The 288358-nt window shown below is 39.0% G+C and overlaps 1 protein-coding gene across 1 annotated transcript; it reads left to right on the plus strand.

The window, feature by feature from the left end:
• The first annotated feature begins 1267 nt into the window (after positions 1 to 1267).
• Positions 1268 to 241766, plus strand: COL11A1 (collagen type XI alpha 1 chain). The gene is made up of 67 exons (XM_038414607.2): positions 1268 to 1679; positions 26395 to 26562; positions 40796 to 41009; positions 44247 to 44409; positions 66672 to 66800; positions 79933 to 80049; positions 80664 to 80774; positions 83343 to 83597; positions 90578 to 90640; positions 92428 to 92469; positions 92895 to 92957; positions 94332 to 94406; positions 98102 to 98185; positions 99159 to 99215; positions 103205 to 103258; positions 104968 to 105021; positions 105135 to 105188; positions 105794 to 105847; positions 111244 to 111297; positions 111425 to 111469; positions 112799 to 112852; positions 112949 to 112993; positions 113396 to 113449; positions 113930 to 113974; positions 119468 to 119521; positions 122230 to 122274; positions 123789 to 123842; positions 123926 to 123970; positions 127699 to 127752; positions 128386 to 128493; positions 136423 to 136476; positions 141383 to 141436; positions 143733 to 143777; positions 143936 to 143989; positions 144075 to 144119; positions 148023 to 148076; positions 150797 to 150850; positions 155030 to 155083; positions 157333 to 157440; positions 158796 to 158885; positions 159172 to 159225; positions 170406 to 170513; positions 173007 to 173114; positions 174292 to 174345; positions 181524 to 181577; positions 181954 to 182061; positions 187132 to 187185; positions 187771 to 187824; positions 187919 to 187972; positions 203919 to 203972; positions 204577 to 204684; positions 204896 to 204949; positions 205245 to 205298; positions 209644 to 209697; positions 221195 to 221248; positions 221813 to 221920; positions 222006 to 222059; positions 229663 to 229716; positions 230733 to 230840; positions 231491 to 231544; positions 231649 to 231684; positions 231808 to 231861; positions 232802 to 233051; positions 235579 to 235691; positions 236936 to 237004; positions 237692 to 237925; positions 240037 to 241766. The coding sequence occupies exons 1-67, from the start codon at positions 1565 to 1567 to the stop codon at positions 240181 to 240183; spliced, it is 5448 nt and encodes a 1815-aa protein (XP_038270535.1). The 5' UTR covers positions 1268 to 1564; the 3' UTR covers positions 240184 to 241766.
• The last annotated feature ends 46592 nt before the right edge of the window (positions 241767 to 288358 follow it).

A 288358-nucleotide genomic window follows, 5' to 3' on the forward strand; every position in this document is an offset into this window, starting at 1 on the left:
ACTTGTCATGCTTTTTCTCCCTAGTAAAACATCATTTTCTTGGAAGCCATTACTAAATTATGTGATTGTTAAAACAGTTTTTATCTTAAAAGATAAATTAGCTTGTTTTGAAGCATAAATATACCAGTAAAGACACACTTTACAAATCCCATATGTACATATGACTAGAGCCATGAATCAAGAATAGTCAGTTTAGATTAATCAAAGCGTTTAAAGTCAGTGAGATAGAATTCTTAAGTGGGCTGGCTAATGTGAGCAAAGTGACTATGCTCTAGTGACAATATGGGATAATGTGGAATACCCATAGACACACAGGATTCAGAGTAGCAGCCGTGTTAGTCTGTATTCGCAAAAAGAAAAGGAGGACTTGTGGCACCTTAGAGACTAACACATTTATTTCAGCATAAGCTTTCGTGAGCACATCCGATGAAGTGAGCTGTAGCTCACGAAAGCTTATGCTCAAATACATTTGTCAGTCTCTAAGGTGCCACAAGTCCTCCTTTTCTTTTCCCATATACACACAGACAGTGGAAGGGGAATTTGTCAGAGATGGACTTCTAAACTTTAGGCCAGCAGCTCCCCCGGTTTCAAGGCCTCCGCTCCGCATTCTGCTGGTGGGGTGATTCACCTTTCGGTAGTTGGTTCCCCCCTTCCTTTAATCTGGCCACAGCGGAGTTCTTTTAAAGACCCAAACCCTGTGTGGAAGCGTCCAGCTCGTGGGTAGCGGAGAAACGTGTCCCTGCACCAGCTCTAGTAGCAGGCAGCGCCTGTCAGGGGTTTGAGGGCAGGGACGCTCTAGGCATCGATCGTTCTCTGGGCTGGGTTACACCTTCAGCAGCGCAGCCCTGTGGGGACCAGGGAGGGCACGGTGATCCCCTGACCCCCTGCCCCGTTCTTCCCTTCCCCCCCCCCCGCCTCCCATTCTGCCCCCTGCCGCGTCCCACCCGCCCCTCCTCTGCCCCACACTTGGCTCGGGGAGCCGATCCCGGCAGGTCCGGGCTGAGCCCCTGCCGCACGACTCCCGGGACGGGGAGCGAGCAGGCTGGAGCCCGCTGCGGAGCGGCCGGGGCGCTGCTGAGCACGGAGGCTCCCCGCGGGCTGCTCCTGCCATTCCTTTCATTCCCCAAGTATTGATCTGCCCTGGCTGGGCGGCTCGGGGGGCTGGTCCCGCCTGCGGGGCCCAGGGAGGGCGGGCTGTGGGCTGCCGGAGGAGGCGTGCGATTGGCTTCCGACCTGCCGCGGGCTTGGCAGTTTGGGCTCCCGGGGGTGGCTGCCGAGTGCCTCTCGCCCAGCCCTCTGACGGGATGGAGCCTTTAGGGGGATGCCGCGCTCCTGGCGTTTTGGTTAAAGCCCCTCACCTCCCTGCAGTCTGAAGGCAGGGCACCGGGGGACGACGGGGCGGAGGGGGCCTGCACGGAGCAAAGAGAGGGACCAAAAGAAATCCCCTTCGGTGGTTCACGGATGGCTCTCTAAGAGGCAGCGTCTCTGGGAATACCGTGGAAGGGACGGAGCTGCTATAAATTGAAGGCGCCCGGAGTCCGGTTCGCACTTGTGGGCGCCCAGCATGGAGATGCAGAGATGCTCCACAAGATGGAAAACGAAAAGGTGGCTCCGGGACTCCACTGTAACCACACTCATCGCTTTTACTTTCCTTCTCCAGGCTGCAGAGGTCAGAGGAGGTAAGAAAGAGCCGGGAGCCGGCCGCTCCCAGCTGGGGAGGAAAATGCTGCCGCCAGGTTTTAGAGGAAGACCTGTCAAATTAGATCCCCGTCCTGGGGAGGCGAAAATAAGGGGGTGAGGGGTTAGCTCAGGGTATTAAGCCCAGCTGGGAGCCTCTTGCAGAACCAGATTTACAGGCGCTTTTCTAAAGTGCTGATGATTTAAAGACCCCCGCATCGACCTCTTTCTTGTAGCTGCGGAGAGGGAGGAGGGGGCGAAGCAAGGCGGTTTTGGACACAGCTCTGTGTTTCCTCCACCACGAAATCCATTTTTAAAACCAACAGATGTTACTGCGATTTTCAGCGCGATTGAACGCACCGAGTCAGGACCCCGATCAAGTTCACCCAAAAAGTCTTGGCTAAAGTGTAACAAAAGTCTCCGCGCTCTCCTCCGAGGAGCGGGGAGATGCGCGCGGGGGGGGGGGGGGGAGGAATCGCAAGATTTCAAATAGTTCTTAGTTCTTCTTTCTCTATTTTTCTTTGCAAAGGTTTGTAATCGGCAAAAGTTTTCCAAAACGCGGGGAAGGGAACATCTCTTTTAAATGGGCCCTCTGCTAGCCCGACAGCTCTCTTCCAAGTTCATGGCCCTGCGCGCCCTGCCAGGTGGGGTGTGCAGCTCCCACTTGGAGAGCCGCAGCTGACCGGGCGATCCGTTTGGGAGCTAAGGGATCTTACGTGGCACAGCAGGGAGGTCAGTGACAGGAGCTAGGCTCAGCACCTCAGCCTTGCACCGAGTAGCGGCTCCCCCTCCCCTCCACCCATTCCTTCCCCGCATCCCTGGGGAAGAATGATGGTCCGTTAGGTGTCTGTGGACATGGTTAGGAGGGTGCAATTCCTGGGAGCTTGCAGACGAGCGAGAAGCCGCAATCCTCGCCCTCGGGAGGGGGAGCTCAGAAGGTAGGGTGGGCCCGGAGCTTACACGTCTGAGGGTGGGTGGGAAGGGGAGGGGCGCGCAGAGCATAACCCCCAGTGCTCAACTCCAAGAGCTGCGCTCCCGCAGAGATGCCTGGTAGCGTTAGGAGGAACAACAGCCGGTCCAGAAGCGTCCTGTTTGGGGACCTCAGTTGGAAACCAGCGGAACAGTCCGATTTTATGACCTTAAAAGATCTGCTTGCATATATGTGGAACTACACATATAACCTGGCTGTGCATTCTCCAGTGACTTTGAACTCCTAGCTGAGTGGAAATGCCGCTTCTTCCCACTGCAATCTGCTGTAGGGGTTAGGCTCTTCTTGTGGCAACCTTGCTGTTAGGGGGCCTCACAGCCTTAGGGGGCTGATGCTCCCAGAACGCAGTCCTGGTTTTGTTTATATCATTATCTGTGACGAGATTTGCCCGTTTTTGAAGAGAACAGTGGTGTCGATTTCCACTTTCTGAGTCAACAGTAGTTATGGTGGGGAGCACAGAAAGGTGAATAATCAAAGTTTCCATTCAGCATTTTGTACCTGATCACCACTTGAAATGTGGCAGATCAATCAGTAATTCTGCCCTCTGCTGGTCTCATTTACAGTTTAGGGAAAAGAGGGCCAAATCCATCCTTGCTGCAGTTCCAATGACTCTAGTGGAGTTACACCAAGGATAAGTTACCCTCCCACTTTGCCCCCCCCCCCCCCATCTAGTTGCAGGGGTTTGGGTACTCATTACTATATTGAAACTAAAGTTATTGAATGAGGGATACTAAAGACAAAGACTGGGTAGATTGTTTTTTAAACCTAATATGCCAATTGAATATGAGCTGGAGATGGTTCTTTGCAGCCTTCACTTCATAACAGTATTTATGAAGACAAAAAAACTGAGTTCTGGGGTTGAATCTAGATTTTAAATGAAAATCTGAACCCAAGCAGCACCAATAAAAATTCAGCGCAAGCTCCTTGGTATTTACTGAAATAATTTTAATAACGGGAGTAAAGATTTGTTAGATTGATACATTTACTAAAATAATACCTGAGTGAAGAATTACTTTTAAAGTTCTTTCTCCAATCTAATGAAGCAAGGAAATATCAGAAATGTAAAATGACAGGGAGCATCTTAAGTTTTCCATAATTTGTGAGTTTTTCTGAAAACTGCCTGACAAGTAACACAGTAGTTTAAATGTTCAGAAACAGGGTATGCCATTTGCTTACAAACTGCTGGTAGCTGTGTGGTTAGGGCTCAATCCAACTGTTACTGAAGTCAGTAAGAGTCTTTTCATTGACTTTAGTGGCAGCTGGATCTGGATTAATTTCCCATATGAAGTATTATTAAGTTATTTCTGAATTGTCTTTTATGTGGTCCACTGTCATTTAAAAGTCTTCAAAGATAAAAGAAAATAACATTCACTAATATCTAAGACAAAAATCCTCTGTCCAGTGACTGACACTTGAAAGCAGGAAAGAAAATAAATAAAACTTTTGGACACATCATTGTAACTTATGTGATAAAGTGAATATATTGCAATGTTTCATCAGAATGCATTATAAATCATATCTTTGTAACTACATTAAGATTAGACCTCTGATTTTTACTGGGCTTTTCATAAACTGTCAGTTTATAAAGCAAATTACAAAATGTATTCATAGAAAGTGTTAAACTTTATAGTAATTACTTTTTAAAATAAGATACATTTCCTGCTATTTAGAAAGACCTCAACAAAATTCATAAGAGTCTTGACTTTTTCTTACATATTGCTTTACTTTTTTTTCCATAAAGAAAAATGATAGTTGTCTGTCCCAGGATGAATGAGGAAGGAGAATTCCTGTTTAGGCTCCTGAGGTTCTCCACCTTAAGACAGAGAAAGCCATAGAAATGAGAAGCAACTGAATGGGGAAAACAGTGAAATATATTTTGTCGCTTCAGTGCCCACTAACTTCTCAGCAACTCTGTTAGAAAATATTTTTGCTTTATAACCTGGTACGAGTAAACAAAATACAATTTTAAAAGACTTTCTTTGATTCCCCCCACCCCCAACCCTCTCACCTTTAAATACCAAATGTGTTGGCAATGCATTTGGAATGAATAAACTCATTTAGTCAAAATGGCATGGCTTCAGCACTATAAATTTTTGCAAGGTCCTGGAGTCAATGCACTATTGTAATGCTGATTTAAATTTCATGAGCAAGAAATGAAAGAAAATCAACTTTTTTTTAAAGCTTTTCTGGTAAATGGAAACCTTCCTATTTATCAGCAGGCAGGACAATATTAAGAATTCTGATTGAAAATGTGATTGGTCAGCTATATCAAGAAAATAAATACATGAACTTCTGTTTAAGTAAATCCATGGACGACAGAGTATTTGCTTGAATATATTGTAGATGCTTTATTTTAGTCATCCTATTAGAATGCTTCCTAAACTTCCTTGGAAACCAGCAGGAAATCTTGGTGCATAAGGAATGGAGAATTGGGCCCATTACAATGGAAAAGGACACTTTTTTCTAATATCCATACCCACCTAAAAGTATGTAATTCTGTTTTGAATGCTTATTGGGTCTTAATGGAAATGTAGCTCTTCAGCTTTCTCAAAATAAAACTGTTTAATGTCTAATTATTATTAACCCAACACAGAAGTGTGGATTTCAAAGAGTAACTTGTAAATGTCTGGTCAGATCAGCTTATTAGTGATGTAGCTCCCCTGTGCTGTTGACTGGCATGCTATGCATTAATGCTCAATTTGAAAATGAACAATTTTCATGTCTCCTTTAACTTAAAATGTAGTAAAATATTTGTAAAAGCCAGATTCATCTTATTAAAAATACCACAACCCTCCAAAGATTAAAGAGATAATACATTTCCAAGCTTGAAAAAAAATGAGTTACGTTGATCAACCCATAAGAAGAATTATTGAGAATAACTATTGGTGGGCCCAGCTGAAAAGTTTGTTTGAGTCCCAGGGATCAGCAGGTGAAATGGTCCTATCTTCCCAGAATGTGCTGTCTGACCCTGCATGAATATGTCTGTTTTTTCTTTTAGAAATATTGCAGAAATTCTAAATTAAAGGCTTTGTCTTAGACAGGCAACTGACAAAGAAATATGACTGGTATGTATTGTAGATTCTGCAGACTCTAGTGCTTTATATTTAATTTAAAAGGAGACTTGACAGACTCTTGAATGGACAATTCAGGCTGTGTCTTTTTACTAGCTCTGTAGTACAAAAACAAAACAAAAAACCCCTTCATATTTCCAAGCTTTATTTTTTGTCTTGTTTAAAATATATTATCAAGTCCAATATATATAAACACACAAACATAGCACACACAAATGATACATATTTAAAATACTATATCTATATTAATCCAGAGGCAATTGTTTGAATTGATATTCTACACTAAAAAGAAAAAGCTTCCTTAACACAAAACCTGTTCTTGACTGTATGATGTTTTCTGATAAGTTAAAAGGTTTTGTAAAAAAAACAAGCAAACAAACAAAACAAACCCTGGTAAATTTGGCATCTGCAGTATTTGTAGCAATAGGACCTTTAATTCCAACAAAAGGTAAAAGCATAACAAAAGAACCATGGCGTTATTGCTGAACTTCAGTTGCACCTAAAATGTTCTGGAGCAATTATGCCTCTTACAGATTATTATTATTATTTTTTTTTGTACAGTGAGGAACAGTAGGGTTTCCATGTGCCAACAAGATTAAGAAGTTGTTTTTCTTTTCTCACTAGAGCTCTTTGCTTCTTTTCATAAGAAATTCTCTTAACATTTGTTAATTTATTGTTGTCCTGACTATTTGTTGATAATGGGTGCAAATAAATTAAATGGACCTTGGGAGATACCTCTTGTGTTAAGCAAGTAGAGTCTCACAAAGCAGTAAAGACTTGCCCTTTGGATGGACATGGCAGCGATAGAAAAATTAGCTTTTACTGAAATTAGATGAACACAGATGCATCTTGCCAATAGTTATAATTAGAATACCAAGGTTTAAATACCACCTTTGCAAACTATAAATGTAATACATTAATTGTTGACCTCGTTATTTAAATACTAGCAGGAACTGGCAGTATTTGAGTTCTTTCATCACATTATCACATGTAAGGGGACATAAAAACCTTTGTAAATTTTAGGCCTGGGATTTCTGTATATGTCAAAGTGTTAATACATTCAGCATGTGAAATAGAATTTTCTTTGGCAGAGGTGGTATTATAAGTGCATATTGTTTGCTACCAGGTTAAAATGAAGGATGCATAATAAAAACAAATGCACAATAAAAAGTACAAATACTGATCTTGCTGTCATTGAAGTCGATCGCAACTGAATTAAGTTCATAGTGACTGTATAATATGGCCCAAATGCTGGTTATTTTGTTCAATTGAAGAGTATTATTAAACTCTGAGTCTTACCCACCATATGTCCATCTTTAAGGTGAGTAGGATTTGGCCCAACACAAATACTAAAAATTCTAGCAATCTAAATGGTTAATTATAATTTTGGAACAAGATTATTATTCAAGGTCCAAAACCTTTGATGTCAGTTGGATGCAAAACTGGGGGGCTGATTTGCTTGGCTTATAGTCATAAGGAGTAATGCCATTGACTTCAGTAGTTGTAGGATCAAGTTCTCAAGCTGTGGGACTTTTTAAAGCAGATCCTCTGCTGGTGCAAATGGTGTAGATACACTGAATTCAATGGAGCTATTCCAAATTTCACCAGCTGAAGTTCTGACCCTTAGATGCCTGTTCTTTTCTTCTAAAGATTTTCTCTCTCTATGTATATATATAGTTGAAAAATATACAAATATACCACCTTCAAGACTGTAGTCTATAATCAGGATATTTTTGAAAGCTAAAAAAGTTTTCGATGAAATACCTCCTTTGTGTATCTGCAAACATTTGGGTTCAGAAGTCCCAATCACTTATTTTTTATACTTAACTATTAGCCACATTTCCTACTAAAAGAGGGGACACAGTGTCTCTTGCTGTGAGGATCACCATTTTCAGGTTACCCTCTAACCTAAAAAAATGGTGATCAGCAGAGCCAGTGACATGGTAATGAGATTGTGGTAACGGAAAAATGATATTCCAGGAATTTAATTTGTGTTTTGATGGTCTCAGAATGTCACATCTGAAGGTACTGTCTCCATGAGCTGGTAGTTCTACTAAAGAATTTTTTAGCCCAGCAAGTAAAAGAGGCTTCATCATACTTAGACACTGTGAGAATAAATTCTTATTTCATCAACCAATACTCTGATGTAAACCAGTGGTAGCTCCAGTGGAATCAATATTGAGCTGGATCCTCATTACTGCAAATTGTCATAAGACTTCCGTGAAGTTAAAAGGATTTATACCAGCTGAACATCTGACCCGATATTGCTCTGGTATAAAAATAGTGTAAGCAATCTCAGAATCAGATTGAGGTAATGCATGCTCTGTTTTAACGAATGCTGCTTATCATATGAAATAATTAATATACTTAGTTTAAAAGAAAGTCTTACTGTAAATAATGAAGAAGCCACTGTTTAGGCAAAATATGTGAAGTATTAATGAAACCTCAACCTCAAAAATGTAGGTTACATTCCACGTCTAGACTGTTTTTGGTCAGTAATGAAAACCTAAAAGGGTACTCCTTAATTCCTGCAAAAATATTTCAGCTAAATGACTGATACCTTCGAGCTAACATCATTAAAGGTCTGAGCCTGCAGTTTATACACAGGCAATCCTTACATTGACCTCAATGTGAGACCTGATAGGATTTTTACTACATGTGTTTTACAGTTTTGGGCTCTGAGAAGAGATACAATTACTTATTGATTGTCATCTACAATACATCAAATAGCTTCACTGTGTGCTTTCATTTTCTTTGAATTATAATTTAACAATGTTGAGTGAATTAAGAGAGCTCTGCATTGGCCTAACTGCTCCTGACAAAGTCAGTGGTAGAATTCTCAGTGTCAGACTTCTTTGAAACAGCGTTAGGCCAAGCGGCAAACAGTCCTGTGGCACCTTATAGACTAACAGCTGTATTGGAGCATAAGCTTTCGTGGGTGAATACCCACTTCGTCGGATGCAGAGTTAGGCCAGTTCTGAGTGCTTTTGAAAGAGTCCACCTATTACTGAAGTAATTATTTAAAGCATTCCTGTATGCATCTGGATAATCTGTTCTTCTTATACAACCAAATATTGAAGTGATCTACAACAATGTCCTAGCGCTCCTGGAAATGCCATCAGCCTTTAGCATTTTTATCTAAATGCTCTTAAGGTAAAGTGCAATAAAACTATAGTGATTAAAAGAACTATATTTCTCACCTATAAGTAGCAGTCATGAGTCAAAATCTCAAACCTGGGTGCCTAAAGTTAATCTCTTAAATTCATATTTAGGCATCTAGATAAGGATAAACTGATTTTCAGAGTTGTTGCACACCCACTCCAACTAGATAGTTTAGATTTCATTTCTAAATCTTGAAAATTAACCTTTCGGTGCCTCATTTTCCCAGTCTGTGAAATAGGGCAAATCATAAATATTCACTTTAGTAAAGCACTTTGGGATGGGTAGATGAAACTTTCTAAGAATTAATAATAATTACTGTTTATGTTTGGTTTTCAATTTCTGAAATGTGCCCATCACAATCGTCCTTGGGTGCATGTATAATATTAAAAACTACTCCGATACAAACATAAAAAAAGATAAATAGGGTCATTGCATTATAAAACCAGCAACCACCCCCATATAGCAAATGCCTGTAATAGTACATGCATTTTGAACTGTACCCTAAACGCCAACAGACTCAGAGTCTGTTCAACCAAAGAGGGATGTGAATCCAAAAGTCAAGGACTTTCCATTGGAAATGCTCTAGCTCTAGCTAACCATATCAAAATTGAGAGCTGTTAGTAAATGCTCCCCCATTGATTAACTAGTTATTGGCTACTTAGGGTCTGTCCTGTTATTGCAGGTTCAATTTTAGCTATTAAACTAAACTGTTAGCTAAATGTTTACAGAATTAGAGAACAGGCTGATAATCTGTGAGAAGTAATGCAAAAAAAAAATAGTTATCAGGTTTCACAGTAAGAGAACTGCTTAAAATAGAGCTTGAAAAATAGAAGCTAAAATAAACCTGTATAAAAGCTTTCATGCAATCGGTATTGACGTTTTTCTCTCTCCCCCCCCCCCATTTCTCTCTTATTCTGGTCTGTCTTGAACTGTACAGACAGAGATTGTGGGCAGTGACAGTTCCAGTTACCTCGTTCTCCCCCACCAATGTGTCTCATTAATCACCATGGGAGCAAGGATAGTTTAGACTCCAGGCCTATTCAATCTTTGGCCTTTCTGAGGAGATGATCAAAACTGGTGTCAGATAGAACCTGTTGTAATAGTAGTTTTTATTATTTGGATATCTGCCAAGTAAGAGCTGGCCTAGGGCCATTAACTCACTTCATAGATAATAGGACACTGCCATTAGATTGTAATAAGCACCTAGAATCTTGTATGGGTGCTGAAAAACAGAGGCCAAGATTTTAGAAAACTAGAACCCTAAATTTAGGCTTCTATGTCTTTAAGTAATAGTGTGATTTTTAAAAGTACTGAGCACTCAGCACCTCAATTTAGAAATCTAAATATGTACCTAAGTGTCTAACTTTAGGCATCCATTTCTGAAAGTCTTGGCCATAAATAAGAAATACTTGAAGACTTTTCATCAACACTCACTGGGTGTGGATGTTTTTAGACTGTTAGAATCTCGCTGCTAAATGATAGCTAGCATTTTAATAGTTGACACAATCAAATAAAACAAGAGTAAACTTTAAAAAAACTAAATTTAGGAATGAAGAAAGATTATTAAATCCACACTCTGAGTTCCAGTTTGTAATGAAGTTTTGAGATATTTCCAACAGAATGGCTTATCGACATAACGTATCACATTTACTAAGGAACAATACAAAGTAAAAAAAAAATTTCAGAAGCTAATATTATTGGGCCAAATTAATCTCTTGTGTACTCCAGGGATGAATCTGGCCTACTGTGTTTAGTGGCTCCAACTCTTACACTCTATTTAGGATGGGGCATTTCTGATGAACTGATACTTAAAAATTGATTGTGAGGACATTACTGATGAATAACTGCAAAATCAGGAGGAAAATCAATATCTGTCCAATATAGTTCAAAATATATTGGACAACTCAGTGTACAGCTTCATGTCTCTCCTTTTTTTTTTGTATCTATGTAAAATAATTGAATCCTGGTAAAATTGTTTATTGTCATTTATTACTACATCCATTTAAAAGGTGAAAGCCTTATACATAATTTAGGTGATGAGGATCTAGCATTTTCCCCAAATTGGGAGTATATTGTCTGAATTCTCTCCTAGAACTGAAGAGAACAGAGCTAAGGATTTACCAGCCCAAAAACTAATTGCTAAGATGATTTCAACAACTATATTTTATTAGACACTTGAGCAAAGAGTTACATTTTTAAACTAAAAGAAAAGGACTACTGGTGGCACCTTAGAGACTAACAAATTTATTAGAGCATAAGCTTTCGTGAGCTACAGCTCACTTCATCGGATGCATCGGAAATGCATCCGATGAAGTGAGCTGTAGCTCACGAAAGCTTATGCTCTAATAAATTTGTTAGTCTCTAAGGTGCCACCAGTACTCCTTTTCTTTTTGCGAATACAGACTAACACGGCTGCTACTCTGAAACCATTTTTAAACTAAGTATAGTCAGGTTCAGGCTTGGTGAGATTTCTGATGGGAATTAATTCCTGATCCACTACAATAATCTTATTGTCAGGCATGCCTTCGTTCTATATGCAGCTGAGGTGATATGGCATAAGGAAAGAGGTAATCTTCAACATAACTCTATCCTAGAGCATTATAGTGCTCAGTCACTAGCATCTTTAATTGAATCTGAAAATGCAGAGACGGGGTAGATTACAATGTGCTGAAATTGATTTGCCCTACCTAAAAGGTGGATAACCAAATTCTGCACAAGCTGAAGCTTTTATGTGGTCTTTGGCTGTGGCAAGATCCATGTGTGAGGGCAAAAAAATCGACATTGAGGGACTTCACAAGTGAGAAGAACAATTGCCCATCACAGGGTTCTGGGATGTCTCTTAAAGGAATGATCAAAGCCACTGAAAAGGAATTTTGTTCCTGCCACAGGATCCTCAGACAAGAGAGCAATACTTCCTCAGTCAAGTGCATTGAGGGCTACTGATGGATGTTATAGAATTAGTGTGGATATTTGACCTCAGTCCATTGCCTTGAGGTCATTGTTGACCATGAAGATTATCTGTCCAAATCCAGGTCTGAATCACAATTGACTAAGATCCAGATTATTGGAGGATATCCATTGATGATGGAGTTGGCTTATAACCAGCTTCTCAATGACCATCCCCAGGAAGGTGGGGTGGGGTTACATACTGGCTGGTAACTGACAAGCCTGTTAAAGTCAAGAAAGGTGTTTTTGAGCAGGGATCAGACCACAGCACATTGAAGATTTACTCTCCTTAAAATCATAATTCCCAACAGTGAAGTGCCCAGATATTCTATATTGTCTTTCTCTAGATAGGAGTAGCAAGGCTCTGACGTTGGATCAATCTCTTGTTTTGCAGCAAAAGCAGAAAAAAAATACTGTCCAAGATATTATGTAGGTAGTTGATATGAACATTAAAAAACAGGGGTTGAGGTGATAAGTGGTTTATTTACCTAGGTGTAAAGGATGTGATACAGACACATTAACTGCTCAGAATGATTGGGCCAGAACCTCAGCTGGTATAAAACAGTGCAGCTCCATTAGCATTAGCCAGCTGAGGATCAATCCCATTTGTATGTATATGTACATGGTCCACTAAGGATGACACATTACACTTACTTTAGTTATTACTGATAGCTTGAGTCAAGCAAATCTTATTCAGTTGCTATTTTGACATGATTTTCTCTCTCTCAGTATTATAGTGGAACCCAAGAATGTGACTCTGTCAGTGTTTTTATTGTGTTTTGTAGTAAAAATACATTTTAGGTTGAAAGTCAACAGACCCTTGACCCAAATATTACTGTTTTAAACTTATTAAAATAGTTTTCCAATTGTTATGTAAGACACAGAAGATATTACTCAAAAATGTGTAATTGTTTAATGGGAAAAGCTACTCTTCATCAGACATGGAGGTTTTTTTACCTCTAGCTTACCACTTTGAATACAGTCCAGACTGGTAGGCAAGGATGGATAGGTTCTGTGAAACTTTTGGAAGTCTACTATCCTAAAAACACCACCGTATCTAGCACTAGTTGTACCATTTTTGCCTCTGGACAGAGGGACCAAATACTGAATAGGCATAGAGACCGAAAACCTCTTTCATACTTGGAAACTTGCATTGCTATTACCTGTGCTATAGTTGTTCAGTGACTAGAAAGAAGGTTCCAGTCTCCACCAATGTAAATCCGGAAACTTTCCTGGCTGCTAGTTACTAAAATAAAATTCGCCTTAAAGCATGGTTGTAGTCAGATACTATCACTTTCTTAACTCAAAGTATCTGCTTCCTTTGTAAATCCAAAGTAATATCTGCATATGTTAGAGAATAAAATACATTTGTGCTACTCTTTATGCCTTCAGAAAAGACACAACCATGGGAGGGTTAATTAGGTTTTCTTATAATTTTAGAAACTTAATGGTGGCTGCTGATGCATGAACTAGACAGTCCCACTTTCTGATCCGAGATTGAATTTGCAGAAATCACAGTTAGAGATAACATTATTGTAAACTGAAAAGATTTAATATAGCACCACTCAAAGGTAATAGCCATCTCCTCTTGCCTTTAACTTGAAAAAAATCCAGAAATTCCATAAAGCACACCAAACTTCAACAGTGTAAATTCTTATGACTTTGTTATAACCACTCCCCTTTTTGGTTGTTTTTTGTCTAACTCAGTGCTCTATGTTCACCTACAGGGAGCATTCCCACAAAGGGGATGGAGTTCCATTGGTTTAAACTAACTGAGTATGCCTCAGATTCTCCTGTCAGACAGGGTGTGGGTGTGTGAGTTTCCTCCTCCCTTTCCAGTCTATGAATGTGAAGCTCCAGATCCCTTGGAGGATCAGCTAGAGGCACAAGCCATCTGGGTGGAGAAACTGAGCTTCTGTATTGCTGCATGGCTTCCCCAGCACTCTGACACCCCTTTGACAGCATGATTCCTGTACTGCCCCTGCCCTGGAACCTCCTACATGTGGAGTTTCCTCAATGTGGAGGGGAAAGCCACACAAGTTAACACAGACTGTAAGCCACATTTTGGGACAGAAAGAGGTAAGGAAAAATAAGTTTCTCTCATATTTGTGAGTAAAGTGCTGTGTATAGTTATGGCACTATAAAATACTAAATATGAAGACCCATGGTCTGCTGCCATTACCAACAATGAGTAGTACATAACTCGTAGAATAGTCCCATTGAATTCAATGGTACTGCTTGCAGAGTAAGGTAGTATGCAACATAAGTAGAGATATCAGAATTTGGCTCCAAAGGAGGCCAGATTCTTAACCCCATACACATGTTGTGTAGAGGTCAATGAAGGGCAAGATATTGTTCACTGTGAGTAAGGGGATCAGAGTCTGCTCCAGAGATGGAATCCTAGTGTCATTTTTACAGTCACTTTTCAAAGTATAAATGCCTTTTATTTTTTAAATGAAATTATACTGGTTATTAATCCAGAAGAAGTAGTAGGGCACTGTGCATTTTTTAAAAATCATTGCATCTATGGGAAGTCTAGTGCTGGAATTGGTGACCCAAAAATGGAACCACCCCTTCCTATCTCTTTCCCCACAAAAGGGCTAGATTCACCTGCATACTCCAGATACTTTATGCTGCTCTGGCAATGTATAATTGCTGGAAACCAAGTTTAAATGGCCAGTTAATTTGAGTTTATGTCTTATTTGTCTCACTAGAGTAGTGCAGATGGTACTGGTGACTCTGGCCCAAAATATAAATAGAAACAATGTAATTTTTCCAGGAATTGAAAATTTATCATAGAAAACGATTTCCGTGATGGTTGAAAAAGTGACCGCATGATAAAATGGCCAAGTCACTGGCTGTGAGTTAACATCCACTAAATTCAAGGACCAATTGTATTGAATATAAAATAAAAGTTCTGTTCCATATATGTTTTATTACCTCCTTTAAATTTCTCTTTGCCCTAAATGTGCTGCAGTGTTAATGACGTTTTAATAAGATCACTCTGCTTTAAATTCAGAGGGTTGTGTGCTTGTCTGGCTATATTGAAAGAAGGACAGGAGACATTTGACATGGGTTTAATCAGGCTGCAACTTTATTATTAGATGTCTGGGACTACCAGGCAGATAAAAGCGTACAGTGCAGGTAACCCCATGTTTTCCGTAATTACCCAGCGGCTTTTACCAGCCCCTCCTCTTTTTTTTCATCCAAGTCCTTCCAGCAAATTTATTGCCAGGACCTTACCATACCCAGGGGGCTTCTGCCAGCTCCCCCTCTTTTCCATCCAGGTCCCTCCAGCAAATCCGTTGCTGGGACCTTACCATCCCCCCCCCCGCCCCGTAGAAGGGTTAAGGTGGGCTATAAGAATGAGCGGGGTTGACTTGCTGCTGTACCAATCATAGGAGTCCCCAACCACCCCCCGATCGTTCCTTTAATGAATACCTCTTTTTAAGTTCTTTTCCAAGCTATTTATCTGGTCACTGTATACCTTTCCAATGGAGTACCTGCTCTGGATATCCGCCACAAGGAGGCACCAGCAATTAGCTTGGCCGCCTTACCCCCCACAACCAAGTTGGGTTCCCAGACATCTTTTACTGTCCCTCCTTCTAAATTGGCCAAAACATATGGGCTCCAAGGCTTTATGGGGGAACCCCATACTCCTTGAATAATTTGGTGACCCAGAGTGACCAAATTGCTGAGCCTCTTAAGACCCCAAGGGATTTGGCCACCCTGTTAGAATCTGCCGAAACTTGTCCACCCAGGTGGCACTCCACGGCTCTCAGCCAAACCATGAGTGAATACGTGTCTGACAACACGGATTTGCATCAAGTCCCTTCTTGTTCTGGGCAATAATTGAACTCCTTTACACATTCCCAAATAGTGTTCTCTAATGTGTGCTACATCATGCCAGTGACTGCTGATGGGCCCTCTGCACACAGCAGTGGCATGAGCTGGTCCAATAATATGCTTCTCCTTCCATGTCAACACAGTCTTGTCCCATCCTGGACTCCAGTTGCCAAACCTTAAGGCCACTAGGACATCCACCTATTCACATAAGAAAACCAATCCTGTGCCCACCAATCCACACCACCTTGTCCATGGGTGGTCTGCCCACATCTGGAATGAAATGACAGCACATTAATGGTGACTGACCACCACCCAAGGTTGCTCTGTGTAAAAGATAGGCTCCAGGCCCACGGATGCATCTTTTAAACCCTTCCATTCCTAGGGGATGAGTCAGCAACCACGCTATCCCTTTTGCAGAAGTTTTCATCTTTCTCCCCCTCCAAGCCATAAAGCACTGTTCCCTTTTTTCGGTCATTCAGCCAAACATGCTCCTGCTTAAAGGTGCAGGGCAGTCACTCTTAATCAAGAGCATCTCCAGCAGTAATCCAGATGCCAGTTCAGCAGCCATCTTGAATACAAATGGTGAAATCTTCCTCAATATTTAAAGTCTCTTGGCCTGATTCTGATCTCACACCAGTTTTACACTTCCATTGTCTTCTAGTTGTTACTGGTTTACATTTGTGTAACCTCCCCCCCCCGCAAAAAAAAAATGTCAATGGAATTTTGCCAACAGAGAAATTGATCTTTTATTCCTACTCAGAACACGATTCTGCACATTCAGTTGCTCCTCAAAGCTATTAATATTTTTATATTTGTACCATTCTGGTTTATTTTACTCCATGTTTTTTGTTTAGTCCAGTGTGCAACAAGCCTAAAAAGCAGTGTAAGATTATAATTTGTGCCCTAAATGCTACATTCAGTATGAAAGACTGTGGACCAAATCCTGCTTTCAGTTATACAACTGTAAATCTAAATACCTTCACTAACTGAATGGAGTTATTTCTGACTTACTCTGGTAACTGAGAGCAGAATTTGCCCCTGTAAATTTAAATGTCTCAAATAGAGAGGTGTTTTTGCTCTAAAGACACTGTGTCATTAAGGTTGTCTTGTGCTTCGGTCTCTCTGTATTAGGATATTGGGCACCAATCTCCAGCTAACTAGTCAACACTTCCAAACAAACTGAAAAAAGCTGATGGATGGAAGGTAGAAGGAAACACATGAACCTCACTCACACATTGAGATTGTTTTTAAGGAAACTGTAAAATGATTTTTGACAATCAATACACTGACAAAAAATGTAAACAATATGGTCCTCCATGTCCTCTCAGCAAATCCAACAATATGAAACTCTTCTCTCATTGTTCCTACATAACATCCATGGAAGTTACACATCTGGAGAGAACAAGTCCCTTTGTGCCAAATCCTACCCCCGTCAATGGTACAGAGGTGCTGCAGAACTCTGCACTGTGATATATTGTGGGAAGCAGAATCTCTTTGGCTAGGTTCTCCATTGTCTGGTAACCACCACAATGGAAACTTGTTTTTCCATTGTTATCTGGGCCTCAGGGGGCCTCTTAGGATCTAAAGCTGTGTTCTAATAGGACATCCTTGGGTTCAGATCTTTCTGCATGTGATTGCTTAGTCCATATAGGGTCCGATTGAAGCCATTGGGACTTCTTGTAGCTGTAAGGCATATCTGAACAGATCCATTTGCAAGGTCAGGGACTTGTACAGGTTTGTGCTTATTTTCCAGTTTAACACAGCAACCATAGAACCAAATTTTCAGATGTGGTATTTGAATTTTTCCTGATCAGTTATAGTTTTTACAATGAGGGCCATGCACCCATTTCGTGCATCTGAACAGAGATCTGTCCATGCAATTTTAATAGTTTGGTATTTCCTTACATTCCCATCCCCAGACACCAAATCAGAAGCCGTGTACTACCTGGATGCAATAGTGTGATATGACATAATATTTATTGCATTTTTCTTTAGCTTTTTTCTTCTAGGAGAAGTAAACAGACGGGGTAAATTTCAAATATACTCCATTGCTTAGTGAAAACCTTGTCTCATTTCAATGCCAGATGGAGAAATTTTAGCAGAAGAGTACCACCCAGAGTCAGACTGAGTAAGAGTCCCTTTAAGGAAGCTTTTGTGAGAGGGTCTATCAGAGGCAGATATCTACTGATGCAATAGAATATCCTGCAAAATTAAGATCAGTCAAAACTGAACGTACAAACTTGGAGGGTCCTTAGTATCTCAGGCTTCCTCATATGGGCAAGTGTTGAATGATATCAACCAGGTCCAGATTAACCAATGTGCACTTGGGTCACTTATATAGGGCCCCACCTCAGGGAGGCTCCCAACCACCAGGAAAAAACCCAAATCAATAAACTGAGTGGCACTGCACCCCTGTGAACCAAGTAGTAACGCTACTCACTTGGATTTGGCCCTGCCATCCCTCTATCATGATGGAGGGGTGGCCAGGCCAAATCTAAGCAGGACTGTGGAACTGTGACCCTGTATGCCAGGTTAAAACTTCATTCATTCAAATTTGGCCAGGTCGCTCCTCCATCATGACAGAAGTGTCAGAGCCAAACCTAAGTGAGTGGTGCTGGAGTGTGGCTCTGGGCCCACAGATGTTTACAATAACCTCTGAACTATCAGAAGACTTGCCACACCACCCTCTCCCCCACCCAGAAAATCTGATGTCCGTTCCTGCCACACTCCCCACTGCCCTCCGCACCTGGGCAAGAGATATTTCCCTGCAGGTTGAGAGTGAAAGGTGGGGGCAGTACATTGAAGTTTTGTCCAGGGCGGCAATTGTCTTGTACATCACAAACTGTGACTAGACCTTACACCCCTCAGCAATTTCCATGGTGCACAGGGTCCCAAAATTCTTTATAAAGAGATTTCCTCTTGCAGATACCTAGGCCCATATGAATGAAGCACTGTGTTTTATATATTTCTTTGTAGGTTTACCAGGGAACTTCCTTTTCTCATTTTGGATCACCATTTCTTTTAAAGTTTAGTAATCAGGTGCTTTTGTATTTTCTGTTATGCCAGGCAAAGTGGTGGTCATCCCACAATATGTCATAAAACAGATAAGGTTAATTTGTTACTCATGGTCTACTCTTATTTAGCAAAACAGCTATATTGTTATTGGAGATGGCCAAATTATTTGTTTTCAGTAAGTTTCCCTATTTGAAAATTGTTGTGAACAAGCTTGCTATGTTTGCTGTCCAAATTATTTGACTAACGGTTTATGGAAATAAATTTTATCTTCTGGGCTGTTTGGAAAGTATTCCGTTTTGACTGAATCTGCTCTTTGCGATGTGTGAGCAATCACCTATATCTATCATGCATTCCTACAACTACAATATCCACCTGCTGAAGTGAAGAAACAGATTGACAGAGCCAGAAGAGTACCCAGAAGTCACCTACTACAGGACAGGCCCAACAGAGAAAATAACAGAATGCCACTAGCCATCACCTTCAGCCCCCAACTAAAACCTCTCCAATGCATCATCAAGGATCTACAACCTATCCTGAAGGACGACCCATCACTCTCACAGATCTTGGGAGACAGGCCAGACCTTGCTTACAGACAGCCCCCCAATCTGAAGCAAATACTCACCAGCAACCACACACCACACAACAGAACCACCAACCCAGGAACCTATCCTTGCAACAACGCCCGTTGCCAATCTGTCCACATATCTAGTCAGGGGACACCATCATAGGGCCTAATCACATCAGCCACACTATCAGAGGCTCGTTCACCTGCGCCTCTACCAATGTGATATATGCCATCATGTGCCAGCAATGCCCCTCTGCCATGTACATTGGTCAAACTGGACAGTCTCTACGTAAAAGAATGAATGGACACAAATCAGACGTCAAGAATTATAACATTCAAAAACCAGTTGGAGAACACTTCAATCTCTCTGGTCACTCGATTACAGACCTAAGAGTGGCTATCCTTCAACAAAAAAGCTTCAAAAACAGACTCCAACGAGAGACTGCTGAATTGGAATTAATTTGCAAACTGGATACAATTAATTTAGGCTTGAATAGAGACTGGGAATGGATGAGTCATTACACAAAGTAAAACTATTTCCCCATGTTATTTCTCCCCCCCCACCCCACCCCACCCCCCCCACCCCCCACTGTTCCTCAGATATTCTTGTTAACTGCTGGAAATAGCCTACCTTGCTTGTCACCATGAAAGGTTTTCCTCCTTTCCCCCCCTGCTGCTGGTGATGGCTTATCTTAAGTGATCACTCTCCTTACAGTGGCACCTTAGAGACTAACAAATTTATTAGAGCATAAGCTTTCGTGAGCTACAGCTCACTTCATCGGATGCATTTGGTGGAAAAAGCAGAGGAGAGATTTATATACACACACACACAGAGAACATGAAACAATGGGTTTATCATACACACTGTAAGGAGAGTGATCACTTAAGATGAGCCATCACCAGCAGCAGGGGGGGGAAGGAGGAAAACCTTTCATGGTGACAAGCAGGTAGGCTAATTCCAGCAGTTAACAAGAATATCAGAGGAACAGTGGGGGGTGGGGTGGGAGGGAGAAATACCATGGGGAAATAGTTTTACTTTGTGTAATGACTCATCCATTCCCAGTCTCTATTCAAGCCTAAGTTAATTGTATCCAGTTTGCAAATTAATTCCAATTCAGCAGTCTCTCGTTGGAGTCTGTTTTTGAAGCTTTTTTGTTGAAGTATAGCCACTCTTAGGTCTGTGATCGAGTGACCAGAGAGATTGAAGTGTTCTCCAACTGGTTTTTGAATGTTATAATTCTTGACGTCTGATTTGTGTCCATTCATTCTTTTACGTAGAGACTGTCCAGTTTGGCCAATGTACATGGCAGAGGGGCATTGCTGGCACATGATGGCATATATCACATTGGTAGATGCGCAGGTGAACGAGCCTCTGATGGTGTGGCTGATGTGATTAGGCCCTATGATGGTATCCCCTGAATAGATATGTGGACAGAGTTGGCAACGGGCTTTGTTGCAAGGATAGGTTCCTGGGTTAGTGGTTCTGTTGTGTGGTGTGTGGTTGCTGGTGAGTATTTGCTTCAGATTGGGGGGCTGTCTGTAAGCAAGGACTGGTCTGTCTCCCAAGATCTGAGAGAGCGATGGCTCGTCCTTCAGGATAGGTTGTAGATCCTTGATGATGCGTTGGAGGGGTTTTAGTTGGGGGCTGAAGGTGATGGCTAGTGGCGTTCTGTTGTTTTCTTTGTTGGGCCTGTCCTGTAGTAGGTGACTTCTGGGTACTCTTCTGGCTCTGTCAATCTGTTTCTTCACTTCAGCAGATGGGTACTGTAGTTGTAGGAATGCATGATAGAGATCTTGTAGGTGTTTGTCTCTGTCTGAGGGGTTGGAGCAAATGCGGTTATATCGTAGCGCTTGGCTGTAGACAATGGATCGAGTGGTATGATCTGGATGAAAGCTAGAGGCATGTAGGTAGGAATAGCGGTCAGTAGGTTTCCGATATAGGGTGGTGTTTATGTGACCATCTGCTACCCAAGATCCATAAACCTGGAAATCCTGGACGCCCCATCATCTCAGGCATTGGCACCCTGACAGCAGGATTGTCTGGCTATGTAGACTCCCTCCTCAGGCCCTTCGTTACCAGCACTCCCAGCTATCTTCGAGACACCACCGATTTCCTGAGGAAACTACAGTCCATTGGTGATCTTCCTAAAAACACCATCCTAGCCACTATGGATGTAGAAGCCCTCTACACCAACATTCCACACAAAGATGGACTACAAGCCGTCAGGAACAGTATCCCCGATACTGTCACGGCTAACCTGGTGGCAGAACTTTGTGACTTTGTCCTGACCCATAACTATTTCACATTTGGTGACAATGTATACCTTCAAATCAGCGGCACTGCGATGGGTACCCGCATGGCCCCACAGTATGCCAACATTTTTATGGCTGACTTAGAACAACGCTTCCTCAGCTCTCGTTCCCTAATGCCCCTACTCTACTTGCGCTACATTGATGACATCTTCATCATCTGGACCCATGGAAAAGAAGCTCTTGAGGCATTCCACCATGATTTCAACAATTTCCATCCCACCATCAACCTCAGCCTGGACCAGTCCACACAAGAGATCCACTTCCTGGACACTACGGTGCTAATAAGCGATGGTCACATAAACACCACCCTATATCGGAAACCTACTGACCGCTATTCCTACCTACATGCCTCTAGCTTTCATCCAGATCATACCACTCGATCCATTGTCTACAGCCAAGCGCTACGATATAACCGCATTTGCTCCAACCCCTCAGACAGAGACAAACACCTACAAGATCTCTATCATGCATTCCTACAACTACAGTACCCATCTGCTGAAGTGAAGAAACAGATTGACAGAGCCAGAAGAGTACCCAGAAGTCACCTACTACAGGACAGGCCCAACAAAGAAAACAACAGAACGCCACTAGCCATCACCTTCAGCCCCCAACTAAAACCCCTCCAACGCATCATCAAGGATCTACAACCTATCCTGAAGGACGAGCCATCGCTCTCTCAGATCTTGGGAGACAGACCAGTCCTTGCTTACAGACAGCCCCCCAATCTGAAGCAAATACTCACCAGCAACCACACACCACACAACAGAACCACTAACCCAGGAACCTATCCTTGCAACAAAGCCCGTTGCCAACTCTGTCCACATATCTATTCAGGGGATACCATCATAGGGCCTAATCACATCAGCCACACCATCAGAGGCTCGTTCACCTGCGCATCTACCAATGTGATATATGCCATCATGTGCCAGCAATGCCCCTCTGCCATGTACATTGGCCAAACTGGACAGTCTCTACGTAAAAGAATGAATGGACACAAATCAGACGTCAAGAATTATAACATTCAAAAACCAGTTGGAGAACACTTCAATCTCTCTGGTCACTCGATCACAGACCTAAGAGTGGCTATACTTCAACAAAAAAGCTTCAAAAACAGACTCCAACGAGAGACTGCTGAATTGGAATTAATTTTCAAACTGGATACAATTAACTTAGGCTTGAATAGAGACTGGGAATGGATGAGTCATTACACAAAGTAAAACTATTTCCCCATGGTATTTCTCCCTCCCACCCCACCCCCCACTGTTCCTCTGATATTCTTGTTAACTGCTGGAATTAGCCTACCTGCTTGTCACCATGAAAGGTTTTCCTCCTTCCCCCCCCTGCTGCTGGTGATGGCTCATCTTAAGTGATCACTCTCCTTACAGTGTGTATGATAAACCCATTGTTTCATGTTCTCTGTGTGTGTGTGTATATAAATCTCTCCTCTGCTTTTTCCACCAAATGCATCCGATGAAGTGAGCTGTAGCTCACGAAAGCTTATGCTCTAATAAATTTGTTAGTCTCTAAGGTGCCACACGTACTCCTTTTCTTTTTGCGAATACAGACTAACACGGCTGCTACTCTGAAACCTCTCCTTACAGTATGTATGATAAACCCATTGTTTCATGTTCTCTGTGTGTGTGTATATCAATCTCCCCTCTGTTTTTTCCACCAAATGCATCCGATGAAGTGAGCTGTAGCTCACGAAAGCTTATGCTCTAATAAATTTGTTAGTCTCTAAGGTGGCACAAGTACTCCTTTTCTTTTTGGAAATACAGACTAACACGGCTGCTACTCTGAAACCTGACATTATTTAAACAGCAGAAGAACAAACGATGAATGATCTTTTTTTTGTCTTGCTGACATTCCAATTCAGATATGCCAAAAACAGCCACTACCCAAACAGTAATGAGGAAGAAGTCTGTAAAAATGTCTGCAAACAGCAAAAGGGCACAAAACTAGTTAAACTAAGCAGCCATTTGGAATTTGAATGAATATTCATATTTACTGATTCTGCAGTATTTTTACCAGCTCTAATCATTATGTACCTTGCAAAAAACACCAATAAGTTATTGGAGAAACAGTTTGGCCAACCCTTTTACGGTTGTAGAAGTGCATTGGCATGTCTCCCACATGAGTAATGAGACAGTTCAGTGAACATATATCATATTCATTGAAATTAATAGGAATGCTTTTAAAAGGCATAAACCAAGGTTTACAAAGATAAAGCTCGCATTTTTAGATTTTGTGCAATGATTTTGATTATTTAATGTTCAAAGTTAGCTTTTCAGAATGTTTAAGTTTAGTTTTAGGAAAATGTAGAATAGATATCTTTTATTTGTAGCAGGTGTACATCTAGGGATTCTTTCAGGATGTATTAACTTTTGATAAATATTCAGTATTGTGTTTATTTTTTATAATAATGTTATCTTGGTGGGGGAGGAAAATATCAGAGGTAGAATTATTTAAAATAAGTGTAGCAGAAGCTCACTGGTATTTTTTTCTGAAAATGTATCACCAGATGGAAGGAGCCATATACTTTGTCATCTCATTACGGAAACCTTGGAACGTTTTTACTTTAGCAAGTCCAGAGTTGGACTTTATAGAGTTAGATTTAACCACACACTTGACTGCTTTTGATTATCTATCTTCATGCTGGCAGTGCAATGAGCTGAATAGAATGAATTATTTTAGTTGTAAATGCACTCACATGTGTTACTGATAGAATGATTTATGAAATGCTGAGCTGAAGCAAAATCAGTACTGAAGACAATACTGGCTACGGCTGAGCAAACAGTGAGGAAAAATATTCACAAACATTTCAGTGATTCTAACTAGAATTTCAGTTTTACTGTGTTTTCAACCTTTCTGTTTGCAGTTGGTGAACATTCATTAAAATAAATGAATATTCACAAGCATTGAATTTCAGGCCTACACTTGATATTTGTGGACTCATTAAATGAATAGTCAGTAGAGAATACATGCATTATTATTGCCTGTTCACAGTTCATGAACAGGAGAAAGAAATGATACATTCACCAAATACATTTGTGTTGAGAATTTGCTCAGCCTTAACAGTGGAAGTAATTTAATTTAGTTTTAATAGCTTGCCTTTACAGAAAGTGGTTAGAATTTTGCCTGCTTAGAGACTGCAGGATTGGGCCCAAAGGGAAAACAATCAGTTAAAATAATCTTTTTCTCTATAAAATGAAGAGTGCCAGCTTGACATCCCTATTTCTCCCCTGAAGCCATACAGCACATGCAATGTGATGTAAGCTGCCTCACCCAACTCCCACATTTGTGTTCTGGGGCCTCTTTCGAGGGGAAATTCTATCTCCATGCCATGCAATCCTTGGCATCCCTGCAACAGTAACCAAGGATGCCAAAGAGTTCAGATTGTGAGTGTTTTTGTTATTTGGACACTTGTTTACCAGGACCTGGAGTGAGAATTTAAAATTACTTCACACCAGCCAGCAGCCACAGGCTACGAGCAGTCTTGATTGGATAGTTTTAGATTATTTAGACCGGAAGACCTCTGGAGCAGGGCCAGGGCCTGGGATCCTCTTTTTCTCTGTGTTTGTACAGTGCCTAGCACAATGGGGCCCTGGTTCATGACTGGGGCTCCTAGGCACTACTGCCATATAAATAATAATAAAAAATAATGTGAACCATTGACCTAGAAACAACAGGCTCTGTCTATTTACTCCTTTTCTGAGCTACTCAATATGGCGTGTACACATTTTACAATATCATGGCTGTTTACATCACCATCCTGTTATGTCTAAAATAAAATCTGGATGTATTCATAGATCAATTAAGCATTAGTGCCTGAGCAACAGTTACCGTATATTAATACACTGATCTCATATGAATGAATACAAGGTGTCATGGAAAGCTGTTCCGAGCGAGAGATGACTCTTCATGCTTTTATGGGTGAATCTTGCCCATATGCTCAGGGTTTAGCTGATCGCCATATTTGGGCAGATTGGAAGAGACCCTGGAGGTTTTTCACCTTCCTCTGTAGCATGGGACACGGGTCACTTGAGGGAGGATTCTCTGCTCCTTGAAGTCTTTAAACCACGATTTGAGGACTTCAATAGCTCAGTCATAGGTGAGGTTTTTCGTAGGAGTGGGTGGGTGAGATTCTGTGGCCTGCATTGTGCAGGAGGTCAGACTAGATGATCAGAATGGTCCCTTCTGACCTTAGTATCTATGAATCTATGAATCTATAAACATCTTTGTTATGCTCATTATTGTAAGACTCAATAGTGAACATAATCCTGCTCCTTTAAGAGCCAAACCATTACAACAGGGCTCCCTACAGTGAAAATCCCAAATAAATATCTGAAGTGTGGTTCAGTCCAGTCAAATTCTAGAAAAAAAGAGAGATCCAACCAACTAACTTTCCCGAGCCCTCTTTCTAGAAATCATTCCTCCTTGTGGCCAGACTGCACCCCCAACTCCTCAGAGCACATCCCACTTCTAATGTGTTCAGCAGGGTAGAGGGCAAATTAATTAATCCCCCACAGTTGTAAATCTCAATTAGCAAGTGAGCTGTTTAAAAAAAATCTGATCTTAACTAACTTACACTGGGTATGATGAGCTCCTAGATATTTGATTAGAAAATGACCCTGTTAAAATAATATTCTAATGTAAGAGTAGCCTGCAAAAAAACAAAATATGATGTAGCCGCTCTGATGACTAGACATCTGCATATATAATTTAGCAATGAAATTCATTTCCTTTTTGAAATGTTGCAGTATGAATAATTCTGAATAATTCTTTTTGTTGTTGTTTTGCTACTTTTTCAGCTGAACCAGTTGATGTGCTAAAAGCATTAGAATTTCACAAGTCACCAGAAGGAATATCAAGAACAGCAGGATTTTGCACAAACAGAAGGGATTCAAAAGGATCAGATGTTGCCTACAGAGTTTCAAAACATGCACAACTCAGTGCCCCAACAAAGCAACTGTACCCAGGTGAGTCTATAAGAAAGTCAGCTTCCTGGCATGTTTTCTTATTGTCCCAGACATGCAGAAAGATAGACAATATACAATGGATGTGGTTTAATTTGGCCACTACTATATTATTTAACTCATCTTGGAACTAACCTACAGTAATTTGTACGTGCGGGTCACTGTTTCTTCCTTAATTGTTTCAAGTGTGGTTCAGGCTGCAATGATCCCCACCACTCTCCACAGCTGTTCCCATCACATTTCTGGGACTGTACCACTAAACCCAAATTATGCGGGTTAAGGAGCTAGGGAATGGGCAATGCCTTTCTGTGCTGTACCAGATGTTAGGAGACCCAATTCTGCTCCCCAGCTTCTTTAGGGATGCCTTCCCCTAAGTCACTTCTAAATCCAGTTTTTCAGGGAACTGGATCCCTATGGAATAAGTACCAGCACAGGATACCTGCTAAATTGTGCCTTGCATAATGACAGGTTTCAGAGTAGCAGCCGTGTTAGTCTGTATTCGCAAAAAGAAAAGGAGTACTTGTGGCACCTCTAAGGTGTCACAAGTACTCCTTTTCTTTTTGCTAAATTGTGACATCTCTCCTCTGACCTAATTTACCAGATCTCTGAGCTGCTGTGGGAAAGGCAAAAACTCACCCCACCCCATCCTGCCTAATGTGGTGGTGAGGGAGAATTCTTTCCCAGTCCAAAATAAGGCAACTAGCACCATGCCCACAGTAGATCATAAAAAATTAAATCCTACACTAATCCCAGGGCTAGGAGCTGATAATTAGGCATGAGAATGGGCTCAGGCAATTGTCTTGTACATCACAAACTGTGACTAGGTATGCATGGGTCAATGGCCTACCTGAGTGTCAGCTCAGGGTGATACCTTACACCCTTTTTGGCCACCTGCTCCCAGTTCCTGAGGGGGGAGACCCTTAAAGGGGCCACTACCTTCCTCCCCCCGCATCAATCTGAAGAAAGCTCTCCCCACCATGAGATTGCACTGTCTGTGCTGCCTGATGTGTTTTCTTATTGTCTGTGTTTTTCTGCTAGTTGCAGCACAGCACAGAGCCCATTCCCATTAACTAGGGTAGCATCATGAGATGTCCCTGCTTTCCTTTCAGTTACAAGTGCAGGAAGCAGCCAATCAAATGGGCAGACAGAGTGTTTTTAAAAAATTACATACCAAATATTTAGGGCCTGATTATTCTCACACCAGTTTTATGTTAGTGTGACTCCACTAACTTCAAATCTACTTTGGATTTACACTTGTGCAAGAGATCAGTGAATCAGGCTATCAAATACCATAAATAGAGAAATACTGCTTGATATTATATAAAACTGTAATAATTATTTTTTCATTGCCTTTATGAAGAACAGACTCAGTACTGCAATCCTCACTCACAAAACACCTATTGACTTAAATGAGAATTTTGCTTGAGTAAGGACTGCAAGACATACTGTTAACTAGTCACTAAACTTGTCTCAGTGTATAAATCACCTCAACATATGAACTCTCTCAGCTTCTGTATTAGGAAGTCACTGCTTAATCCGGAACATTTACAAAAGACAATTATTGGATCCAGTTATCTTAAGAAGCAATAGTGACACTTAGTAACAGGCATAGGAGAACAAGTTTGTATTGCAACCAGAAAAGAAGCACTGAAAAAATGTGTGAAAACATTTCATGGGAGATTTCTACCCTCAAATTTTCAGAATCAAGAGGTTTAGCTAGAGATTGAAATAAGCATCTGAACTTTTGAGTGTTTACCTGAATTGAATATTTTATCAATTAATAGACAAAATGATTAACATTTCACAAAGATTCTAGATTAAATTAACTGTATGGTTTAACATATTGGTGAATTCAGGCTACAATTACAGTTGTCATATTACAGCAACAGTGATTACAAAAATAGTGGTATGGTAACATATTTACATGTGTATAGAAAGGAAGGGAAATGGACCAAGCAGCAAAATTAAACAAATGTTGCTTCTTTGTTAAAGTGGCAAACCTCTGAGGTGGGATGATAACTGACATGTACTGGCTAGAAGGAAAATATATGACTGGCTGTGTTCCTAGACAAAAAGGGCTTCCACTGCTATGACTTCATACTTTGCATTGATGGTAATGGGAGCAACATGAGTATTGCTGACAGAGTAATTTTAGTAAAACTAAGTAATTTTACCTGGTTTTCTCATCATTCTATCAGAGGGAATTTTATGAATATTTGGTGATAGATCCATAAGGTGGACGGCATTGCCAAGTTTCTTACTTCTGTGCCAGGAACAGTCTATTTTAAAAGCAACGCTTCTGGGAGTTATGTTGCAGTGGTAGAAATGCAGATTGTGGTTGGTTGTTGCAAAATCATTCCCAGAAGTACCATCTGGTTGACATTATGTAAGGGTATCTTGGTATTTTGGGGACTACACATGGTTAGTTGTGGGTAACAGGTAATGTGACTCCATCCCATCTCTGATTTATCTGACACAAAATAAGCACATTTTGTAAAAAGTTTCTTTGGATTTTTTTTTGGGGAGGAGAACAAATTTTCATTCCATTATTTTGCTTTCACTCTTTTCACTTGATTGAAAGTGTTGCAGTTTATTAAACACACACACACACACACACATACACACACACACACACAAACTTTCAATCTTCATGCCATGAAATGCACATGCAAGCAGATTTTGAGTGGGTTTGCTTGTGAGCACACTCATTAAATATGGGCAAGGAAAATATTTTTGTTTTGCCCATTAAAGGAGTAATGACATGGTCAACATCTGGGATTTTTATAGATCCTCAAGCATTTATTATCCGGAAGCAATAATAACACATCAATATTTTCTCAGAGCAATAGACACATGTAGAAGAGAAACTGCTATCAGACCTTTCATGTGTATCTTGCATCTTCATTTAAAGAATTAGTTCATCTCTTTTTATTTCAAGGGGCGGAAATTTAGAAAAAAACATATTTAGGGCCAGATTCTTCCACATTTCCTCACATTAGAGTATATCTCCTTAGCTGGTATAAAAGGATAGAACTTCACTGAAGTCAATGGAGCTATCCAGCTGAGGATATAGTTCACTGAACATAATCAATGGGATTATGAGCATAATAAATTGCTACTCCATACAAGTAGGGGTGACAGTATCTTGACTAATCAGCCTAAAAAAAAAGTTGCAAAACTCTTCAGTTTTTTATTAAAGTACTACAGCTGCACCGTGGAGTTAAAGCTAACGTTTTAATCAGTCCCTTTCTATTGTTAGTATTATAGTGACAATATGATCCAAAAATGTCTTGTGCAGAAATGAAATGGGTAGGAACTACTAGTAGAGCAAGACTGTTAATCAGCCTTCAAATACAGTGGGCTGGTGACTGAAAACTCATGGAAGAACATTGGATCATTGGCCTTTAAGAGCCATTAGCACAGAATAGGCATTCTTTGCCAAAGCAAGGCCTCAGAGTCCAGACATTCCTTTGGGGGAAAAGTTCCTGTGTTAACTTGCACTTATTTTATGAATGACACGGTAGACTAACTATTAGATTTGGCAGCTACAGTAGTAACTGCTCATTTTGTTCTTAATGCCAGAGTAAATATGTTCATTATGTTGTTTGTTGGCACATAAATTTAAATTGCCTTTGGCAGACTCAATGTAGGTGCTTTTCTTCCTAACCTCTGCAGAATTTCTGGATTAGAACTAGGTGGAGCACTCAGTTTCACCCTGCTGTTCCACCTTTTGAACTCTCCTTTCTGGGGCATGCAAGGGGAAACTGTCAGTTAAAGAGAGAGGGGAAAAAACGGGCTTAAAATGCATAATCTATTTGGAAAAACACCATGCTACCCACTTTTTGAACAAAGAACCCAGAAGAAAAAATTTATAAGAGTCCAGTAGGCAGTACTTAATAAACTGAGCTCTCAAACAGCTTATGGACATAACACTCTGTTTGTAAAGCATTTGGAATGGATGGCTTGCCATTGACTTTAAAAGGGGTGAGGATTCCTCATCGTTGTTTATTTTGTCTTGGGATGTGGAGCAATGAAAGCTTTCTGTGAAAACGAATGTGCCTAGACCACCATCTAAACACTTACCATAGAAACAGCTACTATGATTTTCACTCCATTTACTATAATTTTCTTCCTGTTCATGGGTCTTGTGAGGAATGCCATGGCAGATCCAGAAAGCACTGATTATGTGTCAATGTGATACCCTTTCTAGTGTGTGGTATTTTCGAGATGGCATTCTAGGAATTATGTCAGTGTTTCATTCTGTCATGACTGGGTGGGGGGATATGCACAGAATTTGAAAGTACTTGTAGGGTGCCTCCCACTGCTGGGTGGGAGAACCCCTCCATAAGACCCACTGTTCCCAAGCCCCCCAACCCCAATGATCAGTCTCATAGAGTGTAGTCCATCTGCTATCTTTGTCCAGGGACGGAAAGTGAGCTCGCTCATTCTGGGATCTTTGGAAAACATCCAATAGGTCTGGAATTCCCTTACCATGACAAAAAAGGAAAAAATCCTTCTGTGGCTTTTTCAGGGAGCATGTGCAAATACTGTTGTGCATTATGTGGCATGTGAGCCCAGAGAATTTTATTAAATTTTCAGAAGCAGAGTGCCCAGTGGGTGTGTATATATTTATGTTTTAGTGCTTCATAATAGGGGAAAGACAAAAAAAAGATGTTAAACAGGACTAAGAAGTGAGCAAATCAATAGCTAACATTTTAGTGAAGCCAAAGTACATGTTGCAGTGCTTCCTTTATTCACTATCATAGCTGATCTCTAGGTTTGGGTATCTTTTAGCTACTGTGGTTCAAAGAGAGACAGACAGCTAAATATTGAAGTACACTGTGTGACCTTGGAGGATTCATTTAATGTCTCTGTGCCTCAGCTTACCCATTTGTAAAAATCAGTATAATAATATTTACCTGCCTCACAGGAGGGTATTGAGGCTTCATTACATAATGTTTGTAGACTGCTTTGAACTCACAAGTTGAAAAATATTATACAGTTACTATAAGTTATTATATTCTTGTACTGTCTTATTACCACATGTTATTTTTTGTACATTTTCAAAGAATGACAACAGAACAACAGATAACGATTTTTCCTAATCATTTTATTATTGCTCTTGTTAAAACTTATCCAGTCCATTCTTACTGTTTAAATAAAATTGCCAAAGAAATCTAAAAGTAATTAAGAAAGTTTGATAACTATTTCAGCTAAGCATGTAAGCATGATACTTTGTCGTAAATAAGAAAGGCTTGATTCATATTCTTAATTTGATTATGTTGCTACTGAGTTCCCCTCAGAAGCAATTTGCTTATCATTCACCATTTCAGTGCAATACTAAACACATGGGTATATAATATCATAGTATAGAATACACAAAACTCACTGTACTGAGGCAAACAATGCTACTCATTTTTGTGACCTTCCTCACAAAGCTTCCACAGTTTATTTTTTCCACAGTGTCTTATCTGATTGAAAAGCACATGCTCAGACTAGATGAATTAATGCCACCTGCCTTAAGTATTTTCAACATCTCTTTCAGATTAACAGTTCAGACAAGGCAGGTGTTCAGGTCCTTTCAAGTTATCTCTTTGGCCTCCCTTCATCCCAATCATTTGTTCTTTCTTTCTTTCCTTTTGCTGTCATTTATTCAACCTAATTTTAAAAGATATCGCTGTATAGTGTCATTTCATCTGTAAACTCACAACTTTACTTTAAAACACCTGATCCAAAACCTACTGAAATCAACATAAAGTTCCCTATTGACTTCAATGGATCAAGTCCATTAAGAATAAGATCCCAAATCAAGCCCCAAATCTTCACAGATTCCCATTATATTTTGAAAATCTTTTACTAACAAAGTTAAAATATGATGAATATAAAGAACACAAAGCACCATTATTGCAGACAGTAAAATAAATGTTAACACTAAGCATTCCCTGTAACAGTAAGATACTGGTGCAAATTCTTTTCCAAACAGTGAAAGTAATACCATATGATAAGAAAGCAATCATCAACTCTGTCTATACCACTGTACTTATTCTTTTGTAGTATTATTAGTTCTATTAATATTACTGCTATTTAAAAAAGGCAAACATCTAGACTTAATGCAAGTGATAAGTCTGAGAATCCAAGCAATCAGAAATTTCAGTTTCAAATGTCTCTCATGACATTAACTTGGCCAGATTGCACATTTTGTATGTTTTATTGTTTACATTGATAAACTACAATACTTTAAGGTTGATATTTAATAAGAAAAGCAAAACTAGTAAATATTAAATGTATGCAATGTAATTGAATTTTGAATTTGTGCCAGGGTTTTGTTGTTGGTTTTTTTGGGGAATGTGTGGGGAGGGGAAGAAGGCACATTTAATTTATCAAAGAGGCAGGGGCCCGGAATAAAAGAGGGACAGAAATCCAGAGCTATTTGGCTTCGAGAGATTAACCTAGCCACCCTTAACTATGTATACCTGAACCCTGCTGTCCTTACCTCTGCCATCCTTATTTGAAAGTCCACAAGCTGAATAAACCACTTGAAACACTTAAGGACTCAGACAGGCTTGAATGGTTTAAAACTACTTTTAACCCTTAAAGAAATTTAATCTTCTTAAGCTTCCTACATCTGTGGGTAGTTTAAGCAGTTTAAACAACTTTAAATCCTTAGAGCAGCTAATGCTGTTTAAGACCTCTAAAGATTTAGAGCTGCTTAAACTATCTGGCAGCTGCAGTTTAGATTGTTCAAAAGAATACGACTTCAGAGTGCTCCAAAATGATAAACCCATTCTGATTTTGAATAAATCTTAAAAAAATCAGATCCACCTTTACAAAATGCCAACTTAGAGTTCAGTGTTCAAACTTTTAAAACTTCTGAACCGATTTTCTTAAAAACTGTTTTTTTATTTTTTATTTTTTTTTAGTTAAAAAATCAAGGACTTGTTGAAATCTACAAAGAAAGCCAGTTTTGAAGTTTCTATCTAATGTCAAAATTCTTATCAGAACATATAACAAAAGGAATATTGTTCATGCTCAGAAATGGCTAAAACATTTTAATCAGATTTTAGGGTTTTTTTAAAAAAAGTAATTACCTATGGGCTGAAAACAAAAATTGCAGCTAAAAAGGAATTAGAGAAAGTTAAGAGCAAGTGAAAAGTGAAGGTTAGAGTAGAAGATGGAATACAACGCTAGATACAGCATGTGCTACAACTATTATTTCCAGTTATACAGAGCTTTATAACCTCCCTATGATGGAGGTAAACGTTCTTATATATATTCAGGGAATTATACACTGCAGTACAGAAAGGTTAAGGGCCATATTCTGCCCACAGTTATATCCCCTGAAGTTGAAGTGAATGGTTCAGTGAATATAGCCTAAAGTAATTTGCTCAAAGTTGAACAAAGCAGTGGTAGAGATAATAAAATAACTCAGGAATTCTGACTATCAATAACATCCTCTAACTACAGGAACAATACTTCCTTCTTTTAATTCTTGAAAGCACATTTCCTGAGTGAATTATAGAAATGTATAGGTCACGTGCTTAACCAAAGAGGATGGAATTCATACAATAAAGTGATCTTCTTATCTGAAAAACACCATTTTCAGGAAAATTAACCAGACTATTTTAATCATTTATATGAATTTTCAATCTGCAGTTTATACTTAATTAATAGAAGAAAAAATTGCATTACATGCAACAAATGTTCTCTCTGCAATCAAGAAATCCTTAAAGTAACCTGCAAATTAAAATCTAATATAAATTCATAGGGAAGCTATAAAGAAATCAAAAATGCCAATACTTGTTTCTAATATGCAGTCTTATAATATAATATGCAAGTCCCTTCATCTAACTCTTTAGATCTGAGTTATCACTTGCAGCGCTTTTTAATACAAAACACAGTGTTCATCCCATAGTCTCAGTAATTTTACACACAGGAGCAGCCTATTTTCTAAACTGTTTATGGTAGGTGTATTGCTTTGTACCTGTCTCTTTAAAATGTGATATACACCCGATTTACTGGCCTGCTCTCAATGCTTGTTGTGCCTCTGGCTGAAGTGAATTAAAGTGTATTCTGCTTTTTAATTCAATAAATAATTTAATTCAGATTTACCTTAAAACAAATCTACTAAATTTCTTACACAATTTAACGTTTTCCTGTATTTTAGCCTTAATGTTTGTGTTTTAATTTATTTCATTTTTTCAGATATCATTAAACCTCTCAAATAAATCTTAAAAGCTTTCCTGTCATATGTGAGATGACTGAGCCTATGTTAAGACTTTTAAAAAATATTCATGTTTATAAACTTTCAATTATAAACATAAGTGGGCTTTACCAGAACTGGAATGTTCCTGGAGCACCTGTTTTAATACTATAACATCAAACCTGGGAAAAAAAATCTGAGATCCTTAGATTCAACTAACTTACAAATGCCTACCTTTGAATTTATTGCCACACTTTTTAATTTAGGGTAGACATGGACCAAGGAGGCAGTGTTTGGATCTGGATTTGGAGTAGGTTTAGCCTAGGGTTCATATTCTAGGCACTGAAATAAGGCAGTTGATCATGCAAGACAAAGTTATGGGTGTGATGGGCAGGACTCAGCAGCTCTGGGATCCCTTTTGGTTTATGTCTTATATTCCTAAAGGTCATGCTTCAGGGCTTCAGCCAGTCATCTGTAGGGGGTCAGGAAAGGATTCTCTCCTGCCTCCAGTGTATGCTGTTTTTGTCTTCTTCCTCTGAAGCATCAGAAATGGTTGTGATGTCTGGAGATGTAACACTGGATGAGGTGGGTTCGTGCTCTCAGGTGGCATCACACAGTCTCTCTCTGTCTCACACAGACACACACACACACACGTTTAGCTGGCTAGTTTTTGGTCATATGATCAGTTAGACCCTAAGCACAATGTGTGAAGTCAGAAAGGAATTCCCCCCCCCCCCAGGTCAGATTGACAGTGACCATGGGGGTTTTGCTCTTTTTTCAGCAGCACAGAGTGCAGATCACTTGTTAGGATTATCTGGGTATATCTCATCTAATCATTTCTCTGCCATTGCAGGGGTCTGGGGTGTTAGTGTACTTCAGTCCCTCGCAGGTTCTGCCTGTGACACAATAGTTTTGTCTCCTGTAGACACTAGTACTTCGGTCTAGTTTGGGTTGTTGAATTTAGTGTTCAGGTACTGGGAGGTGTTGGTGGCCTATAATATACAGGAGGTCAGACTAGAGGACCTCCTGTATATTATATCGGACAGAGACTTCTCTTGGAGGAGTCTATTGATAGAGATTCTCTAGGTTTTATTCAGGAGGAAGGGATGAAAGACAACAAAGTATGGGCCAGATCAGACAAGAAACATTCATCCTGGCCTTAAACTTTATGACTCTAACATTTTGCAAATAAAGCACAGAAATTTCACAAGAACTGCTGATCTCATGACATTTCTGTCATCTGTGTCTAGATAGACTTAGGTGTAGAGCTGGGGAGGAGCCGGTGGTCGTGGTACATGTAGGTACCAATGACATAGGGAAGGGTAGGAGAGACGTCCTGGAGGCCAAATTTAGGCTGCTAGGAAAGACTGAAATCCAGGACCTCTATGGTGGCATTCTCAGAAATGCTACCAGTTCCACGCGCAGGGCCAGGTAGGCAGGCAGAGCTTCAGAGACTCAATGTGTGGATGAGATGATGGCGTAGAGAGGAGGGGGTTAGATTTTTTAGGAACTGGGGAAACTTTTGGGATAGGGGGAGCCTATACAGGAAGGATGGGCTCCACCTAAACCAAAAGTGGATCCAGAGTGCTGGCACTTAACATTAAAAAGGTTGCAGAGCAGTTTTTAAACAAAGAGATGGGGAAAAGCTGATTGCTGCAGAGGCGCATGTGGATCTGACAGAGACTTCTCTTAGAGGAGAGAGTCTATTGATAGAGATTCTCTAGGTTTTAGTCAGGAGGTGGGGATGAAAGAGGACAAAGTATGGGCCAGATTAGATGAGAAACATTCACATAAAGAATCTGACACATCAGAAAAGGGCAGAAAAATAAACAGTGACAAGTTTTTAAAGTGCTTATTCACAAATGCTAGAAGTCTAAATAATAAGATGGGTGAACTAGAGTTCCTCGTGTTAAAGGAGGATATTGATATAATAGGCATCACAGAAACCTGGTGGAGTGAGGACAATCAGTGGGACACAATCATTCCGGGGTACAAAATATATCGGAAGGACAGAACAGGTTGTGCCAGGCAGGGGGGAGTAGCACTATAAGTGAAAGAAAATGTAGAATCAAATGAAATAAAAATCTTAAATGAATCCACATGTTCTATAGAATCTCTATGGATAGTAATTCCATGCTCTAATAAGAATATAACAGTAGGGATCTATTATCAACCACCTGACTGGGACAGTGATAGTGATGATGAAATGCTAAGGGAGATGAGAGAGGCTAGCAAAATAAAAATCTCAGTAATAATGGGGGATTTCAATTATCCCCATATTGACGTGGTATATGTCACCTCAGGATAAAATGCAGAGACAAAATTTCTCGATACTTTAAATGACTGCTTTTTGGAACAGCTGGTACAGGAACCCACAAGGGGAGAGGCAACTCTCAATCTAGTCCTGAGTGGAGCACAGGATCTGGTCCAAGAGAGTTAACTATAACAGGGCCGCTTGGAAATAGTGACCATAATATAATAACATTTACCATTCTTGTGGTGGGAAGAACACATCAACAGCACAACACTGTGGCATTTAATTTCAGAAAGGGGAACTATGCAAAAATAAGGTTAGTTAAACAGAAATTAAAAGGTACAGTGACTAGAGTGAAATCCCTGCAAGCTGCATGGATACTTTTCAAAGACACTATAATAGAAGCTCAACTTAAATGTATACCCCAAATTAAAAAACACAGTTAAAGAACTTAAAAAGAGCTACCGTGGCTTAACAACCATGTAAAAGAAGCAGTGGGAGATAAAAAGGCATTTTTTAAAAAGTGGAAGTCAAATCCTAGTGAGGTAAATAGAAAGAAGCATAAACACTGCCAAATTAAATGTAAAAATGTAATAAGAAAAGCCAAAAAGGAATTTGAAGAACAGCTAGCCAAAAACTCAAAAGGTAATAACAAAATGTTTTTTAAGTACATCAGAAGCAGGAAGCCTGCTAAACAACCAGTAGGGCCCCTGGATGATCGAGATACAAAAGGAGAACTTAAAGACGATAAAGTCATCATGGAGAAACTAAATGAATTCTTTGCTTCAGTCTTCACAGCTGAGAATGTTAGGGAGGTTCCCAAACCTGAGTCGTGTTTTGTAGGTGACAAATCTGAGGAATTATCACAGATTGAAGTGACACTAGAGGAGGTTTTGGAATTAATTGAGAAACTTAACAGTAACAAGTCACCAGGACCAGATGGCATTCACCCAAGAGTTCTAAAAGAACTCAAATGTGAAATTGCGGAACTATTAACAATGGTTTGTAACCTGTCCTTTAAATCAGCTATTGTACCCAGTGACTGGAAGATAATTAATATAACACCAATATTTAAGAAGGGCTCTAGACGTGATCCTGGCAATTACAGACCGGTAAGTCTAATGTCTGTACTGGGCAAATTAGTTGAAACAATAGTAAAGAATAAAATCAGAAGACACATAGAAGAACATAAATTGTTGGGCAAAAGTCAGCATGGTTTCTGTAAAGGGAGATCATGTTTTACTAATCTATTAGAGTTCTTTGAGGGGGTCAACAAACATGTGGACAAGGGGGATCCAGTGGACATAGTGTACTTAGATTTCCAGAAAGCCTTTGACAAGGTCCCTTACCAAAGGCTCTTATGTAAATTAAGTTGTCATGGGATAGAAGGGAAGAGGTGGCAAAGTTTGCAGATGATACTAAACTTCTCAAGATAGTTAAGACCAAAGCAGACTGTGAAGAACTTCAAAAAGATCTCACAAAACTAAGTGACTGGGCAACAAAATGGCAAATGAAATTTAATGTGGATAAATGTAAAGTAATGCACATAGGAAAAAATAACCCCAAATATACCTACAATATGATAGTATTATAAACAAATTTAGCTACAACTAATCAGGAGAAAGATCTTGGAGTCATCGTGGATAGTTCTCTCAAGACGTCCATGCAGTGTGCAGCAGCAGTCAAAAAAGCAAACGGGATGTTAGGAATCATTTAAAAAGGGATAGAGAATAAGATGGAGAATATTTTATTGCCCTTATATAAATTCATGGTATGCCCACATCTTGAATACTGCATACAGATGTGGTTCCCTCATCTCAAAAAAGATATACTGGCATTAGGAAACGTTCAGAAAAGGACAACTAAAATGATTAGGGGTTTGGAATGGGTCCCATATGAGAAGAGATTAAAGAGGCTAGGACTTTTCACCTTGGAAAACAGCAGACTAAGGGGGGATATGATAGAGGTATATAAAACCATGAGTGGTGTGGAGAAAGTGAATAAGGAAAAGTTATTTACTTGTTCCCATAATATAAGAACTAGGGGCCACCAAATGAAATTAATGGATAGCAGGTTTAAAACAAAGAAAAGGAAGTTCTTCTTCACTCAGTGCACAGTCAACCTGTGGAACTCCTTGCCTGAGGAGGTTGTGAAGGCTAGGACTTTAACAGGGTTTAAAAGAGAACTGGATACATTCATGGAGGTTAAGTCCATTAATGACTATTAGCCAGGATGGATAAGGAATGGTGTCCCTAGCTTCTGTTTGTCAGAGGGTGGAGATGGATGGCAGGAGAGAGATCACTAGATCATTACCTGTTAGGTTCACTCCCTCTGGGGCACCTGGCATTGGCCACTGTTGGTAGACAGGATACTGGGCTGGATGGACCTTTGGTCTGACCCAGTATGGCCATTGTTATGTTCTTATGTTCTTAAGGCTCCGTATCCTGATTGCCTCAATGTGAGTAAGCCTATATGGTCAAACTCTGACTCCCTTGCACAAGTGAAAAGCAGTAGAACAATGCTCCATGGAGGCTTTCTACAACAATATCAAGGAGTGGTTGGGGGCAGTCTTGGGGATGTGCCGGGGTATGCTGACTAAGTTGACAAACTTTGGTGAACCACAGGTTAAAAAGCTCTGTAATGGGTTGCAGCAGCTATGACAGGCCACCATAGCATCTGAAGAATGGCTACATCATTGTTCTCTGAGCCTAGTTCTGGATTAGGGAGAATTCCACCCATCAAAGCCCACAGAGATGTTTTGCACAGAGCTCATTTGCTTTCTGTTTGGATGGTGGAAAAAAAATGGGGCAGGGTGTTTTTCAGTAAAAAAAGGAACTTCAGAGTGATCACAACACTCAGGGCACTTTTTTCATCACATGCACCCGTATTTTCCACTCCCTCATTTAAAAGCTGTATCCATCCACTCTTTATTCTTGAGGCTGTAGAAGTTAAAACAATGATTGACTTATGGTGTGTACTTCAAAGAGAAATTGTCAGGCAGCAAATGAAAATAAAATTTTTTTTTCTTTGCCCAAACCTCCTATTACATACAAATAGACATGTGTTTTGTTTTTAAATAAATTATTTCTGAGATAATTTAATAAGTAACATCTGCACTATGGTTAAATAAAAATGTTAGTACTAAATTTATCTCAGGACAGAGGCCCAGCATATGGCTTTATAGACCACATAAGCCTCAGTTAACCCTTGTGTTAATAACATAAGTGGTGTATGGAATCATGTGTGGTCCCTCTGCATATGACTCTTATTTAAGACACATATTGGAAACAATGGAAATACATAATCGAAATGGTGGAAACTATTAGAGTGGCCACTAGGAAATGCAAGGTGTCTGATAACATATTTCCAATAATACCAATAGTCTTTTTGTCTGTTGAAATTATAATGTGCAGTTATAAACTAGAGTCATTTCTGCTCCCTTTTTCAAGAAGATGAAGAATAGAAAAGGAATTAATACAGAACTGCCACCACTCTTGTATATATTGTGTCACACCTACATAAATGCACAATGATTTTATAGTTCAAGCTTTTAAGATGTCTTCAGGTAAAATTTTGGAAAGTAAACTGAGAATGGGAAGACAAGAAAGTATAAAGACAAAGGTTTGAAGAGAGAAATTTTCTTGTAATCAGAATTTTTATCACATTTATGTTGGAGGAAAAACAGAAAAGTAGAATCTCTCAATTAATAGTAAAGCATAAATATCCATAAAATGGTTCTGTCTTTTCCAGATTTGTGACTACATTTGTCATTTTCTTCTCAGGTGGAAACTTTCCTGAAGACTTTTCAGTATTAATTACAGTAAAACCTAAAAAGGGGATCCAGTCCTTCCTTTTCTCTGTCTACAATGAACAGGGTATTCAGCAACTAGGTGTGGAAGTTGGTAGATCCCCTGTCTTCCTGTTTGAAGATCAGTATGGAAAACCTGCCCCAGAAGATTATCCTCTTTTTAGGACAGTCAACATTGCTGATGGAAAGTAAGTGTAAAATAAATCAATTTTAATATAAAAATTTACAACACAGGAACTACTTTGTGGACTAATGTTCCTTCACATAGCATATTTGTAAAATTAAATGAGTCAGTTACAGAATTGTCCGCTGGCTGCACTACAGTACCACAGAATCTAAGGTCCCTTTGCAGGAGAACTTAGTTCGAGCTTCCTGCAGAATACAAGAATACAAACAAGTACAGCTATGTGCTCCTATTTGTCCTTTCCCATGATTCAAAAGCAAGGGAGCACTCATAGAAATACAAATTTAACAATATGAACAATATGAAGCTATGAAGACATCTTGTTCTTGGCCCATGAAGTCACCCACAGCTCAACAGGCAACCGGGGACAGTGCCAGTGGAAAGTTACCTTCACTTGCCTCCCTCCTACCCAAACATGCACCCGGCACCCCGTCTTACCCTGCTTTGCTGGGAGGAGGTTCCCCGAGTCAGAGTGAAGGCATGTTAGTAGGGCAATGTGGCATAGCTTACATTGCTGCTGAGCTGCTGTACCAGTTATTTGGGTAAATAAGACAATTCAGGCTTGGGAATGTCAGTTTGGCACCTTTCATGACCATTATTGTTATTTTGAAAGGCCCTCTGACACTAACTCTAATTATATTAAAGGAGCATTCATCCTTTTAAAAGCATTTTTATTTATTATGCTACAGTGCAGGAACGGCAGCTGCATTTTTCGGAGATATACAGATTGAAGTTTTTGTTAAACACAGGAAAGGAAAGAATGTTGCAGGCTGGAGGACAAATAAATTCACATATAATGACAAGACTAAGGGTTATAAGTTACTGAAGAATAACATGAAAGACCAAAGGAAAAGTTAAATTGTGTACTAGCTTCCATGTTACTGCACAATACCACTTCATAAGGCTCAAAAAAATGATATGTGTTCCCCTTGGCAGCAGGAAAACTGAAGCAGCAGGCCATTTTCACTTTGTTTCTCTATATAACAAACAAGGGGTAAAATCCTGCCCTCACTAGTGTTTTTCTGTTGACTTCAGGAGAGCCAGAATTTCTCCCAACGTGTTGAGGTTCTGATAAAAACAAAGAAATCAAATGAGCTTCACTCAGAGTTGGTTTAAAGGGCTAGCTTGCATGCTCCCAACAGAGAGTGGATACTACTTTTGAATTCACCAAGAGGTAGATGCAGAGTGATGTGAGGCAATCCTTCCCTTGGGACTAAGCGAGTGGCCTCTTCCTGCTTTTGGCCCCTGCAGGTCTTGGGGTGGTTGGCCGATATTATGCTTCAGGCTCAGCTGTCCCACATAGAACGTAGTGCAACAATGAGCTATGTTTTGTCCTAAAATTTAAATGTAATTAAAAAAGTCTAAACAATCAAGTGAGCCTGAGGACAGCGAAACCATTTGTTTTTAAAATTATAATGTTTAACTGAGTTCCAGAGTAAACACAGAATTCCACTTCTGGCTCTGTGGTACTGGTAACCAGTAAGATTCTATTGCTTCAGGGTGTTCCCTTTGATATATAAAAGCCCTTTAAAAATGATCCATGCCATCTCTCTGATTTGGACACCCTTCATGGCTGTAACTGCCAGCCAAGATTATATAATTCTGGTACTCATCTTGCATCTCATTAACAGCACATATTTTTTCTTACACTTCTTGCCTTTGCAAATCAGAGATGCTGTGCTTTGGTCACTCCATGTCATATGTAAAGATTCTCTGATACTCAGGTATTTAGCTTGTCATTGCAAATAGTTTCACTAAACTAATGCATGTCTTTTGTCATGATAACAAAGTGCTGTGCAGTATATGCTAGAGCTGGTCAAATACTGCAAAATTATTCATGAATGAATGTCTTTCAAATAGAAGTAATTCACTCTAGCAGTATTCACAACCCATTTTTATTCACTTTGTGAATATTTGTGCAAACAAAACAATTTTTGCAAGAATGTTAACAAAAATTGTAAATATGTCTATATAAGTATTTTCACAAGTATTAATGCTAGAAGTGTTTGTGCCTTCATCTTGAAAGTTCTTTCTACATTTGGGAGTCATCCAAACAGGGAGGCTGGACATGTGACTTAGGTGACCAATCAGAGAGTACAAAGAGTGAATTGTGACTAGCAAAGCATTAATAATAGTGAGTCATTCATAAGCAACCCATTGGCTCGTGCAAATATATTTCAATCTTTCCTCAAATAATTTTGAATAACAAACAAATTCACAAAAATAAAGTCTGTTCTCAGATCATTCATGAACAGAAAGGGAGTTAATTAATCTAATGAAGTATTGCAAACAGTTTATTTAGCACTAATCTGAACACACTGAAGTTCTTAGACAGGCAATAATACCGAGAAAGGCAACTTGGACTTGATCCAAACCCATTAAAGTCAATGGGAGTCTTTCCAGTGACATCAGTGGGCTTTGTGTCAGATTCCTTGTGCCTAAAGCAGCACTTCAGGAGACAATATTGTATGGGCTTGATACAGTGCACAAATCTGTAAGTATCACATAGAAGAAATTATCTCCCTCTCTCAAACTATCTCCTTGCAGCAATTTTACATATATAGAACTTTTTTTGGGGGGGAGGGGAATTCCCAAATTACTTAATTATATAATTTCAGGATGTTGTATTATGCTGTCTTGCATGGATTATGGATTGACTTTAACAAATAAAATACTAAATTCAATTTTATTAATTTCAAAATCTGATTGGCTTTTGCTTTTCTAGTAAGTACATCAGATATTCAGTCATTTGAACTACCTAACCTATTTATTATAGATGTCTGTTTTATGCATTACTATTGCAGTAAGGTTCTGATCCATCAACACACATAGTCATGTAAATCCATGGGAATCTTTTCCTTAACTTCAGTGAGAGCTGGATCAGGCTATAAGTGCTTGAAGTTAAGCACATACTTAAGTGTTTGCTGGACTGGGACTTAAATGCTGCTCCATTCAGTTCTGTGCAAGCATATTTTATTTAGTTTTTAGTCCTGTTCTATTTTTATTTTATATGCTAGTTATTTACAGCCCTTTTTAAAATAAACCACCAAAGGAAGTGTTAGTTCTTAAAATGAGAAGATAAAATATGAAAAAAAAATCCTGATGTGTAGATTTTTACGAACTGTAGTAGGTGCAATTTTTGATTGGCTTACAACTTGTAATAACTTTTTCTTGCTTTGGAACTCTGAATTTATGTCTATTTTTAAAAACAGTTTATGGAAGAGCTGTGTTCTTTTGCTAGGTGGTATCGAGTAGCTATCAGCGTGGAGAAGAAAAGTGTTACCATGATTGTTGACTGTAAAAAGAAAACTACAAAACCACTCGACAGGAGTGACCGAGCAATTGTTGATACCAAAGGCATCGTGGTCTTTGGAACCAGAATTCTGGATGAAGAAGTTTTTGAGGTAAAAGTCTAGCATTAAATAATTGCTGTTAAATGATTTGGTGGTGAGTAGAGTTCCTGATGAAAGTTAAAATAGAAGCTTTTATGGACTTCATAGGCAAATTTGGTACAATGAAGGATATTGAATCACTCCGACTCTCTCATTCTCTCTCCAAATTGATGTTCTGGGCTAACCATATGCAGCAAGGTGAATTCCAGCCATTTTTTGTGGGGGATGTGCAGGAGGTGTGGTGTAAGGAGATCAGGTCTCGAGGGTACTCTGTATATCTCGGTTGATTACATTGTTCATTTGATTCACTCTTTTTCCCAGTAACTGAAATATGCTTTAGCAAAAAGAGTGTATACCTGTTTCTATTGTTGACAGGTCAGGAAGTGGAAAAGGTGAAATGCATATGTTTAAGGAAATGTGTGACTCCTAATAATGAGGTCTCTCTAGGCAGTATCCCTATACAAAAAAGTTTAACAGGTTGACGTCATAAATCTCTTTTGGTTTCTTTTATAATTCTGTTCTCTGCCAATCAAAGCTGGACAATGAGAATAGAGTAAAGGAGCAGATAAATAGTTAACTCCTTTCACATACAGAGTTGATCACCATAGGACAGATAAAGCCAGGATTAGTCCCATGGGCTTTTAGGCAACATGTATGCCTGAGACTCTACAGCTGGGAGAGGCAATGTGGCAGGCAGGTATTGTGCTATGACTCTGCTTCCCTCAAAAGCCACAGAGTTCACACTCCACTTTCTTCTGAAGAGCAGTATTCTGGGACAGGGCTAATGGGTCTGATGGTTGAGCCAGGTTTTCTAGCATCTGCAAATGGATCTACCTGTAGTCACCATGCTACCTCCTCTCCTCAGATTATTTATTTGTCTGACAAGAATAATTTGCATGGGTGGCTACATCAGGCTTGTGAAAGCTCTTTTGGGTCCTGCTGTGGGCACTCCTTTGCAGGATTAATTTACTCATTTTTGGGTCAAAATCCCACAATTTGTCTCCATGTTATTAAGTTGCCATGATCATGTTTAGTAGCATGTACGCAAATAAAAGGAATTCAGCATAAGAAAATGGGACACATTGTAAAAGAAAGCAGACAACTTGATTGTAGCTTATTTTGTTGATGTTTTACAAGTAAGTTTAGATTTTAGTTTAAATAATACACTAGTCATAAGCTCATTCTTACATATTTTGTGAAAAAAATTGCCTTTTAATTCCCAGTACCATTGACATTCTGTTTGTGTGTGGTCTGCAAAACCTCCCAGTATTTCTCTCTTTGTCTTACCTGTTATTGACCAGGAAGAGTCTTTTCATGTTTCAGAAGAGTGTTGCTGAGTATCATGTTTAGCTGTTTTTAAAATAAATACCGGGGCTGCTAACACAGAAATGTGTGGAAATGTCTGGTTAAATCATCTGTGCTTGCTTACTGAAGCAAGCCAGGGGCCTAACATTTCCGGAGCTGTTTGATTATAATTCTACCACCTCTTATCTATGTATTTTTAAACATTTTTATATTTTAAACTTCCAGAAGTTTTTTGTGTCAAAGGAAGGTTAAGACATTCCCATGCAAACACTCAAAAAATCGTAGCCTCTCTTGAGGGGTGGGATGACCGTCATTGAAAATTTCCCTTGGCACTCTCAGTCACCAGGGTTGTTGGTTTATCAGTATGCCACCACTTAGCTATTTTATCCCAAAAATAATTAATCCCTGTTGTGTCAGTTTCTCCCGATATGCAAACACCTCCATTCCACTACCTCTCCTTTGTTACTCTATGTTGAACTCCCTACATCCCTTCATCCCTTGAAGTAAGACATTTTCAAAGAAAGAGAAACAGAATACAAACTTTGTGTGAATCTCTCAAACTGTCACCTCTTGGTTAGCAACTCTAAGACGGGGCTGTACAGTGACAAAGGTATTGCACAGCACAATAAAGTTAATGTTGTAAATGTTACTTTACATGAAATTAAGAACTAGATACAGAGACCAAAAATAAAGATATACATTCTGTCTGCACGTATATTCATGCAACTCCCCTGAATTCAATGCAGATATGTGGGTGTAACAGATCAGAATTTGAGCCAACCACTTAAACACATTTTTCTCTGCATTTTTTATTCCATGGAGTGTGCATGGTCAAAAATGTGATAAACATGGGGCTAGCAATGGTTATCTAGACTTTTCAACAACATTTCTTACTCTGAATTTGCAAAGCAGTCTTTCAGTTCCACTTCCTAATCAACTAAGAAGGAAGTTGGTTATGACTCATTAAAGAAATAGTGTAGCTGTCTGTAAATCCTTTTTTTGGAATGTAAATATTCAGCACTGAGAACAGCAACATTTTTACAGCTTGTAGCATAGTTGCAGAAATGCACTTTATTTTAGTGATTCAGTTTCCCAAGGGTGTATGACATGACATTGTAGCCCATTTTCCCTGGCTTCAACCAAGAGAATCGGTTACAGTACTTTCTTGTGAAATAGTGCCTCTCAGTATTTGGCTTACGATAAAGGTTCTCACTTTGTTTCCACCCTTAAAACCCCTTTTTTCGGGGGTGTCTTTTTGCTTCCTCTTTTATCATCCATCCTCCTTCCCCTATTTCTATAAGCAACAGCTTGCTCTAAGGCAACTGCAAAAGCCATTGTAAGGATTTGGTCAACAGAGTGTTGTACAACTTGAAGACTCTTATCCCCTGATGGCATTCAAGGGTCCTTACAGTAAGAATGTTGTCACTCCTGAGCATTGACGGGCAAGCAGTTTTGGAAAAAAAAAATAAAGATCCACATATTTCCAGAGATAAATTTGAAAGAAACCTTCTTCAAGGTGCTAAAATGCCCTGCTACATTTCATTTCATTTTCTGAGCTTTGCGCTTCAGATTCTGGCTGAGACTGAAACTGGACATGCCAGAAAATATAAGAAATACTCTTCTTCCAGTATTTCCATTAGGTCTAGAAAAAGACTCTTGAGACTATCCCATTAAAACTTGCTACAGGAAAGAACTCTGCTGCCATCAACTCTACTCCGGGCTGGCTGTACAGTGGATTTTTATTCTAGAAAAAACAGTCAGAGATGGGGGAACTCACTGTGCTAAGCGCTGCACACACACTCACACCCCCACACCAAACAGATGCTCCCTGACCCATACACTGACACAGAAATAAAACAAACCCAGGCTTATTTAGCTGTAGAATGTGAAGAGTTAGATGGTATTTAGTGTAGGCATTTAGGATTCTGTAGTACAAAGGAAGTAGCTTCTCCTTTTTAAACTGCTCTGTAATATGACAACAAGAATGACTTTATTAGTCTGTATATGTACACAAGATAATAGGTTTTCCTTTTCACATGAGAGGAAATACTTCACAGCATACAGTCATCCTTTGGGGTTCATAGAAGTCAACAGTGTATCTTCTTTTAAGGTTGTGTGTGTGTGTGATTTTATGATCAATAATGACATTTTTATTTATGCAAGCTAAAGACCTGATCCTATAAGCAGATGAGCAACTCAACTCCCACTAAAGTTGCTAGAAGTTAATGGCACGGACACAGGGTTTGCTGCTCACTGCTAACATGCCTCCTTGTGGTTTTTCCTGGAGATTAGCTCACCCCTGCTCTGACACACCCTTCTTTGGTTTCTCACCCCTAATCTTACATGAGCTCGCTCTCTCCCTGGAGAGAAGGTTACTCCTTTCTCATCATTTAAAAGTACTCCCTCTTTGTGGCAAGGCCCTCCTGCCAGGTCACTATAGTATTCCCCTTCCAGGATATCAAAATCCCATTGGACAGCTGTCTCAGGCTGTCTTCTGCTCCACTGCCCAGTCTTTGCACTTCCCCAGTGGCTGGTAGGGAAACCCAGCCCACCCACTACTCTGGATTCCAGTCCAGGGATCCTAAAACCAGCAGACAAGATCTGCACTTTTCCAAACCTTGCTGCTGTTTCCCAGCAGCTTCCTACTTTGTCTCTATCAGACTACTTCTCCAACCAGGGCATCTATTTCCCCCCCGAGTTTCCTCCTTTCCTGCTCTAAACCTATAGCATGACTACAGGCCTCCACACCACAACCCCTTTCTTACAATCTACTTCCTAGTTTTATAACAGCTTAGTCTTCCCCTTGCCCAGCTGGGCTTCATCATCAATTAATAGCTTATCAGCCCTGACTCCTCTCCAGGTGCAGCCTGTCACAGGGTTAATTGACCTTTTCTCTCTGCTCAGACCTTGTGTGGGTTAGGTACCCCATCACAGGCACTCAGCACCTTGCCGTAATAGGCCTTCAGATAAAGATAATCAAATTTTAGCCTTCAGTGACCTGAATTCTGCAGAGGTCAGGAAGGGTTGTCCCCCTTTCCCTCTAACCCTATACAAACAACATTGCTCAATTGGCCAATTGCACTATTAGAGTAATTCACTTCCTATTAGGCATCAAGCAGCAGGATTTACGATTTGATGGATCAATGATTTGACTCATTAGAGCACATCCTGTGTACTGATGTCCTCTGAAAGGGCATTTCTAAACCCCTATGGATTAGGCTCTTATACACACTTTCAAACCATTGCCAGAATTAGATATTGTAACATGACATAATGCTGGCACTTCAGTTTGGCTTTGATGTGTCTCTGGGGATTCCTCTTTCAGTCAGGTTGCTATGTGGTGAATTAATTTAGAACTCCAAGAAATGACTGTAGCTATTTTGTGAAACATTTTAGAAAACACACTTATATCACTGTAGATAAATACTCAGGACAATAAAGTGGTTGATTTTTTTTCTAGCTAGGTTATTTTACAACATATGGCTCAAAGAAATGTAAAGCAGTCATTTGATGGCATTTGGGAATCAGCTCTCTTGTTTGATTCCTTGGCCCTTTCCCATAGATCTTACCCCCCTTTCTGCTCCCAGTGCTCTCCTCTGTCTTCTATGCTGTTCCTGCTCTTCCCTTCTGATCTTGACTCCCTGTCTGTTTCCATCACAACATGCTGTTTGGAAATTTTAAACTCACAATCTATTTGAAATGTATAGTTTGCAGTTTCCTTTTGCTAGAGATGACAGGTTTTTTATTCTGCTCTGGGTAGACACATACACCTGAAAGTATCTCTTTCCAAAGTATAGGCACAATACTGCAACTCTTATTTATGTGACTAATCCTTATGTTTGCATGTATTTTACTTTTTTATTCCATGCCATTCTGGTCATCTGCTCTCTAGAGTAAAGATTGCTTTTGTGAGTCAGGGTTCCAAGTTTGGGCACTATCTTTTTGTATTTTAATTGTATTCCTAGCATACATGACCACTTGATGAAAATTTTATGACTTATGTTAAGCAGGATGTGACTCCAGATGATCATAATAGTTTCATCTGGCCTTAAAAATCTATAAATATACTAAACATAGTATTCTTGGATGACTTAACAGACCAGTGCAAATATTGTATAGATGGAGTTTTTTATGAATTAATTGAAAGCTGTGTCTTTGTTTTTACTTTAAAAGGGAGAAGTAAACAGCAATTGCAGGGCTTTACAGAGAAAATAATACTAGTTTTAAAAAATGTTCAATACATCGTAGGAAATTTGAAACATATTGTCTTAAGCATTTACCTCCACTTTTGTTTCATTAAGAGGATCTTTGCAATTTAGGAGTTCTTCCGCTGCTTGTTCTACACTTGAAGTCTTAAGCCAATATTTTATGACCTCACAGTTGATTACTATTGAGATTACTGTGATGTCACAAACAGAGGATACTGACTTGAAGTGGGGATTAAAGCAGCAGCTGTAGACAGATGCTTAAGAAACAAAGACCTTGTTGTCAGGAAAGTATCTTATTAAATAAAAGAAGCAAAGAAGAATACTTTCTAAATAAAATATTTTTCTAAGGTGCCTACTGTGACCCTCTTACTCAACTGGATAGACCCATAGACTTCAATGGGACATTGAATAAAAGGATTGCACAGTATAGCACAAAGTTTCTGATGTGCCATTTAAAACTAATCTTTTGTGGGTTTTCAAATATACAACATGATAAGCATTGCTTCGTAAACCAAAACTCCAGAAATAGTTACTACAAAAAAGGCAATTCCTACATGCAGCATGAGAGTATTGCAGGGGAAGAAGAAATGAAACAATTTACCCATTTATGGCTTTGATATAAAAATACTGAAATATGTCTGAAGTATGTCTGTAGTTTAAATAGTTCATAAATAGCAGGGATCTTTTAATATTTTGCCAGCTTTAAGGATTTGTCACTCTTCATTTAATATACTTGTTTTGAATGAGAGGTATTTTATAATAAGTCATTAACTAACACAGACTTTATGCAGAGATTTCCCTACAGAGATATTTTTTCTTCCAAAAATGTGTAGATTTCACATTGATAGAACACGCATCGAATCCTTATGTTATAGGAGAGAACAATGGGCCTAATACTGCAGCATATACAATTCTGGTTTAAAGCCAATGGGAATTTTGCTTGCACAGGTTCTGCAGGAGTGGGCCCCATGGATGTAATCCTTGATAATAAAGGGTAGTGAGTTTGATACTGGATTTTAACCTGATTTCAATTAAAACAAAAGTGGGCCTAATCCTGAAGGCATCTGAAGAAAAACTAAGTGTTTGTGAATTTATCCCAATGGTAGGACATTGATAACATGGGGCTAGATTGTGATTTACACTGAGTCCATGCAGGGGAATCAGAATCCCTCATATATCCCTGTGCAGGATACCTAAATGTTGGGTCCAGCTGCATAGGAGCAAATGAGGCTACTCGCCTGCTTATCTACTCAATGGAGCAGGTAGGTATGGAATGCAGAAGGCCTTGGCTCTATCCCCCACTGTCTGGCCAGAATAGCTGAGCCAGTGCAGTGGAGATGGGTTATTAATATAATGCTGGTACAGACCAGCAGTAAATTACTACTACCAGAAGAAAGCAGAGTGTGTTTCTGAGTCACACAGCCTTCTTGACTCCTGGGTTACTGCAGTTTATGTACTATCACGTGCTAAGGACTGTGCCAAAAGTCAGTTGTAGCACTTAGAAGCTTAAGTTTATTTTAACTAGGAGAATGTGAAGATACCAATTCTGACTGCACCCCCATTCTGATTCCTACAGATGTGTTTCCTAGAACAACATTTAGTCTCTATATGTTTTCTCAGTTACACTTTCTACGAGGTCACCCTTATCAAATAGCATTGTGTCAAAAGGATCAGCTTTCAAATGTTTACTTCAATCAGCTGAATAACTCATGTTTGAAAACAAATGGGACATAAAGCAAAATATGTGTAATAGATTCCGGGGAATAAGTGTCTAGAAACAACCTTCGTGCCACAGACACCCAGAAATGCTGCCAGCTTTCAGTTTATGAAAGAAAAAGTAAAGAAAAAAAATTCTTCCATTTCAAAGGCATCTAATAAAAAGAAGCATTCTTTTCAAAAGCTTAAAACTTGGCTTTTTGTTGTTGTTCTTCCTTTTTTTTACTGGAGGTATATTAGGGTTTTTTTATTTGTTTTGTTACATTTACAAATTCAAACAACCGTAGACAAAGAAAAAATGTTTTGCTTTGACTATACCTTCCCCCGCTCTGTTTAGAAAAAAAGAAAATCAGATTTCTGGTAATTGCTTAGAGTTCAAGTTTATTTTTGAGGAATCTGGAATTAGTTTGCATTTACTCTGGAAGCCAAGAACTGTGCATACAGTTTATCAGTGTATTGTTAACAGTTTGACAACAATAGTGTTGCATGTTACATCAACTCAGTAAGTTTTACAGATCTGATTTATTATCCTCTCATTTGATCTTGTGCATAATAGATAATTTCAGATTTTCTAAGAAGTGCAGTGAATGAAGTTCCAAAGCAATAAATAGCAATAGAAAATGTTTTCAGGTGTTTGTCATATCGTTGTACTAAGGAAACACAGCCCCCATCTCAGCTCTGCCCCATTTAGTAGAGAGGATCACTGCAATAGTACCCTGTGGTTTTTGTAAAGAAAGACACGCCCCTCATGGTTAATATAGCCTTGCTGTAAATATTTCAGTTTTGTGAGGCAGGAAGCATGGTAGTACAGTACTGTATATTCAAAATCAAAGGCACACTGTCTTAGTAAATGCAAATTAAGGATATTAACTGTATATTATTAATGTGCATACAATTATCTTTCTGAAGACTAGATGATCTCTGGACCCATTTGGACATAGGGTAGGAATAGAGACACACAAGATCCTTTCCTGCCCTTGCGTGCTCTATGATCATGTCTCCATGCTTAGGAAAGAACAGGCTGTGATGCCTCCATACACTACCTGTGGGACACACTGCCCCAAAGGGAGTGAGGAGGAAGTATGATCATGCACTTGCCCTCCCACCCCCACACTGGTTCCCACAGAGGGGCCAGACCTCTCTGGAGGTATCCTAAGCTGTCCCCTGAACATCAGAGAGTTCAGAGAAAAATTCTGCTGGAGGCATAGTCCCTCTCTTGAGTTTCCCCTGGGTGATACAGCTCCATTCCACACCCCACCCAAGTTTATACCTCAAAGGCATGATCTAGCCCTAGAGTTCTAGGAGAATAAAACAATTGGAGATGGACAAAAATAAACTGACACTCTGGTGTCTGTGGAATGTTGAAGACTCAGGAAAAAGGCAACAGGGGAGGAAAGCACACAGTGACTATATTACTCTTATAATCAAGAAAAATAAACCTGAAGGCCTGTGAGCTGGGATTACTTTATTTAACCATGGGGAATTCTTGCACAAGGTTGAGTTGATTGTCACATTTGGGGTTGGAGAAAAATTACCATGCACATTATATTGACAAAGACCTGGGGTTGGGGGCTGCCTTCCTGTAGAATGCTGAGTTGCATGTATCCATTTTAGGGTTGCCAGGTGTTCCGTTTTTGACTGGAACACCAGGTCGAAAAGGGACCCTGGCAGCTCCGGTTGGCACCGCTGACTGGGACATTAAAAGTCCGGTTGGCAACACAGTTGGGGCCCGGGGCTAAGGCAGGCTCCCTGCTTGCCCCAGCTCCGCGTGGCTCCTGGAAGTGGCCGCCAGGTCCTTGCAGCCTCTAGGCACATGGGCAGCCAGGAAGGCTCTGTGCGCTGCCTCCACACCAAGGGCCAGCTCCATAACTCTTATTGGCCGGGAACCATGACCAATGGGAGCTGTGGGGATGGCACCTGTGGGCGCGAGGGCAGTGTGTGGAGCCTCCGTGGCTGTCCATGTGCCTAGGGGCCGCAGTGATCTGGCGGCCACTTCCTGGGAGCCATAGTAAGTGCCGCCGGGACCTCTCACCTCTTCCCGCACCCCAAGCCCCTTCTCCAGCCCAGAGTCCTCTTCTGCACCCAAATTCCCTCCTGGAGCCACTCCCCACCCCTCTTCCCAACACCCTGCCCCAGCTCTGAGCCCCCTTCTGGACCCCAAACCCCTCATCCCCGGCCATACCCCAGAGCCTGCACCTCCAGCCAGAGCCCTCACCCCCTTTCCGCACTCCAACTCCCTGCCCTTACCTGGTGAAAGTGAGTGAGGGCGGGGGAGAGCGAGCGAAGCAGGGAGGCAGATGAAGCAAGTGAGGGTGAGGCCTTGAAGAAGGGGTGGGGCAGGGGCAGTGCCTCGGAGAAGGGGAGAGGTAAGGGGCTGGGCAGGGGGTGTTCGTTTTTGTGCAATTAGAAAGTTGGCAACCCTAATCCATTTATCTGTTGATCAGTGGGCGTATGGGAGACTACTCCTGCTCTGAGTGTTGTTTAGCATCTACTGAGCGGTTTCAGAGTAGCAGCCGTGTTAGCCTGTATTCACAAAAAGAAAAGGAGTACTTGTGGCACCTTAGAGACTAACAATTTTATTAGAGCATAGGCTTTCGTGAGCTACAGCTCACTTCATCGGATGCATTTGGTGGAAAAAACAGAGGGGAGATTGATATACACACAGAGAGAACATGAAACAATGGGTTTATCATACACACTGTAAGGAGAGTGATCACTTAAGATAAGCCATCACCAGCAGCAGGGGGGGGAAAGGAGGAAAACCTTTCATGGTGACAAGCAAGGTAGGCTATTTCCAGCAGTTAACAAGAATATCTGAGGAACAGTGGGGGGTGGGGTGGGGTGGGGGGGAGAAATAACATGGGGAAATAGTTTTACTTTGTGTAATGACTCATCCATTCCCAGTCTCTATTCAAACCTAAGTTAATTGTATCCAGTTTGCAAATTAATTCCAAATCAGCAGTCTCTTGTTGGAGTCTGTTTCTGAAGCTTTTTTGTTGAAGGATAGCCACTCTTAGGTCTGTAATCGAGTGACCAGAGAGATTGAAGTGTTCTCCAACTGGTTTTTGAATGTTACAATTCTTGACGTCTGATTTGTGTCCATTCATTCTTTTATGTAGAGACTGTCCAGTTTGACCAATGTACATGGCAGAGGGGCATTGCTGGCACATGATGGCATATATCACATTGGTAGATGCGCAGGTGAACGAGCCTCTGATAGTGTGGCTGATGTGATTAAGCCCTATGATGGTGTCCCCTGACTAGATTTGTGGACAGAGTTGGCAACGGGCTTTTTTGCAAGGATAGGTTCCTTAGTGGATAGTGGTTTTGTTGTGTGTGTGGTGTGTGGTTGCTGGTGAGTATTTGCTTCAGATTGGGGGGCTGTCTGTAGGCAAGGACTGGCCTGTCTCCCAAGATCTGTGAGAGTGATGGCTCGTCCTTCAGGATAGGTTGTAGATCCTTAATGATGCATTGGAGAGGTTTTAGTTGGGGGCTGAAGGTGATGGCTAGTGGCATTCTGTTATTTTCTTTGTTGGGCCTGTCCTGTAGTAGGTGACTTCTGGGTACTCTTCTGGCTCTGTCAATCTGTTTCTTCACTTTAGCAGGTGGGTATTGTAGTTGTAGGAATGCATGATAGAGATCTTATAGGTGTTTGTCTCTGTCTGAGAGGTTGGAGCAAATGCGGTTATTTCGTAGAGCTTGGCTGTAGACAATGGATCGTGTGGTATGATCTGGATGAAAGATAGAGGCAGGTAGGTAGGAATAGCGGTCAGTAGGTTTCCGATATAGGGTGGTGTTTATGTGACCATCGCTTATTAGCACCGTAGTGTCCAGGAAGTGGATCTCTTGTGTGGACTGGTCCAGGCTGAGGTTGATGGTGGGATGGAAATTGTTGAAATCCTGGTGGAATTCCTCAAGGGCTTCTTTTCCATGGGTCCAGATGATGAAGATGTCATCAATGTAGTGCAAGTAGAGTAGGGGCATTAGGAGACGAGCGCTGAGGAAGCGTTGTTCTAAGTCAGCCATAAAAATGTTGGCATACTGTGGCGCCATGCGGGTACCCATCGCAGTGTCGCTGATTTTAAGGTATACATTGTCCCCAAATGTGAAATAGTTATGGGTGAGGACAAAGTCACAAAGTTCAGCCACCAGGTTAGCCGTGACATTATCAGGGATACTGTTCCTGATGGCTTGTAATCCATCTTTGTGTGGAATGTTGGTGTAGAGGGCTTCTACATCCATAGTGGCTAGGATGGTGTTTTTAGGAGAGAGACTGCTGAATTGGAATTAATTTGCAAACTGGATACAATTAACTTAGGCTTGAATAGAGACTGGGAATGGATGAGTCATTACACAAAGTAAAACTATTTCTCCATGTTATTTCTCCCCCCCACCCCACCCCACCCCCCACTGTTCCTCAGATATTCTTGTTAACTGCTGGAAATAGCCTACCTTGCTTGTCACCATGAAAGGTTTTCCTCCTTTCCCCCCCCTGCTGCTGGTGATGGCTTATCTTAAGTGATCACTCTCCTTACAGTGTGTATGATAAACACATTGTTTCATGTTCTCTGTGTGTGTGTATATCAATCTCCCCTCTGTTTTTTCCACCAAATGCATCCGATGAAGTGAGCTGTAGCTCACGCAAGCTTATGCTCTAATAAAATTGTTAGTCTCTAAGGTGCCACAAGTACTCCTTTTCTTTTTGCATCTACTGAGCATATCCATTACTTCTCTATATCCTGGGTGAAAGAAGGAGCCTCATTTCATCAGCCCTTTGAGATCACTACTGCTCATTAGTTTCTCAGGCTGGGGCCTGGAGAGAGGGACTGCCATTAAATTACAAGTATATTATGCAGTTTTGCTTCTTATAATAGAATGTGTTTCAGGGCTGGATCTGATCAGAAGGAAGACCTCCAAAGAAACGAATGGTGCTACAACATGTGGCTGGTACAGGGGAACATGGTACTATTCTTTTGGCAGTCATAACTGTCTTAGTGCATCATGTTGTTTATGGGAAAATGTGTGAGGTGCAGATGTTTGGATGAGAAATAAAATTGGATTCCTGAAAACTCATTGACAAAAGAACAAATTCCATTTTGGGCTACAGTAATTCCCCCCAGCAGTTTCAATTACATATGATATCCTTGACTTCCTGCCTTGAGTAGTGCTGCTGTGCATATCTAAGAAATTGCTGCTTTTTATCCAGAGGTGGCTATGTTTCCTTCAGATGTATGTGAGTAGCAGATTATGTGTAGGATCTAAGGACAGCTATGTTCCATGTTGCAAAGATAAAAAAATTGTATTCTGAAATAACAAATCTTTTCTTAAAGCTCAAAATATGCTAGTGTGAATATCGGGTTTCAACATCAAGAAGATATTGATTTCTATGGAAACTTGGGCCTGTATAGAATATTGCTTTCATAATTTATTGCTTTCACAGTGCTTTAAGTTGGCAGGCTTTTAGTAAAACATCTTGCTGTAGCTATATTATGCAATGGACCTGGTGTATGGAATATTATATTAAAGGCCAGCAGAACTCTTCAGTCCCTCAGGCATTTGCAGGAAGATTAAATGAATTCTGCAGCAGGTTTTTCTAAATTCTATAGTAATAATATCCAGGCTGTCTAGACTGCTGTTATTTGGAGTCTACGGTTTTACTGTCAAACAGCTAATTAGAGTAGGTTGGCATGTATCCAAAGCTTTAGGGTTTCTAGTGATTTAGTTAAGATTCTACTGCTAGAAGAATAGTTTGAAAAGGCACCTTGGAATTGTTATACCTTTACCAGTATATGAAAAACGAAGAGTCTGGTGTTTCTCTCTAGGGTCCTCTTCATATTGTGTTTGGCACTAGTTTTGTTATGCTTCTGGTACTAACCAGTTAGTCATGCTAAGATTCAAATCCTATCCTTAGATACAAATAAGAAGCACCTATTGATTTTTTGGGGGGAGCACAGAATATGCATCAAAAGGCAGAATTTGGTTCTAACATTTAATCCATAGGTATCGGAAGCTCTTGATGGATTTCTAATATGTAAGATGGGCATCTAAGTCATTTCCAGATTTTTATGCATTAAAATATCTGGCCCCAGTTAAAATAATAATAATAAAAAAATCTTTCCCATGACAGAATGATCCAAGAATACTTCCCTTATTTCAGAATTCAAACCAACTGCCTAATCATGCTGTAATTTCATTTCCTGAATTCTGATCAGATCACTGTATCATATGAGAACCCCAATTCCATAATCACTTAGCCTATCCACACATTGCAGTTATTAGAATGGCTGTTTTGCTGAGTGTGTGAAATTCACTCATGTCGAGAGAGTCCAGCATAAGCCCTCAAAAAGGGCTTGAATGTGACTTCAGTTTTGCATAGACCAGCTGTTCTCAAACTGTGGTCCGTGACCCACCAGTGGTCTGCGAGCTCCATTCAGGTGGTCCACAGATAGTTCCCTCTAAGGTGCACGCTGGGTGGCCACACACGAGAGAATGAAGGGCCACCCACCTAATTAGTGAAGCCGCTCAGGAGTGGCTCCACTAATTATGTGCCTGCACCCTGGAGAAGACGCACATGTAAGTGGCCTTGGGGGGAATGGGGGTAGGTGGGAGGGGTAAGTGGGGTGAGAAGAGGGGGTGGGGGTAATTTGTAACGTGTAGGGCTGTGGTGGCCAGAGAAAGAGGTGACTTTCCCCAGCTCCAGGGCTGTGGCTGTCGGGGAGAGACCGCCCTCCTTCCCATCCCCAGCTCAGGGGCTGCTGCAGTGAGGGAGAGAGGGAGAGATCCCCCCCCCCTTCTCAGTCCCAGCTTGGGGGCTGCCGCAGTGCAGCATGGGAGAGAGGGAAAGACCACCCTCTTTCCCAGCCCCAGCTCAGGGGCTGCCATGGTGGGGGAGAATGGGCACATCCATTGCATTAGAAAGGTAAGACTACTGATATTAAAATATGAGTTGTGTGCTTTTATCTGCAGAACAAAAAACGTTAATTATTATTATGTTTTTTGATATAGCAGATTTATCCAAAGCGCTTTACAATAGTTAGCTAATGGTACAAACAACATTTGGAAAGATCATTAAGTGGTCCGCCAAGACCCTCAGCAATTTTCAAGTGGTCCACACAAAAAATGTTTGAGAACCACTGGCATAGACCATGTGCTGGCCTTCTGCACAGAGGCAAATTTCACCTTAAGTCATTATTAGTCTATCTTTAAAGGAAAGAATATCTTAGAGATCCAGACAGTAATGTTTGACTACTTTTAGACCTAGGGAACTAGACTGTTAATAGTTATGATTATGGATTGGAGAGACAATAGTGTCTCCCTTCTTGCCTTCATATGACGGTGTGATTGCACTCATGGCTTTGAAAGTGATAATACTTCTGTTTACTTTGCTGCCTTAGATAATACTGGTATGTGATGCTAGAGATGTTATCTTTTATCAAGGTAAGAGACACCGAGATCATAAGCAAAGGGAATATAGATGGTATACTTGACTGGGAACACTTGAATAATATACTGTATTTAGGGAGTTTTAGTGAGGTTATGTAGTTAAAAGTGAAGTAAAATGTGCCCATTGTGTCTATAAGAATGTGTCTTTACTGTAGTCATGGGGTGTGATTGAAGCTCAGGCAGACATACCCAAGCTAGGTTTAATCTCACTAGCTCAGGTACAGGAGCAGTGAAGCTGTGGCAGTACATGATTCAGTGTGGGCTGTAGAAACCCAACTAGAATCCTGGGTCTTTACTTACTGAGCTAGTCTTTGCTGAAGCATAAATTGCTGTGGCTTCATGGCTCTGCTACCTGAGCTAGCTAGATCAAAGTTCTCTTGCATATGTCTAATCAATCTGCAGTTACACCCTGTGGTTGTGGTTGAGACAGACCTAAAGACAAATGATATCTAAGACTATTTTTGTGAGTTCACCTTTATTGTAAGTAGGATCCACTAAATCTTTATTCCATATAATAATTAAAGAATTAGTCCCTTTAGACCACATGGCACTTACATCATCACAAAAGTCGCAAACCACAGCTATTGGTATTTCCCCTTGTCTTTGATTCTTATTATGGATTTCAACAAAGATTCTTAAAGAGTGATGTTGACATAACACTAAATATTAATGCTGTGAGGCTGACCACAGAAGTATATGCATCAGAATAAATGTAATATGCAAAATTGGAAAGAAAAGTTTACAGTTTACTTTTTTTTCTGTGAATTGTGTTTTCGAGTCCCATTTCATATAAACAGCTCATTATTTTGTTCAGAGCTGTGCAGGATTTTGATCTTCAATAGACTACAGAAGGTCTACTGAACATCACTACTTAGTTTAATATGCTCTACAATGTAAAACTGGGAGCACAGGCTTGTTATTCATTTGCCTTTTAAAAGTTCATAGAGAAAATTCCAAAGTTTTAGATTCACCTCATGTTCCTAATACTGAGCTGGACCAGCGCTCCCTTACAAAATTTCCTGGCAAAAGTCCCCATAGGCAGGAGTGGGCATGTCCTCCCACCCTAATGTGTCCACTGCATGGGATTGGAACTCCCAATTATGTTGCAGGAGGAGTCAGCTGCAGGAAGGGTTCTCTTTCTGCGCTGCTACTCTGGTCTTTGCTTTCCTCTAGTAGTACTGTCAGGCATGCTGTTGTCAGAGAGTAGCTTACTGACCAAAAGAGGATCATGTAAGGTGGCATGTATCATATCTTGCTGGAACATGGTTTCAGCAGGTTTCACTTTATGTGTAATATCCAATGTACACTTGAGATTTGTGGAGCTACTTGGATAAGGGGATATTTTTAATGCATTGCCAGATCCCGGGACTTTCATCTAGGGCTAACCAATTATGTGCTCAGGGCACAGAATTACATACCATTGTCCTGTCCCTCCGATCTTCTCACATCATTGCTGCTATCAATTGTTCCTTCCCTGTTAGACTCTTATGCAACTTCTCTATTGAGTGGTACAATGAAATTTCAACAGCTGAATATCAACATGGATAAACAACAGGAAGGACGCCCAATGTTTCTGAACTGATTAAGAAACCCAAAACTTTTCTGAAACAACATATTATAGAGAAATAGGTGAATAGCTATAACTGGGTCAATATTTTGGTCAATATTCAACTATTTTTGAGTTTGCAAAACCAGAATGAAATTGGCGCAATTAAAAAAATCAAAACTTTAGCTGATATTTCGTGCAAAATATTCTTAAATATATAAGTGTTGGGTTATCTTTAATTAGGACCGGGAGGAGACCCCCAAATGCCACATGGACTAAGCAAATGGCTGGCAAGAAGCTTCTCAATTACATCATCATCTTTATCAGTGACTGACTTTAATAATAAAGTTCACTTATTGATCACATTACAAACAATGTTACTAAGTGAATATCAATATCCCTATTGGTTTTAAGATTCTACTTGATAAGTTAATGGAAGAGATGGTATGATGGGATAATGGGATTTTGGTAAGTAATTGATCTTTAAATATTCAGGGTAAATAGGACTAATCCCCTGAGATGGATATTAGATGGATGGGATCTGAGTTACCCAGGAAAGAATTTTCTGTAGTATCTGGCTGGTGAATCTTGCCCATATGCTCAGGGTTTAGCTGATTGCCATATTTGGGGTCGGGAAGAAATTTTCCTCCAGGGCAGATTGGAGAGGCCTTGGAGGTTTTTCGCCTTCCTTTGTAGCATGGGGCAGGGTGACTTGAGGGAGGCTTCTCTGCTCCTTGAAGTCTTTAAACCATGATTTAAGGACTTCAATAGCTCAGACATAGGTGAGGTTTTTCATAGGAGTGGGTGGGTGAGATTCTGTGGCCTGCGCTGTGCAGGAGGTCGGACTAGATGATCAGAATGGTCACTTCTGACCTTAGTATCTATGAATCTATTTTGCATACAAGGAAATGGAGGTTAGAGAGGTTAAGTGATGTTACACAGGTTATAGAACAATTCATTATCAGAATCAGAATTGGAATCCTGGTCTGTTGACTTAGTACTATGTCTTATCTCCTAAATCACAATGCCATCCAGGCAAGTTAGTTATTCCACCTCACTGTATCTTAGGTTCCCCATCTGTAAATCTGTGACTGGGGGCTTGAGTCAAAGACCACTGAAGTTAACAGAAACACTTACTTCTGTTGGGCTTTGGATCAGATTCAGTGCTTTTAATTATAAACCAAATCCCCAAATACAAAGGAATTAAGATGTCCACAGCCATGTAAGCATCACTATTCCCACTGTACAGTTGAGGGTCAGTGGAGATGAATGAATCACTTACCATGACATAGTCATTTAGGCACTTGTTCTGATACTGATTTAGGCCCTAATTCAGCAAACTTCTTAAACTCATGCCTAACTTTAAGCATGTCAGTAATCCCATTCAGTACAAGGGAACTACTTATGTGCTTAAAGTAGGGCACATGCTTAAGTACCTTGCTGAATTGGAGTGTTACTATATGACCTAGGCTGTCATTTAGCCTCCATAGACTTCAGTTTTCTCACCTCGATAATGGAGGTAATTATATTTACCTGCTAAACAATGTTTGAAAATTTATATATAAGTGTATCATCATTGACTCAGAGTAAAGCAGTCCTTATACCGTCCTCCTACTCATCTCTAATATCAGATCCTGTAGGTAGAAGGAAGGGAAGCCTGATTCAGCAGAGGCACCAAACCTCTGGATTTGGAAAACTCCTTACACAGCATCCGTACATCCTTTCATGGATAGGATTGCCTGAATTAAAGCAATGAGCTGAAATTGTGAGGAAATTTATGCATAATTGTGACTTTAGTGCCACTCAAACTGTTAAATGGAATGAGAAGCTCAATAGCATATAGTAATCATATTGTCTGTCTCAGTAAACTCTGTCTGCATCCCTTCCTCTGGGTCTCCATTAGATTTTTTAGCTCACCTTAACTCCTTTTAGATACAACCACCATCAACACTATGCAGTCCAGTCTCTGCCTTCCCTGCTGAAGGAAGAAATTTGTACATTTCCTTCCACTTTTGCAATTCTTTTTTTCTTGTGCCCCTTCTCATATTTTTATACTATGAGACTCATCTTTTGTCTTGCACATTTTATTCAGGGGTAGCGTAACACAGGGATCATTTAGGTGCCTAAGTATAGATATAGAATCTGATTTCCAGAAGTGTCAATGACCCACAGCTCACTTTAACTTCATCTAGAATTATGGGTACTCAACACTTCTGAAAATGAGGCCATTTTCATTTTGGGACTTGGGTTTGAAAGTGTAGGAAAATTGAGTACTTATAGATTGTTCACATAGCTGAAATATGTTTTCATAAAGACAAATATTTACAATCAATGAATACATTTGTGAAAATCAAAGTCTTTTTGTGGATAATTCTTAAACAGAAAATGAGTGTGTATTTGTCAGATAAATGGCTATGAAAATATCGCCCAAGACTGATTACTATAATGATATTAAGGCATTTAGATTGTAGATGCCAGATGGAGTACCAGCTGAATGTACGTGTGGAGCCTGAGTTTGAAGGTTGGGATGGTATTGTTGACTAATCTGTGGTGCCGTCTGTTCAGTAATAACTAGAATAGTGGTGTTAGAACAGTGCTTCCACCATTCATGATAATATATAAATAAAGGGTGTCACCCTGACTCCAAGACAATTTCAGTACAATATACAAGTATTCTAAGAAGCCAAAAAGCCAATCAGAACACAAACAGCATTACCTCCTAGCACAAAGGGAATATGTTGATTGGGCCAAAGAGAGGGGAAAGGCGGAAAAAGGAAAAGGTAATTCTCCATAAAACAAACAAGAAAATCAATCAATTTATCGACACCTCCCACATTCCTGGCTGGCTGGACCACTGGGTCCTGAGACCTCAGAGTGGTGGCCCTAGTTGCCTGAGTAGAAACGGAATGCTCTCTAGCTGTTTTTAAAGCTCCCCTTTTATGTGGGCCTATCGCTGGCAGATGGGCAGTGCTGGAAAGTGCAATCAGTGGATCAGGAGTATCTTTAAACAATTTTCAGGAACCTAAACCAAAGGATAAAAACAAAAGGAGAGCTTTTTGTCCTGTATAAATGTATAGTCCTACACAACAATCCCATGCCAAAATTCTGTGGTGTGTAAGTCCAGTGCAAAGCAAAATCCAGCCTACTGACTGACTTACCCCAGTTGCTTTGCTTAAATAGACAGTGGCTTCTGAGGTATTCCTGTGCATACTCACAACAGCTGAGTCAGTATGGATGCTGATCTATATGGGCATCTCAAGAACACAAGCAGCTGGGTCGTCCACAGCAGGCTGTTTGAACTGGAGATTCTTCATAGTCTTTGCCTTTTTTTCACCCAAGGAAGAGAGTGCTGGCTGGGGTCCAGCAGGATAAGGGTCAGGGTCTTAAGAGAACTCAAACTATCTGGGTTTCTCCATCAAAACTGACTCCTTTGGTTGCTTGCTCCCTCTAGCTTGACCCTTCCCTTCACTCACTCAGTATTGATCTGGCTGGAGGAAAGGTGAGGAGCAGCAGGGTATAAGAACAACTGTTTACTCTTTCCAGGAACACTTAGTACTGGAGCTTCAGGCATTAGTCATACACTGACAGCCACTCACAGGAGTAAGTTGCACCCCATGGGGTTTACCTTAAGAATAATTATGATAAATATTTAGCACATATATAGTACTTTTCATGTGTAGATCTCAAAGTACTTTACAAAGATCAGGAAGTATTAATAGACCTATTCTACACACAGGGAAAGTGAGGCACAGGGAAATTAAGAGTCTTATCCTACATCATGTTACAGAGTCAATGACAGAGCTGGATGAGAGGTCACATGTCTGTTTGCTAGACTGTTGTATCTATCAATACACTTCTAACAATATTTATAGAATTTTTCTGACAACTGATCTGACAGCCTATGAAGTAAATGTAATACATGAGATAGTTACAGTTTCACTGAATAAAACTTTTTGGATTAACAAGTGTGTAGATTTGAGGTGCATATTCAGTTACTGCAAATTAACTAAATATATCAGCTCAGATAATATGATAAACAATTTGGCAAATACTGTACAAATATATTAAATGCTTTGGTAAATATTGTAGAAATGCAAAGGTTTTTTTTAGTTATGAGCAGAGCTGGAGGGATTTTGGGGGTTTGCTTTCTGTAACTTTGCCTTTTATATGGAAACAATACTGTATAAAGTGTTAATTTCTCCAAAATATGTATATGGAAAAATTTTCAACTACTGTTATTTTTTAAAAAATAGCTATTAAGAGGTTTATAGTCACTTTGAAAGCTTTGAGATAATTGTGAATTTTCACAGCTCTTTTGTAAATTTTGCATTTGCAATACTTTATTATTAACTTGCAAAAGCAAACTGATAGGTTTTTTCTTCATTTTTGTAAAAACAGAATAAAATGTTGTTGTTAAGGTACATGTTTAAAAATATCAAGTAATAGAAGCACCAATAAACCCGCTAAATTCCATTTCAGGAAAAAAATTGTACTAAGGATTTGACCTAGAACATATGCTAAACTTCAGCAAGATTATATTTGTGCCTGAATAATAAACCCATGAAAATAGGATTTTATAGTGGACATATTGGCAGATTTTCTTTAAATAGTTTAAATGGTGTCACTACATTAAGAAATAAACTAGGGAACCAGAAAGCTTGCCTTAAAAAATGATCAACATATGATTCTTGCTGGGGCTTTCAGCAGTGCTATTTTTGCTATCCAGAGTAGTGAGTCTTTTCTGGTATGATGTTGTTTTTACACATTATACACAGGGATAGATAAGAAAATAACATTCTGTATTAACTGGTAGAACAATTGTTTTGATACATTTCATATTGTATGTTCAGATATCACTTATTGTGGTTCCATTTGTCATTGAAACAGACTATGATTGGGTTTAATTTTAGCTTTCTTTTTCTTTTTCTTTTACTCTCCGTTTTGTAATACAGTTGTGATACAAACTCTTGGAATTACAACGCTGATTGCTTGCATGCTGAGCTTCATGCTGGCAGTAGGAAGTGCCCCAAATTAAATCCTAGGAATTTAGACTAAGTTGTTCCCACTAACCAAGTATGAAAACTTAAAGCATGAAAATGATAGCTCAGGAGTTGTAACTTCCCAGCCCCCTCACTTCCAAATAAATAAAATATTCAAGCAGAGATTTACAGCTCGTCCAGTTGATATAAATTGATGTAGCTCTTCAATCTGACCAATACTATTTGGTAAAGCTGTCATTCAGAATAGCAGAAGCAATACATACAAATAAATGTAATTAAGTCAAGAAAATTTAAGCATGAATAACTATTGTGCATCTGTTGTCTCTGGTAGATTACTGGACTATAAAGACTAATGCAGGAGGAGTGGCGGGGCCAACTGTAAATTACTTAAAGTGTAAAAAAATAAGATTAAAACATTAAAGAAGAGCTTTATTTGCTCGATGGTGTTACAAGCAGATCAATTCCTAATAAGTTGAGAATGTATTTCTTATTGATTTTACTGATATCACAGGAATTTTGTTCTGCCTTTGAAATGCATTAATAAGTCCCGTTAACAGTTATGGGAGCTAAATGTGTTTACTGACAGCAAATGAGACTTCCAGAACATGTCCTCAACTTTGGAGTTACAAAAAAAATGTGTTATGTTGACAATAAATTGTTTTTTTTGCTACAGTAAGTGGATTAAATGCAAATATATTTCATCTTATCGGTTATTCACAAATGGTTTCCCTTGATTATTTTACCATCAGTGGTGTGTGACTTTCACCTCTATTACATGTTTTTGCTCCCTGACTGGATAACCAAAACATTAATAAACAAGCAGAGGAAAAAATAATTTCAAAATGGCTTTTCAAAAAATTCCAGAATGCACTCCTAGCCTCATTGAGGTCAATGGCAAAAAAGTCTAAATTGAAATTAAGTCATCTATAGATTATTTAAATGTTATTTGATGCATATAATGAAGCATCTGATGTATGCTTTACACTTCCTGTTTTCTTCTGTGACCTGCAATGATATTTGTTTTTGTTAATTTAATCTATTTATGCTGATCTGCAGGGTGATATCCAGCAACTATTGATTGTACCTGATCCCAGAGCAGCGTATGATTATTGTGAGCATTATAGCCCAGACTGTGATTCCCCTGTGCCCAATGCTCCTCAAGCTCAAGAACCTCAAGTTGATGAGGTGAGTAATCACTCATGTATTACTAGATTTATTGAACATTAGCAGTTATGCTGGATACATATTAACTGGGGAACATTTAATTACAGCTAAAAAGCATTCATTGTCCTGGACATGCAGGAAAAGACAAAATGCAAGGGAGGGGGATACGGGGCGGGGGGTGTATGTGTGACTACTCAATACCTGTTTATCTTTGGCATTTCATGGCATGGCTTATCACTATGGCCATGTCTACAATTACAAACTTACAGTGACACAGCTGGATTATTAAAGCCGTAATAAGAGCTGTAAGAGCGCTCGTGTAGCCACATTATACTGGCAGGAGAGAGCTCGCCCATCGACATCATAAAACCAGCTCAGGGCTTCGGTAGCTATGTTGTGGGAGTGCGTCTCCCACCCACATAGCGCTGGGCACATGAACACTTATGCCGGCAAAACTTATGTCGCTTGGGGGGGTGTGTGTGGTATTTTCACACCCCCGAGCATCAAAAGTTTGGCTGACATAAGTGCTAGTGTAGACATGGCCTATGACATTTAGGCACTAGCATATTCAACAGAAGTTTCAACTAACTCTTTGTTACTATATGCAGCATCATGAAGTTCGTTTAAAAAAAGGTTTAGCAGTTTGACAAAGTAAATATGTTTACTCAGTTATAGTTATTTTCTTCTCCTTGTACCTTTATGAGCAGGTTTTCAGAGGTGCTGAATATCCTCAGCTGCCAATGAAGTCAATGGGAGTTGTGAATGTTAGTCAGCACTTGCGAAAAATCAGAGTAGATTAGAGTACATAAAACTTCCAGTGGCAGTGCCAATGAATGGAGGCATATGCATATGTGTACATTCAAAATTCCTGCTGAAACAAAACTTGAAATAAAATTTTCAACCAGCTGTACTAACTGGTGGATATTCACAAGGATAAAGCAGACTACATCATATTTTCTTGATGGGCAATAACTGTTAGTATTCCAGAAACAGAATGGTCCAGTCATTTTGGGCCATCCTCACTGGTGTAAACTGGAATAGCTTCACTGAACTCAAGGTTACTACATTGGTTTACACCAGCTGAGGGTCTGGGCCTGTGTATGTTACATACATTCTGATTATGTGTCCAGGATTTGTCTAGAACAGTGGTTCTCAAAGCCAGACCGCCGCTTGTTTAAGGAAAGCCCCTAGCAGGCCGGACCGGTTTGTTTACCTGCCATGTCCACAGGTTCAGCCGATCGTGGCTCCCACAGGCCGCGGTTTGCCGCTCCAGGCCAATGGGGGCTGCGGGAAGTGGCATGGGCCAAGGAAACTTACTGACTCTGTTTGTGACTGTTTTTAGCCAGTCATGACTCATTTTTCTCATTTATGGACCAATTTCAGTTAGTGTTATTATTAATTATTATTATTATTATTACTATTAAAGAAGAAGAAGAAGAAGAAAGCTTCCTGTTGATATTCTGTAGGTGGGGGAAAAGTGGTTTCTCTCCAGAGGATAGAAAGCAATAAATAGCATAAAACAGAGGATTGGTAATAAAAATTAAAAGAATGGGGTGTGGGGGGGGGGAGTGGAGATTTTTCCCCAGAACTTCATGAATTTCATCAGTGAATCTGCTTCACTTTCCTTGCCTGTTGAAAAATCTACATTAGTTCTGTGCATTGAGGGCTTTCTAGGACTAGGTCAGAAGAAAATTAAAAATGAAGGGCCAGGTCCTCTGCTGGTGTAAATCAGAATAGCTCCTTGGACTTCAGTGAAGCTACACCAGCTGAAACTCTGGTCCATTAGGTCTCTGGAGGCATTGTGTATCTTCCAGGCTAATGAGGTAGTGGTGTGATGTCCTTACAGCTGGGTGTGTGACTGAAAAGTATCAGTGTAATGAGCTGCTCTCTTGGGGCAGCCACTACAGTTACTTGCAGTCTCAGTCCTTAACATGTACATAAACATTTTAAATGTATTGCCCATGCAGGTCCCACCAGTGGCTTCTGTCAGACTCATCTAGCTGGATGCATTTTGAGACTAAATTAATTACAATATTCACATTAAAAACAAACACAACCCCCTTCCCTCCCAAGAGTCATCAGAGGTCATACACCATATTATAGTTTGGGGCCTCCAAATCCTCAGTGTGTTCGCAGATTGGAATTGTGCTTTGAATTTAACAAAAAAATAAAAAGCCAGATATGTGCAAAACAACATTATCACCTAATATCACTGCTCCCTCTCCAGGCCAAGAAATAAACCCATTCCTGAGAAGGAAGAATTGTAGGCGCTACTAGAAAGCAGGGAGCTCATTTAAAAGACTTTTCTCTTATTTAACCCCCCTTGAAGAGCTGGAGTTAGTTTTTTTTAAAGTTATTAGATGGGGCTTCTGTGGTAGATCAGATTTTCCCATAGATAAGTGCTCTGCGTCTCCACCATCTTAACCTCCAAAGCAGAATCTGCTCCTTACTAAGGCGAGTATGGCCCAGAAAGTTGCCTTTTCCGCCCCTGGTTCAGGCTACTAGAGGTGGAAATTAGGTCTCCAGTCCAGCCATGTGTCATGTGTGCATCCACAAGAACCCTACTGAAGTCACATGTATGATCAAGGCCTAAATCTAGAGTGTGAATACCTACTGGCTGTGGCTGCTGCTGCTGAATTATTAGATTATGAAACATAATTTATAAGGGATGTAACATCTGCTATGTGAAGCAGTGCCCAGGGTAGCATGCACATGCTTTCCATCATGAATGAATATAAAAGTATTGTTTTAATTGCCCACAGTCATAATATTATGTTTATACTATGCCATAGCTAAAAGTTGGAGGCTGGAGTAAGCAGCAGCAGCTGTTGGGAGATAGTATTCACTTGTGGATTATACAGATGTATAAAACCTTTTATTATAACTGTAATACCTACACGAATGCACATTTATTTATAGTTACATCTGTGATCATACACTGTAGATATATATTTAGTGTATCCTTTGATTGCCAAACATAATCCAGTACAAAGACTGGAGGAAGTGTCTGTATTCCATGAAAGAGAAGCTGAAATGGGGATAGAGTATATGACGTTTGTGCTGTTGCATCTAGAAAATTAAAGCTCATTCATGTTGATACCACACATTTCCTCACTAACACTCCTCTGAAACCTCCTGAGTTGTCCATAAACTGGAAGATTTAATCTGGGAATACAGATGAATTTGTAGATCACTGGAAGAAACATCTGAAGAGCAAATATCTGTTAAGAAGATGTAGGCCTTAAGTGACCCTGAGAATTTACTTGTGACCACTATGTGACCTCTACAACATAAAAACCATTTGCTTTTTTACAACTGGTGATTTGGAATATCAATTTTGAATTTGTCTCAGATGAACTAACCTGAGAGTTTCACTCTGCTCTAATCTGTAGATTTATTGGTTGCTGATTCTGAATAACTGTTTCAGTAAAGATTTTTTTAAATGCTGTTTTAAAGTAGAAGTAAAAAAGAGAGAGGGGAGCAGGATTAATGCTCAAAGCAGAAGAAAATTGGGGTTTAAAGATGTATTTTTTTATCAATTTCATGACCTTTTGGAATCTTCACATACAGTTCTTACATAATGTTTTGGTGCTAGAAAAGGGATAGTGAATTTCCCAATTTATTTTTTTCACAACTTCGAAAGCATTTCTTTTCTAGCAAGTGCCAGCTGAAGTCTTACTTTACAGGAGTCACCATTAAAACATCTTCATTTGCCAATGGTTACTGCACCGGTATCCACCGGTATCACCAGTTTTCTCTATGCTTAGTCCAGAAATTAACTGCAGTATCTAAAAACATTGGTAAATATGGTGTATTTTAAGTGTGTAATGGGTGTGACTATTTTTCTGTGCAGTTGAAATATCTTAAACTTTGCTGTTCGCAGAGACTGGCTGTCTTTCTGTATGCCATTTAGGGTAGACTGTTATGGAGGTAAAACATATATAATGGGATGAAACTTTGATTTTACTCTTTCTTGTTTTGTTCTAAACTATATGTCATACAAATTGAAATTTGCTGTTTCTGTATGTGGAAACATTATTGTAATTGCTGATTTACTAATAGCAATCTCTATACTCCCTATTAATCTGCTTTTTGCTATTGGTTGTTCTTTTCTGCTCATAAGGTGTACATTAATTTCTGCTGGTTTGTTGCAAACATCTTTTTGATGATTACCCTACATGCTTTTGGCCATTTTTGGTACCTTGGAAATGTAGGCGCATTAGCGATCTTTTACTTTTAGACTTGGTGAGTATTGAGTGATGGCCTGTTGTCATAAAACCAATAAAGCATACACCGAAGTTAATTTTCCTAACTATGCGGAAGCTGTTTTCCCTCTGTCAGAATTTTTTTTCCTGATTCTGCAAAATGAAGAGGGTCTGTAGCGGCATCTCTCAGATGGACCATAACCAAATGAAAACCTAAGTGAATGGGATAGATACATAGCTCCAGCTTTGGTTCTTAGAAGTTCTAAACAAAGGGGAGTAACTAGATCTCATTTGAAACAGAAAATCAGGTTGTTTCAGGCCCATCATTAATAAAACTATTGGGACTGTTGATATCCACCAGAAAGTATCCTTATCCTTCTGTCCTGAGATACAGTCGTGTTTCCTGCCCATATTTGATGGTGAAAGTTGGGCTTTTGAGAGTTCACAACATATTTGGTGACATTAAGTAAGGGCTCTTTTTTTGGGGGGGGGGAAATAAATGAAGCTGATACTGTGCTTGCTAGACAGCTGAGAAAATGGGCATACAATGTATTGGGGGTAGAGGTAGGCCATGAGACTCTCAGCTCACTATGTGGAACCTCCCTTCTGGCAGACGAAATAAGGGAGAAAAGCAAAGAAAGAGAGGAAAGTGTTTCTGTAGGATGTGAGGGTGATGTGGAAAAGAGAGGGGGGCTCTCTGTACTTCCCATCCCTCATGTTAGAAGCCTAACAAACATTACACTCCTTCTGAAGGGGTCTAGTGATTAATGCAGTGTCAGCAGAACATTTGGATTGTAAAGCATGGTGAGACATTAGGGGGCTACTGGCCAGGCTATTCAGAGATATTACAAGGGTGTTTGTGGACACACCTATGACAAATTAGCCATTTATACTAAAGACACATCCTCTGGTGTATGTGGTTTTTTAAAAGTTTTTAATTTCACCGAAACCTGTGGGATATGATTTCATGTTTTAGTCCTACATTGGGTTATAAGATTAAGTTACTTAAGCAGTAAATTCCAAATAATGTCAGTCTCCTTAGAGAGAATTTCCAATAAGATCTCATTTCTTTAGGATACCAAGCAAACTAGGACATGTGCTATATTAGTGCTGCAAATTTCACACATAACTGAATGACATTACTGTTTATTGAGAGAATCTCCTTCATACTGAGTCTACACTTCAGGTAGGAAGAGATTAAATATTAGGACCAGATTAGGTCAAGGGGGAATAAAGAAAAATCTCTGCCTGATATTTTCAAGGGGGCCTAAGGTAGTTAGGCACCCAAATCCCTTGGGAATTCAATGTGAGTTGGGCACCTAACTTCCTTATAAACTCCTTTGAAAATCTCGTCCTCTGCCCTCTGTTAAAATCTTTCCTAAACCCTAAATGAAAATGTATTAAATTCAATTCCAGCTAAATCACATTAGACTGGCCACAGCCACATTATGAAATTAGAGAAGAAAAAGACCTATCCAGTCATCTGTTCCATCCTCCTCAATGTTGGATTGGTCCCTGTAGTATATTTTCTAGTGAATTGTCCAGACTAGTCTTCAATGGTCTCAGCCATGAGAGTTTCACTTCTTCCCTTGGAAGATTATTCCACAGCCTCATAAATCTCAGTGTTTGACTTGTAGAAATGGCTCCCAAAAGGGAGCTCTACTTTGTTTCTTTTGGACCTGTCCCAAATTCACCGTGTTTTTTGAAAGAAATGAAATGTATGCTTTCAGTGATATGTGCATGGAAGCAAAGATGCAAATGGCACCTACACATGCTGTCTTGAAAACTTCAGGCACCCTTTTTTACCTTGTTATTTTAGTCTACCTTCTTTCAGCTCTTTTGATGATTAGAAGATCTGGTTTTCCATGGAATAGGGTGAGGCAAATTTTCATGTCTAGCATAGCATCTTCATCCATACTTGGAGAACTACAGTTAACTAAATTAGCAGGTGGTAGAGATAACAAACTTTCTAATTCTGAACAAAATATTGGAGTCTCTTTTTAAGGCAACGGACTTAACAAACATTGTAAGTATTTTGGTAGCCCCTGATGGCCATCTGCTTATTTATGGCACCTTCATCTCCTCCATGCACATTGCTTATGCAATGTGATGCAAAGATTGTCTTTTAGGTACATCACATTTAGAACTTTCCCATCTGTTTTAGGGAACTGCTGCCACCTGTGCTTGTAGCTGTTGGATTTTTAAAAATTCTCCCATTTTGGCTGGCATCCTTTCACTATTTTATTTCATTTTATGAAGTATTAATATTCCTTGAATTGTTCAGAGAGATCTTTGTTCCTCTTTAGCTAGGTAGATGGCTTCACTGACTCTCTACTGATATCTCACTGTATCGCAATATTTTGTTCTATGATATGGATTCTTAGCTCTCATTTTTTGTTTGGCTCCTGCCTTATTTGTGGTCATTTTATTAATTGTTCCCTGTCACCAGTTGTAGGGTTTTTTTTTCAGAAATGAAAGTTACAAAAATTTACAGTTGATAAGAAATTTTTTTTTAAACTTCCAAGTAATTTCTGGACTGACAGTAGAAGAATCAATTTTTAAAGTAAGTTCATCTCAGAATATTTAAGCCATTCCTACAGTCAGAATCTGTCTTGCCTACTGCTGCTGTTCTGGTGCCCCTTAAATTCATCTGATGAAGAAAACAGTGCATCTGTTTAACTGAAGCTGCATGACAATCTGGTTGTGTAATATAATCACCTTGCTTGCTCTGGTAAAGAAAGCATGAAGTCATAATGGAAAGATTTTGTCTCATCAAGGAACAGCAGGTTTTATTCTTCATTGGACTTCTATGAAAACACCCATATGCAATAGTCATTACAAGAATAGCTGTACTGTAACTATTGGTGGTCTTAAAATGCAAGAGAAAAGAACAAAAGAAAATTGCATTATGCTTGGAATGTCTGTTACTATTACCTGAAACCCTGTACTGAGCTCCAACTGTTGTCTCATTTGGTGGTCCTAGTTGCAGTTCAGACACCACTACTACCCTCTTTTCAGTATCCATGTGAAATCACTGGGGAAGATAATGATAATAATTAATATGGGACTGAATAAACTCCATGGTTGCCGGTGTGCTGAGAAACTCATCTCTATGTCTCTTTTTCATCGGACCCATATATAGTGTAGCCCTTGACAGGCCTTCCCGATGTGCACCAGAGTTGAAAGACATGTGACAAAGCTCAATGTGGACAACAAGGAAGTGAGTTGCTCAGCTGTGACAGGTGTTTTTTTGTACGTTGGGAAGTTTATAACCACTTTACAAATCGAGGGCATTTGCCTGACCATTGTAAAAGTGACCCACAATCATCAATATTCATTAATGCTTCTAGAAATTGACCAGAAATAACTTTCTTTCGGAATAGCTGGCAAAGAAAATTTTGGGCCTTCTTTTCATGTAGTCTTCATTTTTGTCATCCATAGCTTCATTCTCTCCAAGATTGACCTTTGCAATAGACTTTCTCTGGGATTATCTACAAAAGCCACTCAGAAGCTCCAGTTGGTCCAGAAGACAGCTGCCTGCCATCTAACTAAACTGTGCCAGCAAAAGCATATCACATCTCTGGCTCACTTTCCGTGGTGGCTGCCAATAACCTCCCAGATTAAATTCAGGGTACAGATCAAAATCTATATATCCTAAATAGCATAGGCCTAGATTACCTAAAGTCTACATCTGTATCTGTGATCTATCTATGTATGGGTAACTTCTGCTTTTCTAGAATGGTGGAACAATATGTACCAAGTGTGAAACTTGTAGGATGTGACAAAAGGGAATTCTCAGTTTTTGGACAAAACCTTTGAAAATTGCTCTCACCACAAACACATTTAAGTACAAAACTGACTACATTTAGAAAGAATTGGAGGGGACATCCCTTTTCCCAGGCTTTCACTGATGATGCAATATGAAATTCTGAGGACTTGGGCCTGGATTTTCGAAGGTAGCCACTAACTAAGTATACTTCGATTTCTGGTGTCCAAATTGAGACATATAGTGCCAGATCTTCCAGACATGCAGTATACCCACACCTCCAGTTGACGTTAGTTGGAAAAAAAAATAAGGCCCCGGTATTAGAAACTGAGCACTCAGAAACTGAGGCACCCAAAATTAGGACAGGTGACATGTGGGGGATGCTGGGCCCCCTCCCTGCAAAGCAGCTGCTGTAGTTGGCAAGCTGGGAGCTGTGGCCATGGGGAGAGGAAGCAGCAAACAGCTGGGAGCTTCAGGGAGAGCTGGTGCTTTTGCTGCTGTCCCTCCCCACAGGGCTAATACGTGGGAGCTGCAAGGAGGGACCACTGGGGGAAAAAGGGGGACATGCCTGTGGAGGCATGATTCAAGCTGTTGGGGGGGACCTTTAAATTGTGCCCCCCACACTCTCAGCAGGCACCCGTCATCTCTTGCTAAGTGAGTTGTAGTTTCCATTGGTGGGCAAAGGGCATTCTGTGGGGAAATCATATCTTTAAGGTGCATCTTTAATAGGAGGTGGTGCAGAGACACACTTTCCTGGGGGAGCACAGGGAGGGATTGTGCCTCAGGGAGCATCATTTTAAGATGGGGCACATCCCTTTAAGATGGTGCAGTTTGTGGCGGTTGGTGTAGCTGGCTCTGTATAGTGGGGAGAAGGCATGCTTCCCTCCACTGGTTGTGTAGTGTGCACCCCCAGAGTTGTACAGGGGAAGCAGTTGTGTGCAAGGCGAGAAGGGTAGAGTCATTGAATTCTCCCACTAGCCGTCCTGTATAAGGGCTAGCCACAATCTAATTTAATGTGTGCCACATGTTGACCACATCTCCTGACATGTGGCCCCCACTCCAGAATGCCCTTCTGAGGCTCCGTAATATCACAAAAAGCATACAGACAGACATCTCTGTGGGCTTGAGGGTAATCTGCACCAGGGAGGAAAACTTACACCCCACATTTCTCATCTACCTATGTACTGTCTGATTTGTGACCCTGCATAGCAATGGAAGACCAAATGTGCCTCTGTTGTTTTGAGAGTAGAGCATATTTAAGGAAGGTTTCATTTTCATTAGTAGAAAGGAATAAAACATAAACCTGAAAAAGTAAAATATTTTCCAGTTGATTGTGCATGATGCAACAAAGCCCTCCACATATCCATGCTTTTGTTGTGCATTTTCTAGTTCTCATTCATAAATGTCTGGCTTTTCAAACTGCGCCTCTGGCACAATTTACAATTTACTCACCACGCTCCTTTTTTTATACTAACATACTTGGCACTGATTGTTTTCCCCCAGTCAACATTTTTTTTGAGTTTGTGGCCTATGAAGAACGTTCTCTAACCCGTTCTTGTAATTTTATTAACCACATAGTTGGCACAGGCCTGCATAGCTTTACCTTCAGAAATGCAATCATATTGACATTTGTAAGTTAATTATAATACTAAGGAAAACACAATTATATTTGAATGGTTAAAAGTGCAAAATGAATACAGAAATGAGAGCTATTGCTTACTACCTTTCCATTTTACTGTGATGTTATTGTTTACTACTTCTCTATTTCATTGTGATGCTTATTTCAGAGAGTTAATATATTTCCTTTGGACAATTATTAAAATGAACGCACTCACAGTAGTATTTGTTTTTCTTTCAAATTTCCATTAATGAAATATTACTTTCCTTAAATGTCTTTGTTTACCTGTCCCTCTGGATTTTGGATGAATACCATTTAACATAATTCATCCCTGGTGTAACACTATTGGCTTCAATGGAAATTACATCAGGATGGATTTGATCCATTTTGTTTGGCTGCAGAAGCATTTAAATGTATATGATTCTCTCTGGTTGGCCTGTTGGGGTGACTTAGTTTCAGGTATTATATTCCCTTGAAAACAGAATCTTTTTCTTCCATATCAGTACAGTTGCCAAGGACCCACTGGCAGAAGATGAACAAACCATTTTTGTGTATTTATGTTCCATTGATATTTTAAAGGACTCTTTTGATGCAGTTTTTATTTCTTTTTATTTTATGTGGTTATTAATTGCCTCCTAGACACTTCAAAATACAATTTCCTTTCTGACTATCAGTTTTGTTCTTCATTAGGAGTACATTGTGTCTGTCTGTGTTTCCCAAGCTGCTGGAGCCCAAACAACTGCCTTTGATTACTTCCTTATTTGTACAAAAGTAGCACCATCATGGTTGACCTCTGGGATGTGCAGAATTCTGCAATCTCTTCTGCAAGTTAAAGTCTTTCCATTTCTTTTGCTGGGAATCGGATTGGGCCCTAACTCAAAGGCAACTGGGGAAGAATAAGCACACATACTTTACATGCACTAGTCTAAAATGTTGCCTGTTCTGTACTATATAAATAAAGTCAAATTCTGATTGCCTAACCTATGCAAAGGCTGGACTTTCTGAAATGGTATCTGACATCAGCAGGAGCATTCACTTGAGATAATCAAAGCATGGTTTACCTCAGATAATGTAAGTATCATTGACAAATTGGCAGATTAAAAAAACAAAGATGTTTCACAGAGAGTACATTCTACACCAGGTTATAACAATTTTAAGTCACATTCATGGCCTAACTAAATCAATGCTGTATGTTCAAAAGTGCTATTCATAACTATGAAATATAGTTTTGTGAGATTAAAAATATGCTCCAATTATACTTATCAATATATCATATAAATATATAACAGATGTTTGGTTTTTTCCTGTGTTGAAACAGCCATCTATTCCATTCAGTAACAAATTGCCTAATTATTAAGGAAAATCTATATTTTCTTTTTATAGATGCAAACTATCAATGCAATAATTTCATTTCATGAAAAAGCAAGAGACTCCAAAGTGGTGTTAATTTTTATTTCAAAATATATAGATATCAGTAACAAAATTGGTGATTGTAATAGAACATCACACATTTTGTTTAAGCCCCAGTGAATGGTTAGGATTGTGGCAGGGATGAAATGGAAAAAGTAAAGTCAAAGGGGATTGTAGGGGCTCAGGACCTTTTAGGATCGGTTCCATACTATTGGAGAAGAAGAAGAATCTGTTCTCTATATTTTCTTCTAATTAAAATGTCTTCAAGTGTAAGAAAGATAACTATACCAAGGTGTCTGGACAGCATAAGATGGTAAACCAGCATCTTGGGCCAAATAATGTAACTTTTTTTGGACACTATAGTTTTAGTCCTGCCAACAATTTCTCCTAAAGTCTCAATACATTCCTTAATGATAATGACATTTAACAGTCCTATAAATCTTTAAAGCCCTTTATAAATGTAATTAATTAAATTCAGCAATCCACTGAGATCGGTGAATATGCTCCTCATTTTACAGATGGGGACACTGTGATACAGGAAGAGTAAAAAAAAAGATTTTAAAGGCACAAAGGGCAGTGAGGTGCAAAATTCTCACTGGGAACCTTGGAAAGTTTTCCTCTAAATGACACTACTAAGGCCATGCAGTTATGCAGATCTTAGCTACATCTTCATCCCCTTTGCACTGCTCTCGTGTAGCAAAGAGTCCAGAAAGTGGCCCTGACTGGACAACTGTGGGTTCTCAAGCTCTGTCACCCAATCCTGACTCTCTAAAATAAGGATCATATTCAGAGGAGCGGAGGTGTGGCTGGAGCATGTTGTACTTTGGTAGCCCCTATTCAGTATAACAGTTCCTAAGGGGGTATTACAACCTCACAGGGTTTTAAGCAGCCTGGAGGCCGCTCTAATTTACTGCATGGGGCAAACCCATTCCAGGCACAAGGGAATGCAAAGGTAGTTTAATGAAGCCTACTTCTTTCCTCAGCTGTGCTGAGTGGCTCTCTATTACATCTGATGATCTGGCCCAGTGAGTTAGTGGCAGAGCCAGGAATTCCTGGCTTCTAGGTTCATGGTCACACCACTACAAGAGCTAATTCTAAACCTAATTGCTCTTTTAAAATCTTTGGGACAAATTCTGATATAAATTGTTGTAGCTTCATTTAAATCAGTGGAGCCACAACAATTTACACTAGTTAAGATTCCGTGTCTTTTAATTTAATTGTGACTGTAAGGCACCAGCTGACATCGAGAGCACCGGGGAGCTGCGCTGCCTCCAGGAGCTCCTCAGCATACAAGAGGAGCTTATGCATTGCTGCTCCCTTTAAAGGTGTGAAATGTATGTTACTTACCAGCTCACCTTCCACTCCACTGTCCTATTTGGCATGGCTAGTGCTGCGAGTGACACTATCCAGTTGCAGAATTTAGCCTCAGAGAAGTGCAGGGACTGCAGCTATGGCTGCCAGGTGTGCAGGGGGTCAAGGAGTTGTACTTGTACCTTCCCCCACATACTGCATATCCATGCAGGCGTCGGGTAATTTTCAGGGTAGAGCCCTCTCACCTAAGTAGGAAGTTAGCTGTTTTCCTATTCAGGCTACTTAAGGTGTGCCACTGTCATGTCCCGGGCAATTCTGGTTACCATTTCAGAAAGTCCAGCCTTTCTAGATGTTATTCTTCAGGACATGAGAATTCAGTAGTGGAAATGGAACACCATTTCTAGAAATCACAGTTTGTAGAAATATGATGCTTCTTTGCAGAGGGCATGTAGGGAGAGGAGTCCAGGTAGAGAGATGTGGAGAGAGAGTTTTCTATTAAGTTATTTGTGTGTAAAATGATATACAAAAATATGGTTCAAATGAGTGGGGAACTCCCCACAATCCAAATTATAGCTGACTATTCTGTGCAGCCCAATAAAGGAATTCATTTTCCTGCCACCAGTACTTGCTTTTTCATTACTTTTGAATTGTATTATAAAAAAGAAAATAAGAAATCTTGCTAATGAGTGCTTTTTCAATGAATAACTATGTTGAATTATTCATGCTGCCTTAATCCCCTTAAACTTTACTCCCAAGTAAAGGTTAAGATGCTTTCCAATATTGCTAATATAGTTTGCTGCCACTAATATAGAAATGCCTGATATTTTTCCATTTGTAATGTAGTACGCAACTGAAGATTTAATCGAATATGACTATGAGTATGGGGAAGCAGATTATAAAGAGACTGACACTGTAACAGAGGGGACCCCACTATTCAAGGAGACAATTGCACAAACAGAGGTAACAAAATCTGGTCCATTTGTTGTGCAGTGTCCTGCTGTCCTCTGTCATGTGGTTTGTCGTTTTGTGTCATCTGTTTGTCAAACTTATCGTATTCCTTTCACTCACTCCTTTCCTGTGTATCCATAACATTTGTTTTCACTTAGCAATGGAAGGCCTCATGACTTACAGCATTCATTTTTCCTTTGCTTCCCTTTCCCTCATTCATGCTTTATGCATTTCTTTTCCATTTTATTTATGTTTTCCATTCCATCTTTCACCACATTTTTCAGAAAAAGAAAGCCAAAGCCAAAAAGAAGAAGAGGACAGTGGCCCCCAACTCAAAGGACAAACCCACAAAGGCCACAACAAAAAAATCTGAAAATTTTGCATCCAAGAAGAAGAAAAGTTACCAGGCAGCAGCAAAAGGCAAACTAGGGGTAAAGGTAGCAAAGAAATAATCAAGATCTTTCCCAGGCCAAGACTGGAAGATCTCTGATCTTGAGACATAAATAGCCCTAACCCCACTAGATGAATACATCTGCGGCTAATAACATAGCCTGATTAAATAGTGATTCCTGCTGAATATTTGCCTTTTTCTACATTTTTAATAATGTATTTTCTTTTTAACATAGGCCAATATTGTTGATGAATTTCAAGAAGAGTATAGCGTGACTGAAACTGACTATGGGATTTCAGAGAGTTCCCAGACTGCGGCTCCCAGGCAAACAACTGAAGCTAATGAGGTAATGAGGACTGAGGAAAAGTACAGGCAAAGATACTCTACAAATCAAGTTTTAATAGCTAACACATCACAATCACTCTCTGTTTTTACAAAAGGAAGAACAAGAAAGAGAAAACTTCTCTTCTCACTGTGTGCCTCTGGGTAACTTTCATTGATGGGACTTAAACAATGCACAACTAGGCTCAAAACTTACAGTATTTTCTTGGGCAAAACTCCAGTTGACTCTGTTTTGCTCAAGTAAATGCTGTAAAATCCTCTGACAACAAATGAGGCACTTAGCTACATGATCTTTTGGACCTTATGTCTGTTACCCAGCAGGAGTAGCAAAGAATTACTCTCTTTACAGCAGGAACAGATTCCCATTCTCTCCATCCTGCTCTTCACTTTTTACCTAACACTTATATGCTCAAAATTCTGCACCTCTGCTGTGGTGGATCAATCCCTACATGAAAAATATATGCTGGACCCCGAAAGTTCTCTTACAATTTTAATACTGAACCCAAGCAAAGAGGGAAACTAACCACTAGTTTGCTGTTGCTTAAAACTGCTTATTTTGATATTCAGACAGTTGAAATTTTTGAAAGTAAATATTTTCCTTCATGCAAATAGCAATGAAACAAGTTAAAAGCCATCATTTTCTTTAACAAGGAACAAAGAAGAACAAACAAATCCTTTGCATGCTGTGAAGGCTATATTCATCCAGAACATTACTTGCTTGTTTTTTGTCAATAATTATATCTTTGAGCTATGTGTCTGAAAAAATCAAATGATGATAACAAACCCTGCTAAAATGAATGCTTTTAGACAGCCACAGCCAAAAGCCTGAATGTTATTTCATTATTTTAAAGTAACATTAAGTAAAGTGATGGCTTATTATGGTAAAGATATTTTTTAAGGTTTTTTTTTACATAGTCCTTTCAGAATGAACATGTAGTGCTTGAAAAGATGTACAAATCTACTCAACTCTTTTTCTAAAGCTACAATCGTGGCTCATTCAATGTGAACGTGAAAAGAAATGCTGATATTGCTCAGTATCTTCTTTCCAGGTTTGGAACTGGAAAACAGCTGCCCAACTGTTCAACACATTTTAATAACTTGATGAAGAACAAGAAAAAACCCAAATTGATTTCATTACTTCCATCTTGTTCAACTTAGGAATTAAATGTGAACAACAAAACTTTCTACTGTCAAAACCTGAATTCTAGAGTTTCATGATTATCTTGCAACAGTTGATGACATCAACAACATCAGACTTTTGAGGGAGCTATAGATAAACTCCCAGCATTATTTACAATGGTTTAGCCAATAATGCAATATCATTATTGTAGCGAGAACCACTCAAAGTGCCCAAAATTTTTCTTCAGTGGGAGCTGCGTTCAGGTAGTTTACATAAAGGCAGAATTTGACCCAGAACTCTGAACTCAGGTCTTCACACATAAGCAAAGAAGTATTTGATTTCCAGAAATGATTCTGATTCTGATCTATACTGATGTCAATCAGAAATAACTATATTGTAGTTAGTTAAATTGATATGAAATCTGAATCTGGCCTTCTGTTTTAATTGCCATCTATTTCCATGCCATCGTGATTGGGCCAATATATTGTTAATGATTTCAGATGCACTGTTTGAGGACAAATCAATTCACCTCTGTGTAATGTTCCAGGACATATGGCTGATATGTGCAATATTTTGGCCCTGATCCTTTCAAAACCTTCCTTCCAAGAGTCTTATAAAAATCCATATTCTTTTTCCAATTTGCTTTGTACATCTGAGATAAGATGCTATCTAAAAAGCTTTGGTGCTTATAAGTTGATTGCTTGGTTTTTACACTGTTTTCATAATTGAGGAAGGAAGCTTTCAAATATTTTCAACTTCATTTTCTATGAGTTTTGCAGTTGGCATCTGGACTGAGCCAAAATGTATATATAAACTGCGATGGAAAATGTGAACCCAGACTTGTGTGGGTGACAGAAATGCTGCAAAATCATTAGAAGGGGGAAAACGTTGAAACATTTAGCTTGGTACTGTTATTTATTGACAGAAATAGTCAAGAATGCTGTACATAACCAAAGAAATGCTTGCATTTCCTGCACATTACAAATTAGAATGATATTGTTTAAACAATTCTAAATTAGTTCACAGTTTATTGGTATGCTTGTGTTTAATTGTACTCCACATGCTTCATAAATGTTTGACATTAAACGTGTGAAACCAAGCAAGGAAACTTAGATGTATTTGGCATAGAAGTAACACTGAGTGACAAATGCACATAGCGCATTGCATATGCAGTAATAGATTCAATGTTTTGGAGAAAAAATGCCAATAAAGTGTATGAATGCATTACTTCTTTGTACATACTCATGTGCATAGAATGATCTTTTAATTAATTTGAAAGGCTGGTTTCCCAGTTCTTCAGAATCTAATTAAAAGACAACATGCTGTTTTTCTACTGTTCTGTCTTCTTTTAGACAAGTCATCACTGTCAGTCTCCAAATGCATACATTGCTTTACTAACAGTAACCCACATATTCCTCCTATTCCCTGAAACTTTGCTGCATATATGAATAGCATAATCCTGTTGAAGACATATTTGCTGAAGAATACCTAACTGGAGAGGATTATGATTCAGAACATAAAAAAACTGAGGATACTGAATATGGAAGCAGAGGAGTAGACCTCAGTGAATCTGATCTTCTGGTAGATGGAGAATTAGGCGAATATGATTTTTATGAATATAAAGAATATGAAGAGAAACCAACAAATCCCACTAACGAGGAATTTGGTCCTGGTGTTCCAGCAGAGACTGATATCACGGAAACAAGTGTAAGTTGGTTACAGGCAAAATGTGGTAGTATTAGATTGATTGAAGTTAGCAATTCTTTTATAATTGTCTAGATTTTCCTGTCAGTTATTGGAGAATATAGAGCCTGATCGAAAGCCCTTTGAAGGCAATCGGAAGACCCTATCACCTTCAGTGGGCTTTGGATCAAACTTTTATTTTCATTTAAATTACTGAACCTTCTTTTGTTTTCTCCTCTGGGATGTCTAAGGAAAACCCATGAAACAAATGAAATTCTTATTTGTTGTGCTAAAGCTGAAAAACAATGGAAGTCCTACTTACTGGGTATAAGTGCATGAATTATAATCACTTTCATTAGTTTTATATGATGAAATAAGTGTTTTTGAGCTAATATGCTTTATTATGTTAAATATTTGTTTAAATGTTTATGAATGTCTGCTCCCCGTCAGTGAAAAAATCCATGACAGTGAGAAAGTGAAGGCCAGAACCTTGCAGTGTTACTTGCTCATACATCCCTCAAAAGGGATAGAGCCATAGCCTTGCAGATAGGGTTGGGTTCATGGCCTGCCAACTCCATGTTTCCTGAGGATCCAATAGGAAAGCAGGATGATCCTGTGGATCCTGTGAATCATGCTCAGGGTTGACCTTCTCTTCTTTGCTGCTATACAGTGCCTCTTCTCTCCCAAACAGAACCATTTAGTTAGTATGTATTGCCTTTACCATTTCCTTCAATGTAGCAAACTGCCCATTTCTCCCAGGAGGGTACAACATGGAAAGGGAACTAATACTCACATTTGGATTTCTGATTGGGTAGCCCCTGCATGTAGTAGAAGGAGAGCATTTTGAGTACAGTGTTTGCTCTGCACCTGTCCTGGTATTCTGCACATAAACTCAAGCAGGAGCTTACCTAGGATATGGGGCATGCCATGAAGTTGCTTCTCCCCATTAACCTTCAGGACCAGGCTTTTATGTCCCATTTACTGCTTTTTTGCTCCTCTCTCAACCATGAAGTGGTAGTTGTATTTGTAAATAAATCTTATCAGTGCCTCTGTGATATGAGTTTGGATTTATCATCCTCCTGACACAGATGGTGACACGCTGAGGCAGAACTCCCTTGCAAAACTCCCCTGTTTGCTGCTCCTGGATGCTAGCTTCTCTGGTTTCTTAGGATGTGGCTTTTTAAACCCTGGTTCTCCTTGAGTTAGCCCTGCCCCCTTGTCAAGGGATCCTAATGGGATTAGGGATCAAAGAATGTCAGGCTAGAGTCTCATTAGAAAACTCCCAGCCTCACCTAGCAGACTTCTAGGCTAAGCACATAGCCACCCACCCCCCTCCTACCCCCCAGATCATGAGTAATACCACGAACTAGTAATATCTTAACTACCAGTGTAAAAGTGAATGAGAAAAATATCTCCCTTCTGTATTCTCAAAATTGAGGTATATTCTTCTGTTATAAATGATTTTTTCTCTTAACCTCCATAAGCATTAATGATACCTATATACGAATCCCTTTAATGTTAATGACAGGTTTCAGAGTAGCAGCTGTGTTAGTCTCTATCCGCAAAAAGAACAGGAGTACTTGTGGCATCTTAGAGACTAACAAATTTATTGGAGCATAAGTTTTTGTGGGCTACAGCCCACTTCATCGGATGCATAGAAGGGAACATATAATAAGAAGATAGATAGATACATACAGAGAACATGAAAAGGTGGAATAAGAGGCTAATTAATTAAGATGAGCTATTATCAGCAGGAGAAAAAAAACTTTTATAGTGAAAATCAAGATGGCCCATTTAGACAGTTGACAAGAAGGTGTGAGGATACTTAACATGGGAAAATAGGTTCAATATGTGTAATGACCCAGCCACTCCCACTCTCTATTCAAATCCAACTTAATGGTATCTTGTTTCCATATTAATTCAAGCTCAGCAATTTCTCTTTGGAGTCTGTTTTTGAAGCTTTTCTGTTGCAAAATTGCCATCTTTAAATCTGTTACTGAATAGACAGAGAGGTTGAAGTGTTCTCCTACCGGTTTTTGAATGTTATGATTCCTGATGTCAGATTTGTGTCCATTTATTCTTTTGCGTAGAGACTGTCCTGTTTGGCCAATGTACATGGCAGAGGAGCATTGCTGGCACATGATGGCATATATCACATTGGTAGATGTGCAGGTGAACAAGCCCCTGATGGCGTGGCTAATGTGATTAGGTCCTATGATGGTGTCACTTGAATAAACATGTGGACAGAGTTGGCATCGGGCTTTGTTGCAAGGCTAGGTTCCTGGGTTAGTGTTTTTGTTGTGTGGTGTGTGGTTGCTGGAGAGTGTTTGCTTCAGGTTGGAGGGCTGTCTGTAAGCAAGGACTGGCTGTCTCCCAAGATCTGTGAGAGTGAGGGATCATTTTTCAGGGTAGGTTGTAGCTCTTTGATGATGCGCTGGAGAGGTTTTAGTTGGAGGTAAAGGTGACAGCTAGTGGCGTTCTGTTATTTTCTTTGTTGGGCCTGTCCTGTAGTAGGTGACTTCTTGGTACTCTTCTGGATCTGTTAATCTGTTTTTTTACTTCACCAGGTGGGTACTGTAGTTTTAAGAACGCTTGATAGAGATCTTGTAGGTGTTTGTCTCTGTCTGAGGGATTGGAGCAAATGCGGTTGTATCTTAGAGCTTGGCTGTAGACAATGGATTGTGTGGTGTGTCCTGGATGGAAGCTGGAGGCATGTAGGTAAGTGTAGCGGTCAGTAGGTTTCCAATATAGAGTGGTGTTTATGTGGTCATCACTTATTAGCACAGTAGTGTCCAGGAAATGGACCGCTTGTGTGGATTAGTCTAGGCTGAGGTTGATGGTGGGATGGAAATTGTTGAAATCATGGTGGAATTCCTCAAGGACTTCTTTTCCACGGGTCCAGACAATAGAGCCATTTTCATTGATACCATACAGTAAATGATACATTATTCTGTAGATTTATGGAGAGTAGGATTCATGTAAGAGCGTCTCTTCTTGGCTGCCGGGCAAGATAAGTGGCTTTGGATCATGGATAAAGAATGTGAAGTCTCCTGTCTAACTGGTGTTTCTAATGTGTGGCCAAACAGATGTATATGTTTGTTTCCCTGCCCTACTGGAAGGGGAAAGAGTGGTAAAAAGAAAAACATATAGAGAAACATAGCACTTCATTTTCAATGTCACACAGTATTGAGTGATTTCTTCTCTGAAACTTCAAACCCCTAATTTTTACTATCATATTTATTGCTAGATTTTGTTGCTCTGCTGTGCCATATCTTATTTTAAAACATATTGGTCCAGAGCCTGAGTAAAATTCAAAGAAAATATCCATTCAGCAGAAAATAAATTTAAAAAATCTTGGAGCCTGATTCTGTAATCTTTCTTTATAATGAATAGCACTTATTCATGTAGGTAATCTCATAAACCTGAGGGGTCATAATCATATGAGTAAGTGCTCTGACCATGAGTAAGGTTCGCAGAACCAAGGCATTAAAAATTGCCAAACCATTTGCATATATTTTTCTAAAATCAAAATTTTCTTAGCAGAACTAAAGTGTTATTTGATCACAAAGGATGTGTGTACAATCATTGATAGTTGTGTTTGTTTTTTTTTATTTTTCTCTCTATATATAAATGTAGTTTGTGCAAACATTTTCTCATTATTTTTCATATATTGGGGAGCTATTTGAGGACCAGAATAATATTGGTATCCTAAAGAATGTGAATTTTTACATCTCATAAATGGCTCTTTGGGGCATTAAAATAGCCCAGGAAAACCACAAATATAAAATACAACACCCCCACCTCCCCAACAAAGAAACAAACAAACAAAAACACACCACATGTTTGAACCAAACATAACAACATATGGTGTGTTTCATTAACAACTCAGCATGTGCCAGTCTGCAGTTCCATGATATTTCCTGTTCACATATGGGAAGATACTATAAGTCTAGTGGTATCTGGAGTGATGGATGGTGATGTTTTTACTGGTACTCAAAATAGAAGTACATGACACTCAAGATATAGACACAGACATTTTGAAGCTGATGGGCCATATCTTGACATCTTTCTGCATCAAAGGCAGTTTTGTGCAAAAATCAATGGCAGGAGATTATATGGTATGTGATACTTCGATGCAATGTTCTGTGAGAGAACAATGGCTGAGAAAATGTACTTTTTCATTCAATGAAAACAAATGTATTATGTGGGAGAATATTGCTTAATTAAAGAAATATTGCTTAATATTTCATTAAGTTTCCATTTAAAGGCCTAAGGTAATGAATATAGCATAAGGGGTTAACTACCCCAATTGCTAAAACCTGGCCAGGTTAAATACATCAAGTGGCTATATAGTATCTTAATCTAAAAAGCATCTGCAGTTGGTTTTTTTTCTAGTCCCTTTTAGCTTTCAGTAAATTTTAATAAGAAATAAACTTATAAAAGATGCAGTTGTTACAATCCCAAATATAAATATTTAATGAAAATCAAAACCCATCTCACATCATCTCAATATCCAATATTAATGGTGGGTGAGATTTTCAAAGATAAAATGAACATTTAGTGATCCAGCTTCCATAGGCAGTAAATGGGCTGCAAATTCCTTACTGAACTTTGAAAATCTCCCACTTTCCTACCAAGTCATATTGTCGTTATCAGAGTTTTGGTATCTTTCTAATGAAGTGAGCTGTAGCTCACAAAAGCTTATGCTCAAATAAATTTGTTAGTCTCTAAGGTGCCACAAGTACTCCTTTTCTTTTTTGCGAATACAGACTAACACGGCTGCTACTCTGAAACCTTTCTAATGACTTGTAGCTTTAAGCTAACGAGATAAGTTTCCAAAGAACTGAGACTCAGCATCCATTTTTTTGCAGGTGCTCTTGGCATATGCAAGAATGGCAGATGCAAAGCTGAGTACTTTTCCCTCTATCTGATTTGTACCCACAATGAGTTTGTTAGAGGCACCAGCACTCAGATCTGTGCCTGCATTTCTGATTGCAAAACACAAGTGCAAACAACTCAACTCTTTGAAAATTGTTCCCCAAATATTTCAGTTGAAGTGAAATTATCCACAAAGTGTTACAGGGATGGACCAGTGTTGTAGTGTCATGGAAACGCACCACAGAGATATACATTAGTGACCTGCACTCCCATGTTGTGGGGACAGCAGTCAGTTGCTATGAGAAAGAACTGCAAGACTTCACTGTACAGAGAAACTTTTGGCTAATTCGGTACAGTGTTGACAGATCTAGAGAGAGCCACATTCAGCACTTGGTAGCTAGAATAATCGTAAGCAAAAGACAGAAAAAACTCGAGGGAGCTGGAGCATAATGGAGAAGTTCAATCTGTAAGGTGTTAAAAAAGGTTCAAAGGGTCTAGCTTGCAGAAATAAATTTAAAAAGTAGACTACATATGTCCAAATTCTGCTCTCAGTTACATCAGTATAAATCTGGAGTCACTCTGTTAAAAATCAATGGAGTCATTTCAAATTTACACCATTTGAGAGCCATAGTCTGCAAAGGACTGTTACTTGAGCACATCATATATGAATTGATTCCCTTGGATGTCTGTGCCTATCAAAAGAAGCAACAAGGATGAAGACAAGAATGGTATTGGAAACCTCTACAGTGCAGAAATCTATGCTTCTAACTTGAAAATGTTTCAAGTTAATAACAGATAATTTGGGGGGTTGGGGAGCTGTGGCAAAGGGGAGAATTATAAATTCCATGAATGGTACAAAACGTAGTGCTCTCTGTCCCTGGTTTACAGCTTGTGCGGTTCCTAACTGCATTCTGGCATTAGGTAGGAGAACAAGTAACTCATCTTTTCTCATCTCTTCCCTCCATCTCTTAGTCCCACTACTCAGAGAACCACAAGGTAGTAACTGCAGCCCCAGGGCTAGATTCATTCCTGCTTTTTCCACTGCCTCAGTAGGATGCAAAGAGAGCAGTAGGGATGCATGTGGGGATGCTTAGAGGGACAAGAGGCTATTTTACAAAAGCTCCTTGCCTTCACATATACCCCTAGCACTTCTGCATCTGCAAACCTTGGAGCATGAACATTTTTCCTCCTCCTTCTGGCACAGTGGGTCAAGCATCCACAAAGTCAGGGTTTCTCAAACTGGGGGTAGCGACCCCTCAGGGGTCATAAGGTTATTACATTGGGGTCGCAAACTGTCAGCCTCCACCCCAAACCCAGCCTCCAGCATTTATAATGGTGTTAAATAGATTTAAAGGTGTTTTTAATTTATAAGGGGGGGCTGCACTCAGAGGCTTGCTGTATGAAAGAGTTCCAGAGTAGCAGCTGTGTTAGTCTGTATTCGCAAAAAGAAAAGGAGTACTTGTGGCACCTTAGAGACTAACAAATTTATTTGAGCATAAGCTTTCGTGAGCTACAGCTCACTTCATGCATCCGATGAAGTGAGCTGTAGCTCACGAAAGCTTATGCTCAGATAAATTTGTTAGTCTCTAAGGTGCCACAAGTACTCCTTTTCTTTGTATGAAAGGGATCACCAGTACAAAAGAGTGAGAACCACTGCCCAAAGTCATTTGATTTAGTGTACAGCCACTCTACAAGATCTTCTGAAGCTCCCATTCTTTGTAAGATCACATCACCTGTAGTGTGATATGCCAAAAATAAGCTTATTCAAAATAATATCCTCCCCCCACCACACACATATACACACACATACAACACAGAGTTTAGGATCTAATCCTGCAGTCCTAATGCAAGCCAAAGTCCCACTGAAAAAGTCAATGGGAATTTTGCTGCTATAGATGCTACAGGATTAGTTAGATAATTAAAGCTATTCCACTGATTTCCTGTTTTTTAGTATTTAATATTTTTGTTTGATAAGATTTGTGTTACTTTGGTATTTGTGTTGTGATACATTTTTCATGGCACAAATCCACTCCAATTTTAGTTTTAAACAACAGAGTGTCCGTGCTTTTCAGAGTGCACAGGATTCTTAGGCCTCATGTATATTTTCATTTTTTTCCATTCGGTAGGTGACTGGGCATGGTGCTTATGGAGAAAAAGGACAGAAGGGAGAACCAGCTGTGGTTGAACCTGTAAGTATGTGGGTGGAGATTTTCTTTTATTAAGTGCCATGGAATTTTCATGGGTAATTATTTCAGTGCCAAACCATGTCACCTACGTATAGGAAGTCAGGATATTATATGTGATCTCCTCCAGTGCGATCACCAATATTATTCTGTGGACTGGCATCACAAATGATAAAGAAGAGCCCCACAGACACACCTCCTTCTGCCATATACTGGGCCAACTACGATGTTGTTGTAAGACAGACTGAAGAATTGGTCTGTGGACAAGAGATTAATCACCTCCGAAGAATTGATCCTGGTTAATTTTCACCTTACTGTCCCACACATCATGAGACCAGCCAACAAAATCCCTATATTTGTTTAATTAAATACTTGTGTTTGATGTTGTAACATGAATACATAAAAACAGTACCACAGGGTCAAGTAGCACCATCATGAAGCAACATATTGATGCTCTGCTTATTTATCCTGCATTCAAATTTGTGAACGTTAGCAATGGTAAGGGAACCACCTAAAGAATGCCTCTCAGCTGTGAATAGCAATGGAGGCAGTGAAGCAGCTTCTACACTAAGACACAGTTATGTTGTAGCATTGTATTTTGGATGAATATTATAAACCTGCTTTTTTTTAAAAAAATACTGCAATATCTCATCTTAACTTAACAGAGTGGCTAGCAGAAGCTAAGTGCTACTGTCATTTAATCCTCTCGAAGTCTGAGTGGCTCTCCAAACGTATTTGACTGGAGTGGAAATAAATGTGGTAATTTTTAATTAGGTTTTAATGGCAGTTGGTATCACAAAACTATCACAGAACTTAGTGTTTCTAGAAGTCACTGATCACAAAAGGTAAAAGACGGTAACGGAGAATGAGTTGCAAGTCAGGAATGAAACACAATAACAACGACGTATGGAAAAGCTCAAACTGCATTAGCACAGAAAATATCTCATTCTTAAAAACTACTGTCATTCCCCACTGCTATACTTTAATTCTCTAGCAGTACTTTTTTAAAACCAGTTGTGAGTCAGGCTGTATACAGCGTACCGTGCTAAAAAACCTCCCACATCAATGTGTAAAAAGGAAGTTTCTGAAGCAAACCCAATATTTTTATAGCTTCTACTGCAATAACAGAGGCTTCATCAATATTCCATTTTGAATTTCCTCTTGGCGCAAAATCCTCAGAGCAGCTGTTTGATACCAAAAGCATGGTTTCAGGAGAAGGTTCTGGATGATATCGTAACTATGTGTGTGTGTGTAGGCATGCGTATGAAGCAAGTAATTCAAGATCTTCAAGACCTGTAAGTCTTCCCCACTTTTAAAGTTGGAGAACCATAAGGTACAGTTCAGCGCCTTCCTAATTGTACTAAATGACCTTGGACGCCATCAGCAAAACTGTACTTGCATAAAATGGAACAAAACCAGGATAATGTTAAATCAGCATATATGAGTTACCATTGTGCCTACTCAGCTCATGTTTTTTTCTCAAAAATTTGTAGCACAGAAAGTGTGACATTGCCCAGGGTAATTTAGGAAACTTCTGTGCAATTATTTTATATGCTACAATGGATGCATTGAAAAGTACAAATTATAGTCCCTGAGAGAAAATGTTTACCTCAGTAGTTATGGAGAGAAGATTTGTTGTGCTTTGATGAGAACAAACAGATGGGTATGGAAGTGGAAACATAAGGATTACAATGTCATAAGACTCCTTGCTAATTGTATTGCAATTGGAATTTATTCTTTTCTTTTTATACTTTCTCCAAAAGATAATGAGACTGGTGTCATTTTTTCTGTAGGGGATGCTTGTTGAAGGACCAGCAGGACCAGCAGGACCTCCAGTAAGTGGATATTTTTTCATTTTGGTTGGTTTTCATAGTTTAATTATAATTTCATTTTAGTGCATTCAGTGTGCCCATTGTACTTTGGTACTTACGAATTGACATATTTAAAAATAGAGACATCATTTCTCATATGTAGAATGTACTCAACACAGTAGAAAAAGGCAAGATTTACAGAAGATCTCAGCTCAAGTGTTTTCACTGGGAGCACACTGGGATGCTGAGAACTTTTTTGAAAATCTGGCCCAATTGTGGGTGCCCAGAATTTTGAAAAACTGACTATACATTAATATAGAAAAAGATCTGCCTTATTATTTGGAGATAATCATTTATGGGTCTTGAACATAATTTTTTGTAGACAATAGTTGAACACACGGATACAATTAGTCATTCAGCATAACCATTTATGGTCTGTTTTTTCATAGGGTCTTACAGGTCCCCCAGGTTTACAGGGTCCCACTGGTCCTCCTGGTGACCCTGGTGAGAGGGTAAGTCAAAATATGGATTATGCAGTTTATTAATGGTATATCTTGCTCTAATCATTGTAAGAGTTAAATGGGGCAGATGCTGAGCTAGCGTATAGTGTAGGTAGCTAAAGTGTAGTTCATGGAGCTGCACCAGTTTACACAAGCTGAGGATCAGGCCAATATTTCTTTTTAAGGAGCAATACATAGTGAAAACACAGGAGAAAGAAGCAATGTCCCTGTGATGCATTTCTAATATTACAGTATCTATCTAACCCTAATCTCACTGTTTTATGTTGGTGTGAATGATTTTAAAATGTAATTAAATAATCCTAAAAATCCAGTTACAAATCTCTGATATAAATTTGAATGATATTTAAATAAAATGTTTGAACAATAAACCACTCAAATGAAGAGATGAATAAAGGTGATGATATACAGTAACAAAATCCTCACTGAAATGATGGACTTACTGGATACTGTCTGTCCGAACTGTGTTGGACATATTGTGGTCTTTGATGGTGCAAGGACAAATGAGCTTATTTGCTAGCATTACATGATATGGTTTTTGAAAGAACAGGTATGGTCATGCCTAAAATGATAGTCTAAGAAAACCCATGTTAAAGTAATGTATTTAATGCAGCCATTCCTTAAGTCTTCAGTGTTTTCGCAGGCTTTTTGTATTATTTTAAAACAGCCTAAATGCGTTCAGTTCAGGGAAATTTTCTATTGCAATAGACATGAAATAAATGTCACTCAGCTTTACCAATGACAGTTTATTGAAAAGTCTAGCATGTTCCTGAAATATTTGTTTCTGGGAGGCACTGAGAATACAGCAACTGTGTACTGTATAATATGACATTTTTGTTAGAATTCTAAATCATACCACACACTCTACATGTAGAAAATGGACTGGCATAAGCATTTTTTCTTCAACCCTTATTCTTATAGATTTAATAATTCCATATATTCTTACGGATTTAAACTAAGAAAGTAACACAGAAACTTAACATTATTATAATGAAACTGCTTGGGGTGGTATTCCTTTTGCTTGTCAAGTTGTAAGTGATCAGTAAAATTCTACATGAAACAGCTCTCACAATAGACACATCAAGCTCATCATTCTGCACTGGGATCTACCCTTGTAAAGTCCTAATAATTTTACTAGAATTCCATAAAAAGGCAGATATTTGTACTAGCAGATCCTGGTGCTGCATCAGAGCCTACTTTTTTAGCATTACAAAGTGACTCATTTAGAAATTTAGCTTATGCCACTTAGGATAGTTTTTTAAAACATATATGAAATGTATTCACAACCTACAAGAATTAATATATGTGGCCCTGTAACTAGCAAGATCTGTCTAATTAATCTCCACTTCCTTTTGGTTGGTTTCACAGGGCCCATCAGGGCGTCCTGGCCTTCCAGGTGCTGATGGTTTACCTGGTCCCCCAGGTACCATGTTAATGTTGCCGGTAAGTCCTGTTAGGATTACAGAGTGGGAAAGCTTGTATTGAGTAATGCTTTTGCTTCCAAAGAAAGGGAATGAATTAAACAGACAAAATAAATCTCCTGTCCTACAGCAGGTTCTGTCTTTGGAAAGAGACATACAACAGAAGTTTTGATCATTTGTTATCCTTGAAGATCACTTGCTAATTTTCACAAGAGAAAAAGTGTTAGTCCTGGTTTTCCTGGCCAAATTTAAACCTGGGTGATTGAACTATGCCTGCTAAAATACCTTTATCATTTAATTGTCAATGGTATTATTCCTCACTACCTGTCTTCTATTATTTGGGTGTGGCATATCTGAAAGTCAAAGGCACTACATGCTTCCTGCCTTCAAGTCTCAGTGACTTAGGCCTGGGCTACACTGGGGGAGAGGGATATTAGAACTAAGATAGGCAACTTCAGCTACGCTATTCACGTAGCTGAAGTCGAAGTATCTTAGTTCGACTTACCTGGCTGTCCTCATGGAGGCAAGTCAGCGGCAGCTCCACCATCGCCTCCGCTTACTCCTCCTGCCGAGGTGGAGTAAAGGCGTCAATTCGGGGATCGATTTATCGCATCTAGACAAGATGTGATAAATCAATCCCTGATAGATCAATCACTACCTGCCGATCTGGCGGGTAGTGAAGACATACCCTTAGTATGCTCAGCACCTTTCAAGATTGGCCTTTGGTATGCACACATATTCAACCCATTCCTGCTCCCACTGGAGTCCATAGCAAAACTCCACAGGATTCAGGAGGAGCAGGCACAAGCCCAAAGCTAGTATAGTATGCTGTTGTGGACGGCAATATATCAGTGTAAATCATTATAAGGTGCAGCAGCTACTGTCACAGGAATTAATAAACAGACTGCAAATGCAGTGAAGTACAGTTGGTAAGATGTGCTGGATAGAAGTGTTTACTGGTTTTAGTTGCTGCTGTTCTGTTGGATATCTGGGAACTACATCACTGGTTAGTAAGAATGAGGAAAGAAAGCTTGTGGAAAGTTGATTTTCTATTTGGAGAACAATCAGTGAAAGGTTATTATAATGAGCTGTGTTTTGTGCTGGCACCTGCAGTATAGTTCTGCTAATATATCATTGTTAGAGCTAGTAGAATGATAGAAACATTTATTCACCAATAATTATTTGATGAAAATGCCATTATTCTCCAGGAATATTATTCACAAGTTATTCTTCCAACTCTAGTCACTCTTTCAGAGAAAGGTACTTTTAACAGTGTGCTCTACTAGGAGTGGCAAGGATGGAATAAATCAGCTATAGGTAACCTGTTCAGACACTTTTGTGAATCCCACTGGGCACCTCTCTCTGCATCTTTAGGTCTGTGTAAATTTGGCCTTGAGTGACTTACCAAGGCCACACCAGATGTCTGTGGTGAAGCGAGGAACTGAAAGCAGGTCTTCTAGTGCCCTAACCACAGCTTAGACTGCATTATTCAATAGACAGACGATTTACATCAAAGATTTCAGGGAAACCTCTCACTGTTTCTGTGTCATTGGTGTAGCTACAGTCTTGCTAGGAAGAATTGGTATGCTGGTATAGAGCAATGGCTGGTGTTTTTACCACTGTGTTATCTAACCCTGCTCTGAACATAGATGATAAAAATGCTGAGGGCCTGTCTACCAATGGTCCCACCATTGCTAGCACCAGTGAAGCTGCACTGATAATGGTAGTTTTCTTAAAAATTATCCGGGTCAAAAAAGCTTAACAAAAAAGCAAGATACAATAGGAGTATATATTTTATAACATTTTGTTTGCCCCACCCTCTTACTGTAAAGGGGACCTCTAAATATTAAGGGTAATCTCAGCTTTAATTAAAAAAAAGTTGTTAGCCCCTTTTCTTGCAAAGATAGCCTTGAATACATAAATCAGTCATTGAAATTGAAAGTATGTCACTGCAATTATCATGAACATCATGCGTTGTTCACGGTCCCCACTATAGCCACCCAGGGCTTAGATCCATCAAATGTGTCCCTCAGTTTTGGAAGGTACACAAATAAATTTGCATTTGTGAGGATCATTACTGCTCAGGACACTTCTGACACCTCACTGCTGACTGCCACAAGCTCCTTCCTATCTACTTCCTGCACCCTCAATAGCTACACTGCTGAGCAGCCAGTGTATCCTCATTGTACAATGGTTCTGTCCAATAGCATGAGAAATGTAGGTTCTGCAGCACCCCCTGACTTGAAGTGGTTTCCATTATACACAGGGGTTACAGTTTGGTTCAATGGCCCTCAGCACCCCCGCTATACAAATTGTTCCAGCCCCCCTGTCCTGGTCTAATGGACTAAGCACAGGACAAAGAACAAGGTAGTCTTGCATTCTAATCTTTGCAGTAACAGTGACTATCTCAAGGTTTTAATCAATCACTTAATGATTCAGTGTTAGCAACTCCATCTGTAACATGGGAAAATGGCCCCGTTGTGAGGTGTGTAGGTATCTATCATCTTATATAGTGCTAGAATTCACCAGAATGCACAGACCTCCTAATGGGCCCCAGATACTCCTGGCTAATCTGGGCAGCTCCAACGTGATTATTATTAACTAATTCTGATTATTATTATTGTAAATGTTGACAATTCTACATGAACACCAACACAAAGAGGGGGCTCCACTTATGCAGCAGGAAGCTGGGGGGTTGGAGGCAGAATCTTGATGATCCTTTTTCCTTTGCATATAAAAATAATAATAATAATGATGTGATTGCAGGGGAGAAACATCATTTATACTTGGAGAAATGCAGCAGTAAAAATTGTTTCATGACCAGGCTAAAAATGCTAAAATTGCCTGTTATGAAGGTAATTTAACTGAATTTGGAGAAAGTCAGAAGTTGACAGAAGATGGGATTGATCTGGTCTCATGTTTTGGCACCAAAAGTAGTCTGATCTCCACATTGAGGACACACTAAATTTGGAGAATTGAGAATAATGAAATAAACTATTTTCCAGTAAAGATGTATATCTACTATAATTGGTATATTTACTAGTATATATTTAGTATATAATTACTATAATTAGACAAATTAGACTGATTAGACTGCTTTACATATTCTCTATATGTTATGTGATGTACAATATCAATTGTATCTATCTATCTAGATAAGAATATTTGAATTCTTATTTGGAAGCCTTGTGTACATACATTTAAGTTGAGACCTTAGGAAAGGGCACAAACTATTCCACATCAGATATCAAACTGTTTTCATATCAAAGCTTGACATCAGTTGAATTGCATTTCTCCTACTACTAACTAAAGTTGTATTGGTTTTTGCTACATGGTACTAATTGATTTTGGTGGCATTTAATTGTTAGTACAGTTTGGCATAAAAAAGGAATCCATTCTGGTTTCCTATGTGCATTTTAATGGCCCATTGTATAAATGAAAATAAAAGGATTCCAGTGAAAGCAACAGATATTTTACCTTTTATTTATATGGGAGCAGAACTGGGCTCAAATTCTGTTAATGGTAACTTAATATTCATATTGGAACCAGTGGGTCTTATTTTACACTCTGTTGAAGTTTAATGAAGTGACACCAGATTAAAAGTGGAGTAAAGAATCTGGCCCAATACCTTAAGCAGCACTATCTGTAGTTACAGTGAACAAGTATGTTTCTAACCTGGCTAATTGTGAATTCTTTTTCTTTGTGCAATATTTGTAGTTCCGCTTTGGTGGAGATGGTGAGAAGGGCCCAACAATCTCAGCTCAAGAAGCTCAAGCCCAAGCTATTCTTCAGCAGGCAAGGGTAAGAATGTTAAACTGGAATAAAAATAAAGCAGCAAATACAGAGGAGACTTGTGTGAAGTTGCCTGTTATAATATATATATATATATATTGGGGGAGAGAGAAAGAAAACATGAGATAGATGCAGATGATATAGATGTTTGAGTGAAATACTGAAAGCAGAAATGAAAAAAGAACGTTCAATCAGTCGCGAATATTATATATACACACACATATACCCCCTCACACACATGCACGAGACATTGATTCACGCATGAATGTTAAGATGAAAACTGTGGGACTGAGGACAACAGATTTCATAGGCTTGCCTCGGCAGCATAGCATCTGACCAGAGTTGTGGAGGAATTTGGGATGACAGGTTGATGAGCTGTCCAAATCAGTTTATGGTCTGTCTTCCCTTGATTAATTCTGGAAAGTGTAATGTGACCTCTGGAATGTGTATATGTATGATGACACCAGCATGCTTCATTCTCGCTGTGTGGTCCAAATGGTTTAATTGAGAGATAGAAGCAATCATCAGTGTGGGATAGCACAGAAGAGAGTGGCTTAAAATACTAAAGTGTCTTCTTTAGTCCAATAGAAGAACACTTCTTAATTGCAAAGACAAACATCCAGTTCTTAGTGTTTTATTCCTACTGAAATTATACTGATTTTATGGGAGTGGAGGACAAACTTAGTATAAATTTGTATGCATGGTCTGTTATAGTCTCATTTAGTAAACAGTAACTGACACAGTTGCTAAGTAATATATTTTATGCATCACACTTGTGACAGCTTAATACACACAATCTTTTTAATATGGGTTGCCAGTTGCTAAGCTCAGCAAAATAAACATCTACTCATGAACATGCAGTTAACCTTCATCACCAGCCACTAGCATGAATTAATTACTAATAATCTGGCCATGCAATGACTATTATGTAATTTTTGTAGCTTCCCCTTGAAATATGTTTTTTATTTTCATTTTTTTACAGATTGCTATGAGAGGGCCACCAGGCCCCATGGGACTCACTGGAAGACCAGGTCCTGTGGTATGTTAAACAAAACAAGGATAAAAAATTGAACACACAAGTATTAAAAATGCATGGTACAAATTCCTGCCTCACTTACACCAGTGCAATAAAAGTGATTTGACTGGGGACTTCATTGGTATAATTAAAGCCAGAATTTGAGTCCATATTCTTTTGCTGGGTCTTAAGTTCAGCCTGTAAGCTACTTTAATGTTTTGTCTGTATGCATAGAGTACACTTTAAAACTTGTGAATGTCTTATATAATTAAATAAGCCTGTGCAGTTAGATAACCACACCTTTCAGTATTCAGGGTGTTTACTATGGAAAATATTAGAAACTGCAAGGAAATGCTACAGAATAATCATATCTGTTTATCGTAGGTAAAGTAAGTCAGTACTGTAAATTGGCACAACTCCCATTGACTTCTAAGAAAGTTATGTCTATTTACTTCAGGGCTGAATTTGGCTTACAGACTAATATTGAATGATTTTGAAGGATATTATTGTCACTGTGGTTATAAAAATATTCTGAGTTCAGTACCCAGTCTGCAGCAAACAAAAATGACAGCTTTTTAATAGCAAGCATATCAAATAGCTTTTAGGTCACCATTACATTTGCCATTGTGATCTCTACACAACATTTTAAAAGGATAGCACGTGTGATAACAGTGGAAAATCAGGTAGGAGGCTCTGCGCTTTGTAAATCACCTGACCAATCTTGTAATTGTAATTTCCTCTTTTAGGCAATGGATACATTGTAGACTCAAATAATTCACAAAATGATGTAATTTAGCATTTATCATGTTTCAAAAAGCCATTTAAGTATAGCAACAACAATATAAAATAATAACTGCTGGAACCAAGATTATAGGCTTTGTAGAAAACAAGTCTTTTCTAAAATTATCTCAGGTGATTATATTTATCCTCTTGGATCCAGACAGTAGGGTTTTTCTCTAGAGTAAGTATAGCATCCATATTTGGAAGGACTCACTTAGTTTGGAAAGCAGTATTTAATATGTTTTGTTGGCATGGCTAAGTTGGCAGATACTTTGCCTGTTTGTGATTATGATGATCGCTAACTGATGTATTTTATCAATGTGTTTTGCAAAACAATGGATGATCTGCAGCACAAAGAGAAAGTTTAGCTCTCATAATGACATAAAACAAACATCTTTTAGTAAAATATATACAAAAACATGCTTATCATTATTTAATAGCAAAGCAGATTATTAATGAAGAACAGGTATCCATGAAACATTCCTGAGATGGTATAATTGTAACATCAGGAGTACAAACACTCTTCCTCCATCTTTTTTGGCCCCGCATTGCCTTTATGTGCTACCTCAGAAACAGCTTATTGTTGAGTGGTAACATTGTGATGTCATGGTTAAGTCACTTCCCCTGCCCCATCTTTCTACCTCCTTTTTCTCCCTACTGTCATCATCTCCCTCCCTAATTCATAGCTCACTGGATGAAATATTCATCAGCAGGTAGGAGGGGTAAATGGACAACCACATTTTATCTATCTTCTATAGAGTCCACAGACTGGGCTTTTAACCCTATTACTGCTGCCATGTATTGTTCTAGTAGCACAAAGTAGCCAAAAAGCTGTCTCAACTGTACCCCCTCCAGATTCCTTTTGTGAACGGGAAATCCCAAGGTGCATAGAAATGGCATAGTGACACTGTGTCCCAGCACATAGTGGAGAGGGTATATATGGAGAGAATAGGTCTCTGTCTGGGAGCTCTCATACACCAATGATCTTTGGCCACTGCAAGAGCCCCTTAGACTACTGGCAGCTGGTGTAATCTTGCCACAGCTGTAAATTGGACCTTTGGGTGGTTTCGTACCCTGTGGCCCCCGCATCATGTAGCTGTGAAGGACCCTTTCCTCACCAAGTTATGCTGAACCCCAAAAGGCCAGTCCCAAGGATTGGCGCTTTCTGTCTATCTAGGTAAAACTGAGTGGTTTCAGCTGAGTCTCAGCTAATAAAAATAAACAAACAAATAAACAATTTCAGCTACAATCAGTGGGCTTTAATTGTAACTTTGAAACAGATACACGGGAAAATTCTTCAGTGGCATAACTCTTCCAGAGTCAATAGCATTGACATTGTCTGTCAGCAGAGAGCTTGACCCGCAGACTTTTGGTTGATCACAGTTAGGCAAATTTCATTACATTTATAATAAATCAGAATAAATTGGTGCAAGGTAACAAACCAACGGATACCCTATTTCCACTGGTGTAAATCAAGAGACAAGAAGATCGCATTCAGTACATACTGGCATTACCATTATATAACTGTGGTAACACTGAATCCATTTGTAAAGAGTGGTGCAATATTGCTAGTGTACAGTTCTGTTTACTGATAGTCCTGCCTACATACCACCAACAGTTTACATATTAAAAGCATTGGTGGCTCTTTGTATGGGAAGGTTAGAGAATGAATCACATTAATAGCTATTTTGCCATCAAGCCACCAGGAGGCTCTAGAAACCCAGCTCTTCTGATCTGGCAAAATGTTAGGCCAAAGTTTCCAGAAAAGGCTAGTAATTTTGGGTGCCTCAGATTTTAGATATCTCACCTTGAAATATCTGAAAAAGGACCTAATTTACAAACTTTGCTGAGCACTTGTCCTCTGAAAGATCAGGCCCCTTGAACAAGTCTCAAGTTGAACAATGAAAAAACAAGGCTCTCAAAATCACTAGTCATTTCTGGAAGTCTTGACCTTAATCTGTCATGTATTTTGCTAATTTAATTGTGAGAACATCAAAGAAATACATTAAGAATCATGTTAAATGTATTATTAAAAAGCACTTTTCTTAGCATAGCAGAGTTTTAGTTACATTAAGTATAGTTACATTAAGTGTATTCACAGTGTTAAAATAGATTATTTATCCTTTTTTTGTCTGAGGTCGTTTCCACTGATAGTGCACATTTAAAACTGTTTAAAAACTAGGTTGATACAGAGAAACCAGAGCTAACAGTCATCTGCTAACTATGGTCACCTGTCCTAGTATGAAGCAACAACTCAGGCCTGGTTCTTGCCTCACTTAGGGCTTGAACCACTGACTTCAGTTGGCACTAGATCAGGACCTTAGAGCAATTTCTCTTCATTTCAGTAGGAGAATCAGGCCTCCAGTCTCAGCGAAGTTTGTATAATATTAAGTACACAATATTTGCTGCCAACTATTCAGTCAGAAATGCAGCAATCCTTTGCGCTTCTTAGTAGGCTTCATTCTATTTGTATACTCTGTTGGTTACTCTTTTTGAATTATGTTGGTATGTTTTTCAGTGGAATCAATATTAATGGAAAAGGCAAACAGATTGTGAAAAACATTAGGCCAGATCCTAGCTACTCTGATTTACTCCAGCTGAGGATCTGGTCTAGTACTGTTTTTAAGACCCAGAATAATAATATGAGATAGAATACACTCCTTGCTTATTATTTATTCTGAAATGTTGTGTCTCTATCTGTCTGATGCTATAACAGTGTAGAAATATAGTTATCCAGATTAGTCACATGTTTAAGGGCTTGATCAGAAGGTCATTGTAATCAATGGAAAGATTCTTATTGACTTCAATGAGGTTTGAATCAGGCAGTCAGATTGTGCTTTATTTCTACAGTTGCACAAGGGGGCCGAAGATCCACTTTTAGGACTTGCTGTCTCCTCCTTGATACAGGAAGCAGACATGTTTTAATGATTCATGTTCTTACTGAGCTGATATTTACCTGGCAAACATTAATATAGAACACAATGGTCAATGCCTGGTCCCATTTAATTTGATGGATTTTTAACGTTTACTTTGATGAGACCAGGATTTGACCCCAAGTTTGCCAGACCTTTACAAAATGATCTTTCAGGTACTGTAATCACATAGGATGGTTTCATAATAGCTAAGGAAAAAGTGTTTCTTTTCTGTAATTAATTTCTAGAAAAGCTAACAGTTTATCCGGTTAAAGTTTAGCTGGATAATTAAACTCACTGTATTTTGCACTTTTTACATAGGGCGGGCCTGGCTCACCAGGTATTAAAGGAGAAAGCGGCGACCCAGGTCCCCAGGTACACTACAACATCCTTTCATTTTTCAGTATATTACCTTTTCATGCTTTGCAGCATACAGAAATACATTCCCATTTGCAGCATATGGAAATACATCCCTCTATTGGAGAGCAATCAGTTATGTGCTTTTTACATGTAATTGAAGGTGAATAGCTTTTCATGTACACTGCTGCAGGAAATGAAACAGTCACCTAGATTGTTCATTTTAAAATGTGAAAGTAACAAGCTGCCTTTCTGTAAAGAGGACCATTTATCACATGTAGAGTGTCATCTCTTGAAAACTAGTTTTAAAATTGGTGCTGGAAGCTCTTTGCTCTGCTCTGTACTGTACATGCTTATAAGTACCATTAGCATCAATGTCTGCAGTCATATGACCTTGGGCTGTGATATGATCAAATCTCATAAACTGAGCAGGGGTTAACTTGTCTAGTAATTAAACAGGAAATTTCCAAGAAAAAACTTTGACATTGGAAGAAGTGGTGTTGTTGATTCTATGGATGATCCCTTTCCTTCTTAGTAATTACTGCATCAATCTCCCAGCTTGATGTTAAAGAGCACTGGCCAGTTGGAATCTTTAAACTTAGACCCCAAACTAAGGACATAAGCACTTGTGACCATTTAAGAAACTATGACATTTTTTAAAAAGTCTGTAGTGTGAACACCTGTCACCTGGCCAAATGCCAACTTCGGTACACATATTTAATCATGTATTAGGTAGCTATCCTAAAATCCACCTTGGCACTAGTACAAAAGTAAAACATTACAAATAGCTGATTAGTCTTTCATTTTTTCTGCCTACATTTCCAGTGTGGTCCCTTGTTAGTTTGGTTTTTTTTTCCTATTTCTTCTTGTGGTCAGGTGAAGCTGTCCACCAGCTTGGACAGTTAGCCATGTCCCGGACTGATATGACTGGGTCCTTTGCCCCCTCCAGTACCTCAAGGTTCACAGCCCTCCCTTAACCTCAGGGAGATCACAGGGCCAGCTTGCCCCATTTCAGCCTTCTGCTGCTAAGGAAACTGTTAGTTTCTTCTAGCCCACCTCCGCCGCTTCCAGAGCTAGGTCCCCACTGGCAATCAGAGCCAGTCATTAGCTGCTGCTTACCTGGTTCCCAACACATGCCTGCTGGGCTTCTCCTTAGATCAGAGTTTGTTACTCCCTGGCTCTGCAAGCCCTTAAAGGGTCAGACCATCCTGCTGCATTGCCCTAAATTATTGGGTACTGCTTCTGAGGCCTTTTTCAGCTGACATTTCCACCCAAGCTGCATATTGGTTTTGGACAAGAGTGCTCCCTTAGAAACACCTAGAACTGCCTTCAACGAGAATCAGATGTGCATGTGAAAGCAGAATGAGGTATACAGCCTGTGAAATACTTTGGAATCTCTTTGGATAATATGTGTTGTGTAAATATAAGTTCTCATTAAATATAAGAGAATTTAATTTTAACGTGGCTAAAACAAGATTTGTAAACCATGGCACTGAGATTTTTAAAGAAATTTGGATTTCACAGGATTTGGATGCTCAGTTTTCATCACAGATTAATAGGAAGTGGGGACTCCCTTAGATAGCTTTGAAAAATCAGTCTTGGTATTTAACACCATATTCCTAAGTTGTTGTTTAGCTGAGATGTTTAGCAGTTTTGTTTAGCTAGCTGTTCTAGCTTTTTGTTGCCACATATAGTATGATTTTAAAGACTGTTTTGTTTACATTCAGGGTCCTCGAGGTATTCAAGGTTCCATTGGTCCAAGTGGGAAACCTGGCAAAAGAGTGAGTAACATATATCTGGTAAAAAAATTAAATTGAAATCCAAATGAATTGACGCTTTCTCATTAGTCTGGATGTCAGTTGTTGGCATCTTCAAATGTTTGTATTCTTTTCAGGGTCGTCCAGGAGCTGATGGTGCTAGAGGAATGCCAGGAGAACCTGGTTCAAAGGTATGAGATCTGAGGTCATATTTCAGTCATGGCATGGATGATGCACATTTTAAATAGGCATTAAACTGCCCTCCACCACACTGAAAATATAAAAACAATGTAGAAAGCGATTCTGCAATGAAAATATTGATGCTTCAGACAACCAGATAAGAGGCAAAAGTTGAGCATGAATCATCCATTTAAAAATATGGTAATTCATGGTAATGAACAGCAGTGTAACATTTAAGAAATTTAATTCTTTGGGCTTGATTCTGATCTCACTTAGGCTGCTTTTTTTTACATGGGTGTAACTGTATTTTCTACAGCAGAGCTACTTCTGATTTATACCAGTATAATGTGTGACTAGAGTCAAGCCCTTTGTCTTGATGTTAAATTTATAATGGCATAATTACAGTGGAGTGTAAAATCTGGTGCACAATGGCTTCCTCTGCTTTGATGCACACAGGGCCAAATTCTGATGTTCAGATGCATGTGCTCAACTCCAAATGATTTGCTGAGATGTGCACATATATCCATAGGTAGAATTTAGCCCACAGTGAGCTGGTGTAATTTACTAAGAATATTACAAAGTGTAATAGTCATTTCTAAGTCTTTTTCTTTCCTAGGGTGATAGAGGGTTTGATGGTCTTCCTGGTCTACCTGGTGATAAAGGTCACAGGGTAAGATAAACATGAATGTTTATATGAAAGCTTATAAAAATGTGGTAGTAATAACATCACCTCATTTAAAAAGATAACATAGGACTGTGGAGAGAATTAAGTCAGAGAACATGTCAGAATTTCATGTTGCAATATAGTGTCAGAATTGTATTTTTACAAGCATTTCATATAAGGATTCCAGTAACGTGAATTTATAGCTAACGATCCACATACATATTTTTTATTTAAATATATTTGCAGAATTTTGGCTAGATTCTCAGTGGGTGTAAATTGAAGTAGTTTCCTTAAAGTCAATGAAGATATGCTGATTTACTTCAGCTGCTGAATGGGTTGAAGTTGATTATTAGAAGAAAGTTGCAATATACTAGTCTACAAGTTCTACACTGAGGATGTACGTATCCTATGACCAGTGTGGTCATAGGGCTTATTTCCATGATGTTTCAATAGGCAGGTTTTATGCCAGTGGCACCTTCTCTTCTCCGGAACCTCTCATTGCAGATGGGGAATTGAGATCACACAAAAAGTCTGTGGTACAGCAGTGAATTGAAGCCGGGTCTCCCTTCCACTAGGGCAGTGCCATAACAACAGGCCATCCTTTTCCCCTTGCTTTGAGGATACACGGAATTTAACAGCTCTGAACATAGAGTAATGCAGAAAGTTTTGTAATTATTTGTTCGTGTTCAGAGAAAACAACATCCTTGACTTGCAATTTTTTTAAACACCATTAAAAAGGCTTTCTCAAACAAAGTAGCAATCAAGAATACCTACAATGCTAAGCTGTATTGCTTATTGACAAGGACTGACTCAAACAAAACACGTCAAATATCAACATTCCAGAACTTGGAGAAAAACCAGATCTGAGAGCTAATTCTGGTTGTGTCTGGCCCTACGGCCGTTGTGGTGGAAGAAGTCATCGTCTTGGTATGTATCCCTATTGCAAGTGCTAGTCACAGCAGCAGTTCCCTGTGCTCTCCTGAATGAGGTTCTCCTGCTAGTTCTCTTGCAAGTCTTAGCCACCACAGAAGGAACAAAAATAAGGCAGGATAATGATTCCACCCTCTTCGTGAGTGGAGCTAGCGAACCACGGATGGAAATATATGCTGCAATTTTCGAAGGGCTTGTGCAATAGCTACACTTCCCATGAACTTGGGGAGACATTGAATACTCCATATATACCTACAGTATAGTGTGTTGTAGTAATATTTGAAGTTACTCTCCTGAGTCCTGTTTGTACTTTTAGTACAATTCACAATTCTCTCAATCATTTTTCATCAATCCCTTTCTTCCTAGAAAATAAAACAAGCAGTTGTTTGCAGATTTGAAATGTGGGTTGATCTGTAGGTGGCCAGTAGAGGGTGCCAGACATTAAGATCTATCCTGTGATACTCAATTAGATCTACCCTGAGGCCAATTTGAGAATTTTATGTCAAGAGGTGGGCCATTTGCGCAGAAGCTGACAAAATAATAATAATAAAAACCCTTCAGCTGCCAATCAATAAAGACCTTGATTGCAATGTAAGTATTAGTGTTTCTGTATTTTAACAAAGTTTATAAATCAACATTATTACCCGTGTTTGTGGCAATCTCTAATGGGAGAGGTGACATCAATGATCTCTGGCAAGCTTTGTGGAGAGAGGTTTATAGGAGGTCAGGGCAAGCCATATGCACTGGTAAAGATGCTCATCTGTCAGATGATTGCGGTGTTGGTTTTTTATAATGTTCATGGTAGAAAACCTAGATTCACAGAGGTACATTGATCCGAATATCGTTAAGAGATAGATGGCTAGATTATGGCTATTCTGAAACTGGTCAGCATATTGAGTCAGAAATCACAAAGTCCCATTTCTCTGAATTTTTGTCTTCAAGATATCTGAGCTCTGGAGCTTAACAATTTCTAATTGAAAGGCACCTTCATCAATTGAATCAAGAACATTCTTGGCTTCAGAAGGGCAAAGTTCATCAGTAGGGACAAAAAACGGACCACGAACAAATAAAAGCAAATTCTTTGGAATTTTAAAATTCTCAAATCACATTTTAAAATTTTTGATGAATAGGAATTGTTGCATCAGTTTCATCGGTAGCAACTACACACAATGTGGTAAAGTTCAATATCTTTCCTGTTAAGTCTGTCTGAAAGATTTCAAGATTCCTCTGAAAGGCGCACATTTTTCCAAACAGATCCCTGAGACTGCTTGCACGTCCTTGGAGCTGCAAATTGAGGGAATTCAAGTTACTGGTTTTATCAAACAAACAAGCTACCTGTGACATAGAGGGGACTTCATTTATAAATTCCAGGAACTCATGAGCCATATTGGTCTTGTAGTTTGAAAGAAATTCTATTATTTCTTTTGAAATCACACAATATCTCTCTATCCTATTTAATCAGCGAACATATTATGCTGCAACAGGTCACTGTATTTGGCTTAAACATCTTGTAAAAGAGCTTTAAAAAAATGAAGTTGCAAGGTAGAAGCTGAACGTATCTCATTAACCAATCTCCTCACAATACCCATTGTTTTTCTTAAGTCCCCTGACAATTAACCGCACAAGACAGTCTGGTGAATGATGCGATGAAGTGTATTTAATGAAGGGTTTATCGCTGCCAAATGTGAAGCAAAGCCCTTCTCTTTCTCTGTCATAGAGGGACCTCTGTCTGTAACAATCAAGTTTACTTTCTACAGATCTAAACCAATTTTTTCAAAAAAGCCTTTAACTTTTCAAAAATTATCTCTCCTGTGGCATAGGTTTCTAATGGTAGTAAGCACAAAAATTCTTCCTTGAACATTTCACCATCATAAAAATCTAATGAACAGTGATAACTGGGCAGTGTCACTTAAATTGCTTGATTCATCCACTGCAAGAGACGTGTTGGCATTTTTAAAATCAGAAACCAGTGCTAACAATTAAACCTCCTAAATTACCTCCAATCTTCGCACTGTTGTCGAATCAGGCAGGAGAACTTGCTTCACACAGTTCACAATGTCATCTTTTATTTCTTGCAAAAACCTCCTCCAGCATTTCCAATGTGGACTCCTTCACAAGCTCAGCATCCAGGACAGGCTTTTTCTTTTTTTATTTATTACCAACATTTTCAAAGAGAAGTAGCTGTTCCTTTTTCCTGATGTTGTGAGAATGACATTTGAAGTGTGATACAAAGACTTCAGAGTTTTCAGTTTTGTCCTGTCTTGCAAAACTGCCAGGAGGATAGGCCGTGTTGAAGTTATCATGCTTTGATTCAATGTGATGCCTCATGTTGATGACCTCACAGATAGATACAGTGGTTTGGAATATTAAACGCAAAGGTTTTGCGTTTAAATGAGGTGGCATAATAAATAGAAAATCTGCTCTCCAGTTTGGGTTAAAACCTCAGTTTTTGCTATCAACTTTGCAACATTTACTCCCACCTGCATTCATTTTTGGCTCAATTTCCATCACTAATGGAAAAAAAAAGGTTGGCATCCTAGTTCAGTCATAGCTGTTGCTATCTCAAGAACGTAAGATCCAGTAAGCAGGGCTTCCTTTGTGTCTGGACTTACTGGGGCTGAGCCCCAGCACCTCTAGGCTTGGCAGTTCATAGCTCTGGTACCTCTGGACTCCCCAGCCAGCAACTGCTGCTCTCCAGCTGTCCATCTCTGAAGGTAGCACTGCCACCAGCGGCAATATGGAAGTCAGGGTGACATGAAATGGTGTATTGCCATCCTTACTTCTGTGCTGCTGCTGCTGGTGGCTCTGCCTTCGGAGTTGGGGCCCAGCCAGCAATCACCACTATCTGGCCGCTCAGACATTGCTTAATTTGGGCCGGGGCTTGCTCAGGCTCAGCCCTGGCATTTCTTTCATCACAAATTAAGCACTGCCAGTAAGTTACTAAGGAAGGCATAGGCAAATGATAGGCAGTGCATCACTGTTTGTGAATTTAATTATAAACATTGTTTCAAGGTGAGCTGGTGGGCCACACAGGAAGCCTTAGCGGGCTACATCATATCACTGATCTAATCACTGTGCATATCTCATGTATCCTCTGAAGACTGAGTAACCCTTCCAAAGTTGACTTAGGGAGGAGATCTATGTCTGCTTTCTAATATGGCGTAGCAGAGCTGGCAAACTTTGAGACATTTAATTGTATGGTGAAAGCAACCTTTTTTGTTCTTATTCAGAAATATGGATAGCGAATTAATATTTTTTAAACAAATAAAGAGAGCCTTTTCAAGTCTTCCATCCCATTGCTTGGGAATCACTATAATACTTATATTAAAATGGGAGTCCTCTAAATATTTAGAAAGTATGACAAATCTGAAAGCAGTCCTATTCAAAGCCAAAGCAGATAGCTGCAGCCCTTCAGATTCATGTGTCATGAGAGTACATAATGCAAGGAGCTGTTTGCATAAACATTCACCTCTGTATTCCTTGTAATAAAAAAGCACAGAGTGGAAAAAGAGAAATAAATCCTTTTCTACTGTAGTTATATTTTATCTGCAAGAATACTGATGTTGTTTAAAAAACCCCCCAGCAACCTTTAGCATATTCTTTTTAGGAATAAATGTCACTTAACACATAGGAAGCTGCATTCTGTCTGCACCAGCAAATGTTTTTGAACAATGTTAAGGCATAGCTGCATAGAATGTAACTCAGCTTGAGGCAACAAAGGTGCAGTTAATAGAACCTCACTCTCTCTCTTAATGACCCCACAATCACACTGAACAGTAGGGCAGTGGAATAAACACCTGCCATCCCTTATACAAGAGACAGTTTGGGGTAAATAAACAATCACCTAAACCTCCCCAGCAGCACTCTGAAGGAGAAAAAGAATGGAGACACTCAAGAGTGATTCCATATAACTCTTCTAGGATTCACAGCTGTGGGCAGCACCTTGGAGACACTGCTAAAGCTAGAAGAATCAGCATGAACACTTGATTTTTATTCAGTCCTATAAGGAGATCACTGATTAAAAATTCCCCTCTCCAAAAAGAGCTCAATCACTTGTGTGTAAGCTATGCAGCACACTAGCCTTCTTTAAAAATGAGAAAAGAAAAATAAATCCTAACTACATCAGTCCGAAATCTGCTGAGGCTCTGTGTACATAGGCCTGAGAAGCCCCAGTATGGCCGTTCTTATGGCAGGACCCAGCCTTACATGCAGTAACGATGATATGATTACTGAACATTTCTGAAATATTAATCCCACCTCACATTAATCTGATAAAAGATTTTGGAGCCACCTCTAAACGAAAACTTCTGCCAAGTAACATGTAGATTTGTACCTGTTTGTTATTACAATGAAGATGTTCTGACATACTATTATGCAGCTAAGGTGGTATTTCATTTTCCCATCTCTTGTTGTTTGAAGCCAGAGTTGTATGTAACCTGCATTATTTTAATATGGCTTTCTTAATTCTACAGGGAGATCGTGGCCCACAAGGACCTCCTGGTGCACCCGGTGAAGATGGAACAAGAGTATGTTACTAGTAACTTCAGCTTGCTAATACATACAACAAAATCTAAAGAAAGTCCTCCCAGAAGAGGAATATTTTGGTGACTATTCTCTTCACGCTAAACCTTCTATTCCATTTAATAATGACAGGGAGAAGATGGAGAGGTTGGACCCAGAGGTCTCCCAGGTGAAGCTGTAAGTAAAGCTTTTTTACTATTCTATTTCTGGTATGCAAGCTGACTGTTTTGCAGAACAAAATTGCTCTAAGATTTTCATTCATTTCTACTAAGCTTTTCCCAGAGGAAAAAAATGGCAGTTCTGTATGGAGAGTAAACAATGGGCTAGATTCTTCTGGGGTGTAACTCCACTAACATGACTGGAATTATTCATGGATGAATTCAGTCAACAGTACACAACTTCCAAATCACTGGACTTGATCCTTATCTCATTCACTCTGGTGTAACTGCACTGACTTCAGTGGACATATTCCTGATTTACATGAGCACAGTGAGGGCACAGTCCGCCTATTGAAACTTCTAGGGATATTTCACAACAGTGTTTTTTGTGAATATTTGGCTGCAAAATTTCACCCAAATTCCCCTCCCTTGCCCACACTGCTTCTCTTTATTGTATATTTCGCAATTGTTACATGTCCAAGAATTCCACTGATATCAGTAGGAATTCCACTGGTGCTCTGACTGCAGAACAGAGATCTGCAGTGCAGGCAAGCGATCCAGGACCTGGCTCAGAAAGGATAATTTTATCCTAAATATCTGATATATGGCCCTTCCAGATACAAAGTGGGTTTAAAATGCTACTGAGTCAGAATGATAGTAATTTGCCTCCTCTTCACACATAATGTAACAGAGAGGAGAACAAGGCCTGCCTACTTCAGCCACAGTGTCTGATGACACAAATAATGAAAAACATAATGCATTTACACTATGGAAAGTTAAAAATAACACTAGGGAACAAATTTTGCTCCCCCTCCTCAGAAGAATGGTCCCATTGATTTCAGTGGAATTGCTTGTGAGAGCAGGTCTGCCCTACTGCTTGTGGAAGAGTTTCCATTTGTTTATTATACAGAGAAAGACTACAAATGAGTAATTTTCAGCTATCTAGCAGAGATTTTACTACCAAGAAAGGTAGCACTTTCCACAGCAATATAGAGCATGACAGAAATAATTAACACCACCTTGTTTTCATTAAATACATAAATAGTCGGCACCCAGATCAAGTGACTGTGGAAGGTTCTGCACCAGTGTTCAGGGCAGTGGCAGAAACAAAAAGACCCCCTCCGACCTTTCTCTGGTATGAGAGACAGAGCTACTCAACAGCAGGTTCCTTCAATCCATATTGTGCTCCCAATACAGGGCAGAGGTTAGGAGGGTCCCATGTAGCAGTGAATCCTTTTATCAGGCTGCACTGCCTCCCTCCCCCCTACTCCTGTAGCCTACCTGCTCTACCTGCTTGTAAGGAGGAATTGCACCCACATTTTTAATATGAATTGTGTCTTCTCTTCAGGGTCAAAGAGGACTACTGGGACCCAGGGGCACACCCGGTCCCCCAGGACAACCTGTACGTATGGCATAAAGATTAAGGTATTTTAAATGTGCAATTTCCAGTAAAAAATAATTCCGACCAGTGTTGCCTCTATTTTTGTTCTTGTTGCAGGGCGTTGCAGGTGTTGATGGCCCCCCAGGTCCAAAAGGAAACTTGGTAGGTACATAATTAGGGAAACAATCAGAGGTTTGGGATTGTCAAAATCCTTCCCCTTCCCTATCCCCATCACTGTTTAATCTAAAATTCAGATTCCTCTAGTTGTTTTATTGAAAAGGACAGCCTTATGCATCATCTACTCAAACCTAAATTCTGCCCTCATTTAACCTCCTGTAGCCCTCAGACTCCAGCTCTCAGGGTGTAAGTATGGGTTGAATTAGCCCCACACTAATAAAATGTTGATGATATAAATTAACTTGAAAATCAGACTAGAGAGACAGTTAGTTGGTAAATTTAAAAGACGGAAAACACAGAGATGTGCCTGTATTACTTTAGGCCTGACAATGAAGATTTGTAACATAGAAGCCCAAACCTAATTCCTCTGTATTTTTTGCATGGTAGGGTCCTCAAGGGGAACCAGGACCTCCTGGTCAACAAGGAATCCCAGGTCCACAAGTAAGTGTTCAGTAACCCACAGGTTATACCACATTCCTTTAAACAAATGTTTAATGAATACAGATCAGCATAGGGTTAGCTTTTCATATGCAGGACTGATAAAGCATGAAGGATTTTATAAATAATGCTGAAAATGTGCATAGTGCAGTGGGAGCAGAATTTTAAAGCAAGCTTGCAGAGGGCTTTTTCATTTGCAAGAAAAATGACTCATTCAGTGTTCCTGGAATGCCAGCAGGAAGGGCCACACCTGTAGGAGGGTTCTGAATAGGATCCTGTTACAGACTTGATGCCAGAAGAGTAGCCTGTGCAAAAAGCTTACACAAAGCTCCTTATCTAACTGGTTTAATTCCCCCCCCCCCCATACCTCCCCACACTTATATTTGCTGCTATGTTTAAACAGATTAATGAGGGCTCTTTAATAGGGAAAATGTATGTATATTGTTATCCCTGATTTCTCACACACTGGTTTCTTTCTAATAGGGGCTTCCTGGTCCACAAGGTCCTATTGGAGCTCCTGGTGAAAAAGTAAGTTATAATGTTATTCTGGTATTTCATAATCAGTGTATCAGATGTATCCGTGTAACAGCCTCTGATTAAGTGGTTAAGAGCTTTGCTTTATGTTTAGATATTAGACACCTACGATCTCAAACATAGCAGAATGCCCTAAAAGCACCAAGAAAAAACTAAGTAAAGTAATGAATAATGTGGGCCTAACTCTTTTCTCATTTACACCATTTTTTTCACCAGTGTAACTTCCTGAATTTATTCTTGATTCATGCTGATGTTACTAGGATCAGAATTTGGGCCATAGCACTAAACTGTACGTGATTAAATTCAAATAGACTCAGACTGCTGGGCTACAAAAAAAAAAAGACAGTTTTTCAATTTAAATGTATTTTCTATCAAATTAAATTCTCTTTCATCTCCTATACTTTTAAAATATCTACCTCTTTCTTTAAACTGCAGGCCTGATTCTGCTCTCATTTACACCGATGGTATATTGGCAGAACTCAGGAGTTCTACCGGAGTAATTCTGGTATAATTTAGATTAGAATAAGGCCCTATTTGTTTATCCTTGTGTTTCCTGAGCAGTAACATTCTGCTACAAGTTCTAATTATGTCCATTTCAAATTTCACACTCCTAGTAATTTTCTCCTTTCCTCTTTTAGATCCCTGATTGATTCCACTCTGGTTTCCCTCTCATTCGTGGTTTAATATCTTCCTAGTTCTCTACCTAGTTCTCTAGTATCTCACTTCTTAGTGGGAAGGATTGAGGGGGATTTTAGGAAACAATACACAGACTTCCTACCTGCCTGTCTTCCCCAGAATGTTATTTTCGGAAGATGGCTGTGTCCACAACATATTCATTCCACAATCCATCACGAACGCATAGCATACCTTTCAGCAGTCAGAGGTTTGGGGCCACACAGCATGGTCTCTGCCACTTTATCTTGATATGTTTCTTTCATATAATGTGACCATTTTTCTGTTTCTGAAGTTCCAAGTACAGGTCAGCGATGTGAAGTATAAAAACTTTTTTCCCTTCCCCTGAGTTGTATATATTTATTGTAGAAACAATCATGCCATCTACATTTGAGCAAAACTCCCACTGTAGTCGATGGGAGTTTTGCAAGAGTAAGAATTGCAAGAACTGGCCTTGCGTGCTCCTCTGTTCTTGCATGGAATTGCTCTGCTTTTAAGTTTTTTATCCCATAGTTGTTCTTACTTTGTCCCTGACATCTATATCAGATAACTTAGAGGTGTAAACTAATTGTATTTTGTATATGCAACACCTACAATTAAATACATTGTTGATGGGTTTTTCACAACAGTGATTCACTTAGGGGATGGTTCACTAGCCATTATAATAGAGATTACAAGGATAAATAGGCTGAAAAGGTGTGAAGTAGTTTGCTTGCTTCCTACCTATCCATATGCATACCTTATTTTTTGAGTTTTCTCGGCTTGGTAGTCTTTTCTTTTTTTGAGTTTAATATTAATGCAAATGAGCTGGCAAACCAGCTTGTTAGCTTTGTTTGTAACTTACTGCTAGGTAGAAATGTTATATCTGTTCATGGGTTAAAAAAGTGAAGGTAGATATCCCAAAGTTAATGAAATATCTCAAATAAAAGTACTGTAGCAGTGACAGATGTCACATTTCATATTAAAAAATCCAACCTTCGATCTTCATTGTTATTTCCACTAATTTCTCCTTACAGGATAGAAACCATCTTGCACCCAGCAAGAATTATATACATTTCTACGGGCTAAGTACCCTTCCAAAACATCATAGAGACAAGAGTTGAGTTGATATGGAATGTGTGCATTTGGAATAGAGTGGAGTCAGACCATCACAAGGGCAGAAATCCTACTGGAGCTCCCCAGAATGCAAGATAACTTTGTTCACTGCTACACCTCTTCAAGGGGTGCAGCATACTCCAGCCAGTGTCCTAGGCTCATTCAGTGAGCTGGTGAGAAGTGGAAAGAACAGGGCCATGCCCTGCCTCATTCCCACTCCTTTGGGGTCTCTTTTACCCATGTGGAAGCACAGAGATTGTAATGCCAAGCACAAGAATTACAACTATAAGTGGCCCTTGTGTGGGGCCTGTACAGGAAGATGACTTCAGTAAATTAAACACTTACATGCATAAGGCTTTATATACTGGATAGACTTCAGGGTAAATTGGCTTGTGCAGTATAAACTTCATGAGCTGAAGGAAGCATGCTCTCCTCTCTCAGGTGGCCATAGGCATCCCTATGCAAAAATAAGTTTGACATCCTGAGACTACACACTCTCTGTTGCTCCAGTCCCTGTAGTGCTTATACAATCAACATGGACCAAGAGTCATCTTAGAAACACCATATCTATAAGTTCCATAATTGTCCCTGAGTATCTCAGAATAATAGCCCCAATTGGGCCTACTGGGAGGAATTTCAGACCAAGGATTCTGGACTTGGTTGTGCCAGAAGAGAGGAATGGCACTTGGAGAGAAAGAAGAATGCAGGCCACTCAGGAAATTAACTTTTATATGAAATGTCTGCAAGAGTCTACTAGCCTAGAAACTTTTCTGTGTATAAATTGCCTTGCACAAGTCAATTGTATAAGAGGAGGTTCTGGCAAGTAGAATATTAAAAGGAAGTTGTTTCCCCAAAACCTGCCCCCATAGCATGATTCCCCTTTCCAGAGTCACCTCTAAAGTTTTCCATGTGAAACTCACCAACATCTAAAGTTTTCTTCTCCTAAAACATACTGGCATCTAAAATTTTCCCTGCATACGTTACATGTTGGCATCTCTGATATTGGAGGACCAAGCAGTGACATTTGAAATATTGATAGAAACCTTTCCCTCTGACACTGAAAGCTTTCCTGGTCCAAACCCAGTCACACCAGTATTTGTCTATGCTCAAACCCATTCACATCAAAATTTTCCCTCATCTAAACCTGCTAATATAGGTTTCCCTCACAAAAATATCATAACAATATTTTAGGTGTCCTCTCTTTTAGGATCAGGCTCACACTAATGGATGGAGATTTTCTTTAAAAGTTTGCGTTGATTTGAGGCAATATATTGAGCACAGCCAATCCATCAAGATTGCTCATTCTCGAGGGCCCAGTCCTGAAAAGGAACTCATGGGTAACTCTGCTCAGATGGGCAGTCCAAGTGATTAGCTGCGAGAAAAGTTTCTCAAAGGTATAAGTGTATGAGGGATGTAAAAAATAGCAGCAATCATATTGCTGCCAGCATACCAGAATATACCCAGATGACTAATTAGAAACCTAGTAATCTTAGGTCAGTGCCTTGCACTAATACAGGAATGCCTGTTTGATCTCTTGCTTCCTCTTTGGTAAACCTATGTACTGAGAGTGGGCACACCCACAGACTGGGCATGGACCAGGACAAAGACCATAAGGACACTGATGATTTTGTAGGAGTTGCAGTTGATAAATGCTGTGATGCCATGATGGTACTAAATAAGAAAAATGTCTAATAAAAAAGGATGCATTTGTCATTATCCAGCTAATGTTAATTGCCTTGGGTGATGATGGCTTGGATGTTACTAATTTTAATTTGGTCTGTATTGATGTTCATTACAGGTTGATTCTGTGACTCACATAGGTTTTCATAATGCATTTCTGATTAAAGTATCATTTTGTTTTGTTTGGGCTACATATTTTTGAAACAAGTGGGAATGAATGTTGCCGATTTGCTTTGCTGCTCTTACGTGGTGTAGACTTAGGCATGGTGGTTGGAGACTAGGACCCAACTTGCGGTTTTTTTTTGTTATAATAAAATTTCTAGTTACATAACATTGATTTTTGGTTGATGGACAGACATCAAACACATCTCTTGTGACTCTTTGAAGATCATCAGCTAACCTTTCATTTCCAAAAAGTCACATTCTGTCCTGCCATGCACACAACTTACCCTCTAAATGTAGCTTTGTTTTTGTGTTTGAAACAGTTCAAGCCAATGAACAGCCAGTTCTCATCCCTGGGTTCTGTGGCTCACCTACATCATTCAAATTGTTGTTGCTTTGCAACTTTAGATGCTACTGCCTCTGGCCTCCTCTTGATTATGGGTGATATCCTGGCCCCTTTAAGTCAAAGGTAGTGTGCTATTGACTTCAGTGGGGCCAGGATTTCACCCTTTGTCATTTTCTGTTCTTTGGACATTACTTTGTATAGTGAACAATACATCATATTTCTCCACGTTTTTCTTTCATGTCTTTGTGTATACATTTTAGTGATTGATATGTGCAACAGGTACATTCTCTCTATCATAACTGGTATGGTCCATTTCTAAATGTAACTTTTGCCTTGTTTTTCCTCCTTGTGCCCTTAATTTCTCATCTGCCCAATGATACTTTGTGAACAATGCATTTTTCAAATGGCCTTTACTCAATCATCTTCTCTCTTACAACCCAAATAAACATATTCTTACATCTTTCTAATTTGCCTATTCATTGTATTTGGAGACATTTTCAAAAAGAAAAGTTGGTAAAAATTATCGTGAATCTGAAAACTGATGCTGAATGTACTTCGATGCTGACATTTTTCATATAATTCTGTAAAAGAATATTTTCCGGATGTTATTTTTTCTCATTTCATCACTTCAGTTTAACTGGGAAACATATTATTCCTTCTCCCTCATCTGTCCTTTCTATTTAATTTTCTTCCCAGGTGCCTATGCTTTTGTTTAGTTTTTCTCATTCATGCTGCTTACTACCTTCTGATCTAACTTCACACTGTACTATTTTGATGATTAACATGGTTCTAGGAATCTCACACTTTTTGAGGTAAAAGGCAAGTTAGTTTAACATTACAAATGGATATTTCTGAAGTACTGGTGGTACTCAGGTGGAGCAAGTATTTCAGTATCCAATTATATCTAGTTGAAATATTTAAAGCCAGAAGAGAATCCAAAAGGAAATACTTTTTTCACACAATGCATAATTAGTTTGTGGAACTCATTGCCACAATATGTTGCTGAGCCCAACAACTTGGAAAGATTCAAAGAAGGATTGGCTGTTTATGTGGATAACAAAAATATTCAGTCATAATATTGATAACACAAATTTTGGAAGGGAGATAAAACCTCATGCTTCAGGCCTTAAGTCTCTAACTATCAGGAATAGATTATCCAGTATCTGTCCTCTGAGGGGTTTCTTGCTCCTTCCTTCTTCAGGGACAGGATACTGGACTAGATGGACCATGGGTCTGATGCCATATGGCAATTCCTCTGTTCCTTTCTCATTTGCACTAGTGAACATTGACAGTAACTTTTTTTGAAGTCATTGGAATTGTTATGGATTTACACTGATGTAACTGAGATCAGAATCTAAGTCTCTGGATCTAGCTTTTGGAACACTCTCAACTTTTATTTTTTCCCATCACTTTGTATGCTTTAACATATTTCTTTTTGTTCATAGTTAATTTCTTTGTTGCAACCTATTTTAGCTTGAGAAACCTATTTGTTTAATATTATTCCTAAAATGTATCCTCACTGTTGTGTTTAGGGACCACAGGGCAAACCTGGCCTTCCCGGACTTGCTGGTTCTGATGGGCCTTCTGTAAGTAATATAGTATTTTGTCCTTTGAATGTCTAAATTCTGTTAAAAATCAGCATGCAGTTTTGGGTCACTGCATGCAATGTACTGCATTACAGGAAGAAAAGAAGCAGCACTCTTAGTTGGGAACAAACTTGTAAAACCTGTGTATACCTCTGTATTATTTGAACTTGAGGCATTATTAAAGTTAGGGGGCTGCTAATATTTGCTGAAGCCCTTTAGAAATGTGGACCTTGATAATCAATTATGCTTGTAACATCTGCCAATAGCCGGGGAGACATACAGTGGATCAGATCCACTGTCTCATTTATGTCAATGTGGCAGTGTAAATGGGGGATAAAGTATGCACCTATAGCCACCAAGAAATGCTCTTGATTAAGGGATTTTCTCAGCTGGCACAAAGCTGGCTACACCTTACTTCCTCACACCTCCTGATCAGGGCACATCAAGGGAGTGGACCCCACTCTTTCAGGTTCTTCATGGGGGCAGGATTACCAGAATAAGAATCATCTGAACATTAGGAAACTCATCTTCATGTAAGCGCTTATCCCCATGAGTTACTGAACTGACATGAGCAGCTCCACTAAACTCAACGGACACCCAACAAAGATACTTACATAAATAAAATTACTCACATTACTGTTCAAAATCAGGTCCTAAACCTAGTAACTATAAAACCAATGCTCCTAATGACAGATGAGAGAGAGAGAAAAAGAGAGCTTTCTTGTATCAAAATGTTTAGGTTTTTACCTCCAATAAGGGCCGCTTAATTGTAGGCAGCACAATTTCTCATACCATCCCCCTCAGTCCTTTCCCCACTATGCCATTTTCTCATATAATAATCTTTCCCCCTTTCCTAGGTCAAATTCCAAGCAAAACTCTCAATGACCTCAACAGGAATTTTGCAAGGTTAAGAACTACAGACAATGTCCCAGGGGCATTAAACTGGAAAAATGAATGTATTATGGATACAGAACTGTATCCATGACCGTCATTCTCCCTTTTGCCTGCTATTGCAGCACATCCATACAGACTGTTGGCAATGCATATTATGGCATTGTGGAGATTCCAGTTAGACTTGAATTTTTGTCCACTTTTGCAAGTTTTTCTGGTTTCTGAAAACTCTCAGCCTTTACAAATATCACTGGTATTTGAAAACCTGCATTTTGCTACACATAAAAATCAGAAATAAAGACAAATGCAATGAAGAATGAATAAGCATAGGTAGTGTTTGCATGTGTATGTGTGTGCCTGTGCTTGTGCTTGTGCATGAACTACTGCCTGCACCCCACCATCTGCCTACACAGTCATCTCTCTACCTTGGGTATAGATTTGTTTGGTTGAAGGATAGGGCAGGCAGGTTAAGTCACTGAAACTCTTGATAAGCATCACCCCTGACAGAGGTAGCATTGTAGAATCACAGACTTTCCATGCAGGGTAAGTAGTTATAACTTTGTGCACAATAAGATCATCTGCTTGAAGCTTAGTTCAGATTTTCAAACCAAGATGCATTTGTTTGAGTAAAACTGAAAAAAAATGTTAATGCTGTTTGAGATGAGCAAGACAATAAATTGTTTCCCCCTATCTGATATTCATTCTTCTAATCAATATTGTAAGAATGCATAGATAGATAAAAGTAAGTGCTATATATATATTTAAAATATGCTATTAATTAATGGTGTATATATATATATATATATATATATATATATATATATATATATATATATATATATTTTAAATTCATATTATCAGCTAGAAAACTAAACATAAAAATCAGAAGTTTATCAGATAAGGATTGGCAGGTATTTAAAAATATGATATCATTTGACATACTGAAAACACTTTTTGAAAGTTAATACCATCAAGAAGCTAATATTTAAGAAGTGGCTACATGTACAGCAAAACTAAAGATTTACTATACCCTTCAAATAAGAGTGCATCTACACAAAGTAGAAAAAGTGTTACTTGTTGATTTCCTCAAACTGTAATTTGCCATTAACATTTTAAATTTCACTTTAGTGTAATTTCTGATGACAGATCAAAAATAATCACTATTGTCTCCCACTGGGAATGCAGTGAAGAATTAATCTTTTGAGTGATCTCCCTTTCTCTCTCACACACACCCACACAAGCTTAATTCTTGGGCTACATTTCTAGTGGGAGCTTTATATAACTATAATGATATAGAATTTAAACAGTAGTAGCCTGCACCCCTCAAAAAGTTTTATTTTAAAAGTAAGCAATGATTTAAAGGAAAAGCATTTCATTAATGCTATAAATGAGACTAGATCAATCTCTTTATAGGCCTCTCAGACAACTCCTGTAACCTTTTTATATGCTTTAGGGATTTCTGCATGAAGTTGTATCATGTAGGCTCTTTCAAAACACTAAGTAATCAAATCAGAGTGTGTCTTAGATTAAAAGACTTCTGCAGTTGAAATATTAACTGGATGTGATCAAAATGTTGCTTAATACATTCACATCAATGCAACTACTGTCTAGATTTCTCTTTGTTATGTAAACTAGTTATATATTAAAACAGTAAATCTCTCCTCAAAATCAAAAGGTGTATTTTTCATGCTGTAGTCCAGAAAAAGGGCTGATTTTGGGGTCATCATGATGTTCAATTATTTAAAACCAATTTGTATAATGAATTGTTTTTCATGAAGAGCATATTTTTCAAAAAATATTTATCTTTCTGTAATCAGGGTCATCCTGGCAAAGAAGGTCAGTCTGGAGAAAAAGGTGCTTTGGTAAGTTTCAAAACTTCCATAAACATGTGTCTATTCAATTTGTATTTATTTGTTTATTTAGTAAGTTTGTCAACCATGTAATCTGTTGCTCTTACACCTATTGGGATCATAAGTGATAGAAAATGCATCACCCATTCACAGCATGTGTGTACTGACAACCATATTTATTGAGTGCCAAACTGTGAACTCCACAAGCAGTTTTACATTAACAAGGCACTCTATTTATATTTATTCATGTCTACTCAGGATTTAATAAACTGTCACATGTTTCAGACAGATAACTTGCAACTTCTTTGAGTTTGCAGTTTTATAGTGTGTGCTATTTGCTGGGACTATTGAGAGGATCTGTGAGGAGGGTATATCAAAACACACACAATCAATGGATTTTTCAGTCACTTGCAGCAAGCCAGTGGAAAATAATTTCTTCATTGTAGTGAAATATTTAAAGGGTTTTTAAAGTTCCCTGCCATGTTAAGGCCAGATTCTGAAACCCTTACTTATGCTGAATAACACACTACTTCCTGAGTAGTCCTACTGAAGACAACGGAGTAAAGTACTATACATTATAAATAGTATAAATCAGGGTATTAAAATCTGGCCCTTATCCTGCCATCTATTACATGTTTGGGGGCCTTTTTCTTTACTATGAGGCCAGGAAGTATTATGAAACAGGATGTACTACTAAAGTAACAAAGGTTTATCTTCTCTTGATCTTATATTTGCAAAGGTATAGTGAAATAGATTTTAAAAAATCCGCAGGAAACAATAAATGCCAAAAAATCCCCAGTCAGTATCAATTAAATGTTGACATTTAAAAATTTTTAAAAATCAGACCATGTTGACTTTGGGGAATTTTTAAGAGAGACCATGAATGACTGATTTATTACCCTAAGGACAATACAAACACTGAAAAAAGGAGTCAGATTCTGCAAGATCTGTATATATGGGAATAGTAGATGGCTATATGAGAGTAGAGTATGGCATACAATGTAAATGTGAGATTTTTTTAAAATGATGGGGAAGGGTTAATAGAGTGATATACTCTTATGTCTTTATCTCTAACACAAAGCTTCTGCCCTGTGCAGACATCATTAATACTGGTGTGTTCTCCTTATATTTTCAAAATTATCTTAATTTCAGATTATTTATGTTGAGAGTTGATGTTTTTAGAATGTTGCTTTCATTTGAAATTCCCAAAAGTATAAATCCACAGCAAAACCATAAATAAATCCACAGAAGTGAGCTGTAGCTCACGAAAGCTTATGCTCAAATAAATTTGTTAGTCTCTAAGGTGCCACAAGTACTCCTTTTGTTTTTGAGAAAATTTGAAAAATGCTTTGATATGCCCACAAGTTTTCATAGGGACAGTCAGCCAGAAAAGCCTGTCTGTCCAGTATTATTCCAATGCCTTCCTTTAGACTACTTGTGGTACAGTTAAGGTAAGTGGATCATACTTCGAAAACTATTTGTTAACTGACTAACGTACAGAGTTTTTCTAATCCAATGTATTTTAGGGGCCTCCAGGTCCTCAGGGTCCAATTGGCTATCCTGGTCCTCGTGGTGTGAAGGTATGGTTCATTTGAAAAAAAATCTGAATATTTGAAACTTTCTGGTTATGTACAGTGAGGCATTTTCTCATTGTTTTCTACAGGGAGCTGATGGTGTCCGTGGTCTCAAGGGCTCCAAAGGTGAAAAGGTAAAAATAGAATTGGACTTGCTTTTGTTTAAAAAAAAAAAGTGTTTTTCTGTGTTCTGACAAAAGGGTCTCCTTTTTTCAGTGCTACATCTTTTATTTCCTTCCCCCAAGTACTGTTGTTCCCAGGCAGCAGTGGTTACTTTTCACCATCCATGGGGAATGTATCAGGCCTGAATCTCCACTGCCCTGCACCTTGCATAGCTATTTACATCTGTGTAAAATTTATGTAAAATTCTACCAGAGCAGAGCAATAGCATTTTGCACCCACTTTGCACAGGTGTAACTGACTTACACACAAGGTGCAGGGCAGTGGAGAATTAGCCTTCTGTCTTTCCCCCACTGACAATAGTGGATCCCTAGAAGCTTGTCATATCAAAGACACTTGTGACAATTATTACTTTCACGACTGTGATTCATACTATAGACTAGATTCTGTATTTCTTATATACCCAAACCTTCCATTGACTTCCAGACTTTCTGGTGTCTGAATAGCAGATAATAGACCAGATCCTTTGTTATGGCAAAAATGTGCACAGCACAAATAGGGAATATATGTGCAAATGTGATTAAAACTCACGATGCATTCTCCCAAAACTGCTGCTGTTGCTATATGCAGGGCCATTTCCCCTTCATGAAGTTAGATCACACTCTGGCTGCTGCAACCTCCATTAGCTTCTAGTGGCCCCTTGGGGCCAAAACCCCAGCCAGGGATTGTCATAGGGATATCCTAGCCCTACCCTCTTTCCTCAGTGTTATAACTGCAGGAAGTAGAGTGGCATAAGAACCTCTGTGCTAACTCTATCCCACTGGAGACTCCTTGCACTGGGCTGATTCTACTGGGGATGGATGCACAAGTTTTAGAGACAGTCTGTCCCAGAACTGCGGTTCAAACAGCCATCTTACACAGGCATATCTGGCCTTATTGCTCTGTTACCACGGAGTGTACATTTATTTTTCAAGACTGAAGGTTCGCTCTTGAAAACTGCCTTTGACATCAGTACTGGAGAACTGCCTGAAGGATCAAGCCCCTGAAAGGAGTTTTATGCTTTTGAAATTCTGCAGTGACAACACATTTTGTTCATTATAATAACTTTTTTCACTATACGACCAAGCTTTATATAAACATGAGCTATTATTCAAAATATAGCAAACATGCAATGAGGATAAATAAATAACAGATTTTTTCCTATTGATAAATAATTATATAGCTGTATCTCCACAAATAAATAGATATAAAGATAAACAGTGCTCAATAGTTCATTGTGTTCTTTGAATAGGACTTTAAAAACCAAGGTTTGGACATTAAAGACGTCATGACATTAAAGACCTCCTAGCAGCCTCAATGATCCTAACAGTTGTTTGATGATAGCTGCTGTATGACACAAAACATTAGTGCACACCTCAAAATTGACACTGATGTACCAAATACATAGAAATCCCTTAGACCACAGGACATGCTCTAGTGGAGCTTATATGTCTGTTACATATAGGCATTATTGATTTAGAGCAGTCAAATACTACTGTGAAAAGCACAATATTATAAGAAGAGAGAGGTAGAGCAATTGATTGATCTGCCACACCATTATTGATCTCAAGTGGTCCCAAAGTTGACAAGGGAGTTATGACTCTGCATTGACCAACAGACTATTTATAGAACTCTGTTTTATTTTTTGTTACCTACGGAGTAGGGCCTTAGAGATTCACTCTCACCTCCAAGCTGAACTAAAGTCAAGATTCTTTAGCTCTCAGTAGCTTGAACCTCACTCTGATGGGTGAAGAGTTTCAGTTCATTTGGCAACTTTTTGATCTGTGATAGGAACAGTGTTCAATCCTTGTGGGTATGCAAGGTGTCCTCCGTTATTTGAACCACATTATTGTCCATGGGTATAATTAAGTAGCTCATAACTAAAGCCTTTTTTAGGTTTCTCATGCTCTACTTGATCAAAACCTCTCTTTAAATGTTAATAAATAGGTATTTGTAACTCTAGAATTTTAAAGTCTGGATTATAGAGAGTGACCTCATGGGCCCTTTTACCACTATCACGCAAAATACAGACAACTTATCAGTTATCTAAACCTTTTCCTAGTGTGTCTTTTTCCCATGAATCATGACCTGCTACAGCACCTCATACTTTGTGCAAAAACCTTACATTCTACTGAAAAATGAGATTTGACTGTACTTGTAAGTTTTGTAAGGAAATGAAAGTGCTGACTTATCAAGGCATGTTTCTCTTGATCCATTTTCCTCTAGAAACACTTTTGTCATGGAATAATTCTCCTTCAAATATTGAATGAAATAAAAATAATGTCATGGTTTTAGGTTTATGGGCCATGACAAGTTTCTCTGATTGGCATGGGAAAAGAGAAAACTCTAGATATAGGAATGCAATCTATTGATGATGAAGTACAATGCCCTTGCTGTTTTATTAGCAACAACTGGAGCGCATTGTCATTAATTCTAGACTGACATCATCAATACTTCTTCACCTGAAGCACATCAGCATTATAGTGAACCCCTTTTCTACAAGTTCCTTCAGCAGAGAGAGAGCTTCCATCCCCAACAATGAGGAACAGTACCTAAAAAATGTACTTGCCAGAATCTTCTATGGCCTTGATATCAGAATGGTAGCTGTGCAAAGACTGAGATATAGTCGTAGTGGACCAAAAACTCCTCTCAATTACACTAGTGCAAATCTGGAATAATTCCATTGATTTTTTTAATGTCAGTGGAGTCACTATCCAGGTGCTCAAGTGTAACAGAGTAGAATTTTCCTCACAGTTGTCTATTTTTATGGAAACATGGACAACTGCATAATATCTTTGAAGAGATTAGCTATCTGTATATAAATAGTCTTCCCTAGGATCCTAACATGTTCTGGTTCAACCACTATGTACAAACACATCCTTAAGGTGTCAGCGTGTTTTTCTTTGCCATGCTGACTAGATCATTTTCTTTTAATTACCCATAGAATATATGTTTGTATCAACCAATGAATGTAGCCATTGAGCCACCTTTCATGCTTTTACATTTGACCACTCAATGTGGACACTACTGTTTCTGTCAGCTTTGTGTGGCACCATATGCTGTGAACATGGGTATACGTATGTTTACATGAATAAATAAATATCTTTTAAAGTTCAGTGTGACCACTTTTAGTTTTATAAAGGATTTACTAAATCAGTAAGGAATCTGTTGACCTTTCTTTCACTAAACTTTAAGAGTTGTTATTCCTTTATAATGCTTTTGGGCCACTAGTAAAAATAAATAAATAAAAAGGATGAATGGTTCTGCCAATGAACAGAACAATATTAAAGTTTAGTTGCATTGTCAGTCCATCAGCCAATAATGAAAAAGGATGAAGATCTTATCAGTAGAAAGCATAAACAGAATAAAAACTTTAATGTATAAGGATGGAATTTAATGCAGAAGATAATTGTCTTCTATGAAGGAGTTCATAATAAATTCAGAAATGTATGTCCTGCCTAAGAGAGTTTCCTCATTTTTCACAATTTTTTCCCAAGATGAGCAATGAGTAGCTGCATAGATATCTATATATTTGGATATAGTAACGGCCATATTAAAATCATTAGGCATGTGAAGTTCTAAATTGAATGGAGTTACTGCACTTATTATGCTCATCCACTCAGATTACCTAACGTTTTAATTCCATTTGTAAAAGTATCTTTTTTAATTAACACATTTTTCTATAATTTTGTGCTTTCTTTAGGGTGAAGATGGTTTCCCAGGATTTAAAGGTGACATGGGTCTTAAAGGTGACAGAGTAAGTATTTATACAGGAAAATATAGTACTCAGAAATACTAGCTGTTAGCTTGTGAATATCACTTTAAAATTATTTATAATTAAATGTAACAAGCAGTGTTTTCATTAATTTATTTTTAACTTGCACGCATGTAGATTTGGGGCCAGAGGCTCACATGATGGGAATCAGCATTACTCTATTGACTGCAGTGGAGCTCACCAGCTGAGGTTCTGGCCTCAGACTTCATGGTTTTAAGCTAACATTACCAACATACCAACTGGTTATCCAGGCATCCATATTTTCACATTAATTCCATTCCATGAATAATGTACTCGATTAATCCTGAGGGTCATATTCTGGCTGGTGCAGGGGAAATGGTGTAACCATATTTCACAGGGGGCCTCACCGATCCTCCAAAAGTGTTGTTAATGTACACCCCTATCCTGGGTTTAAGTAACCCAATGCCCAACCCCCACAACTTGAATTCTGTTACTAGCACAAAAGCACTAATATTTTTTCCTAATCTTCATTTACATTTGTTTTCAAGTAATTGTTTGTTTTATAAAAAAATCTTAAAATGTCCTGCTATTGCAAACAGTGTATTGGTATGAACATAGGCAGTGGCTCTGTATTTATACCATATTGAATTTTAGGGTGAAGTTGGTCCACTGGGTCCAAGAGGAGAAGATGGCCCTGAAGGTCCAAAAGGTCGAGCAGGTCCAACAGGGGACCCAGGTGGTGCTGGGCAGGCTGGTGAAAAGGTTAGTAATCAACAGCTAATGTAAAGAAACATTACCTCATAATGGAGATCAAACCAGGATCTTCAGCTCCAAAGGCTGTTACTGCTGAAAGTAGCTCCTTTAGCTATCAGAAAGCCATAGGTTATGGCTGCTGAGGGCATCTACTAGAGTGATCTCAGACACTACACAAATAATGAAAATTATTATTTTGTAGCTATTCATAGATATGCATAACACTTCCTGACACATGAGACAGCTAAACCCTGTCCTGAGGAGCTTACAGTCTAATCTAACAAAGACAAATATGATTCAAAGAAAATTTGACACCAGCATGGATGGTGACAGTGCTAGAGAGTAGTTTGGCATTGAAAGTCTACACAGAAGATCTGAAGGAGCAGAAATTGCTTGGTGAATGGGAAAAGATAAGTTGTTTTAAGAATGAGGAGTATCATGACAAAAAACACAAAACCAGGAGTGACAGAAGGAGAGAAAGGTGCTACTAAGGAAGACTGAACAAATTGTGGTGCCTTAGAACATAAAGAAAAACAAAGCACTGAGCTGTATGGGGCGTATGCGATGTAGAATCCTGAAAATGAGAATAATGATCTTGAACCCATTTCAGAGTGGTAGCCATGTTAGTCTGTATCAGCAAAAAGAATGAGGAGTCCTTGTGGCACCTTAGAGACTAACAAATTTATTTGGGCATAAGCTTTCGTGGCCTAAAACCCTCTTAATCAGATGCATGAAGTGGAAAATACAGTAGGAAGTTATATCTATAGCTATATATATATATATATACACACACACACACACACCAAGAAAATATGGGGGTTGCCTTACAAACTGTAACGATACAAATCAATACAGTGGGCTATTATCAGCAGGAGGAAAAATCACTGGGAGTGGATGGGTCATTACACAAACTAAAAACTATTTCCCCATGCTACTTTTCCCCCTCACTGTTACTCACACCTTCTTGTCAACTGTTTGAAATGAGCCATCCTGATTACCACTATAAAAAGGCAACCCCCATCTTTTCATGTTCTCTGTATATATATCTATCTATCTTCCTACTGTATTTTCCACTCCATGCATCTGATGAAGTGAGTTTTAACTCACGAAAGCTTACACCCAAATACATTTGTTAGTCTGTAAGGTGCCACAAGTACTCCTTGATCTTGAACCTGATACAGAAAGAGAGAGGAAGCTGGAAAAGGGAATCAAAGGCATGGTATGTAAAAGGTCAGAGTGCCATTTCAGTGCAGTGTTTTTGGTAGCCTGGGGCAGGAGAGAGGTAAGAACTAGGAGACCAAAAATGAGGGAGCTTGTGGTAGAAGAGAAGTAGGGGGATGAGAATATAGATGGAATCAGGAGGTGCAGTATTTTAATTAGAGCTCTGCAGCACAGAAATTGTTTCACAGAGGATTGTGAGATTTCAAACATTGGCTTCATTCTGAATTGGAACAATCCCCCAAATTTTAGAATTCTCCACAAAAGAAAAATCTCATTTCATTCATTCCATATCCAATTGGTTGTGTTTCATTTGACAAAATCAAAATATTATGTTTTGATTCTAACTTTATATATATATATATATATATATATATATATATATATATATATATATATATATATACACACACACACACACACACACATACAGGGTCGGCTCAAGTCACCAGTGTTCCAAGCAGGTGCTGGGGGTGGCAGTTAGAAAGGGGAGGAAGAGTTTCCATGGTGGTGGCAATTTGGCGGCATCCCCTCTCTCCCGCTGGTCGTGCCGGCAATTCAGTGGCAGCTTCTCCCTTTTGCCGTCTGCGGCGGCAATTTTTTTCACTGATTGGGGCAGCAAAAACTGTAGAGCCGGCCCTGTATATATACACACAATATCGCACACAATATCAAAATGAAAAGCCCTTTCAAAAACAAAAATCTACATGTTTTGTTAAAAAATATCAAAATGGGTTATTTCAACACTGTTAGAACTTATCGCCCCCACACACAACTTTTTTTTCTGAAAATTAAATTTTGACAAAAGCAACACAATTTTGTGAAGCGTTTCCATTGACAGAACTGCATTTTCTGATGGAAAATTGTTTCAGCAAAGTTTTTCTGACCCATGCTAATTTTAATCCTTGCTGTACCTCAGTATAGCCTTATGAAAGTCATATCACTTTTCTGTATCAGTTTTTCTATCTTTAAAATGGAAGTAATGGTACTTAACCCTGAAACCTCATGGGTCCGATGTGAGGATTAGATTAATAGGGCCCTTTGAGATCATCTAATCTGTTCCTCCTGTATAACATTGTCCATAGAACTTTCCCAAAATAATTCCTAGAACGTATCTTCTAGAAAAACATCCAATCTTAAAAATTGTCAGAGATGCAGAATCCACCATAACCATTGGTAAATTGTTCCAATGGTTAATTACCCTTATGGTTGAAAACGTATGCTTTATTTCCAGTCTGAATTTATCTAGCTTCAACTTCCAGCCTTTGGATCATCTTTTTCTGCTAGATTTAAGGGCCCATTATTAAATATTTGTTCCCCATGTAGATACTTATAGACTGTAATCAAGGCCCCCCTTAAATCTTAATTCTACCATTTCCATTCAGTAATGGATCTATGCCATGATCAGGATTCTTTTGTTCGTAATATTTTTTTTAAAACTCCTTATTTACCTTAACACTGCTGCCCATAGATTTTTTCTTGTGTCCTTTGCTTCCCTTACCAATTTTCTACAATTCTTAACTTCTGATTTATACTTATTAATATAAGCTTCCACTTTCTTCCATTTGTTATTATTTTTATAGCTATCTTCGCTTCCCCTCTGAACCTGGTTAGTTTTTTTAAAACCAGGACAGCCTTCTTCCTTGATTGAGGCTTTTTGAGGGGAGCAAATAGTAAGGCATTCTTAAATTATTACAATTTATCATTCAATTTATCTGATTAAATTCCTCCTCGCAGTTGATCTGGCTTGTGTGTGTGCGTGAGAGAGATCTGGACTTTATTCTCTTGCACATTATAAATGTGATCATGTCATGATCACTTGTATCTAAGTCAGGGATCTACAACCTTTGGAACGTGGCCTGTCAGGGAAATCCGCTGGGAGGCCAGGGCAGTTTGTTTACCTGCAGTGTCCACAGGTTCCCAGATCGCAGCTCCCACTGGCCATGATTCGCAGTTCCAGGCCAACGGGGGCTGTGGGAAGCGGCAGCCAGCACATCCCTCGGCCCGCGCCGCTTCCCACAGCCCCCATTAGCTTGGAATGGCGAACCGCAGCCAGTGGGAGCTGTGATCGGCCCAACCTGTGGAAACTGCAGGTAAACAAACCGCCCCTCCAGCGGATTTCCCTGATGGGCCACATTCCAAAGATTGCCTATCCCTGATCTAAGTTATCATTAAATTTCCTTTCTGTGATTAGTTCCTCTTCATCTTTTAGGACAAAAGGTCTAATAAAAATAATAAAAGTCTGTTTTGTATTTAAACATATACAGGACTATATAGATGCTCAGTATTCAGAGAGATGACCAGGATCATGGACTAGAGTTTCAGCGAAGGAACTAAAAAGGAAGGAAAGTATTTTAGCAATAGTAGAGATAGAAAGAAATACTCTTTCATTATAAGTTGCTTCTTGTCATAAACATAACATTACTGTTCATAATGATTTATTTACATGGCATACTAGAAGTTCAGGAAAGGTTATATTTATGACTTGATACTGGAATCATTCATAAGCTGTCATCAAATAACTTATCTTAAGAGTCAGTTCACTCATTCCAAGAAGAGTTCTTTTCAGTTTTATTTAACTATTGGGAGCTATTTATGAATTAATGTTCCCTAAAATGTTGCAAAATACCCTGACAGCTGATAACAAGGTCATGAATCAAAGAACGTATAACAAAAGAAGGCTAGACCTATTATCCTGGATGAATGGAAGCACAATTCAGATTAGAATATCACTTTGTATTCAGTTGTAACTGGATCAGCAAACAAATTCTGTTAAAACAAGAATTGAAAGGAACTTTTTCCCAAACCATAACTGACTCTTTAGTTAGCTTCTTTTATAGCATTTCTTAATGCTGAATTTTCTGTTTTCAGCCAGGATTGAGAGTACTGAAATACCATAAAAAAGGCTATTCCTACACCAAATCTGACCTGCCAAAAACATGAAAATGTTAGGATTCTCATGGGAAAGTGTATTGGTGTCATGAGATTTACAAATGAATGTATGGTTTAAAGAGATTTTCAGTATAGCCAACTCCAAACATTCCAAATATGAGTAAAAACCATGAGATGAGGGTAAAAACTCATAAGATTTTAAAATATTAACAAATGTAGGGTTCTGTTAATTTGCATTCTGGTTTTTGAGCCTTAAGAGTTCATTTTTTTCCAGGTTTCAGAGTAGCAGCCGTGTTAGTCTGTAAAACTAGACAAGCCATTTACAAAACACACTTTGCTTCTCTACAAAAGAAAAAGGACACTAAGCTATCTAAACTACTATATGCCACAAGGGGCCACAACAATGGTTCCCGTAACCCACCCAGCAATATTGTTAATCTATCCAATTACACTCTTAGCCCAGCAGAAGAATCTGTCCTATCTCAGGGCCTCTCCTTTTGCCCCTCCACCCCCACGAATATGATACAGTTCTGTGGTGACCTAGAATCCTATTTTCGACGTCTCAGACTCAAGGAATATTTCCAACACACCTCTGACCAACATATTAACCCACAGAGACCTTCCTGCCAACACTACAAAAAGAAGGATTCTGGGTGGACTCCTCCTGAAGGTCGAAACAGCAGCTTGGATTTCTACATAGACTGCTTCCGCCGACGTGCACGAGCTGAAATTGTGGAAAAGCAGCATCGCTTACCCCATAACCTCAGCCATGCAGAACACAGTGCCATCCACAGCCTCAGAAACAACTCTGACATCATAATCAAAAAGGCTGACAAAGGAGGTGCTGTCGTCATCATGAATAGGTCGGAGTATGAACAAGAGGCTACTAGGCAGCTCTCCAACACCACTTTCTACAAGCCATTACCCTCTGATCCCACTGAGAGTTACCAAAAGAAACTACAGCATTTGCTCAAGAAACTCCCTGAAAAAGCACAAGAACAAATCCGCACAGACACACCCCTGGAGCCCCGACCTGGGGTATTCTATCTGCTACACAAGATCCATAAACCTGGAAATCCTGGACGCCCCATCATCTCAGGCATTGGCACCCTGACAGCAGGATTGTCTGGCTATGTAGACTCCCTCCTCAGGCCCTACGTTACCAGCACTCCCAGCTATCTTCGAGACACCACTGACTTCCTGAGGAAACTACAGTCCATTGGTGATCTTCCTAAAAACACCATCCTAGCCACTATGGATGTAGAAGCCCTCTACACCAACATTCCACACAAAGATGGACTACAAGCCATCAGGAACAGTATCCCCGATACTGTCACGGCTAACCTGGTGGCTGAACTTTGTGACTTTGTCCTGACCCATAACTATTTCACATTTGGTGACAATGTATACCTTCGAATCAGCGGCACTGCGATGGGTACCCGCATGGCCCCACAGTATGCCAACATTTTTATGGCTGACTTAGAACAACGCTTCCTCAGCTCTCGTTCCCTAATGCCCGTACTCTATTTGCGCTACATTGATGACATCTTCATCATCTGGACCCATGGAAAAGAAGCTCTTGAGGAATTCCACCATGATTTCAACAATTTCCATCCCACCATCAACCTCAGCCTGGACCAGTCCATACAAGAGATCCACTTCCTGGACACTACGGTGCTAATAAGCGATGGTCACATAAACACCACCCTATATCGGAAACCTACTGACCGCTATTCCTACCTACATGCCTCTAGCTTTCATCCAGATCATACCACTCGATCCATTGTCTACAGCCAAGCACTACGATATAACCGCATTTGCTCCAACCTCTCAGACAGAGACAAACACCTCCAAGATCTCTATCATGCATTCCTACAACTACAATACCACCTGCTGAAGTGAAGAAACAGATTGACAGAGCCAGAAGAGTACCCAGAAGTCACCTACTACAGGACAGGCCCAACAAAGAAAACAACAGAACGCCACTAGCCATCACCTTCAGCCCCCAACTAAAACCTCTCCAACGCATCATCAAGGATGTACAACCTATCCTGAAGGACGACCCATCACCCTCACAGATCTTGGGAGACAGACCAGTCCTTGCTTACAGACAGCCCCCCAATCTGAAGCAAATACTCACCAGCAACCACACACCACACAACAGAACCACTAACCCAGGAACCTATCCTTGCAACAAAGCCCGTTGCCAACTCTGTCCACATATCTATTCAGGGGATACCATCATAGGGCCTAATCACATCAGCCACACTATCAGAGGCTCGTTCACCTGCGCATCTACCAATGTGATATATGCCATCATGTGCCAGCAATGCCCCTCTGCCATGTACATTGGCCAAACTGGACAGTCTCTACGTAAAAGAATGAATGGACACAAATCAGACGTCAAGAATTGTAACATTCAAAAACCAGTTGGAGAACACTTCAACCTCTCTGGTCACTCGATCACAGACCTAAGAGTGGCTATACTTCAACAAAAAAGCTTCAAAAACAGACTCCAACGAGAGACTGCTGAATTGGAATTAATTTGCAAACTGGATACAATTAACTTAGGCTTGAATAGAGACTGGGAATGGATGAGTCATTACACAAAGTAAAACTATTTCCCCATGGTATTTCTCCCTCCCACCCACCCCCACCCCCCCACTGTTCCTCTGATATTCTTGTTAACTGCTGTAATTAGCCTACCTTGCTTGTCACCATGAAAGGTTTTCCTCCTTTCCCCCCCCTGCTGCTGGTGATGGCTTATCTTAAGTGATCACTCTCCTTACAGTGTGTATGATAAACCCATTGTTTCATGTTCTCTGTGTTTGTGTGTATATAAATCTCTCCTCTGCTTTTTCCACCAAATGCATCCGATGAAGTGAGCTGTAGCTCACGAAAGCTTATGCTCTAATAAATTTGTTAGTCTCTAAGGTGCCACGGGTACTCCTTTTCATTTTTTTCCAGTTTTACTCTACAAAGGCTAGCAAGTTACTCGCTCTTCTCGCACATTGAAAGATGAGATTTTTCCACAATCCTCTTGACCTCAGGAGCTGGAGCGTTAAGAAAAATACCAAATACCAGGAGACTTGTGACAGGATTATAAGAGTTAGCAGCACTGTTTGCTTAGTTTAGATGAGCCTCTGAAATATATTTAATCCATATTATTTCCACTACGAAATCTGGACACAGCAGCAGTCCCGCCTTCCACCTTCAGGCAGTAGAATTAGTAACATCAATAGCATCAATTGACTCAGCCTATTTTCCTGTCTGATGCTGGGAAGACAGCCATCTTTCTCAAAACACACCACATATTATGTGATATTGGATTATTCTTGGGGTATGATTTTCAATGATATTTTCTGATATAGTTTAGAACTCTTCAAGACAAGCTGTAGAGCTTGATCTTCAAATATCCATTGGCTTTCATGGAGATTATAGATAAACAAAACACATTAGCCAACATGTGATGCAACATGAAGAGCACTGTTATGGGAATTGCCTTTTGTGTTAAAGGGTGTGTTAATGTTTTGTTGCCACCATCACTACATTACAGTGTTGAAAAAGTGTTTGGGTGAAATCTTGGGTTCCTTGAAGTCTACAGCAAAACGTCATCCATTTCAGCAAGATTAGGATTTCATTCTTGGAACTGAGGTTTTGGAAACAAAGCCAGTTGACCACTTCTCAGGAGGGAAATAGGTGAAGTATGAAGATGAATGTAATAAAATATTTGATTGTATATGTTATGGAAGGAAACAAACTTTATATAAAGTTATGACTAAACTACTAAGAACTACTAGAAACAATATATATATATTTTAATTTCAGGGTAAACTTGGGGTTCCAGGACTGCCAGGATATCCAGGAAGACAAGGTCCAAAGGTAAATGAATTAGTTTTATTTATGGCACTCAAGAGTGGATTTGCTGTGGACAAATCCACAACTGCAGCTGTTCTATTAGTTATTTATTTAAGGAAGGAGGACATGTGATGCTATGTTAGATGGGGTGGGATCTGAGTTACTACAGAGAATTCTTTCCTGGGTATCTGGCTGGTGAATCTTGCCCACATGCTCAGGGTTCAGCTGATCGCCATATTTGAGGTTGGGAAGGAATTTTCCTCCAGGGCAGATTGGAAGAGGCCCTGGGGGTTTTTCACTTTCCTCTGTAGCATGGGGCATGGGTCACTTGCTGGAGGATTCACTGCACCTTGAAGTCTTTAAACCACGATTTGAGGACTTCAATAGCTCAGACATAGGTGAGAGGTTTATTGCAGGAGTGGGTGGGTGAGATTCTGTGACCTGCATTGTGCAGGAGGTCAGACTAGATGATCATAATGGTCCCTTCTGACCTTAATATCTATGAGTCTATGAGCATCCAAACCCCGAGTTGTTTCTCACTCTGTTTTTCCTGACCATGACACTTTAATGTACGTCAAAAATGTGTTAGGTCCATAACAGTTGTTCATTTTGGACCACTACTTCCCCTTCTCTCAACTATACAACTTTTAAGCCCCTGCCAGTCTTACTTGCATCATATACCTGTGCCAGCAATATACTATTATACACATCATGGACTAGTGAAAAAGAGCCAACCGCTCTTTAATACCTCCTGCTTCTTTAAGACTTAAAGCCATATATTGCCCCCAGAACTCAAGCTGATGTCCATGGGAATTTGCAGTATGGTCTGAGGACCCAGATATAGTCCTTAGACTCTCACTGCTACGTTTCTGCCATCTTCTACTAGCTACAGAAAGAGCCGTCTTAACATCTCCAACACACTTCCAAGTGTGTGACCATGAAAGATAGGAGATGGACTCTTACAATATTGTCTTTCACAGTTTTCTCCATATTTTTCCTTTGCTTGTGTTAAGAGGGTGACTGATGTCTGTTGCTTGACATTCATATAACCAGAATGCTTAGCTTTGTTCTTTCTCCTGTGTTAGTCCCCTTCCTTCTGTCCACAATTCCCTGCTTTGTTTGTTTCTTTTTTTGCAGTTGTCCCTCCTTCAATTATCATTTGGACTCTGTCATCCCTAGAAAATATCTGTGTTAGCTGGTTCTGTTTCTAAATTATTTATAAAGACTTAATAGTGGTAAATTACATTTTTAAAGGATCAGTTTAACCTAGTTTTGAGAAGTGGCTCAGTGTAGACTAAGCAACCGTTAGAAAGACCTATTAAAATAATTTTGGGGGGAATGTTAAAAATGTTAGGGACATTTCCTGTTGTCTGTGAAAGTCCCTCTCTATCTTATCTTCAGAGTGTGTCAAAGATGAGATCAGCTAGGAATGCATAGTACAATAAATGAAAAACTCTTACCCCTTTAGCAGGACTGAATGTCATCTCAATAAAATATTGAGTTTTCCTCTAGTCCAGTTGTTCTCAAACTTATTTGATCAGCCCCCATTTTTTGTGTCTGTAGTAGTTTGCACTTTCCCCACCACCACCACACACAAGTACATATATCACCACCTATGGTCCTTCTATATGAGCCTCAGCCACCTGGGATTGACAGCTAGAGCTCTTAAAAAAAAAAACACACATCTCAGGCCTCCCGTGACACATTCCCACGCCTCCCTTGGGAGATCCACCTCATAGTTTGAAACTATGAAAACTGCTGCTCTAGTCTAAATTCTGGGATCTGAACTTACTTCCAAATTGGAACTGGTGATTTTTTTGGACAGAGATAATACTTTCTGGATAACTAACTGAAGTATTTTTTTTATGTTTGTAGCCTACAATTTGGCCCTATATTTCTGCTAAGTAAACTCTCTTAAGAGTATTTATTCACTGAATACTCTGTGTGAATGAAATAGACCCTAGCAGTCTAAAGAAAGTGTTTCTCAAGGTGAATACTCTTGATAAAGAGATCCTTTCTTGCTTCTGCCTTTTAACCTAAATGTCTGAGATTTCAATGTTCCTTTTTGTTCTCTTTTGACGTGTCTAAGATCAAAGAGGTTTTACATTATTCAGTATTAAGAACAAAAAAAGACGTACACTTCAAAGAAAATTGGTGGATATTTTCCAATATAGATGTTACTGGGAATTTCGTTAAGTTACATTAAGTTAAGTTAAAACTGAAATTAATTCAAACTATACTCACTGTTGGCTATTCCATGAAGTTTAGGCAACCGGATTAGAAAGGGTTTTGATTGCTACAATGCATCAAGTCACTCAGGGCCTGTTGTTTGGCCATCCTTACTCATGTTGGGTAGCATGTTTTTCTACCCATAGTCCTGTTGAAATCAACATTACAAAGGTTGACGAAATCAAAGGTGCATATAATCTATAATGGTTGTCTAAAGGAAATATGAAGTCCTGTTCCAATAGTCAGTAGATGGTTCAAGGTGATTTTTTTTCTGCCACTTATTTGCCTGGTATGAATTTGCTTCTGTGTGACGTTCTTAGGCACAGGCACCATTATAAGATAATTTCACTATATTTTTCTCAAATCTAGTCCTCATCAGCTTGATTGCAGGAAGTTCTGAGAATACTGTATATATTAAATATTTATAGCTAAGCCTTTCATACTAATGTCTGAACAGTTTTTCTCTCTGGTACTATAACACACAGTTTTAAGGGCACACTTGGGGCCTCATACAAAATTAGACTTTCTTCAGGGTTTATACACTGAATCACAACTGGTGAAAACAATTCAAACAAGAAATTCCTTCTTTCTCTGTTCATGTAAAACCGTCAGCACTGGGGCTGCCTGACCCCTCAAAGACAACTTAGTTAGTGGATAAATGGAATGCCTTGTTATAAATAAGGTATATTAAAAGGAAACCATAAAGAACTTAAAAACAAAACCAGAAAAGAATATTAGTTGATGCTACAAAGAGAATGGAGCAGTTCTTTCTTACAGTCTGGCCATTTACATTGTAGCTAGCTGTTTACATGTTGCTAAACCAATAATAAAAAAAAACTCACTAGTGTTGTGCATACAAAGATGGATGAGTTATCGCAGCAGGGAACTGAGCAGAATATGGCCAGTACTACCGTATTGACAGGCCAAACCAAACCTGTGATTTTTAATCTCCCGTAACTTGAAAGTAAATTGTGTCAATGGTCTTTTCTAACCCCAGGCCACCCCCCTAGCAAATCAGTGCACTGGCAGCTGTCAAGCCAGCACTATCCTTCAGAATGGTATGACAGAAGTAGAAAGGGAAAAGGATTACATGTGGTGGGAGGGGAGAGAAAGAAATAATTCCTGGAAACAGCTGTATTTGTTGACTCATGTCAGTTCTCCTTGTAACCATTTTGTTCTGGTGGAGGGAATGGTGACATTTATAGCTCATTAGCTAAGTTTAACAAATATTTTCCTGATGGTCAGCACATTTTCTAAGTTCTCTTTGTAAACCGTAGAATATTAGGTTCTTCCTTCACAGTGAACTCTTCATAGGGCCAGGGTTAATGGTTAATTACTGTGAGCATCCATTAGCTTGTCTAAATTTCATGCACCACAAGAGCGTATAACCTCCAAATTTGTTATGTGTACACTGTTTCATAGAGTAACTGCATGTGAGCATCTGATGGCCACCTTTTTATGAATAAAGCGAGCAAGTTTGTCAACATTGATCATAACACTGGAACATAAGTATCATTTTCATTTGAAAGATAAGAGGGGGGCATCACTTAGCAAGAAGCTCTTTTGAGGAGCTCTTGTTCCCTTGAAAAATATCCCTGCTGATCAGGGTTGGTAAAGGTATGGTCTCCATGTAAGTGAAAAGCATGACTGGTTATCTCATTAAAAGTATTTCTTCTGACTAGGAAACTCAGGGCTTTTTGCTAACTGAACACTGTCTAATCCTGGCAGAGATCCTCCAGTGTTAAAGTTGATCTGAGAGCTTGTTGGGGTATTATATATATTTGAATATAGATGTGGGTGTCTGAAAATATATGAGAGAGGAGGTGTCCATAATAAATAGTAGGACCTATTCTTCAAATAAATACATATATACAACTGCTATTGAAGTCAGAAGGCATAGTGGGCTTTGTGAGGGTGAGATGGGGAAAAGGTGTAGGTAGGGTTTAGCAAGCAGTATCATCCCAGACTCAAGACTCTTTCCTGAAGCCCAAGTTATGTTCTAGGCTCTATGCGATCCCACTGCACAGCCACACTTAGACCATCAGTGCTGGGTTATACAGACCTCTGTAAAGAGAGAGTTCTGCTAAAACAGATGCTTTCTATTGAGTTACCTAACTTGAATAGAACTGAAGTTTTTAATGTTAGTCACAATGTGTCTGTGAAATGTGAATGTGAACACACAGTAACAGCCACTTGAAAACAAAAATGCAAATCAACCCTCTTAAATAGCTGACCAGAAGAGCAATAAGGTCCACAAGAATGCTCTGTGCAACACTGATACTTCATTAAGAAAATAATTTTAGTTCTGCCACTCTGATTCAGCAGAGGCAAGTTCCCAAGTTTCATGTCTCTTGGTCATGATTTAATAAAATAATTTCTAGTGGTGGTTAATGAACTTTTCTTTCTGACTGTTAACTAAAATTGGAAAAGTTTTGTCAAACAGTTTCTTACTGATGTTCATGAAAAATAAAGTCATTACATATGTTGATGTTTTTAATGCATTCAGGACTTGAGGCATTATGGTAAGTTAATTTTTAGATATTCACCAGAGCTGACAGCTTTAAAAACTATTTCCATTGATCTAATTGTAAAGTACATTTTGCATCAATTTGGTGATGTGTTTTAATTCTAGATTAAGAACCGGATGTATTGCGGTGGTGTGACAGATATTTGATGATATTTGCATCCATTTCTGATACAGGGCTCCACTGGTTTTCCAGGATTCCCAGGTGCCAATGGAGAGAAAGGTGCAAGGGTATGATATACTTTTTTAAAAAAAACACAATGCTTAATACGCCTGTGGAACTCTCTGCTAAAATATATAAAGGCAAGAAGCTTCAAGAGAACATTGAGATATTATAGCATTGGGCCTTTATCTGGATAAGACTGAACATCCAAAGACACATTAAATAGTATCAAACTGCATGAGACATAAATCCTCATGCTTCAGGGCATTAACACAACCACTCAGTATCTGGGATAGATAGAAGTTCTCTCACAAGGTAGCTTATTCAATAATTGTCCATTAGGGAGTGTTTTTCATCTTCTTCTGAAATGGCTCATACTGGAAGTGGACTAGCTAGACCAGTGGCAAGGACTATTTTCCTATCTTGTGAATTACCTAGATACCATGCAATTTAACTTGGATTTTCTATGCATTCTGAGTCATCAGACTATAGCAAGCAGGACGAAGAACATATATTTAACAAGTAGAAGAAAAATGTCAATTTTTGCTGCTTCGTTTATTTGAAGCACCTGGGGAGAAGCTAATATGCTGCATCTCCAACCACAATAAAAAGCGGGGGGGGATTTAAAAAGAAGGTCACTGCACTGCTGCCTGTAAAGCTCAACTAGATGTGGCTGATCATGTTGTTAGAAAGCTGATAAAATTATCAGAAGTGAAAGGATGACTTGGAACTTGTAGATGACAACTCAGTGTGACGTTAAGTCAGATTGAAGTAAGGTATATGATTACTGTGCCTACCAATCAATTTTATTTAGCATCAAGGAATCCAAAGCACAGATTCACCACTTTAAATGTTACATTTTTGAGAAACAATTGTATTTTGAGTTTGCTTTTTTTTTTAAAAAAAAAAGAATGGTTTTAGATGAGCTGAAGGCAGTTCTTTTTTTTTTTTTTTTACAGTGACCAACAAGGAATGTTTAAAAAAAAAAAAAACCAAAACATTCAGACCCTATTTTTTGGATAAAGCAGTATTAAAAATCATTGTTCTGAACCATCCATCAGGAGGCTAAATTAGGAAACCTGAAGTTGTAACAAGCACAAGAACACACTTTAAAATATGAAAATATGAAGTTATTAGATGTCAAGAAAAGCCTCAATTCAGCCAGGCATTTAACCACGGACTTCTGAATTGGGCCAGTGTAACTGGCTTTTACCTGTTACAGGTAGTACCAAGAGTAGTATAGTCTAAAGACCTAACCATGAATCAGGAATCCATTGTGGTAACACAGTATACACAATGAAAAGACAGTCCCTGCCTCCAAGAGTATGTCTACCAAGCAATTAGACATCCGTGACTGGCCTGTGCCAGCTGTCTCAGGCTTGTGAGGCTCAGGCTGCAGGGCTATTTCACCGCTGTGTAGACTTCTGGGCATAGGCTGAAGCCTGGGCTCTGGGACCCTCCCACCTCATTGGGTCCCAGATCCTAGGCTCCAGCCCGAGCCCAGAAGTCTACACAGCAGTGAAACAGCCCTGTAGCCCAAGTCCCACAAGGGTGAGTCAGCTGGCCTGGACCAGACATGGGGTTTTTCTTTGCTGTGTAGACCCAAAGAGCTTACAACTTGAGTAGTATTATAGTACTAAAATAGTATTCTCTTGTATGATGACAAAACAGTGAGAATATGCATGTAATTCTTTTTAAAATGAGAACTTCATATGAAGATCCCATTTCCACTAGTTAGATTTTAACAAGTAACAGTCACTGTGTTTCTTTTTTCTATCAGGAGAATACCTTGAATTAAAAGCTTCTTAACATTAGACTCCATTACAATCCTAGCGTAAAGTCCACCTCAGGAAAGGGATCTATAGATTCTCCCTATGAAAGATATATTGGAGCTACATATTAAGGGCCAAGATGCTGGCTCTATGCAAGGGCTATGCAGTATGGTCCCTGCTTCTTCCTACAAAGCAATTTCCCTTCTTAACCAGTGGAGCTGTCCAGACGGAGCGTGATGTACCATCTCCCGGGATGGGAGCTCCAAGGAGAAATTCTGGTTGATCCAGAATCGCTCTCAGGGACTCCAGTGGCTGTGAATGGGCCGTGCAGCAACATTAATGTGCTCTGGAGCCAAGGGCAGAATCTAGCCCTAACACGCAGAAGCTAATGAATAAAGCTGCATGAACAGTGATTTCAGAAAGATCTGTTTTTAGTAAAAACCTGTTTCGTTAAATTAAAATGCACAGCAGATAAGAGGTAAAAGAGCATTTAGTCCTAGGAGAGCTGCACATTGCCTCATATCAACAGCAAAACTTTCATTCCCAATCAATTGCCACATGTTAGATGATTTATTTGAACTTTCATTGGCAGGGTTTACATGGCAAACCAGGTCCCAGGGGACAGCGAGGGCCAACGGTATGTATTTTATTTTGTTTGTTTAAAACCATTACTTGCATTCCCTTAGTGATTGCAACCTTTGTGATGTTTTGCACCTACTGTAAAAATGCATGGCTGACTCTGACACACTGTCCTGTATGACCATCATCATTTGTATCTGCATCTCCAATTCACAGGGTCCCCGGGGATCAAGAGGCCCACGAGGTCCCACAGGAAAACCAGGCCCTAAGGTAATTGTCAGATGCTATTTGCTGCAAAATTATTTCTCAAAGAAAATTAGGCTTCACCTTTGAACAAATTGTTCTTATTTTCTAGGGCACTGCAGGCAGTGATGGCCCTCCCGGCCCACCAGGTGAAAGGGTAGGTCTGGAATAGCTTTTTCTCCTCATTTTATTTCCTGCATCTCTTTCTTTGCTCTCTTTCTCCTCTCTCCCCACTTTCTTATGTCTTTGCACTTCTCTGCATAGGATGTGAAGCAATTGCACTGTCATATTGTACCTCAAGGGTAGACTTCCTTACAGTGCTGTCCTTCCTGCTCAGCTAGAAGCAGGAAGCCTTGAAGGCTTGTTTTTCCTCTCAGACACCCAGTTTGGCATACCTAAGAGATTGGGATCATTGGGATGAGGTTGGGATCAACATTCAGACTTTTGGGTGCATATCCAAACAAACCAAATTACATTTCTCAGCTTTATGAGATTCTCTCTATTAATAAAAATGGCCCGTTCAGCAGAGTTGCTGTTAGTAGATGGGTTTTTTAAAGTACTCAATGCCTCTAAAAGCTAATAAATTGACAGCAGCTGATTCTTTTGTCCTAATCACCTAATCACATGCTTGAGAACTCCTGCTGCTGGGTAAAATAGAATCCACCGCATGATATTAAATTTGAATCAATACACAATCAAACAGAGTCTGTAAACTATACAGTAGCACATAGAAAAATTATAAAATGGATCTGTAATCGCAGAACAAGTAATTTAACTCCTACAGATAAGTGAATTTGCCCTTTGACTGGGTTACTTGGAGAGGCTAAAGTTTGGATGACTGCATTTTGTTTCATCCCAATTTTCACGCAAACATATTTGTGGCTTATTTTTACACAGCCATATAGAGCACATGAATGGTATCCTTTAAAAAACAAAACAAAACCAACAACTGATTTCCCAATTGAGATTCCCTTTTGACCTCAAGAATGTTTGATTCCAGTGTGTTCAAGCTGTAGTTTCTTAAGCCCTAGCTTTGTCCCATGTTATGAGAAGCCACATCATCTGCCACAGTATTTCCATGTCCATACCTGAATGTACTAACAGTTGCATAGCAACAACAAACAGACTTTGCTGGGAATGTGTGAGAAGTCTGAAAAGCAGTAATTGCCAACAATGCCTGCAAAGTTAAAGATTGGTGACCAAGTGTGTATGATAGAAATATTATTAGGAGACGGTAGAAGTGTGTTTTGTTTAGAATCTGTTTTATAGAAATCTCAAACTCTCACAGCCTAAGTGTCTGCAGGAACCAACATTGAACCAAATATAGTGAACATTCCCTAATAATTGCAAACAGAATATGTCAGTTTTTAATCAACATCTCCTCCTACAATGGAATGTGCATGCCTGTATATGTCTAAGAAAGTTAAAAGTCAAATCTCTCCTCACATAAGGTATGCCAACACTTCTGGTGGAAAACCATTCAACATATGCAGAAAAATGCATTACAGCTACATGTAAAATATAGGTTCTATTTAAGAAGACTTTCATCGATTTCCTGTGATTTTTCATTAACTGAAAATCCCTGGAGTAGAATCTCACCAGAGTGAGATTCTACTCCAGGGATTTTCAGTTAATGAAAAATCACAGGAAATCACAGAGTGCAGCTGAGCTGCTAGCAGAGCTGAAGGATGGTAACTGGAGTAGGGGTAAGACAGAGCAGGAGGTGAGGTTTGGAGTGACAGCTGGGGACCTGGAGATGGTGGTGATGAAGGAGGCAGGGAGCCACTGGGTGTCAGGTGAAAGGTAAGGAGCTGAGTGGAACAGGGGTAGGTGGGGAATGAACCACAGTTGAGAGGCAGAGAGAAGAGGTGGGTGAAGTGGGAAGTGTGTGGGAGTTAGGGGTGTGGAACAAGTGGAGTGGGAATCTGGGGTAGAGGGAGGATTGATTGTAGTAGGGGGGGAATGTTGAATGGGAGTAGCAGGCCAAACTATAGATCTCTCCACATCATGGAGCCGGGAGAGAGGCTGCAGAGAGCTGGAAAGCAGAGCTCCAGAAGGAGCTGGAAGGCAGAGTCAAGGGGAGTGGAGTTAAGAAGCAGTGTTGTAGGGAGTGGGCAAGAAGGTAGAAGACAATGGACAGATCTCAGGGGAAGGAGAAAAAGCGTCAATGGAGAGGAATGGATTAGCTCAAAGGTATAATGTGTCACAGGAGCACACAAGCCTTTCATCTGAGTGGCCGTTGTGTACTTTGGGCATGTGCTCTAAAATGAGGCATATGACAGAGGGGAGAGTTGTTAGCCAAAAAAGAGAGGAACTTTAAAAGACCATTTCTGACTGGCTAGAAATATTCCAGCTGCTAGCCGTTTAAATATTAAATATCTATCCTCTATAGAAAACTTTTAAAAACAATGACACAAGGAAATGTACATTTAATAATGTGATATTGGAATTCTAGAGTATTCTTCTCACATACTCCTACTGGCTTGAAATCTGCAACTCATATTGTGAATAAAAAAAATGTAAATTTCTTTTTATTAGAAAGCCTCATGGCTTGAGGATCAAAGGGGAAAAGGGACTTATGGCCAAGAAAGTGCTACTAGTAATAAATAAACCATTGAGTTCTGTTTTTCTAACCGTATTCCAGAGAGGGACCAATTTGTTTAATGTTTTGGACAGTGGATAAGCCACTTTTAATATCTTTCTTCAAATGTTGCCCTATTTTTGTTAAGAGTTTCTGTTTTGTAAGCTACTCTCCTTGCCCTTTTTGTTTCTGGATGTGATACAGACAGTTGAATCAAGGAATGTACCATAGTGAGCATACTTAGGGGTGAGGGTTGGAGTTGCAGGTACAGTTTATAGATATTGCTCTAGAAAATGTGGATAGTGCTATAAAATCATAGAAAAATGTACATTTTGAATAGTTTCTGGTTAACCATTTGGTTGAGCCTCATTCACTAATAAATGATAAATCAAGTTTTAAATAGGACTCAGATTCACTTAGGGGCAAATCTTGCCTGATACTGAACAAACAACCCTTTCCCTCACTCGTACATAACACTTCTCCCACTGCAAGAGAGGCAGCCATAATTTGGCTCAAAGCCTGCATTTCCTGATGTCCCAGTCTGCAATGAATGAGGTTTAAGGAACTCTGAGACAGCCAGGACTTTATCAGAGGAGCAGAAAGCTAACATCACCATCCCTTATGAATTATCTTTCTTTTCCAGACTTTTGCTTTAAACTTCTAACATTTTGACACATGATGTCTTAGTAAAACCACACATCATATACCGGGTAGAGCAGGACAAGTCTTGCACTGTATGACTAGGGTACACATTTTTGCTGTGTGACCACAGAAAGTAAGATCTGAATGCTCCTTTTTTAGTTCTTTGTATCGCGTGTTCTCTAACACAGACGGAGCCTTAACATAATCTGATACTAGGCCCCATTCAGCATATTAACAGAAAATGCTTACAGTAAAAGTGACAAGAAATTTAATTTTCAATGAGAACTTCTAAAATTAGCCATCATGTGGGCTACTTGTTTATTTTACTACTTTAAAACTTCCAAAAAAACTCATACAGTAAAATCTTTTCAGAGATGGCTCCTCTGTTTTTTTTCTTACAAGCAAGAATTTTTTTCTTCAGAGACATAGAAATTAAGATACTTCCCATTCAGCAGGAGTAATTTCGACAGTACCTACAAATTTTGACTGTACCTGGCTGAGTGTAGAACTTGCCAATATGAGCTTTTGACATGAGGAACAAAAGGCTGCAGTGCAGTCAGGTTAAGAATAATTGCACATTTCTTAATGGAAATGAACTTCATGGAAAAATGTTCAGTGTTTCTTATTAATCTGTGGCCCCTAATTTGGTATATTCCACATGGGTGTTTTAGTGGAACTTTGAACTGCTAACAGTATTCACATGCAATATGTAGCTCACTTTATCCACATGTCCAGCTGTTATCAATGGAGTTTGTGTTACATAACTGAAGCAAACTCTTCAGTCCAACATTATAGCATCTGGTATTTAGTTTACCCTTTTGCTTATCTTCATATTAGGGACCACAAGGGCCGCAAGGACCTGTTGGATTCCCTGGACCAAAGGGACCTCCTGTAAGTATCTTTTAAAAGCATATGTAATAATTATGCAAATTTGGCAGAAAAATTTTTTGAAGTCAATGTATGAACAAATGTATTAGAGCTTGCATCTGAGGTGTTGGGCTGTATTATAATTAATCAAGTCCGTCCCTCAGTGTATGAAGATTACAAAAAGAAAAACCTCCCCTAAGCTTCTGTACTGTAAAGCCTGTTACATAAACCCAAAGTCAGATATTCAAAATAAAGGCTGAGTCTGTTCTATTTGTAAATGTTGCAGTTTGTATGATATTCACTGGGGGGGAGAACTGAGTTCCCTCTCTTTTGCTGATGTAAATATTCTTTTAAAAGTAGGTTATGTTAGAGGAAAGGGAGAAGAGGCATCTTAGCTATCATGTATGAGAAATGTGGCACACTAAGTGTTACCATATAAATATTTAGAGGCTTTCTATTCTGTTATATATAAATACATATTTAGGGTATGTTACAATGTAAATTGATTAAGAATATTTTTAGCCATTGAAAACTGTCATGTAAATCCATCCACCTCATATATACTGTATATTGTTTAAAAATGCAGATTTCTTACACATAGCTCATTCTGGAGCTGTTGTGGCCTGTCATTTAAGTCCTTAAATTTTATTCATGCTTATAAAAAAAGTAACAGGAACCTTGGCTAAGTATCTGCATTGTACCTTGAAATGTCAGTGATCCAAGACTTTTGCAACAGATCTAGCCTTATATCTCATTCGATGGAAGGCTTAAAAAAAAAATCTCTATTCCAGTGCATGCACAGAAGACAAATGAACTGGACTGGTGTGAAGTGGAGAAAAGTCATTTACATGAAATCACTTCCCATAATGAGCTCCTCAAAGCTCATCCTAAAGATACCTACACTGAGGATACACACAGTTTCTCTCTCCCTATTACTTTCTGTTCCAGATCCTGATGGAATTTATTTTGAATAAGTTTTCCAAGCATACAACTAAAAATCTGTGGAAATGCTTTGATATTCTGAGATCAAAAGAATCTTAGGTTTAGAATGATAGGTATGCCAGAGTCTTCTATGGGAATTAACTGGTTAGCAATCCTAATGGCACTTTTATCAGGTGCCAATAAAGGTCCAATGTAAAAATGGGGACTGAAATTTTTCAGCAATTTTAAAGAACAAAATATAAAGTGGGCAGTACTGATAATAGAACAATAATAATAACAACAACAAAAGGTTGAAAAGTAGTATAATGGGGAAACAAAATCATAATCCTGAAATCTGATTAATACAGAGGACACTGGTTTCAGTGTAGTGCATGTCATATATTACTGCTGTACTTAGTTGTCAGTGTAGCACCAGACTTTCTCTTTGTCTGAATAACATGCTTAGAGAGTATGTGATATTCACTATACAGAGTAATCCTGATAAGCCTTAGTATACTGTGCATATTAAGAGAATGGGTGAAGTGTGAAGTTAATGTGTCTGTCGATTTCTTTCCTCCATCTTCAGAGAACACTGGCCACCACTAGAGGTCTCTCCTTCTCTTTTCCCTTCTGCCTAAAAAAATCTCAAATTAATATAAAACAATATGGTCTGTTACTGGTAGACTATTACTAAATGGAGTACATTGCACAAACTGGATACAATTTGGAGTTAGTTGCGTATTCCTGATTGACCTGGATTAGTTCATAGCTTTTCAAAAATATAGGGCCTAATTTGCCATGGTCTCATACTTCTGTTCTGTAGTATCTTTCCCTGTGAGTAGTCCTACTGTAATGAATAAGCCATACTGGTAAAACCCATGGGAGAGCAGAGGTGGTCAAGTAGAGTTCCACTTCTATTTTCTTATTGCTGTAATGAGAGACACTGATCCAAGAGGATCCTCAGGAGGATGAGATGACCCACACAGAGGTTCCATGCTCCCATACCAACTGGGAAGTCCAAACCTTTCCCATCCCGCTCCTCACTGAATCTTGGCAGAATGGCTCCAAGAGACTCCCATGGCTGTGGCTATTCTCAGATCTTTAACTGTGGAAGGAGTTTTGTCAGAAAGGTAGTGGTAACAGTCTTAGTCCATATTATCTTTCCGAGATTATTTTTGCAGGCCAACTGGGATTCTGCTCCCCACATGCATAACCCATCTCTGGTCCAGGAGAAGGAGGGGGACTAATGATGCCACAAATTCAGTTGACCATGTCTGTGCAGGAAGAGAAAATTCATGCCCTTTTTTGCCTGGAACTTGTCTAGATGTTGTCTAGCACAGTCTAGACGAATAGTGCTGCCCTTAGAGTCTGTCTGTGCTCAGTGGGAGTCAGGATGGCAGAATCAGATCTGTGATTTTTTTTAATCACAATTTATTTACTCATTTTGCAATCTTTTTGCTGCTGCCCCATGTTAAACATAGGCATAGCCACAACTCAGACACTTATCTTTAAAACAGTTTTCATTAACTTGGGGATGAAGTACAGGATAATAGAGGACAGAAAGTAGGGACTTTGAATTTTGAAATGTTAGGCATCCATTTTGAACATACGTGAACCATCCAGATGATTTTACATGAATTAAGGAATCAGGAGAAAAATCAAATATTAAAATTGTATCAAGTTGCTATCAAAGCAGTAAAGCTTTTCTGAAGGCTAGCCTGAAAGTCTGAAAAGATCATAGAGATTATTAGGGCTAATTGTATACTCTTTTCAGAGCTAGAGATCACTGAGAAACCTCTGACTTATTTTGCTTGCAATTTCAGGGGCCACCTGGAAAAGATGGCTTGCCAGGGCACCCAGGACAGCGGGGTGAGACTGTAAGTACATTGGTTCTATTGTTTCAGGCTGCTGCACACCTACTTAGTTCACTGTGATCTTTAAAAAAAAAGAATCAGTTAATAGATAGTTCCCTTGCTTTATACTGAAAATTGCAGGAAAAAGTGAGAGGCAATTTTTTGTTGGTACCTAACTTTGTTTATAGAAAGCAAAAATCCATTAAAAAACTCAGTGGGGTCAGATGTCAGACAACTTAATTTTTTTTCCATGTGGTAAGGGTGAGATTATTTCTGGTTGTTCCCCACAAAACAACATCAGACTGATCATAGGTATACAATAGATAGTGAGGCAACATAATGCTCTGTTATCAGCTTTGAAGAAGACATGTGAGGAACAACATAACGTTTGCCTCTCTCACTGAGAGCCATGTAAGGAGGCAGAAAAAGTATTAGTGCCAGCCCACTAGGAAACTTGAAAGCTAACAATTTAGAAAAGTAGAATCAAGAGTGATTAAGACAAAAACCACACACAAAACCATATAACAAAACAAGGATTGTTTGGGTTTTCTTACTGGAAGGATATCTCTATAAACATGTACATTGGAGAAGGACTCTGTGCATGCTGCATTATGAAATACAATCCCACTGAAATCTAAAGAAATAAAACTGGTAATTTTAATGAAAAATTATTATTTTGATCTAAATTATTTAGAATTACTTCTTTAGCTCCAAGTACCATTGATTTATCATTTCACTAATCAGGATGCATCAGCTGCTTAAGCAGACATTGCTGCAGAGCTCTTTATTCACCTCCACAAATGTGGAAAATACAAAAAGCTTACTTACTTAACGAGAATTTCCTTATTTGTTACAGTGCACTCAGCTTCATATAGCGTCCTTCATATGAACTGCCACAAGAATATTATGAGAGTATGCTCTGCTTGCTTATATACACACACGATGGGATAGTATAAGCGCTTTATTGTCATGAGATTGGGATGAATGCACATATCAGTTATCCAGGCCATACTGAATGAGTATTCTCTGTTGCTATGATCTCCTTTGATGCTCATTATTTCTTTCACAAACCTTCTTTACTTTTTTTTTTTCCTCAGACCAGACTGCAAAAAGCAGATTTGCTAATGGCACAGGAGAAAAAAAAATAGAATTACCAAATATGCTCAAACACATCTGTCTTCTGCAGAGGTGGAATCACTAGATGTTCTCAAGGCATTTTCACTGAATATGTATGCAATTCAGCTCTCCTTTCTGTCTCCTGACACAGGGAAAACTCCTGTTGACTTCAGTGATAATTTTACCTGCATAAGGAATGCTGAATAGGGTCGAAAGCTCATAACTAATGTGAGGTTAGATTGTACCTGGCCTTTATGCAGGCAGGCAGTGAAGATAAAGGAAGATAGGTTGTAACAGGGTTCAGGCACCCCTGTAGCGCCTCCTCATAGCTGGGTCTGGGGATCAGCTCATCTGGTCTAGCACTCCCTTCTGTTGCTCGCTTGCCCCATGGCCCCTCTTGCTCTCTAGGACTCAGGGTGCTCTCTCTTTGCCACTCAGCCCTCTAGCTATGTCACTATATGTAAGTGGGGGAATAATCCCGCTATTGTGGAGAACTTTCCTGGCTTCTGCACTACCCCGGTGAAGTGGGCTAGCGAAAGGATACGAGTCCTCACTCCCACTTCCTTTACCCAGTGGCCTCCCTGCCCTTGAGAACTCCCCTTCCACTCTCCTGTCTGGCAGAGTCCTCGTAACCGCAACAAGGCTGGGCCCAGGATTCCTGGGGGGCTCAACCCCCAACTCTGCTGTGGTCACCTAGGACAGGGGTTAGGGTCTGGGGTATCTCTCTGCACTGGGCACTTCTCTGACCCACTGTCATTACATACAAGTTAAAGCAAATGCAAGTTATTTAATCAACAATTACTTTTAAAAAGAATAAGGAAAAATGGGAAAGGTTAAAGGAAACACATCAACCCGCTCTGTGGCAGGAAATATCACAAACATGTCCGGGCAGTTCTCAGTCTGTTCCTTGCAAGACCCAGGCCTTCTTCTCAGGCCCTGGCTGTGCTGCAGGGATGCTGTGGGTTGGACACTTGCTCTGGTGGTGGCCACACGCTCTCAGGCTCTAAGTGGTAGGACCCTTCTTCCTAGTGTTGCCCCCGCCCTGTCGGGGTTACAATCCAAGCCTGGCCTGCAGAGCCTCTTGGCTGAGGTCTCTCCCTGTGCTGGGCCTGCTGCCTAGGGTCCCCCTTGCTCTCCCCAGCTGCTCACCACACCTAGCTCCGGACTGCTCCAGCCCCAGCTGCACCACTCTGTCTCTGCATGGCTAGAGCTGCTCTGCCTCCAGCTCCCTGGGCTGCTTTTCTGGCCCCTCTGGCTCTGGTTGCTGCAGCTCCGCTCCCAGGGCAAGTCTGCTCTCTCTGGGTTGTGCCTCTAGCTTTAGGGCTGCAGCTCTGCTCCCAGGACAGGGAATGCTATCTCTGGGCTGCTTTTCTGGTCCCTCTGGATCTGGCACAGCTCTGCTCCCCACCTTAGCTTGGGCCCCTGCCTTCTCCTTAGCTTGGCCCCACTCTGTCTGACCCAGGCAAATCCAGCTCACATGGAGGATGGGACCTCCTGACTCCCTGATTAGCTTGCCCACCCTGTCATTCAGGCTGACCTAGAGGATTGGCCTCTCCCCATTGTTCCTGGGGACCATCAGTCTCAGGGTCCTGGTTTCCCATAGACTCTTCCCCTTTTAGTACTGGGAGCTAGCGAACCAAAACACCCCCACTGAATGTTAGTAAGGGGGCAACAGTCCCCTTACATATAGTATCTTTCCCTTCTGGGGTAACCAAGTTCCACCAGACAATCTTCCTGTGTACTGTCTCAAGTAATGTTCTGTAAATCCTGGTCTGTGCCACTCTGTGTCTCCCAGTGACTGGTAGGGGAATCTAGGGCCAGCTGCTACTCTAGGTTCCAGCCCAGGGGACCCTATCATCAGCAGTCAAAGTCTGAAGTCTCATTCCCTGCTGCTCTTTCTCTAGATTTCTTCCTACTCTGTCTTCCACAGGTTTTCTTCTCTGCTATTTAATCCCTTCCTTCAGGGATAGGATCCCAGGGCTTTTGATCTCCCTGACTTTCCTTCTACTCACTTCTCTGTCCCCAGAGAGCAACTCCAGATTCTCTTCCCATGGTCCTTTTCTGCTGCAAACTTCCTGGCTTGATACCTCATCCAGCTTCTTTTCCAGCTGGGCTTTCTCAGCAATTAGTAATTTATAAATCCAGCCTGACTCTCCCCCAGGTGCTGCCTACAAGGTTAATTGGCCCTATCTGAGCCACCGTACCCTTTCAGGGCTGGTGTGGATTGAACACCCATCACAGGGGTGAAGGATGCATATATATATTGATGTGATGGGATGATATGTTGGACTCTATATGGTATGGCAGTGAGGTCATTTTCCTGAGGCTGTGCCAGTCTACACCTCCTCCAATGCTGAACTACTTCTTAGAGGCACAACTGAGCCCTTGGACAGGCAGTATTCTAAATTGGGGATTCCAGAGAATTTGCTGACTACCTTTGAACTGAGGTCCATGGCTGCTTACTAGAAACAGCAGATTTTGCCAGGCTTCTGGAAGACTGTCCCAATGACATTCACCTTATATTCGTCTTTCCATTTTCTTCATCATTTCAAATTCTCACTATTTTCTTTTTTCCCTATGCAGCCCTCTTTTTCCCACCTCTATAGGAAAAAAAAAAATCACACATCTTCTCCGGCTCTGTGTTTCATTTGATTTTATGTTTCTTCCACATCACCTTCCCCCATACTCCTTAATCTTCCATCTGTGCCTTTCTTTACATAGTCATTTGTCTGTCTTGGCTATGGGTTGGGTTCATAATATATGTGTCTATATGTATTTTAGCTGAGTTTCAGCAGTATCACTCATGTATTCAGAATTGCTTAATAAATTTTACTGAGAGATAATTGTAAAAGTGACTGGCATTGCTTATGATAGCTCTGTAGAAGCACAGCTGAGAATGATTAGAAAGGACAGAGCTTTCAAAACTTCACATGTAGGTATACACAGGAATAATAGATATCTTAGTATGTATTCTTGAAGCTGAACCCCTAACATGGAACTTCTCTCTCACCTCTTCAGCACAGATTTGAATTTGGCTCATCTATACCTTGCCATGTATAACTATGTATTATATATTTAATTTCACAGGGTTTTCAAGGCAAAACTGGACCCCCAGGCCCTGGTGGTGTTGTTGGACCCCAGGTAGAGCATTTTAAATGTTATATCTAACTATATGATAATACTGTTTAAAGATTGTTTTGTGGCTAATGTAAAGAACCATTGTTCATGAGTATATAATATACACTGATGGACATGTTAACTCCAGCAGTACCCAATTACTTACAGCAAATTTTGCAAAATGTATTTAAGCAAGAATCAAATGCCACAAAAACAAAAGACTTTGGGCCTGATTCTCCACTGTATTTCATCACCTGTAGTCATTTCAATGCATGCAAAGTAGGTGTTCTCCAAGAGTTAAGAATAAAGAATAGGACCCTTACTTTGAACTCTTTTTAGAAAGAGTAAATAACACATTGTGTTGTATTATTTTAGATTGAGAGAGTGAAGCATTTCAATTATTTTACCATATTTGGGTGAGGTTTACTTTGTGATCTTATTTGATTATACTTATATAGTTACTTATTTTAAGTGCTCTTCATGACACTAGCCCTTTCCCTTGCCACCTATCCTATTTACCAATAGCCATTAAAGAGGTTAGAAAAGGCAAAATTGGAGACAAAGTTAATAGAACACAGCACTGCCAATCTGAAAAACAAAGCATACTAACTGGAGAGGGGCTGGACTTCTTAAGCAAAGTTTAAGCATCTCTTACCACGGGCAATTCCATCATGGTTTAGGAAACCCATTATCCATGTGCTGCTGAGCCCCCGTAAAAGAGAAACCCAAGGCCCGACTTGAGAGATTTTCTAAAAAGAATATTAAATTCACGCAGGGAATTACAGAGGTTTAACTTTGTTAATCATTTTTAAAAAAAATAGCATTTTCTATTGGCCTCTGCAGTAATTGACTGGTCGAATAGGTAGAGATATTGTTGAATATATCTTATAACCACCACTAGTGACATTTGCTGAATAATATATTCTCCATTTATTCATTGACCAGAACCAGATCTAGTATTAACAACCTCACAGCATATATTGCCAAGACACAAGGTTTCTATAGAAAATGGTTTTACTTTCTAAACTGTGTTTAGGGATTCTTTTTAGAAAAAACACAAAGAGGAAAGGGAAGAAAGTTCCATTAGAGATACAAATTACGTAGCTTTAACCAAATCTTTTAGAAACAGACCTTTTTGAAGTACTCTCTAGTTAATTACTGGTGGCATCTGAGTCTGTTTGATGCAACAGTTCTCTCTGTTCCACCATTTCAGTGAATCAAAACAGCATGTGTTTTACTGAATGTGATTTTTGCTCTTTTGCTTAATTTCAAAGATAACTATTCAGTCACAGGCAAATATTCCCTGGGCCCGCTGTTATTTCCAAGACTGATACTGCCTGCATTTGGTTTCTATATGGATCTTTCCACACTTGCTTAAGTGTTAGCATCCACTGTCACAACTCATACTAACAGAAAATGCACTTCTTGGGGCATAAATTGTACCATATGTGATATTATCTAGTACAAAGTGACACTGTGAATCAATTAAAATGGTAATTACAGTGTTTAGCAATCAGAATTATAAAACCCTTCTGAAAATTATTATTGGTGCCTACTCTTAGCCTTATCTTAGAATTAATACTGATTCACAGAGATTCTCTCTCTCTCTCTCACACTATACTTTGGAATTGAGCATCAATACGCAACCAAACACCCATGTGGTGATTTCTGGCAAACTTTCATTCTTCTCAAAAGCACTTGTCATGAATACAGTATCATAACTCATCACCCTTTAAATACAAGTGAGAAGAAGCCAGTGGATCAGGTTTTTGATCCCTGCATCTGCCTTTTTGGGGCCCTTGCATTGTCCCCATGGGAGGTTTCAGTGGATCTGCCTAGCCACCCTTCTCCATATTTTTCCAGGAAGATACTACAGCACAGTACTCCATGGCAGGTAGAGGGTACAAGATCTCTTGTCCTCGCTCCAACTCGCCCCCATACATCAGAAATGCTAGGGGTTTCAGGCCTTCAGCACTTGAGAAGCAAGGCCAGAATTGTAGCCCATGAAACCTCACACAGATACCACACTGCTGCCAGAATAGGGTTTGAGCTTTATTATTTAAGGATTAGACTATTTTGTAAACAAATGTGGTCTGCAGGTGAAGGTGCAGGTTGTACATTTTCCAATGGCAACTGTGGTGACATCCCAGATCCTAGGAACAACTGAGGGTAGGAGGGGGATTGAGAAAAAGTGGGGAACAGGTTGCCCACAAAAAGCAAACCAAACAAAAATTAAATTGGTTAGGGGAACTGAGGTTTAACTTCTGTTCTAGGGTCCTACAGGTGAGACTGGCCCAATTGGTGAAAGAGGTCACCCTGGTCCTCCAGGCCCACCAGGTGAACAAGGCCTCCCAGGAGCTGCAGGAAAAGAAGGTGCTAAGGTATGGCATGGCTTTTGGAAGGAAGGTGTCACATGGAGATAGATGGGATAAATGTTTAAAATCAGATACTGTTCATAACTAGAAGGTATGGCATAAAATAGGGACAGACACATTTTTCCCCAGGGAAGATCTCTTCAGCAATTTGCCAAAGATATAAGGGCCTCACTTCCAACCTGATCATTTTCTATTAATTTCAGTTGGAACAAAGATAGCCGTTAATTTAAGACCAGCAGTTTGCATAGAACCTCCCTTTTAGTGTGGAAGATTGTACATAGACAACCTGTCTGCTCAGGTCAAGTTGGAGCTCTGTACTGGAACTCAGGGACATATCTCTGTGTAGCACTGGCCACATTATAGAATTTCAGTTATTCTTTGGATGAAAGAGAAATTAAATTAGAAAAAATATTTACATTGATCAAGAAAATAGTACATGATTTTATTCAGTTATTCATTGTAGATAAGAATAACTTCCTCCATAAATGTTTCTTTAAAGAAACTGATAATTTTTAATAACTTTTTATTTATATACCATAACTAATGTATATTATTGTTTAAAATTTGTTGTAATGCTATTGTGCTCACATACTATGGTGATGAGGGTCATAAAGTACTTGAATAGCTGGCTGGATGAATGGATGGTCAGTCCTTTTTTTTTTGGTAATTGATTGTAACCAAAGTCTGCTGTTTCATTTTAAGTGTGCTAATTAGTAAGGCTAAAATTTTGTCATGGATATTTTTAGTAAAAGTTACAGACAGATCTCGGGTCATAAAGAAAAATTCACGGAAGCCATGACCTGTCCCTGACTTTTACTAAAAAATATTTGTAACAAAATGGGGATCTGCAGGTCCCCATACTGCCTGCAGCGGGGAGCGGCATGGTGGTTAGGAGCTCCAGGGGCCCCCGCTGCCTCCACCAGCTGGAGGCTGTGGGGTATCGCTGCCGACCCCAGCTCCAGGGGTCCCCCCACCAACCGCAGAGGCCGGGAGCTTTAGGGTGCCCCACTGCTTGTGGCAGCCAGGAGCTGTGGGATACCTCCACCGCCCACCGCTCTGGGGGCTGTCAGCGTGAGCTCGGAGTTCCCCCAGGGAGCTGTGGAGTCTCCCCACCACCTGCAACTTCCTGGGCCCCCACCACCCACCCCATCCAGGAGCTTGGGGGTCCCCCCACCACCTGTGGCAGCTTGGAGTGCCAGGGTGGCAGGGGTACCCCGCAGCTCCCAACCGCCACACCTCAAGTCACAGAGATTACTGGAAGTCATGGATTCCGTTACTTCTGCCACCTCCATAACTAAAATTGTAGCATTACTAATTAGTAACTAACGTTTGCAGTTTTTGAAACCTCTGCATTTTCACAGGGTGATCCAGGCCCTCAAGGTATCTCTGGAAAAGATGGACCGCCAGGTCTTCGTGGTTTCCCAGGAGAAAGAGGCCTTCCAGGAGCTCAGGTACAGTATAAACACCATCATAGGTAACTGTGGGTACAGTGTTTATATAGTATCCTGGAGAACAATGAATTAAGCTTTCTATTACAGGAAGTTTTCCACGGTGTTGGAAAATGAATGTAATAGGAAAACACCAAATGGGTTATATTCCAATGGCTATCCATTCAGTGGTGGTAATTTATTTAGCAGTGTCTTCTTGCTTTTTAAGTCCTTTATATTAAATATGTTGCAAAATAAAAAAAACTGTTTAATTTTTCAACTGGAACAACATGCTTCCATCCTTTTTCAGGGTCCAGCTGGTCTGAAAGGAGGAGAAGGCCCACAAGGCCCACCTGGACCAGTTGTAAGTAACCATACCAGTGTTAGAGAAATGCAAATAACCTCCTTTCTGAGTCTTCACATGCTGTTTTGTTTTCATCAACACAGATTGTAAAACAGTAAGGAAGCTCTGTTTGTCATTCACATCAATCAATAGTTATTTTCTACAAATGAGTCTAAATATATAAGGAATGTACAGGTATTGAAATATCTGAAATCTGCTGCTATCAGTAGGTATAAAATTGACTTGCTCCTTCTCATTGCCCAGCTAGACTCATTATTAACAGGCATAAAAAGAAATCCTTATCAAGGAAAAGCCACAAACTGTGGATGTAATGGCCAGTCTGGCTGATGTTACATTCCCTTTCTATAACTCCTGTGCACCACAGATTTGACCCCTATAACTTTAATGGATTTTGCTGTGCTATGTAGTATCTAAATTTGCTGTTAAAAGGTTTTAAGCCATTGTTGTGAATCATATCCACTACCGTCTTGCTGATTTTTCAGTCTGACCACTTAAACAATAATACCAAGATAGATGTGAATTTCCGTAACAAGTTAAGTAGATTTTTTTTTAGCGTTAAATAAGACTGCAAGAAAATCGCACTCTGCAAAGACTAGTAAATGATAACTCCTCCGTGCATCCCATGTTTTCTGGCATTTCTACACTGTGGGGATACATCACATACTGTGTATTTATTTCTCTAATTAACTATTGTACAATTTTTTGTTACTGTCTGAAATAAGAAACATCTGCAGACTATTTTGGCAGATTCAGTTGAGATTTTTCACTCAGTCTGCAGAACTCAGCAGATAGTTAACTTTACATCACAGGCTTTAAGGAATGGGTCACATTTAAATCTCTGTTGTGAAGAAATTATTTAAAATAAGTACCATGGATGATACATAGCCAGATATACAAAGGCATTAATGCTGTCACATCCAAGAAACTGACCTTTCATTGAAGAAATTTACTTTTCTTCAGTGAAAGCTTAAATTTTCAGAGAAACAAAATGTAGAAATACCTGGTCATGCCAGGCTGATCCAGCACACCCCCATGCAGGCTGGTGCGGTGTTGTAGGTGAGCCTCACTTGATTTTTTCCTCTCCCAAGTTATTAACAAGTCCAAACAACCCATTAGATGCTAAAGGACACCTCCTTGTGGAGGGTATCATTTATCAACAGAAAAAAAAAAACCTAGCATAGAACATAAACAGAGCTTTCACTTCATTTCAACTGGGGGATTAAGTCATTCTTAGTCCAGCTCCCACCCTTGAGTTCAGCTCCCACCCTTGAGCTCAGTTCTTACCTCTTCCCCTGGTGTTTTCTTGGTTTCAATCTCTACCGCTGATATTAGGTCTCTTGCCTCTACCAAAGTAAGATCTTTCTCTAGACTCATAGACTCACAGGTCTGGGGAGGTCCATCTACTGTGACTCTTCTTCAGAGGCAGTGAGTGATCCATGTCAGGACAGGCCTCTAGCCTCAACCATGGCTGAGAATGAGGCCCTCTTGGATACCTGCTGACTACAGCTTTGCATCTAGGAGTCTCCGCTCTCTAGGAACATTTCTTACAGGCTCCCCATTCTCACGGGTTCCCCAGAGAGATCACCTCCAGGGTCCCTGTTTAGGCCTATCCTGTCAACTCCTCTCCAGAGGCACTTCCTGTATCCCTTTGGAGTTCCCCTGTAACTGAACTTGGGTAACCTTCATTAGCTACAGGTGCTTGTTTACTAATCAGCCACCTGGGGCCTTCATAAGGCAGTCATGGGCAAACTGGGCCCAAATTTCCCATAAAGGGCATCTGTCTTGTGACAGACTCTAAAAAAAAGCACAGAGAACAATGAAAATGAATGTATTAAAATGCCAGTAAACAAACTAAATGGAATTCCAATTTCAGAACCCAGTCATGCTTTCCTTGAATCTCCAAATTGTCCACTGAAATCCATAGAAATTTGGATTGTGCGAGGAATGGAGGACTAACACAAATATTATTTCATAGTTGTTTGTTGTAAAACAGTGATGCTCAATAAATTTAATGAGTATTAAACTGTTGTATCACCGAAAGCAACAATTGACATTATGACCTTGTTTACACTGGGCTTTGAAACTTGTAGAACTCTGCCTACACACAGTGAATCTGGTGCTAAATATGGTTTGACTGGCTAATATGTAAACCAGTATAAAATCATTTTCTAAAACAATGTTTATACCTAACTCTGACCTAGGTATTTACCATAAAGTTTTTTTTTCCATTAGACTTATTACCAACTTAGGCATAAAGTAGACTTGCCTGCCTTTCTCTGACTGTAAAGACATTTTACTCATTCACCAGAAAGATGAGGGCCTGTAGAATTTTGTAAGATCAGTCTAAGGTCAAGAGTTTTTTGTATCCCCAAGTGTTTGTTTTATGTTTAGGCTTTTTCTTTCTGCTAGTGAGCTCTCCATCACGTCTTGCAGTGTAGTTCCTGGGAATTTTGAAATGAAAGGTATTAAAATAGAATACAGATTTTTTTAATAACCAAATTTTCTGCTGTCATTTTTATGCAAGAGCATTCTATAGATGCAAAAAGCTAGTACACTTATGCTCAAATGTGCAGCATGCCGTTCTTGACAACTATCTGCTTATTGCAATTCTCTCCTTTGGTGAGCCCAGGTGGAAAAGTAAATTGACACAAACGCTTCCTGCAAGGGAAAAAGTAATAGAGGAATTGAAAGTATATATGTTTTGACAATAAAGTTCATGTATATTCCTACAATTTATATTTGTTTTAATGCTTAAAAACAGAACATATAAAGAACTCCTAATTGAAAACTTTGGGTTTGGGGATATCCCTAGGTTTGGGAAAGAGCTGCAGTAACATTTTTGTGCACTAATTCTTTCCGCTAGAATGTCATTAAGAAGTAGCGTGATAGTACTTTAATTTTTAGCTTGCTTTTGATATGTTCAGTTCCTTCTTTCCTTCGCACCATGCTCTATAAGCACATTCCTCAAGGAACTGAAACAAAAAAACCCCAAAGTAGGAACCTTACTATTCACCCCGTACAACAAAACTCTTGCTCACAATAACTAATGTTTAAATTCCTGGTTATATTCACACCATATAATTTCACTACAAATATTTCACCCTTTTCTAAGTCCTTTTAGGTAGACTATTTAAAGAATTCAAAGTTTTGACTACCAAATTTTCAATCATAATCTGAGCAATCTGAAATGGCTGCTAGAGACATTATGATGTAATGGAGGTTCTAGGCAGGTAATAGAAGTGGTGAATATGGAGGAATAGGGAAGTCTTTGCCAAAGGTTCAGTTACTTTCTTGGACCTTCAGATGGGTAATCCCTGGCCTGGAAGGCAGAGACTACCTGAAGCACTAATAGAATCAAACCCCACCCACAGATATCCCAAATCTCAGAGAAAGTCCTAAACTTTATTAGACTCATTTTGTATCTCTGTAATTATGAATTATGAAATTTGGAATTGGCTGATAGTTAGATGTAAGGATGCACCTGATATCATGGTGCCACATGTATTTATCTCAGGGCCACAATGAGAGGTAGAGCTTTAACTCCACTGCTGTCTGTAGGAGTTGCAGGGGCAGATCATTGGCATTATATGGCCCTAAAATAATTCCCTACCTATTTTAGGCAGTAGGAGCTAAACACATTCAGTCATTTTCCAGAGAGGATTAGTAAAAGTGGAATACTCGCTCACCATAGAAAATAGGAAGAGGATTAGTCCCTGTGGAGGTCTTTGCCACACCTGCCAACACTGACTGTTCCCAAATAGCTAGAAAATACAAAATCATAAACTCTGTTTGGCAGGTATGTACAGCTGCAAGTACTCCACAGTGAATGGCCATTTCAGAACACACTACATGCTAATTGCTGTGCTTATGGTGAGCTGGACAAAAGAGAAAGATGCACGGATACTCCATAGCAAGATGTTTTCTTCTTTTTTCCCCACTGTTCTATCTGCTCTCTTTATCTTCTAATTGGTGGTGTTCCTCCTCCCTCTTTCAGGCTGCTGCAAGGCATTCTGAATGCTGATGAGAGAAAGCTCTTTGGAAACTCAGGCAGTCATTCCTCATTTGGGTATTGGATGTCCAGGTCACATACTGAATCAGCCAGATATAGCCTACCCAGTTAGTTATGTTGCCAGAGTTGGTGCTATCTGCCTCTATCTGATAATAATTTCAGTCATGAGGCTGCTCACTTTAAATAAATGTGCTAATTAAGAAAAAAATATTGTTACTATGACAAAATAGGTATATATGTACTTTATATTGCATGGCACTTCACAAAAAGAAACAGATAAAGGCACATTCATTAATGAGCTTACAGTTCATAAGAGTCATAATACAAGACAAAACCTCGGACACCCATTCAATAGAGGGAAAGGTAAAAGAATGATTCATGATCAAATGAAAGGAGGAGAGGGCTCAAGGAGATGGGTTTCAAAGGGGATTAAAATGAAGAAAAGTGTGCTTGGTAGGATAATGAGACTATTACATAAAGCAGCAGAATGAAAGAAGAGAAAGGAAGAGTGGAAAAGGTGAAGAAGGGAGAATTGGAGGAAGCACAGAGAACTGGAGGAGGAGAAGATTGATAGATTTGATAAAAACCAGAAGAGACCATTACAATCATCTAATCTGATCTACACAACATTTAACTTTCACATTTTGTAAAAAGCAAACCATACATAGGATCACATTAATCACACCCATCTCATATTCTATGCAGAAATAAGGTTAGTATCGTGGTGAATTGACCACACAAGAGTCAAGAAATTCAGAGCTTATGTTCTTACAGCAACTGTCCTTCTGCCCTGTTGTATCCTTCCATTACATATTCACACATGTGCAATAGTATTATACTCTCTATAGCCCTGATTCAGCAATCTGTCCCCTTTCTACTCATATGCTTAAGTCCTAATTGATTTAGGTAGGATTTGACTTCATCAGGATTTAAATGTTTCCTTAACGTTACACAAGAATTTGAGTGCTTTGCTGATTACGGATGGACTTAGGCCCAATTCAGAAAAGCATTTAGGCATGTGCATATGTGTCCATCTATATAATATCAAGGCTACAAAAGCAGATTCTTTCTTTAACTCTAAATGGGTCATCTTGATTATCACTACAAATTTTTTTTTCTCCTGCTGATAATAGCTCATCTTAATTAATTAGCCTCTCACAGTTTGTATGGCAACTTCCAACTTATCTGTATGTGTGTGTGTGTATATATATATATATCTATCTTCTTACTATGTTTCATTCTATGTATCTGATGAAGTGGGCTGTAGCCGACGAAAACTTGTGCTCTAATAAATTTGTTAGTCTCTAAGGTGCCACAAGTACTCCTGTTCTTTTAACTCTCAGGCACTCATCTCTTGCCTGAGGCTATAGTGCAATAATCTCAGCTTCTTCCACAGAAAAGTAAGAGGAGGAAACAAAGTCAATATCTTTAGGGCACCTACCCCTGCTTATGGGCAGAATCCATACACTGACATTCCTAACTGTTGTGAAATGAAAATCTAGTAAGATAGTAAAGAAAATGTATGCAAAATAACTGTAAAAGATGGCTGTGGGGTGGGCAGGGTAGAAGAGCTACCAGAATTCCATGAACAGGTTCGATAGATACAAGCACAGTGGCTGCCATCTGGTTTGTAAAAAAAAAAAATCTGTTTTTTTCCCCACAGTCTAGAATTGAGCAGACCTAAATGTGTTTAGATTATGATATCTGACAAGATCATAGCCCATAGTGGTATGGCTGCAGGCTAGCGAGTTTTTATTCTTTTATTCACTGAAGACTCAGGAATCAAAATAATAGCAATAGGAATCACATTCAGGTTGCAAGGTTAACCATGCAAAGAACCATCATTTACTCATACCCATATGTATATGGTCCCTGTACAAATACTGTCTGAACAATCTTGCAAAATAAAATCTTCTTAAAGACAATATGTAAAAAGATTTGGAGCAGCCACTGCCATCAGTGATAGCAGATGACAGAACAAGGAGTAATGGTCTCATTGCAGTGGGGGAGGTTTAGATTGGATATTAGGAAAAACTTTTTCACTAGGAGGGTGGTGAAGCACTGGAATGCATTACCTAGGGAGGTGGTGGAATCTCCTTCCTTTGAGGTTTTTAAGATCAGGCTTGACAAAGCCCAGTCTGGGATGATTTAGTTGGGGATTGGTCCTGCTTTGAGCAGGGGGTTGGACTAGATGACCTCCTGAGGTGCCTTCCAACTTTGCTATTGTATGATTCTATGATCACAGTACCCTGTTCTGCCACCCTTCTCTATATAGACCTTATTGTGAGAGTAGTGCCAAAGAAATCAGTAGGTTTGCTCCTGAAGAGAATACTGTTCAGCATGGATAAGAGTAACAGAATTGAGCCAACAGAGAAGAAAACAATGTGGAATCACAGGATACCAGTCCAAGAGCTACAAGGCTCAGTCATTCTCAAATATTAGAATATTGAAAAGATGAGGCATATCCAGAGTATCAAGGCATCCTCCTGGTGCAGTTGCCATAACTTATTCATTCTAGGATGTACCATGCCACTTCCAGTCTCATTAGACCAGGGATGGGAGAATAGCATTTGTTTTAAAGTGTTATAGACCACTGCACAAGTGCCAAGCTGAGAAGTTAAGGAGAGGTGCTGTTGTAGCAAAAAGATCTTCAGCAGTCCTCAAGTGAAAGATCTAAATTATTTAAAAGATGCTGTATAAAGATGCTGTAGAAGTGTGTAGATATAGCAATTTAGAAGCAGAGGAAAGCTCTATAACTTTTCAGTCTCCAGTAAGTTCACATTCCCACTCAATATTTTTATCATTGTCAAATTTCAGCAAGCAGCTTATTTATCTTTCCTGTAAGTGTTTTAAGTGAGGCACAGACTTCACAATGCAGGGAGTTTTCTGCAGGTGTCAAAATAAGGATTTAGGAATCTCACTTCAGACTCCTGTTTTTAAAAATCTTAGCCCTGGGTTCTGAAACCATTTTCTTCATTATGAGGTAGTTGCGACAGATGAAATTAATTTCACCTACTCTGAGTCAAGCTCTGAGACTGTGGGTAGAGGGGTCGGAGAAGTGAAATTTACCACTCCCAACCGAGGCCAGAGTGCAGGGTTACTGTACATCTTCCTGCCATTCAAGTTTATCAGCTGGAATAGAACCCATATTAAAAGAATGACCTTATGTAATATAATTTAAAAATGGAAACAAGCTACAAGCAAGCTACAGAAACAAAGCAACATGATGGTGTTGCAGAATATTGTAGCTGTATTCCTGATATGATTTATTAGTGACATAAATAGCGTGTGATGAATAGACATTTTGAAATTAAATTATTCGATTATTTTTCAGAGAACTATTTAGGCTTCAAATTAAACCCATTAGATTTTTTTCCCTTCAGCTTTCTTATAGTAGTATCAGAAAAGATATATTGAGCAATTAACCCAGGCTGTGCTTTGTATTAATTATAGAAATTTTAAAAATGTTCTGAACCTTTTTATCTATTCTTTTAATGAAAGTATAAACAACATTTTAACTACCCACAGACTAACTTTTTAAAATGATCATTGAAAAAAATCATATCAAGATCTACACAACATGAATTAGTGTCCTTCAGTTTATATAACATGTAGTTTTAAACATCCCATAATTTAGTTTGGAAGATTATTTACTTCTTACAAAATAGAAGCTAACTTTAATAAGCAAAATAATTTTAACTTTTGCAGCTGAACAAATGTTCAGATGCTGTGTTTGTTGTTAAAAAACTAAAGCTAATATAAATTCCAGCAAAAAAAGTCCTTACCAGCACAATATAATTACCATGGCTGTTAGTCCACAGAATCAGCTTGTTCCCTGTACTCCACAGTTGTGGTACCTTATTGTGATTTTCTGGGAGAAATATTCCTTTTCCACTGGCCATCTACTCTATCTGCTATTCCAGAGAAGGGTTTATATTTTTCTTTGCTCCTTTACCTTTGGCTAGATTCAGCCCTGTGTACTGTTCACATTGAAAGGGGTACAGAGGAAAAGCGCAGCACCTGAAGCACCTAAGAGGAATACACATTTGCAAAGCCAGAGTTCCTCCTTACTTCCAGAATTTCTCAGCCACACACTCTTGTACCAGCCTTGAAGAAGGTGCAGCATACACCAGCCTCTCTGTCCAGCTCAGATGTCTGGGCATGGAGTGAGCATGGTGCCATGGCCAGACTCCTTGCAAGCTCTCAATACGATGGTGGCACAAGAGGAAGCAGGCCAGTCTCTGTGTGGAAGATACAAAGGGTGTGGCTGTTCCTTCCCAACTCTCCACAAACCCATTGTGCAGAATCTGGCCCTATATTTTTAAAGTGCTATCAGGAACTCCAATGGGAGCGTCATAGATGTTTTAGTGTTAAGGCAAATTCTTTAGTTCACAGCCAGCCAAGCTAAAATTTTACAGGGGTCACAGCTGAATTTTGTTGCTGTATTTTTCTGGTTCATAACACCAGGAATTTGTAAATTGATGGTACAGGACAATTCATTGGTTTGGTAATGGGATATGGAGAATCTTGTCAGTGGGTCATGATTTGAAACAAGCCCAGCTGGCGAAAAGGATTTACAATCATTACTGTTTGGGTTGAAACTATAAATTACTTTACATATCACCAGTTTCTGAACAGTTGTCTACCAACAGCAATAAATGAGCTATATAGGATTCCATTGATTTGGATGGGATTGTGCTGTTGGCTAATCTCTGTTATCCTGGTATTCTCTGAATGCTCCTCACCACTTTTGCTCCCTTTTTGGAACTGGCAGTTAAACCCAGATCTCTCTGCTTCTTCTCCTCTCCCCTTCCATCCCTGGGCAAGACTAATTGACATCTGTCCATTTAGAATGAACATAAACATGACAGAAAAATCAGAATTGTCCCAATTAGTCCATTGGAGCAGGCTCTCTCTGTTTGTGAAGTACTGAGGGTTTTTATAACACATTTTGTCTTCTCAGCTTAATTCAGCTCAATTCAGCAGAAAAGATCCAAGTCCTGCTCAGATTCTGAAAGGTCACGAATCTTGGTTCTGTGCCTGGCTGACATATTTAAAGGAAAGGTCAGCCTGTTATTGAAAGTCTATAAGTACTACACAACACCAGTGCAGAGTCAGCCGGGACATTAAGAACATTATTTTAACTTACGGATGCTTCAGTAGCCTCAAAATGGTTAGACTTAAAAGATGTTAGAGTATACACAAAAGATCCAGATGTTTTTAAACCTTTAGAAGTGAGGTATTTCAGCATAGAGCAAAAACAACTCTGCTATCATTATTTTCTGTATAAAATTAATATATTTCTGACAAGCCTGCCTGGGCATTTTTTAAACTTATTTTTGGTAATAGACTTTATTCCACTTTTATGTTGATCTAAAATAGCAGCGTCCAATCCTGCATTGTGTAGTGCTTTGAAGTCAATAGGACTTCATATAATACTTTGAAGTCAATTGGGTTCCACACAGGCAGACTGCTGTCCCACACAGAGCTTCAGTGCACAGCATAATGTATCATCAAATTAGTTCATAATGGTGAGCTAATTCCTGAAATATTTAGCCTTCATGGTTCTGTCCTATGTTACTATGCAGTGTGAATTCATTTATCAGGGTAATAAGTTTCTTTATGTCAAAAAAAAAAGCAATTTTCTAAAAAAAATTACGAACCATATTACAGCCTCAGGGTCTGTTCCAAAATGCTACTAACCCAAGCAGAATGCAGTAAGGGCTACTTGTGAAAGGGACTTTTTACTAAACTGAGATTGGCCTGAGTAAGAACGGAGTATGGACTTTAGGATGAAACCTTTCAACATTTGTACACACTGAATCTTGTACTTGGGCTTTCACTGAATGGCAATACACATCCTTTGTACTGGGCAAAAGTTTTAGAGATTTAAAAAATCCTAGAACAAATCCTTCATTTAGAGACAAGAGTTATAAATTTTGGGGAGAAAAAATATACAGTTTTTAACTGAGTCTGCAATTCCTGGCAATTACCATTTCAAATATGTTTGGGCATTTGCTTTTCAACTTTTTTGATATTATTTGAATACAACTATAAAGCTAACTAGTAAGGCTAACCCACATTTTACAGTTTGGATAACAGCTGTGACACAATGTTAATAAGTACTGCTGCTCTACTTGTTGTTGTAAGAGGTTGGTTTTTTTGTTTTGTTTTGTTTTGTTTTAAACAGTGTCACGGTGGAAGGGCTCAATGTTCATTCTGAACTTTTTGGCCATGAAAACAACCAATAGTCAGAAATAGCAGTGACTAATGTAATTCTAAGCAAAAGGACTGGGAAAATGCTGATGGGAAGTCCTACTGATGTCCACCCCCCCATGCATATCTGATCAACAACTGAAGTCAAACTGTTTGAACCAGTATCCTCTATGAGATCACATTTTGGGGTTGGGGTGGGGTAGGTATGGGAAGTGGTCTTTATTCCCTACAGTTATAATTGCTGTTACCATTAACAATGCAATGATTGCCACCTGCACAGTGGACTCCATCCCTGCTTCCATCTCTGTCCCAGTTGCCACTAATCCTAGCCCTATTAGCATGACACAACCTGTCACCATATTCCTTTTTCCTAGAAAGCTAGCATGACATGAACCTATGCTACATTCTAACTATACTTATTCCTGGAAATATTAATGCTAAGATATTTTCTGGTGGCATTTCTCCTTGGATCTTGAGGTTATTACAACAATTATTGCAAATCTAATATTAAGCAAAATAAAAGCAAATCAATGGTAGGCCTCCTAAACTATATGACAAGCATCTCACAAAGGCATTTGTGTTGATGAAGTCAAAGTGACCATGACAAATGCCAGGCAATCTTCCACTATTTCTAACTCAGATGATGCTCAGCATACTTCGGAATAGTGGTTGCTATTTCCTATTGATTACAATCAAATGTTTGAGCCCAGATGGGAACCACTGCACACTCAGGTAGATGGCAAAAGCTTATCTAAATATTCTTTAGAATATAAATACCATGTATGATCCGAATCCATGAAATCCCATTAGTAGTGGGCAATTGGCTTTGAGAATACAAATCCGCGTCAAGTCCGATTGAAGGATGGGGGTCTATGTTTCGAAGCTGAAGAACAGTGAGAAGCTTAAATGGACTATATTAGAATTCTCTGCATACTTAGCATTTTTTTTCTTCCAGGGTTCTCCAGGTGAACGTGGATCAGCAGGTACTGCTGGCCCCATTGGTCTACCAGGCCGTCCAGGTCCTCAAGGTCCTCCAGGCCCAGCAGGAGAGAAGGGTGCTCCTGTAAGTAATTCCAAGGAGATGGCACATAAGACTGTTACATAATAATAATAAGTTATTAATTTTCATTCAAGAACTTCAGATGTTCACACTGCAGGACCTTCCTATTGCATATGTGACCAGCACACCTGTCCTACTTCCTTTATATTTATTATATACAAAATTGCAAATTAAATTAAACTAGATGACAACATTTATATTTTTGCACATTCTAATACCCAGGAGGACGAGTTGAATGAGGCTGAATCATTATTAGTACAAAGGTGGCAGAATCCATTAATAAAATATTTTGTCAAAATTGTAGTTTTGATTCAATTTTTTATCCTGCTTCTGCATATTGGAGTGCAAATTTATTTCTCACTTTGTTATCAAATTTCATTACCATTTACTCCTCTTTTCCAGTATGTTCTCTCTCAGCAATTGGTGCCTTTCTGGTACTTTTTTAGTCTTTGATGTGATCATCAACGAATGCCAGACTATTAATTTTTTCAGCCTCTCAGCCTGCTTTTATTTTAGGCACACACAGAAAGCACACTGATCACCAGAATTATTATTATTGTTTATTTGTTGTTGCTCTTTTGGTATCATTTCTATTATTATTTGCTGTCCCCTCCCTCTTTTTTTCACCTGAACATCTCAAGAGCCATTTTTAAAATGTGAAATAGCTGTTAACAGTTACTCACACAATCACATATTAACTGCCATGTGATATAAAGTTATGAGCTCTATAGTTTCACATATATGGGTCCCTATTGTAGTTTGGCCAGCCTTATGGAGAAAAATTCTAGAGGATTGGAACATGGTGAGTTTGAATATGAAACTGAAACCGAAAAGGTCAGGATGAGTTTGGCAGCCATTTGGGTTGTACCATACATAGAGCTCTAAGGTTCAACTCTGGAGCCTGGAAAGGAACTTTCCTGTAAGTTATCCCAAAAGACCCGTGGACTGGACTCTGTGCCCAAGAGTACAGGGTGAAAGAGAAAGCCAGCAACTGCTCAGAAGAGCCCATTTGCCAATAACTTGGTGTGAGAGTATAGACTCTTCTGAGTTTATGTTACAACAATGACGTCATGCTGAATTCAGGCTTCACAGAACTGTGTGTCTGTATGTTTAATATTTAAACCTCAACATTTGTAGATTTGCCTATTCCTGGTCCTGATTTAGCACAAAATACGTCCCATTTCAACTCAGAGCAGAATTTAGCCATTTAACATTAGATGCATACACAGTCAGCCTTCATTGTCTTATTAAGGGCTTACATTTTGAAGAAGCTGGTTGTGATTTCTGCTGATTTGTACTATTAATAATTTAGTTATTTACAAGTGCTGTTGGACAGTAGTGCACTGAGGAACTTAGGGACCAGATTATCTGCTGCATTTAGATTCCACTTAGCACAGAGGTAGTCGGGTTGTCAGGGAGCCAGTTATGGCTCCCTGATTTTCTGCCAAGTTCCTGGTGCAGGTTAGAGCAGCTTAGGAACAGTTCTAATGTGTCAGATAACAATGGTTGCCAAGGAACCATTTGTCAGCCCTGGATAGCTACAGTTCATTATACACTCCATCCTTGTCTTCAGCTTATTCTTCCTTGCACCAAATATATTCCTTGTGCTGGAGATTGGGGGGCAAAGTGGTGTGGAAGCTTTCTCTGCCAGCTATACACCAATTGGGAATTCCTCCATGCCAGGAAAATACCCAGCAGGGATATGCCCAGTCTGCTAAAGTAGTAGTACTGAGAATCTCCCTATATGTGAATAATTGTCTAAGGGCAGCATTTAAACATGATTAATTGTTCTAGCACAAAATGTAAAGACAAATAATTATTGTTCATTGAAATGGGTTGTGTGGAAAAGGAATGATTGGACACACATACTAAACTGACAGGTTTCAGAGTAGCAGCCGTGTTAGTCTGTATCCGCAAAAAGAAAAGGAGTACGGTAGCTCACGAAAGCTTATGCTCAAATAAATTTGTTAGTCTCTAAGGTACCACAAGTACTCCTTTTCTTTTTACGTACTAAACTGACCTCCAGTGTTATTCTTTTATAATCACGGAAGGGATGGAGTTAGCACATGGTATCAATAAATATGTCAGTGTTTGTGAGATGCAGTGTTGTAACCATTTTGGGCCCAGGATCTTAGAGACAAGGTGAGGTAATATATTTTATGGGGCCAACTTGAGAGATAGAGAGACCTCTTCTTCAGTGACCTGAAGAGGAGCTCTGTGAAACCTTGTCTCTCCCACCAACAGAAGTTGGCCCAATAACAGATATTACCTCACCCACCTTGTCTTTCTAGTGTTTGTGAGAGGCTTTCATTTAATCTTTTTAGTGTGATTGTGTGTATGTGATAAAGGCCACCATAGTACAAGAAAGCGATTTCAGTCAAACATCTTTGTATGTTGCTATATAAGTTTGCATATTGGTTGAAGAAGTATGAATTCATTGTACTACATTTTTAATTATTCTCTTGTGATAAATACAGATGATTTTTCTTTCTTCAGGGTGAAAAAGGTCCTCAAGGTCCAGCTGGACGAGATGGAGTACAGGGTCCTGTAGGTCTTCCAGGTCCTGCTGGTCCTGGTGGCTCTCCCGGAGAAGATGGTGACAAGGTTAGTCCTTATTGTTCGCATTTGTCTTCCTGTGTGATGATTTATACACAAAATGGACTTGCTGTAGCTGTCATCACATTAGACACTGTGGCTAAACAACTCTTTTTTTAAAAAAAAAAGTCAGACATCTAAGAGACAGGAATCATAGGGGATCAGGATCTGTGTCCAAGCAACTGTAGACAATTTAAGATTCCTACTACTGAAGTGAGGTTGAAACTGCAGCAAAACAAATCAGGGTGTATGATGTTAAAATATATTTTTACCTATTTAAAAAACTTGGCTCAGTGAATGAGAAAGATAAAACATTCCCAATAATGCATAGTCATTTAATCTTACTGATGGTAGAATAGGGCCTCAGTGTTAAGTGTTCAGAGCCTAAAAACAAAGGGACTAATTCTTCCTGGTCCCACTGACTCCAAGAAGAGTTGAGGGCACTCAGCACCTCTCAGGAATCAGCTTAGATTTGGTCTAGTATTATTCTTTGAAACCCATCACAGTTTTAACTAACTTCAGTAACACAAATAGAAGTACTTTGAGGTTTACGTTTATAGTACATGGCTGTGTTATTTGTGTTATGTAACTAGGCATGTTTATGCTCTAGGAATTATTTGGGGGGAGCTCTATGGCCTGTGTTATACAGAGGATCACAATGGTCACTGTTGACCTTGGAATCTATGAACCCACAGAGAATCTTTATGTTAAATCACACAAACTGTCTTTTATTATTGTGCTAAACCAAATAAAACTTTGTTAGATGGTTACTGGGTAATTTGAGTCATGTTGAGGTTTTGAAATACCATGCACAACAATGAGAAGCAGTTGTTCAGTCATGTGTAACTAGATTAGTTTATAAATCAAGGTACTTTCATTATCAGTTCATATTGAAACTGACGTAAGAAAAAACAGTTTCCTTTATTTATAACCCAGTTGTAGTTACTTCAAAGCGAGGTCACGTTGCATTTTGCAGCATACCAATCAATACCTGGATTAATCTGTTATACCAATGTGATTGATCCATGCAAAATTGTTCCCCTTAGGCCTTCACACTTGAAACTGCAGCATAAAACAGGCAGCATAATCATGTTAAAGGTGACATTTAAAGATACAGTGGTATTGACTGCAGTTAGGAGGTAGGTCATTCTAAAGAAGAAACGTAACTTCTGGCTTTCAATTACAGGGTGAAATTGGTGAACCAGGTCAGAAAGGCAGTAAAGGTGACAAGGGAGAAAATGTGAGTATCTAACTACTTCATCCAGTGTATTGGCTTCACTTTTTTATTGCCTTTGAATTAATTACTGTACTCCTGTATCTAATGAACCATTTGCTGAGCTGGCAGGACCCAGCTGTATGTCTCACATAGACTCGCACACTTCAACCAATAGAAACACAGAAGACTGTCAATCGCATTATGTGACTTAATTATATCTTTAAAATATTTTACATAGAGTTTTAACATGTTAACAATACTCTATATAAAAAGTGAGTATTCTCTTACATCCAGTTAATTTAGGGCATAATTAGGAGATAGATGGGTGTATCAGAGTGTAGAAAGTATCAAAGAGCATATACACAATTATGCATTACTGTGCTAGCATCCAATACATATTGACTGTGTACATGAAATGGCAGTGTGAAAATATGTCCAGTATTTTATTCTAAAGACATATCCTTTATGAAGCTTTTGAAATATATTTTACTACCGATGAGCTAACTTCATGGATCTCTGAGGTTCAATTCAGACAGGTACTCAGAAGTTGAGATATTTTATGCAAACTTTCAAATGTTTCAAGTCACTAAGGGCATGGGAGTGAGCCTCCCAGCCTGGTTGAACAGACTTACACTAGCAAAGCTTAAGCAAGCACATTAAAAAGAGCAGAATTGATACTGCAGCTCGGCCTCTCAAGACCTCACAGCCATTTGGTTCTGAGCTCAGGAGACTAGCCTGAGTCTCCACCAGAGCTATATTTAGATTGCTAGCTTGAGCCCCGCTAGTGTGAGCTGTCTACCCGGGCTGGGAGGCTTGCTCCCTGCTGCAGTGTAAACATACCCTAAGGGCCCACTGAATTCAATCTTTAGAATCCCATAAATTTCCGTAGACCTGAATCAGGGTCTAAAAATCACATGAATATTCTCACAGGAGTTCAAGTACTTCCTTTTTCCAGTCAGGCCAGAAATATCTGACAATCAACTTTCCCCACAGTATTTCAGTACTTCCCATCCCTATGATTGCTTTACAGTTACTGTTTCAAATCCCAAACAAGTCTCAAGTCATTTTCAAGTCTTTCTTCAGTGTTTGGGTTTGCTCTTATATTATTTTTTTCTGAACAAGTTCAGACAAAATGGGGGAGAAATCACTGAAGAGAGATTCTTGATTACATTCCAGTTCAAAATGTGAGAGTTAGTAGAGCTCAGGGCAAGAGTAGCATATTCAGTCACTTTTCCCTATCATGAAAAAGATGTTTTATTATTAATTATGTAGCTAGCACTATAAATGTAGAATGTTCTAAGCAACTGTCAAATGTATATATATTACACAATGATGTCAAATGATTATATATCTTCACATCAAATGGCTTCTTGCTCAATACAAGGCATATTCTAATTAATACTTTTAATAATATTTTTCATAGGAGAATATAGAGGGCAAACTTGTGTTAGAAATGGCATTTTTTAAAAAAGATATTCATGCGAAAGGCTTAGTTCTGCAGTTCCACATGCAGTAAATGCATACTTGTCACAATTCTATTTTGTCAGATCAAATCATAAATTTTGTACTAAAATATTTGCAATGGCTTGTTAACACAGATATAGATATGGTTGAGAAAGCACATCTATTATCAGTCCATGTTTTCCAGGGAATATACCTAGAAAAGTTACTGAACAAATTCATCTTTTTAATGCTTATTCTCAACCTAGAGATGAACTTTTGGGTGAGTCTGATATAAAAAATGGCCAGATGGAATTTTATCTCAAATGAGAACTTTTTTAAAATAGGTTAAATTATCCAGGCATGTATTTTGTAGCTGGAGAGAGCTATCGTGGTACACAAGCATAGCGCTCCTCTATGCATGAAAAAGGGTGGGGTTTGAGGCGTTCACATCTTTGTGCAGCCCAGAATCCAGTTCCATTCGGGATCTGTATGTGGCAGCATACAAATGTTCCTGTTCTCCCCCTTAAAGGTGCACATCAGTTCTTCAGTGTGTCTGTGAAAACATTTGCCCTTCCTGCTTTGCCCTATCTCAGCACAGCTACTTGAGCTGGGCAAAGGGCTGATCATTCAGTCCATAACCCTTAATAGGTACTAGAGCTTTTGATATGTTTCAGGAGCCTTCCTTTACAAATAAAGTAATTGCAAAATAAGTGTTTGAAAATTGTATCCTGCACATGCTTAATACCCAAGTGTGAGGCTTGCATGAATATGTACATATCTGGAGTATTTCACACTGAAATCCTGGATTGTTTCAGTGTTCTTCTGCTGTAGTGTTTTTATTTGAAGGTGTGATACAACTTTGATGTTAGAGCACACAAATGAACTCAGCCACACTGAGTCAGATTCTGTCCTCAGCTATACCTATTCAGCCCACTAACTTCAGAATGTGAGTTTCTGTGAAACTTGCTTTCCCTCCCATAAAACAGAAGGAGTGTGCAGGGGAGGGATAGAATGTACCATCTGGTCTCCCCTGAAAGAGCTTGCAGGGGAGGAGACAAGCACTTGAACCTCTCATCTCAGATGACTTCAGGTTCAAGTGTTTGTCTCCTGATAAAAGTTAAGGTGGGGAAACTTGGATCTATTAAGATCAGGGAGTCCTAAGTGATGATGTTTAAGGCTTATTTTTTTTCTTTGGCCTCTTCAGAGGAATCTAGACATCTAGGGGTGTTGACTACTTGATATTTAACAAGAAACTTATACTGATATTGGTTGCCAAAGGACGATCTGCCAGCCGGGGATAGCTATAGTGCATTGCTCAGCTCTCCAGTATATCCCTCCCTGCCCCGGACACATCCCTGACACTGGAGATTGCAGGCAGGAGCTGACTCTGCTAGCTACACCCCCACTGGAGATTTCTCCATGCCAGGAGAACACCCAGCAAGGATTTACAATCAGCCTTTTGTGCCACTTGAGTAATGGAACAGAGAATCTGCCCTTGTGTGAACAATTGTTTGACGGCAGCTTTTAAAGATGATTAATAGGTGAAACTAAACATGAATTCTATATGGAGGGCTAAGTGAGATTTAAGAGCTCCATTGGCCTTGTGTTGATTGTCTGCAGAGAGGTGAATTCATCCTGAGAGCACAGAAGTAGTGGCTGACATTTTCAATGCAGTCTAGTGAATTTAGATACATTTTCTATTTGTATGTATGTAAATTCCTTCCATTAGCTGCAGCCCAGTCAGTCTGTTGGAATACATGCAGGAATATCACATTAAGATACATCATGGAAGAGACTGAAAACATTTGCCTGTCCCATTGCCATCATGGTATTTGTACAGTGGTTCAGAAACTCATCAACACTATGAAGGAAAAAAAGAGCACAAGAGGAAAGTCAGGAGTGCTGTGGAAATGGAGGAAAAAATGTAATTTAAGGAAGTAAAATGTTTTACATTATCAACACCCCTCCCCCAAACAAACAGCTAAGAAATATCCCTTTACAAGCTCTCCTGTGAAGGGTCTTTTCTAAAAGACTGCAGTCTTTTCTAAAATTTCTAGACTAGAATAAGCTCTTTAAACTCAGGCAAAGCCCTAAACTACATTAGGACATTAGCCAAAGGAAGGACTGGAGCAGATTTCTGCCTAGACTAAAATCCCATCTTAGAGTACACACCTTGTTCATCGAGCAGGCTTTATACTGCCTTAGCCCCACTCCTGACAGGTTCTGCCAATCCACTCTCTCCACCTGATTAACAACAGAGTTTTAATACGTATCACCAACTTAACCCTATCACAAACCAGCCTCCTGGGCTTCCACATATTCTGTGATGGTTCTCTCCATCACACCATCCCTTTGCTAGAATGCTCACTGCAGCACTCAAATGTTAACTATAATGCAGGTGTTTTGTAAGAGGGGGGTGGAAAAATTCCAGCAATGTACCTCTCGGATATATGTCTCCCTTCACAATCCGATAGTATTGCAATTGTTTTTTCTTTTGCATGATGGGCCCATCTGATGTTGTTACCCAGGGTTCTTTTAACCCAAAGCTCTTGGTAACTTTTACTCTGTGTGAGGTGGTGTCAGGAAATAAATCAGGGGAGACACGGCCGTCCGACTGATAGATGGCTGGCACAAACAGGACAACACAAGAGTGCTTTCACTTAAAGCTAAAATTTACTTAGTCTCAAGCACTTATACACAAATCTGTAAGAGGTTAGTAAAACATCCCCAACCCTTGATAATTACCAAAGCTGAGTGTGGCTCTTGAGTGGCAAAGCGGCAGCCCGTCTGCCTCTGGGAAACACAAGATGCATCCAGAGAGAGAGAGAGTCCAGTCCTGAAGAGTCCCCCTACCTCAAACTTTTCCCCCTTATTTATACATTAGTAATAGAATGACATGCCTATTAAAGAAAACTTGTTAAGCAAGCAGTTCCAATGGGCAATCAAGAGGCTCCTTCTGATTATCGATTAATCAGGTGGGGGGTTTTCCAGAGTTTGCAGCCTTGAGGCCCCAATAGACATTCCTGGGGCACATCTTGCTCTTCTAAGATGCATGTATCAGCAACTTCAACACAATTCTTATCAAGAAGGACGCAGCGTCAAGCTGCCCTTTCTGTGGCACCCCTTCTGCCTTGGTTAAGCTAAGCCTGCTGACTTGGCTAATTTACAGTCTGCTGACTTGGCTGCTTTTAGCAATAAGCCATAGTGGTTTCAGGCACTTTACTGGTTTGCGAATGTCTCCCCGTACAATGTGCTCTCACTTTCACAAAGAAAATATTGTGCAGCTTTTGTTGTTAAAACAGCATGTAGAGCCAGATCCTTCAATCCATTGACAAACTGAGTTCAGTGGGAGTTCCATGCACAGAGAGCTGGGAGGATCAAATCCTCTCTAGACTGTGCTGTTGTGCGGGTGAGAGAGGGAAGTGAAGAGCCTCCCTGCTAGAGCCAGGTAAATAATTGATTTTTCAGTTCTGGCAGGAAACTGAAAAATCAGAACAAATATTTGGTTCAGGAAATACTCAGAATTTCTTAGCAAATTGGAAAAGTCTGGTCAGCTTCAGTGAAATGAAGGAGTGTATGTTCGTCTTTAAAACCTTTTGCTGTGGTAGAGCACTTGCCAGGGTGTGGGAGACCCAGGTTTGAGTCCCCACTCTGAGGCAGGGAATTGAACTCAGATTTCTCCCATTGCAGGTGATTATCCTCACCACCAGCCCATAGGCTAGTCTGTGTGCAAGTGCTCTGATTGAAGCTTTTCCACTTTGTATAAACATTCATTAGGCCAAAGAGCGAGGGCAAGCAAATGATTCTTTAGCCTGGTGATTAGGGCACAAATCTGGGAGTTAGGAGATATGGATTCTGATCTTCCCTCTGACAGATTCAGAGAAAGGATTTGAATCCACATTTTCCTATCCCTACATCTGCATCCTGATGAGTGTCTTAATTACAAGGCTAAAGAGTCATTCTCATTCTTTCTTCAGCTTGATGAATATTTATACAAAGTGGAATGGCTTCAATAGTAAAACTTGAAATCAAACCTCTTACAGCTTGGAGGTTAGGGCATTCCTGTGACAAGGGGAGGTATGAGTTCAAGTCCCTATTCCAGCTTTAAACCTAAGTGTCCCACCTCACATACAACTTACCTAACCACTAGGCTAAAGGTTGTAAGGGGGACACATATACACACACTCTCATTTTTCTGAAGAAGCCCTGAAAAACTTTTTCCCAGCCAAAACTAATACAGTGCAAATTCACAAATAGTTTCAGTTCAACCTAACTGCATTGCTCAGCAAATAAACTATTCAACCCCCCAAAACTCACCCCACTCTCTTCCTATTGCCTGCTAAGGGTCCAGAATTGCTGCTTTCAACTGGCTAACTCACTGCCCAGTGGAGCTGTGTTGTACCACTTCAAGGGATGCTGCTGACTGAGCTCTTTTTAGTACAACTAGGGAGCGCTAAGAGGCCATTACTATAATTAAACATTATATTGTATGTATTATACATTCTTAGACAATCCAGGTCTTCTTGTTTTCATGCTATTGAATCTAGCAGACAATACTAAAGTGACCAGACATCACAATATCAGCAGAGCTCTTTGTAAGCTTGAAAGCTTCTCTCTCTCTCACCAACAGAAGTTAGTCCTATAAAAGATATGACCTCCTTCACCTTTTCTCTTTAATATCCTGGGACTGACACAGCAACAACACTGCATAATATCAGCAGTAGTAAGCCTGGTGAATGTGTATTAAGATTTGAACTAGCCTTTCACACTTCCCCCACTCAATTAACTACCCTGCAATATAGCTTGGCATGTATCTAGGAATGCCTCTTCTTCTTGCAACACAAATTGGAGCTCCTATTGCCTTCCCATTGGCCATATCTTCACCTTTGGGACTTTCCAGAAAATCAATCATCTCAATCAGTAAACTCATCTTGCATGCAAGGTAAAGGTTACCACATGAGGCCTGCAGTAACGCAGTTTACTCATGTGAGTAGTCCTATTGACTTCAGTGGGAATACTCATATGAGTAAGGTTCCACCAGTGTGAGTAAAAGATGCACAATCAGGCCCATAATATATATGTAGATGGATACGATATGTACATATGACATGTAATGTCTTACGACATGTCAAGATTCCCATTTACATTAAGACTCCTTTGAATTGTTCTAGCAATACAGAATGTAATTTATATCCACTTTAAGGCAGTGTAAAACGGTGTTTCTGTAAATAAGAATGTGACCCATAGTGCTCAGACAAGCTCAGTTCTCAGTCAGGAAGGACAGGATAGCAAGGGTTGTGCAATCACAAAAACATATATAGCTTTACGGAAAATGTGATTCAAATAATAAGCATTCAATTTGAAGACAGAGCATGAGAACACACTTTAAGGGTTGACTTTCCTCTGTACAAATCTCATTAAAAGGTCTGATATTTTTAGTTTTGGAAAAGCCAGTATTCATTTAGAGTCATGTTTGCATGGAAATCCATTTTTAAATATCCTGAAACATTATGAATGTAAGTGCTTTCAGTAAATGTCAGTTTAAAATTTATTGTAGCCAGGCAAGTCTGAGTCTTTGAGAGCTAAACAAACAATGCCTGACTGCACTGAATGTAAAAGACTTTTGAGTAATATTACATTCTCTCTGGAGGAATATAGAAATGCTTAATAGATCTTGATCATGCAAATACTCTTCTCTCTCTATCTACTGTTCATCTTACTCCAGATGCCAAAATTGCTGTCTTTTTCTTTTTATGCAGGGTCCTCCGGGTCCACCAGGTCTTCAAGGTCCTGTTGGTGCCCCTGGTATAGCTGTAAGTAATGCGGTTTTTATGCATAGCAAACCCAGGCCTTTTCAGATTCTCATTAGGTCTACAAAACACAATAATGTGCTAATTTGTGCTGCTTGACATAGAAAAGATTTGAAATCACAACATATATGTAAAATGTGTCCCACACTCTCAATCCAAAGGATTTACACCTTACTCTTTAACACTGGAATAATGCACATGGTGAATTGGACCAATCATTTGGACCATTTTTTTTACTATGTATATAATAAACAATAGCAAAATCAACTCCATACCACATATATTTAGAAACAACTCCACTGACTTTAGTGGAACAACTTCTTAATCAAGTTTGGCATCTTTATGCTTTTTGCTCATGTCCTCTCTTCCTGTCTGTCAGGGAGGTGATGGAGAGCCAGGCCCAAGAGGTCAACAAGGAATGTTTGGGCAGAAAGGTGATGAAGGTCCACGAGGATTCCCTGGTCCTCCAGGCCCCATTGGTCTTCAGGTAAGACAATGTATTATTTTTCCCCTTCAGCAACAGGGACCATTATCTCCACATCGTCACTTGTGTGAACAAGAGAGAATTGCCTTTCATTAAATACATTACACCATCAACTAATAATACATGATAAGGAGACTCCATAATTCATAGATTTTATAGATGGATACACTGATCTTAAGGCCTGAAGGGACCATTATGATCATCTACGTCTGAACTCCTGCATAACTTTCACCCAATAATTCATGCATATAGCCAAATAATTTGTGCATGAACAAAAGCATATCTTTTAAAAAGACATCCACTTTTGATATAGAGACTCAAATTGATGGAGAATTTACCAGATCCCATGGTAATTTGTTCAATGTTGTTTCACTGGAAACAATGGTAACATGTTCTATTCCTTGTTGATACAAACAGAGACATCACTTAAATCAGAAAAGAATAGAAAAACTTCATTCTGGGTATACATTGCTGCCTTTGTTGATAACTTTTGGCATGGTTTGGCATCCAGTCTCTGCCTCTCAAAATACAGTCATTCCATAGAGTAGTCAGCGAACATAAAGGACAAGCACAGACACTATGTTCAATAAAATGTACAGCATGTCACTATTTCAGGCATATCATTACAAATTAAAAATCTTGCTTTTTAAATTTTAATTTTTAATTTCTTAAGTATAGTGGAATAGAGAAATAAAGAACAAAATATTTAAGATTTTTTTACTCTTTTCCAATTCACAAATATTAGAGGGTGCAGTGGTTTGAACTTTTGACTGTTTATTAAGCTATTTTACACTTTTTGATACGGAAACTATACAGTAGGTCTGGGAACTTATTAAATAGCACAACACTTTTTCTATCTGCTAAGTTTCAGGTGCACTTTCTATTTCACTAACCCCAGAACCTGTTTAACCACCCATTTCCAAAATCTTACTATGCAATGTTGCTTGGACAACATTGTGCTAATTTAGAGTGTGTTACCAGGCAGCATGGGATGTAAACCTACAGTACAAGATTTGGTGCAACTTCCCATGTATGACTTCACATAAAACTGTTTCTACTTTTGAAAGGCATTTGTTGATATTTTTAACATTTCTGAATCAGAGACTCAGTTAAAAAAACATGATGCGTATGATTTATTTACAGATATTAGTATTTTAAAAGACAATGAAATAACCTTACCCTTTTTAGGTATTTCCAGATTTAAAATATTGTTTAAATTAAAAGTGTATTAGAAAGGATCAATGTAATTTACTTTCATATATTTTAATTTAGTGAAATAATACATAAAAGTAAGAAATCAATTAGGTTGAGACTTAAACCAATAAATGAGTTCTATAGAAGAATTATAATTTGCCCAAATCTCATTTTCCTCTGAGTGTGCTGGTCCATGGACCAAGATCACACATATGCTAATGGTAACGAAGTACCACTGAGAAATCAAGAGCTCTTTTTATTCACTAATGTGGTTCTCATAGTAACAGTGAACCCATGGAGAGTAATAACTTTATCTTTCTTGTTTATAGTATTTCATGATAATCAAATTTCCCCAGCTGAAATTAAATTCTACTGGTGCTGCTTATAGTGGGCATTAAATCTTAAAAATCATTTTCATTCACATAGGAAAAGGTCTGTCTTAAACTTTTTAATGTAGTCTTTATATGAATTTCCACTGTGTTGTTTAAATTTAAATTATAATACTTTTAAAAATAGAAATGTCTCTTGCAGAAAGAAAGGAAAGGAAAGGCAAATGTTAAAAATATGCATTACGTATCTGAATCATCTCAGAGTCTAATATAGTTTTACTTTGCCAGAAAGGGGTATGAAAGAGCAAATGCTTTGCGGAGTGTTTACTGTCATCAGTAACTGATAGGACTCCTCATAGCAACAATGGAAGTTAATAGGAGTTTTTCCATTGACTTCCTTGGTGTCAGCATTTTACCCTATGCATCTCTAAGACTGGGTCCTTGGAATCATCATGCATAGTTCCCTGAAAACATTTGGTTGGTGTGCAGCAGCAGTCAAAAAGGCTGACAAAATGTTAGGAGCCATTAGGAAAGGGATAGATTATAAGACCATAAATATCATAATGCCACTATGCAAATCCATAGTGTACCTTTTTCAGAGTAGCAGCCGTGTTAGTCTGTATTCGCAAAAAGAAAAGGAGTATTTGTGGCACCTTAGAGACTAACAAATTTATTTGAGCATAAGCTTTTGTGAGCTACAGCTCACTTCATCGGATGCATTCGGTGGAAAATACATGTAGTTCTAGATGTCCAATCCAATCCAAATTGGAAAAGGTACGGAAAAGGGCAAAAGAAATGATTTGGGGGCATGAAACAGCTTCTGTCTGAGGAAAGGTTAAAAAGACTGGGAGTGTTCAGTTTTGAAAACAGACAACTAAGGGGAGATATGATGGAGATCTATAAATCATGAATGGGGTAGAGAAAGTGAATAGGGAAATGTCATTTATCCCTTCACATAACAAATGAACTAGGAGGATACTAAACCACTGAAGTTATTGTTGTCAATCCAAATATTATTTGCTTACATATTACAAAGTTATCCAAGGTGAAGCCATGAGGGAAGTTAGAGGATATCCAGACACCTAGATGGTAATCATAACCTCATCGCTGCTTTTAATTTCTTGAAAATCATACATGTAATAAAGATAACTCATGCCTCTTCCAAAAATAAATAAATGAACAAACAACCCTTTTGGAAGACATCTGTGGGAAACTGACATAACATCATTGTTTAAAGCCAAATCTTTCCATTTAGTAAAATGGAGAATATTTAGTAGCTGAACATATTGGTTCTTGAATACTCAAAATGACATCAAATTTCCCTTTAGAAAGTATCCATCAGAAATGACAGGAGATGTTTGTAGAGAATAAGCCTGCAAGTAAAAGAAAAAAAATCTCTGTTTAAAATTCTTCAAACTTACTTTTAAAAAAATGGGATTGTAAATGTCATATCTCCCTTAGGCTGCATTTTCTATATGGAAAAAGAACCTATTATTTTCTAATGCCTTATGAATTTATTGCAATATCATTGAGTATGCATGTTATTGTTCAGGATCACTCTATTCACCTATTCTGTAACCGCACAATTGCTTGAAATTATTTAGCATTGTATTTTGAAAGGTATTATTTCATAATTTGGCCAGAATATAGTGAGGGTTTGAAGTGATAATGACTCATTATTTTATTAAAGTGTATTTTTGAAAGGCATGGTGGAACATTAATTCTGATTAATTACACCATAACAAACAGTTCAGGGACATTATAATGCTACCACATAGTGAATTGCATATTCAATAATGGGGACAGATGTTTTGTTCTGTACAATCAAGTCTGTGTTTTTAGAATACAAATATACTGTAGCAAAATATAATATGAGAATTTATTACTATACATCCAATTATCAACATACATTTGATATGCTGGTAAATAATTAAAACATGTGTCATTCTAACCTGGATCATAAGCTAGTAATGAAACAAATATTCATTGATGCTACTATTCAGCATGCCTGTAATCAGTGGATTCATTTTAGTCTACAGATTACTTTCACTTATAGCTTTCCATTTTAATGCATCACAGTCTTTTAATTTTCAAAATAAAAAGGGATTGAAATATAGAAACCAAATGTATCACAGGACGAGTTCAAGTTGCCTCTTTCATGCTCATTAAATAATAATAAATAAGGAACTGCAACAGATATATTGTACCAACAACTATATTGAAAAGAAGCATGTATTTTCTTAAAGCTCAGCACATTTTACTCACTAGCAGACTGTACTGACATAAATCTTTTTTTTTAAAAGGAGATGCATTATACATCTGAATTCAGTCGTTTTTTTTATGAATTCCATACTGTAGAGTTTTACTGTCAACATGATATCCACCACTGTAATAAAAGTAGCTGTTAGTAACAGAATAATCTTTTTTCAGAGTAGCAGCCGTGTTAGTCTGTATTCGCAAAAAGAAAAGGAGTACTTGTGGCACCTTAGAGACTAACAAATTTATTAGAGCATAAGCTTTCGTGAGCTACAGCTCACTTCATCGGATGCATCCGATGAAGTGAGCTGTAGCTCACGAAAGCTTATGCTCTAATAAATTTGTTAGTCTCTAGAATAATCTTTGTTTGTGTTTTTGAGAATGTGATCATCTTTGTATCCTTTCATCCAGATTTTATAATCTGATCCATGCCCATTATGCCACTCCGATAGAGGGGCCAAAAACTGGCCATGGCTAGCCAACAGGAATCTCTGTGCTAGAAGGGAACTCCTTTCTGGTGCAAGTGTTCTAGCTTCAGGCCCTGAGCCTTTGGGCCCTCAATAGAGGGGATGTGTTGAGGTCAGTCAGGAGTTGCTATACTGGCACCTAAGGTTATACTTTAAAGTTATTAAATAATATAGCATTACAGTAAAACTGGAGTAAAGGTTATGTAATGCGACTTGATTATCAGTTCTTTGATATGTGCTGAAGGTTGACAGTACTGTTTAATTGAAATTGAGAGCAAGATCCTAACTTGGTGTAAATTAGTGTAACTCTATTCGCTTCACTGGAGCTATATAGATTTACACAGCTGAGGTGCTGACTCTTTGTGTAGGTATGGCTGAGTATAGTGCATTACGCTTGGGGATTGGTATTGTATTGGGTGTATGTTCTTGTGACCCACAATTTCCTTCCACGAACATACACTTGAGCAACCTTACATCTAAATTAATCAAGTTTGTGTGTGGAAATATATACATTATGTAATCAAATGAATCAGTGCCCAAAAAGAATCATAACAGTCTTTTTTAAACCAGCCATATTAGCTCTTTAATTTGTTTCTTTTTTCATAAACTTTTTTCCTCATCAGTTATACTTATAAATATTCAAGGATACCTTAATCTTTGTTGCCATAATATGAAACTAGTTTTTAAATGATTTTTTTTCTGTTTAATTCAGATAGCTTTTGTCCTCAAATTTTATCTTATGATTTTCTTAATGGGTAGCTGTGATTTACATTATTTCTTCTAAGTAGTTTACTAGCAGTATTTTCTTTTCTCTTTCTTATTCTCAGGGTCTGCCTGGCCCTCCGGGTGAAAAGGGTGAGAACGGTGATGTTGGTCCAATGGTAAGGTTTTTTTCCCTGTTGGTCACTGTAAATGCAAGACAACATTCTGTTTATTGATTTGCTTTATAGCTTGCAATTTGATCTTCCATTTATGGTCTACAGCATGGGACAGAGAGTCCTGTGACTGTCACTTGCTCTCGCTGTGACCCTGGACAAGTCACTTCACTTCTGTTTTCAATCTTTAAAAAGGAGGGGCTTAACGCTTATTTACCTGACTTACAGGGGACGTATGAGGATTAATTAGAGCAGCTCAGTTTATGCCTGTCAGAGAGAGAGACCAGCATTGGAGACTGGTGTTGCATCCCTGGAGCAGGAGCTCTGAGGCATTGAGAGATAAGAGCAACCCACAGAAACTATAATTGTGTCTGTCCCTGTGTAGGAACACAAGGTGCTCCTTGTGCCCTCATCACCATGTGGACTCATGCAATGGGGAACCACAATCTGACCCTTACTCTTTGCACATCACTCCGAAGATGAAATGCTCTTTGCATGCAGAATATATTGTTGCTAACTGACAAAAATCTGTGCTTATATTTATTACTGTAAATACTGCAGTTCACATATCATATTTTCTCTCTGATTCAGGGTCCGCCTGGTCCTCCAGGTCCAAGAGGTCCCCAGGGTCCTAATGGAGCTGATGTAAGAAACACATTCTGTATTGTTCATTGCATTCCTTTGAAAAAACAATAATAAGTAGTATAGTTAGCTAACTTAAATCCATATATGATTGCAGGGTCCTCAAGGTCCCCCAGGCTCTATTGGCTCTGTTGGAGGTGTTGGTGACAAGGTAGGAAAGCTGGTAATATTGACACATAAAAGAGATATCTCTGAGATAAGGAGGAGGACATACATTTCCCCCCTGTTCTTCCTGGGAATTTTAGAAATCACAAATACCATTAATTTCCTTGGTAATTCTTAACAGCCATGTAGATGCTTAACTAATACATGACATGTGCATTACTATGACCTGAAATCATCCTTTTCAGTTTTTGCACACCACAAAAGTGTTCAACAGTCATGGATATGAACTTGAGCGGAAGAGAAATAGCTCATAGAGAAAAGATTAGTTACTAAGGACAAGATTGGTGGGCCAAGTTATGCTCTCAGATATGTCCACACTGCAACATAAGCCTATGCTTCAGCCCAGCCTCAGACCTAACCCTCTTTGCAGCTACACTGCAATTGCGCTAACCCAGGGCTCAGACCCAGGGTCCCAGGACCCTGCAGGTGTGGAGGGTCTGAGTTCAAGTTAAAATGGGACCCAGGGTCTGTTGTTGTAGTAGCCAGGCAAAGTACTAAGAAACTTCAATGGGACTTTAGTTTTTAAAGTGGAAACCTCTTTTCCAAGCTGCTGCTGCACCCTCACTAGCTGTCCCTCAGCCTCTTCAACTCCTCCCCACTCCTTCTGGTTTCCTGTCCTTTCAGACTCCCAACAGCCAGTGCTCCCAATTCTAATAATTACAAGCAACATCTAAACACCACATTCCCTCCTCTCTTAAGAAACTCTCCCGATTATAATAAACCACAGGAACAAATAGGAAACAAGGCACTATACTGTTGACAGAATTATTACACTAAAAACACTATAGATACTACATAACATAGTCTCTAGTCCAGACAGGTGGTCATCTGGGTCTGACAGGCTGTCTCTCAAGCCTCGGTTCCAGTGCAATGTCTTTGTGCGTTGATACTATGGTGAAGTCATCCAATGCAGACTGGGTGTTGGCATAATCTCCTCTTGGTGCATAGGCAGGTGCAAGATAAGAAGCATTCCATACCCACCCATCAGAAAGTCGATAGGTGTAAGGTCCCTTCATCTCTATGATTTTAAGAGGAGCTGTGAATTTATGTTCCCCTTTGCATAAAATTCCAGGTTTTCTGTATTCTAACGAAGGAACCACACTGAAACTTTGGTTCCTTAGCACCCCGCCGCTTGTCTGTGAAAGCCTTATACTTTGCTTGGTTCTGTTCAACTGTTTTTCTGCACATCATCCTCAGTAACTCTGCTGGTGATCTTTGCGTTGTGGCATGTCATGTAGCCCGGTATGCTTGCAAGAAATCAGTAGTGAAGGTTATCTACAGTTGCCCTTCCAGTTTAGCCATTTGCAAATTCTCTTTCAAACTTCTGTTAAACCGTTCGATTTCCCCATTGGCTTGAGGGTAGTATAGGGATGACCTTCTGTGTAAAATGTTCCGCTCTGCCAGAAAAGTTTCAAACTCCAGGGAAGTAAATTGACTACCATTATCTGAAACCAGTTTTTTGGAGTTACCTTCCCTGCTAAAAACTGAAGAGAGGAACTTAATTACTGTAGCAGAAGAGATTTGCGATGTAAACGCTACCTCAGGCCATTTACTGAAATAATCTATTAAAGTGATGGCATAACGACAGTCAATTGGAGCAGTATCAGAGGGTCCTACAATGTCAGTCACCACTTTTTCCCTTGCAGATTCAGAAAGAGGAACACGCTGTAAAGGAGGGGTACATGTTACTGCTGTCTTATCATGTATTTGGCATGTGACACAGGATTTTATGAGTGCTTCAGTTTGAGAGTCTGTCCCTGGCCACCAATACAGATCCCGTAGTTGTTGTTTGGTTCTGACAATTCCTTGATGAGTATCGTGTGCCAGGTATATGAGTTTTGACTGTAATTCTTCTGGCACAAGTAGCCGGTGTGTACCTCGTAGCACACAGCCATTAAGCAAAGAAAGTTCATCCCAAACTCTAAAATAAGGCAGCAAAACTAGGTCAAGGATTTTAGGGTGACTGGGCCATCTCTTTGTCAGAAATTCCTGTAGTTTTTGTTGAATTGGAAACGCTGAACAGGCAGCTTGAAATTGTTCTCTTGTAACTGCAGTAAGAGTGCTTGTAATAAGCGCAACCACTACATCCTCATCCTCTGGTGGACCATCTGGTGAAAGCAAAGGCAAGCGAGAAAGGCAATCAGCTACCACATTTTGATTTCCAGGCTTATATTCCAGTTCATAACTGAAAGAGAGTAATCTTGCAGACCATCTAGCAATACAATATCCTGCTCTTCCCAGTCCTTTCCTGGTGAGCAACGTCGTCAAAGGGCTGTGGTCTGTGCGCAACTTGAATGTGCAGCCCCACAGGTAAATTCTCCATTTTTCAGTAGCCCAGGCACAAGTAAGTGCTGCTTTTTCAACTGTAGAATGTTATCTCTCAGCATTACTTAGTGTCCTTGAAGCAACAGTCCTCTCTGTGTTGTCCGCATGAAGTTGTGTGAGGACAGCCCCAAGTCTATAATCAGAAGCATCAGTAGTTACAATTGTGGCAATGCAGGAGTGAATAGTCCAAGTACTGGACTATGTACAATCAAGTCTTTCACCGTTTCAAAACTAGCTTGTGCATCAGTTGTCCACACTAAGGTTGAACTTCCCCATAGTTATTCTCGTAACAGTTCACTGACAGAAGCATAATTGGGAATGAATTTTGCATACCAGGAGGTAAAACCCAAGAAGGAACATAAGGTTTCCAAATCTGTTGGAGGAGGAGCATTTGAAATTGCCAGGATATGAGCCAGATCAGGTTTTAGTCCAGCCTGTGAAATTGTATGCCCCAGAAAGGAGAGTTCAGTTTGTCTAAACTTGCATTTGGACCTACTGAGCTTGAGGCCTGCTTCGCTGATGCAGTTTAGTATAGACTGCAGGTTATTGTCATGCTCCTCCAAAGTATTTCCAAACACAATGATAATATCCAAATAGCACTGAACTCCATGTTGATTCTTCAAAATCAATGACATGATTTTTTGGAAGGCACTTGGGGCAGATGCGAGACCATGTGGAACACGTTTAAAACGGAATAGTCCCTCATGTGTAATAAATGCTGTGAAGTCTCTGCTATCTTCATGCAACATAACCTGGTGGTATGTGTTCTGCAAATCAAGAGTAGAAAACATCTTTGCTCCACGGAGTTCTGCAAATACTTCTTCTATGTGAGGAAGAGGATGGCTGTCAGTCACAATAGCTTTATTTGGCTCCCTTAAGTCCACACAAAGGTGAATGCCTCCATCCTTCTTCTGCATCACTACTATAGGTGAAAGCCATTCCAAGGAGTTAATCTCTTCAATAATGTCCTCTTGAACAAGTTTTCTAAGTTCCTCTGAAATAGCTTCTCTGACTGAAAATGGTAAGCGCTGTAATTTCTGTTGTACAGGCATCACATTATTCTGCATTTTAACTTTATGCAGAAACCCACAAGCACAGCCGAGTTTCTCCTCAACTGGTATTGGGTCCCAGCTGAAACTGGTGTGTGTACCACAAGAGTGCTTTGCTGAGGAAGATCAATTCGTCCATTAACTACCCAGAGATTTAAATCAGCCAATAAATCTCTGCCAAGGATAGGAGTGCCTTTGTGGACAATGTAGAACTCTGCAGTTACAAAGCAATCACCAAAAATAACTATTGCTGGCAGGCAGCCATGTACTGGAATATGTTTTTTCAAATAGCACACCAAATGAAGCTTGGGTTCAGTAAGAGGCACATCTTTAAAGTAATGCAAGTAGATGGAATCAGGTAGTATAGATGCTGCTGAGCCAGTGTCCAACTTTAGCTGAATAGAGTGTGATTTGCCTGAGGGTATGGTGGAAACGTTTACCGTGTACTTTATTTGTTCTGAAATATGTGCAGTAGTGATTTTTTCCACGTTCAGCACAGTAACATCTGGTATTGTAACTGCATGCACCTGTTGTTTGAACTGGTTGTGGTGACATACTTTAGCAAAATGCCCAATCTTTTTGCAATGATTGCACTGAGCTACTTTTGCCAGTCATCCTGTGTAGCTTACAAGCTGTTGTGGGGATCCACAGCGAAAGCATGCTTTTACTGTATTTTGAATTTGTTGATTTGGTGGTTTTTCATTAGTTTTCCTCTTGTAATTGTTTGTCTGCAGCCTTTTCTGCAAAGGTGTCACAGCCTGGACTGTGCTTCCTGTATCCATGCTCATTATATTGGCTTCAGCTGTAGCTGACTCACTCTGGGTAGCAATGGTTATTGCTTTTTCTAGTGTAAATTGTGGTTCTAGAAGTAAACATTCTCTTACATGAAGCATGGTTGTTTTCTCAGTGAGCTGGTCTCTAATCATTTCATCTGCCATATTCCCAAAGTCACAAATTACAATCAGACTCCTCAAGGAAGCAATATACTGCATTATAGTCTGCCCTGGTTTCTGCTCACGCTAGTGAAATCTGTAGTGATTAGCTACTACATTCACTTTTGGTACAAAATTTCTTTAATGCAGTGAGTGCAGTCTCATATTTTTTGTCTGCAAGTGGAAAAGTGTAAAATATATGCTGCCCTTCTGCTCCAAGGCAGTGGATTAGCAGAGCATGCTTTCTTACTTCAGAAATCTCTGTAGCACTGATTGCAAGCAGATAAGTCTCAAGCATATGGATCCAGGGTAAAAGCAATTGGAGGCTCATCTTGGCTTTGTAGAAAGGGTGCAGGTGGGTTCAGAGGCAGAAGCTCCTGCCTCATTGCCAAAATGTTGTAGTAGCCAGGCAAGGTACTAACAAACTTCTACAGGACTTTATTTTTTAAAGTGGAAACCTCTTTTCCAAGCTGCTGCTGCATAGCTCTCCCTCAGCCTCTTCAACTCCTCTCCCATCCTTCCTGTTTCCTGTCCTTTCAGACTCCCAACAGCCAGTGTTCCCAATTCTAATAATTACAAGCAACATCTAAATGCCACAGGGTCCAAGCCCAATTGCTTTGTAGTTTAAATACAGTTGATTTGGGGTCCAGGAGTTAGCCAGAAGTATCCCACAAGTCAATGGGACAACTTCCTTAGTCCTCTCTAGCCCAACAATCTACAGTCCACTCTACTGAAAATGGAAGCCACCCCCGGCAGCAGCTCAGGTCAGCGTTAACCCATTCTCTTCTAATCACCGATCTGCAAGCACACTATCAGAGAACCCCTGAGTTTGCAATGGAGAGTGAACTGATCAAGCCTTTTGGAGAGTGAGCTGCTTCCTGGTAACATGCAGGGTGGGCAGTAAAGTTTTCTCATAGTGCACCACAACCTTAGGGTTAGAACAGCCACATTTCCGGAAGTGGAAGGGTAGGGATTCGTGGATATGGTTATTTTGACTTGGGTATGCACACTGCAGTGCGGACGCCAGAAGAATAGGTTTGACCACAGGTTAGAAAAACATTAACATAGGGTTAAAATACAATGTAAATGCTTAAGCCCAGGGTTCCTTAACATGGATCAGCTGACTTGAGTCCCATTAAAAGTGCTTACATTGCAGTCTAGACATACCTTAGTTACATCAGCATAAACTCCAGAGTAATTCTATTGGCTTCACTGGTGTTTCTTGCATTTTATCGCCAGTGTAGCTTAGCACACGATTTTCCCTAATATCTGAAATGTTAAAATATCAGATATTATATGATGTTCAGTGTTAATCATATCTGTGAGGTCAGCTAAATTGGTCCTCAAGCATCAGAGAACCATATCCTTTACTGAAGTAAATAGACTGGGCTCTATTGAAGTCAAAGGTGTGATGCTGATTTACACTAGCTGAAGATCTACCCCAGTATGTAGCATTAGCACTTCAGGATTTTATGGTTAATAATGTAGACTTCCATCTCCTGCCTCCATGATGAGTCTCTGTGCTGAGCTACATTATGCTCACCTTTCATTTTGCCAAGGTGAATGTGGAACAGGTATACTCAGAATCCTAGGGACTTATGTCCAAAATAATATAATGTATATATTCATAAATAATATAATGGATATACTCATAGAAAGATGAAAAAGCAGAAATAAGACCATGTCTTGGACAGTTATAATTGATTTGTTGAGAAATTATGTATGAGTGTTCTTGAATATTTTATTTCCCAAAACACTGTGGAAGAACTAATTTATTTGTAACAATGTGTATTTTATAAATTTTGGTTGATGAGTCCTAAAGAGGGAGGAAGGCAAGCAAAGGACATTGATAGTCTTTCAGAAGATAACGTATATTTTGTCTTACCTCCTTTTTCTTCCCTCACCTAGCAGATAGCTTAATACACAGGTTCCTTTCTACCCTTGTCCTTCTCTCATCACAGCTGAGCTCAAGCACGTAAGAAACCATACTTAAATTTTGTTGCCTTTCATCACCATGAATCCTCTGCATATTCTTTTTGGTACAATACACAGCTCTCATACCTCTAGGGGAAATCCATCACAACCATACATTCCAAGACACTAGCTGCAATTGAAGGTCAATCAAAATAATTTGTATGTGTTATGGGCCATTTCTTAATTACTCTCAGGAAGGATGCAACTCTATTTTTCTGAGCCCCAGGTATTATTCCCTGCCAGAAGGCAAGGAAGCTGTCCCTGCTTACCTTGAATCATTTGTAAAGATGATAATAATAATAGTAAAAAAAAATCCCCAAGATCCTCAATTCATCTTACAATACCTTGCAAGCTTTTCATTTCTCTGTGCCAACAAAAAGATCTTTCTTATGATACATTTCAATATTGTTGACATCCCCCATAAAACTTAGGTTACACATCTCTTTTTTTCTCTCTCATTAAAATGAGTTTCCTTCAAACAACCCTTCTGTCATATTTGGGTCATGTCAAAAGGAATCACTGCTTCTTATCAGTGTGTCCAAGCTATGATCTTAATAGAATCTGCAGATGCTTCATCATTTTTTTTATCTGCCCATGAAATAAATCACTTACCAGTATTCAGGGAGGAGGTGGAGTACTGCAGTGACGTACCATGAGACTAGTGATGATGGCTTGATGGAAAATGTGTCCTACTTTATGTCCCTTCTTTGTTTTCTGAGATCAGTGGATTATGGGGTAACTATTCTAGCCAGATAAAAGCACTAGACTTGGGCTTTAGACATTGCATGTTACTGCTTTTGTTGAGTCTGGAGTTGTCAGTGTTTCACTGCTTTCCCTTTTGTTAGTGATATATATTTGGTCTATGTCTCTCCCCACCTTCTGATAATGTCAGTGTTCTTGCATCTGTAATGTGTTTTATTAGTAATTGCTAAAAAAGATACAAAGCAACATGCCCTTCTTCATGGTTGCATGATTCTATATTCCACTTAATCTCCAAAGCATGTGACATGATTCCCTAAGGCTGTCTTCAGTGGCAGTTTGGCCTACATTAAAGGCTGCAGGATTTGTCTCTCTGGGATGAGAACCAAAAACATGTTTGAATGTTCAAGATTGTAGATATGGGGGAGGGGGGAGAAATCTAATCATACAGACTTTAAATTTATTCATATCAGTGGATATAGAGAACAAAAGGGACTGCAAGGGAATCCCCCCCCCTTTTTTTTTTAAAGAAAAATTAAATATTTTGGGTATACAAAATCTCTGGTGGTCGCCTTAAGTATTAGTAGATATAACTCTAGGATTTTCTGGCACTAATTTAAAAAGGATGTGTCCAGTTGCAGGTTTATGTTGGTTGGGCAAATATCACATTAACATATTGAATTTAATAGGTATTTATAGATTGGGTTTCACAGTTGCTTCTTCTCCAGTAAAGGTAGATCATACCCCCAAATGTTACAATATGCTAATTACCTTTTTTGATGGCTATCAAGAGAAGGATAGAGGTATTCAATCATTATGTAGCTGACCATTATGTATCCAAAAGTTATACAGGTAAAGTAGAGCTTAGTTAATATTGAAATTTCTTGCTAGTAATATTTTTCTCAAATACCTTTATTAATTACTATTTATTTTACCAGTTCACCTTGAGAATAATACTTCAATCAGATTTCATACTTTGAACATTGCAGCTTGTGTTTTTGTATCACGCTGCATACAAAAATGTTATTTGCCTAGGTAAACTGCAGAACAATCCCTAAAAGTGGGTATCGGTAATACTACTGCTAATGACAAAAGTGAGGTTCATTTGGTCATTTAGTTAATCAGCACCATGTTCTAGAGGGTCAGATTCTGCCACCCTCGCAGTGGGTCATTCCTTCTCCACAAATACTTGTAGTGACCATAAACATCTTATTTTTGGTCATTAGCCTTAGTTTTACTCAGACATAATCTCAAGTTTTCTTCTGTAGTATATCTAGGAAAAAAAAAACAACGTAGATGCAACAAGACTTTAAAAAGGACATAATTACAAGTTAGTGCCATATAAGTTTCTGCTTCGATAGATCTTAGTTTTTGTTATACTGTGATTCAGGGTTACTAGCTATTTCCAACATCTATACCTGAAAAACTCTGACATGCAGATGAGAGTATGGCTTTTTTTTACTGAATCAAATATAGAAATGAGAGTCAGGGATCTGTTTAAAAAAAGTCAATTCAGGACTGTTTCCTATAATATACAAAGTAAGAGTGATTGAGAAGGCATGGACTGTTCAATACCAGCTGCTCTTGGACATCAACAACCTAGGTTGGTTCCCATCTAGGTCTTATCCTTCCTTTGGATTTAAAACCATAACAGAAAAGGTCATAATTAATCACTTCCTGCTTTTAGATCAGGATTATTTGGATCTTTTCACAATGCTGGACATCTCAGCAAGACTGACCATGAGCTGTTGCTTCAGTAGCTAAGGAAGGCTGATCAGGTGTTCTGACTTGCCCCTCTGTTTTGAAAAGATAGAAGACAACTGTCTATCACCTTCAAAGGATGTGTAATGCAGGATCTAAACCATCTTGCTCACAGTTTTCACAGTGTACAATGAGATCGGTCATCAAGATAATTTCTAAGTTATCTTGCCAATGTTTTGCCCAGTCCAATTTTAAATTAAAATAAGTGATGAAACTATCATCACTTTTCTTAAGAGATTCTTCATTCCATTACTATTAGTTTAAGCCTTTTTTCAAGCTCTATATTTTCTCACCTTTCTTTATGTTTATACCTTTCAAACACATAGAAGACTATAATATCCCTACATAAATATTGTTTGACCAAGCTTGTAACTCGTTAATCTTTCCTTACGCCTCGTTTCCTCCATTTCACTAATACTTTTGGTTTTCCTTCTCTGAATTGCCTTTCATGTGTTGACATATTTTTGGTACGAAGGGCCCAGAAATGAATGTCTAGATTCACTATTATTAAAGACCTGACGTCGTGTATAGAGAGATTATTACCACGTTGTCCATAACGTCATGTCTCTGTACACAGTACCTAACTGAAAATTACACTGTTAAGAAGTATATCCAAGGTAGTTTCTTCTATTCCTAGAGCTGTTAAGTTGTCTTTTGTGTACCATAGGAACCCCTTTATTCCATGTTTATCTGTATTTGTCATCACACAGATGACTGGGCAGCCAAAATCCTCTCGTCCAGCATCCTTCACTTCTGAACATCTTAATTGTCCCTATATTTCTCATTTTCATTGTCTTCTGGTCTTGTGGGCTCTGACTGTAATTGCTACTTGTAAATAATAATAATAATAAAAAATCCTTGGGTATAATTCTGGCCTCCTTGAGGTCAATGGGAATTTTGCTACTGGTTTTAATGAAGCAAGGATTTCACCCTTTATATTTTTACCTAAAATATATCCTCAAGATCAAATTATATCCCAGTTATTTTGTAAAAATTGTGACATACTGCCACCCTTTCTCCTTTTCTTCCCTTTCTTATTGCTTCTAAATGGTTTTAAGCCCCCATTTACATTCACATGTGAGAATTATCCCGCTAGGTTTAATTCAAGAACATGAATGCACACACTGCATCACTTGGTATCATTTTCATTTCTTCTTATTTCCCATATTCTCTGCATTCATATACAGATGCTTTCAAGCACATTATTTTGCTAGTTTTTTTTTTTATTATTTCTTCTAATTACTTGTCTTCTACTTTACTATTCCCAAGCTTTAAGTACATGCTAGGTTTCTCAGTGAAGACACATTCCTTCTTAATTTAAATTCCACATAATGAGCTCGACCAGTTTTTTGAAATCATAGAGAATTGTTCTGTCAAAAGGAGTTTGTGCTATATGAATCATTTACACTCAGACATTGTTCTAGCAACGGTAGGGTTGTTCACCCTACAAAACTAAGAATATCTTTTCCCTTTCTTCTTTATATTTTCTTTCAATGATGTTTAATACATAAGCATGCTTTGGCCTTACAGTCCCCTTCAGAGTAGGCTCATCATGCTAGATAATATGCTTCACAGTTCTTTGTAAAGTATGGAAGAACATTTTGGCATCCTCCCTGTTATTATTGAGTAGTGAAGCATAACATTTGATCCCATTAGTATTTGCGAGACTGGACTAGAAGGAGATATTCAGTCATTAATACTAGTGTTTCAAAGGCCCCTTTATCTGCTAGCAAACTATAAACAATTTTTAGCATATTTAATGTGATGTGTTTTTAACCAGCCTGTTGATTCCTCCACTATACACACAAAATATAGGCCTAACCGATCAAAGGCATCTTCAGTACAAATGTACATGTAATGTTGCATTATTAATGCTTATAGCCTCCCTGGAATGGTGAGATTCTCCATTACACTCAAGCATAACCACTTAAAAACAAACTTCTCCCCAAAGTGTACTCTTTGTTCAGCTTATAATTAGAAAAAGTATGAGAACAAAACCTACCAGCATAGTTTGAACTGGTAAGGTGAGGCTGAATGCCGAAGTACTTAGGGGGAAAAGCATGATAAACTGCATGTAAGTTATACATGAAGCTTGTTGCCCATATATTTAATTGAAAAGTGTAATGCCGTAGGTTCAGAAGTGGTCTTATAAATCCATTCTTTTCTATGTGTAATATGACACTCGGGCCTGATTTTCAGAGGTGGGAAACAGCTACCACCTCTCACTGATTCCATTTGGAGTTGGAAATGCTCAGCACTTCTGGAAATTTGTCCTTAACTGTTTGCCAGATTCTAAATTAAATTTACAGTTAGGACCTCACAGTTAGGAAACCCTCAGGAATAGAGGTTGTTCGTAGCTCTGAAATGTTTATAACTTGGAACAAAACGTTACGGCTGTTCTTTCAAAAGTTTACAACTGAACATTGACTTAATAAAACTTTAAATCTTTACTATGCAGAAGAAAAATTCTGCTTTTAACCATCTTAATCTAAATGAAACAAGCACAGAAACAGTCTTCTTGACTTGTCAATTTTTTTTTTAACTTTCCCTTTATTTATTTTAGTAGTTTACGTTTAACATAGTACTGTACTGTATTTGCTTTTTTTTTTGGTCTCTGCTCCATCTGCCTGATTATGTACTTCCAGTTCCAAATGAGGTTTGTGGTTGACTGGTCAGTTCCTAACTCTGGTGTTCATAAATCTGAGGTTCTACTGTATTCTTTTAAAAGATTTGTTTTAATATCATCCTGAACTTGGAAAATCTGTGGGTTCTCTAGCACAAAAATAAAACAGAAATAAATACAAATAAAACCCAAACTTCTCTTCTAGATGGCTCACCAAAAATAAACTCAGGATGCTAGTGGAAGTTTGTGGTCATGGATGTCATTAGTAAATACTCTTATGTACAGCTCTCAGCAGGTGTAAAGTGTAACATAAGTGTTATGTATTATTATTTAATACGGTACAAACATAATGTAATGGGTATGCACTGAATGTTGTGCCACCCCTATATTAATTATGCCTTTTCATAATGTGTGGCGCAGGCAGAATCAGTCAATGGCAGAGGCGACATGTGTGAGGTTCATATGATTTTCATCTTCCATTTAGCACAGAGGTTTTCAAACTGTCACATCCAACAGTTTAAAACTATTGCCTGGCTCCTGCCAGGAGCCAGCAGGTGGGAGTTGCCTGGACTGCTCAGGCCTCTGGCTCTCTGCGCTGTGGGAGCCGGTGGCTGGCTGGCTGCCCAGCAGCCCTCCCTGAGCCAGGCCGCCTTTGTGCGACCAGGCGCTCCCCAGGCAGGACAGGCAGCACAGCTCCGAGCTGTGCCCTGATGTGCTTTTGCCTCTCCCGCAAAGAAGCCCAGTGCTGGCCGGCAGAGCCCGGCTGCCATGAGATGCTCCTTGAGTTGCTCGCGCACTGGTGCCCTGCTGTTCCTGCTGCTGCTCCTCAGCCCAGAGGCGATGCATGTGGCAGTCACGTGCCCCCAGAACCTTTAAATTGTGCCCTCCCCACCATCAAGAATTATGCATTGTCTCTGGTGAATGATGCAGATTACATGTGTCCATGAACTGAAGAAAAGGTGAAATCATTAATTTTATGTCTGTTATTCCTTCTCAGAATCCTATGATTTGGAGTTCTTTTAAGAATGCTAAAACAAATCATTACACTTTGCTATATGAAGTCAATTGAGCTATTTACACCAGTACAAGATTTGGCCCTTAATTAATACCTTTGCATGATATACTGATCTCTCCACACACATGATAAAATTTCTTCCTGGAATTAGAGCAATTTGGTTCCTGTAGGATCAAATTCATCCCTAAGGCCGAGGGTCAGCATAGAACGTGTGTATCGCTTACGCCCATGTAATTAAGAGCTGAACATAGCTCAATAAATGTAACCTCTTTTAGAGGCTATGTGCATCTCTGGAGCTGATCTCATTTCTGTCTTCATAATAACCTTTTCATACTTAGACATTTCTTTGTGAGGAAGACAAAAACAGAATGGTGATTAAACCCCCTGCACACTGACTGTCATTCAGAGTTGGTGTTTCAATGTTTTCACACACTTACAAAACCAATTGCAGTATTCTGTAGCATAACCAGAAGGTGGCAGCCTTCTATCCACTATCTTCTTGCTATTCCATATTTTCTAGATTTCAGAGTAGCAGCCGTGTTAGTCTGTATTTGCAAAAAGAAAAGGAGTACTTGTGGCACCTTAGAGACTAACAAATTTATTAGAGCATAAGCTTTCGTGAGCTACAGCTCACTTCATCGGATGCATTTGGTGGAAAAAAATGCACCAAATGCATCCGATGATGTGAGCTGTAGCTCACGAAAGCTTATGCTCTAATAAATTTGTTAGTCTCTAAGGTGCCACAAGTACTCCTTTTATATTTTCTAGAATTATTGTACTTAAAATTAGGACCTTTAGTCTAATACAAATTACTCTCCGTGAATAATGAAAGTAAGACTCCAGATTTACATACATCAATGGGATTATATCACTCTTTATAGTTTAGGAACAACTGCCAATGTCCTTACTGAGAGCTTGTTAAGAAAAGCTTCCAATGATGTCTCTCAGGTTTTGCCTGAGTAAGATCTGATTAAGGGTCTGCAGTACTTAGAGACAGAATAAATCTATTAGATCAACAAATCTTTTTCCCTTCAAGAAAAGGAGACAGTTCTCATGTGGAGGATGAATCAGATATTGAATTGATACCAGCTTTGAGCTCAGCCAAAAGGCAAAAAAGAAATATTTTCATTCAAAATTATACAGTGTATTAATTATTCATCTATTTAACGTCTGTGATCTAAATATGCACTCTCTAAATATATATCTAGGGCCAGATAGGGCCATCTTGCTCCACATAAGCACTGTCTAAACTCAATAAAAAGCTGTGTGAAACAAATATGAACTTTCACACCATTTTATGTTTTGCAGCATGAGATCCACTATAGACAAAATATAAAGGCTGGATTTCATACTACAAAACATTAGATAGTGGAAAGGTCATATTTGTTTCAGGGATCAGTTTATGAGTTTATATATAGTCCTTATATGTGGCCAGATTGTAACTGGCACTTACACAGATGCCCTAAGAGGGGACTCACAAGAAGCCTTCTTACCCTTTCAAGGACCACTTATGGGCCAACCACAACCGAGAGTGCCTGAGAGTGCAGCACTTGTGCTCTTCAGGCGTCCCTGAACAAACCTCAAAGAGGACAGGGAAGGCTCCTAACCCCTTCCATTCCTCCCTCTTCATAGATTGGATTAAAAGCTCATTGAGGGAAGCAGAAGAAGAGCAAACCGTATCGTAATCACACACTGGGAAATTCAGTGAGCAACTGTGCTGTATCAGGAGCTTGACAGGCACAACTGCATCCTTGATTAGTTCTTATGCACCTCACTAAATGAGACCTCAATCCTACAGCTTGATTACAGTCCCTTACATCTAGAAGTCTTATTGAAGTTAATGGGCCTCCACATGGCACGGATATTGCCATAAGGGTGAATCAGGCTGCAGGCTGTTTAATATTGTTAAAAGTTGTTATAAAGGCTCATATTTTGGCCTTTTTTACATTTTGTATATATTTATCAATTTTTCATGTTCCTGAATAACCGAAGAAAAAGCTGATCTGCTTGCTAGCTCAGAGACTTGTTCAAATTCTCCCTAGCCGCATAAATCTAACCTTACAGATGTAGGCATGTACAGAGAAACAATAATAATAATAATAATAATAGTATAAGATCTCTGCAGAGAACAAGATAGTGAAGATTGTGAAATTCCTTAGAAAACAAATTTTAAAGCAAGCACATTAAACTGAACTATTCACAAAGCTTTATTTTTAAAATAGTATAAATATTTTATTGCAGAAGCCTACTTAATCCTAAGTACCTCAGAAAGATCATTACTACTAATAAAACAATAAGATTTTAGACTGTTGCAAAATTAGAGTAACAAGCATAATAAAACACTACAATTTCTAAAGCCAGATTCACCAAGGGTATTTTAAAGTTGTTTCTGAGGAGCTGAGGAACTGAAGATGATCTAATTAGCTCTAACAGTGAACAGAATAATATAATCTTTCTCCTGTAGGGCAAGGTACTGCACATAGTTGTTTTAAAGAAGGTATTTTAGCTTTAGTCTTAATTTTGCTACTGGAGAAAATTGAGAACTTTTCTAGTTTTACTTTTTTTAAATTTCTGAGCAGACATATGTCAGTAATTTCACATACTGACAGTTAAATTGAGAAATCCTTTAAGTTAAAATATGCGTTTTTCACTTGAGCTCTTGCCAACAGTTAGAAAAGAGGTTCTGTTATACATTCAGAAAGTTGTATATTTGGGGCATTATTAACAACAGAACATTTTAGTAACAAGCTACTTTTCTCTGAAGTTTATTTAACAGTCCACTGAGCTAGAAAATAATCATTCACAACTACACTTTAGAAGGAGTGGCTGAAAAGACAGACCTGACATGTACAGTACTTTGCATTGGTTCAAAGATAATAAATTAACTTAAATGTTCACTTAACACATTGTAATCTTTTACATTGAGCAGATTATTTGTATATGGTGTTCTCTTAGAAGCCATCTGGTTTACTTAACAATTCCCATTATTGATAAAACACTGAGTGCCTTTGTGGCCTCTGGTGAAAATTTTATTAGGTGTTTTTATTATTTTATTCTTTTTGCTGCTATTTATTATAGTATTAACACTAGTGCTAATGTCTAAAATCATTTGAAATTCATGTTCAATTAGTATTTGATAATTTGTAAGGATTTGCTTCCAGAAACATAGCTCACAGGAAGAAAGATGCAGATGACCAATATATGTGTTTGATTTTTCTCTGATTAGGAAGAAAGTACAAAAAAGGAGACAATTAAAGGGGAGATTTTTAAAAGGGACATAGGGAAGTTTAGTTTCCAGCTCCCGTTGAAAGTTGAGTTTGATAATCTCCCTCTAAATAGTTAACGCCCGGATTCTGCAAAAACACATGTGAGTAAATCAATGTACCTGAGTAGTCCCATTGCATGCAATAGGACTACTTGCATGGGTGAAGTTATTCACATGCATTACTGTTTCTGAGAACCTAGTTTTCAAACTATAAGAGAAGTCATAATAATACAGGGGAGTATTACCAGTAATGCCAGTACAACATTAATTTGCACTCATTTTTTAATAGGGTGAGCCTGGGGAAGCTGGTAACCCTGGACCTCCTGGAGAATCTGGCCCAGGCGTGAGTATTGTTTGTTTGTTTTAATTACTATTATTCTACTAAAATAAAGTACTTATTAAAAACTTCCTTTAAAGGCACTTCAGGTTCTGTGTAATCAGATTCTTTATGCAGCTGGAGTCTCAGATGCTTTCTTCATATTTTCTTCATGTCTTTGAAATGCAAATTGCTTTTAGCTATAGCCCACATCTTGTATAATAACTGGAAGACAAAAGGAATCTTACAATTGTGTGAGAGAACATTTATTTCTTCTCCTGTCAAGATTGTGTATTTTACAATCAAGTTTATGTATTTCATCAATATATTTCTTCCAGCTAGATTTGTCTCTGTTTGTTAGTGGAAAAGTTCATTACAAACTAGAGATGGGCTTGAGCATCAATATCTTCATGCTGATGTGGATCTGAAACTGCCCTGAGATTTGTGGGTGTTCCAATCTGGGGATTAATTTGGGTCCAATTTCTATTCCAAAGACAAGCCTTTATGATCAAATTTCACAATTAATGTCTCAGAGCATCTTTTTTGCTCCCATTAACTTGTAGATTTTCCTTTTCTTACATATTCTGGGTGTACTAATTCCAGAAAGCTAATATTTTTATATTGTTTATAGGGACCAAAAGGTGAAAGGGGAGAAAAAGGTGAGGCTGGTCCACCTGGGGCTGCTGGACCTCCAGGTGCTAAAGGACCTCCAGGTGATGATGGGCCTAAGGGTAATCCAGTAAGTGAGCCTACTAATTTAAAAATAAGGGCACTGGTATGAAATTTATTGCACCAAACAGTACATTGTTTTATTTAACACTTTTATAGGATTGTATATGCATTTCTGGAGTATATACAATTGTGCTTTTCTAATTAAAATACTTTGTAATGACTTTTAACATACTTGTTGTTGTATGAATTCAGCCTTGCTTTCTTTTCCATTTGTCTAGGGCCCTGTTGGTTTCCCCGGAGATCCTGGTCCCCCTGGTGAACCTGGCCCTGGTGTAAGTATTCTTACAAACTAGATTTAGGGCCTAATCTTGGTTCCCACTGAAGTCAAAAGGTAAAACTCTCCTTAACTTTAATGGGAAAGAGATCTGCCCTGGGAGAGGTATTTTTCTGGCTGCTTTTGGTTTCAGAATTTTAAAATTAATTTATTTTACCAAAACTCTATAGTAAGTTTTCAAGAAAATGTCCTATAGAAGAACAATATACATTATGAGTGAGACCATAAATGAGACTATTTTCCAAAATTCAACTGATTTAAATGTTGTCTCTCTCTCCCTGGGATTTCTTTAGGGTCAAGATGGTACTGGTGGGGAGAAGGGAGAAGATGGTGATCCTGGTCAACCTGTAAGTAAACTGTCTCTAAAATAGTTATTTTATTTGTGCTCTGTATTCTTCCATGCTAAGAAAGCAGCTTTTGCTAAATAAGTAGAAAGCTTTCTATAAATGCAGATATTTTAAAAAATATGTTCTAAATAAATTCTTTTATAGTTCACTGTATATTGTAAATTAAATTCCACAGAGCCCAAATCATATTAGATCTTTGTGTATGCTTGTGCTGCCCATTTTTTTCAAATGCGGGCACATGTTTTGTGGTAACATATGAAGCAATAAAAATTGAGTCATTTATAGCCTGAGAGGGAGCAATAGCTGTATAACTTCCCTCAGTTTGTGCGTTGAATGAGAACAAGTCTTAGAATCTAAGGTGGATAACATTGTGGTAGCCAAGTGCCATCAGGATTATAGGCCTACTACGCAAATAAGTTCTTGTGTGATGAATATGCATATATTAAACTTCACTAATTTAACCTTGTGTGTGCAAGAGGCTAGAATTTCCCCTCTAAAAAGCCTTATTTTCAGCATCAAAAGGGTCTGAGAGGAAAATCCCTGCTATCGTTCAGCATGGCATGGAGAAAGGGAGGTTTTTAATTAGAGGGAAGGGATGGATGGAGCTAGGTTGTGCACTGGCAGGGGGAGGGGGTATTTGTAAGCTTCAGAAAATTTGCATCTACATTTCTGACTCAAGAGACTAAGAAAGTACTTTTTAAAATGTTAGTTCTTCATGCCAAATAACTTATAAAACTGTTCAGTCCTACAACGTTATCCAGTAGGTCTCATGGCATTCCCATTTGGGAAGTCTATTCAGCTATCAGTACATGAGAGATGTATACACATAAATGCATTTATGTGGCAGTTATCTCATTAGTGCTAATGGGAACCTAATAGTATGCTGAATGCTTCTAAGCAAAAGGGGCAGTTGGGGGAAATTCCTAATGAACATTGTTGTTCAATGGCTCTTCCAGACTAATGTTACATTTGTACTGATGAATTAGTCTGAAAATATATTTTCAAAAAATCTCTAGGTTAATATTTATAATGGTACTAACCACCTACTTAAGTGGTTATAAATTGAGCCAGAAGAGCTAAATGAATTCTTTGCCTCAATCTTCACTGCAGATGATATGAGGGAGGTTCCTACACTAAAGCCATTCTTTTAAAGTGCCAAATCTGAGAAACTGTCCCAGGTGTCAATAGGGGAGGTTTTGGAACAAATTGATAAATTAAACAGTAATAAGTCACCAGGATCAGATGCTATTTATCCAAGGGCTCTGAAGAACTACCAAGTGTGGTATGTAACCTATCATTTAAATCTGCTTCTGTACTAGATGACTGGAGGACAGCATTTTTTTAAAAAGGCCCCAGAGTCAATTCTGACAATTATAGGCGGGTAAGCCTAACTTCAGTACCAGGCAAATTGGTTGAAACTATAGTAGAGAACAGAATTATCAGACACATAGATGAACACAATTTGTTGTGGAAGAGTCAACATGGTTTTTGTAAAGGGAAATCATGCCTCACCAATCCATTATAATTCTCTGAAGGGATCAACAACCAGGTGGACAAGGGTGAGCCAGTGGATTTACAGAAAGCCTTTGACAAGGTCTATCACCAATGATTCTTGAGCATAGTAAGCAGTCATGGGATAAGAGGAGAGGTCCTCTCATGGATCAGTAACTGATCAAAAGACAGGAAAGAAAGGATAGGGATAAATGCTAAGTTTTCAGAATGGAGAGAGGTAAATAGCGGTGTTCCCTCGGATCTGTAGTGGGACCAGTGCTGTTCAACATATTCATCAATCTAGAAAAAGAGGTGAACAGTGAGGTGGCAAAATTTGTGGACGATAAAAAATTACTCAAGACAGTTAAGTTCAAAGCAGACTGTGAAGAGTTACAAAGGGATCTCGCAAAACTGGGTGACTGGGCAACAAAATAGCAGATAAAATTCAATTTTGATAAATGAAAAGTAATGTACATTGGAAAACATAATTCAAAATATACATACAAAATGATGGGCTCTAAATTAGATGTTACCACTCCAGAAAGAGATCTTGGACTCATTGTGGATAGTTCTCTGAAAACATCCATTCAGTGTGTAGCAGCAGTCAAAAAAGCTAACAAAATTTTAGGAGCCATTTGGAAAGGGACAGATAATAAGACAGCAAATATTATAATACCACTATATAGATCCATGGTATATCCACACCTTGAATACTGCATCCAGTGTTGGTCACCCCATCTCAAAAAAAGATATATTAGAATTGGAAAAGGCACAAAGAAAGGCAACAAAAATATTAGGGATATGGAACAGCTTCCATATGAGAGAGATTTTCAGTTTTTCAGCTTGCAAAAGAGATGACGACGTGGGGATATGATTGAGTTCTATAAAATCATGAATGGTGTGCAAAAAGAAGTGTTGTTTACTCTTTCACTTAACACAAGAACCAGGGTCACCAAATGAAATTAATAGGCAGCAGGTTTAAAACAAACCAAAGGAAATACTTCATCACATAACAAACAGTCAACCTGTGGAATTTATTGCCAGAACATGTTGTAAAGACCAAAATTATAACAGGGTTCAAAAATTAGATAAATTCATTAAGGACATGTTCAACAATGGCTATTAGTCACAATAGTCACGGGTGGAACCCCAAGCTCTGCGTGTCCCTAGCCTATGACTGCCAGAAGCTGGGAGTGGACAACAGGAGATGACTCACTCAATGACTGCCTGTTCTGTTCATTCCCTCTAAAGCACCTGGCGTTGGCCACTGTCAGAAGACAGTATACTGAGCTAGACAGACCTTTGATCTGAACCCAGTATGGCCATTCTTAAAGTAAACTTTTTTTTTTAGTAGCAGTGATCTTTATAGGTCATAGAAACAACTACACCTGAAATTGAAAGAGTTAAATACCACTTTTATGAGCATCAAATTTATCACAGTTTGTCATGAAATGTAGATTTTGAGTAGATAATGGATAAGACCCTGATCCTGCATCATTAAAGTCAATAGGCGCTTTGCCAATGACTGCAGTGAACGTAGGATCAAGCCTTAAATGAGGTCATGTATTTAAACAAAAGAGTTGACTTGATTTCTCAGAAAGTTTTCTTCCTTTAGTGATGCAGGTTTCTTTTAAAATAAACATTCATGCTGCTGCGTGTCTTGGCCATGAGTTCCCAGAGATCCTAAGGGAGTTAGGTGCTGAAAATCAATGGAATTTGGGTAACTAAGTCCTTTAGGATCCTTTTTAAAATTCCAGTTTTGGGCTACAATCTAACTTCCACAGGAGTCCTTCCATTGTCTTCAGTTAGATCAGGACTCTACAGATTAAAAGAACTGGTTTGTTTTTTTACTGAAAATTCCCATGAGGGCTTACATCTTCTTTCAAAGAAAGACACTCATCTATGTCCATCATTGGTGTATCTATTAATCCCGTCACTGTAGTTTGTAGCTGTGCTTTATATGCATAGACATAGCTCAGAGTTTAGAATCAAGCCCAGTGTTGTTTTTTTTAATGTCACCTTATTTCCTATATTATTTAATTAGAGGTTTCCTAAATGTGTTTTTGTTTGTTCATTTTTTGGTGGTAAAGATTTGTTCTGGTCAACACTATAGATTTGTAGAATTTTTTAAAAAACTAAGTGCCAAGACCAAAAAAAAAAAAGTAATGCAGTATTACATCTCTTTGGCATATTCATATTAATTTGTTGAACTTGATTTGGCCCTGGTTATAATTCTAGTCATTTCAGTGGAATTAAATAAGTGATTAAATTAATCCTTCATTTTTAACAATTCATTTTTATAATAAGTATCATGTAACATGAAATGTTTGCTTTTATATAAAAAACAACAAAAATAGTTGAATTATAATGAAAGTGAATATGAAATTAACATCAGTGGTGTCTAGTTCATTAACAACCTGATCTGCTTCATCACTGTAGAAACCTGCAAATGGGTGAAGACAATTGAAACACATAACCACATTTTTAGTTGAATCAGACAATAGGCTAACATATTATGCTATTATATTGTTCTTTGTACAGCTACCTTTTGGCTTGGGATGCTTTGCTATTGCTAAAGGAGCAAAACAATGGTACAATTTTGTCTTGTTCAGTAACATGAGCATGTAAGACTCTAAACAGGACCTAGATCCAGAAAAGAGCTTTGTGGAGTAAGGAAGTATCATTTTTACCCACTTGTCTGATCTTAAGGTCTAAACTTTAAGATTGTTCAATGAAAGGCACTGTAGTATTTCAAAATATATTTGTTGTTTTTAAGAAAGTCAGTAACCTTTGCTCTTTAATGACATTCACCAAGATTCCATGAAATAGTAATTTGGGTCATTTACAATTACAGGGTCCACCAGGTCCTTCAGGGGAAGCTGGCCCACCTGGTCCCCCTGGGAAGAGAGTAAGTCTTCTCTATTTGTCTCTGTACATCTTTCTGGTCAGGACATCGTGTATTAATCAGCCCATAACAGGATTTCAGGCACTTGTTATCAGTGTTATTACTATTTTATATGTTGTTTCTAGCTTTTAAATGCTTGGTTTTTTTCACTGTTCAACAGCAGAAATGTGAAAAGATGATCAGGAGAGAAAGTAAAGAAAAGCAGGTGCTGAAAAAGACATTATATCTGGCTTGATTGCAGGCCTCACAGCTACATCAGGGGTAGAAAAGCATCTCACTTCCCAAAATTCGGGAGGCCCAGTGTCTTCTGGAGCATGCCGGTGCAAAGACAAGAGGACCATAACCGTTGCTACAGCCCATAATAGCGTGTAGCCTGTCCACAGATGGAAAGCTTCAATATCCAATGTAGAGAGGGGGAGAAATGGGTCTAGAGTCCTGACCCCCTCTCTGTGAATATTAGCAGGAGCAGTCCCTGCACTTGAGGGAGTGCAGGGGCTGCAGTTGTGGGAAGTCTATATGCTGAGGGGAAGAGGGGGAAACACCTTACAGCTACTCACCTCCATGGGTCATCACAGTCTGGCCAGAATGGGCACAGAAGCCAGAATAAGACAGTGTTTGTGTAACATCTTTCTGAGACCTAAGAAGAGTTTCTGTATTTAGCACAGCAAACTAGTGTGTTTTTAGTTCTTGATGTAATAACTTCTTTTCTTTCAACTATGGCATAATCTGCTGCAATTCTGGGAAGATAATCATATTTTTGGAAGACGTAAACTGTCTGAATGCTCATAAGCTAAAGGAAAAACTCTCCAGAAAGAACAAATGGGAAGCTGAAAGGTTTCCTTACTTCTACTGAAGTTGCTGCATGGTACAGGAGTTACTAAAATTAGGATGGTTTAATATGAAAGTCACACATTTTTGTGACATACAAGTAATTTTTAAACAGACCTGAAATATTACAGTGGTGTAAGAAAGACCAGCACCCACTGTTTTAATTCATGCTGGGGCTGGCCAAATTCCAAGAAACATAACCTGATGACCCCTTCTTGCTAACACTGAGGAGAACATAGACACAAGGGACAGTCAGTCTCATATATCCTTATCTCAGAATGGCCTTATTTCCATTTCCCAAACGTGTTACTTCCTGAGAAAGTAAGAAACAGCTTTCAGACGTAGCATTTTTCCCCCTGCAGTAGAAGTGAGAATCAGTACAATTTCAACTGAATCAGTTTTAAAAAAACTAATGTCAATGAATTCAGCTAGTTTCTCAATGTTTAATCAACATTGGATACTACTTTTGTGACAAAATAGTTAGCCCACTTATATTGTGCAGTAACACTGTCACGGGGCTCCTCTGTCATTGAGCAGCGTACCATACTGCCTGCTCAGTTCATGTAGCCTCACAGTCACAAACACACACCAGTTCTTCCCTTTTCACCATGTACGTATTTATTTTTTCCTTACAAACTATAACAGCATACTGCAGACTTACAGCAAGAGGAAGATTCCACACAGCCTTCCCTCCTCAGTCCAGACTCATCCACTGAGCTCCCCTCTGCTTCCTGTTTCTTCTCCCCCTTGTGTCCTCCCAATTCCTGAGCCAATTGTCCCATGAGCCCAGCAATTGCCACTCAAGTGTCAGTAATCTCCAAAGGAAATTGATTAATTGGCTTCAATTTAGTCTGCACTTTTCTCAGTGCTGCAGCAACCTAAAGGACCAGAGTGCTACAAATAATATTCTCTTAAATGGTTAAAATAATTTTAATCCTTTTTTCCCATATTTGAAAATCTACATTCAAGTACACTATTGGATAAACTCTGCCAGCACAGCAATGTAGAGTCACCTATTTGGAACTGAATATTATGCAGCTGGTATTCTCAGACCTGCTGCATAGGAGATCTGTGAGTAAAGAAAACACATTGCAGATGTCAAAAATGCCTAAAGACTGATGTTAAAAGGGTAACACAAGACATTGTGTTTCAGGGCATCTGCCATCACCTACTGGGGGCAGAAAGAAATTGCACAAATTTGCCAGGTGCATAAGGGTGGGGGAAGTAGGATATGACCTTGCCTCTGAAGCAAGATATTGGACAAGATGGATCAATAGATTGATCCATTATAGTGCCTCCTACAGTGTAATGTGTGTAAATAGCTCCACACTTAGAGCTATTGAAGAGATCTTAGGTTTTTATCATCTGATACAAAATAAGAACTTCAGCAAAGTTTCTGTGCTTTAAAATCCATTTCTGTAACAAATGAAGTTATCCTATTATTCCTGGTCTTTGAAGCGTCACAAGATTTACAAATGCAGCTAATAGAAACCTGTAAATGTTATACTTGCAGAACTGCTGTAGATGCATCAACCATTAGGTCTGCCTCAGGAAGCAATTAGATGCAGTTTTTACACTGAAAAAAGGATGGTATCATTAAACGTAAACTGAAACCTGCTTTAAAAAATTAGTTAAATTGGTCTATTTAATAGGCTTGAGTGAACTGACATGCTTAATTAGTTTTAGCTATTTGTACCACCAATTTACAATACATTTATAATTCTTCAAATGATTATGCTAGCATTAGAAATCTTATCATAAGAACTGGAATATGGCTTGATTGAATATTAACAATTAATATGTTTGTTCTACTCCAAATTACAACTTCCTGCTTTATTACAGTGAAAGACAGTTGCTTATTCTCAGCAAAATAAAGATACTGTCAGATTGTGCTTAGATAAAAATGCAGAGTAAAAACACAAACTCAATCACTCCATTTCTAATTTGTGGCACTGCAAATCTCCAATTTAGTGTTCATACAAAGAACAAAATAACTATGTATTACTCTTGCCAAGTAATCACATTCTTGAATTCTCTAGGAAATTACTTTGTAGCAGCAGATTCTTGATTACATGAATTTGTGAAACTTTGCTGGTTGTAAAGAATTCTATGCTGTTATACTTGAAAGAAACAATGTAGGACTTGAGGCTTCATATAGTTAGCGAAACAAAACTAAAAATACCCTTTGCTAAACAATCAGTAATACAGTAGAATCTGCTTCATCAGGAAGTGCTGGCAAATATCCTATTTTCCTGATTAGGAGGCAATGCCATTTCAGTAGTAACGCTGCTCACCGGGAAGGTGGAGAGCTGTGGCAAGAAGACTAGCATATTACTGGAAAGCAATGTTCCCTCTAATTTGTTTTTCTTCCTAAAATGACAAGAGTCTGAGCTTGCATTTAATACTTAAGTGTGGTTCCTTCAGCTACTCCATTTACATACTCTCATTCTTTATTCATCACTCTTACCCATTATCCTCCTTTGGCCTCCCTTTCCCAATATTCCTTTAGTCCCCCTTCCTCAATCAATCCCTCCCCACTCAACCACTCATTCACATCTATGCATATTCTTATATGGCCCTATGACAGGTTTATCTCAGCATCTTGCTCTCACTCAGGCTCTGTCCTCTTCTTCTATTTTCTTTCTGCCTCCGGCATCTCCTCCTTTTCCCTTCCAGTCACATTCTTTTATTCGCAACTCCCTTCCCTGCCTTTCCTCCTCATTTATTTCCCCAAATCACTTCTGTCACTGCCCTGAAATCACTTATTGCTGCTTCTGCCTCTCCCTCCAAATCAAACACTGCCCCCCATTCATCCAAAATCAATTAGTGTAGGTCAGATATGAACACAAACACTGATATCCCCCACTCCACTTTTATGAAACTCTATTCCAAAATGCCTGGTGTTTCCTGTTTCATGAACATGTTTTCTTTCTGCTGAAAAAATTGATGCGTAGGGATTTACCTGAATCTGATTTCTCTGTCCAGTCATGGTAAATCATGCTCATGAGATGACTTTAGGTTTCTCAGTTTGGGAAAATCTGGATCCTAATATTATCAATCCTAAATTGGTTCCCTAGGAGATGCTCCAGTTAAACAGCTCCCAAATACCTTAGGCAAGGACATATGCAAAAAGATGGGTTTTCCATTGTGTCCTAGAAGACTTCAGTCCTGATTTCTGGTTGTAGGGAGCTCCAAATGTAGCGCCAGCTGCTGTGAATTTCAGCCAGGGGATTATCTGCCTTGGTGGCATGTGAAGGGAAAGGCAGTTACAGAAAATGATTGGTACTAGTATAACCCACACACCTTCTGGATGTGGTGTTCTGACCCATCTAGTGTCACTGAGACTACTTAGAGAGAGAGAGAGAGACAAACAGATTAATGAGTCTTCTCTATAGCCTTAGCTAAGTGCCAGTTGGCTTTTAGCTTATGCAGTAGAGGCTCATGCACTAAGCTCCAGAGGCCCCGGGTTTGATCCTGCCTGCTGACGACCAGGATCTGTCGGTGTTACAGTAGCACACTAAAGCCTTTGATGTTCAGAATCGGCACAGTGAACTGAATCTCAAATAGAGCAGCTAGCCAGTGCAATGTTTGGAGCACCGGTGTGGTGTGCTGTTTCTGAGCAATACATATTAAGAAGTGTGCAGCAACATGATGTGACAGCTGAAGATCCCTAGATTTTTGTAGGCATTCCCAGGAAAAGTGCATCGCACTATTCTAGCATGGACACAATGAAGGTCTGGTTCACTTTGGTCAAGTCTTCAGCAGAAGAAAGTGTGCAGTCTATGGCTGACCAAAGATGGAAGATTCTAAGGGAGTGTCCTAATTAATACACTCAAACGCATATTAAAGTTACCTTTCTGAGTTTAAACTACAGAGGTATATATCACTATGCAGTTCTGAACAGATTCAGGTAGAGTAGTTGTTTTTATGAGACAGCAGTGTGTCTTCAGAACTAAATACTACATTTAAACTTATTTTCACAATACCAATACTCTATATTTACTAAGTTAACTAACCACCGTTTCATTTTTAAGAACATTTTGTGACAGTACACTGATTGTGGCAGTCATCTACATAGTTTGTAAAAATGATTAAATTAGTTCTTGAATACATTAAAAATGATCTAAATAAATTTTAAGAAGCAACTAATCTGTTATAGGGCTCTAATTTTCATAACAATATGCATTTATCAAATGAGATAAATGTATGTTCAGAAATCTTCACACATTTAAACAGTTATTGTGCAAGCAATCACAGTAATTGGCCATGAAAATCTTTCATGATGTTTTGGACACACTGCTTAGAAAATTAGAGACATCAGCTCTAGCAATGGAAACATTCAGTTGCGGCAAACTTCATGGTTTTAATGGCCAGATTTTCTGGTTTGCCAAGATTATGCATAACAAGAGAGGAGTGAGGCAAGCTATCTGCCCTAAAATATCAGTTGATTAAAAGTCACACCTATTCAATATATTTTTAATAAAGGATTCAATATTGACTTAGTTCTGCTTCTGTTGAATCCAATGACAATGCTGAGTCCTTTTGGAAATCCCATCCAATGAGACTTTGCACAATATGCAGTAGAGAATTGTTATACACCCTCTTTATTTTTTATAATCCAGGGACATTTAGTTGACAAACTAAATTTTATTCAGTGTAAATTGCTTCCCTGTTTATAGGTTTTACTAAGAAATTTGATTATAATTAAAAACCTAGGGAAATGCATCAAACATATATGGGGAAAATCATATATGTGGAAAATCAGTTTAACCAACTATTTTTTAAAAAAGAACAATCTCAAATTCTCGGGCTCTAAAAAGGAATGGAAGTATTTCCAAAATGAAAGATGTGTGTCCAAAAATATTTTCTACTGTTTCTTATGCAAGCCCAGAGTAGTGAGTGACCGTGGTTTGAACATCATAGGAGAATAGCCTAATTATTACTCAAGGTAGAAAGAAACGTAAGTTGTAATTTGTCCAATATGTATATTCTTCTCAGTTTTGTGATATTTTTGGTGTACATTTTGTAAGGTACTGGTAGATTGGACAAATTGTGCCATTAAAAGCATACGTCTGTTAGTCTATAAGGTGCCACAGGACTCTTTGCCGCTTTTATAGATCCAGACTAACATGGCTACCCCTCTGATAATTAAAAAGCATAGAATTTTAATGCTGAAATAATCATTCTAGCTGTATAAATCCAAGAGCAGTTTCATATTCTCTTACTGAAAGGAGCTTAGCAGCAGCTACATAAAATATTTCAGAGCATTATATTTTTCTATTCAGTCATTGTAGCCTACATGATGAAAATAAAAGGAAATTTTAAGAAGTAGATTTCATGATGCAAATAGAAATGCACGCTAAGTGGTTGAGGCAGGGATTAATATTTTAGCAGAATCAGGCCCTGATTCAAATAAGCATTTAAGAATGTGCTGAACTTTAAGCATGTGGTTAAGTTCCATTGAAGTGTAGGGGACTTAAGCATGTGCTTAGGTGCCTTTCTGAAGAGAAATGGATTTAAGCACCTGGTTAAATACTTCACTGAAAAAGGGAGTCAAAGAGGCAGTAATAACTTACTGTATATTTTACATATCTGATCTATTTCTTTCTTTATTTATTTTAATGTATAAGGACTCCCCCAACTAAAGATCTTTAGCAGAGGCAGCTTAGTAGACATGCCCAATCACTGCCCTGGACACACCTCCACATCTGCATTTACTGTATAAATGGTACCCAACCCTTGTGGAGAGGATACTGTGGCTACTTTTTCTCCTACCATCAGGAACTTCTGACAGGTTTATCCTGATGGAAGTCAGCTCACTCTCTCTGATAAATGCTCCCTCTTTGCTTCACTGAGTTTCCCCATCTGTAAAATGAGGATAATAAAACTGTCCTTCACTGCAGGTGTGTGGGGAAAATCAGTTAATGTTTGTAAAATGCTTTCAAGATGAAAAGTACTTCATAATGCTAATTATTCTTATGTGGCGACCAAGAACGCACTAAATTATCATGGACAGTAAGAGTTTTGCCGCCCAACCTCTGCTTTTTGTTGGATTGGGGCCACCAACATTTTCTTTTAAACCTTGTGTTTCCAAAGAGATGCACTGTTTTTCAGCTTCACTATTTCAATTAAAGATAGAGGGGTAATGTCATTAGGTAGAAAGTCCACAAAAATTAACAGATACATGGTTGGTAAGCCAAAATAGTGACAAGCTGAAAATCTGAAAGGAAGCTAAGTATCTCATTGTTCAGAATCTTGGTTTGGACCTTTATCTAATTTCCAGAAAATCAATCAGTGATAAACCATGTTGATTCCAAAATAAATTCTTTAGTGAGCACATACAGATTCTGCAATGTTGCACCAGCTGCTTCCCATACTATATGATCTGAATTCATTGATTTTGTCTGATGAAGTTTAAAAAGGAAGGGAGAAAGGATGCCACTGAATAATGGAATGCTAATTTTCCATTACTTTCTTAAAAGACAAGTGGTATTTAGACTCAGTAACAATTAAAGCAGGCAGACTGAACTGGGACTCTCAAGCAGTGGGTGTTTTTTTTTTCTTAGTCTCCTTTCAGCTTTTTACTGAAAAGGTTTGGCGGCATTTTTCAGCACTATGTCATCTCACATTCTGACATATTAGCTTTATGGGTATGAAGTAGGTTCCTGGATCACTTGCAGCTAAAACTCCATGCATCACTCTAAAAATGTATGGGTAAAAGCTTAAAGAAAAGTAGGAAAGTCAGCATATGATTTAGCCATATTTTTGTTCAAAACCAGAATGCGTACAGCCTAGTTTTCAAAAGATAATAGATTTAGATGGTATGTGGTAGCAGGCTTCTGACATTTGAAAATCAGAAACCAAGGTAACTGCTTGGTCAGTTAGACCCTTTTACATGTCACTTTCAATAATATGCAGAATTTTGGAAAAAATGTAGTTTTTTCCCAATTGTGAGTATAGCATATTGCTGCTTCATCAGGATGTCCATTGCACTTGAAAATGAAGCTGAGTTCCTCTCTTTCCCTTGAGTAAAAATACACAGAAGATATTCTGAACATAACAAATTGCTGAACAGTGGTTATGTGTCATGAAAATAATTAATGGTGCTGTCTTAACTAAGAAGCATATTTCAATCAGATGACTGATGACTGTGAATAGAATTTTTTAAATTATAATAAGGAAATTCTGAAGCAGAAAAAATGCAGACAAGAAAATCCACATACAATGTTCATATACCATCAAAACGGAGAAAAGTTTCTTTTATCTGCTTCAGAGGCATGAATGGAATGTAACTGAAAATACGTCCACATCAAAGCATAGCATAAAATCATAAACATTACTGTGATAGCTGGGGGAAAAATGGCATTAATTTTAAGTTGTTATTGAGAACTTTTATGTCAGTTAAAATTTACCATACACTACAACAATTCAAGCTCAGGAAAGTAAGATAAATAACAATTAGCAGTCTTCTTCTGCAGAAGCACCATCTGTTCCATGCCAGCAATCAGAGTCTGTTAGAAAGTGCTGTTCATTTAGCCACTTTGCGCTTGATGCAGCGTTAGCATTGTTTGATAATGAATGCACCCCCTTTGTTTAGCAATCGTGATTCATTGTATTTATAATTTAGCGATCACAGTGTTTTTAGCTCTGCTAATTGATTTTGCAGCTGTATGCTTAGATTATTCAGGGAACATACTTCTCAAGGAAGTACTACTGCACTCAACTCCTTTCAGCTTCTCCAACTGAAAAGGATTGGTTTTAATCTTTTTAGGAATTAAGCAAAAATGACTATCAAGTGGTAAAGAGAATGAATGTGTGAATTAGCTCATAATAGAGAGAATCTTCCTGTCTTTAAAATGTTTCTAAGTGCATTTATATTCCCGCTAATAAATTTTACTTATGATCATCTTAAGCTATGATCTTCTCAGCTCCTGGTAGCTAAGCATTGTTGGATATGGGACCTGAAAAAAATAAATATAAACCAGATGTTGTTGTTGTTGCTACCAGGTGGTGGTGGTGGTGACACTATATATTCCTCCTATTCCTTTGAGTTAGTATCGAACCGGGCCTTAGGTTATGTTAGGGAGCACTGTGCTGCTACTATGCAAAACTGAGGCAGCAGTTATTAAAAAAATCCCACAGCATTTTTCACAAGAGTAGACAGTGTTAACCACAATGAGTGGCCAACATCCAACTTGGGTAATTTAATTCTGGTTGCAGTAACTTCAGTGGGAAAGGCTTACTTCACACCTCTTTTTAGCAGAACATTTCGTACGGTATTGCTGGAAAATAGTGGGTGCTACATTCCACCAGAAAGATGGCTTCATTTCTGTAGTGAATGAGTGATGGTTATGTATTCATGATAAATACTTGGAGCAGTAGAGTAAATCAGGAGTTGCTCTAGATATGCATCGATATAATAGACAGCATAATGTATCAGGCTGTGAAACAGCTCATGCCAAATTCAACCATAGTATAAGTAGGCTTTAGTTAAGTTAAAATGAGGTGTGATGTCTGTCATAGTTCAGGGCAACTGCACCTGTATTTCTTCCTCCCTTCCACCCATCTGGCCCAGCAAGGGCAACCATTCTTAGCTTACAGCTCCTCAACCATCACCTCCGTTGGGCAGAGACCCATGTCTCTCTCATTCCTTACTGTGGTTTTTCCAGGTTGTACAGTTCCTTTCTACACTGATATTCCCAGCAAGCCAGATGGTCCAAATTGCCAGCATCTACATATTGCTTTCTCTCCAGAGGATATAAACAGCATAATTGTCCACAGTTATAAGTTACCACACTGCCCTTTCTAAGAAAACACATTTATTCTTAAGGTAAAAGCATTACAGAAAAATATATATTGAAAACAATAGAAGAACCTACTCACATGATAATGAACTTTCCAGAGATCACCCCAACTCCAGTCCTGGGCTCTGTCAGGTATCGGTCCGTCCAACCCTTCCTTAAGGATTCCCCCCATTTCCTTTGTTCCATCTGTTTTTCTGGACCAGGATGTCAATTTAATCTCAGGTGATTTATCCAAAAATCCCTACTTTGTCTGCTAGTCACTGGAGATTCCAGATTAAGCCTTTCAAGGGGGTGATACATCTCTGGAGATGTTAGAATCTGAGTGAATTTGCCATTGACTACCCCCCCCCCACACACAGAGACACACAGTTCTTAGTTCTTGGAGGGTTGTGGTCAGTCTCCCCCATGGAATTACATACAATCCATGGCACGCTATGATATATAAATTTAATCAAGTAAAATCTCCCAAAGGTATTGCAGGAGATTGCCATATCTGTCACAAGACTCTGATCCAACAAACCACTTAGTATATGTTTAACTTTAAAACTATTCACACATTCGTAAAACCGAGAATGCCTTTGCCAATCAAGTCCTGAATTTGACCCTTTCTGAAGGATCAATCCCTGATCATTCTGAATGAAAAGGCAGAATGTAAATAGAAATTACTGGCTTTGTTCATACCGTTGAACCTTACAACCCATTTTTAACATTTATGTATTATGGATATTAACAAACAAAGATACCCACTTATTTAAACATTTTAAGAACTAAAGGTAAGCAATTCCTATATCCTGTACTGTTCATAAAACAGGTGGACATATGAATCTTACTGAGAAAGTTTTCCATATTTCTGTTTTTTAAACCGATGGCTATAGGCAAGAAATATCTGGTTGTAATGAAAAACTTTCTCAAGCTAAAAACTAGCCTTGTATGAAAACCATGTGGTCTTTTATCTTAAAGATATAAGGGCATTCAAGGGGAGCCTTTTAAGTACAGTACGCTGAAGTTTCATACACAGCTTCTGGTAGTAAAAGAACTGTGTATATAAATCCCCTGAAATCAAAACTAAACTTTTTATGGTTTGGGAGCAGAAAAATATCCCTTTTTTAGTTTAAAAGCTTCTTTTTAAAAATTGATGGCATTGTCTGTAGCCGGGCATAGCATTGTCATTCCCTTCCCAAGTTCCACCCATGTGGCTCTATAGCTAAACCTTATCACTGTTCCACAACACTCTGCCACTGCAGCCCTGAGCATAATCCAGTGCAGAAACACCTAGATTTGAAATCTAACATTTTAGACAAATGGATATAATTTCTGTATACAGGATTTAAAGGGTGAAGAAGTATGTGTCATGAGCCATTCTCCTTACAGTGGCACAATATAATAATACCTAGATTTTTATTGCAGTTAGTGATAGAAGTCCCATTGACTTCAGTTGGATCAGATTTAGGCAGATATTTGACATGTTTGAAAATCCTACCTATAGTGCTATTTGCCTTTTCTCTCAACTTTTATAAAGTTTTCCTATGTCTTTTGTTGTATTTATTTATGGCATTCTCTTTGCTCTGTGTTTATAAAGGGTACTTGATTTTCTATTCAATTTATTTGTTGTAAGCTCCTAATAAATTGTATGAAAATAAAAAAGCTTTAATGGGGGGTAATTGGGATTTTTCATTTTATTGATAAAATGGTCAAGAAATGTTTTATTTATATTACTATTAACATTCACCAAACTTATTATTCACTGATACATAGGAAATTGTAAGAGCATTTCAGATCATATTTTCACCACTTTGATATACTTTTAATATACTATAATTATGAACCAGTATTTATCTCATACCTAATACCTTTTTCTTCCTTTACAGGGCCCCCCTGGAGCAGCTGGTGCTGAGGGCAGACAAGGTGAAAAAGGTGCAAAGGTAATAAATTTAAGAACATCTGCTCCAAACAGTGAAATACAAAAAACATTCCAAAAACTAAATCTTGCTTTTTCTAAGCTATTTATTCTACATATAGTATGTGATATTTTAAACTTACCCAAGTAATCACAGTTAAATTGTAAATAACTCAGCTTAAAGGGTTATATAAGTTATAAGTTGTGAAATTCCTTTGCTTCACTTTTGCTGCACAATAATTCATTTGTGTTTAATGCAGTGCAGAGGCATCCCTCTGGAAAGAAACTTCTAGAGATATTTGATGGGTTGCTGTGTGCACTGCTCACAAATGCAAGGCCAGGTCATCTCTCTGGTGCAGAAAAGAAGGGGCGAACATGGTCATGTCCATCCCATAAACTTTAGTGCAGGTTATCATAGTTATCAGTCAGGGGCCAAGGCTGCCCTGAGGGGAACAGATTCAGACTGCGATCATCTCTTGGAAAAGGGTGTGAAAAGCTCGTTGTGTCCTCTGTCTCACTTATGCACCCATACCGAGCCATGGATAATCAACTCCATTAATGATCTGATCTGATATGTGCTTCCTTGTAGGGTGAACCTGGTTCAGAAGGTGCACCTGGTAAAACAGGACCAGTTGGTCCTCAGGGACTTTCAGGAAAACCTGGTCCAGAGGGTCTCCGTGGTATTCCTGGCCCTGTGGTAAGTTCATTGAGTATATAGCAAGATTTTTATCTGTTTTATCTTGTGTATCCACTTTTTAAGGAATCTTAATTGTTTCTTATAGGGAGAACAAGGACTACCTGGAGCACCAGGTCAGGATGGACCACCTGGTCCTATGGTAAGTATCCTTCCTTCCTTCCTTCCAATGTTATGTCAAAAAGAAAAGTCCTTAAAAATGTACCATTAAGGTCTCCGTATATGTTCAGGGAAAACTGATTGTACAAATCAGTGGTTACAAGGCTTGTATCCTTCTATGTCTGAAAATATCGAGTGCCTGCTTTACAGCAGCTTTATCCTGTTATAGAAATTAGCAACTGCACTGGAATCAGTGGAGTTACATTGGCATAAGACTGGAGTAACGCAAAGGGATATCAGTCCCTTCAATCCTCTGGCCAATATTAGAATAAAAACCAACATTTACAAGTATAAGAATGTATACTATCCAAAAATGTGTTTGTCTCCAAATAAACACTAGTGAATATAAGGCCTTATGGCCTTCATAACAGACAAAAATAATCCTGTTAAAAGAACATTTCCTTGGCACTGGTGATTTCAGTGCAGCCTTTGCTGATAATTGAGGTCATGTAGGTACATGTAATTCCTAAAGGGTCTGACTAATCACTGAAACTCAAGAACATTCAGAATTAGTATCAGAGGGATGGTGAGGAAGATCTATACCTAACCAGACTTCAGGATGGGTTTCCTAGCAAGGCAGAGCCATACTCCATCTTTAATTCGCTATTCCTTGCCCAAGAAATAGTTAATGGTTGAGGTTTTCAAAGGGTCTTGAGGGAATTAGACATCTAACTGCTATTGAAAGTCAATGGGTATTGGACACCAAAGTCCTGTAGAGCCCTTTAAAATCTCATCCTAAAAAGCTATCTCAAAGAGGTCAAAGATGAGGGGTGTCATCCTTAGAAACTACTCAATGCAGCTCATCAAGTCTTCATTTTTATACTGCACAGCAACCTGCATGTTGTTACATGCTTTATTTTCCCATTCTCTTTTCCATTTGGACTCTGAGCTGTTACATTACTATTTTACCTTATCCTACCGTTATCACAGCCTCAGATCCATTTTTGGGGCTGATATAATATTTGTCCTTATTACTCCCCAAGCATTTAAGATTAAATGGAAAGATCATTTGGAATCATCACCTACTATATAAACTGCTGATCATGAAAGAAACTAGCAAAAGCCAAAAGTGCACTCCTGCACAGTGCATTGTTGGGGGAAACCTACAGGTCTTTGTAGCTTGCTTCGAAGTTGTGTTTCATGATGAATTGTTATGTTAACTCTTTAGCTAATTCTCAGAATATGCTTTCTGCTTTATTGTTACTTCAGAGCAGTTTATTAGTCATCAAACTATGTTTTGTGACTATAATATTGATATGGCTTTAAAGCATGGAACTAATACTTCACAAATTACTTCATACTCTAGCCCAATCACCACAACCACAGGAAATGTTTAAAAAATGTTTGGCTGCTGAGTAGTATTTAATACTCCTTTAGCTCTTAAAACTGGCTCTATGGCCAAATGAATATTACTGCACATTAATAATGAAGGCCAAAGGAAACAAAGCATATAGAAGTCCTAGTAGTCAGTAGAAGTAGTGGCATAATTTTCTTAATAAGTCCTTCATGAGGAATAGAAAAACTAACATGATGAGCAGTAAGTTATTGCTGTTCTCAATCCAGGCTTTTATTACATATAAAATTTTAAATCTACAATACCTGCCCAGATGGTTCAGGTCTTTGCAGCTAAGCAAAGGTGATCTTGCTATGAGAGAGGTCTCAGGTCTCTCACTTGCCAAAATACTTGAGCTGAGATTCATCTGGATTGACCAGAATGCATTATATTAGCCCACTCTGCAGTCCTATAAATAATTTGATTTGTTATTAACCCCTCTGAGGATGGGTACAGACATCTGCAAGGTGGGAAGGGAAAAAGTTGGTGCATTTCAAGAGAGAAAATGACCCCAGGCAGACTGAAAGATTGGAAATTTTCAGGACTTGCTCTGGCTAAGGCTTTTAGTTGGGAGGAAGTTCTAGAAGGTCTGCCTCTGAAGTGATGCTGCTCAGATGTCAGGAGGAGGTAATAAATATTCTGATGCTGAACAGAAGGCATTTAATACATTTCCAGGATGACATGTTAGGGATAAAGGCTTTGAAATAGAACATGGACACAGTCATAGTTGAGTGAAATGGAAGAGCAAGTGTCAAGTTCTCAAATGACACACAAGGGTATGTTCTAATGCTGTCACACATTAAATAAAAGCAACCGTTTCTTTTGTTGCTGGAAGTTTTAACTGGTGCTGATGTGCACAATGACACAACCACAGTACATCAAGATGCTAGCGCCGTAAGGGGCAAATTCATTCCCTTCTTATTGCAAATGGTGTGGTTCAACCATGCAGAGGTGAGAAGGCTGTATAAGGGTCATAAGGCTGGAGGAATCTTCCTGTACCCTTCCCTCCTCTCATGGCCTGGCAAGGATAGGTACACCTGCATAGGCCCTAGGACTGAAGTAGCTTCTGCAGATTAACTATACAGCTGCTCCACACATCCTTTGTGAAAAGGATTCCTGCCCCACTTCCCTCTCATTTCTGAAGCCAGATACTGAGGGTTGGGTTTTAGCTAAAACAGCTGCAGAGCAAATCATCAGGTTCTCACAGCCAATACAAATGTGGTTGAGAAAACATGCAATTCATCATCTAAAATAAAATGTTTCCTTAATTAGTCCTTGCTAGGACTTTCTCCTATGAAACACTTTTTCACTTTCTTGTGTGTATCTTAACAAGAAGAATAGATTTTTTTTCATTGATTGGAACATTGTATGGACACATTCCGGTTGACCAACATAGATTTTTGCAAATGTTCAAAACCCATGATTTTACCCTATAAGCAAAAAAGAGCTTCAGAACATGTATTTACATATTTTTTAGGACTAGAATTGTTTCTCCCAATGAACTGCTATACAACATGTCTATCAATCCATATGTAATTTGCATTACAGTATCACTAAAGCTCCAAGCAAGATCAGGGTCCAGTTGTGCTAGACACTGCATATATACATTAGGAAGAGAGAGCGAGCTCCTTCCTGAAGAGCTTACAATCTAAATAGACAAGACAAAAAGTGGGAGAAAGACACTATTGCTATCTCCTGTGTGCAGAGGAAGACTTGAGACACAGAGATTAAGTGATTTGCTCAAGGTCAGACAAGAAATCTGTGGAATAGTCAGGAACTTAACCCAGATTGCCTGACTCCCAGCACTGTTCCTTAATCAAAGAGCCATCTTTCCTCTTCTAAAACAAAAATTTACTGATCACTGAATATCCCTTTTCACATTTAAGTAGCAAAAATGTCCTGTGGGATTTAAAATAAAATGTATAGTTAAAAAGACCTGTCCTGAGGCTATTTTAAATGCCCAATTTCAATCAGAAGCAAAAGTATATTAATGAGTTATATACCATTGAAAATAAGAATTCAGGATTGCCTGTTGATTAGCTAGCTCTAGTAAATCATTAGATTTACACAGCAGATTATTAAACTTTGGTTCACATCTGAAATAAAGTTCAGAGACAGCAGTTGCTGAGTTTAGGTTGCATTCCCCATGGACTGCAGTTGTGAGAAGCATGCCAAAGTAGATATGCAGCAGAGTACAACATGCTGCAGATGAAAATGTTTGATTCTATATTCCAGAAGCTAAAAAACATACCAGACCTGTTTTCCTTTTCCCCCTTTGTTCATGAATTATGTATTTGCCTACTCTTTTGCATCAACTGATATCCTGAAGTAGAAATGGAAAAGGTACACACTGAATAAAAATTTGTACATGAAGAGTACTGAATCTGTGCCACATTGAAAGTGTCGCTTATGACTGCTATCCATATCATAACTTCTCATATGCCCCCTGGCAGCAGGAGACTGGTAGTGATGAGATACTGGATCATTTTAGCATCTCCCCTCCCCAATGTACACATGTCCAGTGTGAGATTAATGGCTCTGAGAACTTGATGCCTCTCCTACACGTGCATATGCCCTGCATCACTTGGATTTTCACTTTATTCTGTATAAATTAAACAAAATCAGAATTTTGTTTTGCTCCTCATAAGAATAGCAAGAGATTTATCAAGTTTGTAAGCGAAGAGTTCTTCCAAACATAGAGATCCTGTCTCATCTTTCCAGCTTTTTAAAAAACAAACACATTTGTTGTAACTATGACGAGATTAATATCTGAATAGACTTCCCTTATGCCCTTGTTAAAGTTAACAGAAAAACTCTCAAGGAGGCAGAAGGGGAAAGGAAAATTATGTGAGTGTCCGATCATGAAGTTTATTCCAAATTCTTCCATCAGTTATGAGGAGCGCTCACAAGATCAACCTTTGGTTGTGTCAGATCTGGAATAAGTAAGGGGTTCACAGTGCTCCAAACCCTGTGTACCTCTGGGACATCTGTAGAATCTCAGTGATATTGGTGTGGATCCCCAGGCCTTCTGGCTTCCTGCAATTTTATCCTGCCTGCCAGTCAGCACAACACCAGTGGAGCCCTTTGGCGGATTTCTCCTAGCATCATCTAACACTGGATCCTCTAAAAAAACAAGATGGTGTATTCTATAATGTGGAGTTCTTGGACTGTAAAAACTTCTGAGTGGATGTCCCATGGAGCTGAGAGATGCTTAAGATTCCTGTCTCTTCCCTGTTTTTTCCCTTGACAGAAATCTAGCTCTGGAGCTCTGAACCTCCCCCTTTCTCATGTTTTGGCTAGGTGTAGGGCCATACAGAAATCTAGAAGCCAAGGTTAGGTCTTTCTTAGGCCACAAGAGAAAATGAGCACTTAGTCCTCATTGGAAGACATTACAAAATCACCAATTTGAGGTGATTTACAACCTCTTCTCCAAAATAACCCAGACCTGGAAGAGCAGAAAGAAGTGCATTGGCCGAACAACATGAGTAAGCTTGCATATTAGGCCAAATTCTGCCCTGATTTATTCTCTCACTACCTCCCTCAGTGCAATCTCCATTAAGTCAGGACAAAATGTGGCCCTCTATATCTGGCTCAAGCAAACACACATTTGGGAGTTCTAAACTCACTCACAAATGAAAATTAGGGAAGACTGTTTTGTACCCACAGCAGAGGATGCGAAGTCAGAAGCTCTTCACGCAGTGGAAATGGCAGCTTCTGGATTTTCCATTTTGTTCTCTTGGGAAGGTGTTTTCCAACTCCTGTGGAGTCCTCTAGCTCCCCACTTTCACTTTTATTTTCCTGTCTTCAAATCTCACATCATGGTACCCTGCTTTTCATCTCAGGAATGCTGGGAAAGACTCCTGCCAGTGTCAATTTGTAGACATTTCAGATGATCCATTTCTAAATTAGATATTGAGCACCACATACTTCTGTGGATTCTGTCTAGCCTCTTTTAAAACTAATTCAGATAACAGTAAATTTAACTACCAGCTAATGAAATGATGTCCATTAAAACTGCTTAATCTCTTGTTATTGTGTGTGTTTGTGGTTTCTTATGTTATGGGCTGTGCATAAGTAGCTGTCACCTAGGTAGATTTTCTAAGCTTGCATAAGTCTACATTTTGTTAAAAAAACAGCAAATAAAAAAGTTGTTTCAAAATGCACCACAGGAGCTTCTTTTATAATCATTATACTGTAGAGATAGATTTAAGAATATAGAACCTTATTAGATTAAGATTTTTAAATTGTCAATAAAAGTTTAACAGTCTTGCTCTAGGTATGATAGTTTGAGATATATTTACATTGTATCAAAAGAAAGTGCATTTCAGTTTGTATCAACATTAAACACATAGTGCTAATGCTGTCACTGTGATGTTATTTTTTTTTAAAGCTGCCATTTTAAGTCCTCATTTTAATTGCATTTGTTTACAAAGTTAATGTGAGCCACAATTTCACAGAGTCACAGGGGTGAGTGATTCAGAAAAACTATGGCTCTGGCAATAGAGTGTTTTATAATATCATTGTCATCATACATAGGCTTTCCCAAAAAAACTTTGTAAAAGATGCATACTGTAGGATACCAAAACAAGTTTGGTAAATTCAGACTGATGCCATTTGGAAATCAGTTCCCTTCTACATCTCTGAGAAACTAGTGTTTTGAGAACACTTCATCCAATCCAATTCTTATGGGATATTCCTTAAGCCATTGTTGAATCTAATGCACACTGCTGTCATGATGGCTGAATCTGACAGCATGGGCAAAATTTACAGTTGAGCTGACAATCTCCATGTAAAGGTTCATAAAACATAAGCAGTGGTTCTGATTAGTTTATGTATGCTTGTAATTTAACAATACATCTCCCTACACAGTGCCAAGTAAGGGCCCTACCCTGAAAATCTTAGGCAAATAGTGCCATTGACTTCCATTGGATTACTTGTATGAAGAATGACCACTCATGACCAAATTTGAAGAGTCAGGCCCTACATTTCCCCACTGGTGTCCCGTGGTGCATGAATTCTAACTGGATAATATAGTGCTTCACACTTTTGTACAGCTTCTGTTTTTTAAGTACCCTGTCAAGAGCTGACAGAAGCAGCGTTAGCATTGCTTCCCAAGGACCAAAATTGGGTCAAAGAGTGTTTCTGACTCTCTTTTAGAAAGCACCATCTACAGCCATGGTGCTGTATAAATGATTGGTGGCATCATTTTAAGAGAAAAAATATTTATTGCAGATACTTATATGGCCCCCATCACTGTAGTGTCTAAGTGCCTCATAGTCATTAATGTATTATCCTCATGCACCCTGTGAGGTAGGGAAGGGCTATAATCTCCATTTTACACTTGGGGAACTGGGGCATGGAGAAACTAAGGCCCATTTTTAAAGGTATTTTGACATTGTTCTGCTTGCATTGCAAGGCCTAAGGTTCAAAAGTCTAAAGGTACTGAGGTGTCTAACTCCTATTGATATCAATGACACTGAGGTGCCTAAATACCTTTACAAACTTAGCCCTAAATGACTTACACAGCCAAGTCTCATTTTCAGAAGTGGCAGTGCAAAGCAAGGCCTAAGTACCTTTAAAAAGCTGGGTCTAAGCAACTTGCCCAAGGTCACACAAGAAGTCTGTGACAGGGCAGGGAATTAAACCCTGAGCTCCCTACTCCCAAGATAATACCCTAACCCTGGACTGAAATATGGAGTGGCTCTCAAACAATAAAAAAACAGGGGGAAATTAATATAAGACACCTGCTTAATCTACAAGACATTACTGATCCTTACTACCAACTTCAGTGGTCTCTTTACCATTGTGTTATAACAGGATAGGGACAATAAAGAACAAGTGTTATTGGAGAAGTAACGAAAAGCATGTAAAGTGCCCACAAGCAAAAGTAATAAGATCAACAAAACATAGATTAGAAAATCTGATTAACTATCACATGCTTCATTGGGTATTTCCAGTGCCACATGGAGACTTTTAATTGACCTTTAAAGAGCTCTTTCCTCATAAATTTCCAGTCATACGGGCCCTTGCTTCCACTTTCTAGTCTTGTCAAAATCAGCTATTCTATTCAGAAATGTTTCTTTTATGCATACACTTAAAGATTATCTTGTGCCTTAAATTGTACACAGAGCCCATCATCAGCAATTGAATGCCACCATACATGAACTTTTATTATTTCAAATAACTACTATGAGTACATTATGCCATGCCATTTAAAACTTGTGTTTAACATTATTTCCTTTGACCTATTTAGGGTCCACCTGGCTTGCCTGGACTGAAGGGGGATCCTGGTTCCAAGGGTGAGAAGGTAGGCTGACTTTGTGTCTTCAGTTTGCGAAAGGCTCCACTAATTACGTCATCAGTCTGAAAGCCAAGTGTTGGCTGAGTGCATAAGACAAAAAAAAAAAGTATTTCTGTTGTATAAAAGATGCCATAGTGACGTGAAAGGTCCATGGCACCCATCAATCAACTCTCCACTGCCATAATAAATAATAATAATAATTAATAATAAATAATGAAATGGTAGGCCACATCTGCCCATCCTAGCAGCATTCAGAGAGAAAGGAACAGTCATTGCCTGGAAGGTAAATTTAATTACCCTGGCTTTTCTCTGTTATTAAGAGCCCACAGAAATCCATAGGGGAAAAGCATATAGTTTCACAGATGGGAATATGACACATTAGCTTTTATATATAGAGAGAGCGAGCCAAAAAATATAAATATAGAACAGTTGTTGTATTTGTCTTTACTGTGAAGTAATAGCAGTAATGACTTTAAAGATATAGGATGGGCTTGTCAAAGGATCCTAAGGGAAATAGGCACCGGAATCCCATTGAGCTATCAGGGCACGGGGAACTGTAGGTAAAAAGGGAAATTGTTTGGAAAGAAGCCTATTCTATTCTAAGTTATGTTTTATTTACATACTTGGATCAGCTATTTAAAAATGTATATTACATATTGAGGTGGTTTACAACTCACAAATGTGTCTGGAGCATTTAAATATTGACAAGGGTGTGACTTGATACTGATAGGTATTGTTATTGGCTTCAGTAAGTAGCTACTATGTAGCACTCACAGATTTATTTTTCATGGAATAAGTAAACTCTGCAAATAATCTCTGAGCATAAATGTCAGCAAATGCATGTATCTGCAGAATAATTGTGTGCCTACTGTTTTTAGAATTTTTAGGATTTCTCTGTAAATACCTTCAGTGATGGCTTTCCAATACCCTAAGCTATCAATATATATTTCTCATTTAATTTACATGTATTCATAGTTATACACATTGACCTTCAATCTTACTTTTCTCTGACTCTTTTCTAGGGACATCCCGGTCTGATTGGTCTGATTGGACCTCCAGGAGAACAGGGTGAAAAGGGTGACAGGGGTCTTCCAGGTCCACAAGGAGCTCTCGGAGCCAAGGGCGATACAGTTAGTAAAACATACTTTTGTTTCCATTTAAGTTCTGTACAAACCTGTTCTCTCTGCCAAGTCAAGAAGAAGAAATTTTGAATTCTAAACCCTTTGCACAGATCTTGTATATGAGTAGCATTTAAATTGCAGCAGCACCTAGTATATCCATGAAGAATTAAGGTCCCATTGTGCTAGGTGCTGTACAAACATGTCACAAAGCTAAAGAGCTCAGAATCTAGCTAACAGACAAGGCTCAGTAGATGGATGAAACAAACAAATAGGTGGAGGACATGATCACAACAATTTGCTCAACATTTTCATGTATACTAGCTGTGCTCACAATGGAGCTCATCATCTGCCTACTTTTTATCAACTGGCAGTGTTCTGTGTGCATGATGTCAAAAGCGAGCCTTAAGGAGGATTTGGCAGTGGATGGGGTAGTGGCTTTATGAACTTTGGAGGGTGAGAAGTACAAAAACAGAACTCAAATTGGCATGTCATGTTGTTAATCATAAAACATGGTCTAGATCATTAAGCTGACTCAATCCCTGCATAGAACTACTCTGTAGGTATACTTAACTAGTCATCTTATTGTCCCTGTCACCGCTGCTCAGTATAGCAGAAACAATGGAGCTAGAATAACGTAGTTTCTGCTCATTCTTCTTTAGGGCATTCCCGGTCCCGCTGGTCCACTTGGTCCCCCTGGCCCTCCTGGTTTACCAGTAAGTAATTACATCCAAAGTATCTTGCCAAATATTGTTCAGTTCAAAATATTCCCATCTTAGCTTGAGTACAACTCAGTATAACTGTGTCCATTGTCCCCTAGGGTCCTCAAGGTCCAAAGGGTTCCAAAGGATCCACTGTAAGTAACTCCTCTCCAGACTTGTTCTGCATTTTCCCTTGGGGCTGGTGGTTTTCTTAAAAAAATTAGGCTGTTTTGTTTTTCCAAGATAGCTAACATAGTGTTTCTTTCACTGATTTGCAGGGTCCTGGTGGTCAAAAGGGTGATGGTGGTTTACCTGGCCCCCCAGGTCCTCCCGTAAGTAAAATCACTTATTTGACAATACATTCAGTTAATGGTCCAAATGATCCTGTTTTGTAACACTGGCAGGTAGGACTTTGGAAAACTGCAGAGAAGGAAAATATTAAAGATGGTTGGAAATGTTCCAAACCGAATGCTTTTCTGTTGGAAAATTCCAGTCCATAAATGCAAAACATTTCATGGAAACATGATGTCTCTGATGAAAATTCATTCTGAAACAAAAAATTGGAAAAAAAAGAAAAAGGGAAAATTTTTTCCTTCTTCAGAACATAACATTTTGATTTTCCATTTTTTGATTTTATAAAATATAAAATTCAAAAAAAAAGTCAAAAGCAAAATGAAACATTTTGACTTTCTTGAAATGAAACATTTTGCTCAATCTGAAATGCAACTGATGGAGGAATTTTGGTTCTCTGTAAATTTCAATATTTTTGGTTTCATTCTGAAGTATAAGCATACCAAGAGATTGTCTCAGGTTGTTTCCCAGGTGCATTAGGGCATGCAACCCCAGAACTGCCCCCCTTTTGGGAGGCAATTTAGCCTTCTCCAAGTGGCTGGTCAGCTCTGCTAGGCAGCGTGGTGGTGGACATTGGGGGTGGAGCCCGGGCCTGCCTCTTACCAGCCCCCTTTGGGGCATTGCGGGCCCTTTGGGAAGCAGGAATATTGCAGTCCCTACCTTTTTTTGAGCACATGGACTGTGATTTTGCTCCATGTGGCATTCCCCCTGCTCTGCTCCCATATAAGGGCCAGGCAGAATCTCTCGCTCTTTCTCTGTAATCAAGCCTTAACCAAACCAAAGGAAATCCGAGAAAAATAAAATAAAAAAAGAAGACGGACCATTCAAACCACCTCCAGCCAGGATTTCCATCTATCAATCTATTTATACATCTGAAAAATAAAATTAAAAGGCAACCAAAGTATGTAATGTACTTTTCAGGGTCCTCCCGGGGAAGTTATCCAGCCTTTGCCAATCCAGTCACCCAAAAAGACAAGAAGATCTTCAGATTACATGCTGGCTGATGCAGCTGATAACATCCTGGATTATTCTGATGGCATGGAGGAAATATTTGGTTCACTCAATTCTCTAAAGCAAGATATTGAGCATATGAAGTATCCAATGGGCACTCAGAACAACCCAGCCCGAACTTGCAAAGATCTACAACTCTGCCACCCAGACTTCCCAGATGGTATGTTAATATTACATGACAAAAGCAAAAGGGCTTAGGTTATGATTTACTAAAATATATTATCAGTTCATTAATTCCAGTTATATGGTTAATATAGTCTTTCAAGAAAAGCTAAGGAAATGTTCGTTAAATCCATTATTGGAGGCAAAAAAAGCCATTTATAAACATGGTGAATTTAAGAAATTCTGTGTCTGTAAAACAAGAGTTCATTACATATGCAATACAGTCAGTCTGGTTTTAGATGTACAGATTTTACAAATTGTTTTACAAAAAACATATTAACAAGGAGAGAAATAAAAGTTTAAATGTTTATTTAAAAAGGGAGGCTTTGTATTTTACAAAACCACCTTTTTCCAAAGAACAAAGGGTGAAGTCCTTGTGCCACTGGAGTCAACGGGAGCTTAGCCACAATGATGCCAAGATTTCACCCAAAAGATATAACTATGTTAAATCGGGGGATGGGTGGCTGAATGCAGATTTGTTTTAGGTGCTACACATATTAGTCCAGAATTTTAAAAAATGATCAGAGAGTTGTACAAGACATTCCTGAATTCTGTTCACAATACATTCCTTCATAATTCTTTCATCCTAAAAACACATTAAGCAAAAAAGACTAAGGTTTATGTGAAATGTATGGACATATTCAAGATTATGGCAATAAATCTGGCATTAAAGTTTAATAAAATGCAGAGTCATAAATTAGGCTGTGTTTCAGAGAAATAGCTTTGTTTATTTTTTTATTTTTTTAATGGAGCTTACTCTCTGGTAAGCTTTAAATGAAGGCCAACTTTCACACAGCTCTCCTGCTTTTATATTTCTTCTATTGTAATGAATATTTCTCCCTGTAATTTCTCAAAGTAATTTTTTCACATTTTAAAATGAGAGCAAAATACATTTTGACAATTTAATACTACTTATTGTTTTTACTCTAGATAGATAAAACAGATGGTTGCCTTGAGGAACAGTTAAGTAGTGAATGTGCTGTATGAAAAGTACATATATTTTAATTCAGTACCTCCATTATAATGACTATGTTTCATAGAAAATCTCTGAGTTGTTCAATTACCAGTATTTATCTGTTATGGGGAGCTTTAGTTTTAATATGAGTGAGGGTTTAATTTGGTTAAAATAAAAGTGAAAACATTCATTTCTTTACAAACCTCTTGGGAATAGGAGGCTAGCTGTCAGAACTGCCTATTTTAAATAAAGAGCGTCTGAACAAAGAAGGCTTAAAAATAACCTGTATGTATTATCACAGATATCATGCATATATCCTTTATGTTCCATACTGAACATTCAGGAGACAGTATTACTGTAAGGATTGGTAATGCACGCCGTACAGAAACCTGCGCTTTGGCTCGCACCTGGGCTAGGAGGGTAGTGACTGAAAACCATTGCTATTTGCTGTTCTGCCAGTAGTGTGCAGTTAGCTAGTGGTGTTAATCCACATCACAGAAAACACCATTATAATTAGAATAATTGTTAGCAGTCACCTTAGAGACTGACATTTGAATGGTCTTGGGACTGACTATAGCACTCACTCTCAGACTTTGTCTACACTAGCATTTTTAGGACCCATAATTCCCAACAGTGCATATCCACCAGTTGTAAGAATGGTGGAAGTTGTAGAGCAGAAAAGGCTCAGAGCAGTTCAAATGTCTTTGCCATTATTTTGTCTAGCCAGCCATCAGTTATGGTGCTTTTACTATCTGGAAACATCTGAACCTCGTCTACACTGCAGCTTCAGGGTTAGGCAGCATAGTGGTAAAATACCAGAACCTGAGGCTTATCTCAGTTTCTACCAGTGCTGCCAGTGCAGATGCGTTATTCAGGAGTTAGAAGCAGGGGCAATGGCTCTAGTCCCAGCATGCACCACCCAGCAGAGGTGCAGAAATAAGCTGAACTCCAGAGAGGTGCTGAGCAGCAGGCACCCTGCTTCTGCATACATACGATTTCTGACATGCACCCTCCTATGACTATGCAGCTCTACACCACCTTTAACACAGGGCTGTGCCTAAACATCACGATCCAGCCCAGGGTTTGAACTGCTCCTTTATGTTGTAGCCTTAACATTTCTTCTGCTTGTTTTTCTTTCAACATTCTGAAATATCAGGTTCTGACTTTATTTAACTGAAGGATCTGGATGTTGAAGTCACAGGAGGCTGACATATACAATGCTTTCTCCATTCACCTGGGGTCTCTCTGAGAGCTTTGCCTCAGATTTCAGCCTCCTGCAGTGCCATTCACCAGTTCTGCAAATGACTTACTAAAGTCCTTCAGCAAACAAAGGGAGTCATACCCTGAAATAAAATACAAGCTAAAATAAAATAAAAAACAACTGAGGCTGGTTTTATCTTTCATAAAGGAGCAATAAAGACAATGACAAAAATTGTTTTTGCTTCCCAATCTTTAAGATAAAACAACTATAGCTTTACAGCTAAAACTTTTTGAGGAGCATTCTATGGCAATAAAATATGACTTCCAAATCAATCATTATCTTAAGTAAATCCTCTCTTGTTTGTTTTAGGTGAATATTGGATTGATCCTAATCAGGGCTGCTCTGGAGACTCCTTCAAAGTGTACTGTAATTTCACAGCGGGTGGCGAAACTTGCATCTATCCAGATAAGAAATCTGAAGGAGTAAGTACCAATCTGTGTTTTGGGTTGACTGTTGACAGTTCCTGCCAGGTTGTTGCAATATTGAACTAAATAGTAAAATTATACTGTCATGTTTTCATTTATCTATTTTTCTTACAGGCTAATTATTACATTTAATTTGCATAAACATGAGTAAGGCTGCGAATCTGTTACGGAGGTCACGGATTGAGGAACTTTCCGGGACCTCCGGGACTTCTGCAGCTGGCAGGTGTGACTGACCCCAGAGCCAGCAGCGGTGGCAGAAGTCCCAGGCCACCCCCTCACCCCGAGCACCAGCGGGCGCCTAGGAGCCTTCCCCCTTCAGAGCACCAGCAGACACCCCACAGTTGCCCCTGGAACCCCCCCAGAGCACCCAAGATTTAGTCAGGGATATATAGTACGAGTCATGGACAGGGCCATGAATTTTTGTTTATTGCCCGTGACCTGTCCATGACTTATACTAAAAATACCCATGACTAAATCTTAGCCTTAAACATGCGTAAGGCAATGAAATGATACACAAAGTTAACAAATAGCCACTTTTTACCCCCTTTTTCTCAGATGTACATTTTTACTCACCTTCTTGCTAGCCAAGTGTCTCCCGCAGCCCAGGACGTGACCCAGCTAGTTACCCATTACTAATGAACACACAAAGTTCAATCTGAGACCTAAACGATAAACTCTAGTGTCTGATTTTCTATTGTCTTACCCCTACTGGGTATCATTTATACCTGTACAAAGTAGCTGAAAAACACTACTATTATGAACTTGTAGTGTTTCACACCCATAAGTATAAATGGCTGCTTAATGTGCAACCAGTGAAGAAGGTGGCTTTCTAAACGCCTGTGTAGACAAGGGATATGAATGAATGTAGTCGTACCAGTGCAAATCCTAATTAATCCAAACGGATGCAGTTTACCCCAATAACTTATCTGAATTGATCTGAGGTGTCTCTGCTACATGCTCTGTATAGCTTATGAACAGAAATTATTCTGTCATCTTTAATTCAGTTCAGCTGGTCTAAAGCAATTAATTTGTAGATATTTTATCTCTGTCTAAACAAAGTATCCAGTTTTAGGGAATTAAATAAATCAAATGTGGATGCGTCTCTGCATAGTTCCGAAGACCACTTAAAATAGGTTGATATCCCAGAAGGAAGATTTATTTTGCAGTTTTTGATGTGAAAATGCATTCTTTTTTCTAACATACATTGTAAATACTCACATTCTCTGCTTCTTTACAAAAAGGTAAGAATTTCATCATGGCCAAAGGAGAATCCAGGAGCCTGGTTTAGTGAATTTAAGAGAGGCAAATTGGTAAGTAGTCATCTCAACATATAGTGATTAACAAACCAGGCAGGTACTATCACCAAGTAATCTTGACAATATAATACAAAAAGGAATTTGTGCAGCCTCAACCTTTGCCCCCTTAAACATAAGAGCAGTTAAATGGACTTTTTCAGATAGGACAGCAGGAGCCTGCCCTGTTCTTTCCTATTTATCATGCTTCAAATGTAGCAAAATGCCAGTGGTTAACTGCAGAGCGGACTGATGTATTCTGGCAGCTCTTGCACCACCACTAACCCTCTGCAAAACAGTTTGAGTGCAGATCCCCATGCTCCATTCCAGGTGACTAAAGATAGGTTGCAGCATCATTTATGCATACTCAGTAACAGACATATAGTTACGATTAACTGAACCTGTGGCCCAGAAAAATTTGCTATTACAAGCTCACAGAATATTTTGGAGATGATTCTCTGTGTCTTGCAATAGGATGCAGCTAAATGTTAGTTGTTTGTCATAATTCCTGCTATAAAATGAAAACCTGTTTACTGATTCATAGCTTGATTGTGCTTTAAAATCTAACAATGACAATAAAGTATGTATCAGCTGATTCTTACATTAAAGTCAGTTAATGGGATTCTGTGTCAACTGTAATTTTCCACTTTTGCACTTAAGAGAAGGAAACAACCAAATGTTCATATGCCTACTTATATTTTCCAGCTTTCCTATGTGGATGTTGAAGGCAATTCCATTAATATGGTTCAAATGACATTCCTTAAACTACTGAGTGCCTCTGCCAGACAAAATTTCACTTACAACTGTCATCAGTCAGTAGCTTGGCATGATGTGTCATCTGACAGCTATGACAAAGCACTGAGATTCTTAGGATCAAATGATGAAGAGATGTCTTATGACAATAATCCTTACATCAAAGCTCTTCATGATGGTTGTGCAGTAAGTATAGGCTCAAAATATTCTTTTCTACTATAATATAACTGGTGAGCTTAGTAGTCAAACTAGTTCATTCTTATGCTGGCTTCCTTCTGAGAAAGGCTCTGAAGATTTTGTTTTTAATACTCTGCCATTTTAGTAGATTTTAACTACAATGAATTAGTCACTTCTTTAAATTTCATATGAAGAAAAATATCAACCATAAATTAAGCAATAGCAAAGCAAAGTTTGGCATGAATGGTTGCTGTTAGTGCCAATGTGCTGAAATTAGATATTTTGCTATTGTAAATGTTAGGTAAGGGAAAAGCAGCAGAAAATAAGTATTGTGAAAGGAGGCATTGCACTGTTAGTATATATTAACTCTCTGAAATCAGTTAATGCAAGGGGAAGATGCATAGTGAAAACACCAAAAATGTGCTTTGGATAGCTGTACTTCATAGATACACAGTGGATTCAAAGCTTGTGAACAAATTACATAGTTTGACATGTGTGCATTGCTTATCTAAAAGAAGAGCAGAAATCAACACTAGGTAAAGTCCATGAATTATATCCTTCCCACTCTTCTCCCAGCTTCCCTAGTGTCGCTAGGAATATTCCATACATGCATCAGATATCTGATCATCTCTCCAACAAGGTATTGGGTCCATTCAGGTTTATCAGTTGTTAGCTTCTTGCCTCAGAAGCCATGTCTCAATGCTGAATATTTTGCCATTTGTTTTCTAGATAGCTACATATTTATGCATTTATACCTAACTAATCGTGTTTTTGTGATATCTAAGAATCCTCTCTAAAATTCATTTTAGACAATTATTGAATCCTCTCTAAAATTCATGAGAGACAATTATTGAGAAGGTTGTGATAAATAGCTTGGGACAATACCTGGGGTCCTTGGGTTTCCTAATTTTTTTTTCCATTTTGTGTTAGACCAGGTTGTGATACAAAGACATTGCTAGTGTAGTTGGTCAGTGATCTCTTCTTGGCAATGGATGTAGATCACTTTCACTGTGACCTCTATCACCAAGTTTTGATGCAATATGCCAGGGGTGTTATTCACAAAGGTGTGAAATCTGGCAGAGTTAGATAGAATAGTGCTCGATAAACTGTGTTCTTTTCTTCTTTAGATGAATAGTAGTGTTTTGTTTATCTGCCAGAAGACTTCTCATGATGGAGTACCATAGGGTTCTATTCTATGACTGCTTCTTTTCAACTTGTACCTCTCTTTCTAGTTATTTTAGAATTTTCTTTATATCTTCTGCTATCATGCCATTTATATGTGGAACTCTTTGGAGAGGTAGTGAAATGGTTTGGGGGTGCAGTGCCATTAATAAGTTGATAACACTAGATTCTACATCCCTTTTTTTATCATAGCCTGCTGTGACATTCTCTCAGCTTTCTCAGTGTCTCTCTGAGATTAGGGATTGGATAAGGGGGTAAAATGACAGAAGATCATTCCAGATGATAGCAAGATGTTGCTTTGGCTGGGTAAAATACCAGAGGAAATGGTGGAGCTGATATCTGCCCCCACGATTAATAGGGTTTGACTACTTTTTGAAAAAATAAACAAAGCTGCACAATCTAGCAGTCATGTCAGAATCCTGGATATTTTGAATTTCAAAGTAGCTGCTGTAGCACTTTGAAATGAAGTTACAGCCCTTCTAATTGGAAGTGCATATTGTCTCAGTTATCTCCAGATTGGATTACTGGCCTCTTCATGAGGATAAAATCCCCACAATCCCTGACAACATGATTCACCAGCTACTACATATGTAAACTCAGAATTCTCGATGGAACTTTAAACCTCTTATGGATTTTTCCAGTGAGGGGGCCTGTTTTAGCCCATAGATTTTTGTGCTGTTCAATCACTTTCTCTTTTCCAAAAACAGTGGTTTCACATTTGCATTTTTAGAAGATAAAAATACTAATATTAAAAAAGAAAAGAATTTAAAAAAACAGTTTATTAGAAACATCTGGCATTAGTGCATACAGTTCAGTACATGGGGGGACAGTTATTTCTAATTACAATCTAAATTGTAAAGTTAACTTGTGAAAGATCTATAACACTGCAGCTTTTTTGTATAACCATTTTTTATTTTTTGCCCTTTTTTTTTTTACAGTCAAGAAAAGGGTATGCAAAAACTGTGATCGAAATCAGTACACCTAAAATAGACCAAGTGCCTATTGTTGATGTGATGATTAATGACTTTGGTGATCAGAACCAGAAGTTTGGATTTGAAGTTGGTCCCGTCTGCTTCCTCGGTTAAGTTTTGGGCAAAGAGCAGATCGGCAAACAAGTTGTGCCTAGGTGCCACCAACCCATTTCATGCCACATGCAAGTTTTGATTAAGGATCGCATAGAAAAAATGTCTTGCTGGGTACGTATGTCTTATCTAGGAAATATCCATTGCCCTTGTAGGACCAGAATCACATGACTTAAACTTATTTGGCAAATCATGGGGGACATAAGAGGCTGTGGCAGAGACACACAACATAGCGCTAGCTTTATGAATGCTCCCTTTGGATTCCTTGGTGCTGTAAAACATGAATGTCATGGTGCTCCTTCTATTTAAACAAAGAGGTGCTAAGGAGGTGTGTTTAATAAATTGTAATTATTCTATGTACAGTACTATACTGTTATTTGTGTCCATTTCCAAAACTTGCATGTGTCTCTGAATTGCATCTGGCTCTTATTTTATAATTGCAAAACGTTGTTGTCAATACTGTGTATGTATTATGAAAAATAAAGTTGTAATTTCCAGTGAATCCAATTTAATTTTTCCGATTAATAATAAAGTCCCTTTGTATATATTGATGTTGAAAAGCTCTGTTATTTGAAGTCGCCAACAAAGCTTCAGCTGGCAAAACTGGAAAATCTTTGGCAAGAAACTCAAAACAACACTTTGCTGATATTACTTTGTGAGAATGAATTTCAAGAATGAATGCACCCACTGAGGTGCTGTATTCCATGGTGCTATTACCTCAGACTTTTTATTTTCCTTTTCAGATTCCAGAATTTCTTAAGATACCTGTATATACCTAAAATAAGCAAGTTTATATTTTTGGGTGGGGGAAAATGTGTATGAAAAAGGGAGGGGAAAGTATGTGCAGAGATCTGTTTAAGTCTATGTGAAGTAACTGGTAGTCCTAGTTATCCTTTTTTTTTTTATCTCATCCGAATTTGTTTTCATTGTGCTTCTTTAAACCATATAAATATTAAAACTTGATTCAAAACAATTATTTATGGATTTGTGCAGTGTTTACATAGTTTTTATGTGAGCAGTGATGAATATTTGCTTCTGAACTGGATACTAAGTTCCACATGATAGCCCATATATTATTTGTCCATCCCATCAATATGAATTCTCTATTATTTCAACTTAAGGCCAGGAACACAATATGTCTAGGTCATGTGATTCTACCTAGTTGTGAAGCAACTTATGAGGGGACTGCTACCTACAGAGCTTGTTTTCTGACCCAAACTGTTACAATTTGCAATCCAAATCTCACAAAAAGGTTGGTTTGGCCTTCCATCTAAACATTTTTTTTCAGGTAGTTGGAAGTAGAAATAACATTTTAACTTTAAAACACAAATCCTTTTGTAATTATTTTTCATAATATATGTAAGACTTGAAAATAAATGTTTGTTACTATTTCTTATATAAATTGTTAAATTAATTGGTACCAGATTCCACTGCCTCATTTCCAACTGGTATTTTATACATGTAAAAGTGAGATTTTAAAAGTCAACCTTTTGCTGTTCAGAATTTCTTTTATTTTTGAACCAAAGTTTGTAACTGTCACCTCAAAGAGAGAAAATACGAATTTTATTAATAAAATCAAGTCTTGACTACCTGGACTGGTCACTCTTTTTCTTCAAACCACTAGAAATATTATATCAGTTTCAGTAGTGTAATGGCATTCTGCTTCCAGACCATCCAGAATGAAAAAAAAATCTTATTATATACACAGGCAAGCATAGGCATCATGGGCAGAAGTGTTAATATTGAAGACCCCAATCCTGCCATTGATAGCTTGTATACAGCCCTGTTAAAGTCAATGGGGCTTTGTGTAGTCACAGCAGTCTGCCTGTGTGCTACTAACTGCAAAATTGTGGTCTCAACTTCTTTTTCACAACCTTTATCCATCTTTTATGGCCCCCATAGCCATCTAAGCACCTCACAATCTTCAGTGTATTTATCCCCACAAAGAGGGAAGTGCTGTTATCCCATTTTACAGATGGAGAGCTGAGGCTCACAGAAACTAAGTTAATTGCCCCGGGTCATGCAGAATACCTGTGGCAGAGCAGAAACTGAACCTGGGTCTCCCACAACCCAAATTAGAGCCCTAGCCACTGAACTACATGCCATCTCTCTAATCTGAAAAACAAAAAAATGTGTAGGCGGCAAGGAAGAGGAACAATCTACCCTTAGGTCATGCTTATCTATGGGGAATTCATGTGCCTTATTACTTACTCTTGATAATGTCAGAAGCAAACTTTGTACTTGCTCTGTACAAAGATTCAACATTATTAAACACTGTACATAGTACATTGTACCCAGCAGAAGAAAATTTTACATTGAAATTGACACATTAGTAACACCCTGAATTCTCTGTAGAAAGTGAGTGTTGTTAGATATAAAATTAAGACATAGGAGTTATCAAGTGACACTAGGCCCACAAAAAAAAACCCCTCAAAAATATGTAAATTAAATCCTTACTCAAATCTATAAGTAAAAACAGGTCAATAAATTTCTGACCAGGAATTAGCAGTCTGTGTAATCATAAAGAGGCTTAAACTGCTAAGTGACTTCTGGATTTTACAACAAATAGCTGGCAAAAACAGAACTTGCAGGATGGATGAAATCTCACAATAGTCGTATTCAACACAAGACAGGAACTGTACACGAGGTGGAATGCAGTTTTTGTTGAAGGGCCTGGTTTGATCTGCTCTTTAAATGTAGTGTTTTATAGAAAGGGTCAATGGGGCGAGTAAATGCTGGTGTAACTGCACTAAACTTGAGTGAAAGCTATAACATATCCCACAAGAACACGAGTGATTTCACTGTTTCTGAGGGACCGATTCCATCCATGATGTCATCTTAAGTTGTAAAATATAGCATCTCATTCTGCCACCTTCAAACACACTGAGTAGAAATTTATTCCGTGAGTAATCCCAAGAGTACTCCACCTACTCTTTCAATGGCGGAACTCAGTAAGGTCCTAGCATGACTAGGGGTATTAGAATTAGGGCCTGTATCTCATAGTATAAAGATGACAACACAGACTATCAGTTTTATGAGCTAGAAGGCCTCTAGCGCAGATTCATTTAGCTTTCAGAATGCTCTTTTGCTCCACTACTAATGGATTACTAACAAACCTTTCAAAAGCAACCAGGAAGCAAGAACAATGTTTAACCATTCAGCTTCATAAGATCACTCTAGAACTGCATATTTGACAGCATCATACATTGTTAAACAATGTCCTTAATATGTAACTTCTTTGTGAAAGACTACCTCCCAAACTGGCAGCACTGCTTGCATAGAGTCTAATATTAATATTCTATACTGCACTAGAGCTGTAAGACGCTGCAAAATGAACTTTAACCTAACATTGTCTAAAATTTTGTGTGACTTGAAGCAGAGCTGGGGTCAAAAATATAGATGTGTGTGTGTTCATAGTTGGGAGATGTCAGTGCCAGAAGTGAATTGAATCTTATCTGGCTTCATCCAGGAAATAGTAAAAGAAGATTCTATTATGAAAATGTCATCCGTAACATTACCTTGTTCTGTCATCTTCATGAACAGTGGAATCAACATTTTAAAAGCTCTAGCAAAAATTAGTTTCATTTCCTAGCAATGGTATTTCAGATAGTTTCCTCAACACTGTATGATAGGAAGAAAAGAATGCACACAAAAAAGTATTTTTAATAGTGCAGGAAAATCCCACACTTTTCACTGGCATGTCACACTGAACAGCACTTAATGCTTAAATAGAATATGATATTTTATTACAACTAAGTCACACCCATTTACTATTGCTGAAGTTGATTGACAGTCATTAAATGACATCTAAAACCTACCTCCATGTTCCATTAAAAGCTTTTGTATTTGTCCAAGATACTTCTACTCCAGGGAGTAGATTCATTAATTACATAATGGGTTTTCTGTGAAAGTTACTGAGAAATGATACAATAAAAGCACTTGTATTTTCTATAATAATCACCATCAACTTTGAGGTGAGTTAGTGACCTCCATTCTGCACATGATATGGTGATTATAATTTGCAATGATGAGGCTATGACACTGAACATCATGCTCATCATATTTAAGTTTTAACGTGTCTTCTTAATGTTTCTTATGCACTCTGACAGATAAAGGGACTTGTCTCAAAAGTGTTCCACCTGGTGTTCCATGGCACAAAAACCCTTTTACCAAGTAAAGGATTGGTCTAATGTGATTTAGATAGTTTCCAACGAGAATTTTGAAGATTGATGAAGGCTGATATATGCAGAAGTCAAGTATATATGTGGTTGTGTTATTCTATTCTTCATCTCAGTTACATGGTGCCACTACTGTTACAATCAATGGGAGTTGTACCTAATAACTGAGGTCAGAATTGAGCTGCACTACATTCATTTAGATATGGCAGTGTTTTGCCCAGTGTGCCCAGTTGCTCTAAGGCCCTGATCTTTTGATCAGATCCATATGGGCAGAGCCTTGTGCTCATGCAGGATCCAATTAAAAGCTTATGACTTCAGTGGGGCTCTGTACAAGTTAATGTGTATGTCTGTGCAGATTCAACAGCAGAATCAAAACATAAGTATCCCCTCCACTTGCTGCTATGTGTTAAACAAAGGAAACAGCTCAATTCTGTAAATAATTTTGCTGTAGTTCATCATTCTACCAGTAGCACTATAGAACCAACTAGCAGTAGACTGAGATTACAATACTCATGGTTCCACTCAACCTAAAGACCGGAAATATGAAATTTCACAACTACCCCCATACTACCTCATGTACTGGCATCAAATTTTACAAACAGACAAAACTTGCATATGAATAGGAGACACTGTAGTACTCAGAAAGCTGGCCAGGGTGACAACATGAAATGCACAAGCATGAAAAATGGAAAAGTGCCTGGGCAATAACAACTGTATCCCTTTCTTCTCCCTCTTTTGGTTGCTGGATGTTATCCATCATGTACTGTTGCCCTGTTTTTGTTTTGTCTAGTCCATACACGAATCTGTGACTATTTATTGGAACACACTTGTTCTACAAAAATATATTTCTGTTCCTCATCTGTTTGTTATTTGATCATTTTCATCACAATGACTGATAGTGACCTGTTGTTTATCTTGTAATGCCCAGTGAATATTTCATGAAATATTATGAATGTAATTACTACCCAAGCTACCTTTCAATTTTCTGATTATCAACCATTATACTCCCAAGCTACTAACATTATTGCTTTTCTCATACTCAGCTGGTATTTTCAGAACAACGTTAGGTACAGAAAGGATAATCACTCAGCTTCCTTCATGATTTTAACACAAAAACATCTATCACAAACAGTGCCAATAAGCTTTGAACAGATAACAAGAAAATGAGAAATTAATCACTTGCCAAACTATACTGTAAAGACAATATTTGGAACATTTATCACCACTTCTCCTAATTACGTTAGGGAAATCTGGGTTTTAATACTTTTTCAGTATATTTCTTCTAACAACTTGTAAAGGAAAGCATTTGCTGCTTCTTGTGGACAAGCCTCCATTTGATCACTTAAATAGTGATCAGTGAAATTCTCATTGAAAGAAAATTTTTCACCTTTTTCTAGCCTTATAAACTCTTTGAACCAAATTATTTGGCCCAACAGAAATATGCTTAGCACAAGGGCTTAAAGTGTGCCTTGTGCCTTCAGAATCCTGGGCCTGCCTGGACTCACTTGGTCCCTGTTTTTCAACAGAACAGCCTGAAGGTGTCAATAGCCCACAGAGGATTCCTAGCAGCTAGGAATGCAGTAAATACAGCATCTTGGACGAGTCGCATTTTCCCCATCAGACCCTCCCTGCTGAGGACAGTAAAGGGGAGAGCACAGGTGCAATTACGGTAGCCACAAGACTACTACTTCACTCAGGGGGAGTTCTCCAGTGCTCAAACCAATTGGGCTTACAGTTGCTTTGGACCAACAAAATGGCAAAAAGCAGCCAGAGCAGAACAGTGACTCTGGGTCTTTATTTAGAAAATATTAAATAACCTAAGGGATTTGAGCACCCACTGTATATTGATTTCAAGCACAGAGTCAACTGTACAGCATATTTACTGTATTTGAAAATAAGACACTTTTTTTTGGTACCCTACTACATAAACTTGCATAGTACAAGTAACGAGGAGTCTTTGTGGCACCTTAGAAACTAACAAATGTATCTGTTAGTCTCTAAGGTGCCACAAGGACTTCTCGTCCTTTTGCTGATACAGACTAACATGGCTACCACTCTGAAACTTGCATAATACAAAAATCACTAAGAGCCTGACACAAAGCTCTATGAATTCATTGGGAGTATTTCCATTGGCCTTTAGATCAGGCCTTAAGAATGCCAGTGTGGCTTTTTTTAGTTCATTACGAAGGACAGTTCCAGTCTTTATTTATTTTAAAACAAGTGGGGAATAAAGAGCGTTAGGAGAAAGTGAAAAGTTCTTTTTATTGACATAAAATTTTCTTCTGGTGGATTATTAATAATAAAATGATGCAATGCTTTATATTCTATTCATACAATCTCCAGAGCCTCTCTTTTTGTATTAGAATGTCATCCCAATGACAATTCAGGTGAGAGAAAAGCTCAGCTTTGTGATCCTGTTGACCAAATTGACTCGCAAGATAATACATAGAGAAGGAACAGGCTCTGGAGAAAGCATCACTCAGAATTGACCATCTTTCTGATTTTCATGTTTAGGGATCCCTTTGTTACCGCTCAAAAGAATTTTAGATATATCCACTTTGCTCTGGGCATTCAGAGTTGCTCAATGCATAGTTACTAAGATAAAAGCTTTATTGTTACAGTTTGTCAGAAAATGCAATTTAGATTTTTGTGACAAATTTCTAAATCATTTTCAATCTGGAATAGAACAAAATGTTGTTGGTTTTTAAAATTATTTTGCCAGAAGAAAAATTCAAACACTGTTCATTCCAAACTGTTGAAAGAGAAAAAAACAAATACATTTTTGACTTGAAACAAATTAAATTTCCAATTTTATTGATTCAAAATGTTGACGTGGAGGAGGAAGTTCAAAGGTGGCTATTCTGAGTTTATATCTTAAGTGGGCAGGGGAAGTGGGCATTGTCCTCGGATAGGCACAAGCAAATAAAAAAAATCAAACCAAACAAAATGAAAATAACCCCACAACCATAGTCTGAAGGAGAAAGATAAGTGGGAAAGGGAAGTGGTGAGGCAGGGGGAGGAAGAGGCTGATGATGTAGAGGAACTGGTGATTGGGGAAGCAATTGTATGCCCTGGACAGCCTAAGGGAGCAGAGGGAGAGAGCTGAGATCTGCACTGCATTGTCTGGGCACATTTCTGTGTGGTGGCAGGAAAGCCACATTTTGGACATATTTGGCTTTGTGCATTCACTGTGAAGAAGGCAGCTGGGTTCACATATTAGCTGGGGACAGGAGTTATCTCCAGAGGAGGCACCCAGAATATTTGGAGGTGAGGAGAGGGAGAGGTGCTGCAAGAGCCCCAAGGTGCCAATAACTTCATTTCTCAACCATCAACTGCAATACTGGGCTCTGTCCCCAATCTCCTCTTCTTCCATTCCCAAGTGCACCCTCCCCATCAATGACTCCTTGTCCCTGGCACTACTACTCTTGGTCTCCCTTAGACAGCTGTTTACAGATGTGGAGCAGGAGAGGGTAGCTCTGAGGTCTGAAAAGGTGATTCTGGAAGAGGAGAGGAGATGCATTTTTTGGAGACAGAAATACTAACCCCAAATCCAGGTTCCCTCCAACCAATGATTTGGTGGAGGAGGGGAACAGATGAGGAAAGGTGTCCCCCCCCACCTCCAGGGAACCCTACTAGCAGATGGTCAGACCCACAGTATGTAAGCCCTATCCAAAATATTTATATGTAAAATAGTCCAGTCAAGGAACTGCAAACTGCAATGGTCAGGGAGACTTAACATGAGCCCAATAACTGTTCTTTCTTGGGAATTGCACAAGTAGACAGTCAGTCAGTGAACATATCCTCATCTAGTCCCAAACCCAAAGACTCAAGCCCCATTGTAAACAGGCAGAAATTAATCCTCTAGACATGAAAGTCAACTGAGGCAATCACATGTTCTCAGTATTTTTGAGTTCACACATCCAACCATAGGAAACCACAAGGCAAAATATGACAAAATTAAATCACAAATGGAAAGTTACTAAGAGACCAATCACAAGTTACAGAGTGGTAAAACTAAATTTTGGGGAGGAAATTTCAACCAAAAAGAGAGAAAAAAATCAAAGTTTTTTTCAAATTAAATTTTGATTGAAAATGTGAAATTTCAAAGAAATCAACATGTTTTGCAAAACGTTGTTTTCTTCAAAGTTATATTTACAACCATTTTTTTGTTCAGAAATTTTCAACCAGGTGTAGTTATTTTTTCTTATATATAAAAATAATGCTTAAATCACTTTACACCACCATCTATACTCCACAGCATAATACTATCACCCATGAGAGATAATGCACAGATATATTCCATTGTTTAATACACAAGTGTCCAGAAAATAGATTTCCCAATAACTTGCTTTTTTTAGACTAACTTGTTATCAAACCAATAGTTATAATCTGTTAAGTGGTCAGCTGACATCTGAGGTTCTTTTGTAGTACAGTTTGATCCATGATAGTATTATAGTGCCATTAGTGTGCATGGTGGTTTACAGGCATTCAGAAATAAAAGATTTCTTCCATGAAGAGTCGCAGTCTAAGGGGACTAAATAGAGACAAAGGAGAAAGAAGGGCTGCAACATAAAAGCAAAGTGTTTGAACCAATTATGGTTTGCCACTTGTTGAATTACTTACACGGTACCTGGGGTTCCCAAAGTTTTAATCTTTATTTTATAAATGAAGGATTATGAGGGGATACAAGACAGCAAGTCATTTAGTGGTGGGGGTGAGGGATTAGTCAAAAGAAGTGAATTCTAAGGAGACACACTAAATTTAAGACACTAAAACATTAAATCAAAAATTCTCTTGTCTTTCATGGAGGCTGCAAATTAAAGGCCCAGAATACTAAACATGGGCAGGGGTTGACACCAGAAACAGATTTAGGGGCAGGCGACTGAGGCGACCACCTGCGGTGCTGGGCTTGGGGACATCAGGCTCCGGATGCTGTTCTTGTTGTTAGCAACAAAAGGGCGACTAATAAAGGACATATTTAATGAGACGCCAGAAATATCTATCGAACCCCTATCTATGCAACAATGTAAAAGAAATACTATTACTTTTTTTGCCATGCTTAACACATCATGTTTGATGACTTTCTAAGAATGTGGAACACAGACTTTTGCTCGACCTTGTTGAGGGAAAAGCTAATATGTGCAGAGCTGGCACCTTTTGGCGCCAGCCACTGTCTGTGCAGCACAGACTGCAGCACATTCGGGGAATCGTTTCGGGCCTTGAAACTGTTCAGCAAAGACCGCAGCACATTTGGGGAATCGTTTCAGGCCTTGAAACTGTTGTCCTTCCTGTCTTTGTGGTATGCGAGGCACGTTGTGTAACTGCATGTTCCGTTTTAATGATAAAGTTGTTGACATTCTCAGAACACGAGAAAGCACTCACCAGAGAGTGGCTGAGGATGGGGTGAGGATGGAATTCATTGGTTAAGGGTGCCGATGCACGAGGGCAGCACGCGATGTCAGATGGTATATAAGCTTTGCATAAACTGTATACGATGTCCCCTCTTGACTAGCGGGGGGGGCACCACGCTCGAGCGTAATACATTAAACACAGACTGGAAACTCTGCAGATCTGGACCTGGTTTTTGGTGCCTCAGCCTAAAAACTTGAACCGTGCGTGACCGATCAGGTATAATTCGCAACAACCTAAGACTATCTGTTTTCCCTCATAGAAAATAAAAGATGCCCCCAAAGAAGTTCTCAGGCCCTCAGTACAGGAAGCAAAAAGCAAAAAGCTCAGTTGCAATCTAGTTTGTAGAAAGGGGCAAATTTGATGGGAATATATCAGAAACAGAACCACATATACTGGGCTTTAGGTAAAAGTGTTCATCCCAGTGCAGAAGAAATTGAGGAGCAAAGCATAAATGATGAAAGTCCTCATAAGAAATTAGCAGATTTACCTGAAGATAAGAAATAGAAATGTGTGGAAAGTAATGGAGAATTGTCCAGTGCCGTAAAGGAGAGCGACGATAAAGAAGAATGTGGCTCACATGAAAAGGAGAGTAATGACAAAGAAAAATCTGGTTTACTTGAAAAGGAGAGAAACAATGAAGAATCAGCCTCATATGATCACAGAAAAAGCCATGATAAAAGTTGCAAACCACAAATTGATAAATCAGATCCTGTTTAATGTCTGGCGATCCTAAACGCTGCTGATATTGATCGTACAATTTTGGATGGGCAGGCAAAAATCAAGGATATGACATAGATTAGCAAATCATGCATCAACGTCATGAAATGGGCTACAAATGCAATAATAAGGTATTCAAAAGTTTAACAAATGGCAGGGGCAAAGATGCTGGCCCTGTTGACGCCTTATCAAATATAGTCCCAGACATGTGTGGGTGGAATAGGTAAAGGTGTACAAAAGATATGGTTTCCCAACCGGTTGTTGGGATAATGGGATGATATGGGACAACCAGATAGGAAGGCTGGCCCAGTGCCATCCTCTTGGGTTGATCTTCACTTACTTGTAACCTTACAGAGACCATTAAAAACAAAGATGAAAGGAAAAGTATGTACAATGTAAGATTTTAAGTATGAACAATGCAGAAAATCACTTTACTGTATTTATCTTACTCTTATACTTATGTATATTGATTTTTCTATTATTTCCATTATATTTGTCTGTACGAACTAAAGTTCAAAGAGTTTCTGCGTGTGCTTCACCAATTTCATCTTCTTAATTAACTCTAAATAGTCACCTGAAAAAGAACCTATTTATGACAATTTCATGTTACACCCCAATAAGTAATTCAACAATTGCAATACTTGATTAGGCTAGACTATTTTAAGTGAGAGGTCTTTCTTTTAGCATATGTGCAATGAGCCTCAGGTGGCACGTGACCAGGATTCATTACCAAATTTGGTCCACTGGTTGGATCATTAGCTTCCCCAGCTTGAGCTGGGTAGTGATTGGGAGTGTGACATGAACACTCATCCATGCCCCCCAAAGGAGAGGTGAGTCAGTCTCTAAGAATATGAAAACACTTACTTACTACTAGAGAAGATGAGGATGTGGGTGAATGGACATACTTTGTAAATGGGCCCCACACTCCTGGGTTTACAAGCAGCTTTGCTCCATTGAAAAACTTACCCCAGTGGTACCTGATTGTGCAATCTTCATTCATGCTGATGAACACTTACCCACACAAGTATTCCAACTGATTTCAAAAGGCCTATCTGTGTGAATGCATGATCAGTAAGTGCCTAATCCAAAGCCACTGAAGTCTGAGGAAGTCTGACTCCAAAATAAGAGTTGTTCAATCGTGCCCATGAAAAACATTGTTAGGGACAAGCTTTTTCAGATGCTTCTCTGATATGAACGGTCTGATCCTGCAGAACTTTCATTGACTTCAGAATGGGATCAGAAGTTAAAAGTTTAGGAAGATATGGTTAAGTATTGTGATTGGTGCAGGAAGATGAAGATGCTGCTGTCCTCTGCAGGAAGGGAAATAAAGCCCCATACATATTGTTCCCCTGCAGAGGAGAATAAAGAGATCCCCGATATGCTACCCAATTACTCTGTGCATCAGATATAAGCAATCAGTGCAAAGCTTTGCCCATTTCATAGCATGCCAAGCAACCAGCTTTAACCAGGAGCCATGGCCTGGCTCAGAGAATCCATTTAACCTCTTTACTGATGAGAAGCACTGATCCAACTGCTGGAATTTAAAAACAACAAAGCAAGACTTCTGAGATAAGAACTGGCCAAATAATTGACATAAGTGACCAGGAGTAAAACAATTTAAGGCACCTGCTGAAGGATTTGTCCTTAGACAGCAGCTCTGGATTAAGAGTAAACTATATTAAAGTTTGATGAAATATGTGGAAAGATAAAAATAATAAAAGGCGGAAAAGACTAAGTATGAATAAAGGCAAATTGAACTAAACAGGTATTCTTTCAGGAACAGACCTATTGTAGATGTCAGTGTTGAGTTCTGTTAGCTTAGGACATGAAACCTTTATATATATATATATATTTCATTCCATCAAGGCACAGCTGCAAAATATAACCAAATACAATGGAAATTTAATGAAAGTATAGATCCCTGTTAATCTCCTCCCCTGGCCCTTTACACCAGCAAGGAGAGCACAAGAATGGCATAAGAGCCCTCCACCAGTGGCACAGAAAACCTCTCCAGCCAAGTGGAAAGCTGGCCACACCTTATGCAATCACATAGTGTTTGCTTAGATGAGACATCTGTGTAATGGAGAGAAGAACAGGTTCCCTCGAACAGTTATTCTCCCTGTGTGCAAATCGATGAGGAAGGGCAAGGAGAATACAGAGCCGTCGCTGGCTAGGCATGAAGAACATCTAACACCCCTCCTATTTGTATGACAGTGGAACTCCTAGGGGACTGTGACTCAGAAGCACTTTTTGGAATCTGTGGGGCAAGACAAGCTATTTGTCACCCCATACTCTGTTTGAGTAAAGTCTTGATCAGCCCTAAATATTTTAAGTAAGTTATCACAGCTAGAGGTACTGTGGCCTAGTGGATAGCACAGTGGACTGGGATTCAAGAGCGCATGGTTCTAGCCAGAACTTTGCCACTAGCCTGCTGGGGGACCTTCGGCATCTCAATTTCTTCATCTGTAAATTGAGAGAAATTACACTGACCTTGAAAAGCACTTAGAGATCTATGGATGAAGAATGCCAGATAAGATCACTTCTATCTCTCTGGTCACTCGATTACAGACCTAAGAGTAGCTATCCTTCAACAAAAAAGCTTCAAAAACAGACTCCAATGAGAGACTGGGAATGGATGAGTCATTACACAAAGTAAAACTATTTCCCCATGTTATTCCTCCCCCCACCCCACTGTTCCTCAGATATTCTTGTTAACTGCTGGAATTAGCCTACCTTACTTGTCACCCTGAAAGGTTTTCCTCCTTTCCCCCCCCTGCTGCTGGTGATGCTTATCTTAAGTGATCACTCTCCTTACAGTGTGTATGATAAACCCATTGTTTCATGTTCTCTGTGTGTGTATATAAATCTCCCCTCTGTTTTTTCCACCAAATGCATCCGATGAAGTGAGCTGTAGCTCACGAAAGCTTATGCTCTAATAAATTTGTTAGTCTCTAAGGTGCCACAAGTACTCCTTTTCTTTTTAGATAAGATCTAGGTATTAATTACCACCATGTCCATCAGCCTGGTATCCCAGTGTTCAGACTGCATCTGATGCTAACAAGTGGGGAGGAGGATGCTAAGAGACTTCCCTTTCTTATTTCCCCATTCACAAGGAGCAAGCTCCACTGTTCTCAGAAGAGGGCAGAGATCACTGCCCTTCTAGCATGAAAGGAAGCATTCGCACTGATAGCAAGACCATGTCTTCTCCTACCACAATTCCACATCCACCCACAGAGCTGGTCAGCAACACAGGAGGGGCAGAATAGAAGAAGATGGTACAGGGTATTCAGCGTACACACTCCTTCTCCCTACATTCTTGGGACATTTAGGGAATGGATGATATGTCCAGAGGTACAATCCCTGCTGGAGCTCCCTCTACAAGAGCCAGAGTTAAACATGGGCTGACTCATTTCTTTTTCATTTATGAAAGAGTGAGAATACACCCTACAGCAGATACATGTCTCTGTTTATTTAATCAAGAAAAAACAAAGCCACAGTCTTTGGGGAAACTGCCTATGATTTAATGATGCATCTTTCCCCAACAGACTTCTTAGAAGATGCAAAAAGAGAAAAAAGGAGATTAGAAATTCAGATGGTACCTGATGATTTCTTGATTAAACGATTCTTTAACATTTCAAGATATTAAGCATTTTTGCATGTGTGCATTCATTTTTCATGCTTTGCATAATCTTTCCGATGACTGTATGCACAAGTATCATGTAGATGATGCAGCAGCTAGCTGATGTGATTACTATTTAATGAGCAGGTCAGAATGATCTACTATAAAAAGTAAGTTGAAAGCAAAATCACAAATTTGAAAGCCAAGCTAAGGGATGAAAACATATGCAAGTACAATTAGTCATGTAACCTTTTTAATATGCATTACTATAAATACTTCATATAGGTATGCAACAGACTTAGATGCATATTACCCTACTGGAACACAATTGTGACTGTGTATGAAATTATACATTTAACTTTAACAAGACAACTCACAAGAAGAAAAACCACCACCATTTAAAGTGGTCTTTCTTTTGTAGCACTGGAATGTTTTCAGTACATAAACCAGTGATAGCTAAATAATGTTCAGTCTTTTCCCCCCTTTTTTAAATTCACTGGATCAATACAGCATTAAACGCAGAGTGCTTACATGTTATTAGGTCAACATAAGCAACTGTGGGGTAACTTGCATATGAACAAGCCAGATGGGTACAGCTGGAACAGGAAACACAACTAAACGGAGAGTGAAACAAGATGGAAGAGAACAAGATGCCACCAGGCACTGCCTGCCTCCTTAGGCCACTCAGCACTGGCTCATTAAGGGAGGGGGTGTGTTATGAAAGGCAACAATAAGTAGGAGTAAGGAGTTTCCCCCAAGGAAGTACCCCAAGCCCCACACAAACCTTTGGGAGGGTAAAGGAGTATGACACCCAACTCCCCTCCTGAGATGTGGGAAGGAAGAACCCCTCCACCTCAGCTCCCATCATTCCATGAAGGAGAGAGGAGAAAATTGGGCCAATGGTTTCTCTCATCCATAGAGGGATGAGGAGAATTAAAAAAGACCCTCAGTGAGTCCCATGGTCTGTGAAGACAAAGGGAGGATTAGGCGTCAGCCAAAAGAGCAGTAACAACACCAGAATAAGGATTTTGTATTCTTCCCATGGGAGTAGAAAATGTTAGATTTTGGGAGATAGCTTTAGCCACCTAAAAAACTTCAGGGATTGCATTAATAAAGGAAATGCTGAGCTTGGAACAGAAGCTTATTTACTTAACTAAAATGGCCAAATTTACTCCTGGTGCAAACCTACCCACAAGAGCAATATTCAACAGCTGTTATTTTATTTTATTTTATTTTATTCTGGCCCCCCCAAAATAAAGAAAGTTTTCTATGCCCCCGAGCTTCCCACTGGAGCTAGGAGTAGGAAGGGAACTTGTTTGGATCCTGAGGGAAGCTTCTGGGTACATGGAAGGGAGATTGATTTGGACCTGATGGGCAAAGAACTTAATTTGGGTCCAGCAGAGAGTTTCCTGGTAGGAGTTGGATGAACACTGATTGGTGCATGAGAACACTATGATTTCTGTGTTGCGTTATGTGATTCTTAGCTGTCTTTTTATTTATGAACGGCTGTATCTAATGACTGATTGGATCTCCATTTGCAAGGATTAGGCTGTTAAAGTTCTAGGGGCTAATACTCCTCTCTCTTACACAGGTCTAACTCTGTTGGCATCAGTGGAGTTACCCCAGATTTACATTCCTGATCAGAGATGCACTGCCACACTGAGCACTGGGGAATTTGGACTGAGTGGGCATTTGGGACTGAGACTGAAGAGGCTTTTCAATTAGTTCTCTGTGGAATAAAGAGAAGAAAAGCCCATATATGCATTACACAAATAGCTGAAACACTGACAAAGAGAAAGACGAAGAGACCTGATTCTGACCCACGCCCGAGGCCTTATATACTGCTTTCAGGAGAAGCCACACAAAATCTATCCCCAAATTCCTAGTTCAGTCCACTACACCCAAGTCACAGAGTGAGCTCCTAATTTAATCATAAAAGGAGAAGACCAACAGAACATTAACCTGAATGGTTTGCTGCACAACCTTTCAGATTGCATTGGTGCTTGGCTTTTGACCAAGCAGCACAAGTGTGTTCACCCAATGCACACAGCACAGGGCTCTCAGAGCCCAGAGACTGTATCTTGAGGCCAGAGTTGCTGAACTAAAGGAGCAACAAGAGATGGGATTAATTACAGACCCAGGATAAAATCCACGTTTCAGAATAAAAATACCCCCAAACACTAGGGAACAAAATTGTTATGCCCAGCTCCCATTTAGGCACCGGAACAAAGTAGCCAGATCATATTGTTCTCAATGGGAGCTTATTGAGCACTTTTGAAAAACTAGTTACTTCAATTAGGAATTTAAATGGGACCTAAACTCTTTTCAAAATGGAGACTGATTTCAAATCCCTAAGAGATTGCTCTTGAGTTCATTGTCATAGGGAACAGTTTTTTTCCAGCATATGTCCCTTTTTCTCTCTCCCCCAAAAGAGCCTGCTTTTGTATATTTTTTCCTGTGCTGTAATCTCTCTTGCAACCTATCCATAAAAAACCCTACACCTAGCTCTGGGATGGACAGTTATATCTGTTCTTAAGGAGCTGATGGACTCAGGTGTGATTTTGGTCTAATGATACCCGTCAGCCTCCAAGCCATTTCTGTAATGTACAGAAGTCAATGTTGTTTCATGTTCGTGTCTTCCAGATGCCACGGGTATGAGGCACTATCCATTTATGAATATGGATTTGTGGGGTATGTCCCTGCATTATCTGACATGCTACAGGTGTAAAGCCAAAAGCAAGAAACCTATTTAAGAAGGAATGATAAAAGAAGTAATTCTATTTCTTAATTCAGGTTTAACTCTGTGGCAGAGTAGACTCTACTATTTTCTGTACTATTTTTATGATTCCTATATGTGCTTCAGTTTCCCTATGTACTTTGAATTGCTGCCCAGTGGGTGCAGGGAGGACTGAACAATTGACACTTATCCACAGAAATCTCCAGCATGTGGAACATGTGAATCTAGCATGGGCCAGCAGGAGTTGGACAATGAACTGAAAGGTGTCAGGTGGCTGGGATAAGAGTTAGCTTTTTGGGAGAGACATGTCAGCTCTCATCTGGGGCTGCCAGAGAGAGATGGAGAGCCAGAGCCAGAAATGGATTCCATGGCAGCTTGGCTGGGTGGAACACTGGCTGGCCAGAATGGACTATGTTGTAACCTTTATTTCTCCCATAAGGACTTCCCAACGTTGTGTTCCAGTTGACTAATAAATCTACTCCCTGCCTTTAAGGAACAGTAGGACACCTTGTGGGTCTGGAACACTGAAGGGGACTTCCACAGGACTGTTTAAAAGCTGGGATGTAGCATTGATCCTGTGGATCCATGACCAGGCAAGAAAAAAGCAATTGCTGACAAAATTTAAATATGTGGTTTTAATTTAATCATGAGATTTTGTCAATCATTTTGGAGCATTAGTTACAGAGTTAATTTCTTAAACTGAAGCTCTTTCATTGAAGATTGAGTCACATAAAACAGCTTTATGGTGAAACCTCTTCCATTTTAGCTCTTCCACTGAGCACCTTTTATTGAAGCCTGAGACATATACAGTTTTGTGTGGGAAGCATGGAGCTTAGTACAATAAACTAATTCCCAAATTAATTGATGTTACAGCTCATCACCCACCAGAAGGCTTCCAGAATCCTCCCCCTATTATCTTGATCTGTCAGGTTAAATTTATCTTTATAACACTAGACTCACTAAACAGTGTAGGAAAGAGAAGAGGGAGCTTTATTAGCCAAGGGGGGTGGGGGAAAGGCATATAGAGAGGCTACTATTTCAGGGATTGATCCTTCTCTCACTTAAATCAATGGGAATTTCACCATGACGTCCTCCTGTGCACCCTAAGAAAGGATGAGGTAGCTCTTCTAACATTTCCTAAACTATTTAAATGTTCATGAAAAATTTAGAGGAAAACGTAAGTTTTCTCTTGTTCCAGTCCATCACAATAAAACATTACAGGAATTTTTCTAGTCAAAAATTAAACACACTACAATTTTTCACATAATGTCCGTAATAAACCAAGATGTGCTCCAGTGTTATATAAATACGATTAGCAAATGAATGTCCTGATTCTGGACTGTGTTTCTGACCCACAACTCTACTCTCGTGGTATAAAGAGATCAGAAAGGAACTGGATCTCCTCCCAGCTGGGAATTTTCCTTGGCAGGAAGATTACCTGGGTGTCCTGGGGATGGAAGAGAAATGGAGCGGGATGTGGTCTGAGTGCTTTGCTGCTGGAATAGCCCCTCAGCAGTCCCTGAGTGAGGGAGCCCGGAATCCAAGCGGATCAAAAGTGTCTTAAAAACACCTATTGTCCATTCCCGCCCTTTATCCTTGTGCACTGCAAAGAAATTCCAATATGTAATAACCCAGGATCCTGATCTGCAGGCAAGGAGGCACTTGAAGCTACTCAGGAAGGGAGGATGAAAAGGTGGACTTAAACATTATTCTCCATGAATCCTGGGCTGAATTGAAATTTTTCAAGCTTAGTATCATTTCAATATTTTTGGAACATTTGGGCAAAATCGGTTATTCTGTGATGGCAGTAAGAAAAAACAAACCTTTCCCCATATGTTTCTATTGGAAATTTTGTACTCTATTCAGAAATTATTGGGACATTAGAAACATCAAACTTGGCTTAGTTTGTAGATCTCATAAAGATCTAAGGTTTTGAGCTGAGTTCCAAGAAATTCCTTCAGCCGTTTTACAGTTATTCCATCTCTTCCCAATAATTTCTGTTTTTCAAAATCTTAAAACAATGCAATTGATATTTTGGAATGAACAACTGTAGCCCCTTGTTCTACATAATAAAAAAATAAAATAAATACATTTAAGACTATAAAACACAAAGGCATTTTATAATGGTAATATTTTTCTAATACTCTTGTAAATCTATTTTGAAATTACAAATATAATAATAAAAAGTCATTCCTGAATTATGCCTCTGTGGGCCAAACTTCAGTCAAGATTTTACTGTAGAGATTCTCTTGGAAGTTCACACATAAGAACAATACAATCAGCCCCTCAACTCTAGTGATCTGAATGGAACTGCTATAATATTATCATTAGTTATTTGCAATAGAAATAGAGAAGAAATGCATGACTATAAATGTATCAGTATGGTGATTTCAGCTACTTATATAGACATTTGGTCTAATTCTATTATCAATTTCATATTTTACACTGGTGTAATTCCATGACCTCAACACAGCTACTCATGATTTATACTTGGGTAAGTGAGGAGGAATTAGAACCATTCTGCTTATGTTGACAGTCATATCTCTAATGCAATCGACACTTTGACAGATGCTAACAGAAGTCAATCAGCAGAATGATTCTTTTTCCAACGTAAGGCTGTGGGCAATCAAAGAAACTATGAACATCTGGCTTAGTTTTTGATTGCCATGCTCACTGATTTAGTGCACCCCAATAAGCAACAATTAGTCAGTACATCTTGTGTCAAAAGACCCATCAAGTTAAATCAAATTAAGTCAGCATAAATTGAATCCAATTGGAATCCATGCATATTTGTATGCACAGTTTAAGTAAGCTTCTACTGTACTACATTATAAGCAAAACAAATGCCGACTTTATTTTTTATGTTTTTAAAATAAATATTACCCCAAATTATTTGACTTTTAAAAAACAATCTGGGAAAAGTTGACTTTTTGGGGGGAAATGCAGTACTACAGATTTGTAAATAAAATCAATTTAATTTTTCTCTCCTTATTTCAAACCCATCAGCAAATATATTGTGTTTTATGGATTTGGACAAAACTCTCTCAAGCATATTGCCAGAGATAGCAAAATACTTGATGCATTATGGTTAATTTTAAAGGCAAACTGTTGTTCCCCGCCCCCCGCGACCCCAAATTTAGAGTTTTTTAAAACAAAACTTTACAAAGCCTTAGACTTCTCTGTTTTCATTTGTTTCTAATACTAGTGGAAATAGAGTTTGTTTTTTAATTTTAAAACTAATCTATATTTTTGTTTGGAATTCAAACATTGTGTTAGATTGTGCTCTAAACTACATTGGCTACCATGAGCTCCCAGACAGTGTTCCAGCAGCTGGGATTATACTCCCACTTCCTAAAGTACACTTCATATATTGGAGGCAGGAAATGGCTATTTGCTTTTCAGAGATTTCCCCTGTGCTATAGGAATCCTCCACAGGCCTAGAATGCTGATACTAACCTGCCCTAATAAACCAGACAATCTGGCTCGTGATTTTTAACTTGAAAATGGCCTTTGTCAGGTCTTCTCTTAAACTACTTTCCATTAAAACACGAATCTCTTTTACATATCGAATCTCTGAATGGAGGCTAAGAGTGCTTGTGTTAGTGTGAATTTTGGAAATAAGTTTGACAGAAATCCTCTTAAAAGGGGAGACAACAGCTCAGGGTATTGGTCTAATGGCCTACTCCTGCTTTTACTGATGTTGGACCCATCCAAAGCCAATTGAAGTCAAAAATATTTCCATTGACCTCAGTGTGTTTTGATCAGGCCCATCACCAGTGTTTCAAAGCTGCTACCATCTGATGGCTGTTCACTGGACACAGTGAAAATCCAATTAACCAAAAATCATCTCCACAATTGATACTACCTGACAAATGTATTGGCACCTGTAGGTAGCAGAGAGCCTAACAGCTGGACTGACAAGAAAATGACTATCTGCTTGCTCCTGGGCTACGATTTTCAAGAACAGGATACTAAAGCGAGACACTTAAAATAAGTGGCCAGATTGTCAAAAGTGCTAAGTGACTAGAAAATCCTACTGGCCTCAGAAGGATCAGACAGTGTATCCCATGGACAGCTTGGTGATGACTGGCAGAGGACACAGAGGATGTATAGGGTTTTACAGGGATCCCCAGGTCAATGTCTGCATAATGGTTCACCAAAGGGTGGCATGTTAGCTCTACCAAGAGCCAGTAGCACTCTGGTCACCTTAGTCATTGCAAAATGTATGGATGGATAATATTTAAGGAGTCATGTATCTATTTTGAGAATTATGTCCTTAAGGTCTTGTAGTTAAGGTAGGTCACAGGACAGTGACATATCTCAGGGATATTCCTTTCAGGCAGGAAAAGACTTATCTCCCAGTTTGGCCATTTGTGTATTGCATGCATCACACTGTGTGCCTATTTGCATGCTGAGCCAGGTGCAAATAAAGAGATTGCGAGAGATAATCTACAGGAATAAACAAAACAGCAGAGTGGTGTCCTGTTTATGAATAAAAACAAAGGATTGTTCTCTTATATCTCACAGTGCTAGGGGACACAGTGGGTCTTTCACCTTGGAGGGAAATTCTTGCTCTCTCTCTCTCACATATGGTATCTTACAAACCATCTGGTGCACGGTGGCCTCAACCAGCTTTGCAGAATGCATAGGCCCACACACACTGGGGCTATGCAGCAAAAACTGACACAGTGGGCATTAGCAAATTATCTGCTCCTCCTTTTTCATGCAAAACAGCATGTCACTTTCCATTCTGGGCAGAGGATACTGCCCTGACCTGACATTCATCTCTACAGTTGATACAGGCACACTGATACCCGCGTCGCGGATCATCCTTGATGACTTCCTGAACAGCCAGCACAGACCAGTAGTGACCCGTATTAATATTCAAATCCCAGTTCTCTACTCAAAACTGGAGCCATCCTGGAACTTCAGAAATGCAGTCTGTGCCTCTTCCACTATGACTCTGGACAATACAGACTCTTGCATTCCCCCAACGCCAAAAGCTTTTGCCATTACTGTGCTCCTAATCTCTGCCGTAAAGAAGATCACCACCCAGGGATCCAGATTATTCAACATTCCTTTCTGGACTGCAGAGAGCCAAGAGCTCCTCCACAAGTATTACGAGTGTAGAGACCTAGACATTGGAAAAGCCCACCTGGAGTCATTGAATGCAGCAAGGTGGAAATGGTGGCTTGAATGTGTAGAAAATCTAAACCACACACTCGAGCAGATGTGCCTGGAACCTGCTGAGACACCTGGGAGCTGCAAATCCCACACATGCCACTAGGCCACAGGTGAAAGAGAGTGCCATGTCTGCTAAACTTTTGTGGGCATCAAAATGGTCAGTGAATAAGCAGTATTGAAGACAAGACCAGCATCTACTTTGACAGGTGATGTCTACATGAGTTCCAGTGTCTCAATGGCCTGGATCATTCACTAGTGAGGTGATCATTGTTGCCACAAAATTGGGAAAATCAGTGGAAAAATTGGTGTTGATTCTGAGTTCCTATATAACCTGGGTCTACTGGCATGGAAATGGACTATGCAACTTTTTAACAACATCCTGGAGACCTGTGAATTCCCCACATGTGGAGAGACATCAAAAAATTGCATTTCTAAAGCCTGAGAAACCTGCAGATCTCTCTTCTAGTTATAGGCCAATCCTCCTCTTGAGCACCACCTACAAGGTGATGGCGTGTATGATTCTGAACCGAATCAGGCCCACTGTATGCCAGCCTACCCCAGTAGCAAGCTGGTTTTCCACCACACAGAAGTTGCTGTGACCAGGTCCTGGCCCTCACTACAAACTTTGAAGCTGGATTCCAAGAAAAACTCGAGACTGATACTGCTTTCATCAATCTGTCAACAGTGTGTGACACAGTCTGGAAGGATGATCTGCTAATGAAACCGGCCAAAGTGATCCCCTGTGCGGATTCTCAGGCTGCTGAAATCCATGCTTAGCATTTGAAGCATGTGGATATACCTGAGAAGTCAAACCAGCAAGCTGCTCACTTTGAATAATGGGCTACCACAAAGCTCTCTGCTTGCTCCGGCACTCTTCAATGTGAACACAAGTGATATGCCTGAAACAACAGCACAGATATTTACATACACTGATGATTTGACACTTGTACTTCATGCCCATAGCTTTAAAGACATTGAAGTGATCCTTACATCTCACCTTTAGATCATGGAAAATGACTTCCAAAAGTGGCAGCTGACCTCAAATTTGAGTAAATCAGTAGTCTCTACTTTCAACCCTGACAACAGAATCACACAAAAATCTGTCGAGTTTTGTGGTGAAACTGTGTGTTATGACCCAAAGCCAACATATCTTGGGGTCATTCTTGATCTCACACTAACCTTTCATGACCATCCTAATAAAGTACCGTCTAAAATGAAGACTTGTGTCAACATTATTCAAAAGTTAGTGGGAACAAGCTGGGGATCAACTGCCCGAGTGCTATGAACATTGGCCTTGGCTCTGGTGGACTCAGTTGCAGAGTACTGTGCACCGGTGTGGACAAGAAGCTGTCAAGCCCAATTTATGGATAGGGAGCTCAATCAGAATGTGCCAATCATCACGAGAATTTTAAAATCAACACCTCTACCATTGCTTTCTGTATTAGTAAACATTGAACCTCCAGCTATCCATCAAAATATAGCTATAACTTAAGAACTTAAACATGCTGAAGACTACCCAGAACTTCCCATCTGGATAACATACCCCAACAAAATGCCTGAAATCACAAAAACCACCATGGACCACACATGACCCCCCTCATGTCTCTGGATCCAGCCAGGGAATGGCTAGGTGTCTGGCCCTCATCTACAATTCCAAACAAGAACATTATTACTTATCCAGCAAGCTGCCCTCTGAGTTTCGACCTACACAGACCTTGGATGACATCTGAACAAACCGTGAAAGATGCAGCTACTTGAAAATCAAACACGCTCCTTTGTGTGACTATTGTGAGAACTATTGTGAGAACATCATCCAAACCATTGAATACATCATAATGTGGTACCCCAAATATGGATTGAACGGTGAATTGAATAATATCCACAATGTCACAGAGGAGGCCTGAAATGGTTTATGGACCTACAACTGCATCTATGGGTTAATGATGGGTAACTTGCTGATGCGCACAGAGACTGTAGTACTTTCTTTTGTCTTGTAGGAGGTAGTGTTGTTGATCGCCTGCTTATGTAAATTGCCAGCCTGTATTTTGGTGGTAATTGCCATATATGAGTTTGTAGCTATTGATTTTGTAGCAATGGGCTTTCTCTTCATTTATGATACAGGTCTCTCCTGGAGGGCAAGGACATTGATGCTGGTCATCTTCAGCATTTACTCCAAGTAGTCACACTTGAATTATGAGAGTCCTTCAACATTCAACTGGCAAATCTTTATCCCAGGTCCAATTTGCCTAGGACATTGATCCTAAGAAGATAGACATATTTTGTTGCTCTTTTGATCCAGAGGGCCACAGTTGATGTTTGGTCACTGGTTTGATGACATTAGTCATGGTTTCCCATTTAACAGGGTGGCCAAATGAAGGTTGTTATCTTCCACCCCAGGAAGAAGCATGCTTGTCTCAGGAAAGGAGGGTCACAGCCAGCCTGTCTGTAAAGCACTGCAAGGATTGTGGCTGAGCAATATTCTAGAAGACATGACAGCAGCGGCTAATTAAGTGTATGCGCTATATTGCCAGTTATGCTTTTATTTTATATGTAACCATTTGTTTCCAATACAAAGCTATTGCCTCAACCACCATGTCTCTCTAATATCCTGGGACTGATATGGCAACAACAATACTGCATACATATCTAAGCACTGTGAATTAAATGGACCTGTGAGCTGAGGTGACACTGGTAAATTGGGGTATACTGTCTCTTTGGAAGCAGCAAATCTGTAAATACTGCAAGTGTCCAATGGACCAGGGGCTGAACTCTCCCAGGATACGCTAAGAGGTCTCAGGTGTGCCTATCCCTAACTTACAGAGTGACAGCAGGGCTGCTCAGCCTAAAGGGGGGTGCTATTGTTGCCAGGGAGTTGGGAAGCTGACCCATGGCAGGCACAAAGTTCCCTCATGCTTTCGGCAGGCGGTAGCAAGGTGTCTACAACCCTGGGTGACCTAGGAAACATCACAGATGCTGCTTTGTAGTTTGGATAAATCTACCAATTTATTTAGGTGCCTAAATATGGATCTAGGCAACTAACATTTTGAAAACCATCATCCCAGTAAAGAGCTCTCCAAATCATCCAACAAAGGCACATTGGGTGGTTGTGAGCTCCAATGTTACCTGTTCTGTTGTAAATAGTGGACACAGCAGTCTGCCTGTTTGCAATCAGTGGCAGGATTGTGGCAATATTTACCAAAATTTGCAGTATTATTGTAATTGTCCTCTGAATATTACTTTGAATGAAACATATTAAATGAAACATTAAACCAAATCAATATTTATTAGACACTTTTAAGATTGCATTTGTGTGTTTGTGTGACACAAATGCATATTTGCATATTGATTGCAAAATTCCCCCCCCCCCTTTAAACCTATATCAGATACCCTCACATTTATTTAAATGTGCATACAAACCTTTCAGTAAATTACATTTCCCCGTCTAATGGTTATTGATTTTCTTCTACATCATTTTGTGAAGGAGTACATTTTGTGTAAGGGCTTAGCCACATATTGAAATATAACAACGTTTGTGACTTGTAATTAAAAACAACAATCATTTTCCTCATTAGTGGCACAAACTTTGCAATTAGCATTTTGCAAATAGGGGTATGTAAAAAACTAAAACATTACTCCATAAACATGTTGGAACAGGTTTAGCAACAAAGATTGTTACTGTAATAAATTCTTTTAAGACAACTTCTGATGTGACGGAATCAATGTCATAAAAAACCTTCAACCTGTGATCATTTGATTATCATTATGATTTTTTATAGGCAAATATAATATGATTGTTAGTTCCACAGAAGAAACATATTCTTCTGGTTCAATGCGAGAGCCTGAGAGGGGGCGGGCCTTGGAATAACATTTTCTTAACCCCAGGTGTGTTTTCATAGATAGTGAAAACTTTCCTGTAGAGACATACTGGAGATGTTCAAAAATAGAGATGGACCTGTTTTTTTGGATTCAAAATCTTCGCTATGAATACTCCTGGACTTTGGGGACTGAACCTTGGATTCTCGCTCTAGTTGTTTGGTACAGAAGATTCCCCTATCATCAGTATAAGGGATATTTTGTGAGGGTGGAGGGAAGAAAAGTCAGAAGCATGAGTGGATGAGGCAGAGATTCTTGACATTGCACCACAACAATGTGTCCCAACCACAATCAGAAAAGTGGGTGGATAATTCATGACATTGTAGACATTTGCAGAGATGGCCAATAAAAGTGCCAGGTGTGATAAGGTTTGTGTGTGATGTAGACACATCTTCCCAGTAGGAACCTGCCTGGGACTACCAGATCTTTTCACATATGTTATCAAGCAGCCAGGAACATTTTTTTTAGCAGCTTATAATTGTTGATGTGAGAAAAAAGGAGATCCCTTCTGCACATCTTGAAAACAAAAAGACCCACTTGCATCAACTGGGGATTGATTCCTTGACTCACTGAATAAATTACTGATATGCCGACGTGTGGCAACAGAGCAATTGCTAATTCAGTCCCTCCAGTGGAACTTCAGTAATACAGAGGCAGATCATCAGCTTCCCTGAGACCAAACACCAAATGCTACAGTGGCAGAATTATCAAAGATGCATAATATAATAAGTTGGCTAGTGGAGATGTGTATCACTGCCTTCTACTGGGTGGATTCAGAACTGTTTCACTTCCTGCTGCAAAGCTATGATTCTTTACTTTCAATGGTGATTTTACTTTCGAGTTTGACTTGTCCTTTTTGGACCTGGAGGTGGAGTGTCTGAGTTCTATCATCGAGCATGGTGATAACTGTGAAGTCCTAGGTAACCCTAGATTTGTCATACTTAATTTTTATTCACTGTTTGACTGTTGTGTTCTCTCCTTAGCACATGCGGTGCCTGCACTCTGTGTTTGTCAATATGTCAGATCCAGCTGCTTTCTATAAAATCAGACTAGTTCTAGAGACATAGATCCTATTTTTATCCACACAACAGGTAGTATATGGGCAGAAAAAATGCAAGCTTTCCCAAGCAGCCTCATCAATCTTTAGAGACCATCTCTAAAGGTGTGAAGATAATTCACTCTCCTTGTTCATTCAGGTGTTGACCTCTGCTGAAACAAGAAGGTTGTCAAATTGGCTGGTACCAGCTAAGATGGTTTCCATGTGTTTTCTAGTAACCTCTGAAACACAGGAGACAGCAACAACCACTAAAGAACTCACAAACTATTTAAAGGGATACAACCCAATTCCTGTACACTACATACTCCTGCCCTTTCAAGTAAGAGGATATAAACAAAAATATGTTAGAAATACATTACTATTATAAGATATACAACATGCTACAAACAATCTGAGAAGTGGATTACAATTTCTCTGTATAATGACTTGTAGCTATCACAATAGAATGTGGAGTAGCGTCGGTCCTTTCTGATGTAGCTATCAATAACACTCTGTAGTGCTAGGGTCACTTGTACTAGAAGCTGGGACATGGGACTCACTGGGATTATTACAAATCACTGTCTACAGCTGTACTGTAATCTTTGTATTCCCAATAGGCATCACTGGTGCAGAACATCTTAAAAGTGAGTTTAGTGTGTCTTCTCCATGATACATTCAGCACTGCTTCTATCTCAGAAGACATTATGTGACTTAGTCCATGTTTCCACAAATTCTGTCGGTTGTCAGCGCTGTGATGTGGGCAGTTTAGAAATACTTTATTGCCGGGGCAGAGCTCTCCCGGAGATAAAAACCCCCCACCCCGATTGAGGGGTGGTAGCTTTATCGCCAGGAGCGTGGCTCCCGGTGATAAAGCGCTGTCTAAACTGGCGTTTTCCAGCGCCAAAACTTTTGTCGCTTGGGGGGGAGGGGTGTTTGAGCGCTGAAAGTGACAGTGTAGACACTCTCTTCAATTTTTCTTCCCTACGAAAACTTCACAGTCAGGAGTCTGCTCACACTATTTCTTAAGAATGTCCCTCTGCAGATTGGGCTTTAACAAGTCCAAGTGAGACCTTAAATTATTGCTAGCATCTAATTTGTGGTGGCATGTACTGCATTTCTATAGGTCAACAGAAAATGCACAATATTGTATTGTGAGCCACCTTTATATGGAGCCATATCATGAATCACTTACTTAAATGTGTGGATAAACCTTTCTACTAATGCATTCCTGGTAGGCAGATTGTCAAAACAAATAGCATGAAATGTGTCAAACAACTGAAACTGTTTGGATGTGAATTGAGTTCCAATGTCACTTACAATCCATTCAGGAAGTCTCATTCCTATAAACAATTCTTTTAATACTTCCACCATCTGCACTGAATTAGCTGAATTCACGCTGACTACTTAAGGCCATTTAGAATTACATCTATTGACATTAAAAACATATCCCATAAATGGTCCAGCATAGTCCAATGTGGATTTGTTGGCCACTCCCAAGGATGCAAAAGAGTATGTTTAGATTCATGGTTTTCCTGACAAACCTTGCATAATGACAGGTTTCAGAATAGCAGCCGTGTTAGTCTGTATTCGCAAAAAGAAAAGGAGTACTTGTGGCACTCGTGAGCTACAGCTCACTTCATCAGATGCTTATGCTCAAATAAATTTGTTAGTCTCTAAGATGCCACAAGTACTCCTTTTCCTTTTGACAAACCTTGACATTGTTTTGCCATTTACTCTATGTGTATATCAATCCCTGCCATCACACTAAACTCATGTAATTCTTGCAGTACGAGTGACCTGAGTTTCGTAGAAACAACCACTCTGGTGCCACATATTAGGCAATATTTCAGTTTAACTTTTTAAAGCAAAGAATTCTGGAACCAGAAGTTTGTGTGCCTAAGTCCAACCAATCATAGTAATGTCATACACTACAAAACAATATGATGGTGTAATTTGCAAAATGCCTTTTGAAAAACAAAGCCAGCTTTTAAAGGGGTTTTTAATTATAAACTTGCAAAAAACTGAGTGCCCCATCCGCCACCAAAAAAAGTGGTGTTTTTATGCTGCCATGAGCTCAAAATATTCTAACCAATTTCAACCATATTTTATGAGAATAAAAGCTCATACACTAATGGTGTTCCTACCCAAGGTGATTTGTATCTACAAGTTCAAAAAAGATATGATGGATATCCTAAGCCAGAATTCATTCCAGCTGTGTAAACACTACTGATGTAATAATTTGTGATGAAAAAAATATTGTCCACAATATAGTGTTTCTGTAAATGCTTGACATCACTGGAAAGTAAGTTGTGCTATCTTAAAGCTGACATTTTAGGGAATATAATATGTAAAGCTTAAGCTAAAGAGAATCACCCCGTGATTTCACCAGCTGTGAAATGAACTATCCACTATTTATGTTACACATATTCTCATAGGAAATTCTGATCATTTTAGTTTTTATTTAAAAGCACTTACGGAATAAATGTTATGCCCACATATATTCACCCCAATAAGAATATGGTGTTGAAATAATTTAGACGAAGGACCTACCCAGGAGTAAAATTAGGTTTTATAGGCATGAATGCTGCCAGAGCTATTGAATGCAATGTACCCTTTACCATGTAATTCTTAGTTAAATGACAATAATATGGTATCTTAAGCAAGTTATTGTGTGAAAGCGGTAAGGTCCATCTCAGCTGTATGTCAGTGAAATCATTTCATCCTCATAAGCTGATTTTGAACCATTAAGGCAGTCTTTAGCTTTGCAGTGTGTTTAGTCACTGCATTTCCCTCAGTCATTTGTCTTCATTGGAAGCAGCATTCAACCACTTTTAGCACTTATTACTGTTAACAAGAATGTGGTCTACTTTAACACAGTGTCAAACAAAATCAGAAAGAGTCATTTGGATGATTGCAAGAGAAATTGGAGCAATACGTAAAAGTATCAGGTAGATCAGAAATTTAAATGAGGGATGAAATGCAGTTTAAATGAACACTCACATGGAAAATAAAAGTTCAATTTCAGACAAACCATTTCTGAGGCGTCTGAATAGGAATCGTAACAGAGAAGTCCACGATTCATCCAAAAGATCTCTCTCATTTCCAATTCTGGGTATTGGATTGAAAATCATAAGAAATATGAGTTAAGTAATCAAGAAGTAACTGAAATTTTCACTTAAGGGGCTGTACTATGTTGAAATCCTAATATCTTTTGCTGACAAGACAATGCATTATATGAAAGATTGAGTTAAACTACACAAGCCTCCTAAAAGCTTGGATAGAAAGTTGCTCAGCTGGCAGAGATACTAATATGCCTAAAAGTCTTGTAGCTCATTTTAGCACCTTCTGCTTTTCTTGGAAGTCACCTCCAGTTATTACAACAGGAATTGATTGTCTACAAAAATTTTCCTACTTCTCTTTATGGAACATTCCATAAGCATATTTCTCATTTGAATCTTGTTTAATATCTACTCCTCTTCTTGTATGACTTCTTCTTCCGTACTCAAACACCTTAACATATTTATCTTCAAACTTGGGTTGGAAGCCATGCATCCGATGAAGTGAGCTGTAGCTCACGAAAGCTTATGCTCAAATAAATTTGTTAGTCTCTCAGGTGCCACAAGTACTCCTTTTCTTTTTGGGGGTCAATAGTGAACTTTCCTTAGAAGCTGGTTATCCCATAAGTGCCAGCTGCAGGTTTTCTTCCTCTGAAGCACCTTATAATGTTACTGTTGGAGACAGGATCCTGGATTAGACGGACCACTGGTCTAATTCAATATGGAAGTTCTTATGTGCCTATGTAGAATGTTAAAACTGTTAAAACTGCTTAAGTATGTCTTCTGTTCTGGTTCTTTCAGTAAGTCTTTTCATATCTGAGTCTGTGTCTTACATTGTGATCCTGACTACAGTAAGACTACACATGGAAATAAAGAAATTTATATTAATATAACTATCAGAGGACAGGACTCTTAACACTTTAAATGTATGGAGGCTGGGCTGTATATTTATTTCCTGTACATCCCTGAGCAAGTTGCCAGCATTTAATAATAAATAATACCTGTTACAAGATCTCCATCTGTGAATGACTGCACCACAGCTAAGGGGGGGCAGAGTTTGTCTGGGGCTTACCCGAGAAGGACAGCTCTGCTTTATGCTGGGGGAGGAGAGGGAGGAAGAATGACAGAAACTGCTATAAAAACGGTGCTCCTGGTCAGCTTTGCAGCAATTACTCCCCCCCACAAATGTGAGGTTCGAAGGGCATAAGGGTGGGGCAAGTCTCTTTGTTCCCCACAGCAAGTAAGCCAGCAAACAGGATCCTGAAGCAACATGGCTTCAGGGGCAGTGATGAGCTGCCAAAATCTTAACCGGTTCCCTATAAAAAGTTCTGATTTAAGGGATGTGCCCCAGTATGTATTTTTTGTACTAACAGGGTTACCATACGTCTGTATTTTTCAGGGAGGAATTTTTAAATTTTAAATCCTGGACGGCGATTTAAGAACCAAAAAACATGACCTGTCCGGGAAAATACGGATGTATGTTAACCCTGCCTAAAGTTCTTTTTTAAAAAGATGGGCCTGAACTAGAAATGAGCTCCGTTTCACATGTGTGGGTCCCTGCCACTCCATGGGGGTGTGCTAGGGTGAACAGATGTCCCGATTTTATAGGGGCAGTCCTGATTTTGGGGTCTCTCTCTTATATAAGCTCCTATTACCCCCCCCCCATCCTGATTTTTCACACTTGCTGTCTGGTCACCCTAGGTTGTGCACATGCGTGTGTCACAAATGCTATTTTCTATTTTAAAGCCTAGTCATTCATCTTGTTTAATAAAAGTCACAATACATATCCATTACTATTCTTCCAACATGGAAGGAGTTCAATAAAGTATTGCCTCTCTTCAGTCATCACCTAAATTGTGGCATTGGCACTGTACATGTAAATCTCACTTCCAGAGATGATGGTTCCTGGCTTCATAATAGGCTGAACCCATGCTCCAGATCTAAACACCTGTTAATTTTGGAGTGTTAAAAAACTGAATTGGGATCTGATTGCGTGTTTTCATCCCTTTCACACCATTCTAGGACCTGTCCTCTATCCATGCTAACTAACAGAGGGGATAATATGGAGAGCTTTTTTTTCTACTTCACAATCCTGATGGTGCTACCAAGGGGGTTTTATGGGTTGCTATTGTTATACCAATAAAATGAAAACCAACAGGATCTTATTAAAAGGGAAAAGGCAAAATACCACATTTATTGTGAATATAGAAAGAATCATAGTAAGCAGTTAGTTATAGCTATAACATTCCATTCAATTTCATATTTATTCACACATTCATTCATACACACACAGGTTCTGCAAGGTTGTTATCATAGTTACCAGCCTTAGAGTTGCTCATGCCAAGCCACTGGCCAGGTGGCCTGGACATGAGGAGGGAGCAGGGCCTTGTCAGATGAACATCTGATGCTCCTGGAAGAATCTCACTTTTTAGAGTCTATTTTTATAGGAATTTCTTCCTATGCCAGTCTATGGGAATTGATTCATCATGCTGTTGCTGAATCAATCAGCATATGGCACATTCCTGACGGCTCCGTGCTGCCAAATGTTATCTTGTTCTTTGTTCTCCCATTCTTGAGGCTGTTGGGTGGATTCCAATCTGCCCTCCGGGGGTCCTCTGCTTATTTCCACTTGACGCCTTCTTCAGCAGATGGACACTGGATTCTTAGTCTGGCACCTCCCTGATGATTCAGTTATTATCCACACCAAGCATCCATCCACATACATCCTCTATCTCTATTTTAATCACAATTGTTAACAAAGCGAGATGAATAAAACAAAAGGGCGGGGAGCCTCTGGGTACTGTCTCTGTTATTACCGAGTATTGCTTTGAGTCTCTCTCTGTGTGAGTAGTTGTTGGTTACAAAGAATTGCTTTGAGAACAGACTCTGTCTTAGAATGTACTAACACAATTAGCAGCTTGAAAGTTTCACACAGAGGCAGAGAAACAGTACCAAAAACCTCTTAATTAGTAATACCCTGGAATTTAAACTATGGGGAATCAAACTCGTTTGTGATTTTAATACAGATCTCCTTTAATATGATCCAACACTATACCCCTAAGGGCAGGAAATCATCAATAGGAGCCTTACCTGGTGTCCCTCTGCTTTGGCGGTAGTGGGTTTCAATGGCCTGAGTTCTTAGGTGCTAAGTGGTAGTGACTCTACATGACTGCTTAAAGGATTCAGGAACCCTAACATACCAACTGCCCAATAGGCAACAAGTAATTCCTGTGAAGAGTTCTGACATGTCTCCTTCCTTCCTTCTCTCTGGACCCAATATATTTCTGAACAACTTCATAGGTTCTGATTTCCATTTATCTGCCTGATTGTTCTTCCCTTTTATTCCCAAGTTCCTTAAAAAAGACCAGTTGCCTGGAAGTAGTTCTTGCTCCCTTATGCACCAATCATGCCAGGTCTTATTCTGAGTTGCAGTCTTTGCTGCTGCATCTGTAGCCAGTTGATAAGTGTTTGACTGGTGTTGCTTTAATTATTTTACATATTGAAGATATGTCTCAGAGCTTCCTTCACCTGGAGTCACTCCAAAGCAAATGTCCACAGGTATTCTCACTTCCCTCCCAAGGAAGAAGAATCCAGTAGCAATGTCCCTGGTACAATTATAAGCATGCACTAGTTGTGAAATATGTTGGCTCCATTTGTGTTTTTGTATTGGGCTGAGAGTCCCAAGCGTGCTCAAAAACATCTTGTTGAAATGTTTTGGCTGCAAGTCTTTTTGTGGGTGATACGGAGAGGTTCATGATTTCTTTACCGCAATTATTTGTAGTAGTTCTTTCATAAGTCTACTTTGAAAGTCACACCCCTGATCAGAGTGAATTCTGGCAGGCCAACCATCATGCGCAAAGTAGTTGTCCCATAATATCTTGGCTACAGTGGTAACACACTGATCTTTCATGGGGAATACTTGTGTTATCAAGTGAAATGATCTGTTACCATTAATATGATAAAGAAAAGGAGTACTTGTGGCACCTTAGAGACTAACAAATTTATTAGAGCATAAGCTTTCGTGAGCTACAGCTCACTTCATCGGATGCATTTGGTGGAAAAAACCAAAAAAACGTTTTTTCCACCAAATGCATCCGATGAAGTGAGCTGTAGCTCACGAAAGCTTATGCTCTAATAAATTTGTTAGTCTCTAAGGTGCCACAAGTACTCCTTTTCTTTTTGAGAATACAGACTAACACGGCTGCTACTCTGAAACCATTAATATGATAGTGTTCCCTTTGTTGTCAGGTTCTAAGGACAGAAAAATTACACACAAGATACATGGGTCTCTTGCTTTGGATGCTAGCTAACTGGGCAGATGGTTTGGGTAATGTTTTCACATTACAAGCTACACATCTCTAAGCAATGCTTACAGTATTCCTCTACATTTCTCACTCCAATTGGTTTAGTCAGTCTTCCATCCCCCAGCGTTTGTCTAATTACAAGGCTCAACATCCTTGGTGAAGTGAGCACACTGGAATCTTCCCCTTCTCTCATTTATCCAGAAACAAGCTTGAATCCAGTTTTTGTCAAACCAATTAACTGAGTTACATATACCTTATAAGATGTGAAGGCAGCCACAAGCTCAGGACTATGCTCAAACTGTGATGCAAAGTATTTCTTATATTATGCTTTCTCTTTCTGCATCTGTTGTTTCAATACCTGTGCTTGTATTACAATGCGTTTTTGGTGCTACCAGCTTAACCAGGGGAATACCTGTGGTCAACTGGGAGGGAGAGAGAAAATTTTGATATTTCAGAGAAATAAGTCATAAGAATATAGGAATGGCCATACTGGATCAGACCAAAGGTCCATTAAGCCTAGTATCCTGTCCTCTGACAGTGGCCAATGGCAGGTGTCCCAAAGGGAATGAACAGACAGGTTATCATCAAGTGATCCATGCCCTGTCACCCAATCCCAGCTTCTGGCAAATAGAGGCTAGAGACACCATTCCTGCCCATCCTGGCTAATAGCCTGCCAAAGCTGATATTCTACTGGAGTGGATGCATTTGTGAGCATGGGGGGTGAGGGGGAGAGGGAGTTGACCAGGAGGGATAGGCAGAGAAGTTAACTGGGACAGGAAAGGGGTTGAGGCTGTGTGGGTGACCAACTTGGCTGATGAATGTGGGATTTAATATTTCAGAAAATGAAAAGCTGTAAAGCTTAATTTTTCGAATCATGGATAGCATTTTGAGCATTGGGGGGAAAGAGGGTGATAAAAGATCAATAGACTTGGGGGAAAGAATTCTAATTAACATCTATCCCAAATGACAGTAGCCCTCCAGTGGAATAGAAATTGCCTAATCCCAATATATAGCTCAATTGTAATATAGAATACAATACATTTGCAAAAAGAAAAGGAGTACTTGTGGCACCTTAGAGACTAACAAATTTATTAGAGCATAAGCTTTGTATGTAATACAATACATTGTGATAGAAGTTTCCTTCCTGACACTTTGATGCTGGTATCTGCCCAAGTTTTGGAAGCTGTCTATTCCACAGGGTCTGCCTTTGGCTCTTCCATGGAGAAGAGATCTGGCTTTCCAGAGAAATCTCATCCGAGTCCTGGTGGCAATTGAGCGTGGTGCTGAATTGATGAAGTTTTGTTGCTGTCCTTGTTTTTTAATAATGCTGCTGGAGCTCCTTTCCTTTGTTATGGAAAAGAGAGAAGAATGAGGGGGGGATTTGACAGCTGCTTTCAACTACCTGAAAGGGGGTTCCAAAGAGGATGGATCTAGACTGTTCTCAGTGGTAGCAGATGACAGAACAAGGAGTAATGGTCTCAAGTTGCAGTGGGGGAGAATTAGGTTGGATATTAGGAAAAACTTTTTCCCTAGGAGGATGGTGAAGCACTGGAATGAGTTACCTAGGGAGGTGGTGGAATCTCCTTCCTTAGAGGTTTTTAAGGTAAGGCTTGACAAAGCCCTGGCTGGGATGATTTAGTTGGGGATTGGCCCTGCTTTGAGCAGGGGGTTGGACTAAATGACCTCCTGAGGTTCCTTCCAACCCTGATATTCTATGAGGAACTGATCCCTCTCCAGCATTTGCTTTGTTTGATATATGCTGATTTATCTCCTCTCCCAGTTCTCAAGGTAATGCATTATGTGAGCACTGGTCCACATGGAAGCCCAAGGCCTGGCTGTTATAATACTGAGAAGGATAAGAAACTACAGGAGTGTGTACTTGCAAATGGGGGCCACCTGTCTGAGTGCCAGTAAATAAAGATGAGGCAATATACGGTAAACATGATCTCAGAGCAATAGAGAGCACACAGGTAAACACACAAGTGAATCCAGATGTGAAGCAATGCGCTGAAAAGTTTATCTGAAATGTGGATGCATCCACACAAACTTACTTCCAGACTTACTCATCCCAAAATGGATTTAATCCACTTTGATTGTCCAATTCACAAAAAGTTGCCAGATAATTTCAAAAAAATAAATTATTTTGGTTCAATGTATTTTAACCTACCCCCAGCCCCCCAAGTTAAAAAAAATCCCCATGTAGGTAAGCCCTTAGAGACCCTGAGAGAGGACTGTACTCCTATACTTCTGGCTGTACTGCTGGCCTACTCAGACCAGTAGGGTTAGAAGCACATGGAGGATCCAGATTTCACAACCAGTGAAATTAATGTGCAACATTAATTGGTAGGCAATGAATCTGTGTCTTTGTATGGGTACCATGCTTTGTATGGTCTAAGCCCCTCCTGCTGAAGGAGCTAAAATGTGTAGCCAGAGCTGGGATTGAGATGGCAGCATATATTAAGCTGCTGCCTTTTCTACATGCGGATGCTTTCTCTGTGTTTTCTCCTTTGCAGATTCCCTGACAGTAACCTCACAGGGAATTCACTCCAGTACTTGCACTAATCTCCATCTGAGCAGGAAAGCAAAGCATGAACCTGGGATAGAGACTGAGCTACCCCTCCCACTGCTCAGGGTGATCTTTCCATGTCAGCGATGGGTCTGTGTAAGGAAGCTTGCCCTACTTCTGACAGCACTGTTCCGGTTTTGAGGACAATTTGGGTTCTACTGCTATCAGTTCATGAGCAGTAACATTCCTTTAAAATTTTGTTTTCATAAAAAAAATTTAAAATATTAAGGAGAATTGTGACTATAAATGTGAACTCTGAAGCCAATTCTTCCCCATTCAGGCAGAATTTGCCATCTTCTTATAATTATACTTATCATTATAGACTCCATGTGAGATAGAAACCTATGATTGACTTTCAGAGTCAAGCCTCATCCTGGCAGGATAAAGCAACGAATAATCCAGGCCCATATTTTTCACTCTTTAACAGTCCAATGCTTTTTGTCCTTTACATCAAAGGAGAATAATCATAATCCACAGAAAATAAGAAACTTGAGCTCTGAAAACCCATCTCAGATTTATATGTTAATTTAAAAGTTGTCTGGTGTTAAGAGTTACACATTTCACAACCACCTTGCACAATGATGCCAACTTTGTGACAGGTGGTCACATTCTTTAAGCAGAACTGATATATAGTTGGGGGGGGTTGTTTTATGTTTTAAGTGTATGTATTTGCAATTGTGAATGTATCTGCTAGTCAGCAACTTTCAACTGACCTCACACTTTTAAGCAAAACAAATTTTCCTTTCACACCTAGGAGGCAGTCTTTTTAAATGTTTTTAAATATGGCATTTCTCTTAGGACTATCCAGTGCCTTTCGGCACAGACCTGAACAGGGGCAGTGCATGTGCACACTATCCTCCGGATGAGGGGAACTTAGAAACTCTGGTTTGCTGAGGGGTAGCGCTAAGGGAAAGCCTCATCCTCCCCTACTACCAAAGAGAACTTCTCCAAAGACAGATTCTTCTGAATGCTATCCATAATGGGAAGGCAATGCAACAAGTGACTGGGCAGCCATCTGATAATGCCAATGTTGGTCAGAATATTACTGTGCTATGATAATGTTTAAATGAACAGGCTCTTGATCAGAAGTTCCCCCTAACTCATCTTCTGCTATACAGAATAACTCGGAAGCGGCTTGCAAAGTATAGGAAAAGTCAGACACCAGAGGCTCAGATAGACCCTTATCTGTTACACTACTTTAAACCCAGACTAACTCCCTTGAAGTCATTAGAGTCACTGATATTATACCAGCATAAATGAGATCAGAATCTACTTCAGGCTCTCTGAAAGAGACTCCATCTTGAGACACAGACTGCCATGGACACAGGTGAAAGTTACTTTTTCAGGGAACTTGAATGCCTTAAATAATATTCCTTTTCCTTTTTGTCAAGAAAGAATCTACTACACTTCTTACAAGAAGAGCAAAGTGTAGGGGGACAACAAAAAAAACCACATGTTGTGGGGATGGGACTGCTTAGGCCACTAGTTTCCTAAAGAGCCCTGTCCCCATGACATGTAATTAGGATTAGTTAAAGCTCAGCACTTTGAAGATGTAAAGCACTCTATAAGAGCTAATTGTAGTAGATTATCTATTACATTGGGAAATATATATTAAAATTTTTGCTACTACTCAATCTTAATCTAAAAAGGGAATAGACATTTCATGCTCATTTGTAAACATGTCAGAGATGGCAAGGTTCTGAAAGCCATTTCATTATCTTGCTGAAAAAAAATGAAGATTTTGGATCATGTATTTATGCAAAATAAGTTAGCTACAGATGTGCATTTTAGTGAGAGATCATATTGTCTTTTTCCAAAAAAAACCCAAACCACAAAAGCTCCTTTTGGTTGTTTAAAATGTATAACAGAGCCTGAAAGTCCCCATACCAAATATAAAATGAAAACAAACAAACAACTTTATTCCCTGCTTTTTTAAAGACAACTCAGGAGCATCTAAGTGTTGTCTTTCTTGGTTTCATCTGGTGATGCATTAAAAGACCTGTACACTGGGGTGGGAGCTTTTTTCAGCTCTCAGCTGAAGGGGCAGAGGTACTGAAACTTTAGCAAAGACAGCTTTTCTCCCAAGTGTTTGAAATGAACAGGTGTGAACAGATATCAAGTCTGGGGGGAAAAAAACCAAATCACTTCCCCTGACAGTTACTCATCGTTTTAACCTCATTTCATAATCCTATTATTTCTTTGGGGGAACCACAGTAAAAATAAGATAGAAAAGTCCTGAAATACAGTAAGTTTTTTAAATTGTGAGAACTGCCCCCATTACCTTTCCTAATCCCCAACATATCAGGTCCTCTTTATATATGAGGAAGCAAAAAAAGGCACATTTTTTTCTTGTTCTATCACCTTTAAAAGCAATTTGCCAAATTTATTTTATCACATATGAAAACCTGCATAAAGAATGAATATTTAACAAAAACTACCCAGGCAAACGGCCACCTGCATTTGAAAATAAGAATGCACTTTCTTCTGTTACATGCCACCACTGTAAAAGAGAAGGCTATAGAAATTTTTTTTTAACTCCATCCACAGGGAATGCAGCCTATTCAAGCACTTATATACCCAGATAGCACAACACAGCTGACGTGAATGTCCAAATATTGGGACCTTGGGAACAGAGGAAAAATAAGGGAGTTTTTGTTATGTTTAAAAGAACTGAAAATGAAAATGACTTTTTAAAAAACTCTTTAAATAGGAGAAAAGTAGCTTAAAATGATAATCATTCTCCTTACTAAAATTCTATTATATATAATTACCATAGGGATTATTTTGGTCACTCCTGTAAGCCACAGGGTTTGGGAGTTCATCTTAAGGCAGAGCCTTCCAGGCAAGGTCCTTTGCCTTTCTCGCTCGTGCACGTGTAACCCACAGGTAAACTGTTTTCCAGGATCTGTTCAACGGCTCACAATTACTGGCAGCCTTGTCTCTTTTATTGTGCATCCCTCTCTTTCTCTTTTTGCCACACCCCTTCTATGATGAGCATTTTTCCCCTTCAAGGCCTGGGAATCTCTGAAAACACACAAACAAGTTTTTTCCTACCAAATCCTTTTACAGGGATGTTTTACAGGGAGTATTTGCATTATTTATGTATAAGCTGCATAAGGGCCTTTTTCGATGGCAGAGTCATAGTGGAGTCATCACTACAGTTGACTGAATAGTAAGTAGAACTGATTCAGGAATATTTTCATGAATTTCATTTGCTATGATTTCTGGGATCATATTACTTGTTATTCTTAAGTATTTGAGTTCTCACCGCACTTTGCTGATATGTTCACAAATCTAAATGTTAAACACATTTTTATCAAGACTGCCTCATCAGAAAAATCCAAACTATGAATCAATTATTCTCCTCCTTAATATGTTTCAGTCAACAAGTCATGGAACAGAAACAAAGTCATGTGACTTAGATGACCAGCCATACAGTGGGAATGCTGAACAATCAAAGCTAGCAGGTTGCAAGCAACCCATAAATTGAAAATATCCTAATCTCTCAAATGAAAATACAGTTTACAAGCTCACATCCAAGTTTATGCATCAGCAAAATCTAAGGAATGAAAATTGCAGGCTCAAAAAAGATGACCATGTAAAATTGCTCTTTCAATTTTAAAGACTTCTTTTGAACATTTGATCCTAAATTTCTTCTCTCACTAATGGGTCATACTTTTTTTAAAAAAAATAAAGCAGTATTCTTTAAACCAGAGCCTGCAGCTGAGTTTACACTATGACTCTATTCCCTCTCCTTTTTCAGTTTAGTCGTTACTGAAAAGTGAAGATTTTGGAGAGAGAGGGAGGAAGGAAAAGATGAATGTTTACTCTTGATTTTACTCATTAGTGCTGGGTTGTCTCTATGGCACCTGCATCTAGAAAATTACATAGAATGACTCTTCTCTTGTAAGCATAAATCCTAAGGAGCAATATGTTTGCAAGCTTGAAGAGGCTTTCTTGCCAAAGTTTGAGTCTCTAGTGGACCTCTCACAGCTGCTCTATAAATGACTCCCAATGCACTTATTGTATAAATGTGCAAGCTCCTCTGCACACATAAGCCAAGAAACAATGCAGAGCTATACACATGAGCTCTTCTAACAGTTCTTATACCTGCAATTTAGGAATTCTTGCAGGTGGGTTTATCATAATACTTTATTAGCATTTGTGTATAACAACTGTTTCTTCATGCTAAAGAAACCCTGGAGGAAAATGCAACATGGAGGAATATGGCTTGTATGTTAATTAATAGATACTTAGGGGAAGAATGTTTTTTAGAAGGAAATTACACACACACACACACACAGAGAGAGAGATAAGTCAAACAGGGAATAGAATTAGATATTAGATCTCAATACAGATCAACATTTCAATATTTCCAAAGTTAGAATGTTTTCTTTTCTAGACAATGAAATGCTCCACTTTGGAATGTATTGAGCTGGAATGCCGGACAATAAATGCAAGCTGTCTGAGGATTTTGCCTGTGTCCATATGCATTATTGCCATTGTTGTCAGTATTTATTCTGAATGTCCTTTGCGGGGGACTATGGGATATGACCAACTACGTAGTTTATTTCCCTCTGGAGCACTAAAACACAACCTATTAGCAGTCTTCTAACACAGGATTCCCAATTATCCAAGTCAAGTTAATTATTAAAGATTTAATGGATTTTGTATTTTTTCTCTCTCTCTCCTACCTGTAAGCAGAACAAGAAGAATATAATCAGAGCAGTGGGTATTGTTTATGCTCTGTTGCATTGATGAAGGTAAAATAGTTTTCAGGTAAGAGTTGCCTGAAGAAAACTTATCTAAACGAAACTGATGAAAATGTTATTTTATAAGATCAACGCCTAAGTAGTATGTTTCATGACTGCAAAATACCTCTAACCAATGGGGGTCATGGTAGATACGTTCACATCATGACCTCTGTTAATCTCCCATTGCAACCAACCATGGGAGACACCAAATCTAACAATATGCACTGAGACCATAGAACACACAGACATAGACATCAACATAAACAGCCCCTTTCTGGGCCTTAGCCAAAGTCAGAATTCAAAACAATCAGTTTCAACATGGAGGGTTCTCTGCAAGATGGCTGACATGCCAGCTGGTATGAAAACAAATATCATGTGCCTGTAAGAGAGCATCAAACATCCCTGGGATGCTTTTGATATTCTATTACCAAAAAAGAGCCCCTCCCTCCCCCACCCCGATGCTATTTCTCTGCATCACTAACTTCTTTTTCTTCAGGACAAAAGTAATTTTGGTTTTAGAAAATCCTCATTAATAAGTAATAATAACCTTGCATCTCTATATTGCCTTTAATACCAAAGAAACTCAGAGAATCTGACTAATTTAAAATGAAATACACATCATCAAACTCTGGGGATTCAGTTTATCCAAGTAATTCAGCAGTTCATCTTCATCAGTGCAGCCACCACTAGCATAGAGCACATCAGCTCTTTAACAGTGCATGTATAAAACAAGACGGGAAAACTTTAGGAAATATGCTCTACGTAACAATCTTACACTTGAAAAGAGGATGGAATAAGATGAGCTTTATAGGTCTTTTCTAACTTTAATTTGTATGAGGCACAGTATCAGCACAAAAAAGTTTTTAAGTGAAGAATCCAATTGAAGCTGCAATGTCAATTTTTAAGTAGGAGCAATCTAATTAACTAAATTAAATTTGACCAGAAAACTAGAATATATCCCACTATTCTTAAGGAAAATGTCATTAATGATCTTTAAAGAACACAAGCAGCCAGGACCTTGGTTTTATGTATTGTCTCCAAAACATCACTTCTGAGTACAGTTCTACTTAAGACTGTGCTGGGAAATTGATTTAGGAGAGACTTGGAGAAAGGAATGCTACTTATTCACCTTTTTCCTCATTCCCATCAACTATTGTCCCATTCTCATCAACTGTCTCATTCTCTGTCCCATTCTCATCAACTACTGTCCCAGATCAACCCTGTTTAATATTGAGAACAGATAGGGTCAGAACCTTAAAAAAATTCCAATTTAAGCATTTTCTGCCGCTTACATGCATGGTTATAGCATGGTTTCTAAGGATTTCCTTCTTTAAGCTACTTCCATCTCCATACTTCTTTGTTAGAAAGTGCTATTGACTACATTGGTAAGACTCATTCTGACAATACTTGACATGGTGGAATTTTCCCTTTGCTATCCTGCCAAATCCCAACAGGGGTGCTACAATTTAATTGTTGTTTAAAGGAGAAATATGCAAAAGACCAACATAACCTGGAAGTACTTTTTGCACTACTATGCAGGAGTCCTGCGTTCAATACTCTGCCTTATCATCTTGCACCTTGGACTGGCAGGGATTGAGAATGTTTTGTCTGGGTGTAATTTCATCTAGCTGAATGATATGCAAGATTCTGTGGTTGGGAGGAGTTTATAATAAATGGAAGATCCTCAGAGCTCATAGAGATATTTAGAGGATAAAAGGGGATGGGGAATAGTGAAAAATAGAAAAGAGCATCACATAAGAGAAGAAAGATGATCTTGTGGATAAGACACTGAATTCAGGAGCTTTGGGTCCAATTTCTAGTTCTGCCACAGTCTTCCAGGGTGATCTTAGCAAAGCCCTTAATTTCTTTGTGCCTCAGCTCCCCACGTGTAAAATGGGAATAATAGTAATTATTTTTCGCCATCTATTGTCCCTTGACTTTTCAGAGTGTAAACTTTTCAGGGCTGGGACTGCATCTTACCATATGTATGTACAATGTTCAGAACAATGAGGTGCCAATCTTGGTTAGGGTCTCTATCTGTTATGATTCCTGGCTCCAGAATCGTAAATAAAGATAATGTAGAAGTGGAATAACTGAACTTTCAGGTCAACTATTTATTTTCTCCTTTAGTATATTACAATATACGAGTCATATGTCTTGCATTCCCATTGTATGATCAGGTATTTAGAATTAGGTTGGTCGCTTTGCTGCAGGAATCATAGAATATCAGGGTTGGAAGGGACCTCAGGAGGTCATCTAGTCCAATCCCGTGCTCAAAGCAGGACCAATCCACAACTAAATCATCCCAGCCAGGGATTTGTCAAGCCTGACCTTAAAAACTTCTAAGGAAGGAGATTCCACCACTTCCCTAGGTAACGCATTCCAGTGTTTCACCACCCTCCTAGGGAAAAAGTTTTTCCTAATATCCAACCTAAACCGCCCCCATTGCAACTTGAGACCATTACTCCTTGTTCTGTCATCTGCTACCACTGAGAACAGTCTAGATCCATCCTCTTTGGAACCCCCTTTCAGGTAGTTGAAAGCAGCTATCAAATCCTCCCCCTCATTCTTCTCTTCTGCAGACTAAACAATCCCAGTTCCCTCAGCCTCTCCTCATAAGTCATGTGTTCCAGTCCCTTAATCATTTTTGTTGCCCTCCGCTGGACTCTCTCCAATTTTTCCACATCCTTCTTGTAGTGTGGGGCCCAAAACTGGACACAGTACTCCAGATGAGTTCTCACCAATGTCAAATAGAGGGGAACAATTATGTTCCTCAATCTGCTGGCAATGTCCCTACTTATACATCCCAAAATGCCATTGGCCTTCTTGGCAACAAGGGCACACTGTTGTCTCATATCCAGCTTCTCGTCCACTGTAACCCCTAGGTCCTTTTCTGCAGAACTGCTGCTGAGCCATTCGGTCCCTAGTCTGTAGCAGTGCATGGGATTCTTCCGTCCTAAGTGCAGGACTCTGCACTTGTCCTTGTTGAACCTCATCAGATTTCTTTTGGCCCAATCCTCTAATTTGTCTAGGTCCCTCTGTATCCTATCTCTACCCTCCAGCATATCTACCTCTCCTCCCAGTTTAGTGTCATCTGCAAACTTTCTGAGGGTGCAATCCACACCATCCTCCAGATCATTTATGAAAATATTGAACAAAACCAGCCCGAGGACCGACCCTTGGGGCACTCCACTTGATACCGGCTGCCAACTAGATATGGAGCCATTGATCACTACCCGTTGAGCCTGACAATCTAGCCAACTTTCTATCCACCTTATAGTCCATTCATCCAGCCCATACTACTTTAACTTGCTGGCAAGAATACTGTGGGAGGAGCCATGATGCAATCTGTTGATGCACAATGCAACAGTTCTGCCAGGGATGCCACAGAAAGGTGAATTCATTCAAGCAGGCTTAGTGTATAGAGTGGCATGAAAATATAATACGCCCGCTTGATCAATCCTGGAACCACAAGTGCTGAGTATCAGCTGCCATTCTGATTAGAGTGTTCATTAAAAGTACCCAGCTTTAGAATAATAACCCATAAATGGCTGGCACCATGACTATAATGGACCACTACGTGCCAAGGGTTAAGGACACAGTGCCTTGACTGTTGCAAGTACTTAAAACCCTTAATTCAAATAAGTCTGCTTCAAACAGTATGTTCCACCTAAAGAAGTTTGTTATCCTATGAGCCCTTGGTGTGCAATGGTTAAGTTTTTAATGGCATTACAGATGCAAAAGCCAGAGTTTTCCTTAAAGCTAATCAATCACAATGGAAGAAAGGCTATAAATATTGAAATAGCATCTTATTCTCACAAAACCTCAATACAATTAGATACATGATGACACAAAGTACAATGGCCTGGAGATGAACTGAAAGAATCATGATTAAATCACTGTGAAATGCAATTTTTGTTGTCCTTCGGAGCAATGACCTATCTAGATTTTCCAACAAAATCTGGGATTACTTGATTTAAATTTTGATAAGGTTTACTTTGGGAAAGCCAACTACTTTAATGTTATTATGACAGCTGCATTTCAAAGTCAATGGTTTTCTTTAAGCATTTTTCAGTTGCAGCCATTAATTTCAGCATTTAATTATCTTCAGAAATTATTATTTTTTCATTCTGTCTCATTAATCAACAAAATGTTGTGAGGTGTAGGACAAGAACTGAAGCAATGTGGAATCAATTAGATCAATATAATTTTTATTTAAATGATATTAAATCTCACCTTGGGTTCCCACACCATCACTGGTACCATGCATATGCAGGCCCCACTCACACAATCATAAAATTGGAGGGTTGGAAGGTTCCTCAAAAGGTCATCTAGTCCAGCCCCCCCTGTAGTTTGGCAGGACCTTGTGTATTTAAACCAGTCATGACAGGTGTTTGTGTAATCTGTTTTTAAAAATCTCCAGTGATGGGATTCCACAATCTCCTTTGGAAGCCTATTCCAGTGCTCAACTACTCTTATAGTTAGAAAGTCTTTCCTGATATCTAAACTAAATCTCCCTTGCTGCAGATTACTTCCATCTTACATTCAGTGGACATGGAGAACAATTAATCATTCTCCCCTTTATAACAGGCTTTAACACTATTTAGGTCACTAAGAGACACCAGAAGTAAAGCCAAATGTATACTCCAGAACTATAACGGCCCTATATTTTGGGAAAGGTTTGATGAAGCTCTGAACTTTGTAGGTTAGACTTATCTCTAGGTGGCACAATTTGTGCTGCTTTAGAGTAAGGATAAGTGTGAGTTAAAGAAACAGGAGAAGCACCATAGAGAGAAGCAGAATACTAGACACAGCCTGAACAAGCACTAGGAGCAAAGTCCTGAGAAACTAGTAGTGAGAGAGAGAGCGCACTTGGGCTGAGTGCTGGCTGAAAGGGGCTTGGAGCTGTGAGCAAAGAAACTGCCTCCTGTTGATTCTTCTGGCTGTGTTCAAGAAAACAGGCAAGCAGTTCAGAGCAGAAGAATAAAGAGCTTGTCATGGTTTACATCTTAAGTTGTAAGTGAAGGTATAACAGTCTAGTGGAAGGGAGTCATTACAATAGACTGGACACTATTAGTGAGTCTCTAACCTAATAATTTCAGGTTCTATCTTGTTTCAGGCAGTCACATGACTCCAACTCATTTTGATCTAAGAAGTTGTCATGAAGGAGACCTGAAAGCTTGACCAAAAAAAAAAAAAAATCTATTTCTGAAATCTGGCCAACTTTATCAGTTTGAATACTTTGACTGCAACAGAATGATTTATTGGCATAATGGTTCTTGAAAAGATAAATTACCTTAATCCTTCTAGATTTGATTAGAATTTTCTCATTATCTGTTTTGCTTCCCACTTTGCAAACGTGAAGGTTTTGCTCACTGTACTGCTATTCAACTCTTTCCAACTCAGAAAACAGAATCACCAAATCTTTCTAATACCAGTCTTTCCTAGTTTGAAAATATTTCATTTACAGGCTCTCTTTCCAATTCTTCAAACAATTTTCTGTCCATTGTGACGTTGAGTCCATTCCATGACTCCTTAAGCATTACCCACTCCTCTGTACTCATGGCATGTACTCTCTAGATATGTGATATAGATTATGCATAACATTTTTTAAAGTACCTAAGTGACTTAGACATTTTTGAAAATTGTACCTTTAGGTGCCTAAATACCTCTGCAAATATGGACCTTAAGTGCCTAAATCAGTTTTCAAAATTAGATTATTTTTAAGAGGACCAGCATTTTCTTGATTACTTCTAAACAGTGTTTATACTTAAAACTTCTTAGTGATGTTTAGAAACACCTTGTGCTATTTGATAATATGTTGTTATTTTTCTGCCGTTGCAGCTTTTTAATATTCTGCCTTACCCTGCTGTTTACTACATATTTTGCATCTTTTAAAATGTTTCATTTTAATAGTTCTTATATCCTCTTTAAACACATAGGTTTTTAATTTTTTATACTTTTTATTGAAATAAAAGTGAATATTCTCCTTTCCACCTAGTCCTTAAATAATAATCTGTAACATTCCACAGTAAACCACAGATGGTTCTGATCAGTATTTCTTCCATTCATCCTTTATTCCCTCAAAGTCTGCCTTTTAAATCCAGTACTTTTGCTGCTATACATTTCATAATACCCTCAAGGTATATTTTAGATCTGATGAAACCATTATCACTAGATCCCAGATGTTCAGTGTTTTGTCTTTCAATTATAATACTTAGGTCTTATGTCTTAGACCTAAGTCTGAGATAGGCTTTGATCTTGCTTTTTTCCCCAAAATTATGTGAGAAGGATACAATACTAAACTATTGTCAGAAATACTTGTGCATCCCTAGTAATTGCTTGTAGGAAAGGCATTACAATATGGGGCCCTGATAGGCAGAAACCAATTAAAGCTGCTCTCCCTGTGCATCATCACAAACCCTGAAGCCAGTGGGTCTACCTAAGCGCTTAAAGCTAAGTCTGTGCTTAAGTATCTTCTTGAGTTGAGGCTTTTGTTTTTTTATCGTTCAGAAAAAATATACAGAAGAATGTATTATTTGACAATCCTGTCTGTCTCCTTTAAGCAATGATTCCCTTCAGAGCACCTCATAACTGCTAGGAGAACCTGTAGCAGCTTGTGAGCACAGATTCCAGTGATGGAAAAAAAAATCTATGCATAGTGCATACAAAAGATTTCTATATAGTAAACAGAACAGCTCTGGGAAAGGAAACCAATAGTTAACCCAATGTAACCAGCCTG

The sequence above is a fragment of the Dermochelys coriacea genome, chromosome 8 (genome assembly GCF_009764565.3).
Source record: "Dermochelys coriacea isolate rDerCor1 chromosome 8, rDerCor1.pri.v4, whole genome shotgun sequence".
Lineage (NCBI taxonomy): Eukaryota > Metazoa > Chordata > Testudines > Dermochelyidae > Dermochelys > Dermochelys coriacea.

Excerpts from the sequence above, each read along its gene's own strand:
- COL11A1 (XM_038414607.2), top strand. The coding sequence starts at position 1,565 with ATGGAGATGCAGAGATGCTCCACAAGATGGAAAACGAAAAGGTGGCTC. Across the intron at positions 112,853-112,948 it reads CCGGTCCCCCAGGACAACCT|GGCGTTGCAGGTGTTGATGG; the intron begins GTACGTATGGCA and ends TTCTTGTTGCAG. Across the intron at positions 204,950-205,244 it reads CTGGTGAACCTGGCCCTGGT|GGTCAAGATGGTACTGGTGG; the intron begins GTAAGTATTCTT and ends GGATTTCTTTAG.